Genomic DNA, 258,525 nt, shown 5'->3' with positions numbered 1-258,525 from the left:
AACCAAGGTTATGGCCACGAGTCTGATCCCATCAGCACAGCTCTCCCACATACGCATTTGTATATAATCACACCCTTGGTTCAGTTTCATGGCTCTTCTGGAATGTGAAAGAGCCCCCAGAATGGAGATTTCTGCAGAAATACAGGCAGGAATTGGGCAAGGATGTGGAAAGATTTCTGATCACCCTCCACTTGCTTCCCTTCTCTCTTTGTGCTCCGGGGATGATTCAGGCTTGCATAAGTTAGTGAAACATGTGAGGATAGGACACGAGATGAATTAGTCACCATCACTCATTTACGGTGTCCTATTCTTCAGAAAAATGAAAAATCACCATCAGGACTGCAAATATGGTTTGTGTTACTGCAAGACAAATGTTTTTTAAACAGAAGAACAAAAATGTATGACTTTTTCTGCATGAGGAATCTGCCTCTGGACAGCCTCTGGTTGCTGGTGGGTTTTAGAGCCACATGGCATTGCCTGCATCCTGAGGTTGTCCAGGGGTGAGCTCGAATTTTGCCCAGATTTGCAAAAAGTGGATTTGGCACTTTTTATCTTGCATCCCATCAGTGAGCAACCACAGACAACTGTGAATAGAGGGGGAAATGCAGGAAGTCTCACTAGCATTGTCTCACCCTTGCATTTGCCCTCCCCTCTCCATTTCCTGCTTCGAGATTTTTTTTTTTAATGGTGCATTCCATGTTTATGCAGGACCGCAAAGCTTCATTGTCAAAAGTAAAATAAAATCTTCTTTAAAGTGTCCATGGTCCTTTGGGGATCAGGCAGGCAAAACACAATCCCATTTGTCTTTTCTGGATGTGGGGAATGAACAGGGAAAGGGGTGGGGCGCAGGATGAAGCAGCTCTCTCCCGATTATCCAGGCATGCATGCTCCTTGTTTTAAAGCCTACCATTCACACAAAATTACTCTTCAGGCTCCAGTTACCATGTCCAGCATCTCACAAATCAGGAAGGCACAACACAGTCCTGTTTGTCTGTTCTGGAGTGGGGAATGAACAGGGAAAGAAGGGACATGCATGATGAAGCAGCCTTTTCCTAATAATCCAGGCATGTGTGTGCTTTGTTTTTAAGCTCATTGTTCACATACAATCACTCATCGGAATCCAGTTACCATTTCCAGCGTCTCACACATCTACTCACACATCTACCCAAAACGGGGGGGGGGGGGCTTGCTGTATTGTTCTGACGTTTCTCCATAGCAACGTGGATGTGTTAATTATTTATTTAAAATGCTTCTGTGTTGTGGCATTACTGCATAGCAATGAGGAAGTGCCTTTAAAAAAACATACATTTCAGAGCTTGGGGGAAGAAAGTTTCAGTCCATGAGAGAACCACTGTGCTGTGATTGGTGGCTTGCTGTGATTGACAAGCCAAGGAGGAGGAGAGAAGTTCAGCTTGTTTTCCCTTGCAGCCTCATTGGGAGGCGAAAAACTGCAACAGGGCAGAGGGAAAATGTGGGTGGGGTCTCCTGTATGGAGGGCTTCAAACACAAGGTTTACCATCCCTTGTTTGCAGGCAGGAGGCATATATATATATATACACGCATACACATACACATACACATACACATATACGTGTGTGTGTGTGTGTGTGTGTGTGTGTGAGTGACTCGGTGCTTGTTAACAAAAGGGGCCTTTGGAAATGTCCCCAAATATTTCTACCATCTCTCAAGAATATATTCAGATATTTTTGACTTCTTGTCTCAGCTGTTCTCAAGCATTTAGTAATTCAGTTTTAATGCTGGAAGATTCTGATGGTTCACTGCTTGCTATTCAGCTCCTAGTGAAAGTCAGCAGATTCCAGGCTATCTTGTGTGTTTGACCCCACCTCCTTTTTTTTTTTTTTAATTAATCCAGAAGACTCAGGTAAGGGACTCACAGGTATTGGTGGTTCAGAAAGAAATGGGCTTCAACCTAAAAGTGTCTTACTGTGTCCTTCCTAGACTTGTATCCTGACATCGATACAAGCTCAATCCCATTTGATCTTGGAAGCTAGGCCAGTACCCTGGCTAGTATTTGGATGGGAGACCTCCAAGTATTTCGGTGGCATTTCTTCCATGAACATTAGGAGTCATGATGTGGAGACAGGAAATGACAATCCACCTCTGAACGTCACTTGCCTGCCTGCAACACAACCCTCTGATCTCCTTGCATACATACACCATACGATAAATAAATCAGTCCTAGGGGAGGGTCATACATGTAACTGTATATGTGGCTTAGGGATTTAGTAACCACTTGAACACCCAAAACTGCCTTATACAAAATCAGACCATTTATGTCTCTCATATCAGCTACGACCTGGACTTTTTAAAGTGTGATACCAGCAGTTGTGCTTGGGACTTGTGCACACAAAACAGATATTCAGCATCTGAGCCTAGATCCATAAATGAGGAATCATAAGTTTGATTTATAGAAGACTAGCAGTAAAACTCATTGTGTGCTGAAATGCAATGGGTACTAACTAGTTGTTTGGTGATGTGTGGAATATAAAGGGTTCTAGGTAGCATTTGTTGTGAATAGCTGGCCAGAGCCCATCACCTAGGTGGAACAAATCTGTGACACGCCACCAGTGCCTAGGCCCAAAGGCTGCCCTTCATCACCTCCATTGCTACTCAACTCAAGACTATAAAGATCAATTCTCCAGGTGAAAATGGCTGCTTTTGGGAGGGGGGACTCTGTGGCATTGTATCCTTTTGAGGCCCCATCTCCAAACTGCAAGACATATTTCCAGCCCTGGGCTTCACAACCTCTAGGTGGTATCTGGAGATGTCCCAGAATTACAGCTCATCTCTACTCCAGACTATATGGATCAGCTTTCCAGGCAAAATGGCTGCTTTTGAGGGGGGGACTCTATAGATGTCCATCTAGGCCAGGACAGTCTACTCTTAATAGCAGACAGTGTCCAAATTTCCAGGGAGACCTGACCCAATCCCATGACCAGAAAACCTTTTAATTGGCCAGAGACTGAAATGAAGACTCTCCAAATTTTCCGTCCGTCCGTCCGTCCGTCCAGCCAGCCAGCCTCCCTCTCTCCCCATCCTGACTCATGGCCTCTGGATCAGCTCCTCAGGGGAGGCAGCCGAAATGGTGACACCAACTGGACCTAACACAGTGGGGGTCTGGTGCTGCTGGAAGGAATGGAGGGACTCAAAGCTTCCCTATGGTGGCCATTCTGCAGGAAAGGAAATAAAGGGCCAGCTTTCTGCCACCCCATCTGGGCATCACTGATGGGCTACTCAGTAACAGGCAGCCGAGGCAAGACACAGGGACCAAGGGCTTTAACTCCACCACTGAACTATCACCATCTTGGGGATTTCCTGTCATCCTCCATGACATCTCTCTTCTGCTCCCTGCTGAGCTACCAACCACTCTAGACTTCAGAAGAGGGCAGGAGTGCGAGCCAAGCAGAAAAGGGAACTTAGGAAAAAATCTGCCTGTTTCCTGAAGCCGACCAGTGCTTGGGATTGAGGTCTCTCCCCTCTCTGCCCCTTCCTGAGGGCCAGGCCACCAGATTTGCTCCACCTCTGCAAAGGCTACACCTAACTCGGCAGCTACTCTGGTAGGAAGTGAGGGCAGCCAAGGGAGATGGAAAGGATCGGGTTCTGCTGGGAGAGGAGGGGGATAAATACCACCATAGCCAGAGTCACCTCTTTCTTCTCTTCTCCCAACACCATAGGCGGCTCAGGCAGCAAGATATTCAACCCAGTGCTCTGCTGGGAGGCAGCCTCAGGCATAGGCTGGGGGCACAAAGCACTGTGGGAGGGAGAATGGCTGGAGAGCCACAATTGGCTCTGAGTGAGAGATATTCAACCAACAGAAAAAAGGCAGTTTTGTCAGCAGTTGCTGGACAGGTCCCTCAGACTGCCCTTTTCCTATTGATGGAATATCCCCCACTCAGGACCACTTGCCTCCTGTTTTAAGAGGTGAGTTGTCTAGCACCACAGTACAGGTTTTATTATATGGAAAGATGAGTTGTCAAAATGTCTTTTTTCTAGAGTACCTCCACTCACTCTCAGTCTAAGCTAACTCCCAGGGTTGTTGTTAAGATAAAGTGGGAGAGGTAAATCTGTTTTGGGTCCCCAGTGGGATGAAAAGCAGAATACAGGAATCTAAATGAATCACTGTCTCCCTACTTTGCTCTTCTACTTCTCTTCTAAGAGAGCTCATCTAGTGCAATTGATCAGACCAAAATAACTGTTGTGACCATGCTTGTTGACCTCTCTTAGAGGAGAGGTTGGGGATAAGAGGCAGGGAAATTGTTACATATTCAATTTATCTCTGTCTGGCTGCTGTTACAAATAAAGGAATCAGACCAGTTAAATCTGTAAGCAACCTGATCAACAGGAATGCTTGATTGCTCTGGATTTTTCTCAGAGAAAGACGACTGCATAGTTTTCATTTTCTTTCTGTCTGGTGAACTTTTTTTTTTAAAAGAAAAATCTTGGCTACTGCAGTGGGAACCACACAGAGGCTATATGAACGGAAAACTTCTTCAATGCTGTGTCACCACTTCCGGTGACCTGAGGCCCAGATTTATATCGCATACTCTTTGGCATTACAGCAGGAGGCTAAACTATCCCAAGTCTTTAGAAATGGTAAACACATGCAGCACTCAATGCTGGAGGCAATCTCTGAAGAGAGTAGTCCTCTCAATAGACAGTTCTCTCAATGGAGGGAAGTACACGTTGGAGCATGGGGACTAGTGCTATTTAGTTTGTTCATAAACTAGCAAAAAAAGTCCATTGTACTTTAAAATACACCGTGCACTCGTCGTTCCCCCCTGCCCCCTCTGCTGTGGGCAGGCCCACCAAAGCTTGGAGAGCCATGGTAGGCCTTTTTTGAGTGGCTCCCTCCCCCAAGGAAAACTAGGGGTCTTGATGTAGAGTCAGCCAATGGCAAACCACCCCCAAACATCCCTTGCCTGACTACCAGACAATCCTTGGTTCTCCTTGCTGTACTATACATGCCCTACAATAGATCATAGAATCATAGAATAATATTGGAAGGGACCTCATGGGTCATCTAGTCCAACCCTCTGCACTATGCAGGACACTCACATGCCAATCGCTCATCTACTGTAACCTGCCACCCCTTTGCCTTCACAGAATCAGCCTCTCCATCAGATGGCTATCTAGCCTCTGTTAAAAAATTTCCAAAGATGGAGAATCCACCACCTCCCAAGGAAGCCTGTTCCACCAAGAAACCGCTCTGTCAGGAACTTCTTCCGGATGTTTAGTTGGAATTTCTTTTGAATTAATTTCATCCCATTCATTCTGGTCTGTTCCTCTGGGGCAAGAGAGAACAATTATGCTCCATCCTCCATATGGCACCCTTTTAAATACTTGAAGATGGTCATCAGATCCCCTCTCAGTCTTCTTCTCTTTAGGCTAAACAGACCAAGCTCCCCCAACCTTTTTTCATATGTCTTGGTCTCCAAACCCCTCACCATCTTTGTTGCTCTGCTCTGGACACGTTCCACTTTGTCAACATCCCTCTTCAATTGCGGTGTCCAAAACTGAACACTGTACTCCAAGTGAGGCCGAACCAGAGCAAAGTAAAGCGGTAGGATCACCTCCCGTGATTTGGACACGATACTCCATTTGATACAGCCCAAAATCCCATTTGCCTTTTTAGCCACTGAGTCACACTGCTGACTCTTGTTCAATGTATGGTCTACTAAGACTCCTAGATCCTTTTCACACATGCTACTGCTAAGACAAGTCTCCCCCCATCTTATATTGGTGTATAATAACGGAATAATGTCCTTGTTGAAACATGGCACAGATTTTTAAAATAAATCTTTATTTGACAAGACAAGTCATTTATTTGCAGTCATTTAGACCCGTATAACCATTGGCACTACAAGTAAGAAATCTTTATTTAATTTTTCTTATAATATCTTTTATCCCGAATTGACTGGAATGCTACTGTGACACGGATTTAAGAAGCTCAGGATCTTGGTCAGTATGCAAAAGGTACGATGTTTCTGAATTGTGTCTTAAACCATGAGACAGGGGTGTTCCTGATCAGAATTCAAGTCACATAAAGCCTCAACTTTGAATGGGAACTCTGTCCAACTTCCCTCATGGAAATGGCTATAGAGTAGTATCTCGGGGATCAAACACCTGCTTTGCATGAAAGCTGAAGAGCCAGTCTCTCATATCTCCAGTTAAAAAGGTCAGGAAGGGAAAGCCTGAAGAGCTGCCAGCAAAAGCATTCAGCATCAACAATTGATTATCTGGCTTGGTAGTCTGGTACTATAAAGCAACTGTGTATAGGCATCCATTTCCCTGGAACTCTAACATTACAGACTGAAGGTGCAAATCAACAGTCATTCTGATTTATTTGGAGATTTATAACATGCTTCTCTTCCCAGCTGTATCCTAGAGGACTTACAACACCACTCACTTTCCCTTCTTGTCTGTCCTCAGAACCGCAGCCACTTGAGGTAAGGTTAGGTTGCCCATCGTCAACCAGAGAACTTCCATGGCAGAGTAAAGATTTGAGCTAGTGTCTCCCAGATGCTGGTTTAGCACTGTAGCCACTGCACCACACTGGTTATCTATAAATGCAGCTTCCATGCTCTACAAGCATTTATAAATGGGCAATTTAACCACATGATGAATGTAGCCACTGAAAAGGTGGATTGCTTTTCTATATCACCCTGTCAAATTCTAAAGCAAATGAAGTGCAGATGTGGAATAAAATGGGTTGGAGAAAGGTTGCTTCTCTCTTACTTTCATCATTTCAGAGAATATGTGGTAACTTTTGAGAACCCATCCCAGAGCCATGACAGTAGAGAGAATTTGTCCTGGTGTTTTCAATGGTCAGTCATCAAAACAGGGAAATGTCTTGTGTAAGCAGGCAGTTCAGATGAAGGTTACACAACTGGCCCTTTAACAAGGACAGCAAAGGGGAAAGGAAAACAATGGTCCACTTGATGACTTAAACCCCAACCTCAAGAGCTCTAAAAAGCACAGTTATATGATCCTACATTAATAAGAACATCTTGCACTGCTTGGAAAGTGACTGGATGAGGCCATCAGTTCAGACTTCCTGGGCTGCTTCTTGAACAGACAGCAATGATGATGCATGGCCAGCTTTTTGCCAGTTTCCTATAGTCCATTTACCCAAATGGCAAACTCCAGTGACTCATGCTGCCATCCTCTTTGATGCTCCGAGTTAACTATAAGAGTCGAGGAGGCCTTGCTGACTAATGGGGATGACCCTGGGTGGAGGAAATGAGGCCCTTGTGTGCAACACCCATTTTTGACAGGAATCTTCCCTGAACAGCTGGAACTGATCTTTGAGTGTTAAATGTGCCCCCTGTTTTTGAGTGTTAAATGGGCCAATGGATTGATGGGAGGTTAAGTTTGGCACAATGTATTTAGATGAGAGGCCACCAAGGAATTCCTGGGTTGCTATGCAGAGGCAAGGAAGGGCAAACCACCACCTCTGTTAGCCTCTTGCCTTGAAAAGCCAATGGGGTCACGGCAAGGCAGTTGCGACTTGACAGCACTTTACCCACACAAACAAGTTTGTATGTTTGCACGAGAGTGAGAGAGGCATGAACAACACAGAGAACAATGCAAATGTTTACTGTTGCATCTCAAAGATATTCAGAGATAGAGCCACAAGAAATGCTTCTACCCTTTACCTGAGAGGAACATACAAACATTTCCTAATAGTCTCACCACTCTTGCATTCTATTTTTAAAGTGTTGAAGGTTACAAAGCCTTTCCAATAAAACAATCTTTACCACAGTTACTCTATATATTTTTAAAAGGGCCATCTGGACGGCGCTATATGGGTCTCGGGGCTGCTGTCCGGGCCTGTCCGGGCCTCCAAAAGCACAAAAAGTGGGCCAATCCGGACGTGCCCAGCAAAGCTGGGCGCGTCCGGATTGGGCCGGCCCCTGGAGCGCCCGCCTCCAAGAGCCGACCACATCACCCAGACACCATGCGGGCCCTCCAGTGAGGAGGCCACGCACCCAGTAACCCTGAGCGGCAAGGGGCCGGGGATGCCTTCCCTGCAGCCCACCAACCACACCCACCGCTTCGCAGAGGGGAAGCTGCGGCCTCGCCACAGGGGAGGGGTCCTGGGGATGCAGAGGAGGGGGCCTTGGCCCCAGCACCAGCATGCTTCAGAGCCTGAGGACCTCGCCCGCACCTCCACGGCGCACCAAGGTGCCTTGCCTCCCTCCTTATAACCACGTTCCATCCCAGCCCCCGCTAGCACCCATTGCATTTTTTTATGCAATGGGCTTTTTAGCTAGTCTAGTATAATAAAAATAAAATCTTGCTCAGGATTCCACACACCACCTTTCCTTCAGGCCTGCTGTGAAGGGAGCCTCTATCAGCTCCCTGACTGAGGTGAGGGATGCATATCCGAGGTGGGCATGGGCATGCTTTCCTTTTGAGGGGGGGATAGCTTTCCCCTTCTGCCTAATGGTTGGCTGACAGGGGGGCCATAGAATAGCCCCTTTTAACTTAAAATACTGCTGTGGCCGGCCTCACTGCTGTATGAAAGATGCAGCCAAGCCACCTCTTCTCCGCAACTCTCTGAACATCTGAGGCCTACCGCACAAGGTGGTTGTGCAGATGAAATTGCATGCTGTTGCGGAGAACAGTCCTATTCCATCTGCACAACAACCTCAAGTGTTTCATCTCCACAACAACCTGCGTGGGAGGCCTTAAGTATTTCTTTGGCACAAGAACCCCGTCCACCCTCCAAAGCTTCCATTACTGCCCGGGGAGCAGATTTTTATATTATGGATATGAGCTGCAATTCCAGGAGCCCTCCAGGCCCCACCTGGAGGTTATGCAATAGGACCGTTTATGTACTGGGAACTTCACTGGCCCACCCCCCTATCAGGAGCCCAGATAGGGGGTGGATAAGGTGCACCAGGTCAAGTGCTTCCCCGTGTGGGTGCAGGAAGACTTGGAGCAACCTGCCATGACTAAAACTCCAGCCTGCAGCCAGGCATGAAACCTCCAGTGCATAAACGGTCTAGGTGAAGACCCATCAGCTGTAATAAAGTAGAAGAAAAAAGTTGCCAGCTTGAGACTTTTTTCTTCTACTACCCACCTGGAAGTTGGCTACTCCTAGATTGGAAATATTCCTTGAGCCTTGGAGGAGGGCCTTAAAACAGCATCTATAAATAAATACACTAATAAACACAACTGAAAAGGGATGCAGCCTCATCAGGAGGTAAAAAGCCTTGACGGGGCAGGGGCAAAATGCCGGAGGAGTCTCCCCATGAGGAGGGCTACAAACATGAGATTTACCATCCCTCATTTGCCAAGAGGAAGCCACTTGCGTTTTAGCCCTTCATGTGGAAATGGCCTAGATGTTCCACTTTTATTAGACAACTAGCCAGAAAGCTCTTTGCATAGGGGAATGCAACAGGCACTAGAGGGGGGCACAAACTGGTGTGGTACCTGTAGTGTCTGGGCATTTCTGGAGGGCAGGTACCTCGAGGTTTGGACTCCCATCCAGTGGTGGCAATGAGCAGAGCTGGCGGTGGGTAGCTCAGGGCTCCAGAAGGGTGGCTGCTGTGAGGCTGAGCAGCACTTGTGGCAGCTGGCTCAGTGCCATTGCAGGGTGGCTGCCCCGAGGCCAGGCCTGGCGTCCTGCAGGACTCGCGGGGCCGAGCAGTGTTTGCAGTGGCTGGCTCGGTGGCACAGGAGGTCGGTCGCTCAGAGCCCTGGCCTTCCGTCATGTGGCCACAGCTGGGCTGAGCAGAGGGCTGGCCAGGGCACCACAGTTCCACTCACCTAGCACCCAGGCTGTGTCTGGGCATGAGGTCTCAGAACGCCACATAGCTGCCTTGTGGGGGTAGGCGGGCTTTGTTGGGCTCGCCATGACTTGCCCATGGAGCATGTCTGGCTTAAAACAGAGGCTAGACACAGGAAACAGAATCCGGACACAGGCTGGACATGTTCTGCCCGGGAGGGCTCTTCACAAATATTAGAGCCACTAAGTGATAAGGATGACTTGGCCTTGTGGACAACAACAAAAACTGCAATTCCCGGCAGTAGGCTTGAGGCTTCAGAGGGCAGGCATCACCAGCCAAGCAACAGACTATGCTAGCCAAGGGATGTCTGTGGCCACGTGCATTCCTTTTGAAGGGGTGGATTTGAGGAGGAAGCATTTTCAGATAATCTTAACTGCCTGGAGATGAGCTGTACTTCCAGGGGATCCTTAGCTCTTACCTGGAGACTGGCAACCCTAAACCTCAGTGGGGTGCAATGCTACAGAGTCCCCCCCTACAAAGCTGCCATTTTGGGCTGGGTAGCAGATCTTTATAGTCTGGAGATGAGCAGTAATTAAAGGAGATGTTTAGGCTCTACCTGGAGGTTGGCTGCCCCTGGTCTGAACAGATTCCTTGAGATTTGGAAGTGGGGCTTCACCAGTGTATAATGCCTCTGCAGCCACTTAGCACCCTCTGGCTTATTTCAGGTCAAGAAAACATTGCAGAGAGGAAGTAAGGTTGCCAGATTGGTGTAGGTTCATGTTCTGGAATTCCACACTTCCTAGGTGTGCTAGAACCTGATGTGGGTCTGGACTGTTGTGCACAGAGAGACTTCTTCTTAGGGTTGCCAGCTTCGAAGTGAGGTGCAAAACCCACATGAAACCATGAGCTAGCACCCGCTGCATTACAACATGCAACGAGCTTTGCTACTAGTATAAAATAAAGAAAGTTGAAAGGAAAGGATATGTGTGTGTTTCTATTAAAATGTCAGTTGTTTTTTAAGATCAGCCATGTGCAGCTGCACATTAATCACTGATCTGTTGTTTATATTCAAGTTTTCTTGGCAAATGCAAAATTCAAGGGGACTTGTGGTCTATCGTTTTATAGTCTTATGTTAAGAAACTGTCTTCCAAGGTTCACAATTCATTAAAAAAATATGATTAACTCACAATGTGCTTTCCAACTTAATGGGAGTCATTGAAAGCGATTCTGAAGATTAATAGCCCAGTCCTGTGAGCTGCTTTGCTGAGAGAGTGGATCCATTTACATAACCATTTCTGAGCTAGAAGAATCATCTCCAAGGTCACCTTCCCATTCAGTTTTTAAGTGACATGGTCTTGGGACAGAAATAAAATTACTGTAGAATGAAATCATATCCTCAAACATTGCTTACACCCAACATTAAGTTCTATTGATTCCCATGCTAGAATTCAGCCTGTGTTTAAATCTTGCTCTCTGAAAGCCACAAGATTTTGAAGATCAGACATTTGGCAGTTTTATTTTAATATTACAAGTACTAATTGATGAGATTAAAATTGTTTACAATTAGTTTTGCAGTTTTGAAATTAATCGGTTCCCCCCTAAAAAACTCTGAATGCAAAATCTCATTCACTTTAAAAACATATAAAAGAGCAGGTGCAGAACCTTTTTTTTCACTATGCATGACAGCAGTGTTTCTAAATCATGTGTCTTGCAATGGCTTGATTTTTTCATTTAAGTTAAGCACTGTTTAGGAGGAACCTTATGCTTCATTATGGTCTGAAGCAAAAAACAAAAACAAAAAGCAAACCAAAAAACCATTCCCCCAAAACCCTTGTCATTCTCCTAAGGATTCCCTAAACATCCTCTTATAATTCTTTATTGTTAAATTGAAAATAATTATCTATAAGAATAAAAATAAAAACCTGTGCTTAGCTCCTCTTAATTTATCTTTTTTCTCATTCTGCCCCTGCCACTGGGATAATCTATTTGCAGTTCATTTGTATGGAAGTAAAGGCTTGCCAGCACAAAGCAGATATGACAGACCTCATGAAAAGGCCCTGGGAATTTAGCTTATCTTCCCGCATTAGACTCAGCTGTAAAATCGAGTGCAGAAGCTTGCATAAAGTATTTATACCTGCCAGATGAGTTGAGAAGGAAGAACAGCTTGGGGAGAACAAGAACAGCACATTAACAGTGCCATTCTGAGCAGAGTCATACCCTTCAGAGTCCATTGAAGCCAATTGGCTCGGAAGGATGGAACTTTGCTTAGGATGACTCGATTAAGCTGCAGTCCCAGAAGATAAAAGAATATGGTCAAGGCCAATGGTGCAAGGACTGCGACTGATCTTGGACTCTTGTTGAAAAAACACTGCAAGACTTGACAGTTGACCCTGAAGAAGCCTGTTGGTGTAAACATAGGGAATTTTTAGCTGAGTAATAAAATGCAATTTTTACTTTATTCACACCTTCAGCCTTGGCCTTACTTTTTAAATCACTTAATATCTGGTACAGTCTTTAAATTTTTTTCAGACTATAATCCATCTGGTACCCATCTGGAATTACATGGGAATGAATCACATTGACTTCCATGTGACTCACTTGGGAGTCAATACATACAGGGCTGAGCTACATGGAAGCAGTGGAAAGCTCAAGTTCCAACCTCCAGGTAGCACCTGCAGATCTCCCACTATTACAGCTGATCTCCAGACAGCCAAAATCAGTTCTCCTTGAGCAAATGGCTGCTTTGCAGGGTGGACTCTATAGCATTATCCCCTGCTGAACCTGCTTTCCTCCCAAAATCTCAAGGTATTTCCCTACCTAGAATTGGCAATGCTAGAGTAAAACACATTCATTTTAGCTTGCCTTATTCTGGAGCAGTACTTAGCACAAGGCCAGGGGACCCCAGTGTAGTGTCCATGGATGCAATCAGAATCAGTAGGCCACGATGCAATGACACCCACCAACAACAGCACCCACCAAAGGAGCCAGTTTGGTGTAGTGTGTCAGAATCACATGATTGCTGCCATGATATCTGTGAACCTGTGTGCATCCATTTTGATTTTGTATGCCCAGCCTGCCTGCTTTGGCCTTCTGTATTCTGTGTAATACTTTGTTCTTTTTTGCAACATTTCCAGACAGCCTTATCTGTGTAGACGCTGCAGCTAGTGGAACCAAGGTCGGGGAGGTTTGGGTTATTGGCTGTTTCCCCAGACACCTGGACATGGGAGGGGGCACCCTCGATGGGAGTGGGAACATCTTTGCGCTGGAAAACCTTTGGGTAAAGTGCTGTCTTTTGATTGTATTTGCCAGTTTCAGCTTTGATAGTCAAAGGTATCGATCTGCTTGGATAATAAACACTTTCTTCTATAGAAGTGATTGTTTCCAGTCTGTCAACCTGACATAGTGGTTAGGAGTGCGAACTTCTAATCTGGTGAACCAAGTTTGATTCTTCACTCCCTCACATGCAGCCAGCTGGGTGGACTGGGGCTTGCCATGGTGCTGATAAAGCTGTTCTGACTGAGCAGTGATATCAGGGCTCTCTCAGCCTCACCCACCCCACAGGGTGTCTGTTGTGGGGAGAGGAAAGGGAAGGTGAATGTATGCTACTTAGAGAATCCTTCGGGTAGAGAAAAGCAGCATATAAGAACCAACTGTTCTTCTTCATCTTTCCTGATGCATGCCAGTGGTTTTTAGGTAGGACTTTTGCCCAGCAAAGCTTCTGAATGGCCACTGGATAGAGATTGCATAGACTGAGCAGATTTTTTAAAATGTTGCTTTGGCACCAGCTGCTACCACAACACAGGGATCGTTACATTGTGAGTGAAAATGAACTGAGCTGAGCAACCATGTTGTGGCCAATTCTACCTCTTGTAGCAATCATTTTGTGGCAGCCATTGTGCAGCTGCACCTACCATACTGTGTCAGGATTCTAAAGATGCCCACAGGCTCAAATTGGTTAGGGATTTCTGAACAAGCAAATGGATCCTCAAACTGACTGTTCCAGAGCAACCTCATTGATTTGTTTGGGAGTAGTCTACAGTTAATTATCTTTTAATAGCAGTGATAGTAGTAATAAGTATAGCAAAGGATTTTGGCTTTGATAAGTGTATAGCATTATCATTGAACAGAAAAGATAGCTGAACAAGAAGAAATCAAGATACCAAGCAATAACAACATCAAAATGCTGAATGAAGAAAACTACACATTTCTCGGAATTTTGGAAGCTGACAACATCAAATACAGCCTTATAAGGAAAATACAACCTGAGATAAAAAGATATTGGGCAAAAAAAAAAATGACATAGCACAGTAAAGATAATTAACACCTAGCCATTCCCAGTTCTAAGGTATACAGCTGGTGTTATCAGTTAGAAACAAGCAGAATTAGAAGCAATAGATGGCAAAAGTTGCTATACAATGACAATGCATCACTCACTACACTCTAGAAGTGATGCTGATCATCTTTATTTAAGAATACAATTAGATGGAAGAGGTATCCTAAATCAGGCAACCAGCTGAAGAAGAATAACAAGCACTGAATGACTATAACAAGAAAGACAACCTTCTAGGAGAAATGTACAAGACAGACTTTATTTCACATTACAGCAATGAAAAGGATCACAAAAATATTGCAGTCAACTCAAAACCCATTTTCACAACTGGAAGGAAAGGCAAATGCTTGGGCATTATTTGGAAGACACAGAGAACAAAGTTCAGAGTGAAAAAACCTGGAAGTGGCTCCAAAATGGGCAAATGAAGAGTGAAATGGAAGGACTCATTCTAGCTGCACAAGAGCAAGAACTCAAAACAAATAGTATAAAAGCCAAGATTCAGAAGAACAATGGCAACAGCAAAAGTTGAGTTTGCAAGACAAAGGATGAAACAGTTGACCACATGATCAGTGCCTGTTGTAAAATTGCTCAAACTGATTAAAGTTGCAGTTATGTTGCACTGGAATCTTTGCAAGAAGTATAGCTTACCATCAGGCAGAAATTCATGGGAGCACAAACCAGACAAGTTAACAGAGAATGATGAAATAAAGTTTCTTTGGGATTTCCAATTACAGGTAAACACCTGAATGATAACACCTCTGATATCACATTTATAGAAAAAATGAAAAATAGGATTTTTATAGAATAATAGAATCTTAGAGTTGGAAGGAGCCATACAGGCCATCTAGTCCCACCCCCTGCTCAATGCAGGATCAGCCTTAAGCATCCTAGAGCATCCAAGAAAAGTGTGTATCCAACCTTTGCTTGAAGACTGCCAATGAGGGGGAGTTCACCACCTCCTTAGGCAGCCTATTACACTGCTGAACTACTCTGACTGTGAAAAAAGTTTTCCTGATATCTAGCCTATATCGTTGTAATTTAAACCCATTACTGCGCGTCCTCTCCTCTGCAGCCAGCAGAAACAGCATCCTGCCCTCCTCCAAGTGACAACCTTTCAAATACTTAAAGAGGGCTATCATGTCCCCTCTCAACCTCCTTAGGCAGTTGATCACTGACACAGCAATCCCAGGGGTCAGTAGAATAGAAAACAAAGAACAGGGGAAGATGACAAATACCAAGACCTAGGAATTATATTAAAGCACCTCTGGAAGAAGAAGGTTACCATCACATCAGTTGTCCCTGGAGCCCTTGGTACATTGTCTAGAAACCTCATGAAACTCCTGGACAACTCCAGAAGACAGTGTTGCTTGGAACAGAAAGAATCTGGTAAAGATACCTCTGCAACTCCCAAAACTTGGCTAGATCTTGAATTGCAAAACCCTTCTACCAGTCAAATAGATGACTGTGACATGTTATAATAATATGCTTTGTGCACATGTTGCATATAGAGATGTTTGTCTGACTTCCGTTTCTTGACTTTTTTATGTATGCAGGCAAAGGCTTACTGAAGTGACTAGAGGAAGTTCTGCAGAATTTGGGAATATTCAGACTGCCCTAGGGTTGCCAGCCTTGGCTACCATTTCCCTCTGGCCACCAGAAGGCTTTTTCAGGCTTTTAAAACCGGTAACCGGCATATCACTATGGTGTAATGCATAGTGATTTTAAGCATGAAAAGGCTCTCTGGTAGCATTGAGCGGGCATGGTGGCCAAGGAGACCTGGGTCAAGAAAAGTGTGGGAGTCACTAGTGTGTGCTCTCCATTGTCCCAGCAAATATCTCTGCAACCTGTGAAATGCTTACTCTGTGGATACAGCCAAAGTGAAAAACCAATGCAGCCAGCAAGCAGGTTTGTCCAGTTTCTGCTGCCCAATGGAATGCAATTCTTCAGTGCACTTGGTAACATAACTGCAAGAACAAATTAATTGCTCTTCTTTAGAGAAGGATTGTGCATTGGACACGTCTGAGCAATTCAAGTACACAATTGAGGTGATTTCAAACATTGACATGTTTTGAAAGACTCTTTGACTGAATCAATGTAGTGCTGAAACAGACATATAGGATACAAAACCTATAGAATTTTTCAGTTTCAGCTTGTTGACAGGTTTTGTTTGGACAGACTGCAATCAGGAGATTTCATAAGCCGATGGCTGTCAAAGACTGAACACTACTCCATATCATCTACCCAGTACTGCCTGACTCTAAATGTGAAGGTCCTTTGCCCAGTAAGACCAGGGGTCCATTGAGTCAACTGCTACCTATTCTGCCAGTATGACCTCAAAAGTCTTTCCCAGCCCAATTCCTGAAGATGCTAGGAACCAGGTCTGAGTCCTTCCGTAAGCAAAGAGCATGTCACTGACCTATATCCTCATAAGGCCATTGAATGCTCCTATGTTAAACCGGAATCAAATAATGTGTGCTAAATAATCAGCCAATATTCAATAATTCAGAGAACATCTGGAGAATGTTCAAATTTTGCAAAGGAGACTTTGGACTGGAAGGAAAATGTGTTTCCAGTTCTAATTCCAAACAGGAGCATGTATTACTAGATTTTCTCATGTCTGGTTGAGTATTAAAATTTTGGATGTGTTAACGAAATAATAAATTTCCTTTTCTTCTCATGATTTTTCTCGTACTAAGGGATTCCTAACATTTTTGTAAAAAGACCATTATCTTAGACCAGCAATCATGCCATTTTCTTCATCTGATCTGTTTCATAAGAGTTCAAAACTAATCAGGACCAGAGGGGGGAAATTCTGCCAAGAAAACATCACATTTCTTTGTCATAGAGACTGTTAACTCTCATCAAACAGAGCCCAAAGGGATGTGACTGCAACAGCTTAATTGAGGGATGGCTCCAAGTATCATATCATTGATGATGATCATGGCCTGGTCGCTTGCCAGGTGCCATTCTGTAGCCATACCATTTAGATGATGAGGCCAATGTACTTTCAGCACCCTGGATTTGGACTTATGAAGCAAGAGCAACTAGAGTGACTCTTTGACAAATGTTCACTGTATGCATTACATGCCTTAACTGCAGACCATTAAGCCTTTCAATTCCCTGAAGCACTGGAGAAAAGCTTTTGCGCTTGGAGTATATCACAAGCAAAACAGGAGCTTCTTTTGGGAGCAGTGTAAGCACCAGTTCACACATTGAGGTAGACTGGGTTCACTCCCAAGTATAGCATCATGAAATCATAGAGTTGGAAGGGCCATGCAGGCCATCTAGTCTGACTTCCTGCTCAGTGCAGGATCAGACTAAAGCATCCAAGATAAGTATCTGCTTAAAATCTGCTTAAAGACTGCCCATGAGGGGAAGCCCACTGCCTCCCTAGGCAGCTCATTCAACAGCTGGACTAATTTCAGACTGAAATATCCCCTCATCCACCCCGATATCTAGTCAGCACCATTCTACATGTAGTTTAAAGCCATTACTGCAAATCCTATCCTGCTGCCAACAGAAATCACTCCCCTGCCCTCCTCCAAGTGACAACCTTTCAAATACTTAAAGAGAGCGATAGTGTCCTCTCTCAACCTCCTCTTCTCTAAGGGGCTTTTTGCACGGCTTCAAAATCGCACAATGGTTGCCAATTGGTAACGCTATTGATTTGCCATAACGCACGACGTCGTACACAATCTGCAACACTCCTGAAACCAATCCGCAAAAAGCGCTTCGTTGTAGCGCTTTCAGGGAAATCCCAAAAAGTGGATTCACCCTCCGGATAGCGATACACTCCTGCAACCAATCTGCAACACTAGCGCTAAAGACCTGTGCGTTACCATTGTTGCGGGTTCTTCAAAGTCCCTCCTCCTGAGCCTGTCCTCCAAACTTCCAGCGAAGCGATCGCCATTTTTTTTTCTCCGAGCGAGCGGGGATAAACGCACCAGCGAGCCTCTTTCTGTTTAGAGGCTTCCCTGGCTTCAGTCCTTTACCTTTAGTCACTAAGCACAAACCACATAAAAGCCCGTTTGCTGAAATAAAGTCCCTTTATTTTTAACACATTAATTCAGCCAAAAATCGGGCCCGTGAGAGGGGGGGGGGATTTTTTTTTTATCACTCGAGGCAGCGTGCCAACGATCATACGATCAAACGACAGCTCACATTAGGCAGCTGGATGGGTCTCTCCGTTGCAACGAATCTACCTAGATTCGTTGCTATGGGTCTGTTTTTTTTTTTTTTTTTTAAACCTTTCTTAAAGGGAAAGGGGCTGTTTGGGAGCATGCTAACGGCTGCCCATTGGCTGCTTGACGGCCAGGGGCGGGACGAGCTTGGCAATAGCGCTTCCTTTCTAGCGATTTCTGCCGAGACCGGAAGCCTGTGGGAAACGCTAAAAAACGCAACTGATTCCACTACAAAGGCAGGTATGCATAACGACGAATTCCGCTATTTTAAATGGCGATTTTTCATTCCGCAAACAATTTGCAACAAAGATCCCCGTGCGAAAAGGCCCTAAGCTGAACAATCTCAAGTCCCTCAGCCTTTTCCTCATAAGGCTTGGTCTCCAGGCCCTGGCTCTTCCTTGTCACTGTCCTCTGCACCCTCTCAATTTTGTCCATGTCACTTTTGGAGTATACAATGAACAGGCAATGGTAGAGCAATCATGGCTCTTGCTGCGTGCCCCAAGAGGATAACTGTTTTGTTACCAAGTATTGGCTCCATTTCAGGTGTTCCCTAGGTCAGTTTTCTTGGTGTGTATAAAATTAGCATGCCAGTGTTTCATGGGTGAGAAGATTTTGATGTGGGTGTCATTTAGATTTGTGATTTCTTGCCCTCCAATATTCACCCTTTGTTAGATATTAATTACAGCAGGCTACTGGATTTTCCTGTGTGGACAAGCCACTAGGTGACTGCCTGCAATAGCAGTGATGACACAATATCTAATCAGGTGTGGATGCAGCATTACTAATTCCGTATTTTGAAGCCATATGGATTCATGTGGCATTGTCCTCTTTGACATGGACCTAGGATCCTTGGAGGCACCTCTCAGTTTGTGAGATGCTTTGCTGCTGTTTCTCCAGCTGGAGCAACCTTACCACCCATAAAAGATTAATGGACTCTGCCGAGCAGGTTTGGCCACACGGTGGCTCTCCAGATGTACATGGACTATACATGTTGGCAGGGACTCATGGGAATTGTAGTCCATGGACATATGGAGAGCCATAGTTTGGCCACCCCTATTCAGGTGACCCTGTCCCTGTACACTATTAGTGTGCAGAAGAGCATTAGGAGGATGAACTTCTGGAGTTGTCTCCTCCCAAGCTAAAAAAACCCCTGGATTACAAGTCATTGCCCACAGCTGCAGGCTTTTAAAGGTTCACAGAATCATGGAGTTGGAAAGGACCACCAGGGTCATCTAGTCCAACCCCCTGCAGAATGCAGGCACTCACAATTACCTGCCACTCACAGTAACCACAATTTCATGCCCAGATGATGCCCCCTCCCCCCCAAAAAACCATCCCAGAATCCATGGCCAGTCTGGCCTGGAGGAAATTCCTTGCAGCTATGTAGCAGCTGTGGAGAACAGCTTTTTAAAAAAATAAATGAGAGCCCAAACAGGCTCAGAATGCTACCGCAGAGAGCTCCTGTCTCCCTCTTCAAGCTGTTTTCCTGTGCTAAAACACTGCTGGTAACAGAAAGTGCTGTCAAGATGCAGTTGATTTATGGTGACCCAATAGAGTTTTCCAGGCAAGAGATGTTCTAGGGTGGTCTGGCATTGCTGGGCTCTATGTCACAGCCTTGCTATTCTCTGGAGGTCTCCCGTCCAAATGTCAGTCAAGGCTTACCCTGCTTAGTTTTCAAGATTTGACAAGATCAAGTTAATAGCACTGAGAGGAGTAATTCCTCCCTCTTTGCTGTTCCGTATGCACAGAATACTCCTTGTGAAGCAGCTCTCTTTCAACTGTAAATGACTGGGGAGGGGAGTGGAAGCCTTTTACCCCTCCCCAATGGTGCTCCCAGCCTGTTAGGGTCACCCGGACCCAACTCTAAGACAGCAAATGTGTAGTTTGGCTCAGAGTGCTAGACATTCTTTGACAAGGGTCACTACTCCCCCCCCCTAATAAAAGCATACATTTCCACAGTTCTTTGATTGGGAGCTACCTCCTGCAGTCCTAATGGCACCTTCCAGGGAGTAAGCCTCACATCTGAGCAGGCCTTCTTTGAACAGCTAACAGTTATGCAGGCTTGAATTTACAGTATGTAGACTAAGGGGGAGAATAATAATAGTATTTTAAGAGGTAATTTACAGCTCCCGTGGGACTCTCACAATGCACATGGAATCTTAGGTGATTTAAAAAAAAAATGCTGGTTCCTTATGTGATTTCAGACTGAACCGGGGGGAGACAGTTCTTTCTCAGATACGGACTGTGTCGCAAGGTGGCTAGTATTTGTATCGGTCCCAGTATTCTATTCCATCAGTTCCCAGGGTGGTTTTATATTTAACTTAGTTTGAGTAGGATAAAAGGTGAACTCAGATATGGCACAGGTACATGTGCTCCAGAAAAGAAAAGAAAAACTACAGAAAGCATTCATATTATCAGTTGCAAACCAGAGTTCACACTGAGGGTATAAACTAGATCACGCTGAAGGTGTGAACAAACTCTAGACAAGTTGGGTCAAAGGATGCATAAAGCTGTTGACCAATGTGGGGGAGAGAACCGCCCCCTGTGGAACACCACAGGGGAGATGGTAAGAGGACAACTGCTCCTCCCCTACAGCAACCATCTGTGTCCAGTCCTGAAGAAAAGAGATCCGCCACTGAAGGGCTGTCCCTTGAATTCCATTCCCAACGAGGTGGGATACCAACAACTTGTGGTCAACAACATAAAACACTGCTGACAGATCTAAAAGCATGAGAAGAGCCAATCCACCTCTATGAAATTGTTGCCGGAGATCATCTATCAGGGCGACAAGCACCATCTCCATCCCTTGACCAGCATGGTAAGGGTCAAGAACTGAAGTATCTCCCAAGTATGCTAGAAGCTGATCCGCCACAGCCCTTTCAATCACGTTGCCCCAAAATGCTAAGTGCGAGAATGGACAGTAACTGGCTGGGTTATAGGGATCAAGAGATGGCTTTTTCAGTAAGAGGGGACTACTGCCTCCTCAACCCTCCCCCCCCAGGAACTCCCCTGAAGTGAGGGAGTGGTTGATAATATTCTGGAGGGGATCTCCTATCCTTTTGTCCCCCAATTTGAGGAGCCAAAAAGGGCAGGGGTCAAAGAGGCAGGTGGTTGCCCTCACCGAAGCTAACAACTTGTCCACTTCAGTTAATGAAAGCTGACTGGAGCCATCAAATGTATCCCTCCCCGAGGTGGCCAAACTCCTTTTCAGTATCAACTATGAGTGGAAGGTCATGGTAGAACAAAAAGACTTTGTCCGTAGAATAGCTTGCTAAGACCTAGCAACCAAGTTCCAATTGACTATCAATTGGGCACTCTCCCTCGAGGGCAGTAAGAGACTGAACTACCCTAAATAATTATGTGGGGCGTGAGCTCGTGGATGTGATGGAGGTAGTGTAAAACTCACATTTTTCTTGGGGTACCTTCTTTGCTGACCATAGCTCAGACTCCATAAAACTAATCCTCATGAAACTTAGAGGGCAGGTGGAGGAGAGTGAGTCAGAGATCATCTGTGAGTTTGGTGTTTTGAAGGGGATGTGTGTGTTCTACCACAACGTAATCCTTATGAATTGAACCAGTCGGTTTGGTGGCTAAAAGCTCGTGATGGTTCATGGTTTGTGAACCGGATATGGCATGAACCATAAACTGAACTGCATTTTTCTGGTTCATGCCCATCCTTAAACCTGGATATCTATAAACAAGTATTACAACAACATCCCAGGTCACCAGTGGGCACTGTTTGAAAGTGAAGTAGATCCAATGTAGCTAATTCTGAGTGGGCTGAAATCAATAGCAGCAGGTCTCGGTAACGCACACAGCCGTTTTTCTAAGGAAAAAAGGCTCTCCCACTAGCACTGTTCTCATAACAAACAAGTTTCTGGTCTCGCCAGAATCGCAATAATATTTTTCCATGCTTCCTCCCGCCCCTGGTCGTCAATCAAACAGAGAAGCCAATGAACTGTTGTGTTCGTGCTTCCCTTTAAAAATTGTTTTTTAAAAAAACGAAAATACCTGTAGCAACTCATATTTGTTCATTTGATGTATCAGAAAGACCTTTTTCACTGGCATAGGAGCTGGCGCTTAATTGTTTACACGCTTTTAAAGTTACACCCCCCCCCCCGGGTGCAATTTCTGGCCGACATTACACGTAGTGTCGAACAGGGGGCTGTATTGTGCTCGGAAACTTCACAGACAATTGCTTGTGGAGGGATTTCAGCCAAAGAAGCATTGCTTATTCGTTGCTTTTACTGGTTTAAGGGGGGAAATGGCGATTGCGACGCCAGAAGCTCAGGTGCGAGAGGTTAGGGAGAGACATTCTTGCTACCGCTATATTGAGAACGCACATGTCTTTTTCAGATGTGTTGCAGGTAGTTCTCAGGAGTCTAGCATTTTTTCAAGGGGGAATCCACTTTTGTGGATCCACTTTTGTGGATTCCCCGAAAACCGCTACAATGAAGTGATTTTTGTGGGAGTGTTGCAGGAGTGTTGCAGATTGTGTATGACATTGTGCGTAATGTTAAAAAAATAGCGTTACACAATGGTAAGACTTCAGCAGCATTAACGCTGTGCGGAATGGACCAGTCTTGCTTAGGTAGTTTTTCAGGTAGTTTTTTGAAATAAGCAGCTCTGGGATAAACATTGAGAGGTTTTCGCACAGTGCATCAGTTCTATAAAACACTCCCCTGACCTTTATTTCTCTTAGAATAAGGGTAATACGAAGCTAACATGTTTATTAAGAAGTACTATGCATAGCAGAACGCATCAGCTAATCAACAGTAACCAGATCTTCCTTTTGGAGCAAGCAGAGTCATTCACCAGGCCAGATGTTCTTGTAATTTGTCAAATCCTTACACCCTACCTTTCAGCACAGCAGCTACCCTGCAAAATGAAGGCAATGTGATAAATGGACCTACAGATTCCCCCCCCCCCTTCAATGTTGAACAGCTCAGTAAAGTGCCTGCAACCATAGGCAGAGTTAAAACTGGATGAAACAAATTGTATCTATCTGCTGGTTCCAAACATTTTTTGTTATCGTCTCCCCTGTTTAATAAACTGAATGGAAGAGTCCTTTGAGAGATGCTAAAATATAATTTTGTTATTGGGGGAGGGGCTTTGTATTTTGGGGGGAGGGAGGAGTGAACAGTGCCTGTCCTTTGCAAAGGACTCTTTACGAACATTCCTGCAGCTGAGAACATCATGTCTTTTTCTCTCATTACAAGGCAGACGGGGAGGAGTAGTATCCATCCAAGTTTCCAGATGTAGAGAAACTAAGCACACTGCTTGGTAGCCTTGCCAAAGTGGGGGAAATTTCATGTCCTGCCGAAGATTTCAGGGTTAGAAAAGCACCTGGATAGATGGGAGGGAAGTGGTGATGCCTTCATGGGGCTGACTTTATATGTCTCTGCCTTGGCAGAGGAGAAGCCAGGGGCAGATCAACTAAAGACATATGGGCGCCACTGAATATGGCTCAGCATGGAGCTTCATTCCAGCCCTGTGCAAAGTTCTCTGGAACTGAAATTCTTTTTTTCCATGGAAAATTTGGCTGCCTTATTTCTGGCAACAGTCATCTGGCCAGTGTGTTTTACTTGCGTGTCTGTGCAATATCGTTTTTATTAATGACAGTGAAAAATTTTTTAAAGGCTTAAATCTGGCTGTGTTTATGAAGCACCCCTGGCTTCTAGTAGGAGAAAGCAGCCAAGCTAATAAGTGCCATCAGCCAGGTATCAGCCTTTGGCTTTGCCCTTTCTGTCAGCGTTCCAAAGGGGCTGAATGTCTTCCAGCAAAGCAGAGTTCACATTTGGCTGTAAAAGAGCCATGGAAAAGAGCTTCATAAGAGATTTTGAATACATGTAGGCAGGATCCCAGCCTCCAGGACAGAACAAAGGCCTTGGTGTCAATCCAGCCTTTCCTCGAGTGCCCTTAAACTCATTGGTTGCTGGATTGTGGCCCTTATACACAGCTGCCCCGTTTTGACTAGGCCCTTTGTGTAGTGCCCAGCCATTCACAGACACTGGAAACACAGTGAGGAAGATATTTGAGTATATAAAATATATTTTAAAAATGCATTTACATCCACTTCATTAGAAGACATTGATTATTTTGGAACTGGGTGCTAGAGGCTTTATTGAGTATGAATTAACAGTAGTAAAGGCACTATGCAATGTCATATACATAAGGAATTAAATAAGGATTTTGAACAGGTCAAGAGATATGTCAGTATCTTGACTGAACATTAGTTGACCCAAGAGTCAGAAAGAACAAATCCGATGTCGGAAGATAATTTTTTGATGTGACTTCTCCCTTGTGAAGATTTGTGATATATACATGACTCAGATGGGCCATGGGCTAATAGTAGATTATACACATTACATGCAGTTAAGGTTGTCACTTCTCTGGTTCTGGTTGTGGATCCTGATCAAAGGACTGGTAGGGGGTAGGGGGATTGCATCAGCTGATGTCTGGATATCACTTGTCAGCGAAGCATAAGAAACAACAAATCATATGGCCAACTATATCTTAGGAGCGCAATGAAGAAGAGGTGAAAATAAAGTCTCTTTATTGTTTTTTCTTTGAACAGTTATGAGAGTTGATGCTGAAAGCTGAGCTGAACAAAGCTCTGTTATATCCTTGTTTCAATTGTATTTCATCATCAGCAAAGGCTTATATAGAAAATAGCTCTAAGAAGAAACCAAGCTCAAAGTGGCCACCTTGAGCTTGGTCCTTTCTTATGTTCGCCCTTGGTTCCTTATTTTCACCCTTCCTTCATTGCATTCCTAAGATATAGTCAGCCACACAATGTGTTGTTTCTTTTTCTTTACTATATTGTTTTCGTGTTCTCCTGTATTGCTTCTGTTGGATATCTCTTGTTGTCATGACATTCTAGACATTTCTAAACTCTCTATGGTAAACCTATTTTTAACATTCTTATAATGTCATGGCATCATAAGACAGAAGATTTGTGGGGTGGGAACTTCTGAGACATTGTCCTATTCTGGAAGTAATGTCGTAATGCCCTAGGAATTCCAATTTTGTCTATGGCAAAGCCATAAAGTTGTTTTAAATTCCAAAAGTGTTGTGATATCACTTCCTGTTCAGGAAGTGATATCACAATACTCTCAGAATTTCTCAGAAGTGTCACTCCCAATACTCCTGCAGATTGCTGGCCAAGAGCTGAAAACATTACATAGAGATGGTCCCTAGTTCTCTGGCATATCCAATTTAAAAATTTTAGGTAGCAGAAAAGGTATTGCCGTACCTGAGAGGCTGGCCAATGAGAACAGTCAATATTGACCAAGGGGTGTTGAGATCTGGCAACTTGATGTACTGCTTAGTCCTGAAGTGGAAATTCATATGGTGCCCATATGTATTAATCTTTCAAAAATATTCTATTAGCTCCCATCTATATACTGTTAACCATGTGTGGCCTCCATACACATTCTCAGATGAAGGAGAAGGCCAGGAGTTCTGCTAGGCCTGGCTGGGGTAGAGGAAGCTAGCAGATAAGCTGGATCAGAATGCCTGAAGTCATGCTGAGTTGTGGCAGAGGAGGATGCAGACCGCTGAACCTGGCCTGCCTGTGGCAAACACCCACAGCCACACTAGATCTATCTACAGCAAATGCTGGCAGCTGCACTGGGTCTGTCCACAATGAATGCCAATGGCCATGTTGTGCCTCTCTGCTCAATATAGGGGGGGGGGTGGCTGAAGCCATGCCAGACTTGGTAATGGAGGGATTTGGGATTCCCTCTAGAAGTCTCTCCCCCACTGAGCTGTAAGCAGTGATCGGAGTATTCCCCCTTCATAGGTCCCCACTTGTCTATCTACTATTAGCCACCCACAACTCCAGTCTGCAGATAGCTAAATCTGTGGGTTGGGACCACATGGAGGTTGTCAGATCTTTCTGCACACTGAAATGTTTAAAATGTTTTTTTTTAATACATGGGTGGTTGAGTCTCCCCCCAAAATAAAAAAGTGTTCTCAACAGAGATGCAGGGAATGCACTTACCTCCCATAGTTGTTACTGAGTTGAGCAGGAGCTGAAGGTGGAGACTGCGCATCCAAGGAGCACTACTGGTCTCAGGGCCTTTGCTGCAGCCTGGAAGCTGGATGGGGTCTGTTAATGCAGGCTAGGAGCACACAGCAGATAGCAGACAACCTGGAAATTATGCTGGGCTCAGTGCAGCAGCTGCAGAACCCAACAGCCCTGGAGGGCATGCCACTGGCATCAAGGCAACCTGAGAATTGGCAGCAGCACAGCCCCTGCATCCAGGCAGCATTTGGGCCAGCCAAAGAAATGGAGCAAATCTCCTCCAAAACTATTGTGGGCCCACATAGACACCAGTGGCAGGGGTAAGTAGAATCTTAGCGACTCACCTGGAGTAACTCCAAGCAAGCCAGGACAGACTCCCCTTGTTTACTCCCTGAGACTTACCTGGAACAGGTAAGGCAGGACAGTTTCCCCTGCAATCTGCAGAAAACTGGGGAGGGGTTGCAAAAAGTGGTGGTGGTGGGCATTTCAGCAAGTCACTCAGCAAGACAGTGGGGTAGGGAGATTGGAATCTGCCTGCAAGTCTTGCAGGCCTCCACTTGTCATTCAATTATCTGTGTTCTAATGAAGTAGGAGCTTTGATGCACTTTTAAAATTCATATATATTTAAAATATATGAATACAATATTTGGTCGTAAATGTTTGGTACTTAGCTGGGATTTATCTGGAGAGGTGGACTGGGCTGGTCTCTTTCCTGGCACGTGTGTGGCAATGCCTGGAGCTTTCCATAGGCACAGATGCTCCTTCCCCTCTCTGGAGATTTCATGCAGAGCCTGGGGCATAAAATCTTTTCAAGACTGAAAGAGAGTTGGCATGCTTGACATGAGAAAAAAAACTTGTCTTTTGCCAGGGGAGGCTGGGAAAGAAACAAATGTTTTAGGGAACAACAAACTGGAGAGAAAATCATATGTGAGGAGGGGTGTCACTAGGGAAATAATTTAGAGGGTTTCTATTTAGCAGTTTTTGTTACTTGTTAGCAGATTTCGAGAGTCTGACTCTTATAGAGGAAGTAAATAAACGATTCTGTCAGTCCTTGTCCTTGGTTTGCCATAATCTTACCAGTCTCCACAGAATATTTGCCAGATTCCATTCTGGCTCATCCTCTGGGTTCTCACTTTCTAGACTATTCCATAGTTTTTTTTCCAGAAGGAAATATCATCCATCCATTCATCCATTCATCCATTTATCCATTCATCCATTCATCCATCCATCCATTCATTTCCTGCCACTCTTGACATGTGGCTCATGGCAGGTTACAAGAATTAATCCCCAATTACAATAAAACCCCAATAAAACCCCATTAAAACAACATACAATATATAAATCATGGTGGTAAAAAATATAAATCATGGAGGTAAGAAACCAATCCTCATCCCACCACGGTTGACTGCCAGCCAGGCATCAAGGGGACAGCATCCGCTGGTCACCAATGTTGATAATATGGTGATAATATCTTCCAGTAGATCTTCCATTAGTGGGGCCTCAACTGATCTTTTAACTGCACAGACTTCAACCATATGAAGAGCTCCAGCTTACAGGTCCTGCAGAATGCCACAAGCTCCTGCAGAGTCTGTAGCTCTTCCAGGAGCTCATTCCACCCAGTGGGGGCCAGGACCAAAAAGACCATGGTCCTGGTCAAGGCCAGGCGAGCTTTATATATCCTTTATATTATATTTCACTCTCTTATATATTTGGGAAACAGCCTCCTGGGAGGAGACTGTCCAGGGCCCTGTCCATCCAGGTCCACCCTGATTGGCCCTCCAGCTCCCACCCTCCCTTCTTGCCTGCCAAAGGGAGCTGCGGCCACCCTCTCACGTCCTCCTGCCTGCCAGCCATTTCAAAGCCCATTTTTAAAATGGGCTTGATACTAGTTTATTAATAAAGCCGAAATTCTGAGTGCAGAAAGTCCCAAGTTGTTCCTGGCATTTCAAATTAAGTACAATCTTAGCAAGGCTGATGTGAACCTTTGTCTAAGGCAGGCTTTCTCAATTAGGGTTCATGGAACCCTGGAGTTTTGCAATGGCCCCAAAAGGGTTTCACCTATTTGGTGGTAGTCAATTAATTTTAATATATTTTTAAATTTAAAGAATAATCCAGGGATGAGGCAAGAAGGTGTTGCCTCCTGACATTACTTCTGGGGTTTTTGAAGCCTGAAGGTTGTTTCATGGGTTTCTCAGTGGTAAAAACATTGAGAAAGGCAGTTCTAAGATACCAAAGAGCGTCTTTCAGTCAGAATAGACAATACTGTTAAATGGACCAACAAGATTCAATATGTTCCATTTTAGCATTCCTTGTATCCAGAAAGATGCTTCAGTTCTCCCCTCCCTGTATTCAACAATAGTGTAATCCATTTCCCATTTCACTCATGATCTTTATTAACTATATAAAAGTTTTCCCTTAGAGAATTAGGCTTCATGCTTAATTTCCTTTTGTCCCGCTGCTTATGCCTCTAGAACCGAGTATCTTACTTCTCAAATCAGAGGCCACTGGTGTTTATTTTTTTAAAATAAGAATGTAGAATGTAATGTATTTTGCAGAATTGGCAGGTATTCTGTGCAGAATTTCTTTAGAGACTGCCTGTAGTCACAGATCGTCAAACATTAAGACTTAGCAAGTACTTCCAGCCAAAATTTGAAACTGTGTCAGGGTTCTGGCCAGGTAAATAGCCTTTGGCAGGATGGCCCATAGGAAACCAGGACCAGAACTTTCTAGCTATTTAATCTAACAGTTTCATAACAGTTCACCTGTTATCTTCCCCGGGACTCTTAAGGCCAAACGAGACGTGACAGTGTTCCTGGGCCCAGCCCATGGGCAAAAGCCTAATGAGGCAATTTTAAAAATGCCGCAAACAGCGTGGTGAGATGACAGTCTTGCCTCCCTCCCCCGCCCCTGTTCAAGTGCCAAAATGGCTGCACACACAGAGCTCTTTTGGCACTTGATGAAGTGGGTCAAAGAAACAAGAGTGCTTCATGGAGTCAAACTCAGAATTGAGCCCTTGTGGTCATTTTAAAATTGCCTCATTAGGCTTTAAGATGGCAGCAGCATCCACAGGTTGGATGTAGGGATGCCGTCATACCTTAGTGCGTTACTATCAAGGTCTTTCCAACATTGTTGCAATAGCAGTGATTTTCGGCATTTTTAAAAAAACAAATATTAAAACTGATGCATGCTTGCATTCCAAGAGGAGACAAATGGGTATGAAACAGGAACTTGGCTAGCTATGTGCAGCAGTTCTCAGCCACAGCTGAAGAAACAGCTTGGCTCTTAGGAGGTGCTGCTGCATAGAAAACAGCACATGAAAGAGGAGCGACTGCAAATTATAACAGAAGTACCCCAACTAGGTATGTTTTTGTTCATTAAGTATTATATTGTACCTCCTAGGCATATCATAGCTCACAGCACTAAATTCAAATAAAAACAGATTAAAACAACTGTGTTAGAGATAGCTGGTTTCTATATTGTCAGGGCTGTTATTTTCCTAAAGAGTGATTTAGGGGCTAGCCTGAAGGGTTTCCACACACATAGGATAATGCACTTTCAATGTGCTTTGGCAGCTGGATGTTCCTGTGCAGAACAGGAAAATCTACTTCTAAAGTGCATTGAAAGTGAATTATCTATTGTGCGCAGAAAAGAAGCACATTTTGCCAAGGAACCCAGGGCTGCTGGGAGGATCACTATAAATAAATGGCTGACAGGCTTTAAACATCCTACAGCACTGTATAAATGCTAAGGACCTTATGGAATGGCCTCCTAGGAGGGCAGGAAGGCCCCCATGTATCATCCAGTGGAATGTGCAAAACAGTGTAAGTCTTCAGGAAGGCAGATTTGTAGAGCTACAACCTAGAGGCCTGGATGACCCAGGATAGACCAGGCTCAGAAGCTAAGCAAAGATGGTCCTGGTTAGCACTTACGTGGGAGACCACCAAGGAAGTCCAGAGTCACTGCCCAAGGGCAAGCCACCTTTGAACATCTCCTGCCTGGAAAACCCTATAGGGTAGCCATCAGTTGGCTGCAAATAGAATGTACTTTAAAGAATTGATTTTACTTGTTATTAGCTGTGAGATTTATATGGGATGATGATGTCTATTATATAGCTGTGTAAACCACCCTGACCTTCCAAACTAAATAAATAAATACGTGGTCATCTTCTGAGGCCCTACTTCATTTCCCCCCTGCATTCTGAGAGTAGGCAGGGGGAGCTTGAGAGTGGACCTTCTGAATTGTTGCACAAAGGCTATGGGACTCCCTCACCAGGAACATCCCTGTGCCCTCTTTTATTGTTGCCATCTGCCATTAGAGAAATACTTTTTGTTTCATCTGGTATACCCTCCATGATCCCCCCGTGAGTGCCCTATGCTTTTTCTGTTGATTGTCTGCGTTTTAAGATATGTATTTTAGTTTTGGTCTGAATTCCTTTAATGATGTGTTTTCTAATGCCCTTAGCCACCTTAGTGGCTCTTTGGCAGGTGGAGTCTGGCACTGTATCTCACTGAAGTCCCTCCAATCCCCCAATCCACCCTCCTCAGCCTCCACTCCTAAAATCTAGAGGTATTTCCCAACCCAGAGTTGGAAACCCTACCTCCGCTGTCAATTTTATATTCTGTATTCTGCCTTGAGACAAGCTGTAAATGAAGGAAAGATTTACACCCACAAAATTAATGGAGAAATTCTTGTTGCTCTCTCATTCCCATTTGAATGGTTTCCAGGAAAACAGACTTCATTCATTACTTTGCAAAATGTGAGAGCAGCTTGGAAATCTCATAAATAGCACCCCATTGCAGATCATTGGGCAGGAGGGTGTGTCTGGAAACTTGGGCAAGGTGTTCAAAAGATTCAGGGGCAGGAGGGGAAAATGAAGTCAGCTCATGCTTATTTGTTTAAAATATCTCTTGCTTGTCCTAACTCAAATGCCTTGGACCGAGGACAGAACGTTTGGCTTACTCTGTTAGTCTTGGCAGAGATAGGTGATTGTAACGAGTTTGGCCTGTTCAGTGACAGAATTATGAAGTCAATGAAAGAGGAGTGCGTGTTTTGCGATGATTCTGATGCGACATTGCATGCCCTTTCCTAGCCTGCATATGTTTCCCTCAAACCAAGAAGGCTGAAATGAGCACTAATGAAGATAATCTTGCCTTCTTGTAATTCTAGCAGGTGATATTTAGTGGGAAGAAGAAAGCGGATTGACTAGTCAATAGTCATTTGGTGTGATACATGCAATCTCGTATGTGACATATATATGCCATCTAGTGGCTAAAGATTGAAATGCTTCTAGGTTTTCTTTCACCAAGAAGAAACTTTTCTCAGGACCAGTCCAATAGGCTCAAAATGTTCTGCAAGCTTTGGATCTGCAATCTTACTTATCCTGCCACATTGAGAGCAGACATGTACATACACCTTGACGTATAAATAGGACACCTGTTGCATACTGTGTCTACTTTTAAAGTTTTATTTTTTTAAGTTTTATTTAAGGTATAAACATTTGTGTGCAAGAACACTTCAGATATAATGAAGAGCTATATAATATTCCTTGCAACTTTCACATTTTGTAATTCTATATAAATTGGGTCCACTATAATTGGTATTATGGTGGGAAGAGGGATTAGACAAGAGAGGGGGTCAAATAGATACGGTGGGTAAGGAGGCCAGGAAGGGGATCTCAGGAGATATGGGGCAGGAGATATGGTGGTGGGAGAAGATATTATAAATGTAAGAGTACATGATATGGGTATGCTCATACTCTTTCTAATCGTCCTCCCATCCTGTGACATGAAGGCTAGGAGAATCAACCTTTCTCCAGCATTGGCACTATGCCATGCCAGGTACATTAATAGCAAAACTTCTACTGTAAAAGAATTTGTAGAGCAAAATGTGGATCTGATGTGTGTGCCAAAACTTGGACATGGGAAGTTGATAGTCACCATGAAAAAAACTAGCCCCACCTGGATTTTCTGTCTTCCAACAATCCCAGACCAAAGGTCGGGCGATAGTGGCAATGCTGGCCCAAGAGGATTTCTCCTGCAGGGCACTCTGCCCCAATGATTCCAGATGTTGGTCTGGAGTGGGACATGGTAGAGAGTATGACCATCTGTATGGTATGTCATCTGCCTAATGCACCAGCAGATGCCCTGCCAAGCTTCCTGGAGCTGGTGGCCACGTGGGCGATGCAGCTCCCAAGGCTAATACTCCTGGGGGATTTCAACATCCATGTGGAGAAATCTGGCTCCTCACAAGTGTTGGACCTGGTGTCAACCATGGAGATTCTATTTGTAACCAGCTCCACACATCAAACAGGCCACACCCTGCATTTAATCTTTGGGATTGGGAAACAAATGGGTCCAGTGCTGGTGACGTGTGTGCTATGGTTGGAGCACTTTGCCCTGAAGGCTCACATTAACATCCTATTCCTGCCCTGTGTAGGCAAAGAGCAAATTAATGGATCCAACAGGATTCCAGAATGCTCTGTGGGATCCAATGCCCCTTGATGACTCAATGAGCTAGTAGAGGACTGGCATACCTGGCTCTCTGAAGCCATCAGTGAAATCACCCCAATGCCCTCTCCACTCCTGACCCAAACCAGTTCCCTGGTATACCCAGGAGCTGCATGAACAGAAATGGGAGCTGAGACAGCTAGAGTGAGTTTGGCAGAAAACTCATGATGAAGCAACAAAAACATCTTATAGGACACTTATGAAATGGCAGTGCAGACCACAAAGAGTGGATACTTTGTGGCCTCCTCTGCTAGCTCTCCCCCAGCACCATTATTTAAAACAACTCAGTCACTGATGTTCCTTGTAAGTGGACCTGAAATTCCCAAATTGGCTATCAGCTGTGAGGCATTTGCAGGCTTTTTTGTGAAGAAATTATTGGTGCCCTGCAGGGACTATCGTACCAAATTTGATGCAGTTAGTAAACTGGAGGCCCCTTGTCTGTCTCAAGATCCAACTTTGGACTACTTCAGTCCATTCTTCTGAGCCAACATGGATAGAGCTCTTGTCCCTCTTAGCTGGTTGAAGCCAGCAACAGGAGGGTACGGGTCCCACTCCGGGATATTATCAGCTTATCCCTGTCATCAAGGATCATCCCAGAGAAACTGAAAGCAGCAGTGAGGCTGTTTTTTGAAGAAACCAACACTGGGTAATAGTGATCACAACCAGTTACCACACAGTCTCACACCTCCCTTACCTGGGAAAGGTAATTAAGCAAACAGTCAAAGAACAACTACAGCAGTTTCTGGAGGGAACGTGGCCCCTTGATCCTTTCCAGTCCAGCTTCAGGCCTTGTCATGGGGTGGAGATGGCTCTGGTCTCCCTTACCAGAGAAAACTGGATCTAGGTAAGTGTGGTTAGAAATGAGCCTTACTTTAGTGCTTCATTGCTTTCTATGCTGAGGTGCCTCCCTCTATTAAGAATTCATTAGCACCTTCTGTCGGCTATTAAAACCCAGTCATTAATTTCTTTTCCTCCTAGGTTTGAGAGCAATGTTTTAGAGTTCTGCAAATGCCCCAGGAGTTTCACTCAGTTGCACTTTGTCTTTGTGACCTTCCCTGTGAAGTGCGATGAAGGGTGTGAGAAGCTGCAGGAAAGCTGACAGGCACCACTTGGGTCACTGCAAAGTAGGTACCAAGTGAAGCTGAGCATGGTTCACAGCAACAGTGACTACTTCAGCTTGGTGGTGTGGTTAAGAGCAGCGGCTGTTAATCTGGAGAGGCATATTTGTTTCCCCACAGTTCCACATGCAGCCAGTTCAGTGACCTTTGGCTACTCACAGTCCTGATAGGACTGTTTTGTGAGAACAGTACTGTCAGAGCCCTCTCAGCCCCACCTTCCTTAAAGGGTATTTGTTGGGAGGAGACGAAGGAAAGGCAATTGTAAGCCGCTTTGCGACTCCCTTGGGTAGTGAAAAGCAGGGTATAAAATGTAATTCTTTTACATGTACACAATGCTTTTGCATAAATGTGCAATCCCAATATTCCCTGCTTGAAGAACAAATTTGCAGCAATTTTGAATCTTATTGCTTTTATATTTAGCATAAACCATTATACAAATGTGTCTAATCAGTCAGAAGTTACAAGAACATAGTACAAGTAGCTTTTGTTACACAATTAACAAAAGGAAACAATTTGTTACAAATGCACTTCATATAAGAATATTTTTATACAGAAAATAGGTCTTTACAATGTACAGAGAACAGTTTGGTTTTTGTGTCTTTTTCTGAACATTCTAGATTAAAGCATTATGCTTTTCTGATTCATTTTATACAGTAGGTCAAACATCAAGATAGTGTCACCTCTCCTTAGAACCATACAGGGCTGCTGAATAGAAACCAAACCCAAAGTGGTAGAGAGTTCTGTGATCATTTTCAATAAGCAGACCATTCAAGTATTTAAAGACTCTCTTTCAAAGAGTTAGCTGTGAAAATACTTTGTATTTTTTTTCCTGTAAAACTAACACCATGGATTCACGTCAAGGTACATTGGCGAGAACCTTAACAAGGCAGCATTTTGCTGGGATTGTAACAATCAGCTGACTTAACACAGGAACAGTTCTTGGTAGTGGACAACACCAAACAGTAGTGTTTAACCTACACCCTCTGAAAACATGAACTCTCAAACAAAATATTGGATTAATGGTGTAGAAGATATTACATATATTTTTTTTTTGAAAAAAAATCAGGTCTTCTATAAAGACTTGGGATAGGGAAACCCAGACAGTAAAAGGGTAACACCTCAATGACATGTGCATGGCTACACTGTAACCCTTTACTTGATGCTACTGAGTAGGATTCAGCAGAAGAGTTAAGGGAAGGAGGTGGCAGAGTTTGCACAACTCTCCTGATACTTGGAGAGGAGTTCTGGTATAAACAGCAGGGAGCCAAGGGAAGGGAGATAAAAGATCCATTTTGTCAGCTCATTCTGTGAACTCTCATGTGGGATCCAAGCCACAGGGCACAATCTATAGCCCAAGTTTGAGCACTTCTAAACATTCACATGCATTTTAAGGGAAGAGATTTAAGCCTGTGCTTAATATCTACACTGAAAGGCATGGGCTTTGTAAAGGCTTAAATGTTTCCGGGGTTGTGGCCACATTCCATTTTTTTGCCGAGTTAATCTGGAACCCAGATTAGACTATGAACTGGAATGTCATTATGAAGTTCCAGATTTCAGCGCTGAAAGGGAAACCCAAGTTCTTGATCAGAGCACTGCAGTCACTAGTTTAGAAGGACTCATGCTGAAGAATGTTTCAGAAGTAGTGACTGCATGGCTGTAAAGCTTTTCCAGTGCTTCAAACTCCTTTGACAGGTATTCTAGAGCTAAACGGTTTCTAGACCATAGACCTTGTGACTAAGCTGTGAAGCCAACGCTGCCAGATGATTAGCTAACTTGGACAGTGTACAGTGTATCTTATTGCTCAACAGTGTTAAGTCATCAAATGGCACCACAAATTTCTCTCCCAAACATATAAAACAAGAAATAGTCAACACATTTCCCTACCACTCATTTTGCAGCCCAAACTGTGGAACATATGACAGAGAGGCAAGTCAAGAATCACATTGTACTGGGTCACAGAAACAAAAATTATTTTTGCTTTGTTTTTATTCCAGTGACTTTGCGAATTCGGCATAGTCGATGTAGCCATCATTATTCTTATCATCATCTCGCAAGACGTCATCGATCAAGTTAATGAGATCCTCTTCTTTCATGGCTGGGGCGTGTTCATTAACATCCTACAAGAAAAACCAAGGAGGATGGGTCTTAGCAAAGCAGGTGGCTTGTGGATGCACTGACATCAGAAGTGGCCTGGCCCTTGGGAGTTGCTCTGGGAGGAGACCAGCTCTGCAGGGGCAGCTAGAAGGCCAGTAACAACAGGTGGGAGGAGTACAATGGGATAGAGCAGACATTGACCCAGGAGCTGTGATACACTCATTGGTTACTTCTCTCTGAGGAGAGGGAACTGTGTTCACTCTTTCCCCCCTTCTTTGTTTGGCACTCGCCAAAGCTCTTCAGCAGAGTTCTGCAAAGTGATTAAAAAGTTCAGCCTAGTGGCTGGAGTACATCCTGTTAAGGAGATTCAGGACTGGAGCTGCTGCTGCTGTATTTTTTAAGAATGAAAAACAAGAGCAGAAAACAGGAGGCTTGAATTCACCAGTGTCTCTCCATGGATTTTCTCACCCCAGGGAAGGGCACCTGCAGGAACAGCAGCAGATGAAAAGGACATGATTCCAGGCAGAACCTGTGTAACCCTGGTGGACGTACCTCTTCTTTCCCCCTAATGCACCTGATACAGTGTGGAGGCCCCAATTTCTAGCCAGAGTCCAGAAGGCAGTACAGTGGCTTTTTAAGTTAAAAGATGGTGTGGAATTTAATAACAGATCTCCCATCTCATAAGTAGTTCAGCCCCAGGATGGAATCTTTCCAAGAACCAACACCAAAATGATAGCTCTTGAGTGAGCTAGCACTTTAAAAAAATTGCAGAAATGTTACATAGCTAACACATCACACAAAATAGGAGGTTATCAATGTTAACATCATTTTGGCTGTTGCCAATGACCATTCAGATTCCCTATTCGATGGCAGTCCTCACCTCTCTATGTACATGTGATATGGCTGTGGCAAGTTCTAACCCATCGAGCAAATTGTTACCGTCGTAATCGTGCATTTTGAAGTAATGAAGCTGCAGTTCTTGTGGCGACATCTCAGATTCTGGTTTATCAATCACACCATCTAAATCTTCCAGGATGTGGCTGAGAAATAACACAGTTAACTGTCAAATGGACACTTGTTCACATCTGTTGACTTCTGATCTGTTCTTGCTGATGCCCAAATAATTGCTTTGCTGGATTGCATCAGGTTCATCTAGCACAGCTTTCTGTCACCTGCCGGATGATTTTCAGAAGCTCATGACGAAGGCAAGGAAGCAAGTTATCCTATTTTCCCCCCTCCCCCCAGCCACATTTGGTACCCAGAGAGATACTCACTGAACATTCTGGGTAACAGTCACTGAAAAACTTTATGAAGTAAAACCTCCCTCCTCAACACAAAGTTGTAACTCCCAGGAAGGCAATATAGCCCTTCTGGCTCTATGGCAGAGCATCTGCTCTGCATGGAGAAGATCCAAGGTATAACCAGCAACATCTCCAGCTAAAGGAGCTGAGGCAGCAGACTCTGGGAAAGATCTTTTCCTGCCTGAAACCTCTATGAAGCCACTGCCAGACAGCCTAGCAGCAAAGCTGAACTAGAAAGGCTAAGAATTTGACTTGGCAGAAGGCAGCTTCAGCACCACTGAACTCAATGTCATGTAGGAACATCTAACTGACACTCAGGCTCAGCATTTACAGAATATGTGTACAGAATACATACTCCTTATCTTGCACCATGTTCCTATCGAGGCGTCCAGTTCGTTGATGATTGCCATCTGTGTGTTCTTCTGCTGAAGAATAGATGATGGAAGCCAGTACCAGGTAACAGAGGAAATATATCCTGCAAGATCGTCGTTCTAGCTTAATATTCATGTTCTTAATGAAAGGGGGGAGGGGAGGAGAGGGAAACCACAAATACTTAATATTAAAAGAACTATACAGCAAACATCACATGAAATTAAGCATCCCCCAGACACCACTTTCAAATGGATTGAGTAATGTTTATTTAGAAAATGTATATGCTGGCTCTTCAAAGAACTAAGATCAGCCACTTACACAGTAAAACTGTGCTATAATATCCAGCGATAGTCAAATGAGAAGGAGCTGCTGGATGCACACGGAAACAGGCATTCAAGCACATTTACTGTTAAAGGAAATTTTCTGCATCCACTCCATTACGATGTGCATGTGGATCCACTGTTGCCAAGTTCATTGCTCCAACAAGATGAAATGGGGGCACTGGCCTCATGACCAAGGTATCAGAAGTGCCCTCTGCATCTCCCACTGCTTTTATGGGTGAGAAATCACCAGCATCGGGGGATGCCGTTCAAGGGGTGCAAAGATAGTTCTTTGCATCCCAGCAACCCCCTACAGAAGGATATCATAGGCACAGAGATCTGGGAGAATCAACAAGTTCGCACTCCTTTCACCTTTCTCCCAGCATACAGCTACCATGGTTACCACCACACTAGTGCCAAAACCAGATTAAAACTGATCCTGATGATCAACATTATCCATAAATACCCAAGCTCTAAAGGTACTTCAGCGATTTGCTCTAATCAGGATTTGACCCAACTGTTTGTCTCCAAGAAGAGCTTCTAACAGCCTCCTCTAGCCACCTTCTCTACATCCTCTTCTGATAATCAAAGCAATGGTGATAAAGCAGCCATAGCCAAATACATTGGACTAGAATAGCAGCATTCAAATCATAGTGGCTGCTAGGGGTTATATCTGCCATATACTTGTTACATAGGTTCTATGTAGTATGTCTCAGAATCAGCATTCAACAAGCCCTCATTACTTGGAACAACGCTACAACTTGGTGAGTCTCCAGTGATTACATCAAACTCATTTCTTTGTGCTGCCATGACCTCCACAGAATACTCTCTAAAAGGAGAGCTAGCCTCAGGATGAGTATTATTTATTTACTAGCTTCATTTATAGTCCCCCTCTTATTGCTGAGACTCAAGCCAGATTACACAGCGTAAATATAATGTAATTGAAAAGCATGAGACATCCATCCGTATACTTAAAATAAGACTAGGACAACCATTTTCTTTAGAAAGAACAGTATGTCATAAATAATGCAAAGAAAAGTGGGATTCCAAAAGTAGAACATAATGCAGTAAGAGCAAGATAGTGCATTTAATAGACAGAAAGAACAGACTATGACCAGTCCAAATGTTTTTCAATTCAGAGGGCCTTCCTCAGTGGTCAAAAAAACTATATGCACACATACAATAGTATGGTATTACAATAAGACCTGGGCCCAATATGCATACATTAGCAAATGCGCTTTTAATGTGCTTTTGCAGCTGGATTTTCCTGTGTGGAACAGGAATATATACTTCTAAAGTGCACTGAAGGTACATTATCCAACTTGTTCATAATGGGCCCTGGTTGCATAAGAATCACAAAATGTGAAGGTCCCAACAATATATAATAATGATTTCAGATGTGGAGCTCACAATCAAAAATCAAATTAGTCAAGAACCACCATACTGTCCTGGGTGAAGATTCAATCTTGAGTGTACATCTTCATGTGTAAACAACACATATTTTGTAATTCTTACTGGGGACAAAGCCTGTTGCATTCAGGAATACAATGGGAGCTAGATTGGGGGTGGGGTGAAAGAGCTCTGCAGATGGCTTCTCCCTCCCCCCAGGACCTGGAAAGGCTGCAGGCTAGAGGCTCCGGGGCAGGGAACTCACCAGCAGGGGCAGCTCTCACATAGCAGGGATCTGCAGCCTCTGAGCCTCCGAGGAAAGTGGGAAGAGGGGGTGGTCAGGGGTGGGGGACGGAAGGCGACTGGCTGGCCGCTGGATAGACCGGCAAGTCAGTTGGAGGAGGAGGCACTGAGGGGTGGGACAGCCACCCTGAGTGGGTGTTAAGCACTGAATGGCACTTAAGCCATGAGACACGCTCCTCCTCCTAATCCTTACCAGAAATATTAAGCGGAACAGATGCCACCAACCAGTTCTCATTGTAGTACTGTGACTGTGCATGCCGTATTGCACAAACTGCGGCTTATCTTTAAATGTTTTTATTCTTCTTGATATGTATTTAATAATAAATATTTGTAGTTAATTTTTATATATATATTCTGCTCAACCTTCGGGTTCCTGGCTGCAGCTCAAGCCACAGATATGCATTCTTGAACTGCTGGTTTTAGTAGACGTGTCTATAACTGGGAGCTGTGACCTTTAGCTTTAACTATACTCCTAGAGTGGCTTAAACTATGTTTCGAGGATATATAGGGATATGAGGCAAAGCATCAAAGTACATCTCTAAACCATTAGGAAATATGTATTTCCACAGCACTAATATCAATTTATTATTGTAGTACATTTACATTCATTTAATCATATTTCAATGTTTAGTCAAATAGCTAGGTTTCTGACCATATGATTATTTCCCCAATTTTTTTATTTTACATTGTAAGCCATACTAAGCACAGATTTGTTTATTTTATCTCTTCCCTAAAATGACAGCATGCTTTTACACATACAAACACCTTTTCAATAAGTATTCCCCAGTCTTAGTTTCGTTTTGCTATCACTGTGGCAAATTTGACTACAAAGAGATAACTACTTAGTATCCTCATTCAGCAATGAGTAGCAGTCTGTTGCTCAAAAACAAAGAGTATGAACAGGCCTTTAGAATGCCTAAGGTTACCTTTGGCAATGTGGTGGGTGTGTGCACAAATAAAACAAACAAACCAGAAGATAACACTATGCGGCAATAAGCTTTAAAGTTAGGCAATAATTAAAATTTATGTATGGGGTATGAATTTTTCCTTATCCTCCTTCCTATTCCACACACACACACCCAACCATGGGTACAGCTGTTGTTGAACATTACATTTGCAACAAATAAAAGAGTTTGCAGGAATCATACTGTATTGGTATTTGGCTACAAGAGTATTGCTTGCCTTATGCAAGAGTCCCTGGGGTACACAAGCCATCTTGTAGCCATTTTAATATGGCAGGGACAAAACATGATGTGGAAATGGTGAAGTGTTAAATGTATACCAAGTGAAAGCAATGCTGCTCATTTCTATTTATTTGCATCCAAAGTTGCGATTTTACAAGGCATGGTAACAAAACATTAGAAGTTCACTTGTCAGCTTTGCTTCCGTGAACATTTAAATCACACTTCCACCTTCCCTAATTTAAAGCAGAGATGTTGAATTCTTTTGTTATGAGGGCCAGATCTGACATAAATGTCACTCTGTCAGGCCAGGCCATGTATGCCATAATACGTAATGCTGGTATCGGAGATGTAAACTTTATAAAGTACATAGACAAACACAGGGAAGGGTGGGGTCTAAATGGAAAAATAAATTAAAAATTATTTTATTCAAACTATAAAATGGTGACTTTCTTAAAGCATTTCCCTGATGCCTGCCTTTCCACTATACCATCTGTTATGCATTAGCATACAGGGATATACAAGGATATGAAGTATACAGGGGTATGAAGCACAGCCTCAGTCATCTGGCAATAATAGTAATGATCAGTTGCTCATGGGATGGCTAAAAGCCCTGGATGTGCCTGACACCCCTGCTTTAAATAATTTATACAGAATATTTATTAAAAGCTTGCTGACACTACCTTTGGCTGGCTGGCAAATGAAGCAGGTGGAATACATCATAACACTAAGAAGAAGGATGTTTTAAACCTAAATATTACCCTTCACTTCCCCCAGTCGTCCTGGGAAAAACCCACCCCTGGGTATCACTCAATACCCCAGAGATTTTGTAGTACCCCTTATCAAAGCACATGGGAATCATCCTTGCATTGGACTCTACACCATACCATGACAATTTTCTATTTTACCATGCTTAAAAAAAATGCGGAATGCACATTTTTAAACAGTTCTTGCACTTTCTTCGGGGAAAGATTTTACCAGAAATTGGAGTCTAGTTTTCCGGAATCCAAGGCAGAGGGAGGCAGACTTGCATGAAAACGGGAGTCTCGCTTGGAATGTGACGCCTCCTCCGCTGGAGAGCTTGGGAGGTGCTTAGACTTGTCTTTGCTCTTTCTAGCTGGCCGCCGCTTCCACCGACCCCCGGCGGCGACCCTTGCTTACCGGTGCCTGAGACGAAGGCGCTGCTCCCCAGCCCAGCCCAGCCCCTTCCGAACCACCAGGTCGCTGGGCTGGAATGAGAGTCCGCTGGAGGGAGGGAGGGAAGGACGGGCGAGGGCTCCGCGCCCCTTGCCACTCACCCCGGAAGAGACGCTCCTCTCGGTGCTCGTCGCACACCGACCAGCCCCGCCAGCTTCCAAACGTATCACCGTCTGTTGCTGCTACGACGTCCCTCTCAGTAGGCAGCCGTGTGAATACAAGCGAACCCTCCCGGCCACCATCCCGCCTTCTTCTTGTCACCTCTGAACCCGGTACGTGTCACTCTTCCACGCCCCCCTCGCGGTCTATTGGCTGGCCTGCCCTTTGGAGCTCGACGTGGAAGGCAGACCGTACAGGTGGGGAAGTGGCGCGGCCACGCCCTCCTCATGACGCGGCATGTGCCTTGGAGGGCCGCGCTCTCACCGACCAATGGCGTGGTCGAGGAAGGGCTTCCCTGTCTCCGCCCCAGCGACTACGAAGACCTGCCCGTTTTTGCCACGCCTGCCGGCAGGTCTGCTAAGCAACCAAACCCGCGCGATGGCTTTTCCGTACGGCTAACTCAAAGGACATGGAACGGCGGGCCAGCTGTGGAGTCTTGCGGTTGCCAGCCTCCAGGTGACGGCTGGAGATCTCCCGGAATTGCAAGTGATAGCCACGCAACAGAGATCCGTTTTCCCGGAGGACATGGCAGCTTCAGCGGCTGGAGAATCACACCCCTGTTGAGGTCCTTCCTTTCCCCAAATGTTCAGCTGCTGTGGATCTTAAATCTTTGTGTTGTTATCCGCGCTGCACTCCCACGCCTCCATCTTACTTAGAATGGCCATTAGAGGGTTAGAGAACGGGGGTGAAGCAAGGCAGAAGCGCATGTGCCCCGGTGGTTCATCGTACCACAGAGAGGCTTCCACCTGTATTCTGATTGGGTGACTCTTGTGGCTTGTTTCTACAAACGGTTCTGTGAGCGCCAAGAACGTTTTGTGGTGGTTGAACCGCTCTCATTTTTAACCAGAAGTAAATCCTACTGGAGCCTCTTGTGGTGCAGTGGTAAGGCAGCGACATGCTGTCTGCCCATGAGGTTGGGAGTTTGATCCCAGCAGCCGACTCAAGGTTGACTCAGCCTTCCATCCTTCCGAGGTCGGTAAAATGAGTACCCAGCTTGCTGCTGGAGGGTAAACAGTAATGACTGGGGAAGGCACTGGCAAACCACCCCGTATTGAGTCTGCCATGAAAATCCTTGAGGGCGTCACCCCAAGGGTCAGACATGACCAAGTGCTTGCACAGGGGATACCTTTACCTTTACCTTAAATCCTACTGAGTTCATAGCACTTTCTTTCTTTTTATTCCTCAAATCTTTTGACAACTGCTTATGGAGCCAGTTTGGCTTCCTTAGGCTCCTTCCATCTTTTCTTCCCAAGGGAATTGTTTGTGATTGTGCCTTCAGTATTTCACTTTTATTTAAGAAACTCCCAGCCCTCTTGGACTTCCATCTCTTTAAGTCTTTCTGATCATAGGACTCTACGCAACATACCTTTAAGTCAATGAAAATCAGCTTTCCTGAAGTCCAGTCTATAGGTACGACTACGTAAAGGTTTTCTCTTTCCCACAATTGAAAATTCCAAAAGCACATGGTCACTGCTACCAAGTGTGCCCACTACTTCCACCTCATCTACCAGTTCTTCCCTGTTAATGAGAATCAAGTCAAAAATAGCAGAGCCCCTGTTTCCCCTCTCTACTTTCTGGGAAATGAAGCTGTCGACAAGATAAGTTAAGAATTTAACAGAGTCTGCATTTTTAGCAGAGTTGGTCTTCCAACAGATATCTGGGTAATTGAAGTCACCTACGACCACTGTTTCCCCCTTTTTTGAAAATTGTGTAATTTGGTCTAGCAGTATCTCATTCAAGACCTCTGACTGGCTTGGTGGTCTATAGCAGCGGTCGGCAACGTTCTGGCTGCGCTGTAAGGGAAGAGGGTGGCCCGGGGCACCATGCACACGTGGCAGCCCCAGCACAAACGCGCATGCACAGACTTGTACCGAGTGTGCATTTGTGTCCGGCAGGGGCGCAAATGTGCACGCGCACGCGCAGCAGCACTACGCATGCGCAGATCTGCCATGCGTGCGCGTTTGCGCCGTCGGCATGCCGGGGCTGCAGCTCCCTCTCCCCTCCCCTCCAGGCCGCCAGCAAATTGGCCGCCGAAGCGGCCGATTAGCTTGCGGCCCGGCAAGCTTCTCTTCCCCCCCCCTCCCGAAGCAAGAAGCTTGCCTGGCGAGCTTCTTGCTGCTGGGGGGGGTGTGGCGGGAAGAGGGAGCCGCGGCCCGGGGGTTGGGGTCCACTGGTCTATAGCAGACACCCACAATAATACCACTCTCATTTCTTACTCCTTTTATATTTACCCAAATATACTCAATTGAACTTTCATGCTTGGGTACCTGTATATCTTCACTAGTATAAAGATTCTTAACATATATTGCTACACCTCCCCCCTTCTTTTCTTGTCTGTCCCTTCTGAATAGATTGTACCCCTCGATTTTAGTATTCCAATTTGTGAGTATTATCCCACCAAGTTTCTGTGATTCCTATTAGGTCATAGCCCCCTTCCTCTATTACGACTACTAGTTCCTCCTGCTTGTTTCCCATTCTCTGTGCATCAGTGCAAAGACATCGTAGTTCATCCTTTGTGTGCCTCATGGTTTTGGCTTTTGAACTTGTAAGCTAGTAGTTCCCTGCTTATGTAACATTCCCTGTAGATTTGAGATCTTCTCATGTTCAGATCTTGACATTACACCAAGTTCTGAATTTACATCTCACTCCCCCTTTGTGTCTAGTTTCAAGCCCTCTTCACCAGGTGTGCAAGGGTTCTCCAAAATACTTTTTCCGTCCCTTGTGAGGTACACACCGTCTCTTGATCATAGCCCCTCATATTGACATTGTTGACCATGATCCAGATATCCAAATTGTTCCCGTCGACACCACTGACGTAGCCAGTCATTTACCTGCATAATTTCTCTCTCTCTTCCTATGCCTCGGCCACTTACAGGAAGGACTGATGAAAACACAACCTGTGCTCCCAGGTCCTTTACCTTTCCCCCCAGATCCACAAAGTCTTTTTAAATATGTTCAATATGTTCAAATATGTTCTGCTGGGCAGTATTATTTGTTCCTACATGGATGAGAAGGAAGGGGTAATGATCTGTAGGCTTGATGAGCCTGTCTAGCCGTTCTGTCACATCCTTTCTCCCAGCTAAGTATCCAGAGGTTTGCACCTGAGGTATGGATCATGACAATGACAACACAAAAAACTGTCCTGTGACTTTGCACAGGCTAAACATGGAAAAATGGTAATAATTTCTTTAGTATAGTCTGATGTAGCTTGAAGAATGAACTGCGCTTCTGGCAATTACTGGTTCCATTCTCATTGCAGCCACAAGGCAGATAATAGTGCCTTGCGGGGTTGTAGGGTTACCAACCTCCAGGTTAGTCCTAGAGCTCTCTTAGAATTACAATCTCTAGATTTGTCCCCTTGGAATCTGCTTTGTAAGGTGGACTCTGTGGTATTGTACCCTTAATGAGGTCCCTCCTGTCCCCCAATCCTGCTGCCTCCAGTCTTAATCCCCCAAATTTCCAGGAATTTCCCATCCTATATTTGGTAACCCTGCAAAGTTTTGAAGTGCTGGAAACAATGAAACAGCCTCTAACAAACAGCCTCTAACTCTGAGGCATGAAGCGAAAGCTTCTTTCTGCCATCTCCAATTTGAATTTTCACTTGTGTAAAGATTCCACCCTGCTTTTGGCTTCATTTGTATTGCCCAGTGCTATTCTTCAGCATCTCTCATTGGTCTTACCTATGTCCTCCCATCTAGTATTATTACTGCTCCTGCTTTAATTGTAATTTCCTTTTGCTTGGGTAGGGCCCATTTCCTGACAGTGGGTCAGTTCTTTTGCTCAGAGTCACTCTCAGAAATCTTGATTCTGCTGAATCCTTCACTAGTAAAGCCAGGCTAACTAGAGTTAGAGAGGAGAGCAATTATCTGTTTAGTAAACTGTTGACCTGTCTGATTGCTCATATACTATGCACAGTGAACATTTGCTGTTTGAAACAATAATATCTGTGTTTAACCACAAATTACAACAGTTTTAGCAGCTCAGGCTTAGAATTGAAGCATTTACCAAATGAATGAGTGAAAGCATTTATCTCTATACAGGATTAGCATATCCATCCATCCATCTAATTTATATACCACCCTCCCCGAAGGCTTCTGAATAGATTCTCTTCCCTTAACAACAGGATTCTCTTTCCTTAACAACATGGTCCCAGATAGGCTGGTTGTACTACAGTTGACATGTACTGAGAAACAAGACTACTGACCACAAGCAGGAATGGGAGAGCTGCCTAGAACTGGTTAACAAGATAAAAGTAGCCTCAACCTGCTTACCCCTACAGTATTACTTCTGGGCCCATATGGTTGATCCAACAGTATTACTGGGGGGTAAGATGCTTTGGTATTCCCTTTTCTAAAAGAAATCTCTCACTTCCAATTTCTTCTTTGCCAAGTATTCATTCTGTGTCCTTAGGTAAGTTGCATTCTCTGACCTGCAGTCTCCTACTGATATAATAATATCGTAATATCAACATCTGAGGAGTATTTAAAAAACGAACACAAATATTGGTAGGACTCATATCTTGACTGAAGGATATTCTTTAGGAAGGGCAGGAGATAAAGAGGTGCCTTTCATGATGTCCCAAAGGTTTTTTTTTTTTGCAGGATGCAGTTTAGGGTTGGCATTTTATGCCTGTTCTCTGATATGCAATGCACGGGTTCTAACTCGTATGCTGCAAACAGTCTGGGGACTGGTATGGTATTTCTCACTACGCATTCGTTTTCATATGATTAGGCACACTTTTTTAGCAAGATCGATATCTTGCTAAACACAACACTTCTACCAAAAGCATGGAAAGCATAGCATTTCTGCCCTGTCTTTCTCTCCAGAGGGGAACCAAAGCAGCTTAAAGCAGCGTGCTTCTCAATTTTATATTTGCTATATAGCAATCCTGTCAGGTAATTTAGGCTGAGAGAATGACTGACCCAAGATCACCCAGCAAGATCCATGGCAGAACATGGATTTGAACATAGGTCTCCAAGATCCTAGTCATGGAAGTGTAACCACTACAGAGTATTCCCTGGCCCCAAGGAGATTAGATTGGTCTCAACTAGGGCTAGAATCTTTTCAGTTCTGGCTTGGCGGGACGTTCTTCAAATTGAGATCAGAGCCCTGTGAGGCCTTAAATGGAGAAGAGCTACACAGAACACTTAACAAAAGTAGGGATTAATTTATTTTTTAATATGATTTATTTTTGCAAAACAAAGATAAAATAAAAAGATAGAAACTAAAAAATCATTTCATATTGTAATTTATATACAACAAAATATGTGAAATAGGCAATATTTCTCCCTGACACCCCTTTTATTACATGGAAAGCTTTTTGGGTCTGTAGTTACGGCAAAAATATTACCTAGGGGGCAGAGGACAAAAAACACCCACCATGCGCATCCCAGGAGGGAGAGGGCACATTCAAGATCTTCCTTGTTGAGTCAAAGAATCCATCTCCTTGATGGCTAAATTCTGTATTTCCCCAGATATATCAATATTGTAAAGCAAAATACAAAAACGATTTAACTTTTTTATTAGGACTACAACACCTTTGGAAGATATTTGCAAGGCACTTTCAGAATGAAGTCATTCCGATTCACATGAAATTGCTCCACAATTGGAAGTAGTCCCCTAGAGGTATCTAGAGTATTGTCCAATCCTATTATTTTGGATCGGTTTCAATTACTGAGGTCTGAGGAAGTAGACACGCATCTGCCCAGACCTTTGATATCTTGTTTCCTCTGTGTATTGTCAGGTTGGGAGGGGGCTATGTTTTAAATATATTTTAGATTATTTTATTCTGCATTGTTGTGACCCACCATGAGACCTGCAGGGGAAGATGTGGGATCTAAATAAATAGCAGGGAAGTGTCCAAGCTCTCCAGAGTTCTTCACCCAGCTGGATGCATGTAACAGTCTCTGTGCCAGTGGTTCTCAAACTTTTTGAAGTGTGACCCAAACTGTACTGTGGTTTGTGGGGGAGAGGGGCTCATTTCCAAAGCAGCTTCTCACTGTTTCCTTTCCATCATAAACTGAGGAAATTTTACATTGGTTAACACTGAACATTTATATTTTATTTTTCATTTTTTAGTATCTACAACTGCATAGCATTATTGAACAACAGGCTTTTTTTCAGGGCCACTACAGACTGTGCACAGCGTGTTCTGTGCAGTAAAGTCACCTTCAACTTATGGCAAAGCTATGAATTTATGACCTCCATAATGTCCTCTCATTAATAGCTTACTCAGGTCTCACAACCTGAAGGCCAAGTAGCTTCGTTTATTGACTCAATCCAACTCATGCTGAGTCTTCCTCTTTTCCAACCGCCTTCCCCTTTCCCTAACGTGATTGAGGCAAACTCAGATTTGCCACTGGCCTTCCTGAAGCCTCCTCTCCCAGCTCACTCTGTTGCTCCTCTTTCCTTCTGGTCTCCTAGAAAGTCCCCATGACTTGCTTTGGGGTCCCAACCTGCCCTTCAAAAACTAACTGCTCAGTGCCATTTTTTAAAAAAAGAGGGCAGCATTTTTACTAAGTAAATTGAAGGAAAGAAGCAGGGAAGTGGGAGAGATAGATCATGCTTAAGCCCCGCCTCCACCATTTTCTCACTTAGAATCCTTGCCAGTGCCTTTTTAATTTACAGAATCCTCTTGGGAAGACAGTTTAGGGGGTTATTTTTGAGCAGTGCAAATGTCTCTTTCAGGATAACATAAATCTCTTGCCCACAGTGCCTTAACTCTCTCTTTTAAGGCAGCAATAAGGAGTAAGCGGTACAAGGTGCACTGACAGTCAATTAAAATAACAGGTAGTCTTAAGGCAGAGTGTGATGTTTGTTTATTGTATTTAATTCTTATACCACCCTTCCAGCAAGCCAGCTATGTTGTAGCGCTGCTGGTAGTAGACGTCTGCACCTGGTGGCTCAGAAGAGCCAGACTGGTGCTTCGGCGGGTGGGGGTGGTCCCAGACCCTGGTGTAAACTATAGGGGGCAGTGGGACTCAATTCCCCTGGGGTTTCCTGGGGAGGACAATGCCCCTGGCCTGCTATCCGTATCACGAAGCTGCTCAAGCTGTTAGGTTCTTGTGTTCAGGCAACCCAGTTTGTCTGTCTTAGTGATGTCAGCCTCCCAAGTGGTAGCTGGCCGTCACCTAGGATTGTTTGTAACTTGGCTTCAGGCAACAGAAATCAGTTCATCTGGGAAAAAATGACTCTGATTCAGAAAGATATGAATGCATTTTTTAAAAGACCATACACTTAATTATTGATGGCATATATCTTCTGTAAATATAAATAATTTCATATTGAAATGGTGTAATATTGATGACTAAGTATGGGCCTGGATTGGGTTACTCCCCCTCCTGAACTGAGTTGACCCCCTGGAGTGAGGTAGACATGAAGTAAGTGCAAAACCTCTGTAGCCAAATCAACCTTCCAACTAACCCCAAAGGGCTTGATCCTGTGCTTCTGGCTCCTTAGGCTGAAATCCTCCTCCTTGAGTCCTTCCTGAAACTTCAAGTTGTCTAGGGTGTCGCACTTGTATTCGGGCGCCCCACAAAGTACGGTCCAGGTTTCAGGGGCTCTTAAACAGCCTTCCGGTCTTGCCACGAGTTACCTCGCTTGACCCGGTTTCCTACTTTGCCCCGACTTCGCTCGTCGCCCTTGGGGCACGCAGCTTGACTCGTGGGATCTCCGAGCTGCCCAGCAGGGGCACACCTCGTGTCCAGTGGGGTCTGCGAGCTGCCCAGCGGGGTGCACAGCTGGCTGGGGTCGGAGCTCGAAACTTCACTTCCCAACATGCACACGGGAAACTGAGACTGTGCACATGCTCGGGGAGGGGAGGGGATCCCGGCGCTTCCCCGGGCGCGCCGCAGCTTGCCTGCCGGAGACTTCCCTGTTGTACACGAGACACCCACCCACGCTAAGATGGCTGCGAAAAGCTCGCACTTTCACCTGAAAATGGAAGAGACGATCGAGAGGTGCCGGGCGGACTGCCAGTGGGAGAGGCAGCTGGCCATCGTGGGGCAGATGCGGGCGCGGGCGTCGTCCAGCCCCCGGCACAAGGGCGCCAAGGGAGCGCCGGAGTCCGGTAAGTCCGCGGCTGCCGTGCCGGGGGAAGGGAGGTCGCCGCAGCGCCAGCTCGACTTCAGCAGCGCTCACATTTTCCCCGCCAAAGGGAAACTTCTTCGGAGCCCTCCCTCGGCTGGCACGCATGGGCTGGTTGCCGCCGCCAGCCTTTCTCCCCACCGCTCTTCTCTTCCGTCCTCGTCTTCTCACCCCCACCATCCCGCTTCCTAATTTGTAAAAAAGTGGTCCGTGGGCTAGTTAGATTTCCTGCTGGCGTTGTCCCATGCACGCCGAATCCCTGCCCCCGCCGCCCCCACCAAAGCCGCTTCGCTTAATTGGCTCTTGTGCCCGGAATTGCCGGCCTCCCGCGTCCCCTTTTCAGCTCTGCTTTCTTCTGTTCCCGTTAGCCACCCCCAGACTCTCGAGTATAGGGCACGGCGCCCCCTCCCCCAAGTGGGAAATCAGGGATCTGGAGAAAGTCTGCCGTCCAAGAGAAGCCCCAAAGGAAATCGAGTTTGTGCTGTGCTTCTGACACTTTGCCGCCTGGACAAGGCTCGTCTGGATCTCCTGACCTGGGGAGAGTGGCTCTCTTGGTTCATTTTTTTTTAAAGGTTGACAGGGGGTTGATTCCTGAGCAGCTCACCTGACACCTTGGCTAAGAAAGGTCTGCGCCTTTCTATTAATTCATAGGATAAAGGAGGTGGAGCTAGTAGTTGAGAGGACTGGGAGGAAAGATCCTTGAGAAACTGGTACATTTCTGTCCGCTTGCCTTGGTTGTGTGTCTGTTTTGTTATTCTCCGTGGCCTCATGTTTATTGATCTCTAAAGGCTTGATATCCTGCCTTTCCCACCATTCACAACGGCGCACAGCAGCATACTGAGCAGCACTTGTCAAAATAGGCACAGATTTAAAAAAAAAAAAATCCCTGAATAAAACAAAACCCAACAGCTCAAGTTTCTAATTTTTAAAAAAGGCCTTGGTTTGCAGCATCACCCAAAATATGCCAAAGTGGGCATGCTCCTGCTACTTCTGGGAGACACCTACACAGAGACACAACCATGATTGAAAATTAATTATTTACTTCATGTACACCCCACTTTTCTTTCTAACCGGGACCCACCACCATTCTCCTCTCCTCTACTTTATCCTCAAGCAACACTCTGAGGTAGGTTAGGTTAAGAATCTATGATTGGCCCAAGTTCTAACAGCAAGTTTCATTGGCTGAGTGGAATCTGAACCCATGTCTCCCAGATTTTAGTTGACTTTCTAGCCATTGCACCATACTGGTTCTCCAGGAAAATGCTCAGGATTGAGCTGCAAAACATGAATTGAATTGAACCAGGAAGCATATAGGTTAGTATTCTTCAGGAGACAGGATGGAACCCTCAGGTGGGTCAGGGACCCAATAGGGTTGCCATAATTTCTCCTGCTTTTCAGAAGGATTGGTTGCTAATACATAAAAGTACAAGAGCAAGGTTACCACACCTTAGGCCTTTCTTTGTTTCATTTACCCTGTCTTTTATTCCAACACGGATCTGAAGTATCTTACATCATTATTATCTCCATTTTATTCACAGAACAACCCTGTAAAGTAGATTAGGCTGAGAGAGAATGACTGACCATATATCGCATACCAAGTTTCCATGGCAGAATAGTGCTTAAAACCTGGGTCTTCCAGATCCTAGTCCTGATAGTTGATCCATCCACCCACCCACCCACCCACCCACCCACCCATCCATCCATCCATCCATCCATCCATCCATCCATCCATCCATCCATCCATCCAATATACCACCCCTCACTGTGACATCTTGGGGCGGTGTACATAGAGCCAGTAAAATGGAACATATATCAAACCATTTTTAACAGTAAGAACAGATCATAATAATAAAACACTCAACATCAAACATAATTTTGGAGCATTAAACAGTATGATAATGGTAACAAGAGAGGAGAAGACCATGTGCTTGGTACAGACAGTGGAGTAATACAGTTGCCTGACAGGGATGGGTCCAGGCTGCAGGGAAGCCTCCTGTTGCTGGCCTTCAGCCAGAAGCCTGGCGGAAGAGCTCTGTAGGACCTTGATCTTGGGGAGCTTGTTCCACCAGGTTGTAGCTATGGTCAAAAAGGCCTTGGCTCTTGTTGAAGCCAGGTGGACTTATTCAGGGACAGAGATCACCAGTTTGTCTGTGGGGAGACAAGGCCATTCAGCAATAAAGAGGATTCCCCATGGCTTTATCCCTATGGTTCACCTCCAGACACTCGGCTTGTGTTTCTGTTCCCAGCTTTCTTGGTCTGCTGCTCACTTTCCCAGACTTGACACCAGTGAGGCCTGGCTCCATTCTTCTTGTCACATGGCTGTAATACCACATGCTAGCAACTTAGTGGGATCTGTAACCCCCTCCCAGGTTTCACAGGGGTGTTCTGGGTCTGGAAAGGTTAAGGATCACTAAATCAGGGAACTAATTAATTCATTTTAAAACAGGAGTAATGTGTTCACACCTACATGTCCTATTCAATAGACTAGCAATTGCATTTTGTACCCATTGAAGGCTCAAGGGCAGCCCTTAGTAAAACACATCCTATTCTTGAAATTGCAGATGACTCATTCAGCTGAGTTTAAGAGAGGGGATGACTTCTTACCTGTGTGCAGTTGGGAAAAAGCCATATTGAACTTATTTTTTTAACCATATGGAAGGATCTGATCTGATAAGACTACCAAGGACCTTTCCAGACTCCATCAAAGTGAATACCACATAATCCAGATTGAGTAGTACAATCTCCCACAGAATGTCAGCTTCCCTTTGTATTTTACATCTGTTATCTATCTCCATGTTTCACGGAATCCCACAGGCCATTCTATACATGGCCTCTTGGACACCAGAGATGCTTTCAGGAATATCTTGGTACCACCTGGTAAAATTTTAGGCTTCATCAGTAACTGCCCCAGGCAAGTTAATACTTCCCATATGTGCATGTGTAGGATAGAGGTCAGATCCCCACCATCTTTTCTAAAATCTGCATAATCAAGTGGGGAAGATAACTGAGAAAATCTCTTAAAGCCAAAATAGCAAGCTCTATTTCTCCTCACACATAGCTCAAAGCGCTAGTGTGGTATAGTGGTTACGAGCAGTGGAGTTTGATTCCCCACTCTTCCGCATGAAACCTGCTGGGTGACCTTGGACCGGTCACTGTTCTCAGAACTTTCTCAGCCCTACCTACCTCACAAAATTAGGTGCCTGTTGTGGGGAGAGGAAGAGAAGGTTATTGTAAGCCACCGAGTAGAGAAGAGTGGGATATAAAAACCCTTCATATTGGGAGTCATCTTCTACAAGGATGTTTTGTGATGCTTTGGGCTGATCCTGCGTTGAGCAGGGGGTTGGACTAGATGGCCTGTATGGCCCTTTCCATGATTCTGTGAAAGGTAATTGAAGAATAGAGAAGACAAAAGGAAAACACAATTTCTTGATAACTAAATTCTTACAGAATCTTCCAAAGATCTCCCTGTCTTAGTCAGGGGAGCAGTTGTATTATTCAGCAGGTGCCTGGGCCTGGCAAAGGTGATAAAGTTGGCTTCTTTCTGAATCCTATTTCCAGGGGTCTCTCAGTGCCTGAGAATTCCTTGCTTGACCAATCAGAAGGTAGGATATCCAATCAAAACTCCCATCAAAGGTGGCTTTGACCAATTTTTTTCTCAGGGCACTGGAGTGGTGTATGTACAGCCCCAAAATAGTGTGGTGTGCAAAAGATAGTGTGGGGGTACAAAGTAGAAGGATTAGCTATCGAACATGGGAAATTCTCTATTGAAGCCTCTTCCACTAGACAGTTTGACCAGTCATTGTGACAGCAACATTTAAAAAACATTTTAAAAGCAATACCAAGGAGCAGGGAGTGGTTTCACTTGGAACTGTTACCCAGAAGAAAAAATATTCTAAGAATTGTGTTTAAAAATAATAATAATGATAGTTGTGAAAATCACATTACTGATTTTCACAACTATCATTATTATTATTTTCTCCTTTTTCTGGGTTTTCACACCTCTTTTTAAAAAGTCTTTCTTGCAATAACCACAAAGTCACTTTAATTCATTACTAATTAATTACAAATTAATAACATTAATTAATGTATTAATTCAAAATTAAAATGAATTACAAATGGAGATCACAAGTAAAAAACGTTAAATTAAAAACAATTAAGGCATTCTGTAGCATTTATAACTTAAACCCATAACCAATCTACCCCTACTGATATCTATATCAACTGTAGTCAAATAATTAAATTATCTCAGAATAGTTTAAGTTGCCCTTTCAGCCTGAGTCTTTCCCAGTACTTTATAAATGGACTTCACTGTTTGACAGATAATTATTACTTCTTAACCTTACCTGAATTACAATATTACGTTCAAATGAATTTTTTCTCCTGATGAATATACACAATATGTACTTTCTGGTGAGGGGTACAAGGAAGTTGTGATAACTAATCACCAGCACATAGAATTTGTGGTGTGATGATTTACTAGAGTTTCTTGTGGACTTTGCACTATTTCTTCCCACAAGGCACAATCCTGCCTAAGTTAAGCATTGTGCAGCCTGATCTGATGCATCTTTGCTCAGAAGAGTTTGTGTTCAGTTTGAACAGCCCAAGCAAACACATTAAGATCCACTGATTTTAAATGGGAGAGGTTTTAATTAATGAGACATCAATGTACTTTTAATTGTTTTCTTGTCAAGCATGGGTACGGAGGAGAGAATGAAAATGATCACAATCACTTAACAGAAGGTAGTGATTTCTCAGCTCATGCTACAGTTTCTAAGTGGCAAAAGAATGTGTTTCTCTCTGTTACGACCCCCTTTTATTCTGACAGAGCCTTTGCACCATCAATAGCTATCTAATAAGCAGAACATGAAAAGCTGAAGCCTTTTCTGGCTTGCAAGTGAAGGGATCTGGAACAGTTTCTCTTGTTAAAACTTTGGGCAGCTGTTAGAGCACTGCTGGATCCATCTGAGTGCCCTGTTTTCCTTGCAGATTTCTCTAGGAAATAAAGGGCCCTGGCCAGATGCACCAGATTCCACTTGCCTAGGGCATGTGAAGGATCCAAGTAGTTTTGTTGCCCCCAATCAATTTGAAAAGTGATTTATACGCTTTCATATTATGTCATCAAATTTTACAGGAACAGCTGGAGTTGATGAGCTTTGAACTCCAAACGTGTATTGGGCCCTAAAAGGAGCTTCATGGAAAATGAATTGGGGCCACAGCACAAACACATGCACACAGGCTATGTAAGGCCAAGCAATATGCGGTGGGCTGTGTTCAAATATCTCTCAGCCTCCCATGTCATTTGGCCCACAGGGAGGTTGCCACAAATTAAAGACTGGGAAACTGAGGTTGAGGTTAAGAGTTCCTCTATGGAACTCAGAGTGGCATTCATGGGCTGAGTCTCTCCCTTTTCAAGAATCAATCTAAGTCTGAGATGTATACAATGTTAGTGCAGATTTCCTCTTCTGGTTATCTGACTTCTGGACTACACTGGTTATCCATGGATTTATATAACCTGGGCCTTGGAAATAAGGGTAAGTTCAAGGCTTAGGGCCTCTTTTCTTACAGCCCCCCTCCCACTCATGCACTTTGGCTTAAGCAAAATAATTAGTACTTCTTACAGCAGGGAAAATACAATTTTGCACACAGGGTATGTACAAAGGGCCAGTGGTCCAGAAGTACTGTTTTCGTAGTTGACGCTGGTCCACCTAAATTATCTCAAAAGCAGGCCTCCAGTGGGAAGGAAAGTTCTTCTCCAGTAGAAGAAACCCACTATACTTCGTAAGCAGATGGCCTGGGGGCTAGCTCCTCCAGAAAAAGAAAGTTTGGTTTTTATAGTCTGCTTCTTACTACTCGAAGGAGTTTCAGTGGCTTACAATCACATTCCCTTCCTCGCTACACACCATCCACCCTGTGAGGTAAGTTGGACTGAGAGCTCTTACAGTCTAACAGAACTGACTAGCCCAAGGTCACCCAACTGGCTGTACGTGAAGGAGCAGGTAATCAAACCTGGTTCATAGAATCATAGAGTTGGAAGGGGCCATACAGGCCATCTAGTCCAACCCTCTGCTCAACGCAGGATCAGCCCAAAGCATCCTAAAGGTTCTCCGGATTAGAGGTTGCTGCTCTCCACCACTACACCAAGAAGGAATTCCATAAAGGGGGGGCCTGCACCAGGCAAAATCTTCTTCAGCTGAGGTCTTTCAACAAACAATGACTAGGCCTCATGCTCCACACTCTTCCAGCTCTCCCCCAGTCACTCCTACATACACTCCTTCCAATCTGCAAACTGAGGAGCATAAATAAATATATTCCCAAGGTTCTACATTTATATTTCACAAAAGTCATATCCACTCTGTAGCTTGCCTTGAAACTTGATTTTGCAACTAGTCTTTTCCAAGGAAATAAATTGCCTCATAATTCTTGTGTTTATATATTGCACAGAACCCCATTTCAGACCTGGCTAGATGCCATGGTTTGTTACTGAGGAAATCCACCGTCTCTTGATTCAGGGCCATGTCCAAGCTTTAAATGTAAAGCAGTTTTCCACACTGTTTAACTGAGGATTCATGGGAATAATGCTCCTAAATGGAGAGTGGCGCAGAGTGGTAAGCAGCAGAAATGCTGTCTGAAGCTCTGCCCATAAGGTTGGAAGTTTGATCCAAGCAGCCGGCTCAAGGTTGACTCAGCCTTCCATCCTTCCGAGGTCGGTAAATGAGTACCCAGCTTACTGGGGGGTAAACGTTAATGACTGGGGAAGGCACTGGCAAACCACCCCATATTGAGTCTGCCATGAAAATGCTGGAGGGCGTCATCCCAAGGGTCAGACATGACTTGGTGATTGCACAGGGGAGACCTTTACCTTTACCTTTATGGAGGCTATGGGTTTCTTATCACAGAATTTTCTGCATCCTCACAAAAGCAGTTCTGTGTTCGTGGATGGCAGGAGGGTAGGGGGCCACCTCCAGATTAAGAAATTCTTGGAGATTTGGGGGTGGAATTTAGGGAGGACTGGATCTGAGGAGAGAGATTTGGCAGGTGGGAACTATGGGGTGGGGAAGAAACAAATCTTTAACCATGATAGTTAAATTAGTTTCTTCCTGATGGGATTTCTAACTTAGGTTGGTTAGTTCAAGCAGAGTGCATCTTTTAAAATCAGATTTTCTTTTCTCTATTTAAGGTCTCTGTAGGGAGGAGATTAGGGTAAACTGATATGATTCATGTTCTTGCATCGTGTTAGGAGTTCCCTGCTGAGTGGGATTAAGGATTAAGAAGTGAGAAAGGAGGTGGTGGGAAGAGAAAGTCTGTGGCCTCTTTGCCAAATTTCGAAAACCCCATACCACTATCTTTGTCTTGATTGTTTCTTAGATATAGTATAGATTAAACCTGAAACATAACATTTTCAACAACAACAAAATGGTCTGGAGAAGATCATAAAGGAGTGGAGCGGATTACTCACCAGTTTTTCCTGTTAATCTCTGCCTCACAGCAGAGTTGAAGAGCTGTTGATTTCTCTGGAGGGGCTGCACTGCCAATTGTTTCTTGGCTAGTGGGCCCCACTCAAGCATATGTGTGCATTTATGCATGCACACTTACACATGTGCACAGATGAAAACAGGAAGAAGTCTTAGAGAATGTTAAATATTTGCTTCTTTATTTTGCGGTACACAATTTCATGGACTTGTACTTGCTTCCTCAGATGCATGAAAAATCTTGGCACAGAAAAATGTTAAAAATGCAAGGAAAGCAGCATATAAATGTTTAAATCAATAATCAATAAATGTTTAAATCAATAATAATAATGACTGGGGAGGTAGGGGAGTTCTCATAGCCATCTGATATATTTCTGATAATTGTGAGACTTTTAACTTTGTTTTAAAGATTGGGGTTTTTATGGGGGTTAGATTGCTATTGTAATCCATCTTGAGTCCTTGGAGGAAGGTGGGCTATCCATTCAATAAGAATAATATTAATATATCTAATTTTCAAAATTATTTTGGGATTTGTTGACTGCCATTCACAGCAAACTGGCTCACAGCATTTTACATATAGCAGGAAGTTGTTTTTGTCAACATTCTAAAATAATAAGACCACAGTTTAAAACCCCAACCCATAATAACAAAAAAGACAGCAGCAATTTACCTAGCCAATTATCTTCCTTGGAAGGCCTCACAGATCCTGTGCTGTGGTTAAATAAGGGAGGATGCTATAAAATGGAATATGCTGGGATTCCTTGGAGGGGGTGGGGGAAGTGGTACATCCAGAGTGTGAACATCTTACTTCCGCTGCCAGTGAAATGACCTTGGCTACTAAGGATTCCCTGGCACTGTTTTTATTTTGGACAATACAGGTTCTTTGTGAAAAGTGTCCCCTGTTTTTAAGCTTAAGTTATTGTTGAGTCTTGACATATTGTCCCTAGTGACTTGGTGTAGATGGGTGATGAATTATAAATAGCCAATGTGTGTTTATTCTTTATTCCCTTGACATTGGTTTCCGTTAATTGCAAAGAGGACACTCTGCTTAGCTAAAAACTGCTGATGAGTCAGTCTGTCTCATTGGTTTCCAAATGGTATCCTGTGGAACTATTCAGGTTTCTTGAAGCTGTTAGGGGCTCATCAATGAGGATAGACAGCTTTGAAAGAAATCTAATATTATTGGACTTCTTTACAATGTGCTGCTGCAGGGAAAGTATTATCTAGAATTCATGGCATACTTTGGTTTCTTTAAAGAAATGATGAAGCCAATAAACTTTTAAAAAAAGAATTTGATTAAAAAAAAGCCAGATGGAGCTTATGGAGGATAGTTAACTATGATGACTAAATGGAACCTCTATGTTAGTGGCAGTATACCTGCACCAAGGGCTAATAACTGGAGACAGCTTTGTCCTTCTACATATATGTATGTGGGCCATTGTATGAACCTGGACACTGGAATAGATGGGTCAATGGTCTGATCCAACAGAGATTCTCTTATGTTCTTAAACAAGTCCTGACACTGGTTTGCATATGTGTCCACCATCATTTGCAGTATTTACAACTTCTGTGGCAAATATGCGGAAATTCATGTGATGTTGAAAGGATTCCTTCAAGGCAGAAAGTTTGAAAACCAACTGCCTTGCCTAGTGTTACAATGTGGTATTGGTTTACCAGCACATGTGGTGGGGATTGCTTTTAAGTCATGTATTGTTTTGTTTATTTATTTTTATTTGTTTATTTAGACTTATATACTGCCCACCCAAGTGGCTCAGGGCAGTTTACAGAGAATGTAAATTGTGTAATACAGTATAACATATCTCCATAATTGTGTCATTAACAATGCAAAACAAAGAAGTCAAGAATAACTGTATATTCATTTGTTTATATCAGCCATTCTCAACCTTTATTTGACCATGGGTTTTTTTTAGGAGCTCTTCTCAGGTTCCAGGGCCCCCTGCAATAGGCTGGCCACTTGCTCAAGGAGCTAGGCTAAAAAAAGGCCTAAGCCAAGAGTGAACTAATGGTACTCAACATACCTTGTCTTATATATATATATATAAGACAGATTCCTAGAACATTCAACCAAGAAAAGCAAGTGCATTCATTTTTTATGTTAAATGCATTGATTGACGCACACACAGAGAAACAAATTCTTTCACTTGATGAAGGTTGAACTTTCTAACAATTAAAGATATGTGACAAAAAGGGTATTTTATCAGTTCAGTTACCAGGCCCTCCATAAATCATATGCCCCCCCCCCTTGAGAATGGCTGGTTTATATAGTTATATCCCGCTTTTCTCCCCAGTGGGGATCCAAAGCAGGTTTACAACTTTGTTCTTTCTTCTTCTATGTTATTTTCACAAAAAAACCTACCCTGTCAAGTAGAAAATTAGAACATGCAGCACTTTCCCCAAGTTTTATAGCCTGTTTGGCTTTTGTTTCTGAATGATGCTACCAAATGAATGGAGAAGAAAATATTCTCTGTTTAATGGGAGGAGTTTTTTATAGCTTATATTTAGGGTTGCCAGCTGTGGGTTGGTAAATAACTGGAGATTTTGGAGCCTGGTTTATGTAGGGAGGCCAGCTTGTAGGTGATATTTGAAGGCCTCAAGCATAGGCCTGGTGGAGCAGCTCTGTCTTGCAGGACCTGCAGAACTGTTTTAAGTCCTCACTTAGGAGACTGTTCTGTTAGGCTGGCACCAGGGCTGAGAAAGCCCTGGCTGTGGTTGAGGCCAGTTTGACTTCTCTGGGGCCAGGGATCTTTAACAGGTTTTGTGCATTCTAGCATTTGTTTTTAGAGGAAGTTGTGGAGAAGGCAGCCTCACAAGTATGAAGGTCCCTGGATCCAAATTTTAAAGTATAAAAACTCAAGTTTTTTAAAAATTATCATTTATGACATTTATAAACTGGCAGGCAAATTATGTCAGTTACACCTAGGGATGGCAGCTTCCATGTGGGACCTGGGGGATCTTTTGGAATGAGAGTTTATCTCCCGACTAGAGAAAGCAATTCTCCTGGAGAAAATGGATGCTTTTGAGGGTCAACTCTATGACATTGTACTACACTGAGGTCCCTGTCCTCCCAGGCTCCATTCCCAAATATCCAGGAGTTTCCCAACCTATATCTGGCAGCTCTTTTCCTCAGTCTCCCACTTGTGGCCGGGGGGGGGGGGGGCTTACCATCCTAGTTAGACCAGTACAGTTCTTTCCAGTACAGTTTTCAGCACTGAGCTAATTCTCCATCCTTCTCATGTTGTGAGGAAACAATAGAAAGATACTAACTTATTTAAAGAGAAAACAATGATCCAATACGTGTTCGTTCTTGTCAACATCAAACTTTTGGTGGCTCTGTAGAGTTTTCAAGGCAAAAGACATTCAGAGGTGATTTGCCATTGCCTGCCTTCATATTATGTCATTGTTATTCCTTGGAGGAATCCTGTCCAAAGACTAACCACGGCTGACCCTGGTTAGCTTCCAAGATATAGACAAGATCAAGCTGGTCAGGGCTCAGGGATAAATAGCACTGGCAGATCTTCAGTTGGAGATCTTTAAAAAGCAAAATATCACACACAAAAAAAATCCACAATGTTGCGTCAACTCATTGCTTCACAGGGTGCCAATATTGCATTCAGTGCTAGAACTCCCTTATGTAAGGCAATGTTTATACAATGGATAAGGTCCTGTGTTTATCTTTGTGGCCTGCTATATATGGGAATGGGACACAGCGGGACTCCTCTTTATTCTTTTCCTCTGTGTCTTGCAGAAGACTATGAAAATCTACTCCTTGCAGAGGCACTGCTGGAGCTATGCTTGAAAGAGAACCTTGCCAAAATAAAGGATGCCATTCCACTGATGGAAAAGAATGCGCCAAAACTGAGTGATGCCAAAAAGCACTTGACTGGCATTCTAAACCGAGGGAAGCTGCTGGTAAGCATGCTCAGTGGATGTAAAACATGAATCATTAAAGATGCCACTAAATGATGTACAATTACAGGTTTCAGATACAAAATGATGGACCCCGTTAATCACAGCTGCCTCTGCTGCATTTCTTAAACAGGCCCAGTAAATATGCCATTTGTTTTCCCTCTGCAGTGTTTGTTGGGCAGGGAGAAAAATCCTTCATTGGGATTTAATATATTAAATGTGCAGCATGATTCTATAAATCTGCTTTAGCTTCAGTCAAGGAAACAGGGGGATTCATGACTCTGCATTTAAAGTAGGATCATCTGCTGTGGCCAGAAGGATCTGGCAATGGGCTTATTGTCAGACATTCTACCTCCCCTGCTTCCCTCCTGTTAGCTTACTGCAAGCAAATTTCCACATGGGAATTTTGAGCACTCCTGTGTCAGTTCTCATGCAGGCACCCTGCTGAACTGTTCAGCAGACTGATGAGAAATTACCAGGCTCCTTGAATGGCACTCTGCACAAAGAAGAATGTTGCCCAAAAACAACCTTGTAAAATAAATCCATGAAGGTTACTACCCATTTAATTGTACATACTGATGATAGGTTATCAGTATTGTTTCTCTAGGTCAAAGGGAAACAAACCTTATAAATGTTTTATTTCTAATCACACGCAGCCAGATGTTATGTGCCACAAAAGCTGAGGCTATTTTCCAGCTAGCATAAATCCCTGTGCTCCAGAATATCTCAGTTCTGGGCAATGACATCTTTAGTTTGACACAGATGAATTAAACCAAGTACCTGTGTTCTTAACTAAATATGCAAACTATGATTGCATTTACTTGGACCAGAGTTCATTGGCATACTAATGCTTCATGTGTGCCAAGTTGTGCATCCAGTAAGAGCATTTAAGCAAGATGATGGAGCTATAGAATGCTTAGAGAGCCAGTCGGATAGAGTGGTTAAGGGCAGCGGCCTCTAATCTGGAGAACTGGCTTTGATTCCCCCACTTCTCCTCCACATGAAGCCTTGGGCCAGTCACAGTTCTCTCAGAGCTCAGGTTGTCTGTTGTGGGGAGAAGAAAGGTAGGTGAATATAAGCCATTCTGAGACATTTTCGGGTAGTAAAAAAACGGGTATGAAAAATGAGCCCTTCTTCTTAAATGCATAAATGTTTTGCTCTTGGCCAACATCTCATTAAAAGGGAACCTCAGGCAAGCCTTGTGCAAGTTAGACCAAAAGCCCCTTGAGTGATGTAGAGAGGTGGAGTCATAGAATCATAGAGTGGGAAGGGACCTCCAGGGTCATCTAATCCAACCCCTTGCACCATGCAGGAACTCACAACTACCTGCCCACCCACAGTGACCCCAATTTCATGCCCAAGTGATTCCCCCCCCACACACATGCTAAAAATCTCCAGATTTCCTCAAGCCTGGCCTGGAGGAAATTCATCTATCATCCCACAGTGGTGATCAGCACTGGCACATCCCTTCCTGCCCACCCACTCATAATCTGCCAAAGTTCAGGGTTTATTTGTTATTCTCCCCCCCCCTTCTTCTTTGTGGAGACAGATGACATATCAAGAAATCAGTTTAAACCAGTCTTTAAACTGATTCTTCTAAGTGTCCAAATCTTCTAAGTATTCCCAATCATTCCTTTAGGAAATAAAAACCAGCGTTGAAGAACATACTATGTTCGGCTTAAAAAATAACAACTTGATTATATTCTCCTGCTTATGTTAAATGGCTACATTTTGGAATTGGAATAAATTCAAAATGGCAAGTACATATACAAAACACTATTCAGTTTCTGCAGTTGACTGTTATCACAGAATCTGGGGGTTTAGGGCTTTACATTGCATAGACTTTGAAAGGTAAAGTGCCTTTCAAAGGGACACTGCCTACAGCAAAGACATCCAGTAAACAATGTAGTGAATGTAAGATTATGGAACTGGAACCCAATACAAACAAAACACTGTCTAAAGGCAACCAAAATCAAAGAGAGGAGGTTACAAAGGTAGAGAACTAAAAATGAAGGTGAAATGTAGACTCCAATACTCTTACTTTACCTTCAGTGGAGGACCATAATTTCTGTGTGCAGGTATGTGTTGTTTCAAATTAAAGAGTACTCTGGGTTTATGATAGTTCAAGGTATACATCTAAGCTCATATGGGATCTGCATATTTATTGTTATTTTATTTATAATTATATTTATTAAGAAGAAGAAGAAGACCACTTCTACACTGGAGACTTTGTGCTGGGCTGCAGGCTGGAGTTTGAGCTGGGGCAGGTTGTCCACCTCTGCCTGCTCCTGCACAGGAGTGCATTTGGCCCGGTGCACTGTGTCTACTCCAGATTTGTGCTTCTGCATGGGAGCTGGGGCAGTGAAGTTTCCAGAGCAGAAATTGTCTAAGAGAAGAGCTGTTTTTTATACTCTGCTTTCACTACCTGAAGGAATCTCAAAGCAGCTTACAAACACTTTCCCTTCCTCTCCCCACGACACTCTGTGAAGTTTGTTGGGCTGAGAGAGCTCTAACAGAATTGTTCTGCAAGAACAGCTCTGAGAGAACTGTGTCTAGTCCAAGGTCACCCAGTTGGCTGCACTTGGTGAAGTGGGGAAACCTGGTTCTCCAGATTAGAGGCCACTGATCAGGCCATCACTAAACCATACTGGGACTCAGTTTGGTTTACAATAGAGGTAAAACATATAAAATTAGTAAAGGTAAAGGTATCCCCTGTGCAAGCACTGGGTCATGTCTGGGGTGACGCCCTCTAGCGTTTTCTTGGCAGACTCAATACGGGGTGGTTTGCTAGTGCCTTCCCCAGTCATTACTGTTCATCCCCCAGCAAGCTGGATACTCATTTTACCAACCTCAGAAGGATGGAAGACTGAGTCAACCTTGAGCCGGCTGCTGGGATTGAACTCCCAGCCTCATGGGCAGAGCTTTCAGACAGCTGCCTTACCACTCTGCGCCACAAGAGGCTCTTGTAAAATTAGTACAAAAATATAAATTTAGATAAATACATTAAATTATATTAAACATTAAACATTAAACCTTCAACCATTTTCCTATCATTGGAGAGAAAGTGGGTGCTCTTAAGATCGTCTGTTGAGTTGGTTGGTGGGTTTTGACAGAGAGGACAATAGATCAGTTTGGTTTTTAGTTTTTTGGGGCCTCAACCATAGCTCTGTCTTACAAGTCCTGCGGAATTGCTCGAGATCCCTCTGGGCTCTGATCTTAGTTGGCAGAGTATTCCACGAGGCAGGCCCCAGGCCCAAAGAGACCTTGGCTCTGGTTGAGGCCAGTCTGATCTCTTTTGGGGCCAGGATGTTTTGATAGAGATGCTTTAATTCTGTTTAACCTTCACAACATAATTCATTCCAGCCGAAAGTTATGACAGAAGCAATGCTGATCCTAGCCAAGCTCCATTACATCGAAGGCTCTTACCGGGACGCGATCAGCATGTATGCCAAAGCTGGTCTTGAAGATATCTCAATTGTACAGAAGCCCTTGTATCTGCTGCGTATCCTAACAGAAGCTTTTGTTATCAAAGGTAATGGGGATGCATATATTTGCTGGACTTCATTCTTTGCCTCATGGTGTAGTGGTAATTTACAAACCAGCTTGCATTAATCCTGTGCTCTGCCCTTTTGGAGGTTGAAGGATATTTTGAGATGGATTTGAAGGGGAGCTAACTTTGTTTTAAGCACTTCTGAAAATTCTATTAATACTGCTGTATACATATGCAGAATCTTAATCTGTAAATTGCACAAATGTTTTGTTACAAGAACTATGAAAACAATGGTGCAGATGAGCAAATTTGGTGTAATAGATACAGTTTAGGCTCCACTGAAATCCATGGACAGGTTACTTCGTCTTTGTCTCATTAATTTCAAAGGGACCTTAGTATGGCTCACCTTATGTTGGCTGAAGCTGGAGATTCCCATCAATAAAGCACACGGCTCATGAAATGTCAAGTTGAAAAATATAAGAATTTTGAAGAGGGTAAGGAAAAAAACCCAGCCGTTAGATAAGGTGATAGTAGGTGGCCTTAAGTCTTTATTAGAATTTGAAAGCTGCTTCATAAATTCCATTTGGACTTTGGAAAGAATTGTCAATTGTGTTATATTTATGAAAGCTGATCACTTAGGACATCATTATTTTGTCTTTATAATACATCTAGGCTGCGGCTAGGAAATAATCAGGCACAATTCCTGATGTAATTCCTAAATAATAATAGTACTATTATTTTTAGAGTTAAAATACATTATTCCAGTAATACGTGCAACACCCCTGTGAGTGAAGCCATTGATACAATCATCTCCATATTATAGGTTGAGGCATAAAGAACAGTATTTTTGTTAAGACTGTCTTTTGATTTCATCATGGAGGGAAATTTGATCAAGGACTTTTCTGGCCCACCAATCATATATTTAGGTCCTTTCAAGAAAATAGTCATATCGGTGTGCAGTAAAACAGTTAGATTTGAGTCCGTGCTGGAGAAGACTCTTGCGAGTCCCTTGGACTGCAAGGCGAAGAAACCGGTCAGTCCTAGAGGAGATCAGCCCTGACTGCTCCTTAGAAGGCCAGATCCTGAAGATGAAACTCAAATACTTTGGCCACCTCATGAGAAGGAAGGACTCCTTGGAGAAGAGCCTAATGCTGGGAGCCATCGAGGGCAAAAGAAGAAGGGGACGGCAGAGAATGAGGTGGCTGGATGGAGTCACTGAAGCAGTCGGTGCGAGCTTAAATGGACTCCGGGGAATGGTAGAGGACAGGAAGGCCTGAAGGATCATTGCCCATGGATTTGTGATGGGTTAGACATGACTTTGCACCTAACAACAACAACAGCAAGGTCAATTTCAGAATATTCACTTACGTTGTCTCATTTCCTATGGCAACAGTTGTTTTACTGCAGACACTAAAAACTATTTTATAAGACACTGGAATTCCGATCCTTTTCTATTATCCCATGTCAAAAAACACGTACTTTGGTAGCTCAAAACCAATTTCAGAGTAAGGGTTCTAGCCTTCTAGTGGGATCTGGGGATCCCCTGGAATTACAGTTCATCTCCAGATTACAGAATTCAATTCTCCTGGAGAAAATGGCTGCTTTGGAGTAGACTCTGAGGCATTGTATTTCATTGAGGTCCTTCCCAGATTCTACCCACAAACCTTCATTCTGGATCTGTTAATACTGGCTGTATATCAAGAAGAAAAATTCACAGTCACAGTAGTTCTGCAGTGGAATTCTGCCTGGGGCATGGGCTCACCCTTGTTGGTGGTCTTCAAGCAGTGGCTGGACACGTACTTATCCTGGATGCTTTAGGCCGACCCTGCTTTGAGCAGGGGGTTGGACTAGATGGCCTGTATGGCCCCTTCCAACTCTATGATTCTATGATCCCTACTCTCCCATCCCCTGCCAGTGGCAAGGGCAGACACAACAACCCACTCAACAGGACCAAATAAATCTTTTTACTGTGAATAAATAATGCAGAGAAGAAAGTTAATCAAATTGTTGAAAACCAGTGGTAACTTTAGAGTAGCTAAAGACCAAACTAAATCTGACAGATTCATCTCTGATGTTTCTTTCCCACTCAACTATAAAACAGGGGTAGAGGGAGCCTTATTTCATAAAAGTAGCGTGAGACACAGGGTGCTGAATACCCCATTTCCTGTTACTCGGCTGCTCACAAGCTTTTTTCCGAGGTACTTTTCTGATTTCCACCCAAGAGAGATAAAGGTACTGGAGGAGAGAGGGTTCTCTATCCTTCCCCTGCATGCTCCTATTGTCTTCAGACCTTGATTTGTGTGCCAATAAAACAATGGCATGAAAAGAAAGAGGAATCTGCCTGCCTCCCCTGCATCTATGTTAGCCCCTGGGTCTGCTTTAATCCAGACCACCATTCACATTGTGTTGAGAAGAAAACCACTGGGGAGGAGGGGGGGAATATAGGAACAGCTATTTGCAGCCAGCAGAGAATGAGGTGGCTGGATGGAGTCACTGAAGCAGTAGGTGTAAACTTAAATGGACTCCGGGGAATGGTAGAGGACAGGAAAGCCTGGAGGATCATTGTCCACGGGGTCGCGCTGGGTCGGACACGACTTCGCACCTAACAACAACAAAGGACCTTAGAGACCAACAAGTGTTTCAGAGTATAAACTTTTAAATAGGATTGCCAGGTCCCTCTTGGCAACCAGCAGGGGATAGGGGGAACTTACTGGGAGCAGCGGGGAGGCTCATCCGACATGCAGCAATGTGTAGACGTCACTGACCCATGATTCGAAAGTGACGCCATCACTTCCAGGATGTCAGGGTAATGCTCTAGTACAGTGGTCCCCAACCTTTTTATCACTGGGGACCAGTCAACACTTGACAATTTTACTGAGGCCCTGGGGGGATAGTCTTTTGCCGAGGGACGTCGGAGGCTGAGCCCCTGCTCCACTTGCTTACCCGCCGGCGCCCCTGACTTCCCGCCGCCCGCTGGAGGGCACTGTCAGCAGCATCTGCGCAGTGCCACGCTGAGATGGAGCCCCAGCCATGGCGGCCTCTGGAGAACCATAAAGGTTTTACTCACCAGTTTGGTGTAGTGGTTAGGACTTCTAATCTGGCATGCCAGGTTCGATTCTGCACTCCCCCACATGCAACCATCTGGGTGACCTTGGGCTCGCCACGGCACTGATAAAACTGTTCTGACCGAGCACTCTCTCAGCCTCACCCACCCTACAGGGTGTCTGTTGTGGGGAGAGGAATGGGAAGGCGACTGTAAGCTGCTTTGAGCATCCTTCGGGTAGGGAAAAGCGGCATATAAGAACCAACTCTTCTTCTTCTTCTACATACAAGGGCATAATCTCAATTACCCCGACATGATGACATCACTTCCAAATCACATGGACAGTAGTGTAGATATGTTGCTGCACATCAGATCTGCTTCTTTTTTGAGACAACCCACCCCATTGGATGTATAGCGGGGCAGTGTGGCCTGGTAGCAAAGGACTCCCATCTCCACTGGGTGGTGGTGGTCTGGCAACCCTATTTTCAAGAGTCTAAGCTCCCTTCATCAAACATAGTAGGGTAGATCTCCACTTCTACTCTACAGTGTCTGACCCTGAAACTTTTGTTGGTCTCTAAGTTGCTATTGGATTCAAATCTAACTGTTCTTAGACCCAGTGGTACATCACCACTATACCTGCAGTTATCATTCATATATGATGTAATTTGTACTTAGGAATTAATTTATTGGGAGTGGAGAATAATGTAGGAAGTGATCCTGAGAATGAGCTGTGGTCAAGTATCTCTTCATGTGATGCTACATGGTCTGGTCTCGAACAGAACTCTATATGAATGGAAAACAGTAGGTCATCTAATTACCTCCTCCCCATCTAGCAAATTCTATACTTTGCCCTGCCTTTTCTTGTTTTGGAGAGGAAGCTCAACCTGATATTTTACCTGAATTTATCTCTCTGTAATTTTAACCATTGCCTCTCATTCCTTCTCTTGGGAATAGAGCTGAACAATTGCTCTCCTCCCATTTCTTTGGACACCGTTTGTAAATATTTGAAGCTCTCTGCATAATGCTTTATTCTAGGCTGTAGGTAGTGAACCTTTTCAGCTGTCTTCCTTATGATTTGTAATTGGATGCCATTACCCTTATAAGTTCTGATTCATTTCTGGCTTTGTGGGGGGAAAATACTTCAGGCAATAGATGGTGGCTTCAGATAGTATGGAGGGGGAGCGGTACTAATGCTTCCTCATTCTTGAAAATGATGTTTCTTCATGCAGCCTAAAATGACACCCACTTTTTTCTCAAGTTGCTAGAGCCACTAACCTTTCTCAGAAATGTTTAGCCACTTGCTTTAAGCATTGGAGTCTTCTTTTCTGTGCATAATACTTCCTTTGCTTCCACTTCAGACATCTTGGTTAAAAATATTCTCTCCAGTGTACATAATTTTGGAGAGGATCTGGGTGGTAAGTGTGCAAGGAGGGGTGTTGTTCGACTACTTCACTGGAGAAACTTTTTAAAAAGCCTCGTGATCTTCGTTTTCTGTTTTGCTTTCAGTGCTTTTTAGAGTCGTTGCTAAAATATTGCTCTCTATCTACTGCTTTTCTACTCTTTTCAGCATGCCCACCAGCTTATTAGGTGAATGAGAGCTGTGTGATGATCAGATACCTTCAACTGGTATGTAAAGATCAAAGCTGAAATCTACAAATATCACAATGCTCCACTGGTACACTGACTTGGTTGTGTTTTCATCTCAAACCATCACAGCTTCCCGCTTTTAATGTGCTAGCTACATAGTCCTGCTCTGCTAGCTTTCAGGGCGTGTGTTGGGGTCTGGTGAGCCTCTGTGGTTGCAAGTTCCTTTCACAGAGTTCGGTCTGAAGCAGCATCACACCTTCTAAGCCTGCTAACAGAGAAAGGTAGGATGCTGCTTAGAATGGCACTCTCGAGCTCTTGATTATGAAACTGTTCTAATCTAAAGTAGAATTAGGTGTGGCCATTGCAGCAGACCAGGCCATTCCCACCCACTTCTTCTAGATAGTTATGAAATATATGCTCTTGTGTACAGAAAGTAATATGAGAATCGCCCTTTGAGCTTAGTGTCTAGTTGGCTCAACTTAGGCCGGCAGCAGACAATTGTGCTTGAAATGATGGGACAGGGCCATTGTTTCCTATGAGATACACACCTATTTTTTGTGTGCCAATGTTGACTCTGAACAAGGAGGCTTTGCAGTTTATGAAGCACCTAAATAAAACCCCTGTAAAGCCTTAAAGGGGTGAATGGGCACACTTCTGTCAGTAATGCATATTTCTATCATACTGTCTTCAACTCTCTGGAGAAGAAAAAAAAAAGTCATCTGTCTCCAGACTTACTTGCAGTCTTAACTGAAATTGGTCTGATGGAGGGATTTGGTCTATATAAAAATCTCTTGGCTGGTTTAAGGAATGTTAATATATTGTGCCTTTAATATTTTTCTTTAAAAAAACCCAACTATTGTGCTGTCCCTGTGCTCCTTTTGGATTTCTCAGCTTAATGCAGCCTTTCTCAACTTCTTTTACCATTGAGAAACTCCTGAAGCATTATTCAGGCTTTGAGAAACCCCAGAAGTGGCATAATCATAGAGAATATGGTTAGGAAGCATGGGAAAAGGTGTCAAAAGGACCATATATGGTCATATCACTTGTTAAATGTTTAACAAATTTTTAAAATATATACAAAATTAATTAATTTCCACCCATTTGGGAAACCCTTCCAGGGCCATCAAGAAACCCCAGGCTTCATGAAACCCTGGTTGAGAAAGCCTGGCTTAATGGATCATAAGCGTGTAATAATCTCTTCTACAATAAGTCATAAAATGTGTAATAACATTTGTTTAGCTGGGAGATTTTTGTAAATGGAGTAGATTCAACAACTGCCAATTCCTAGCTGCTGGATTCCTAGATTTCTGCTGAAATACCTGAATTTAGTTGCTTTGTGTGAAATTAGCTGCAGGTTATGCCCAACTAATGCCAGCACAGCAACAGATGAAAATATTGTCAGGTAGCAAAGCCCATTGCCTTATCTACCCTATTAGAATGGTATCTAGTGTGGACAAAATTTTATGCTATGTATATTGAACCTGGTTTAATGCCTGTTGATAGGGATGCCAGCCTGTAGGTAGGATCTGGGGATCCACTGGAATTAATGGTCATCTCCGGACTATAGATCTCAGTTTTCTGATTGCTTCGGACAGTGGACTCCATGGTATTATACTCAACTGCCCTCTCCAGACTCCACTCCCAAATCTCCTGGAGCCAGCTTGGTGTGGTGGTTAAGAGCAACAGCCTCTAATTTGATTCTCTGTTCCTTAACATACAGCCGGCTGGGTGACCTTGGGTCACTGTTCTTTCAGAGCTCTGTCAGCCTCAAGCATCACATATGGTGTCTGTTGTGGGGAGAAGAAGCAATTGTAAGCTGCTTTGAGATACTTCTGTGTACCCCAAACCAGCTCTTCTTTCTCCTAACCCAGATCTGACAACCCTCCCCCACCCCCATCTTCTGCTGGTGGCCAGGGAGGACAAACAACCTGAACTGTTGAGCTTGTCTAGAAGAAGAATTTGTTTCCACATTAGCCTAGTTTTCTCCTTAATGCCAGGTTAATCAGTATAGGGACTGATAAGTGAATTATATCCATGGACAACAGATTTCTTGGACTGGCTTTTGTTGCCTGTTCTGAAGACCCCGACATCTCTTAGGGAGCTGACCAGGGAAGCAAACAAGTGTTGCAAAAAACAGCTGATCTCTAGGGAGAGACACAGGTGTTTTAGGCTGTTATAGATAGAAAGTTCCTTAAACAGTTTGGTTTATTAATGTGACTCAAGCTATAGTGTTGGCAAGACCTTAATTTAGGTGTCTAAGGATGTGGTAAAACCATTTCCTTTCTGGTAGCTACAGGAGGAGGAGGAATTGGTTCTTATATGCCACTTTTCTCTACCTGAATGAGTCTCAAAGTGTCTTAAAATCCCCTTCCCTTCCTCTCCCCACAACAGACACCCTGTGAGGGAGGTGAGGCTGAGAGAGCCCTGATATTACTGCTGTCAGAACCGCTTTATCAGTGCTGTGGCGAGCCCAAGGTTACCCAGCTGGCTGCATGTGGAAGAGGAGCGGGGAATCAAACCTGGCTTCCCAGATTAGAAGTCCGTGCTCCTAACCACTACACCAAGCTGGCTCTCTACAGAGAGCTAAACTTCTTCCAGATGACCTGAAGGAAAGAGGAAAGATGCTTGGTTATGAGCAATTGTCCCTGTTACGTTGTGTAAGGGGCTTTCCCTCTTTCCTTCATGTTAGCTTCCATTTTCTGTCAAGCTTCATTGTGACAACTTTAGGCAAGGGGGTGGGGTTTCCATCCATAGCCATCTTTTTGTTTCTTGGTTTCTCCTGCTACTGATTCCCATGCCAAGAGCTCTAATAATGAGAACCAGCTGAAAATGCATCTCAAAGATGGTGAAATGCTCTCTTAGGCCCATGTGGCCCACAGGATACAGTTTATACTCCTCTGTACCCAGGAATAAATAGCAGGTTGCTTCAGGAGTATCAGGATGTGGTGGAGGCCAGGGATTGCAAAGGCCTGGTCTAGATACGCAGCTGAAGTGGTGGTAGAACCTTGTGCTACTGCATGCTTAGGCCAGGCCTAAGTTCAGCCAGATGCAGGAAAGGAGTCCATGAATCCTTAAAGGCAAATTCAAGTGCTTTTCTGAACCTCTGAACCACAGTTTCTTGAGTGTAAAGAGGAGAAGGGACTCCCTATTTGCTTGTTGTTTCTTTTTTGCTGTTTACAGAAGGCAGAAGTATTATTTTGTGCCTATATGTCATGTGATTGGGCAGAAGGAGAATTCATATGGATCCATAGAGAGGAGATAGCAAAGAATGTCTGTGGTTATGTTCTGGTGTGACTCAAAGGACAATCTAATTTGCACTGGACACTGTTCATGATTTCAGCCAATTATTTTTGTTCTTTTCCTGCTCTTGAAACCACAGTGAAGTGCGATATCAGACCACACCTGTCAGTGTTTTCATTTGCACATTACTTTTCCTAACTGCATATATGTGGAACTCTGGTTATGATTTTTGTGTGTGTGACAATCTGAGATGATGGCTTATATGAATCACTGTCTGTACCCAGACAGCTATTAATTATCATTTTAAAATGTATATGCTGCCTCTCGCCACCAAGCAAGAGGCATTAACAACAGCTAAAATATTAACAAACATCAGTTATACCTGATGAAAAGCTAAACAGAAGAGTTCTGCTTTTCAGGCCTTGTGGAACTTAGATAAGTCCTGCAGGGCCCATATACTGTCTGACAGCTGGGGCTACTGGGATGGGGCCACCGTAAAGAAGGCTCATCCTGGTAGATGCCAGTGAACATCCTGGAGACCAGGCACTGCAAGCAGGTTGCAGGTTGAAGAACAAAACTTTTGGGAAGGAAGTACATATCAGAAAAGTTGGTACACCATGTATGAAGGTCCCAGGCTGTTTAGAGCTTTTAAGGTAATGGCCAACATCTTGAAGTTGAACCACAACTCAATCAGCAGCCAGTGAAGCTATTTCAAGACAGGATAGATATGAACTTGCCAAGGAGAACCTATCAATAATCTTGCCACTGCATTCTGAACTGCCAATAATTTCCACAGAGCTACCTGCTGGGCTGGAGAAATCACACAAAGGATTCTGGAATCCATCTGGATCTATGAGTCTCTGCAGGCAAGCATAAATTTGGGTAGTGATAAAGATGGGTAGCAAAACTCAAATGGACCGTCAGAAGGAAATGATCTAACCATGGCACTGGCTCAATGTGAACTGACTTATCTAAATCCACACCTACACAGAAGATTAAATCCAGCATGTGGCCTGCTTTATGTGTGGGAGTCGAATCAACCTGGGAGAGACCTAATGCCACCATGCCAGACATAAAGCGAAGCAGCTCCAGTGAGAATGGTGTTTGCATGGATAATAACACCTCCAGAGCCACCAGATGGGGGAAGTGCAATTCCCAGTCAGAGTTTGCCTCTGCCATCTTCAGCAGAGTATCTGGGTATGCTGGGTGGACTGTAAACCAATAATCCAGCCAGCTTCCCCTGACGCTCCACATTAGTCTCCCGCATTGAATGCTAGTTAGCTCTGGGATGGGGATCCTCCAGAAGGAAGAACCACCTTGCATAAGAATTGCAGTTCCACCATTCTGTCTTTGAGGTTGGCGTAGGACCAAGAAACTGGGCAGAGCCAGCTGAGAGAAACTGTCTCACTCCCCCTCAGCATGATAATATCCCAAAGTGCACTGCTTTTATTATGTATTGAACAGGCATTGCACAACATCAAGGATGAAGAGGAAGTTACCAAAGATACCATATGACCAACATAACTAACATGAATTCAGACCTGCTCTGCAAGGCTCAGTCAATGGGCTGCAACCCTTTGTGTACTACCATGGCATGCTCCGATAGTGTGGCTATAGGCTAGTGGTACAGGCTTTATAGTGCCTGCAGGGGGCTTTCTGGAATGAGGGCTATGCTTGGTAGAAGTCAGCTTTTTGTGAAGCAGCAATAAATGGAGGATCTTTTCCTTTGTGATACCATCTCTGTGAGCTGTATGCTTATATCCACACTGAGCAGGCATGATAGAAGAAGTGTGTGATTGAATGGGGGGGGGGAGTGAAAGAAGCTCAAGTGGCTTGGAAACTGAAAAAGTTGGTAACAGGCAAAAGAGACACTAGAAGAAATGGATACTGAGCGGTTGCATATGGAAGCTTGGGAAGTTGCATAGAGATGGAAGAAGACAGTGATGCAAGAGTGCTCTACATTATGAATATGTGTCTGTCCTACATTTTAAAAATAACACCAACATTCTGCATCCAACATTATATACATGGAATATGTGAAACAAACAAAGAAACAAAAAACAAACAAAAAATCCCCCAACAATGACAACAATCAGTAAACACCCTGAATTATCTGACCAGGATCAGCTATACTTGTTTGAATGGTATTCACATAATGGTACCAGTACACAGCCAATTTAGAACAGTAGTATGGGCAAAAGACAAATCTCCATCCCAGGGTGGTTGCAGACAAAATGGCTTTTGGATCTGGCTGCTTTCTGAAATGTTTTGCCCTGTTAATCCTCTGAGAATCCAGAGAAGATTTCAAGTCTGTCTGCCTGACCACTAGAACAACCACCTTAGATCCCTTCTCGCTTCAGAGATGACACTAGGTATTCTCCTTGTGCTTTCAAGCCTATTGTGCTGGGCTTAAGAACTAGAAGCTTGCTTTTCTGCTTAAGGAACAGTGTGCACTGTGATCACAGAAGCAGAATTCATGCAGGCTTTCTGTTGACAGCAGAAACTATTATAATGGCATTCATTCAAGGGATAGAGGGAGTATCCTTTAGCTGCAGTTTCAGGAAAAGGAGACATGGACAGGTGAATGGATATATAAGGCCTTGTGTGGGAAACTCTGGGCTGTGTGTACATATACTCTCTCAGCTATACAGAAAAATGTATAACATGGGAAGGGTAGGTGGAGGTAACATAATATGATCCATTAGTAAGGACCTGTTTTGTTTTATTTTTAGTTAGGCTTTAATACGTTATTATTGCTGTTCTCACAGGATTGTCCCTGGAGCGCTCCCCCAATTCTGTTGCTTCCCGGACACGGCTGTCAGAAAGGGAGGAGGAAGTCATGGCTTCTTTTGAAAAGGCCTGTGTGCTTGCTCAAGTATACTTACAAGAACTTGAGAAGGCAAGTGGAAACTTACTTGAAATGTCCCTTTGTACTTCCTGAAATGGGGGGGGGGATTACTTCAGGGTTCCTGCAAATGTGGATATTGAAGAGAAAAAGAATCTTTTTTCCTCATTGCTATCATTTAATTTTTCTGTCCTCTAGTCACTAGCGTACTGCTGTAGCTGCATCCACACAACAAGTATTCTCTGTTATTCATTAATGGCTGCTGCAAATGTAGAGGTATTCCCTAAGATTGCTGGCACAAGGCTGGAAACCAGTGGGAGGTTCACTGTGGGCCGTGGCCTCCTCACTGGCAATGTACTAATGTTGCTGGACACAACAGCATTGCTTCTCATGAGCCCGGGAGGGACATCACTGTCAATGTTCTATCATATGGCACCAGTCTCCATGGTGCCAGCATCAATGGACACGATGACATCACTTGTGATGTGACTTAGAAGTGCCACCATTGCATCTTCGGCTATGCCCTAGAATCCCCCCCCTTCATCTTTTTTCTCCCACTGCTCAGCTAAGTGGTGTGTGTGTGTGTGGGGGTATAGCAAGTGTGTGGGGGGTCTCTCACCAAAGTAGCATTCGCATTTGCAATGCAGTGTTTACATAGGAGGGGTTTTTTTTGGCATATTTCCCCTCATCAACCGCTATTTTTCCTATTCCTTTCTCCCCTCTGCATGGAGAGAAGGCTTTTTGACAGATTTTGAAGAGAGAGAAAACACACCCTGGTAATTGCTATGTTGTAATGCTATAGGAATTGCCATTTTTTTAAAGACTGGCTAAAACTATGTCCTTTCCCGAAAAAAGAAAAGATCATTGTAAAGCAAGTTTGAAAAAGAGCAGACCGCAGATGGGGAGGATGTAGGAAAGGGAACAATTAGCGGCTGCTTTTATATAAATGCTGCAAATATTTGTACTCCAGATTAAAGGTGAAATAGAGAAAACCTGTATGTGGATTCACTGGTATTCATGTTTCATTATTGGACTCCTATGTATTGATTTAGTAAATTCCTTCAGCACACATGGATTTTCACCATTTTCTTCTTTCATGGGCACTGTGAGATAAGTTAGGCTGACAGGTGACAACTGTAACAAGATCAGCACCTCAGCTTAGTGTCGATGTGAATGAAACCCTGCCAGTGAGAATTTGCATAACTAAAACTGAAAAAATGTCCACATATTCTCTTCTGCAATGTATTCTTTACTGGATTTAGAGATTATGGACAAAGTATAAAAATGTTAAATCTGGCAAGTCCTATTATTGCATCAATGCTTTAGAATGAGATCTTAATTCTGAAGAAGTCTCCTGCAATGTCACTTTTCAGAACCACAATTATTGAGAATTCCAAAAGTAATGGTAACTTTTGAAAAAATCATACCACATTCCAAATCTCTGAAGTTTCTTTTCGGGTCTGTTTCATGGAGATTCTAATTGTCATTTACAGATAATAAATTCAAATTCAAAAAACCTTTAATGGCATATTTAAAAACGTTTCTATGAAACTAAGTAGTTGTTCATTAATAATACATAATGATTACAAAGTTTTAAGATAAAACAAATGAAGTAAAAATGATAACCAATTACACATTCCTCCATCGAATGCTCAGTAATCAGTAATTCACACCAACTATAAATGCCCATGGATTAGAATTATTTCTTGCTTAGCTGATTATGTCTTATAAACATGTGGTGCTGTCGTCTAACCTGCCTGCTTGTGATGTGTCAAGGCAAACAGTACTCATCAGGCCTGTATGGTAGCCAGTAAGATACTTGACAGTCCTGGTTTTGTTTTTGACAGTCCTCACCAGGCAGCAAAATAGGATGTAGTCAAGACTTTGGTGGGCCATTTGTCTCTGTGAGACACAAACTGGGCTGAGCTGTAGCTTATAGCCAGAAGTGTGAGAAATGTTTCTGATAAATGCAGGCATTTTCTCTGATCAACACCTGTGAAAGAAGTACAAAAATGGACAAGGCAATGAAATAAAATGGATCAGCACAATTTCCCATTTCTTTCTTGGTTTGTTCCATTTCCCAGCTACGAGATATTTCCTCTGTCCTTTTCATGATTAAAAACAAGATACAATTTTTCAGATAGCTGTGTTTGAGAGATCATTATGTAATTTATGTATTTAGTAGAATGTATCTATTGTTGGGTGTGCTATGTCATATTATCTGTTCTTGTCTCTATATTATTTTAAAATCCATTTTTATATTTTATATATATAAACAATATACAATTGCTGTTAATTACTATTCATTTGTAGCAATAATGACTCATTTTCTCCTCTACCTACTAGAATTTCAGCAACATACATTCAAGAGGCATCAAAGGTGGTCATGCATCATCTATGGACTTTGAACTTCCTTACTTCTTGGAAGCAGCCCTTCAGAGCTCCTATGTGGCTAACTTAAAAAGAGGGTAGGTGAATACAATTTGTTAAAAATTCCAAATGATTGATGTGGCGTTACATAACAGGTTTGCAAGACTGACGCATGGGTCCGCTGTGTGAAAACAAGTAGTAGGCAAACCAAGTTCAACTTTGAACTGCTGTGATATTGCACATTTATATAAAACTGCCAGTATGCCTATTGATCCTATGGTTTAGGCCATAGTCAACCTGTGGTCCTCCACATTTGCTGGCAGGGGCTCATGGGAATTGTAGTCCATGAACATATGGAGGACCACAGGTCTCCAACTTTTTGGCACATGGGGGCCACATTAGCATGCCCAGTGCCAAAGAGGGCCACATCTTAAACCAAAATGTAACAAAATTATTAACCTACTTATTTAGATCAAAAGTAAAATTTCAAAAGTAAATGAAGAAATGTTAACTTTAATGCGATCTATTTTGGAACAATATTTTACTGTGGAATCCTTTTATTTTGCTACACATGCTTACCTGTGGCTGTTTTCTGTTAGCCAAGGCATTGATGTCCAAGTCAAGATTTGTGACAGACGTTCTTAAAATGTCTGAGATGATCACTGGCTTGCATATAGTTCCATCTGAAAAAAGTTAAAGGGACAGAATGAACAGCAGTAGATGGTGCTTCTTGAGACAGGAAGAACAGTATGGGTCTGAGGGAAAATGCCCTGAGGGTGATAGCAGAAAGCAAGCCGATTGGAGGTCCTCAGGTTGCAGACCCCTGGTCTAGATCAACTTGAGAGGGTTGTCACTAAATTATCTTTTTTGGGTGGATTGTTTTATGCCTGCAAAAGGGAGCTCCTCCGCCAGGCATTTGGTTGAGGTCGACCAAACCACCGCTTCCAGTTGGTCCTCAAGCCCCCCCCCCTCTACAACCAACACTAATCGGTTGCCCACAGGGTCCAGTAAGAGTTGAGCTGAGGCTCTCACAATTTCTATTTTATGGTGTTATTGTTATGATCTTGTTTAGTTATTATTGTTATAATATTACTGCTGTTACTGTTACCTGTTACCATGTGTTAATTGTATCCTTCCCTGTTTTCTGTAAACTGCCCTGAGCCCTCGGGGACGGTGGTATATAAATAAACAAACAAACAAACAAACAAACAAAAAATTGTAAATAAAATAGTCATTATTATTAGGGCTTCTTTTATTAGTTTTTAAATTATGATACAACAAATCAGCAATAAGGACTATTGCTTGAGGAGATTGCAATGAAAAGTTATTATCCAGCTTAAAAGTTTAGCACTTTAAAGATCCATTGAGTTTTGTGATATAGTTAAGCACGTGCATTACTCTATTCTAGTGCAAGTGGTGGCACTTACAAGGTGTTAGCTTTGATCGGGTTACGTCCTGAATTTTAATAGTGGCAGAGGAATGAACACAATTGTACATATTTCAGCTCTTTCTTACTTGTGGGTGAAGAGTAAGGAAGTCAATGGGTTTATGGAATTAGTGGGTTATGAGAAGGGGAAAAGAGAGAGGTGGTGCCACACGTATTCTAGAAAGGATTTGTGGCAAGAAAGAATGGTTGGAGACAGCAAAGAGGACATTTGGGAGATACAGAATAGAAAGTCACAAACAGAAGGGAATTTTTTTTACTAAAGACATAGGTTTCCTCCTTTGAAAAAGGCCATCAGAACAATCCTCTTCAGTTTCATGGCATAATTGACCCATCTACTACATAACTAACTCTTTAATATAACATGGAACTGGATCCTATGCATGCATAGAAGAAGATTCCATTGTATTCAACTGTGGGCATGGGGTGAAGCCCAAGTCTACTTAATCCTTAGAAGAAATGTCACCTTGGGAACCTGTGTTAGAAGAAAGACAATCCTGCTCCCAGTTATACCAATGTAAATTTGACTACTTATTTTGTTTGGTTTTCGTTACAAAATGCAGTGTCAGACTTTTGACTTTATCAGCCACTAGAGGGCAGAAATAGAACTCTTAATAAACTATGTACCTAAATTTGTTAATTGGGGGATGGTTTCTTCATCATGTTCATCAGTATATGAGAGGAACTTCATTTAAAACTCACTTTTCTCTTTCAGTGGGGTTGAAGTCATCCAAAGGTGGTTAAGGAAGAGAACTTATGCATCATTTCTCTGAGCCCTGTGCAAATTTTCACATTTTCCATTGACTATAAATGCTACCCTTTCTTGATGACAGCCCATAACTATGGAAACTGTTTTCCAGAAATAACATGGAAAGCTCCAGCCCTTTTCGCTTTCCATATGTGGTGCAAAACATGTCTTTTCCATCTGGCATTTGGGTAACCTGCAGCAGTTCTGTTTTGTTAGTAGTAGCTCTTAGGCCTATGTTGACATGTATTGCATTGTCTTACCTTTCATACCCATTTTTATTGATTGTCTGTTGAATATGCTTATGGATTTTGTGAACCACTTTGGGGAAATATAATAAAATATAATAAAATAAAAAAAAACAATATAATAAAATTATAAATAAGTAAAATTTATATGTACAACCTTGTGAGTCATGGCAGGATAATTATGTGTTAAAATGATATAAATGCACACAATCATGGTATCAGGACTTGCTGCTTGGATCCTCTGGGATGTGGTAAAATATATCCTTCCCAATCACATGGTTGCTTCTGTGCATTAACAGTGGAATGTGAAAGTCTTAAAGCTGATGTACTTCTAACAGAAGAATTTGTTACAAACCATGATGCAATTTCCAGGTCATCCACAAAAATAGTGTGAGATTACTTATTCTAATTCTAGCTAGTCCTGAATCTAGATGTATAAAGGCAGCCTGCAACATCTTGGATACTTTTAAAGATATCTATGATTGTAGCATACAAACTAATTTAATGTTTTAGGAATGGGAGCAAGATTGAGTTGGGGGGAGGGGGGAGAGAGAAAAGCTTGCAGTTCCAAGGCCTGAGTTTTAGACATTTTCTAGATTAAACTTTACCCAAGCAAGAGTATTTGTCAGGGTTACTGTTTCAGACCTTATAATAACTAATGTTACTGTTGCCCTTGACAATGAAGAAGAAGAGTTGGTTCTTATATGCTGCTTTTCCCTACCCAAAGGAGTCTCAAAGTGGCTTACAGTCGTCTTCCCTTTCCTCTCCCCACAACAGACACCCTGTGAGGTAGGTGAGGCTGAGAGAGCCCTGATATCAGTGCTCGGTTAGAGCAGTTTTATCAGTGCTGTGGTGAGCCCAAGGTCACCCAGCTGGATGCATGTGGGGGAGTGCAGAATTGAACCTGGCATGCCAGATTAGAAGTCCGCACTCCTAACCACTACACCAAACTGGCTCTCAATGCTATATATGGTCTAAATCCAGTTTTCTTTAGATGAATGTTTCTGTGGTATACATGGTGGATGTTCAAGATTAGGTTGTTAAAGAAGTGGTTGCTGGCCTGATTTAAATGTGATGCTAGCAAGGCAGATACCCCACTCCCAATTCACCAATCTCTGCTTTGAAATGGACCTTGGTTGCTGCTAGCAAGCCACAAAGGACCTTCCTCACTTCCTTCCTCGTTTGGCACGTACGCTTACATCTCTACGCCATGTGTACATATGGCAAGTAGATGTTATTGGCCCTAGATCCCTGGCATCTGCACTGTGTGTTTACTTGGAATGAAGGAAATGTGTGAAGCTGCTTCAGATGCATCTATGCCATTTGCATAGATTATAAAATGAAAAGGCACTTAGAGACGATGCAGTCATTTGAAGAAGCAGTTGTCTTATGTAAAAATAGGATCAGTGGAAACCTTCCAAATGTCCTCTGTGTTCATCAGAGATCTTCTCATAGGACACCATCTGGAGTGAAGCTCCTGAGAATCTGTCTTTCAAAGGTCTTATTGAATTGTTTTGTTGTCATTAGCCCAACTTGAAAGCGTCATTATCACTCACCCAATTTGATTATAATTAGTATTTTATATGTCAGAGATTTTCTTCTTCCTTCCTTCCTGCCTCCCTTCCTTATTCAGAGTTTCCCATCAAATCAATCTTGCCTTTACGTATTTTGCCTCTGCCTTTCCCTTAGCAACATCGTGAAAGGAATGAGAGACCTCCGAGATTTATTAAGGACCACGGAAACAAAAGCTACTCAGAGCTTCAGAATGGTAAGATTGATTGGGAGAAGTCATGGCCATTCTTTTGGGAGATGGGAAGACGATTTTATCTGGGTCTTCTTCGTTTTTGCACAGATATGTCCTTTAAAAACAAATCCTTGCCGTATATTGTGAGTGGCCTAATTTGATCTGAGAAATAAAAATAAATCTGTTTTGTAGTTTTGTATTAGATTACTGATTAACAGGGAATCAAATTGAATTGGATGCTGGCAAATGCCAGGTGTACTGTTTGTCTTCCATGGGAGAATAGTTTTCAAACTGGGAGATGAAATATATTTATTACTGACCTCCCAGCCTCATGTAAAACTTGCTGTTTGGGGGTCTGAATCTGTCTTGCTGTGATAAAGATATAGATCTACGTGAAGGTTTTGATTCTGGAGAGCCACGGAATAATTGTAGAGATAGAATCTGAAAGGAGTGGTAGAGGTTGTAGACCATTTTTTTAAGACTGCCTCTTCCTCCTCCTGGATCTATTTTGTATAAGAAGTTTGAGCTGAAATCGGTCCAGTTTATCTTAGATATTCCGTACCCCACATCTCTTTTCTCCAAAACCCTTTCTAATAAGGCTTATGCATACATAGCAAGTGGTGCAAATCGGTAAAAGATTTAGAATAAATTATGAAAAGTGAAAAGGCATATGTAAGTTATAATGTTATAATGTAAGTTATAATGTTCTGTGTAAACCGCCCAGAGCTGCAAAGAAATGGGCGGTATAGAAATCTAAATAAATAAATAAATAAATAAATAAATAAATAAATAAATAAATAAATAAATATTTGTTTAAGCTGCATAAACTATATGGGTTGCAGAATTCACCATTTCTTGAGGAAGAATTTTGTACAGAATGAGAATTCCCCTGTTAAGTTCTTGGTACCTCCAGCCGAATAGCAAGTGCTGGGGAAGCCTTTTCTTTGCCAGTGACCCTTGCTGCCAGTTAGGCAGGCAATATTGATCAAGGTGGGCCAGAGTCTGCTTTGCTTCATCTGCTTTGTACCATTCCCAGCTTCAGTAATGCAACTGTAGTGGGAACATGGAAAAATTGGGAGAACAGTAGGCTTGGGGAGGTGAACAGTGCTGGATGGCTCTTTTACTCTTCAAATAGGCATCACTCTCTCTGCTTGCCATTTGTCATATCTATTTTAGCTTGAATGAGCTAAACTGGGAGAAAAAGTTGGTCCCACTTCCCACCTCCACATGATCTCCAGCTCATTTGCATGGTGCCTATGCGCATAGGATGTGTCTGCACATACATCCCCTCTGCATATATGCTCAGGAAAACTGCTTTGCAAATGTTGTCAATCACAAGAACGGCAGGTATGTATGGGCCCTTCTTCTGTGCATAGGAACTGTGCTTATGAGCAGGCAGTCACATAGAAGTGACAGGGATCCAGCATGTTGATGCCCTCTCTCCCACTCTCTGCATTCAGTCAGTTTGCAGCAGGAAGGCCCATGTATACAGAGCTACTACTAAGTGTGATGCAACAATAATCTGATTTAGTAGTGCTGTTCACATATTACAGTGAGTGCGCATACATCTTGCATGTACACATCTGTTCTTGGTACAAAGACCTGTGTCCTCCAGTGTATTGTTTAGAATGGGCAGCTAGACTTGCAAACCCATGCAATATTAGCATGTCACCCATCAACACTTTCCAGATTAGGAATCTTTGGTGGGCCAAGAGAGCCCTTGTCTAGTAGAGACTGGGCATATGCATAATCCATCAGTGTCTCATTAGTCCCCATTGATAATGTGGGTGCATTGCTTGGAACACTCTTTAATATTCAACTTAAATGAAAAGTATTTGATGTTGCTAAGTTGGTCAAGTTACATCTTTATCTCTCCAAGATAAAGATAATGTATGCATCTAATATAGGCCTTTATTTGAGGCTTTCCAACAACCAACAAAAAAATTCCCAAAGCAACTTATAAAAAAAGAAGAAAGCATTGTACTTAACATCATCAGTGGGCATAATGGCTGGCTGTGGAATGGTTTGGGAGGCCAGGCTTCTGAAGGTTGGTAGAGTTCAGGGAGCCACCTGCAGTTGTGTCAGAAGGCTAGTGTGATGGTCTGCATTTTATAAGTGCTATGTAAACAGGTCATAGAATGTGAAGGGTTAATTCCTCAGAGAGCATTGAGTAATGGGCTGTTCTAAGAGATCTGATTGATCAGTTGAGCAGAGAAAGATTTGAGAGCTGAATGCTGAGGGGAAGGGGTTTAGTATTGACAAGGTTTGTGTTTAGCCCTGATGGGAACCAGTTTAAGACAGACAGAGTACTAGGAGGGTTGGCAAGAGGAGTAGGTGTTAGGTGAAGAATCCCATTCAGGCCAGACAAGGGGTAGATCTTCTAGAAAGAAAAGAATTTCCCTATCCAGTTAAAACAGGGATATAACTCTGAAGAATAAAGAGATCCTTGGTCTCATATATTTAGAAACTGCCCTTTAAATTCTGACCTTTCCCCTCTCCATTGAATAAAATGTTTTGTTTTGTTTTGAACTTAAAAAAACCTGGAATATCATTTTAAAAGCCTGGAGTGCCATTTCAGTGGTTTAAGTTAAAGGGGGAATCTCAACCCTTCCCTCAGCTTCCTGGGTAGAACCAGCAGCAAAATTTCATACTGTGACAGGGTGGTACAGCCATAGTTCAGAAAAGAAGAAAATTGATAAATAGGGCTGCTCAGTATTAAAGGGTGAGAAAAACAGAGGTATCTTGCCTCTGAGAGAGGGAAGTTAGCTAGGACATTATAGCTAGCATAGAGCTAGAGAAGATGACTGGGAGGAATAAATGTGGTGGCTATGCCTCAGTGGTAGAAATTTGCTTGAACAAGAACCATAGCCACAGATAAGCCTTAACTTGCCTACATGACAACAGTTAGAGCAGGCATATGTGGAAACCATGTCCAAATTAAAGAAAGCAACTCTATGAATCTGCAGTGTATCATATATTGTAGTGACTTATGGGATCAAATGGAGTTCTTAATCATGAAGGCAAAAGTGCCTTTCCAGGTTTGTTAATGTGTCCCCCCCCCAATTCTTTTCTAGGCAGCTGCCAAACAGCTGGCAGAACTTCTCCTCCATTCACTGAGTGAAGATTGTTACTGGAGCCCCTTGTCTGATCCTCTCCCTGAGTTAATGAACAAAGAAGATAACTCTTATATTTGTGCAACCCTGCGCAGAAGACTGCAACTACACACTGGAGATAAGTGCGTATGCTGCTTTCATTTAGTCATTAATGCCCAGAGGGGACACCCCCCCCAATCTATCTATAATCAACTAATTGCATGTCACCAGCAAATGTGCCTGCATCAGGCGCTGAATGGACTATTAAGACGTTATGGAATCTTTAGAATATTTATTTATCTGATGATAACATGTATATATCTCCTTTCTGCCAGTTGTCTACAGTTCAAAACAACTAAGAGTATATTTACACCTGTATGGATCCCATACTTGAGAACAGGGAGGAAGACCCTGCTTCAGGCTCTATTCGTGCAGAGACAATTAACAAATCAATGAAAACACTGAAGGGTACTATTCCCTCCTGCCCTGTTTTAGCAGGCCCAGATTAGCCCAGTCTAGCCAGATCTCAGAAGCGAAGCAGGGTCAGCCATGGTTAGTATTTGAATGGGAGACCTCCAAGGACATTCATGGTCACTATTTACAGGCAGGCAATGGCAAACCACCTTGGTTCATCTCTTGCCTTAAAAACCCCTTGGGATTGCATAAATTGACAGCCATTTGACAGCATTTTCCATCACCAATACTCCCTCACAAAATCTTGAAATCCCAATTGAAGTTTTGTCAATGGGGAAAGCCCTTATACTGGAAAGGAAAACTGCATGTTATTGGTGGGGTTTGAGAACAGAGGGAGGTTAGAGTATAAAGGGGCTGGGAAGCCAAATAACTGAACAAGATGGTGGATTTCAGAATCAGAATCACACAGAGCTGGAAGAGACCATAAAGGGCCGCCTAGTCCAGCACCCCCCCCCATTTTCTTGGGAATTAAAAAATAACATACTCCTGACAGGGGCTCATCCAATCTCCTCCTAAGAACTAAGGATGAAGGAGACCCCACCACCCTCAAGGCAGCATATTCCATACCGAGCTGGTCAATGGGAATGTCGGGATAGAAATTAAATTATAAATATTTAAAAATGAATAAATCTGTGAACAGCCCTCACCATCATAAAACTCTTTCTAATATTGAAATTGAACCTCCTTTCCCATCATTTGAATCCACTGCCCCTAATCTTTGTCTCTAAAGCTACAGCAAACAAGTTGGCCCTCTCTTCTACACGTCTACCTTTTGTGTAATTAAACACAACTATCATATCATCCCTTGCTCTCCTCTTCTCCAAGCTATGCATACCCAACTCTCTCAACCTTTCCTCATAAGGCATGGATTCCATCCCTCAAAATGATATCTAATCAGAATTATACGTAGATTTTTGGCTGTTAGTAAACATAATTTGCTTTTTGCTTTTTATTTTATAAGGAGAATCCATCCTGTTAATACTTCACTTTGCCTGTGAATGTTTTTCATGCCATTTTGCCATTTTGCCAAGGGAAGAAATGGTCCAGATACTTGAGTCAAAACATCATCGTCTGCCGTACTTGTCAGAGGCCTGTTCCCTCATAAAATACATGCCACAGCTTTTAACCATCCAGGTTTGAAAAAAAGGCTATTATATAACAAATAAATCATGCATGAGTTGTTTCAAGTTACTAGTCCTGTGATGGTGTTAACAAGAGTGTCCTATGAGATATTTCCTCATCTTCCTTATTCTTGTCTTTAGTTGGGTTTGCTTTTTGCTTTGGGGTGAGTTTTTGGGGCAAAAAAGCCCAACTACTACCCTGTGTGTGTCTTTCAGCCTGTACAGCCCTAAAGACAACGTAGAAGAGGCCCTCCTCCTCCTCCTGATCAGTGAGTCCATGGTAAGCCAAACAACAATTGCTTTAAAGGACAATTATAATTAAAACCACTAATTACAATTGGGATTATATCAGATCTATGTATTGCTTTATATGCTGGATTTCTGTGAATTGAAAATTGAGTTTTTGCCTATGCAGCTAGAAGGGCATAGCTCTGCATTGCAAATTCACTAAAAAGCAGGTGACAGCATGGGAGGGGGCAGAGAATGAATTTTTGGAACATTTTGGGATCATTCTTAATAGGCAGATTGATATTCCGGTGACTGCTGGTTATTCAACCAATGCAAAAGGTGGCCTTTACCACACAAAAAAAGAACGTTTGCCACTGTTATATAAGTCTAAACTGAATCCTTTTTTGACAGGGGTGGGGGTGGGAATCAATGTAATCTAATTTCTGCCATGATGGTAAAATGTTTACAAACTGTTAATTCAGGATTAGTTTTCTAAAATGTACTGAAAATGTTTCACTAACTTCCAAAATAGCATAAGAAATAAAGCTGGCACACCCAGAATAACAATAAAACAATATTGAAGATCTCATGACAACAACATTTATAAAAGGACTAATAATTAGGTTCTTTAAAATGTTTCAGTTAAAAGGCCATTGTGAATAAAAATGCTTTTTTCATAATAGTTGGATGGAGGACCTAGGCAAATTACCTATAGAAAGAAATTTCACAATTCCAGAGACACCACCAAACATGTCCTTCTTCACACAGAAGTCACGGATCTCAAAAGCACAGCAGGGTTCCACATGGGAAGAGCCTCTAAGGAAAGGACACGCAGTAATGGGTTTAAACTACAAGTACAACGATATAGGCTAGATATCAGAAAAAATTTTTTCACAGTCAGCAGTGGAATAGGCTGCCTAAGGAGGTGGTGAGCTCCCCCTCACTGGCAGTCTTCAAGCAAAGGTTGGATACACACTTTTCTTGGATGCTTTAGGATGCTTAGAGCTGATCCTGCATTGAGCAGGGAGTTGGACTAGATGGCCTGTATGGCCCCTTCCAACTCTATGATTCTGTGATTCTAAGGTGTAGTGTGTTCGTCTATGAAAAGATTAAACCACTCAGTGGTCACTCATCCAGGGACCAAATAGCTTTGGATGCTCTCAGTCTACTGCTGTCATCCCCCTTCCTCTTTTTAAGGGACAGCCAGGTTGTATTTTTATTAAATGGAACAATTGCAGATGCAACAGGGGTACATAATTCTGCTGAAAAGCAATACATTTTTATTATTGAAACTTTTACCAACGAAGGTATTTGAAAAATGGGGGCAAGGAGGGAGGTGGACATCCCTGGAAAGACCTTTGCAAAGGAATCCAGCTCACTAGAGACCAGAAAGTAAGGGCTATATATTTTGGGCACTGCCAGCACTATCAAAGGAACAGTCTGACTCACAGTCAGCCCCTATTCCTGGTGGGAGGAAACCGGGCATTGTTTTCAGTAAACTGGAAGAACTTTTCCAGGAACAGATGGTTTCTCGAGCCAGTTACCAAGGCTTACATGATAGGATTTGCTGGCACACCCAGAATCAGCTGTATATTTTCAGCAGCCCAAGGCACAAAATTAAGAAGCATCTTATTATAAACAGTGTAACCAGTTATCCTCCGCATTTAAGTGCCATAGAAAAAGTTCTGGAGTACCTTAGCTGATTGGGTTTTTGTTTTGTTTTGCTTTTGAACTGAAAGAAAAATAAAAGTACAAGTCTTATCCTTGATCTGAACAGTCTTAATAGATTTGTGAGGGGGGTTTTTTTCTTTCTTTTTTTACATAGAAAGCTTACCTTCAACTGTAACAGGGTCTTCTTAGTCCTGAATGAGCCATAATTTCACTATGCCCACATGACAGAGGCAGCAAAGGTATCTCAATTTTACTTCACTGGACAATGCTGTTAATGTTTGTTTTAAATTTTATTTTTCTCCCAGAACACACCCAACATTATTATTAGTACTAGACTAGAAGCAAAACTGGTTGTACCCAGGAATACAATAGGCGCTAGCCTGTAGGGCTGTGCAGGTTTAATGGAGTGATGTTTGGCAATGTGTCCAGAGTGACATTTCCAGCATCCTACTTTTAGGGGAGTATCCTGGTGAGGAGGGGGTGTGATGTCCTCCCACCCCAGCCAAGTCAGTACTGCCTACTCAGACTGGCAGCAGATTGCCAGGGTCTCAGGCAGAGTTGTTTCAGGGCCCCCACAACCTGATTCTTTTAACTGGACATGGCAGGGATTGAACCTGGGACTTTCTGCTTGCTAAGCGGAGGCTACTCTACAGAGGCAAGGACCCTCCCCTAATTAGGGACCCTACCCACTGAGGCAGCCAAGCTGGGCTACCCTCTCCCCCACTGTTTGGAGGCAGGGAGAACACCTGACTACCCTCCCCCCACTGGAGGCCATGTGGGGGCAGGACCAGACACCTAGCCAGGCAGCTGATTAGAACTGATGTTGTATGCATCACCTGCATACAGCAAGCAAGCAAGCAAGAAAGAAAGATCTATCCATCTATAACGTTATTTAACGTTCAATGTAAACCACCCAGAGCTGCAAAGAAATGGGTGGTATAGAAATCTAAATAAATAAATAAGTAAATAAATAATTTGGCTCTAGCTTCCTTATTTATTTATTTTATACTTGTATACTGCCATTCCCGGATGGCTCAGGGCTGCTTACATTGGAAGTCCAACATCAATACAAAAATTTAAACATCATGTAAACCATTTAAATAAATGCAATCTGGGGTGCTCATTGTCCTCCAGTCCTGCAATATGATAGTGGTTACACATGTCAACAAGCAGTTGAACTAACACAGACTACAGGCAGTAGGCCCAGAGGAGCAGTACATCTTGACAAGCAATCAATCTGTAGGAGTCCAAACAGCCAGAAGAGTGACTGGCTCAAGCAGCTGACAATAAATACAAATGACCTTTCAAAATCATGTTGAAACTTCATTATATAGACTTGAAACTGGAAATTTGGGGATTAATAGTTTCATCTCTGAACACAATGTAAAGAGGATGCAGACAAAAGAATTTCATGGTGCAGTCAGTGGATGATTTGTCCCAGAAGGGAGCCTTGACTCTTGAAAACTTATATCCTGGAAATCATGTTAGTCTCTACGCTACTACTGGACTCAAATTTTGCTATTCTACTATAAACCAACATGGCCACTCACCTGAAAACAGGAAGTGGTCATGAGTTTCACTGTATGCCTTTTCCCCACTTCCCCTGCTAAACAGACTGTTACAAATAAGAGCTTGATGGAGATGGTGCTTATATTGGCCATGTAGGTTTGGTTAGTCCAAAGTTCTGGAATTAAGCACAGGTGGCCTCCGTCACAGTAATTCCACCTTCAGTTCTACTTTTGCACAGGTCCAGCAAGACATGGGGAAATCTGTGTCTCATCAACACGGAGAAGACATAGTTTTGAAATATAGTATTCTGTATAGGACATGGTGTTGGTGCTAGAGAAATGTCAAAGTGTGTGTAACTGCATTGCTCACATTCCTCCCTCCCTCTCTCCTCTCCCTCTTATTTTTCCCCATGGTCTATTTTAGATTGCAGACTCCTTGGGGGATAAGAACTTATCTGTTTTTCTCCAATGTAGTTCATCATGAGCACTGATAGCACTGCATAAATGATACACAATAATAATAATACTCCATTAATAATAATAATTCCAACAACACTTAACAATCAGTCATTGCCAGACTTAGACAGGAGGGGTGCCCATTAATAACCTTTCCCTTGAGTCTTCTGTATTCTGCAGTTCTTAATTTTACTAAGAGAGCTTTCTCAGACCTAGGAATGGAACCTTTCCCCCCTGTGTTTATTTTGAAAGGCTCTTATTTACATTTTGGAAATCTTTCTCCCTCTTAGATTTGGTAGCTCAAAGTACAGTGCCAATAAATCAAGTCCTATTCACTGTCTGCCTTAAAAAAATTGTGGAAGAAAACGGCATCTTGTTGGCAGGTTGTGACTCAACATAACATACCACAAGTGGTTCAGACTAATCTGGCTGGGTTTGGCTAACTCTTTTGAGCTGAACTGGAAACTGGGATATCTGCAGCCAAGATTAATAACATTGTGCCCAATGCTACAGAGACAAGAAATAATTCATCACAGCTTTTTTATTGAGCCAAAGTTGAGATGGGATTTGACCTTGAAAAGGCTGAGGAAAAAAAGGATGGGAGATGTTGGAATCAAAACTGGGAACATTTTCTGGCTTCTGTGGTCCCATTAACTCAGGATAGTTTTGGAAAATTTGTTCTGTCACAAAAGAGAATATCTGTGTGTGTGTGTGGCGGGGGGTATGTGTTGCATTTATATTAATTGGCAGTGGTGTCCCCTTTTCCATTCAACACTGCTTAGGATGGCACTGTAATAAAAGCTCTGCTGGATCAGACCAGAGGCCCTTCTAGTGAAGGACCATGATCCCCCAGTCATCAACAAGATCAGAGAGGAGGATATAAAATCATTTATAATGAACAGACAGATTCGAGTCCAGACAGCACATCTAACTGAGGGAGTTTTGACTCCTGAAAGCTTACGCTCACAAAATCTTTTTGGTCTGTAAGATGCTACTAGACTCAAATCTAGCTATTCTGTGGGAGACCATCACAGCCACCCTCTGAAACATTTATAATAAGTAAGTGGCAAGTTAAAATCCAGAGTGAAATTTATTGATTTGGTTAAAATATTTATATACTTTCCCCAAGCATCTCAGGACCCAAGATGGACAAGAATATAAAAACAATGGGATAAAACTGTTAACCAACAAATATAAAATACTTTAAAACTTTATTAAAAATCAGTCTAAAATGTTTTATGCCTCAGTGGCAAGATATGCACTCTTTGCCCCCAGAGCTCTCTGCAATAGCCATTTAGCAGCCTCAACAAGAAGTTGGCTTGCCAGCTCCAAATAGGGAAATACCTGGAGATTTTGAGGGTGGAGCCTGAGAAGGGTGAGGGATGGAGAGGGGGAAGACTTCAGTGTGGTATAATACCGTAGAACCCACCTTCCAAAGCAGCCATTTTCTCCAGGTGAACTGATCGCTTTCACCTGGAGATCAGTTGCAATCCTTGGAGATCTCTGGCCACCACCTACCCTACCAGAAAGCCCTCTGTCACATGTGCACACATATGAAACAATCACTAGGAAAGCTTGAGCCCAGACCGTTGGAGAATGAGACAAGGTAGATACTGGGAGTAAGACCTACTGGGAACAGTGAAGGGTCTAGCCAAGAACAACAAAAGATTTTGCTTTAACTGATGAGGGAAATACATATCCTGCATATGTCTTCTTTCTTGTTCAGTGTATGCAATCTGTAAATGTAAAAACAGAACACTATTGCTACACATTAATGTCCACCATCACAGTAAGACTTGTCCATTGGTTAGAATGCTGGAAGACAGGAGGTGGCTTGCTTTTTACAAAATGATTGGGCAGAATACTGCCTGCACATATCCTCTTATGTATCAGCAACAATAAGAGCTAGATAATTCTTTTTCAAAAAATGAAAGCTTAGAATACAGGCCTCCAAGTGATCCAAATGTGCAGTGGGTCACTGTGCATAACATCTGGAAAAAAACACAGCCATAGAGGAGACTTTACAATTTGTCGACCTGGCTTTGAATTGTTAACATGGAAAGGACCTGAGGAAGAGGAGGAAGTATTATGTCTTTTGTCTGCTGTCTAAATTTGTGCCTCAGCTGCAGTTTGGAGACCCACAAACAATGGCCCATTTTAGTGATTCCAGCATGTTACAAACAAATCCATGGAATAGCTCAATATTGGACCACTGATGACTTCATTTTTTAAAAAAAAATTAAGATATGTCTGCATAATAATATTGCAAGCAGTCTAGTGATGCTTCCTTTCTCCTGCTCAACTCTTTAATTGTAGTTTTAATATACCTGCATTCTTAAAGACTTGGAATTCTGAAAATTTTTGGATTTGAAACTGGATATTATTTTGCTGGAAATTGCTGATACAATTACTAAAAGTCTGGAGCAAATAGGCCACAGCTCCCTTTTTATTGCAATGTGAAAAGTCTCTATATGCAGTTCAATGAGCAAAACCTTGGGTGAAGAGTCTATCTGTGCTAAGGCATCACTTTAAAATTCCCAGCTTGGCCCACTGACAAATGCTCAAAATAGCTGACTGTGATGTGATGCTGATTACCAGCTTTCAGCATATGTGGGGGCATGTTCAGTGCAGCTCTTTTTCACAAATAAATGTAGCAGCAGACTTACTGGTGCAGAAACTTTTTAATGGTGTGCTTTTCAGTGTGGAAGGATTTAGTTGGCAATAAGGGTTATATGCATTCTGCCTTCCCAAAGCACTTTTAATCATCCTCTTAAAGGCTCACACCATGACAAAGAAGAGCCATGGATTACTGAACATATTTGGTCTCTGATTTCCCCCCCCCCACACTACATATATACAATTTTTGTGTGTGTTGGGGGGGGGATTAGCTACATCTCTGCAAACCAGATTAGGAGCATAGGCCATAATCGTTTTTTGAATCAATTTTGTTTCCTCTATCTGCTTCGAGTCAATTGCCAAAAGCAAGTGGCTTTTGGAAAACACATAGAAAAAATGGTCCCTGATAAGCACAAGAGATCCCTAATTAATGGATGTTTCTCCTTGTACAGCTGCTGTTTCAATTTTTGACATTCTAAGGGAGCACTGGCCAAATAAGGGTAATTTATTCCCTTCCTCCCACACTTCTGGCTATTATGCAAAACGGGGAGATACACATACTCCCAACCTCGCCCTGCAAAAGTGTATATTCCTAATGCAGGGACAAGACATGCATTCTCTCCCACCCACAGACATAGAGACAAACAATATAAATAAATAAGATTAGGAAACAATGAGAGATGGGAAGCATGAGTCATTCATATTTCCTCTGATGATGCATTTTTACAACATCTGAAGTAGCCCAACCTTGTATGTAAGCTGGGATTTACAACTTTCTTATGGATTAGGGTGCTGGCTGCAAATAGCTGTTCCTATATTCCCCCCCCTCCTCCCCAGTGGTTTTCTTCTCAACACAATGTGAATGGTGGTCTGGATTAAAGCAGACCCAGGGGCTAACATAGATGCAGGGGAGGCAGGCAGATTCCTCTTTCTTTTCATGCCATTGCTTTATTGGCACACAAATCAAGGTCTGAAGACAATAGGAGCATGCAGGGGAAGGATAGAGAACCCTCTCTCCTCCAGTACCTTTATCTCTCTTGGGTGGAAATCAGAAAAGTACCTCGGAAAAAAGCTTGTGAGCAGCCGAGTAACAGGAAATGGGGTATTCAGCACCCTGTGTCTCACGCTACTTTTATGAAATAAGGCTCCCTCTACCCCTGTTTTATAGTTGAGTGGGAAAGAAACATCAGAGATGAATCTGTCAGATTTAGTTTGGTCTTTAGCTACTCTAAAGTTACCACTGGTTTTCAACAATTTGATTAACTTTCTTCTCTGCATTATTTATTCACAGTAAAAAGATTTATTTGGTCCTGTTGAGTGGGTTGTTGTGTCTGCCCTTGCCACTGGCAGGGGATGGGAGAGTAGGGATCATAGAATCATAGAGTTGGAAGGGGCCATACAGGCCATCTAGTCCAACCCCCTGCTCAAAGCAGGGTCGGCCTAAAGCATCCAGGATAAGTATGTGTCCAGCCACTGCTTGAAGACCACCAACAAGGGTGAGCCCATGCCCCAGGCAGAATTCCACTGCAGAACTACTGTGACTGTGAATTTTTCTTCTTGATATACAGCCAGTATTAACAGATCCAGAATGAAGGTTTGTGGGTAGAATCTGGGAAGGACCTCAATGAAATACAATGCCTCAGAGTCTACTCCAAAGCAGCCATTTTCTCCAGGAGAATTGAATTCTGTAATCTGGAGATGAACTGTAATTCCAGGGGATCCCCAGATCCCACTAGAAGGCTAGAACCCTTACTCTGAAATTGGTTTTGAGCTACCTAAAGTACGTGTTTTTTGACATGGGATAATAGAAAAGGATCAGAATTCCAGTGTCTTATAAAATAGTTTTTAGTGTCTGCAGTAAAACAACTGTTGCCATAGGAAATGAGACAACGTAAGTGAATATTCTGAAATTGACCTTGCTGTTGTTGTTGTTAGGTGCGAAGTCATGTCTAACCCATCACAAATCCATGGGCAATGATCCTTCAGGCCTTCCTGTCCTCTACCATTCCCCGGAGTCCATTTAAGCTCGCACCGACTGCTTCAGTGACTCCATCCAGCCACCTCATTCTCTGCCGTCCCCTTCTTCTTTTGCCCTCGATGGCTCCCAGCATTAGGCTCTTCTCCAAGGAGTCCTTCCTTCTCATGAGGTGGCCAAAGTATTTGAGTTTCATCTTCAGGATCTGGCCTTCTAAGGAGCAGTCAGGGCTGATCTCCTCTAGGACAGACCGGTTTGTTCGCCTTGCAATCCAAGGGACTCGCAAGAGTCTTCTCCAGCACCAGAATTTAAAAGTCTCAATTCTTTGACGCTCGGCCTTCCTTATGGTCCAACTTTCACAGCCATACATTGCAACTGGGAAGACCATAGCTTTGACTAGACACACTGTTGTTGGCAGGGTGATATCTCTGCTTTTTAGGATGCTGTCTAAATTAGCCACAGCTTTCCTCCCTAGGAGCAAGCGTCTTTTAATTTCTTTGCTGCAGTCCCCATCTGCAGTGATCTTGGAGCCCAGGAAAATAAAATCCGTCACTATCTCCATTTCTTCCCCATCTATTTGCCAGGAATTGAGAGGGCCAGATGCCATGATCTTCGTTTTCTTGATGTTGAGTTTCAAGCCAACGTTTGCACTCTCTTCCTTCACCTGCATCAAGAGGCTCTTTAGTTCCTCTTTGCTTTCTGCCATTAGAGTGGTATCATCTGCATATCTGAGGTTGTTGATATTTCTCCCTGCAATCTTGATCCCAATTTGTGACTCATCTAACCCTGCCTTTCTCATGATGGGCTCCGCATACAAGTTAAATAGGCAAGGCGACAGTATACAGCCTTGCCAAACTCCTTTCTCAATTTTGAACCAATCAGTGATTCCATGCCTGGTTCTCACTGTTGCTTCTTGACCTGCATATAGGTTTCTCAAGAGACAGATAAGATGCTCTGGTATTCCCATCTCTTTAAGAACTTGCCAACATTTGTTGTGCTCCACACAATCAAAGGCTTTAGCTTAGTCAATGAAGCAGAAGTAGATGTTTTTCTGGAACTCCCTAGCTTTCTCCATGATCCAGCGTATGTTGGCAATTTGATCTCTAGTTCCCCTGCCTCTTTGAAATCCTGCCTGTACTTCTGGAAGTTCTCGGTCCACATATTGCTGGAGCCTAGCTTGACCTAATTCTGAATAAAAAAAGAGGAAAGTGGTTGTTCCCTATCTATCTTTCATTCAAAGTCTTACCTATGTTAGAAGTGGTTGACATAGTTGATATTTAAAGGAGGAAAGGAAGGAAGATGCAAAGTGCATCAATATAACTAATTCTCAAAATGGGCAAATTGTGGATATTTAAGTCTGGATGCCAAAAACAGATATGCCAGATCTTTCTATTTATTTATTTATGATTAAATTTATATCCCGCCTCTCTTGACAAGTCGGCTCAGGGTGGCTTACAAATAGGCATACAGCCTTTACAATAATAAATACAATAAAAACACTACAATATTTTATAAATCTAAAAAAGCTCAGCGTATACTGAAAGATCTGAAGCATAAAAATAAAGAAAGAAATAATTGGGGGGTTGACTCCCCAAATAATCGAAGTAGTGAAATTCAAATGCCTTTTTAGTGGTCGTTGTGAAGGCTGCTACTCAAAAGCTGCTACTCAAGTCATGGTTTCTGCCAGTAAAGGCCAGGACTTATTGAGTCCTGGCAGCAACTAGCATGACTCACCCAAGTCTGGCTGCTTACTAGTGTTCAACAGCCTCCACCCAATTGGCCACCATGCGTCTAGGGACTCGCACCATGCAACTCTTCCAGAAGTTTCCTGGAGAGGGGCTGCCAAGGGAGAAAGGGGAGGGAAAACTGAAGGCGGGGGGGGGGGATAAAGGTAGGTTAGCTGGTGAGTGGGAGAGAAGGGAGCAGAGAAGGGAAAAGTGGAATAGGTATGGGGGTAGGGGTATTAGACTTCCTGCTATAGCAAGAAATCTCCTGGTATCTCATCTTCTTGCCTGCTGGCAACTTGGGTACCAGCAGGAGGAAATGGGGAAGGAATGTACACTGGGGATTGTTGCACGGTGCACTCGTGTACCAGAGCACTACATCACTTCTGGTAAAAACTGAAACTGATATGGTGGATGTGCTAGCATTTTGCCATAGAGTTTTTGTAAAATGCTAGAGCACCCATCCTGTCACTTCCTGTTTTCACCAGAAGCGATGTAAGTGCTCTGGCATGGTGCCGGTGTATCACACACCACTCTGTTTTATCCTGGGTGTTGCCAGCTGTGGCCTGGCAGCCCTTTATGAGGCTTTCAAGAAAGAGAAAGAGGATATAATGTGTGAGTGGCGGAAATAAGATTTCCTTGTACCCCATTGTTGTCAAGGTGCTTAGAGCACTATATTATGATTAATTATGCTTCCCTTTCTGCACAGAGCTTGAGCTGACACAGATGAGTCTTCCTTCATTTGATTCTCACTACTCAATGAGGAAGGCTAAACTAAGAGGAAAGATTTGAAACTTGACTACCCCAGCCCTAGTTTATATTCTAACTACTACATCACATTTTCTCAGGAGGATAATTTATCTGCAACATCCCTGTAAAGTATGTTAGGCTAAAAGAGAGTGACTGGCTCAAGGTTACACGATTGAGCGGGATTTTAGTCCAGGTCTTCCCAGTAGGGTTGCTAGGTTCCGCCTACTACCAGTGGGGGATGGGAGGGATGGGGTGCCAGTTCCAGAATGGGAAATTCCTGGAGGTTTGTGAGTGGAGCGTGGGGGACAGACATCTCAATAAGATCCAATGCCATAGAGTCCACCGTCCAAAGCATCCATTTTCTTTAGGGGAACTGATCTCTGTAGTCTGGAGATGTTGTAATTTTGGAGGATCTCCAGGTCCCACCTAAATGCTGGCATCCCAACTCCCCAGTCAAAGTTCAGCATCCAAACCTTTACTTCACCCTGGCTTCATTCTGACTTTTCAGGTAGCTCATGAAATTGTGGCTGCTGTCTTTTGAGTTGTGTAATTTGCTGGACTTGCAGGTAACTAGGTAGACAGCTGCATTTCCCCATACAAATGCAAGTCAATAATGAATCTGAGGAAGTTCATGTGGAGGACTTCCTGCAGCCCCATTGCATTGTGCCACAACCCTAGTACAGACTGGCTTGTGCTACTAAATGCGGCAAAATGTCAAAATGGTATTGCGAAGTTGTAGTGATCTTCAGAAAATGATTTGTGAGAGGCAATTTAGAGAATACTGTAAAATTGCAAAGGGAACATTGTGATTCTTATTGTAAGCCACATTTTTGAACCACAGGAAACCTGGAAAGCATTTTGTAAAGGGCATGCAGTTGCCATAATAAAATTGCAGGCAGCTGAAGTAACTTAGCATACAATTTAAGTGTGGCCTCAGGCTTTTGAAAACTCTAACCCTCTAGGCCTTTGTCATCTTCCATTCTACAGATTCTGAGAGAGAATCCTCAGGCATTGTCTTCCAGACTTCCTGTAAATGTGTTCTGCCTCCTTGAATTAGATTCCTGCAGATGAATGTGTACGCTGGTGCAGTGCTTGACTTTGACATACAGTATTTGGCTGAAGACCCTTCTGCAATGGACCTGGCTCACTCTTATTGTTATGTCTCAGTCTGATCTCTTTATTGTCAGGCAAACCAGGAAGCAGTAATTAGCCGGGCCCCAGACCAGAAGGATGATCGAGCTGCCAGTCTGCAGGATGCGTCAGCAGTTTATGATCTCCTTAGTATCACACTGGGCAGAAGAGGGCAGTATGTCATGCTTTCTGAGGTAACTAACCCAACATTTTCTTTTTTAGCAGAGACAGCACTCATAATTCTTTCAGACAGAAGCCACCTCGCTTGTAATACTTGTTGAAGTGTGTCCAAATGGCAATACATTCAACTGAAACATTTATTGGAGTACAAATTCAGCCTTGGGGCACGAGCAGTATCTATGACTCCCTCTGAATTAGGACTCTAGGACCATTTCCCTACATCCCGCCAACAGTGTGGAAGCTGCTGCAGCTAGCTTATTGTTTCGCCGCTAACACGAGAAGCCCAGGGCCACAGGGGAGAAGCCCAAGCCACAGCATCTTCCCATAGCAGCATTGTATCCCTAAGGAAAACATCCCCTTCTCACACAGCATGATAAAAGAAAGGATGTTTGGGCTTGAGTCACACAGTCAAGGGAATGCAGCCACAGAGCTGCATAGTGGTAGAATGGACTGTGTGATTATTTAGAATATTCCTGAGTCACATCTTCAGAGTTCTGCTCAGGGTAGTTTACAGTTAAAAACCACAGTATAAAACACTAGACACTGAGAAAACATAGGCCATTAAAAACACACACACACACAAGCCATAAAAACTATATATAATACAGACCTGGCCATTAAACTGCTGATAAGATGAACTGTTACAATATAACTTCAGGCATTCAGACAACTTCCCCTGAGCCACCCTAATTATACAGGATAGCTCTTGCACACCTCTGACACGAACTATCCCAGATGGATATTTCTGTTGTAGGCTTTTTAAAACATTCCCTAATGTTGAGGATTCTGAATCCTCTTTTGGCAACCCATTCTACAAAAATTACAGTGGAATATTATACCTACCTGTCCCCTCTGGTTGTCTTTGGAAGGCTTGCTACTGATGTCCCCACTATCTGAGGGCTAGACTATGTGGTGGTAAACCAAGGAAAGTCATGGCACTTTCCTTCTCAAGTCATGGCACTAAAACTTTGGAACTTCCTTCCATGGGAGATTCATCTGTCTCCCACTGCTATTTTCTTCCTGCAGTTGCTAAATACATTTTTTCACCTGTGACCCTCCAGTACATGCTAATTGGTCCTCAACATTGGTTGTGTATGTTTGTTTTTATTGTATTGTTAAATATTTAGATAAATAGATATACACACACATATATATGTGCATATATATATGTATTTATATAACACTGCTTTATTGTTTTATGTTTTTTTAATGCTTTGATGTTTGCCACCTTGAGAATCCTGTTTGGATGGAAAGGTGGCATATAAATATTGTATTTTTTTAAAGTACATGTTTAGTCGGTTCCCTTTTATTTAGTGGAGCTCACTGCCAGGCACATGTTCTTAGGGCTTCGGTCAAAGAAATCTCATGATGCCTCTTTTCTGTTTTTCCCTGTTAGTGTTTAGAACGTGCAATGAAGCTTGCATTTGGTGAATTTCATCTCTGGTATCAGTTGGCACTTTCCATGGCAGCTTGCGGCAAGGTAAGGCCCAAATCAAGGAGGGATCCCTATTATTGAGACACTGAGGCTATGGGTAATCTGAACTATTGTTGTTATTCTATGTAATTAATATGACAAATTATAATGATGGACAGCCTGACTTTTCTCTGTGAATCTAAGCTATGAACAACTATGATTGATAAAGGGATGTAACTTTTGCTATGAATGAACTAATTATTCAGGGTCTGCCTTCTTATGTCCATTTAAAAGAGAGCAAGGACTAGTTCTCTGTTGCTTCAGAGGGCAAGGCTAGATCCAGTTAAGTGTTGCAGGGTGGATTTTGGCTGAACACAGGAATTACATTTTTAAGCTGTTTCACAGTGGAATGAATGTCCTAGGGTGTAAAAAAACCTCTCCCTTGCTAGAGGTCTTCAAGAAGTCAGGAATGTTTTACCTTTGAATTCTTTGCACTGAACAAAGCATTGGGCACAAAGGCTAATAAAAGCCTTTCAGCTCTATGATTCTATGAAAGCAGTTATTCAACAGCAACACTTGCCGAATCCGGCTCCTCCCTTTCTTTACTGGAGCTTTTTATTCTTACAGATGTTGCCACTAAACTGCTCATAGGCTCATATTTAGCATTATATTTAAAAACCTGGTAGCTCATTTATGAGCCTCTTTGTGGTCCAGAGTGGTAAGGCAGCTGACATGCAGTCTGAAAGCTCTGCTCATGAGGATGGGAGTTCAATCCCAGCAGCCGGCTCAAGGTTGACTCAGCCTTCCATCCTTACGAGGTCGGTAAAATGAGTACCCAGCTTGCTGGGGGGTAAACGGTCATGACTGGGGAAGGCACTGGCAAATCACCCCGTATTGAGTCTGCCATGAAAACGCTAGAGGGCGTCACCCCAAGGGTCAGACATGAGCCCAGTGCTTGCACAGGGGATACTTTTACCTTTACCTTTTAGCTCATTTTTATCTATATATCAATCAAATGAGTTACTAGTAACTCAGTTAAGGATATGAATATGATGACAAAACCCCCAATTACATAAAATATATTCAGTTTTTTATATTTTTGTACAATGTCATCTGCTTGGCCCTTAATTACATCTCTAGAACTGTACCGAGATATTTCCAAACAATGTTCCATTTTTTGTCAGAATGTAGTGAGGAATTCTCTATTGTTATATTTAATGTCTAGCCATGGCTAGATGGTTGGAGTTGAGCTGCCTGAAATGCAACCCCTCCAAGATAGGTAACACTGTGTGTGAACGAGACCTTGGGGTACTTGTGGATTGTAAACTAAACATGAGCAGGCAGTGTGATGCAGCAGTAAAAAAGGCAAATGCCATTTTGGGCTGTATCAACAGGGGCATCACATCAAAATCACAAGAAGGACGTAGATAAAATTGAAAGGGTACAGAGGAGAGCGACGAGGATGATCTGGGGCCAAGGGACCAAGCCCTATGAAGATAGGTTGAAGGACTTGGGAATGTTCAGCCTGGAGAAAAGGAGGTTGAGAGGGGACATGATAGCCCTCTTTAAGTATTTGAAAGGTTGTCATTTGGAGGAGGGTAGGATGCTGTTTCTGTTGGCTGCAGAGGAGAGGACACGCAGTAATGGGTTTAAACTACAAGTACAACGATATAGGCTAGATATCAGGAAAAAAATTTTCACAGTCAGAGTAGTTCAGCAGTGGAATAGGCTGCCTAAGGAGGTGGTGAGCTCCCCCTCACTGGCAGTCTTCAAGCAAAGGTTGGATACACACTTTTCTTGGATGCTTTAGGATGTTTTGGGCTGATCCTGCGTTGAGCAGGGGGTTGGACTAGAAGGCTTGTATGGCCCCTTCCAACTCTATGATTCTATGATTCTATGAAGATAGAGGTCCTGTGGCTGGGCAGGAGGGGGACAGATCAGGAAGCACGCTTACCCAGCCTGCCTGCGGTGCAACTAAACATTGTACCATCCACCTGGAACTTGGGTGTGATGTTGGATGCCTTCTTATCGATGGAGGCCCAGGTCACAAAGGTAGCTTGACAGACATTATTCCATCTACACCAAGCAAGGCTACTAGTGCCCTACCTGTCCTCTGAGCACCTATGCACCAGTGATTCATGCCTCGGTCACCTCCAGGCTTGACTTCTGTAACTCGCTCTATGCAGGCCTACCCTTGTTCTTGACCCGGAAATTACAGCTGGTGCAAAATGCAGCTGCTACGGTCCTTGTGCTTAGTGGGTATGAATCTGCTGGTGGTCCCTGGTCCACGAGAAGTTCACCTGGACTTGACCAGGGCCAGGGCCTTTTCAGTCCTGGCCCTGACCTGGTGGAACAAACTGCCAGAAGAACTAAGGGCCCTGACGGAACTTGTGCAGTTCCTCAGTGCCTGCGAGATGGAGCTCTTCCACTGGGCATTTGGTTGAGGCTGGGTGGCAATGAGGGCCCCTCCTCAATTTGGCCAGGATATCAAGCCCTCCTCCCATTACATTTTTTCCCCTGAGATGTCGGACGAGGGTGTTGTTGAACAGAGGGGTGGGGAAGGGTTAGTTGGTCATTGGAATCAGAATGGTTTTAGTTGGGGATGGTTATATTCTATTGTGGGGTTTTTAATGTTGTAACCTGCTGCGAGTCAGCTTGCTGGGTATGGCGGGTAATAAATCCAATAACAACAACAACAATAATAGAGTCTTTATATAGGAAAGTGTGAACTTAATAGTCTTTCCCCCTCTTTAGTTTTAAAGTTATATTAGCTGGACTTGCAACAGTGTGAGTGTGTGCATGTATGTATAAATACAAATAGACATATTTTACATTTGGGACCAAACTAGAGATGATGGAAGAAGATCTGTGACTGGATATCAAGGGTTTTAAATTTAATAGCTACCATGGGGAATGGGAGATAGTATCAAAACAGCAGCTGAGGAATTTATATTATGGTTGTTTATTGCTTTTTTTCAGTTTGCTGTTTATATTTTAATGTTTTTAATATTGTAAGCTGCCCTGAGCACTTGGTAGATGGGAGGGGATGTGAATGTAGTAGTAGTAGTTTATTTAAACGGACTCAGACCAGAACAATAATAAAACAAAACATAGAAACAAATAGAATAAAACCAGAGGGGATGTAAATGAAATAAATGCAAGTACTCAAGAAACCAAAATTAACCAAACAGTGTGTTAACAACAGTGTTAATTAATTAGAGTGATATGATATTTTAACAAGTACAGTTACCATTATCATCAGTTGCACATGGTTATATCAATTGTAAATCATGAGATCCTTGGTAGATATTTGTTTCATGCTTCCTCATTGGACTATTGTGAATCTATAAAAAAAATTTTTTTAACATCAATGGTGTAAAGTGTCAAATTGCAGCCAACTTTTGGTGACCCTATAGGTTTTCATTGTAAGTGACTAACAGAGGTGGTTTCTCGCCTCTATATAGGAACCCTGGACTTCCTTGATGGTCTCTCATCCGAGTGCTTATCAAGGCTGACCCTGCTTAGCTTCCAAGATCTGATGGAATTGGGCTAGCATAAGCCATGCCGGCCAGGACAATTTGAATATAGTCTTCTAGACTGTTACTGAGATAATCTTTATTAATATAAAATAGGGATGCCAGCTTCCAGGAGGGACTTGTGTATCCCACAGAATTACAGTGTGTAGTCAGTCCACAGAAATCAGTTCCCCTGTAGAAAATGGCTGCTTTGGAGGGTGGTCTCTATGGCATTGTCCCCTATGAGGTCCCTGTCTTCCTCAGGCTCTGTTCCCAGATCTCCAGGAGCTTCCCAACTGAGAGCTAGCAACCCTATCCCCAATTGCTCCAACAGTGGCCAGCAAAGACCTGGCAACCCATCATTATGCATAATGCAGTGTTCATATTTTTCTTGGTTTCTGTTTATGAACATGAGTAAGCATTACTTATGTGGAATGCACAATAGGTACATATCACTTTAGCAGTTTACTTGAATGATAAGAATAATTATTACATGTTTCTCAATATCCCCCCTCCACACACACACACACACTGGTATTTAGCTGGATCCTGTTACTTTCCTGCATAAGTGAAGAAACATATTTGACATTTTTGATTTTCAAGGAGATGTAACTGCTTCCCAAATCTTATGTTGAGATCTTTATCACCTTCCGTTTTTACTGCAAGAATTTGATGAGAATGTATATATTGAAGTCTGTATTATCTACAAGTTTTCTGTAGTAGTCAGATGAAAGCATTTGAAAGAAATGGCTACCTGTTGCAGTCTCATCTTTAAAAATTGGTATGGTAACCATGTTGCATTTGATGTAACTAATTTGTTCTACACATATAGCTTTTCATTAATATTATTGCTAATATCTTGTTTTTAAAGTTCTTTGGCTATTTGTCGTTTGCCCTACAATAAAAAGTTTCAGTCAAGAAAATGGCAGGGAGGGGATAGGGTTAAACTCTTCTTCCTTGCTCTTGCAGTTTCAATCTAATGCACGGCATCCCTCCAGCAGCTATTAACAAACCTTAGGAGATTTACAGTGCAATCTTTAAAAGACTTATACCCTCCTAAACTTATTGACTCCAATGGATTTAGGTGGGCATAACTTTGCTTAGGAAGCTACTGTCAGTTGCTAATCACTTGCTGTCTATCTAGTTTGTCTTGGTCACCTTTCAGTTTTGTTGTGAAGTTCCTAATGTGTATAGATCTTGGAGTTCAAAGTTGCGTGATTCTTGGATTTCATTAAGCCCATCATTTATTTATTTGTTTGGATTTCTATACCGCCCATTCTTGGCGGCTCTGGGCCACATCACCTCATAAGGTGATGTTATCACCAATTTTCACAGTAGTCCATTCCCTCCCCTGTGGCTTATTCTTTGACATGCTGTTTCAGTTATTTAAAGTATATTACATCCAGCTTCACATGTACATCAGTTGAAATGTATTTAAAGAACTAGAAAAAACCCCAGTAATGTCATAACCTTCAGTCTTCTGGATGTACCAATAAGACTGCAAACCGATACCATATCTGTGAAGACCCTGGAATTTGGGCTTAAGAAACTTCCTTCCCCTTTCCTTACTTGATCTATGCAGTGTTTGGTTTCTACTCCCAAACCTTTCCTGAAGGTTTCCTGTCATATCCACTGCTATTCCGCCATCTCACTAATGGGGTGGAGGACAGAGCAGAACATGTAGCCTACAATTTTTGTCATGCTCTGCAACTCAGTGAGACAGGGGTGGGACCAGTAATGAGAGAGAGATGATGAGGAAACTGGATGATCTATCCAGACCACCGGGTGCACTTGGGGTTTTAGGTAAAAGATCACTTTTCACCTGTCTCTTGGCCACAGCCAATTCCTGACATCATTACTAAGAAATGAGATCCTATATCCTGAGGTTTTATTTTCAGATCTGCAATACTTGAGAATGTGACTCATAAATGTGTGGTATGATGGATACACAGTTTGACAAGTCCTTCTATTGCCCCATGAATCTTCATAGATTTGATAATAATATCTTTTAACTGTAACCAGAGGACCTGTTTCTTCATTAATCCTGCGTTGCTTCCTCTTCATGATACTGCACTCTGCTATGGTTAACATCCTCTTCGCAAAAGTTCTGCCTTTCTAATACAGGGACACTGAAAAAGACTATGTCATGCCAGTTTCCTCTTGTTGGTTAATGCATGAGCTGTGTTATATTAATAAATAAATACACAAACAGGCTTTAAAAAGAAATTCTCTTGAACTATGCCCCAGTGAATCCCCTGTTGAATAGCCAGCCAGCCGTCTTTGACTCAGAATGCACGGCTGTTTGCTGATCAACTATCTGGCAAGCTTGAAAGAAGAGGGACCTTTCTCCAGTGCCACTCTCCTTCCTCACTTTCCACCATTCTGTCCTTTACTATGGCTGTTACACCAACCACACTGCCCTTGTGGCAAATGAATTGGGTCTCACTCCAGTCCTTGCTAGCATGCAAATGTTGAATACATGGTAGTTATCCTGGGTTGATTAACACCCAGCAATAAGACAGGAATGTGATGGGGGACAGGGAAGCAAAATTATTTTGACCAGTGTGCAAATGCACATGGTAGGCAAAGGAGACAGCACTATAATCTCCGGGACTGATTCTTGAAATATTTTTCTGAGTAGCACAAGGGAGCGGGGGGGGGGGGGGGCTTTGCAAATAGCTGCTCTGCTCTTGGTGACACCTTGGTTACTCTGTGTGGGCGAGAGAATCAAAGAGCTCCCAGCTGATGTTTGCTGTTCTGCTGGAATTCTGGCAGGGCGTCAGGCAGAGAATGTACAGGGAGGCTGCTTTGCAATCCATTGCCACTGTTTCATTTCACTCTCGGCTTCTTGCCTTGAAAAGTCAGCGTTGCGCAGAGACAAAGCGCTCCGGGGCAATTTAATAAGGCATGTGACACGTGCGTTGGCATTCAGAGCCTGCAACTAGGTTGCTATTAGTGTATGTGTGAGTGGTTTAAATTGTTAGCTGCTTTCTACCCGATGCGGTATAGACAAAATGCATGGGGTAAAGGGTAGTCCTGGACTAGGGAAAGCCTTTCTATGGTTAGTGTATCTCAGCTGAGCCTGTTACGTTTGTTGCATGGGCAGAAGTGGGGGCGGGGGGGGGGGAAGCCATCATACTTTGAGCTGTTTAGAGAAAGGGGAGAATGTAAATGTAATGAACTAAGAAAAACATATATCCTTAAACATAAATGCTCAATAGATTTTACAATGCAAAAAGGCAACAGCCATGCAACAAGAGACAGTATAGTAATTGTTTTAGCATACTTAGTTTTTGACCTGGCAATTTTCCTACTTCCGCAGAGTGATACAGACCCTTTCAGAAAGTTATGGAGAACAATATATAAATATGTCTGATGTGCAATTCCATGGTGGCAAGGAGAGGATTTGATTTGGGATGCTTCTTCTATTGCTTTCCTTGCAAAAGCTTAGCCTGGTTGCTAAGTAACATACTTAAAAAAAAAGAGCACATTCGTCTTTTCATTGCAGTCAGGAGCCTTGGGAGATACAAGGGCCTTAGATGGCTCCTTAAATAGCACAAGCAGGGAAAAGAAGTTAAAACATTGTACATTCAGTGGTTCGAGATTTGGTTACAAAGGTCAACCATTCTAGAGGACATTTAGTTGTTTGATTTCTTTGGCTGGAGAGGAACAAGGGGTGGGGGTGAGATACAGAAAAATGTATGCCTTGAAAACAGTGCAGCACATGGAAATTTCCAGAGATTTTTCAACATTCAGCAGGATCATAGTAAGATGACTAAAGTTGTACTTGGATAACAGCCAGTGGCTCAAACAATTGGGTTATCATTCTAAATACTGAGAACAGTTTATATTAGATTCTATAATGTCTGTCATCTCAGCCAATTACTTTAATGATGAGGATAAAACAGACTGACAGCAGCTTCTCCCACGCCCGTGGCAACTCCTATTAGCCAGGTACAGGGACAAATATATATCAGCCAAAGTGGCCTGAACTGAGAGGCTCCAAATTCAGAACTGAAATGGACAATATTAACAGACCTGAATTTAAATCAATATGTACATACTCTGGGTTTGAAAGGTGGCCGACAAAGGACACCAACATCTGTGGAGCCAGTTTGGTGTAGTGGTTAGGAGCACGGACTTCTAATCTGGCAAGCCAGGTTCAATTCTGCACTCCCCCACATGCAGCCAGCTGGGTGACCTTGGGCTCGCCATGGCACTGATAAAGCTGCTCTGACTGAGTGGTAATATCAGGGCTCTCTCAGCCTCACCCACCTCACAGGGTTTCTGTTGCAGTGAGAAGAAAGGGAAGGCTACTGTAAGCTGCTTTGAGACTCCTTTGGGTAGAGAAAAAGCGGCATATAAGAACCAACTCTTCTTCTTCGTTCTGCAGTAGTGAGTTTTCAAGGAGGTGTTCTTTCTAGAGGATCTGAGCCTTCGGGGAGGGCGGTATATAAATCTAAATAAATAAATAAATAAATCTTATGTTTCAAAATCTAGCTCTGCCTGTCTTCCTTGCCTGTTCCCGTATGCACCACTCACTTCATCAAGACAGCAAAACAGGGCAGCTCACAATCTACAAGGCGCTTCCCTGTGCTACAAAACAAGCCTGTAAATTTAAAAAGGGCAAATCGAATTTTAGTAATATACACAAAACTGAGATGGGAGGGGAAATTCCTTAGCTGAAGAGCCTATGAACTTTTAGTGTTGTTTAGGGGCTTGATTTGAATCTGGGGAAGATTTGACAATTATTTATTGTCCTGTGAATCCTCATCAGGGTGGAGGTGTATGTCTCTAAATAAGATAACATCCCAAAAATACTGTACATTTCCATTTTGTGAGAAAACTGGCTCTAAAAGGAGGTGCTTCTTTGAAACATGCAACTTGTTAAGATGTGGAGCCATGCAACGGTAAATTTGAAATCAGGGATTTTACAGACAGGAATTTTTGCTGGTCAAAACTACGTGTAAATCTGAAACAGTAGGTCATATCAGTGATAATGTTGAGCCAACCCTGGATTGGCGTCTCAGTCATGATTTGTAGCCTGATAGGTGCTCTGTTGAAGAAGCGGAGTTTCTTTGAGGGGTCCTTCCTCACACATTCCAATGGTAGGCCAGTGCATACATGCACATTACTGTTTCATACAGAACAGGTAATTCCATCAAAGGGAATAATGTAGTCCTTACTGACAGCACAATTTTTTGAGTCTTCTAGAGCCTTTATATATGGGGGTTCATCCACTTAAGAAATTCTTCTCTTCCCAATTTAGCATTTCAGGGCAAATTCCCTCTAAAATACATGATTGGTGTCAATACCATATCAATATTAAACCTTGATATTTGGGATCACTTAGGGACTAACCATGTATTATATCATTTTCTTGTCCTCTCTAAATCCACCATAAGGACTTTTGTTCAGATGTACCTTGCAAACTCTGTGCTTGGAACTAAATTCCCAGGCCAGCAGGGGATCGGTTCAGATGACCAGCATACATTGAGAAAGGACTTCAGCCTTCCCATTCCCTGTGTTGTTTTCCCAGTCTGGAATGGTCCCAGGGAGCCACTGTTTTCCCATAAACTTATTTGTATTGATGGCTACAAACAATGGGTTGCAGGAGCCATTTCTGGTCATGAAAATGGCACACAGGTGTTGTAGAAGTCCCCTGTCCCCACACATTATAGTTTCAATCCAAGTTGGACCCCTGAGTGCCTTGATGCCCAGTGGGGAATTGGCAACCCATGTCACTTTATGAATAACGGAATAAAACATGGGATTGTGGTAGTCCATCTAGTCATAAAGAAAACCAGATACTTCATCTGACTCTCAAGATATAGTTGCTAAGATAAGTTGCTAAGAGCCATGATTTCTGTTTCAATTGGGGTCCAAGTTCTTATAGCAAGCTAAGGGGCAGAAATTTAGATCTGATGTGATGGCTAAATGACAGGTGCTAGAATCCAAAATGGAGAATAATGATTGGTTTCCAATCTGGATTAACAGTACACATCTTTGCATTGTCCAGAGGCATTCGAATGGGGAATTTATATCCTGATGTGGAACTTGTATTGAAATTCTCCCCTGCTATACAGCCACATCACTAATAAGTCTAATTATTACTATCTTGCAGTGAACCTTGCAAACAATGCACTTTCCACCCACAGTGTCACTGAGGAATAGCAACATTTTAATTATCTAATTATTTAGACCCTACACAAACAGAACTGAATCAGTATTTCTCTAATATGGCTGTTGTGTGATCATTCCTTCTTTCCCGTGCATGCACCCACTGCAGAAGACCACACTGAGATCAATTGCATATACATGCAGATGGAATCTTCAAAGCCTAGGCATGCTCTTTCTCAGATCTGCTGACTATAGCTAGAAGGCCCGACGGCCCTTTATGGGTTTAAGATTGAATTGTAGCTGCATTGTTAATGAGATTTTGAGAGCTTTGATTATTGCCCTGCAAATCTGAGTTATTGTTAAGGCAAAAGGTGTGAGGAGCTCTGGATGTCAAAATCCAAGTAACCAGTGATTCCGCCAGTATCTTGTCAGAGCTTGGAAGCTAAGCAGGGCCAGTACTTGGGTGGGAGGACCACCAAGGAAAACAGGGGCTGTGCAGAAGAAGTCCTGCTCATCTCTTCCCTTGAAAACCCCATGAGGTTGTAACTGGATGGCACCTTTTCAAAAGAGCTCCTATGCTTGTAATAACTTTATGGCAGCAAAATTGTTGATAAGTGTGGCTTCTCCTATTGGTGTTGATAATGTCAGTGATTGCTCAGCCAGGGTGATGGAGGCCAAAACAGGTTTTTCACTAGTTCCCTGGGTCAGCTGTGGGATCCAAAAAATTACTAATAATTAACAACCAAGGGAACAGCTCTCCCCCCCCCCAATTCCTCAGGCCTTCTCTCAACTGATATTTCCTCCCCCCCCCCATCCTCCAAATTCCATTTCCTCGACACTCTTTGTTTTTTTCTTCCATTTCCTCGACATTCTGAACTCTCTGCCCCTTCCCACTGGGAACTATCTGCATATGCTTGCAGTGCCTGGAATGTATGAGAGGGAGAAATCCAGCTGATGATGCTTTTTCCATTGTCCTTGCCAGGAAATTTATTTATTTTATTTATAATTTGATTTATATCCCACCTGTCTTGACTAAGTGTCTCGAGGCTGCTCACAACAATAAAACAACGTACCCCATAAAATTCCATAAAAACATGAAAATCTACAATTCCAAATGTACCTGTTGGATATTAAAATTCTTCTTGCTAGTTGGATTTGTTAAAAGTTAGGGGTGACGACATTTACTCTATGCTGACCTATTTCCACCCACTCTTTCCAGGCAGCTCAGGACAAAATTTTGAGTTGGAAGCTGAGGCCCGGAAGGCATTGAACTCTACAAAATGACCAATTTTTTGTATATGTTTGATAGCTTCTTAGTGGTTACTTAGGCTCAGCTGAGATTTCAGCTGAGATTTCCTTAATCAACACTAATGGCAGGAAGCTGCTGCTTCAGCGTCCCTTAATGATGGCTGATACCATCCAGGATGCACCTCTCAGAATGAGCAGGACAGAAAGGGGGCGGGGGGGGGGGCTGTTCTTCAATGAGTGCCTCTAGGAGAAAAAACTGTTAGCAGAGTTGCAATGCAATTCAACCACAGAGAGAGACCCAAGTCTGAATGTTGGCTTGGTTGGTTGGGAGGGGCCTGAGTGATGGAGACTGTTGAGGGCGGGATAGGCAACTGTTACCATTGCACAGATTAGGAAACATGAGATTTTCCCACTGCCATCTCATTCAAAAGAAGAACAGGAGAAGAGTTGGTTCTTATATGTCGCTTTTCTCTACCCGAAGGAGTCTCAAAGCATCTTACAGTCGCCTTCCCTTTCCTCTGCCCACCACAGACACCCTGTGAGTTGGGTGAGGCTGAGAGAGCCCTGATATCACTGCATGGTCAGAACAGCTTTATCAGTGCTGTGGCGAGCCCAAGGTCACCCAGCTGGCTGCATGTGGGGGAATGTGGAATCAAACCCAGCTCGCCAGATTAGAAGTCTGCTCTCCTCATCACTACACCAAACTGGCTCTTAAACCTTGCAGTACTGGATGTTTGGGGGGGGGGGTGGAGCCTGGGGAGGGGAAGAACCTCAGTGGGATACAATGTCATAGTGACCACCCACTAAAGTTGCCATTTCCTCCAGAGGAACTGATCCCTGTAGTCTGGATATCAGCGATAATTTCAGGTGATCTCCAGACCCTCCCTGGAGCTTGGCAAGCCAAATGCCATCCCTAGAACTTCTCACTGCTCAGGACGCATGGTGATTGGATGACACGTTATCAGTGCTGAAGAACAAGCAATTTAATAAAGTGGCTGTGAGCACGTGGAGAATTCTGTTCTGTGACACATGAGACTGGGAGGGGGAAAGAATTAAGCTTCCATTTATTTATTATGTTCTGTCTCATTGTTCCTGCAAGGAGAATGGGGATGTAGGGCTCCCCTATCCGGCTGACATGGCAAATAAACAGCCTGTGCTTTGTAAATGCATTGTCTTTTTCTCCCTCTTTCCTTTGGTCAGTCCGCACACGCCGTCTCAGTGCTCAGAGAATGTGCCAAGCTACGTCCTGAGGATCCTACAGTCCCGCTCCTGGCTGCCAAGGTCTGCATTGGGCCTCTGCACTGGGTAAGCAGGCTGGTGCAGTGCTTCTTACATAATGCATTAGGTGCCGCATTGACAGCCCTTGAGAGTAGTTATAAGAGAGGAGGGACGGGAGGCATTGGAGGAAGGGAAGAAGGAAGAACAGCTGCAAAATTATAGATTTCCACTGAAATGTTGCCGTGGGGAGGGGGGCACTAAAAATGCTGTTCTCCGATGGTTCAGACCAAAGGGGGGGGGAGATCCCCCTGCAGCCTGGTTATAAATTGCTAGCAAGGAGCTGTTTTCATGAAGTGATTTCTCCAAATACAATTTGAACAAGTCATTTTTGTCCCCTAATGACCATGATTGTAATCCAGTCCTGTGCAAATATATTTGGAAGTAAGCTTTGTAAGCTCCTGTGTGCATAGGATTGCAGCCCCAATGAATTTAGCAGCTGATTCTTCTGCTCAGAAAGCTTGCTATGCTTCAACCAGCAGCTGGCTCTTTTTAATTTTATTCTACATGTCACAATGGTTTCTCCCCCCCCCCCCATTTCAGTCTTGTTAAAATGTACCCTCCAGTCACAGCGACAGGGGTGGGTGGGAGAAAAACCATGCCTCACAAAATGCTGATCATCTTCAAGAGCAGAAGCATCTGCTGGGCTTTAACTGTTTGCTTTCAGTATATCCTCTAAGTGAGAGCTGGCTGTTTCCATCAATGTATTCTCCACCAGGCGGCCCTGCAGTTAGCAGCGGATTACTGTTGAGAATGTTCAGTAAAATCAGAAGAGACAGGCTGCAGGAAGAAGAAAATATATGCCTGCAAAGTACTTGTGCTTGATTAATTGTCTTCCCTTTTAATTGATCTGGCTGAATAATGAGCTGGTTGAAATAAGTATTACAGTATCACAATGCAGATGCTAAAACCGTAAGGGTACTCAGTGCATACTCATGTTCTCTCACCTAAGATGGACAAATTATTTATTCATAGAAGAATCATTTTTGTTGTTAATATGAAACATTTTATAATGCTGGATAGTCATCTGAGAAGCCCTGCCAACTATTTTAAAAAAACATTAAACTCTAGGGATGCAGTGTGTGGAAAGAGGGCATAGATCAATGCATGAATCATATGTAGACGTTCCAGATTCAATCACCATCAGTCTTTGTTGCAAAGGATCTCAAGGTGCAGGCATTAGAAAAAACTTTCCTGTGAGATCCTGTGGCACTACTGCACATCTGAGGAGACAGTTCTGAGCTAGCAGGGCCAGTGTATAGGGTATAAGGCAGTCCCATTGGCTCAGCAGTTGTCTTATTATTTTGCTTGAGATATGTCTAGAGATTCCTATTTTGCCAGGAAGTGATCCCATTTACTTTGGCCTCTTCCGTCTGCAGTTAGTGATCTAGCATGCTCCTTTGTAAGTAACCTGGAACCCACTGTGTACACCCCAGAATGGCATACAGGAATCTGAAATCTTAAACGGACATATTCCACATCCAAGTGGACCCAGCTCAGTCCCTATTTAACTCTACAGTCAATTTAGTGACTGATTAATTATTCACTTGATTAATGAATGTAAACTTAATTAAAGTACCCTTTGCACAATAAAAAATAGATCATATAAATTGTAAAAAATAATTAAATGTGTCAAACATGGGAAAAATTTGCCCATTAGAGCCATCTTTAAACTGTCCCGCAGCGCGGGGCGCCGCGGACTAAATAATTGAGTAAAGGCTGTGGGGGAGGAGTTCGGGCGGGCTCTGTCTGGGATAAAAACTCGGAGGCGGCTCCTGATTCACTCCTCAGAGTGGCAATCGAGGGCCAAGTGGCCAATTGGCCTTTAACGCTGACCGGCCTCTCTGCCTACTTCGCCGCCACCACACCCAGCCAGCACACGGCAACATGGCCACCCAGACCACGAGGCCGCCGCCCAGCCACTCCAAAACTACCGCCGTGCCAAAACCTCGCCGCCCGGCCTCTACATTGCCACACACGCAAGACCTACCCCGCCGCGCCGATATGCCTGCTAGCGCCCATTTCATTTGAAGGTGAAATGGGCTTTAAATCTAGTAGGTTGTAATCCAGTTTCCCATGCACCAACCATTTAACCAGTTTTGTGTGGTTTTGTCCCCTTTCTCTACCGTAGCCATCCTGTAACAACCCATGGTCTATTTTCCCAAACTTTTTTGTGTGAAATTTCCATTAACAGTGGTGTTTTAAATATGGGAAAATGCATAACACAGGAGAATTACAATGGGAGCAAATTGCTAGAGGAACGTAATCAACAAAGTATGTGTATGTGCTGATGTATATGTACCTCTCCCATCCATCACAACATTACCAATTTACTTTTTTTCATTTTTACTTTTGTATTATTTATTTATTATATTTATATACCACACTCCCCAAAGGCTCAGGGTAGTTTACATAAAACAGAAATGATACAGATAACTCAGATTAACGCATAGGGGATAGTTATTAAATTTGCAGACAATACTAAACTGGGAGGGGTAGCAAACACAACAGAAGACAGAATTAGAATACAGGATGATCTTGATAGGCTCAAGAAGTGAGCTAAACTGAGTAAAATGAAGTTCAGTAGGGACAAATGTAAAGTTCTGCATTTAGGTCAGAAAAACCAAATATACCAATATAAGATGGGGGAGACTTGTCTTGGCAGTAGCATGTGCAAACAGGGTCTAGTACACCATGCATTGAACAAGAGTCAGCAGTGTGACTCGGTGGCTAAAAAGGCAAATGGGATTTTGGGCTGTATCAATTGGAGTATCATGTCCAGATCATGGGAGGTGATGGTACTGCTTTACTCTGCTCTGGTTTGGCTTCACTAGGAGTACTGTGTTCAGTTTTGGGCACCCAGTTGAAGAGGGATGTAGACAAACTGGAGCATGTCCAGAGGAGGGCAACAAAGATAGTGAGGGATTTGGAAACGAAGACATATGAAGAAAGGTTGGAGGAGCTTGGTCTGTTTAAGCTGGAGAGGAGACGACTGAGATGGGATCTGATAACCATCTTCAAGTATTTAAAAGGCTGCCATGTAGAGCAGAGTTGTTCTCTCTTACCCCAGAGGGATGGACCAGAACCAATGGGATTAAATTAATGCAAAAGAAATTCCGTCTAAACATCCAGAAGAAGTTCTTGACAGTTAGAGTGTTTTTTCAGTGGAACAGGCTTTCACGGGAGGTGGTAGATTCTCCATCTTTGGAATTTTTAAAACAAAGGCTGGATAGCCATCTGACAGAGAGTCTGATTCTGTGAAGGGTCAAGGGGGTGGCAGGTTACAGTGGATGAGCAATAGGGTTGTGAGTGTCCTGCATAGTGCAGGGGGTTGGACTAGATGACCCATGAGGTCCCTTCCAACTCTATTATTCTATGATTCTATGATAGCCCAGTAGGTTGGGTGGAAGTGTGGGTGCCATAGGAGGGAGGCTCAGGAAGAGGGCCCATGGGAAGTGGTGGTTCAGGTTGACATCAACTAAATGCCTGGCAGAGGAGCTCCCTTTTGCAGCCCTGCAGAACTGTTCAAGTTTATTATGAATAAATTGCAACCATTCATTAATATGGAAGAAAGTAGTAGGAAATGCCCTCAGCTTCTGAGCAAAACCAATATCAAAGGAGGGTGAGATTCAGATTATAGACCATTTGTTTTGTACCATAGAACTGAATGGGTATATTGTTGAGCTATGTATGTGATCTACAGGAAACTGTAAATTTATGCAGTCTGGTCATTCTAGGGAGATGGCTTTTGATTCTGCTTAGAGTACATAGAAAAGAAGATTGCAAAAATTAATCCTGTCACTTTAAAACTTCCATCAATTTGTTGGTAGCCCTGCATTGTTCATTATTGTTGTCGTTGTCGTTATTATATCCCACCAGTTTCTGGAGACTCGCAGCGGCTTACAGCATAAAACCCCCTATAAAAATCCGCATATAAATCTCATTATACCCAGGGGCCCTAAGACCCCCTGCAACCACAAAGATTGGCGGCCAAAAAATTCCCTGTCCCCCCCCCCCCACAGACTTCCCTTCATACTGTAATTAAGTTTATTGTGTGCTCTCTCATTGCACAATAATAAATTAGAGATTCTTGTCAATGGAAGTCAAGTGACCTAGTCATGGTGTAAATAACTAGATACAGTTAGGTATCTGGCATAACAACCTAAATGGAAAATTATCTACTATTCAGTTATAAAATATTAAGCTGGTTTATTCTGGGGAAGCTTTTAAAGTGTGACTTGCTCTGTGTATTTCAAGCAAGCTGTAAATATGATGTTAGTTTTGGAATAAATTTAGAAATGTAATTGCCAGTTAGCTACAGAGAGAGAGAGAGAGAGAGAGAAGGTGGGGGAAGAGAGAGAAGAAACAGAGTTGGAACAGTATGTATAAATGAAAGAACTCCAGCTATGTGTTCTTTCCCTCTCTATGGGGTATTCTTGGTTTGATGCTAGATCCTGCTTAGATCCTTCATCATATTTAAGCCATACTTAAATCTTAATTGCCTATTTTTTATGGCTTTAACTACTCATAATTTTAATAATTGCAGTGATAGGAAGTCTCTCTTCCTAATCAAGCAACCATTTAGTTTTCCTACCTGCCTTTGTGCACAGAATCTTGCTGTTCTTTGGATGCAGAAAAGAACATTAAGTAATAAGCCCAGGATATATTTGATAAAATAAATTCTCCAGTTGGGTTGCCAGCTATGGGTACGGAAGTTCCTGTAGACATGTGGGTAGAGTCTGGGGAGGGCAGAGTTTATAAAGGGGAGGGAGTGCATAGGGAAGTGACGCCATCTAATGCATCTACCAAAACTGTCACTTTCTCCAGAGGAACTGAGATCTGTAGTCTGGAGACCAGTCACAATCCTGGGAGGACTCCAGTCTCCACCCAGAGGTTGCCAGTCACATCTCTTGAGAATAGGATACCAATTCTAGGTTGGCAAATTCCTGGAGATTTTGGGGGTGGAGCCTGTTGAGGGCAGGTTTTGGGAAGGAAAGTAACAGTAGGGTACAATAGAAGAAGAAGAGTTGGTTTTTAGATGTCACTTTTGTCTACCCGAAGGAGTCTTAAAGCAGCTTACAATCCCTTTCCTCTCACCATAACAGACACCCTATGAGGCAGGTGAGGCTGAGAGAGCCCTGATATTATTGCTTGGTCAGAACAGCTTAATCAGTGCTGTGATGAGCCCAAGGTCACCCAGCTGGCTGCATGTGGAGGAGGAACAGGGAATCAAACCGGACTCGCCAGATTTGAAGCTGCTGCTCTTAACCACTACATCACACTGGCTCTCATGCCCTCATTGATTGGGATTTGTATTGGGGTGGAAAAGCTATCGAGGTTTAAAGTCCCTTTGGAACCCTGTGTGAGTGGAAAGGTGGCATAATAGTTAAGAGGAGTGGTGAGTCATGCTGTAGTGGTTAAGAACAGCTTCTCCACATGCAGCCTGCTGGGTGACCTTCGGACAGACACATGCAGGGAGAGAAAAGGGAAAAGATTGTAAGCCACTTTAATGCTCCTTTGGGCAGGGAAAGGTAAAGGTAAAGGTATCCCCTGTGCAAGCACCGGGTCATATGTGACCCTTGGGGTGACGCCCTCTAGTGTTTTCATGGCAGACTCAATACAGGGTGGTTTGCCAGTGCCTTCCCCAGTCATTACTGTTTACCCCCCAGCAAGCTGGGTACTCATTTTACCGACCTCGGAAGGATGGAAGGCTGAGTCAACCTTGAGCTGACTGCTGGGATTGAACTCCCAGCCTTATGGGCAGACAGCTTCGGACAGCATTTCTGCTGCCTTACCACTCTGCGCCACAAGAGGCCTATAGGGCAGGGAAAAGCAGGGTATAAAAGCCTACTCTTCTTCTTCTAAATAAATAAATAATATTTTCTTTAGGGGAACTGATCTCTGTAGTCAGTAGACTGTAATTCTTGAGATCTCTGGGCACCACTTGGGATCTAGGAATCCTGTCCACAACCCCCACCTGAATAGAAAAGCAACAATGTCAGAGCAGTGCACACCACTCCAAGGTAACTTGCAGGCAAGAGTGCAGTGTGTTGTCAGTGACAGAGAAGTATTCTGGGAGAACCCCCTCCCCTCCTCCAGACAGGCGTGAAACATGTCTCTCCGGCAGACCAACTGGAGAACCAGGTTTGATTCCCACTCCTCCACATGCAGCCAGCTGGTTGACCTTGGGCCAGTCACAGTTCTCTTGGGTCTGTTCTTGCCTAACCATTCTGTTAGAGCTCTCTCAGCTCCCCCCATCACACAGGGTACCTGTTGTGGAGACAGGAAGGTGTTTGTAAGCCATTTCAGGATACCTTCGGATAGTGAAAAGCAGGGTATAAAATAAGCAATTCTTTTTCCAAAAAAGGGAAGGGTAACTGTAGGTAGATATCCCTTTGGAACACATTTTCCATCTGCATGGATTGGCAGAAGTGTGCTCCAGAAGACAAAAATCTGTCCTGTATTCTTCAAATGTATGACTACTTAACTAGTGAGTTACCATAGACCAGGGTTTTCCAGCTACTTTACCAAGGTACTGTATGGTACCACGAAGGCTCCTCAAAGGTACCGTGGTGTGGGGGGTTTCAAAATGGTGGCACAAAAGGTGTTTGTGTGGTATCAGCTTAATTATCATAGCTTCCTCCAAAGAATTCTAGGGATTTTATTTTGATAAGGATGCTGGAAATTCTCTGTTAAAGATTGACTTGCTCTCTTACCAAACTCTACTTTCCAAGATTCTCTGGGAAGGAAAGATGACTTATCCAATTTTTGTCCCTGGACTGGAAAGTCAGTAGATGGCCATGGTGAGCATAAGTGGAGCCCGGGTGAGTGGGGAGTTGTATTACACTGATAGTGCATCTGTTTTGTACATATAAAGTCATAGGTACCAGCTCAGGTATTGCCATATGAAGGATCTGTAACTCATTTTTGCAGCTCATTCATTCATAAGGTCGCCATATGTTGGAAGTGAAACAGGGCTGCTAGTTTTGGAAGGGCAAGAGATTTCTGCAGCTGTTTGAGGCAAAATTTAGCAAGATCTTGAGGATACCTTGGGGAAAGTTAAGTTCGTGAAAAGCAAATATATTGATAGATAAATAGGGATCATAGGTGTTTTCTATGGGTTTTTAGGCTGCCAATGACTTTTCAATAACCCTTAGCCACAATGGCTGTATTATTAGAAGTCCATTAGCCCCACTTATTTTTAAAGCAATGCTGTTTTTGCTTTTTGAACCCTTTCACTTCTGACAAGAGCCATAGAGTTATGTAATCATGAGACATAAAATGCACATGTCCTAAAATGGTGCCCTGCAGAAAAAGAGGAGGGGAGACACAGGCTACTAGAAACATGATTCAGTATTATGCTTTAAAAGAAAAGGACTTATGCATAGTTTGTTGTCTTGAGACAAGAGATGGGCATTTGAATGTATATCCAAAAAAAAATAAAAAATAAAATGCAGTGCAGAGAGAGGGCTATAACACATTCTGACATACATTTTAAATATGCCCCTTGATAGTGCCTGCAGTGCATCAAATAATAGGCACACAAAAGCCAGCTTCTGCGTACAGATCTCATTAGTTGTACTGTGGCCGGAGAGACTAATTTGTGAGTGCATGGAAATTGTTTCTGAATTGCCAATGGGATGCTTCAGGAGTAAGAACCTCGCTGTAATCCCAAGCAAGCCCCACATAAAGGCAACTGCAAAATGCAGAGCTGTGATTCCACACATATTCACAGCAGGTTGCCCTCATTTGAGTTAAGGAACCTCCCCCCATCTTATTTTTGAAAATATTGTAACAAAGCAAATAAGCTTCATGGTTATTTTATATTTGCTGTGCCAGGAAGGACTGAGTGTTTATTATTCTGATGAGAAGGTTTAGCAGGCATTAAATACTTCTGGCTGAATCCTTCTTCATGCTTACTATTGCTTAGATGTTCACCTAAGATGGTTTAAAGTGTATTTCTGTTCCATTTAATATTTCTGGTAAGGCCTAGGAGGTGGAGCTGACCTCATGGCTTGTGCCACTCAGCGCTTAACTCCCATTCAGGGTGGCTGTCTAGCCCTTGAATGCCTTCTCTTCCAACCGGCCTGCCTGTCTATCCAGCAGCCAGCCAATCGCCTTCCATCCCCCACTCCTGACCACCCCTCCTCCTTCCACTTCCCTCCAAGGCTCAGAGGCTGCAGATCCCTGCTGCGTGAGAGCTGCCCCTGCCGGAGAGGCCCCGGAAGCCTCCAGCCTTTCCAGGTCCTGGGGGGAAGGAGAGGCAATCCGCAGAGTGCTTCCACCCCACCCCAATCTTGCACCCGTTGTATTCCTGAATGCAATGGGCTTCGTCCCTAGTTTACAAATATAGTGTGAACATGACACGCACGCTTGACAGTATCCTATTGGCGTGGGGCAGAATGATTGTAGCTCATTCTTGCATATACATTCAGTGGCAAACCTCGATTTGCCATTGAACAATGTGTGAAACTGTCCTAATAGGATCCTGCTGCGGTCTGGGAAGCGGAAACAGGCTAGGTGGTCCTCAAGTCTTCTCTGGGTTTACATTTCTGCAAGCAACGGCCACAGTGCTGGAGTTTAATTTTGCTGCATCGTCTTTCCCTTTTATCTCGCTCTCTGTGGCATTTCCCCGATTTTTTTTTAAACCTAGACATTTCCCCTCTGCTCTGTTTACTAATCACTTGCTCTGCTAAATTGCTGTTGGTGATAGCAGGGGCTCTTGTTTTTAAATTTAGAGAGTAGTGATTTAACGTGTATGGCTTTGGTCTCCAGAAAAACAAAACAAAATCACCAAGAGGTGCCAGATGAATACCAGTTGGGTGGCAGTGGGCCAGGGGATAGCACCTGCTGTTCCCTGCTGCCTTGTCAGTGTGCCCATGGGCTTGGCTCTGACACACATTCCAAAAACCCACAGCAAAGTAACAGAGCTAGCTGGAAACAGCATCCCTCTGTTTCAAGAGAAACAGCCCTCAAGAGTTAGACTGCTCGCAAAATGCACGGTTTTCACTAACGATGAAAGTGGTGGAGGACCAAGAAAGGGGAGAGAACACGGATTATTTTTTTTCAGTGATTGAACACAGTTTGTTGGCATAGCTTGCTGAGTGTTATTTGCGCAAACATCTTTGACTCAGGAGAGCTTTGACAACTTGTCCTTGCTCTCTATGACAGCCAAGGAAGCCTTGGATTTAGCATATGTCTTAAACGAGTCTACGGTTTGCTTGTCACCCCAGCATGGCCTAAAACATGGAAATAATCCCTTCTGTCAGTCATCCTGTTCTGTTAATATCACCATCCACAGTTTTGAGAGCAGAAGCAAGGACCTGAAACCCATGGGGAGCAGAAGCAATCAATTACATTTTTATCATGCGTGCCCAATCTCCAAGGAATTCTGTGCAGTCTACATCAGTGGTCCCCAACCTTTTTATCACCGGGGACCAGTCAATGCTTGACAATTTTACTGAGGCCTAGGGGGGGTCTTTTGCCGAGGGACGCTGCCGCCGCCTGAGCCCCTGCTCTGCTTGCTTTCCCGCTGGTGTCCCTGACTTTTCGCTGCCCACTGGGGGGCGCTGCCAGCAGTAGCTGCACAGTGCCACGCTGAGGGGGAGCCCCAGTCATGACGGCCACTGGAGAGCACCAAAGGTGAACCAGCGGCAGTGTGGCAGGGCAGCCCCTGATGCAGCAGCCAGGGAGGAGGACGAGGAGGAGCCACAGCTCGGTACCGACTGATCCATGGACCGGTACCGATCTCCGGACCGGGGGTTGGGGACAGCTGGTCTACATGGCTTTCCTTTCCACTCATTTACCAGTACAACAGCCTGTGAGGTTGGTTAACCTGAGAGAGAGAGAGAATGCAAGGCTGTGACTGGAGCAAGGTTGCCTTGTGATCTTCATGGCAGACTGGGGATTTGAACCTGCATCTTCCCCATCATTGCACAACACTGTAATGCCTGTAGCACACTAGTTTTCAGGAGTCTGTTCCCTGCCAGCATGTCATCTTAACTGCCACAGAAGGCTCCTGATTCAGTCCCTGGTATGCCCAATTACAAGGTCTCAAGTAGAAGATGTTGATAGAGACCTTCATTGGGCTGAGATCCTAGACAACAACTGTCAGGCAATTCTGAGCTAGATGGACATAACTTTGGGACATGCTGTAAATACCTTCTCACCTCCTATTTCTCCCCATGCTGGTGCCACTTAATTCTTTCCCAGTCTTTGAATGTCATGCAAGAAGATGGCTTGGCTAGAACCTTTTCCCTTAGGTGATAGCTTTCTGTTGGTAGCAGTGTTTTATGTGGGAGCATTTACATATGTCACCCCTCTGTCCCCCTGACCTGCACCACTCCAGAAGAGCTTTACCTCTTGATTAGGCTGTTTGTGGAAAAAGCCCCCCAGCAACCTTTTCAACAACTCTGAAAGATAAGCATCTATTATCCCCCGACATTAGTAGAATCAAATGTGATTCATTAACTATCTATTATTAAATCATAATAAAATATAATATATGCCCTGAAGCTAAGAAAGCCACTGTGGAAGTTTCATTTTGCTTTTTTATTGCATTATAATGTTAATACCTAGGAAAGGGTTTTGTGTGTATGTGTTAAGTGCTGTCAAGGCACTTCTGACTTATGGCAGCCCTTGAATTAATGACTTCCAAAGCATCCTATCATTAATTGTCTTGCAAACTGAAGGCATTATCTTCATTTATTGAGTCAATCCATCTCATGTTCCGTCTTCCTCCTTTCTTTCTGTCTGTAACTTTACCTAGCAGTATTGTCTTTTTCGGGGAAGGGTTAGATCCAGGCTAAATTGACTAATTCCTTTTTTTAAAGTTAATTTCATTGTTTCCCAATCACAGATGTCTAATCTGGTTTTGTAACTAGCATAAATATCAGACCTGAGGGTGATTAAAGTATTGTTTGTTGCTCTAATAAAGTCAATATGTTAAAACGACATGACAGTATTTGGCCAGGCCATTTTTTTTTGTTACTAGTCAATTGTGCAACTTTATTATGCCCACATTTGAGATGATCAGGACTAAGGGGCTGAGAGAACAGTGACTTGCCTGAAGTTGTATTTTTGTGTGTGCATTAGCAATCATATTTCTGGCAGGCTGAATTATTTTAATAAAACAGAATCCCAGTGGCACCTTAAACGTTTATCCCAGCGTGAACTTTCATGAGTCAGATGCTTCTTCAAATGCTATGATGGGGAATTATTTTTAACCTTTATAGGATGTAAGAGATGACAAAAATGCTAAGACAGTGACAAGTCTGGGCATAAAGAATGCCTTTCCATCAGGTTCTTAAATATTCACTTGCATTTCAGTGGACATCTTCAAGGAAAGGTTCATCCTCAAAACAGAGCCTCATAAAACAGGAGCCATAGTGCTGCGTTGGGCTGGCTGACTGTTTGCTCTGAGCTGATATTGTTGGCTATTGCTGACAGGCCTTGCCATCTATCCTGGAAGCTAATAAAGCACGTCCTAGGAGACTCTCATGCACATCCTGCTTCTTCTACCTCTATCACCACCTTGCTCACCTTCAGAACACTTACTGATGTGCTTTGTTCAGCTTTTGTTCGTCTTGCTTGTAAATTAACTTGGAGATCTCCAGATTCTAATTTTGCAGAGTGTCATTATCTTTAAAGAGAAAATGGACTCTGTTCCTGGGCCTAACAACCCCAGTCAGGTGGAAATACAGCAGGCATGGAGATAAAGCAAACTGGCACGATTTATGACACCCAAAATGCACTGCACTTTTTTTGTCCAGAATTTCTGTCCTGCCATAAACATGTTACCCTGGAGTGGGAAAAGGTCCTGAGAAGAAGGGATGTATTTGAAAGACTTGTAGAGAGGTTGCGGCATTGGCTGTCAGTCTGAGCCTTGGAACTCTTTCAAGGGTCAGGATTCAGCTCTTGAGCACAGTGTGTTCTCTTGCCCAGTTAGGTATCTATAGCTTTAGAATATTTTGAATCCCTGAAACGATGAACTCTGACCAGGCTGAAGTAATGACAGACACAAGGCTTGCTTCTCTCTCTTCTCTCGCTAGCTTGCTCTGGAGAAGCTTGGTTGAAGCTTGGTTTAAGCTTCTTCTCCTTCTCGAACAGGCTAGCCCTTTATTTTCTCTTCAGCCCAGGAAAGCAGACTTTGCAATATACATTTTAGTCATGAACGTTTACAGAAGATTTTTGTTTGTGAACACATTACATTGTTATCAGAGTGCAAGACATGGCTTAATCTTCACCCAGGAAGGTTTCTCGAGATTAGCTATTTACAGAAACCCTGTCTTTCTGATGATTACACAGAGACCAGAGACTGACCTTTCCTGTCCCTGACCCAGCCAAGGTGTGCCCAACAGCTAGGAGCAGAGACAAAATTAGACAAATCCCTACACCAGGCCAGGCCCTGGGAGTCCTAGAAGTGGTTGAAGATACTACAAAGTTAGCATGATTAAAATATACGTATCTTACAATTGAAAGGTTAATGCATACTGCCACACATCTAGATGGAGTTTCCAGGCAAGTTTGACCACTCGACCCCTTTGTATGAACAAAGCATTGTTCACATTTTGTTCATCTCAAAGGTATTATATGTCCTTGCTGGGATTGCCATGAGAGCTTCTGGTTGCAAAGAGTATTCAGTAATGTTTATCTAATTTATTGACTCATCCTTGCAGCTGGAGGAAGGTGAACGTTTTGCCAAGATGGTGATAGACCTGGGGGAAGATGCTGGGGAGCTTCTAGCAAAGGGCACCTTGGCCTTGGGCCTGACATACAGTCTTCAAGCAACTGATGGTAACGTATTCTAGTCCATGTGGTCCATATGCAATCAAATCTGTCCATACAGAAGTTGTTCTCAGTTTAAGCAATCAGAAACTTTAAAACTTTCCTTGTAGACCAGTGTGTAAACTGCACGGAGCTTTTATTCCAACCCCAGGTTGATTCAGTCCCTGCCATCTATACAGAATTCGATTTCTGTTTTGATTTGGGGGTATTTAAATTTTCCCTCTGCAGCAAGAAGAATTGATCCGGAGTGACCCTACCTTTATTGTGCGATACCTTAGAGTGCTTTTAACCCTCAATATATTTTAAAATAACATTGTTTTGAATCTGGACTCTCCTCCGCTGTAGAGAACCCATGATTGGCCACAGGTGGTCATGTGACAAACTTGCCTTAAAGGAGAAGCCCCTAATTTCTCTCAACTTCTGTCCATCTTGGATTTTTTTTCTGCCTTCTTTGATCCTCTCCACCCACCCTTCAGGAAAAGAAAGGATTTTTTCCTTCCTCCTCTGACTTCTTGGATCCTCTCCCCCCCCCCTTCAAGAAAACAAAGAAAGAGTCTCCATTTGCCCTAACCATGTGCAGAACACTTTCCTGTTTCAATGGGGGGGAGGGGGAGAGGAAGACTCGAGTTCAAATCAATCTGAATTCAACAGGATTGACAATGGAATAAACAAAGTAAGTGCAGACTCTGCCCTGGATTCATCTGATACAGCATTCTGTTTCTAACAGCAGTTCATGAAGGTGATGATGATGGGGGTGGAGTGTTTCCCTTACCCATTTCCTACTACTCCACTGAGCAAAGTTTGAAACCTTCCTCTAATTTATGGCTCACTTAAGTTGGAGAAGGCTCCTTAAACTGATCCTTTGGAATGGTGGTTGGATACACCCTAGCATCATTTAGCTGTCATGACTGTTGATGACCTGCCCACCCACCATTTATTTGTCTAGTGCTTTTTAAGAAAAGCTCTCAAAGCCAGAAGACCTAACCTGGTAATGAAACCTGAAAGGGCTGTTTATCCCAAAAGGATAAAAGGGATTCTTTGTCAGGGTTGGAAAACAAACAGTGTTCAGTCTTTTTGCTGAAACAAACAGAATTTCCTCTGGTATCCCATTGGAGATGTTGCTTTTAACATGATGATTACTATTTGGTGGTGCCTGAATTGAGAGCCACACAAAATAATATATAGGATGTCCATGATCAGATTTTCCACTCTTAATTTTAAAATTCACAGTCACAAAATGCTTGTGGGGAAAAGGGAAATTTGAATGGGACTGTGGCATGTGGGAGTTCCTCTTTCTCACATATCCTTTTCCCAAGAAGTATATGATCTCTGAGATTTATATTTAAGAACATTTTGGGCTGTATCAACAGGGGCATCACATCAAAATCACAAGATATCATAGTCCCATTGTATACGGCACTGGTCAGACCACACCTGGAGTACTGTGTGCAGTTCTGGAGGCCTCACTTCAAGAAGGACGTAGATAAAATTGAAAGGGTACAGAGGAGAGCGACGAGGATGATCTGGGGCCAAGGGACCAAGCCCTATGAAGATAGGTTGAGGGACTTGGGAATGTTCAGCCTGGAGAAAAGGAGGTTGAGAGGGGACATGATAGCCCTCTTTAAGTATTTGAAAGGTTGTCACTTAGAGGAGGGCAGGATGCTGTTTCTGTTGGCTGCAGAGGAAAGGACACGCAGTAATGGGTTTAAACTACAAGTACAATGATATAGGCTAGATATCAGGAAAAAATATTTCACAGTCAGAGTAGTTCAGCAGTGGAATAGGCTGCCTAAGGAGGTGGTGAGCTCCCCCTCACTGGCAGTCTTCAAGCAAAGGTTGGATACGCACTTTTCTTGGATGCTTTAGGATGTTTTGGGCTGATCCTGCGTTGAGCAGGGGGTTGGACTAGATGGTCTGTATGGCCCCTTCCAACTCTATGATTCTATGATTTCTGTGACACCTTTCCACTTCAAAGGGTCTTCAAGCCTCTGAACATCAAAACATTTCAGTACTAAACTTCAAGTAGTTAAACAGGCATTAAAATATAAGAGTATATAACATATTTAAACGATTCTATAAAACATCACTATCATCATTAAACATTATAAAGTTGAACTGGCATGCAGCCAACTCACTCCTTACCTGATTGGCCCTTGGGGTATGCCACCAATAGGGAAAGTAGACAGGGAAAAGGTAGTTTTCAAGCTGGCGATGACAGTGGGAGAGTACATTCTGCCAATGAGGGCCAATCAGATCAAATTGAGTACAGACTGCCAGGAAAAGCCTCTACACTGGGAATTTTTACTCATGAGTGAGGGCCAATCAGTTCCAATTGCACTCTGCCAATTAGGGCCAATCAGGCAAAATTGCATGCAGACAGCCAGGAAAAGCTTCTACTGTGGGAAAGTTTACTCATAAGTAAGTCATAGGCCTCAGCCATGAAAAAACAAACAAGGGATCTGTCTCCTCCAACTTCCTGACAGTGTCAAAAGATTGCTGGTTGGAAGAGGAGTTGCCCTGCTGCCAGTAAATTGCCCTGGTCCCCTGGCCTATTTCAGCATGGAGGACTTGGGGGGGGGGGGGGAGAGGTTCCTCTTGGCACAGCCCCTGTGTGTCTTCTGGAGGGGGGCTGTGGGAAGCCAGAAATTCCCCCGCTCTGGGACCCAGGGCAGCCAGGAAAAGCCTCTGCCCTGGTAATGTTTACGCATGAGAAAGTCATGTTTGTTTTGCAGGTAATTGCAGCAGGGAAAATAATGCTGATGTGGGTGGGACTGGGAAGATACAGACTTTCCTTTTACATATGGATACCACCTTGGTATGGCTGCAGTCTTTCCAAGACTATCCCAACAAAGCAAATTTGAGACCAATGGCATGGAAGATGGGGAAAGTGTAGACAGGGCACGAAAGCACCATGAGGGACATGTGGAGGGGGGAGACACAGTTTCCCAGTAGCACCTTCCCAGTAGAAGAGTAATTTTTATAACCTGCTTTTCACTGCCCAAAAAAGTCTCAGAGTGGCTTATAATAGTCTTCCCTTCTTCTCCCTGCAACAGACACCCTGTGAAGTAGGTGAGTCTGAGTGAGCTCTGGGAGAACAGTTTCTAACAGGATTGTGACTAGCCCAAGGTCACCCAGCATGTGGAGGAGTAGGGAATCAAAATCAGCTCACCATATTAGAAGCCGTTGCTCTTAACCACTACACCAAGCTGTACAAATTGCCATTGCCTTAGAGAGATGTAGCTAGAGCACAGGCAGAAGAAGCTGTTGCAGGAGGATGGTGTAAGTCTTTTTTGACTTGCTCATTGACTGTTATGAGATTCTTTTCCTTTAAATTTGGACCTTCTGGCCAGTGGCTTCTCAGAGCAGTCTAAGGAGAGACACTGAGGTATTTCCTACATGGTGAGGTGATTGTGTGGTTAATAAGCTTTGCATTTTGAGAAGGGATGAATGCTTTTTTCTTCTGTGTTCTCTCTCTGTGTGTAGAGGGGAGTGCAACACAGCCCTTTGTCCTGATCCTTTCCTCCAGGGAAAGGAATCTCTGCAATCTGGAGAGGAGCTTTCATTCTGTGGGTTCTCCAGGTCCCACCTGAAGGCTGGCACCCCTGACCTCCATGAGATCCCAAGCCAGGGCTTTTCTCCAGGGCGATTGATCTCTGTTGCCTGGAAATGACCTGCAATTCGAGCAAATCCCCAGATCTCAATCTCTCCCATCCTGCAACCTCTCTGCCACAAAGTAGGATCATACAGGAGTCAGGGGTCCTTAAATTATGCTGACCCCAAGTCATATAGGGCTTTAAAAACCAATATCAGTAACTGATTTGGTTCTAGAAGAAAAATGGGAGCCAGTGTAGACAGAAGTGATATAGCCCATATAACCCACTCTGGTCATCATTTTAGGTGCAGCGTTTTCAGTCAACTGTTTCCAGACAATCTTCAGGGGAAGCCCCATGCTCTAATCTAGATTACTGGTGCATGTACTGTAGTGGCAACATCTTTCCCCAGGAAACCAACAGATGGCTCACCAACCAAAGGTGATGAAAATCCACACACCCCCATGTACCATTACCACCTGTTTTTCTAATAGGAGGCCCAGGTCCAGCAGCATCCCTAAACCACAGATGTACTCTTTTTGATTCAGAACAGGAGATATCTCTGGTCCCAGGTTCAACCTTCTCCCTTCCCACCAATAGCACCTCAATTCTGTTGGGATTCAGATATCATTTGTTAGCTCTTATCTATCCCCAAGCTACCTCCAGGGACCTCAAGCTACCTCCAGGGACCACATCTTCCTTGGGATTAGCTTGAAGTAGAGCAGAGTGACAACTGCATATTGTAGGCAATCAAGCCCATATTTCTGGATGACCTCTCATTGCAGCTTCAAGAAGATGGTTAAAAAGTATGTTTGTGTGTATGGGGGGGGATGGAATTTTTTGGGGGACCATGTAAGCCACAGCCAAGGGGCTGAGTAGCATTCCTCCAGCACCACACTCTGAAGCCTGCCTTTCAAGTAGCCCAGAAAGCATTGCAGAATAATGCCTCCCATTCTCAGCCCTGAAAGGTGGTCCAGAAGGATATCAAGAGAGGTCCAGGAGAATTAAGAAGGTTGCACGCCCCTGTCTGCCTCCTAGTGCAGTTCATCTACTATTTGCCCCAGCATGAAGAAAACACAAGCATCTCCAGGGATTTTTTAAATGATAAAATAAAGTTTGGGAGATCCAACTGAAAGAAATAACTGTCAAATGGAGAAACATTTAGCTTACTGAAATGGTTTGTGTTGTATCCTGATCTTGTTAGTGTAGAACGGGAAAAGCTAGAGCAGATCCATGTTTTAAATGGTGGTGGTGGATCCCAAACTCTCCAGCTTGCCTCTGAGGACTGCTTCACATATTTTTAATCTACATACTAAAAACGATACGTTTACTGCTATGGGTATGCTAGGGCTACTTGTGCTGGGGAGCCAGGTTGTCTGCTGTGTGTCCATGCAGTGGCAAACACGTTTTCTGCCTCATAATTATGTTGTAAGACAGACCTCTTGTAAAGAGATATAAGTGCACTGATGAATTTACATTTCGTGGAATGAGTTGGAACTGCATTTCACAGAGGATGCTTTATTCCCCCCTGCCTCGAACCGAGATCACTTATTGACAGAACACAGATTTCTTCTCTGTAACATATATTTTTCTTGGCTAAAAATCTCTTTTCTGGCATTCCCAGTGGACTGTTCCCAAAGCACCTCTTGCAATATCTGTTCTGTTGCTGACTCCAGTGACAATACAGCTTCCCTTATCTCATCCAGAATTTATACGAGACAAGCAAAGGCTTTGAGAGGGTGAGAAACACTCCCCTGGGCTTAACTTGACAGAGAGCATGCTTGAAATGAGCTACTGCTCCTGGACTTACAGGGTATGAGTTTTATTACTTTTTGCAATTTCCCCCCTTCTTTATCATCTGTTGGGGACATTATAATTCTTTATTCCAGAGGGGTAGCTGTGTTAGTATGCTGTAGCCATAACAACAGGAAATCACGGTGACTTAGATTTAAAAACTTTCTTTAAAAGGGGTTTGTGTGTGTAGTATATATGCAGGAACAGGGCGGTAGAGACCCACTACTTTGTAGCCTTCAATTGTGTGATTGCTTTTTGAGTGTGTTGCCACTCAGAGGGTGCTAGAGGGTAACACCAGAGTCCTTCATTCCTCTGCCATGGAGATTTGAGTACAGTTATCTATGCCATTAGTTAACAAGCTGCGTTATTATGTTTGAGACTTCATTCGAGGTGAGGGGTTATAGTTTTGAGCTGGGGAATTAGTGATAATAAGTTGGTTCATATCTGTTATGAGCTGTGATTTGGAGCTCAGCCATATTGAGGTAGCACACGATGGCATGGCAGTATGAGTATAAGAACATGAGAAGCCATGTTGGATCAGGTCAGTGACCCATCCAGTCCAACACTCTGAATTACACAGTGGCCAAAACTATCAAGAGGTCTGCCAGCAGGGCCAGAACTCCAGAAGCCCTCACAGTATTGCCCTCCAAGCACCAAGAATACAGAATATTGCCGCCCTAATCATAGTGTTCCATCTATACATTGTGGCTCATAGCTACTGATGGATCTCTGCTCCATTGTTTAACCAATCCCTCTTAAGGCTATCCATGCTTGTAGCTGCCACCACTTCCTGCGGTAGGAATTCCACATGTAAATTACTCTTTGGGTGAAGGAAGTTCTTCCTTTTATCTGTTCTAGGTCTACTGCTCATTAACTTCACTGAGTACCCGTGAATTCTTATATTGTGAGAAAGGAGAAAAGTACATATTTCTCTGCCTTCTCTATCCCATGCATAATTTTAGAATCATAGAATCCTAGACTTGGAAGGTGCCATACAGGACATCTAGTCCAAGCTCCTGCTCAATTCAGGATCAGCCTGAAGTGTCCATAAGTATCTGTCCGGCGGCTTTATAAACTTTGGTCATGTTGCCTATCAGTCATCATTTCTCCAAGTTAAAAAGCCCCAGCCTCTTTAAAACTTTTCCTTATAGGGAAGGTATTAATCTTTTTAATTGCCCTTATCTGTACCTTTTCCAATGCTATATCTTTTTTGAGGAGAAGCGACCAGAACTGTACACTGCATTCCAAATGAGGCTGCATGATAGATTTATACAGATTTATTATACTAATTGATTAGTTTCGGACCCCTTCCTAGTAATCTCCAGGGTAGCACTTGCCTTTTTACTGCAGTCACACAAGTATGAGGAATGTTAGTTTGTGAAGAAAGCTGGCTTGCCAGATATTTCCCATCCATCCCAGTTGATGTGCAGGGAAAAAAGATTCTCTCTTCCCAGGTTGACCTTGATATTGATCAAAGCCATGTCTAAAAACAGGATCCTACTGTTATGTGCATTAGTGGGGAAGTGACTGACCTCGTATATGCGACTGAGACCTGACTTGATAAGGTGGACAATGTAAATCTGTTACAAATTACTCCTGCTGGGTTTGTTGCTGGGGACAGTTTAGGTCTCTTATAGACAACCATCCACATAGCTTATCAGTAGAGTCTGGGCTGAGCTTGCGGAGGTAGTCTTGGGACAGGTTTTAAGACTCCCAGACAGGTTGTTCTGATGGACTTCAACTTTCCCAAATCCAGCTGCATCTGTCATACCTTCAAGGGCTGATTCACTCGCACATCCTGTAATCTGTCAGCAGTGCCTTTCTGCTAGTTACATTGCCTAAATTTGATATACATTTTGCAAGAGAATCAGAAATCAGACATTAAAAATAGAAACATTCAAAAATCAGTGAGAAGGGCATTTGATATTCAAGATATTCAATAACAAACTTAAAAGTTGTAGTGACAGTGTTGCTCAGGTAGGTATGGGAACAGACTTAGCACAAGATTTGTTGAAGGAACTCTCTGGTTTATCTGGGTATGGACCTGTACTGGGAATTTGCCCCATCTCACCACTCCTCCGGTGGCAGGGCAAATTCCAGGTTTCACATGACGTTGCTGGGCTGTGGCCATCCCAGGCCTGGCCCAACTTAAGTCCTTGTTTGCCCCACTGCAATGGATAATTCTGTGTTCCGTTTTTTGGCCAGGGGCTTTGAGGTGGCCTATGTCAGGAAAGGAAGAATTTGGCCATCCTGGCCTGGTTCCTCCCGCAACTGCAACTGCGGTGTCCTGGAAGGAACAAAAAATGCCCCAGCTGCGGAACTTTACTGTTCTAGCTGCCTCGTCTGGAGGCACAAATTCAGGGTGGACTGAGTACAGCAAGGAAAATACGCTCCAACCCAAATACCCAGCAGCAGCCCAGTACGGTGGTACTGGGGCAGAATAGCTCATAGAGATAAAAAGAGCTAGAAAACCTTTACCTATGTGATTTCTGTGAATCAGAGGAGCAGGGTCAGCAAAAAACAAAAATTAGCAATCCCAGTACTTAACAGAAGAGATCCAGTAAATCCCCATTCATCCATCTTTCCAACACTAAAGGTAAAGGTAAAGGTATCCCCTGTGCAAGCACCGAGTCATGTCTGACCCTTGGGGTGACGCCCTCTAGCGTTTTCATGGCAGACTCAATACGGGGTGGTTTGCCAGTGCCTTCCCCAGTCATTACCGTTTACCCCCCAGCAAGCTGGGTACTCATTTTACCGACCTCGGAAGGATGGAAGGCTGAGTCAACCTTGAGCCGGCTGCTGGGATTGAACTCCCAGCCTCATGGGCAAAGCTTTCAGGCGGCTGCCTTACCACTCTGCGCCACAAGAGGCTCTAGAGAGTAACAAACTGCATCTCCGGGAGTGACAGCCCATTCCTCAGGGATCACATGAAGCTCTTGCGTCCTGTAACTACCTCTAGAAAATCACCCACCTCCCGGTTGTACTAGGAGCTACAACTGACTGTGTGGTGTTCTGCTTTCGTGATGTATGTGTGTATGGAGGAAATCATTCACTGGTGAAAACCAGGTCCTGTTGGTTTTCCCAAAGATCAGAGGACAAAACCATCACCTGTCATTTCTAATTTATATTATGGTCAGGAGCCAAAACCTACACCAGAAGAGTTTTAGTATCCCCTGAGGACCTTTGTGCTGCCTGATCCTCTGGCAGAGCTTTGTCCCCTCTTTCCCAAGCCAGCAGGCTCCCAACACGTCTTCTACAAAGAGGAGACAGCAGGTGCACCCCCTAAACTGTCTGTCTTGGGCAGACTCCCAACTGCTCCGCACAGATGACCATGCAGAACTGCCAGGGCTCAGGAAAACATCTCTAAAATCTGTCTCTGAAATGTTTATGCAGCTCAAAGCATGCATGCTGACAGGTTTCCAGAAACCATAGGCAGAAAAAAAAGGGGGGGGAGGCAAAGCAAGTAAGATTCCAGTAGTAGAGATTTCAGGGCCATGTAATTATGGCCCTATATTCCTTAAATGGTGCCCATGCCCACAAAAAAAGGCCTTATGAACCCAATTGGGAGAAATTAGGTCTCCCACATTGCTCTTTGTTTGGATATTAACACTGGCAAAGAAACAAATTATTATTGCTAGGAGCAGTATCCTAAAACATACCTGAAGATCTAGCAGCGGCCCTAAAAACACCAATTTAAAGCAATGATCAGCACACCATCTCTAACAGCTTGTGCTGTTAAAATAAAAAGCCAAGAAGCAGGTGGGAGGAGAGCAGGCATTGTCGCCAGGTTTCCCCTGGCCGCTAACAGGGCCACAGGGCCCTTGGGGAAGGCGGCAGGAAGGAGGGAGGCTGTGCTCTCCCCAAGGCTGGGATGGCCCTCTGCACCCTACAGAGGCTGCGGAGGGCCTTTCCAGCCCAACGGAAAGTGTGGGGATGTGGGGAGGGGGCAGGCTGTGTTCCCCCCAGGGCCGGGAAGGCCCCCCTCCTGGGGGGACGCAGGAGTTCACTCTGCCATTCTGCACAGCCTCGCAAAGCCCTGCAGAGGCTTGGATGAGCCTCTGCAGGGCTTTGCAGGGCCAGGCAGGGTGGCACCTGGATAGCTGCAAGGGGGGTGAAGAGTTCCAACCACCACTCCGTCTGGCCCCGCAAAGCTCTGCAGGGGCTCAGGCAAGCCTCCATGGGGCTTTGCAGGGCCGGGAGGAGTAGCAGTTGTAGAGCTTTGGTGGAGGGGACTGGAGTTTCTGCTGCCACTCCACCCGGCCCCCGAGGGGTAGAGGGGGGATGCCTTCCCTTCCCTTTCCCCTTGGGCCAGAAAGCCCTCCAGCCGCCTCGCGGCAAGGTGGCTGGATCCCTTCCTGGCCCAAGGGGAAAGGGAACCCCCCTCCCCCACTTCTAGTGCCTGTTGTATCAGTTTCAATGGGCTTTATTTCTAGTCTATAATATTAGAATCATAGAGTTGGATGGGGCCATACAGGCCATCTAGTCCAACCCCCTGCTCAACGCAGGATCAGCCCAAAGCATCCTAAAGTAGGTTGGATCATTAAGTGCTCTTTCAAAGCCTGAATAATAATTAAGTGCTGTCAAGTTACAATCAGCATGAGAATATCTTTGCTGGATCAGACAAGTGAGCCATATAATCTAGTATACTGTTTCACACGATAGCTAACCAGTTGCCCCAGAATGCCAGCTAACCAGGCACAGAGTCCAATGCCTTCCCCTGACGTTGCAAACTACCTCTGAATATAAAGGTTCCCTTTATTCCCCATTAATGTACCTCTCCTCCATGACTCCAGTGATTACAGACTCAAGTAAAAAGGTAGCAAATGTGTTTTGTTTTTAAAGAGCTTTGCTGGTTGAAGCCATTAGGGTTTTGCAAATTATGATTTCCCCCAAAATACTTTCAAAAAATGTAATACTCTACTGTAAGATCATGCTGTTTGCAGTGGTTTCAAGATTGCATGTTTGTATCTTCTGTCACAGCTACCCTGAAAAGTACGCAAGATGACTTGCACCGGAAAGCACTTCAGACTCTGGAAAGGTGAGAATTCTCAGTTGACAGATGGTTGTTTTATGTTGTTATCTAAAATCTTCCCTCGGCTTATCAATATGTTTGAGCTTTTAAGGATTTCTACTGCCAACATGCCCCCCTCCCTTTACTGCTAACAAGGAATAAATGAGGAAAGCACATTTTCTATCATTGTTGCCAGTCAAAGGATTGCTCTTGCTGCTTTTCTGGGTGCTGTTCTGGAGTATAAGGAGGTGTCATTTTGACAGACAGGGCCACTTCTCAGAGGGGCAGTGGGCTTTGTGTGGCACACATTCCTAGACTCAGATGTAACATCTCGGTTACTATGCTATTTTGATATAATTGCTGTCCTATATTACTCTTTAACCATATTTATTTTTAGCCCTTTGACCTTTCCCCATCCGCTGTGGCTTGTATCCATGATATCTTCACTCCAACTTGGAAGTAGATAGATCACCGATTAAACATCACAGATACTCATGTTTAACCAGTAGGGGCTGTTGCAGGAGTGTAGCTCAGTACTTGTGTCCTGAACCAAATGCCTGGGGGAAGAGCTCCCTTTTGGAGGCCCTGCAGAATTGATCTAGCTCTGGTAGGGCACTGATCTCCTCTGGGAGCACATTCCACCAGGTGGGGGCCAGAACAGAGAAAGCTCTGGCCCTGTTTGAGGTCAGATGATCTTCCGTGGGGCCAGGGATCACTAGCCAGTTGGAGGTGACAGAGCATGATGTTCTTTGAGGGGTATAGGCAGAGAGGTGGCCCCTCAGATACACTGAGTCAGACTGCATATGGCCTTGAAGGTGATTACCAAAACCTTAAGCCTGATTTGGGATTCAACTGGTAGCTAGTGCAGCTGTTGAAGCATGGGATGAATGCAGGCCCTCCACAGTGTTCCTGTGAGAACCCTGGCTGCTGCGTTCTGTACCAGAGTAGACTTGTGTAGACCTAGTTGCAGAAATCCAGCCAAGAGGTGATCACTGCCTGGATCACTGTGACTAGATGTTATGGGGCCAAGTAGGGTCCTAGTAGCTTAGCTTGGTGCAGGTGGAAGAATGCCTGGTGGACTACTTTTGTGACCTGTTCCTTTGTAGGGAGGGAGGTGTCAAAGGTCACACTCAGGTTCATGGGTGAGTGTACAAGTGATAGCTGCACTCCATCCAGGCAAGGCAGCCACGCTTCCTCACTGGGACCCTTTCTACCAAACCACATGACCTCTGTCTTTGAGGGATTGAATTTTAGACGGCTCTGCTTGAGCCAACCTATCACTGCTTCCAGACATATGTCTAATGAGTCTGGGGGAGAGTTAGAGCCACCATCCATCAGAAGTAAGAGCTGGATGTCATCGGCATATTGATGACATCCTAGTCAAACCTCCATTCCAGCTGGGATAAAGGGCACGTGAAGAGGATTGGGGAGAGAACTGCTCCATGAGGCATTCTGTATGGGAGTTGGCAGAGACAGGATTGGTTCTCGCTGATAGCTACTCTCTGTCCACAACCTTGGAGAAAGGAGATTAGTCACTGAAGGGTTGTCCCACTTATCCTGCCACCAGTGAGGCAAAAAGCTTATGATCGACTGTCTTGAGCACTGCCCTAAAGTCGACCAATATGAGCATTGCTGACCTGCCTGTGTTCAGCTGATAGCAGAGGTCATCCATCAGGGCAATCGATGCTGTTTCAACCCTGTGGCCAGGCCGGAAGCCCAACTGGACTGGGTCCAAGACCAAAGCTTCATTCAGGAATGCTATTACCTGGTCCACTAGATCCATGACAGTGCAGCAGTTGGTGGGTTTTCATGGGTCCAGGGATAGTTTCTTTAGTGGTAGTCATACCACTGCCTCCTTCAGCCCCTCCGGGAATTATCCAGTTAAGAGGGAGAGATTGATTATCTCCTGGAGTGGGGCACCTATCCTCTTGTGTGTTCTTTTGATTAGCTATGAGGGGCAGGATTCTGGGGGCATGTGGCTGATTTCATTGCAGTCAGCACCCTGCCCGTGGGGCCAGTGACAAATTGTGAGAGTCCATGTGTCGACCCCGGCCAACTCCAGGTATAGCCCATTTCTAGAAGTCGGCAGTTTAGCGTGGACATTGAAGTCTCCCAGGATCAGCAATTGCTGTTTTATATCTTTTATGTATTTTAACTCTGTTTATTTTTTTAATGATGTGTGATGGGGGGATCGATTTTAATGGTTTTATAAATGTGATTTTGAAATGTATGTTTTAACTTGTTAGCCAGCTTGGTTGCCCTTATGAGGGCAGGAAAGTGGGATACAAATTTTGTAAATAAATCTGGTGAGGAAAGAGGCAGTTATGATGAAGAAACGCAGGATATCCCAATTACCATAGAAGATGCTCTGGGGCTGGATAAATAACATGTTAACTAGAAACTATGTCGTAAAATATTTGTGTTTCAGCCAGAGAGAGAATAGTTCCCATTTATGGAGACAAATAGAGTAATAACCATTTCTACCCCATACATTAGGAAGAGGAGGAGGCTAATGGCTTCAATCCCTTTCACACATACAAACTCATTCTCACCCCCTTTCAAAGACTTGCAGATGAGGAAAGAGAGCAGGGGTAAAGGGATGGGGGTATATCTCCACAGGGGTACTAGCTATTTTGATATAAAGGGAAGATTATTTCCTGAACTCAAACACAAAAAAACAGACTGAGTTTGTTCTTCCCCACCCCATTCATTCCTTGCAAATTCCTTCCAAGTCTATGTTGCTCCCCAAGGTAATGCATGATCTGATTAGACAGAGGATCAAGTGAATTTGTGCATCTAAGTATGTACAATTCTCCATATGGTTAATCCATCCAAAAGGGCACACACAGAGCTTTTCTTAGCCATTGCTCCATGTTTGTGGAATTCTTATCCTCCAGAGTTTCACAAATGTTAGACTGAGAAATGTTGAAAGATCTTTTTATTTGTGCTTTCTTCTTGCTTGACACTGCTACATTGATAATGGGAAAAGAGATGTGATGAGGGTCTTTCTGCTTCCATTTTTTAGAGATGGCATTCACTATTATTAAGTCAGTGGCACTCATTCCACAGCTTGCAAAGAGCCATCAATCAAAAGAGCCATATTTGCTTCTGACCTTGATACGAGGCCTGCACATCAGGGAATTTCACAGCTTACCCGTTCTTCAAGTGATGGCTGTTTCAAAGTGGGAACCATGTGTCAACCACAAGTCCCTCTTGTCAAGAGTCTTGCCCACTTACCTGCCCCATATTTTTAGAGTCATGTTGGGAGACAGTGCTCAGAAGTCAGCATATCTGAGTATCTGAGAAAAGTATCCCCGTCTTAGATCCATTGATAGTATTTCAGGGTTCATATCATAGTACTGCTATGTTGTTGTTTTCTGTGTTTGCAAGTCTGGGGGATCTTGTCATGGGACACAATCTTGTCATCGGACAGCCCATTAAATATCAAAGGTTCTTCCTCAAACATAGAAAGGATCTGCAGTAGCAGCCAGTTGGCAGCCAATATTAAGCACTTGGAAAATCCAGGACTGGCATAGATGCCGGGACCCTGGTTTCCTGTCCTTGTTTAGTCATTACAACAGTAGTTTGTCCCTGTTATACCTCCAGTCATGGAGTTGGATCCCTGGATTTAGTGAAGAGCATTCTTGAGTGGAGCAAGATTCTTCATTTGTAAGGGAGTTGCTGACTTCTGATATTGTTTGCCCTTTCTTTAGAGCCTATTTCGTGGCTTGAAAGTCTGAGATACTTTTACAATGGGCTTGAATGCCAGTGAGATAAGAAAGGAGTTATATCCTGAAGTCTCCTTGTTGGTGGTATGCAAACATTCAGCGTTATTTCCAATTCAAAAATTAATTTCTAGAAGGTTTGAGTAACTCTCTAAAACCACATAGAGCATAACTGGAAAAGAAGTTGCAAAAGTTGTTCATTATTATACCTAAGAATAAATATCATACTGGAATATAACCATTCTGTTGAGGAACTGTTGTGCTCTTCTCATTGACCAAATAAGGAAAGTATGCTGGTCCAGTCCAGCCTGCTATGGAAAGATGGTGACTATTAAAATAGCTACTTTTTCTTGTGTGATTTTTATATGTGATCTACTTATATATATTTCTCCATATCAACTGTGCAAATGGCAAAAACTTACCAGGTTCATATGGGAGTGAGCATTCAGGGGAAAGAATATTAGCTTTTAAGATTCTATTCAGGAAGACAGGATAGAGCGGTGGGGTTTGTCTTGTTTACTGTATTAGAATCATAGAGTTGGAAGGGACCATATAGACCATCTACTCCAACTCCCTGATCAATGCAGGATCAGCCTAAAACATCCAGGATATGTATCTGTCCAACTGTCACTTGAAGACTGCCACTGAAGGGGATCTCAACACATCTTTATGCAGAAGATTCTACTGTTGAATTACTCTTGACGGTGCAATTTCCCCCCCTGATAGCTAGCCAGTGCTGTTTTACATGTAATTTAAGCCCATTACTGTAGATCCTATCCTCTACTGCCAACAGGAACCTTTTCCTGCCCTCCTCTAAGTGACAACCTTTCACATACTTAGACAGCAATCATGTCCTCTCTCAGCCTCTTCTCCACACTGAACATTCCCAAGTCCATAATGCTTGATCCCCAGGCCCTGGATCATCCTTGTTGCGCTCCTCATTGTGGCCTCTTAATTTTTGTCCCTGTCCTTTTTGAAGTGAGGTCTCCAGAACTGCACACAGTACTCCAGGTGCAGTCTGACCAATGTGGTATACAGCGGGACTATGACATCTTGTGATTTTGATGTGATGCCCCTGTTGATACAGCCCAAAATGACATTTGTGTTCTTTTTTGTTTTCTGATCATATTTAAATACCCAAGTTCTTGTTCACACACACTGCTATCTCCCATCCAGTATGCATGCTTCTCATTTTGTGACCCAGATGTAAAACTGCTCTTCTCCTGTCGGAACCAGCCAACAATTGGTAACCCCTGAAAGAAGATTCAAAGTCGGTGTGCCTTTTCATCTAGGTAGGAGCTGAGGGGAGTCCGAGCAGAGGTTCCCCGTCTGGGAATTGAGCGCGCGCTCTCTCTCTCTCTCCTTCACTCCCCCCCCTTTATTGTTACAGTCTTAATCCCCCTGTACTCTGTGAGTATGCTTATCTCTACTACAAGGTTATACATTACCATACATAATCCTAAATACATACATTCAACATGGCATTTCCCTTTCCTATATGGAGTAGTTTTCCAGTCTTCTGGACTTTAGGACACATAGCTCTGTTCCTGTCAATGTGGCAGTATCAGTATTTTTCCATACTCTGCACATCCTCCTTTGGTCACTCAGCTCTCAAAAATGGCTCCACTTTGGTTCAGTACGCTGAGTGATTCCCACATTCTCCTTATTGAATTGTTCTCATTTGCTAACTTTTCCAGTGTGTTCAGATCTCATTGAAGATTAGGATAGCACTTGCTATCCTCCAGTCTTCTGCCACCTCTCCAGTCCTCCAAGAGGTCCTAAAGATTATGGGCAAGGATTCTGCTGGCTCTCCTGAAAGTTCTTTGACCACTTTTGGGTGCACACCATCCGGCCCAGGGGATTTGAAATCCAGTACAGCCTCTCAACAGCCTCTCTGCCCATGTCTTGTTATACAGTGGTTCCATTAATCCACTGACCTTAATGGCAAATGTCCTTGAGCAAAAAAACTATGGACCACTTTAGCTGAAAGGCATGTCCCAGAGATTTCAGTAAATGCAAGGATCCAGACACAGGAACAGAACAGATGACCAGTTTGGTGCGAGATATATCTACATTTTAATGCAACTTTGTATTTTGGGGCCCCACAAGAAGCAAATTGGATACCCAGAATTGCTACAAGTTTCACCATACACTTAACCCCGTTTGATAAAAAGAATTATTCATGTTCCTGGGGAAAGGTTGGCATTTAATGTTGCCGGTGGAGATATCAAGACTTACTCAAAAAATACAGAATAAAGCATGATATGAGGTCATCTTAATCACTCATTTCTTCTAGATCCACAGTTTCTTAAACTAAGAAATGAGCTTACTAGCAAAAGTGTCAAGTAAGCAAACTTATTTTGAAGATCTGCTGACATGAGCATGGGGCATTCAAGCGGACACAAAGCTTTTGATCTCAACCATGTATCATGTTGTCAAGACAAGCTGAATGATGCATGGAGGCCTGAACCTAGACTTCCCGTTGACGTATTAGGAATAGTCAGAAGGTTGAGATTCATAGCTGAAAGTGGCCCTTTGTACAACTTGCAGAGGCCATGCATTTAGGATCCCATCATACTGGGACATCATCACCTCCCTTAGGCTCAGACACATTTATCAAAATAGCTGTGTAGTCTGTTGATACTGCTGTCAACACAGCAGAACTCATCTACATGTGTGACTTGAATGTTCAGTGCTAGGTAGAAACAGGCAGTCACTGGCTGTCAGCTGAACTGGATCCTCAAAATGACTTTTGTCAGTTCTTTATATAGATTCATTGTTGTAACTTGTCATCATAGAGGGACACTGTGACGTAGTGGTTAAGATTGTTGGACTAAGGAGACTCAGCCTCAAAACTCCAGTAGTGCCATGGAGGCTCGTTGGGTGACCTTGGGCCAGTCTCATTCTCTCACCTTAACCTACCTTATAGAGTGGTTGTGAGGATAAAATGGAGAGGAGAAGGGTGTTAGCCACTTCGGGTCCCTGTTGGGAAGAAAGGTCGGTTATAAATGGAACAAATCATTCATTGGTTGCATGCACACATACTACAGCCAGAATGACCATAGCTAGGGTGCAGACACATGCACACAGCGCATTGTCACAAAGATTAGCACATTGTCCTAACTGGGAGTGTGCGTGTATGTTGGCCACTGCTATAGTTCCTATTTTTGATTTTAAAAACAAATAATTTGTGGCCACTGCTACAGCTTATAGCTTGGGGAGGTCATGCTTCAGTGTGATTTCTGTGCAAACAAGTAGTTATGCTACTTATTACATTTTTCCCTTGCCTTTCCTTCAAGGGACTCAGTAGGAACTCATGAGTCAGCAACCTTTGCAGCCTCACAGCCCCGTGAGCCAGGCTGGGAGGAGTGTGTGAGGATAGCCAGAGGTCACCCAGTAAGTTTTAGGACTGAGCAGCTATTTGAACCCAGCTCTCCCTTGTCTGGATTCAAGTTTCTAATCACTGTATCACACCAGATATTTCCATCAGAAATTTCCATCTGGTGGCTCAATTCATGCCGCAGATTTAATGCTTGATGTTCCTGAGTGAATTCTTGAGTTTAAATTCTTGAGTAATATGATACCAGAAAACAGACTTCCTAAAATATATTTTAAGGAACAAATTCTCTTTCTAATCAGACAACCAGAATATGACTTTAACTGTTACAATGCCATAGATTCTCCCAGAGTAATTTCCCAACTTTAAAGAAATTAGAATAAGAATTTGATATTTTTACCCAGCATGACATAGCTACAGCAGATAGAGGCACAATTGCCCATGGTGTCCTAGGTTTAAATACTAAGCTTATTTTGTTCATCTATGAGAAGAGTTATTTTTCTGTTACTTTGATGCCAGCAGTTGTTTTTAAAGGGAGATTTACTAATGTTCATATATGGTGCTTAGTTTTGCCTCTCTAGTGCAAAAAAAAATATTGAAGAGCTCATTCAGTGCTTTCAAGCCAATTTACTAGAAATAAACTTCTCTCCCAGGTGCTGCTGGACAAAGAAAGTGATCTGATCTTCAGTGGCTGGTTGTTGGCTAATAAGCATCAGAATGTAACCCTCAAGCTAGCTATTTGTGCTTCAGCTCTGTCAAAATCCTGTGTTTCTTTTGTAGGCTCCTGTGTTGTTAGTAGACATTTAGGATGAAAGCTAGTTTATTGTTCTGCTTCTGTTGCTGTGTCGGTCTGTTGATACAACAACTGCTGTGTCGGTATTTCCTGTTTTTTTCTGTTTTTTTCTGTTCTAACTGATGACAGAAAACCTGATTTTGAGATTTGGATTACCATTAAGGAGCAGAAAATAACAAATATTTCACTGCAAGCAACAGGATGACTTGGACAAGGCCAAGAGCCACTACAAATAAAACCTTTACATTTAGAAGACAGATCGGTAGAATGTTTACTTTTGTTGGTTGCCACCCATACCATCAGCCAGCCCAGAGGTCTATCTGTAGCTCCTTCTGCTTTCCCTTCTGCCAGGAGTTATTTGAGAAAGTCGCCCACCCCACATCCATATATCCTTAATATCTTCTGTTATATCTTTGCAAAGAATTTAAATTGTCAAACAGTACCAGGTGTCACTATAAAAAAATTTTTTTTTTGCATGAAGGTGGTTCATATTCCGATAAGTATCATCAAACATTGAGAGCTATGTGTAATAGTCAGTGTACCTGGGGAACCGTTTGCCCCCTGTTTGCCCCCCGCAAAGTACTTTGCTCTGCGGTTGCTAATCTGTTGAAGATCCCTGGCCCTAAGGAAGTATGCCTGGCTTCGGCCAGGGCCAGGGCCTTCTTGGTCCTGGCCTGGCTTGGTGGAATGACCTCCTGGGAGAGCTGAGGGACCTGATGGAGCTGTCACAGTTCCGCAGGGCCTGCAAAACAGAGCTCTTCTGCCAGGTCCTTGATTGAGGCTAGTGCTAAGAACAGGATATAAGTTCAATAAATAATTATCATGAGGATGAGGATGAAACACTGGGGTTTCTTGGTGGGCCTGGAAGGGTTTCCCAAATATGTGGGAGTTAATGCTTTTTTATATATGTATTTTAATTTGTTAAACATTTATCGGATGATATTATCATATATGGTCATGTCGACCCCCACTCCCAAAGATGGCCAATGATGAGCCCGGAGGGGGTGGGAAGGGGAGGGGCCCCAGGTGGGCATGTACAAAGCTATGATTCTGATCCATATTCTTCATGATTGTGCCCCTTCTGAGGTTTTTTGAAAACTAAAGAATAGTTCAGGGGGTTCTCCACTGTAAAAACATTGAGAAAGACTTGAGTTGGAGTTTCAGCTAAGATCTGAGAGACTCATTGTTCAAACACCCATTCTGCCACAATGTTTGCCAGATGACCTTGGAGCAGTCACGCTCTCAACCTAATCTGCCTCATAGGGTTGTTGTGAGAATTCACAAGGAGTAGGAGAGAAGGAAGTATCCAACTCAAAGTTCCTTCAAGGAGAAAAATTAAAAATGTACTAAATAAATGGGTGAGGGACAGATCTTCAGTTGATTTTTGTACCAGTGTGAATCACTTAGTTCAACCAGTTGAAAAGAAGGTCAAAGTGGCTTTAAAAATGCTGGCATTTGTAGCTTGTCACAACAAAATGATGTGGCTGTAAGAAAAGTTACTCCATTATTAAAGGAGTAACAGGAGCCCAGTCCTCTTCTGCATCTGGCCATTCTAGAACTGGCTGTTCTTCACATCACTAGAATTCTTGCATCTGCAAAGGAACATTGGTCTGTTGCCAGTAGAAGAGAGTCAGATGGTTGATGTGCTTGCCCTAAATTAGTTACAACGATGTCACTGATGACACTGATCATGAATCTGAAGCTACTGAATGGCACAGTCCCCCTTACTGTCTTAGTCAAACAACTGCAACAGAAAACAGAACCTATCCTATTGTTCTAATATACATATATATAAAGGAAGAGATAAGAAACGTCTATTGATATTTATTGGAAAATTGTTTAGCCTAGGATAGGTTCTGTTTTCTGTTGCATTAATTTTGAACCGTCCTTTTTTTCGCGGTGTACTTTTAGTCAAACAACTGAACAGCTGGCTATAACTCACCCACCCCTTAGTGTCAGAATGGCGTATTATAAATGGGTTGAGTTTAGCACGTGGTGCTATAAAATGTGGAGTGTTGAGCATTTTATAGATGTTTTTTGTTTGCAGGTTTCTTGGGCTTCTTAAAACCAATTCAGTCTCACTTTTGCATGTTTCCTTGTGCAATTTCCAGAGCTCCTGGGCTTGTTTGAAATAGAAATGAGAGGTCTGCTGCTGTTTTAAAGAAAAATAGCTCCGTGGCAGGGTTTGCAGCAGGCATGTTCAAGTGGAGAACCTATAGACTAGAGACAGGGCCTCAACAGATGGGGCAGAGGCCTGTGTTCCATGATGCAAAGACAAGCCAATGTTTATAGCTTCAGTAGACTGCTTTATTGGCTTGGCTGAGCTATAGCCCTCAATGAATACTTTCTGGCCAGTTTATGGCACTCCTAGGGCCCAAACTTCAGCTCTCCATTCCTGCTTACTTTGAGGCTGCCTCCCAACTCTACAGCACCACCATCTTCAGAGCCTACCTGGCTCCACCCTGCCTCCTTAGCCCTCTGCCTACCTGATCCCCAATAGAGTGCCTTCTCCCTGCACATCTGCTATGTGGACCAACCGTGCCCTGCCATCATTGGCCAGGGCCACATCCGACCTACTGGTTACCCCTTGGGTTTTGCTCTGGTCCTCCTCCAGCCTGGGGGTTGTTACTGTAGCCTTTTTTCTCCTGGCCCCCAGCTGGCCCCCAGAGATGTCAACAAGCCCTTAAGCCATGACAATTGCAGTGAATACTCTTCTTCCACTGCAGATGAAAGGAAAAGGTTTTGCCCCATCACTGCCCAAATGTTTTGAGCACTGTCTCGAATTTCGATTGGCCAGAGCTTCTGTGAAGAAACTTCCTTCATAAAAATTGGAGAGCCACAGGTAGAATAAAAAAGCCTCTTTCAGATGTTCTTGGTCTTAAAGCACTACTGATTTGTCACCTACTCACCCGTCTTCTATCGTGTTGCTTCTTTAAAGTTGATACAATTCCAATGTGATTATATTTCTTTGGTTTTATACCGGCAATGGTCATAAAGTTCTAGGTTTTGCTAAGATAGCTAACATCTCTAATGAATAAGTCCCTGTTCAAGCCAGGGAGGGGAGATAGAGTGAAAACTCCTAATGAATTCTAGTTCTGCAGTTTCACGCTAGACTCCCTTTGAAGGCATTTCAAAGGGAACTATTCTCTGTTGGTTCTCTCTTCAATTGATGCTTGTGTGTGTGTTTTACAGAGCACATCAACTGGCACCAGAAGATCACCAGATCATTCTCTACCTCTCACTGCAGCTGGCCCTCGTCAGGCAGGTAGGTACAAAGATTGGTGTCTATAAAATGGTGGTGATACTTCTTTAGTGTATAGCTGCAATCAAGGAGGTCTTACTTTCAGGGCAGTGGCATTGGAACCTCAGGGAATTCTTCCTACCTTGGTTCGTTTGATAAGAAATCATTGTGTCACTGCCACAAGATTCTGATGTACCAGAGAAGTCTTTTGAAGCCTGATTCATGGTGCATGATTAGTTTCCTCAGCACACTGGCCATTGCCTCTTGGTCTAAGAAGGCACTGCTGCAGCCAATGCTCTCTCAGAACTGAGGTGTGGTAAAATAGTATATAGCAAGGACTTGTTGGGGGCAAACTCCAAAATGATGACTGAGAACTCAGAGGGCATTCTTTTTTTAAAAGCTACAGATGTTGTTTTTGTTGTTTTGTGGAGTTTAAATTCCCTAATGATTTTGTTTAGATATTAGATTTTTCTGCAAATTTGGAACTTCCTTCAGGTTTCTAGATAAATCCTCCCTATCCATCCTTAGTTCCATTTTGCTGACCTATTAATCCACTCTATGAATTACTATAATACGTAGCACTCAAATTATCAAAGAACTTCTTGTAACTCTTGCAACAACCCTGTAAGCTAGATCATTTATATTGTATTATATTATCACCATCAACTAGGTTTTGCAGATTTGGTGGGAAGGGGATGGAGACTAAGTTAAAGTGGCTTACCTAAGACCACATTGTTACAGAGATTTGAAGAGGGTTTTTTGGCATTCTTCTGGGCTTTCCAGTTTCCCTTCGTGCAGTTCACTGAACTCCTGGATTTTTTTAAATTACTTTTTTATCTTAGAAAAAGAAAAAATAAACTGTAAAAAAGGAACTTAGATATGTTACATCATGACATTTTAAAATTACTATATTTTTAAAATAAAGTAAGCATTAAAAAGTTCTCTCCACCTCCTCTTCATCAAAATGTTATCAATAAATAATATTTGACAATACTGAAAATCAGTAGTTACAATAAACCTGTAAGGTAGATAAAACCCCTGAAACTGTATTCCTGGGAGACAGTGAACCCCCAAAAGAACAGGGGGCAAAGTGAGGTGGTCTGCTGTGAGACACAAAAATCATTGGAAATCATTGCCCTCTCTTCTGAAGATCTTAAGTGCCCTTTAATTTTCAGAACTGCATGGTTGGATAGATGCCTCTTTCGTAGCTCGATCTCTTAGCAACTATACTTCACGGGTTCTTTTTAAAAATCAGTTCATTTCTTAGTAGGCTAACAGAGACTTTCTGGTATCACTGTTTTTTGTTTATTTGTTTGTTTGTTTTTTCACTTAAGTAGTCCTGATCAGCTTCCAAGGAACTTCAAGGTTCTCTGAACACAGATCTGAAACATTTACAGTGCTATCACATTATTCTAGATTAATTAATCTACCCAGCAGGTAAAAACCTTGCTTCTGTAAAGAAAATGAAATTGAGTGAGGCAGGGATTCTGTCTGTACACATTGGTTTCTACCAGGCTTCCCCCATTTGGGATTTTAGTCAGGGTATGATTTATAGTATACTGGAATGTTTTACATTTTTAATTTTTGTATATGTTTTGATGCTGTTACCCACCCTGAGCATTTGGAAGGATGGAATACAAATAAAAATTATCATTGCATCTGTAAACTGCTCTGCGGGAGCGGTAGAAATAAAGCGCTAAGGGCAATGTGGGAGGAGAAAGGGGCAGGACGAGTCCAGGATAAAAACTTGCAGGGCCCAATCAGGAGCCGCAAAGCCCCTCCAAGTGTCAGTCTGGGAGGTGAGGGGGCCGGGGGAAGAGCCTTCGCCACCCAGTGGTGAAGCTGGGACATTGGGGGGGAGGGTGGCCAAAAGGCTTTCGCCGCCCAGAAGCCGGGACCTGGGGGGAGGGGGGAGACGTTCCCAGCCGCCCAGGAGCGCAGCCACCGGTCCGGGTGCCTGGGACCGCCTTTAACCGGGGGGGGGGCAGGGAGAAAGGCCTTCCCAGGCACCCGGGCAGCGCTCGAGATCACCGGCTCGCATAGCCAGCGATTCCGCTCCCGGGCGCCTGGGAGCACCTTTAACCTGGGGGGAGGGCGGGGAGAAAGGCCTTCCCAGGCGCCCGGGCAGTGCTGCCAGGGTGGCTGGGAATGGCTAGCGCCTGCTGTATTCTTTTTACAGCAGGGTTAATTACTAGTCATTGAATAATGTGCTTTCATTTCTCTATACACACCATTTGCAACTGAGTTGTCCACACAGGATAATCCAGTTGCAGACAATTTCCGTAGTGCACTGAAAGTGCGATATCCAGCTATGTGTGGTTACCAAAGAGAATGTTTAAGGATTAACTCATCTGTATTAATTTAACATTAAGATCAACTCTTTGTAAAGGCAGGCTGCTTGGCAAGAAGGCCAAAGCTCAGGGAGCTTAGAATCAAAACAGGCAGCCTCATGTGATGTTTCTGATACTGGACTCTACTACTGCAGACAGAGTGAGGGGTAGAGTAGAATTGCCCAGTAGCACATTCAGAACGAGCATGTTATATGAAAAGGCTAGACTAGAACCTCACATGGTAACTTTATATCTGCATGGGGAGGAGGCATGGCTCAATGGTAAGATGCATCTGCAAAGGATCTCAGGTGGCAGATGGAAGGAAAAATCTTTCTGTGTCGGGGACTCAGAGCAGATGCTGTTGAGCTAGATAGCCCAGTGGCAACTTCATATGAGTTTTTCTTATGTAAGGAACTGAAGAAAACAAGGTGGCAGTCCAGCATTACGTTTAACCTAAATCAGGCTGACTGGAGCAACAGCATCAGGCTCCTTCCATCCCATACTCAAAGGAAAGCAGAACAGGAAGGAGTTGTTTATCTGGGACCTGAACATGCTTCTGTCAGTTTTAAGGGAGCCTTATTACATTTCAGCTTATGTTTCAAGGGATCCTAATTACAACTTTCTGTTCTTAAGTATCTTTACATAAGCTTTAATGCCTCTGAAGAAGCTTCCAGGAAACCAAATTAAATATTAACATAGATTTTACTTCAAGAAAAACCAAATACTTAATTCCCCCCCCCCCCCAAAAAAATATTCCCAAGTTCATGTTAATGAGCACTGTGCTAAGAATGTGTTTAAAGCCAACATGGTTTTCATAAAGGGTAGCCATGAAAAGACTGATTTAGCTAAATATAGAATATTCATCTGCCTAGTTCTCTTTCTTCCTCCATTGGTACGCTGCTTTAATTATTATGCCAATTATACTGAGCAAAGCTTCATGCGGGCCAAGGAATCCTAAGAGTACTTCAGGGCTATCTGTACTGAACTTGTATTCTGGTACGATTTGTGGAAATTGTGCTTAATGTGCATGGACCTGCCTTAGATGTTGGTCCAATTTATGCCTAGAGTTTCCAGCCTGGCTTGCATGCAAATACAGCCTGTTTATGTGTGCGAATCTCTTTAGATGATCAAAAAGGCTTTAGGTTTGTTTCTATTTTAAAAAAACACACATAGCAGAGGAGCAGATGGTAAGAAATGTGGGAAAGTGGTGGTTCAGTATTCAGATTTTTTTTCTATGGATCCTTTCCCCCAAGAATTGGAACATAAATGTTAGCAGGTCCACAAGTGCTGTAGGTGGGTGTGGGTGGCAGAAATCAAAATGGGCAATAGAAAGAGCTGACCAGGAACATAAAGCAACTGTTCACAGCTCAGAATAAGGGCAATTTTACGTTATTTAATTCCAGAAGAGTACCTGTGTTAGTCTGTTGTAGCAAAATTATACAGGAGCATTAGCTCTTCAGAGAATAGCACAACACTAACATGAGCTCGTACTGAATTGAACGGTGTTAGACTTTCAGGTAGCCTCAGTTCTTTAATCTTTTTAGTAGGTGTAATTTTTTTTTAATTAAGGTGATATATGCAAAAAAATCACCATTGAATCTTAGATACTGATATTTTATATTACATTTGTAGACTTTAGCGTGCAGCATTTGTAGGTCATATCTTAGGGCTCCCCAGCTGGCTGGCAGCTCTGGAATTCTGACACAGGGTGCAACCACAATATGACTGGCAAAGGAGATATACCCAACAACAAAATGACTGCTATTGGAGGCAAAGCTAAGAATTCAGTTTAAACACCACATTTGACATGTGCAATGCCACATAGGTAAAGTATTCTGTCCTGGTAACAGCATGTTTAAATAAGGGCTGCCTATGGCAAGCAGTATTGTGAAAGCCAAAATGATAATGGGAATATGATCAGTACTCAGACAACATATGAAGCCACCTTGCTGTATTTGGATTTGGAAGCACTCCTGAGGCAAGGGGGGAGTTTCCCAGCTCAGCTACCTGGAATGTTTTTAACTCAAGATGCCTGATGAACATGGGAACATTCCCCCATTGAGGTACAACCCTTCCCTATTCAGATCACACACTGGAAAAGACAGCCATTATTTTTGTGAATTGGTACAGTTGGAGGTTATGTTAATTAACTCATCCAAATCATTACAAGTAGAGCGAGCTGTTCTGCTGCTGTGAAATGGCTTTTAAGATTTCATATTTCTGTGCACAAGAACAGGAAGGGGGAAAGGTGACTGTTCAGCAGCTCTTTTTCTTCTCCAAATATGCCACATTTCCAAAGTAAAACTGTATTGTTTGAGACAATATTCTAGGTGTTCCATGAAAATATATAAAAGAAATGGAAGGGCCTTTTTTTTCATTGGCAACGTTCTAGCTGCTCAGGGCTAACATACGCTTGTGTGTTGACCAGTTCCTAATTGTGGCATCAGCTGATGACTTGCATGTATAAATGAGGTGTCACAGCCTATCCTGCTGAAAATATCGGGTGATAGGTACTAAGAAAGCACCCTCTGTGCCTGAGATATGCTGCCAGCAAATTATTATTATTGTTGTTGTTGTTGTTGTTGTTGTTGTTGTTGTTATTGTTATTGTTATTGTTATTGTTATTGTTATTGTTATTGTTATTTCAATTTATTTCCCGCCATTCCCAAATGGCTCGTGGCGGGTTACAGTGTCTTAAAACCCCATTAAAACTCCCATTAAAAGACTTAAAAATATCACAGCATGGCGGCACAATAATAAAATCCCATTCCTACCCCCCTTCCTAAAAAAGGGGGGGGTGGAGGAGAAGGAGGTCAACGGTGTTCAAGAAGAAGCCCGGGGGAGAGCAGTCGATGTACCACAGCAGCCCCAGCCTCAACCATAGACCTGGCAGAAGAGCTCCGTCTTGCAGGCCCTGCGGAACGTTGAAAGGTCCCGCAGGGCCCGCAGCTCTCCTGGGAGTTCATTCCACCAGTTGGGGGCCAGGACCGAAAAGACCCTGGCCCTGGTTGAGGCTAGGCGTGCTTCCCTGGGCCCGGGAACGACCATAAGATTCTCACTCGCAGAGCGCAGAGCCTTAGGGCGGCAGGCAGTCCCTCAGGTATGTGGGTCCCAACCCGCGTAAAGACTTAAAGGTTAGAACCAAAACCTTGAACCGGATCCGGACGGCAATTGGTAACCAGTGCAGCTGCCTCAGCACAGGCTGAATGTGGGCCCTCCAAGGTGTGTCGGTGAGGACCCTAGCAGCTGCATTTTGTACAAGCTGGAGTTTCCGGATCAGAGATAAGGATAGGCCCACGTAGAGCGAGTCGGGCCAGTGGTCTTACAGAAGCCATCTCCAGATAGAATCATAGAATTGGAAGGGATCTCCAGGGATCTAGTCCAACCACTTGCACAATACAGGAACTCACAACTACCTGTCCACCGTCAGTGACCCTAATTTCATGACCAAGTGATTTCCCTACTACCACCAAAACTCTCCAGAATCCAGCCAGGCATGGAAGAAATTCACCTACCATCCCACAGCAGCAATTAGCGATTCCATGGGTATTCAGGGAAGGACCACAAGAGACAAACACTGGCACATCCCTTCCTGACCACCCACTCATATGCCTAAGTTCATAAAATCAGCATTTCTGTCAGATGACTATCTAGCCTCTGCTTAAAAACTTCCAAAGATGGAGAACTCACCACCTTCGGAGGAAGCCTGTTCCATTGAGCAGTGGTTCCCAACCTTTTTATCACCGCGGACCACTCAACACTTGACAATTTTACTGAGGCCCGGTGTGGGGGGGTAGTTCTCTATTCTCAACCACTGCCCTAACGCTCTCTGATCACTATGGTAATGTTTAAACATCCCTTCAAAATAAGATACAGACACGCCACAACAATGAACATAAGGAACATTTTATTTTCATGGAAATTTTAACTCATGACAATGACAAATCAATGGGAACCCTGAGCTTGTTTCTCTGCAACGAGATAGTCCCATCTGGGAGTGATGGGAGACAATGACACCCAAAGTGTGTTGTAAAGGGCGGGGGGGGGGGATGAAGTAAAGGACTGGGGGGGGGAGAAGGCGTCCTTCGGGGCTCACCTCCAATTAGTCGAAGGACCACATGTGGTCCGCAGCCCAGAGGTTGGGAATCGCTACCATTGAGGAACCACTCTAACTGTCAGGAACTCCTTCTGAATGTTTAGCCAAAAATTCTTTTAAATTAATATTAACCCATTGGTTCTTGTATGACCCTCTGGGGTAACAAAAAGCAACTCTGCTCCATCTTCTATATAACAGCCCTTCAACTATTTGAAGATGGTTATCATATCACCTCTTAATCATATTATCATATCACCTCTTAGATGTTCATGTATCTCATAGACTCTCTAACAAACTCCTCTCATTGGGCTTAGACATACATTCTTTGATGGACCACGAGGAGAAATGTATTTATAAGTGTATAGTAAGGAGACTAGAGGACATTGAATATCAATCCTTACTGTCATTTACTTCTCCATCTTGCTCTCCCCGTGTATGGAATATTGTCCCGCTATATAAAGTTATCCCCCCCTACCTGACTATCATTGAAGCTTTCTCTGACAGGAAAGCACTCTTATTTGCTCGGCTGAACTCTTTCCCCTCTAATGTTCTTTTAGGAAGGTTTAACCGCATTCATTTAGCGGAGAGACTGTTTTCACGGCTGTATGGTCCCTGATCTCCTTCCGCATATTATTATGTTCTACCCTAAATTTTCTCTATACCGCCAGGGGGTATCCGACATTCTCCTTTCAATTCCATAGTAACGACACGGCCATGATCAATAAATTACTTGATAGCAAGGATCCTGAGCAGATCGCCCGCATTGCAAATTTTTTAGCAAAGGTTTTTAGAATTAATTCCTTGTTTTTAACAAAATTGAGTAACTCTGTCTGATTCTTATATTTGTACTATTTTGTATTTCCATACCTGTATTATTCTTTATGCCAATAAAGGCTTTTTGTATCTATCTATCTAACACTACTATTATTCCTCATGTATGGAAAATTGTAATGTGGATAGCTATTTCTGAATATTAATTTAATATAACATGGATAATTTAATATAACATGGACTTTTTCAGGATTTATAATGTATATAAGATGTCCTTTGTGCTCCTATTCTGAAGCCTGATTTTTATTGATTCAGTCTTTATGTTAACTTGGGATGCTGATCTTATTTTTGGCTAATAGCCATAAAATCTTTCTGAATCCAGTATGAATGTGGAATTAAGTGTGAAACCATTTTTATTTTCCAGATTTGTGATGCAATAGAACACCTCCAAGAAGCAGTGAAACTGTGCAAGGATCATATGAACTCTCTTCACTTGCTAGCCCTCCTCTTTTCAGCTCAAAAAAACTATCAGCCTGCTTTGGATGTCATCAACATGGCCCTTTCAGAGTATCCAGAAACCTTTAGGTAAGAAACATGAGAAATATATTCCACATTTGAAAGATCTGTGTCATTTGTATGTCTGAAGCAGGAGGCAGGCTGCTTTTTTGGCACTGAGAACCAGGAAGCCCTGCTAAGGACACAATTCTTGGTAAGCTAAGCCTAATTATTATTATTATGGTTGTTGTTGTTGTTGTTGTTGTTGTTGTTGTTGTTTTAACATATTTTAACACATTTGCTTTTATTTTGTGAAAAGCTTTGAGTAGGTCTGGTAAGGTTGGATAGAAATGGTTTTTGGGAGGAGAAATGGGCTCTGCTGACTCCCAACCTCCAAAGCTAGCAATGGCTTGCAGCTGTCATTCTTGACTGCTACTTGTAGCTGCTGTATTGCGATGGGAGTAGGCATAGACAGGAACAAAGTCTCTTTACCACTGCACCACCTCCTTCGACACTGTTCCTGATGCATTAGCATGTCATGTTCTTCACAGCATAGGTCTAAAGCACCATGTTGGGAGGAGGGTAGCGGCAAGGAGAAGCAGGTGCTTTACCTCCCCTGTCTACCTGTCAACCAACTGGCCCTCACATCATCAGCTTACCAGAACAGCAGCCATCTGCACAAACATAACTTATGTTTGGGGAGTAGGGGAGAAGGAGGGAGTTAAAGAAGGCGGTGTCTCAAACACATCACGTGATCCAGAGGAAAACTCAAGCACGTATTATGAGGTGCCTGAGCTCATATTTTGAACCCAGGAAATAAGAACTTCAGCAGTATCTCTATTTCTACTTATAATAAGAGTCTCTCTACCCCTTCCTTGTTTTATAATGAATGAGGTCAGGCAAATAATGAGTATTATTACTATTAATTAAATTTATAGCCCACTTTCCTCCAAAGACTCAAGGCGGGTTACATAAAAATATAATTCCATAAAAATCCCATAATACCCCCTAGGCAGTATAACTCCCAAGGTACGAAAATGGCCAGGTCCCTCCTGCCTCCCACAGTCGTCTAACAAAGGGTACGCTAAAGGCTATATAGCACAATCGGGGGGTGGGGGGCATTGTTCTTACTGACCTGGCCTTAACCATAGACCTGGCAGAACAGCTCCGTTTTGCAGACCCTGTGTAACTTTGTCAGTTCCTGTTTGACTTGTAGTGATGTATCTTGTGAGTGAATTTATGGGACTCAGTTGGGTGACAATGAATGTAATATCATAAGACCACTGGGGCCACTTTGAAAATGCATTTAGTGCATCCAATACAAACATACCATTTCCTGTCCTAGAAGCAGCTTGGGATAATCTGAGCTACAAGTTTTTGGCAAGGCTCAGTTTGAACCACCATAAAGCTGCCTGTGAAGGATGTGTGATGGTTAGAACCTATCAAGCTAGAGACATGCCCCTCCTCCCTCCTTGCTAAAGCAGTCCTAGGTCTGTTTTGTAATTTTTTTTTTATAATTTTATTATTTATTATTATATGAAGCATTTACTGAAAAGTAAAGAGAAAAAAGCGACCAGCTGATATGGTTTGCCATCCTCTTTTAACATACATATTCAGTTCCCATCACCTATTAATCCTAATCTAGAAGTTTTTACCATTTTTCTTAGCAAAATGATTGTTAATACATATGAGAATATGATCTATTATAAGAATATATTCTATTATTATCTTAAGTGATATAAGGTCAGTCCCTTCATAAATTGGCCCTGACCTAAGAGTTACTGCTGCTGTCTTGTTAATACATATGAAGTATGGTTTGTCATCTTCTTTTAGCATACATATTGGCATACATATTCAGTTCCCATCACATATTGATCCTGATCTAGAAGTTATTACCATCTTTCTTAGCAGAGTAATTGTTGATACATATAAGAGTATAATCTATTATAAGAATATATTCTGTTATTGTCTTAGATGATATAAAGTCAGTTCCCTTCATATATTGGTCCTGTCCTAAGAGTTACTGCCGCTGTCTTCCCCACAGGAAACCAGGAGAATGCTCCACTGTTCAACACATCCTTCAGGTGGTCGCAGAAAATAAAATTGTGTTTTTTTCCATAGTAGAGTATTTCTGATTGTCCTTCTGTCAGGGCCAAAGAAGTCTCTTGCTTGATTCTTGCTTGCAGTCGCCTTTAAGTAGGCTCTGTATACTTTATCAATCTGGATCTCTTCCTCTGGTCGCACAGAGATATCTCCTGATAACTTTTTGTGTGCTGCCGCCTTTGAATAGACTCTTTTTATTTTGCTGATCCAAATCACTTCCTGCTCTAAATAGACTTCCAGGTTTTCGGTGCTTTCCTTCCTTGAATCTGTTTTCCCAAGTTCTTCCAAGGTGCTTTGGATTTTTACGTCCCTAGCTCTCTCCCCCTCCTCTTGATTAACTTCCAGACATTGAATTCTCGTTTGTATTGTTGACTGAGCTGTGTCCTCTTCAACTGCTCTCTCCAGACCGTCGGCTCCGTCCAAAAGCTCCCCCTTAGTCCCTCGGATTTCCTTTTCCACCTTATTAACTGCTTTCAGTATCTCTGAGTTCCCTTCGCATAACAAATGGAAAAGCTGTGCCTTAGTTAATTTTTCCATGGTTCTAGGCAGTCACAAAGTATAAACAGAAAGTCTCATGAGGTCTCGCGGGAGCACGAGCGTTCCCAAATTATCAGTTTGTCGATCTCCGTATCAAGTCAGCTTCCCCCACTGTACTCTCTCCAGCAAAGCTTTAAAGTCTCTTTTTTCTTAAGGTCTCTCTTTGTTTGGTTAGTGGGTATAATTAGCTGGGAGCCTCTCACTCGACGAAAGAAGGAATTCACTTGTAAATTGGTTGAGGAGGGGGGGGGAAGAGCTTGTGGGGAAAGAAAAGGAAAAGCCAGAAAGCTTTCAATCCTTACTGTTGTAGACTTCAGCTCCTGTCAGTCTAGTGAAAGATGATCTGGGAAGAATGTAGGGTCAGCTGGTCATTTCAAGCTTAGAAAGTTATTTACGACAAGGGCGCCATCATGACCTTAAGCACATGCCGCAGTTGATCCGGAGAGTTTCGTCTCCCTCCCTCTCCACGGATCTGTAGGACCCTCAGGATGCCGTTCCCGGTTCCTGGGGCGACTGGCGAGCAGATTTGCGTATCTGCTCAGGTCCGCCAGGTGCGGTTGCTCCTGACCCTCAGCATGGCTTAAGAGCCGGACAGAAGCCCAGATGTTATGGTGCCATCTTCAGTCTACCAAGATGTCGTAAATATTTTTATTATGATAAGATGAAGGGAAATATGGACAGCTTTCCTGAAGCATAGTTGGAAGGGCAAAAGATGATCCAGTGTTGGAGAGATGATCCAGTGTTGGATTGTAGGTCTGTAATGCAAGTTGCAAAGTTGGGTCACTTTGCAGGTGAAGGACCTGCCCTGACCACTGTGAAGGACACTTTGTTTGCCATCACCCATCCTCTCCACAGGTGAACTGTTGAATAAAGTATAACTATATGAAATGAAATTGATAGGGATAGTTTTTTTACGTGTTTTAATGGTTGTAAGCTTGCCAGAGTATTGAAAGGAAGTAGGACAGTTTTTAATAAATAAATACAGCAATGTGCATTACTCTAGATAGGGTGATCCTGCCAGTTGTGAGGATTTCGAAAAGCTCAAGACCCTTACCAAGTAAAGATTTTTCTTCATTAAGTAATGTCCAAAGAGACCTTTAGGAAGGTCAGGAAAGGCGTGTGCTGAATGTGGAAGGTGTACTCCCCACTGCAAACATCTGTAATGTAGCTCAGGCGCTATTTTCTTTAAGGAACAGCAGCTTTGGGAATGGGGAACTTTTTGGAGCAAAAAAAGCAGTGTGAAAATAGTGAGTCATCTAAATCTTGCCTCTTCAGTAAGTCCTGAGCTCCAAATCATTCCCTCCCCAACTGGGTTTGCCCACTGAGTTCCAAATGCATGTTGGTGAGGGAAAACATGCTAGTTGAGCCAGGTGCGTCAGGTGAGTAGCTTAGGGAAAGCCATGCAGAACAAAGGAACTGTGGCCGGGGAAGGGATAAAGCCAGCACCCCTTCTCTCACATGGTGATTCCTCACAAATGCTACCGCCTCAGATTTCTTTTTAAATGTTGATTTCAGGGCACTCCTATGTATATAGTTAGCACTTGAAAGTGGTGGGGAAATAAGTTGCATCTGGAATAAAGAAGTTTGTCTGGGGAAGAAAAAGCAATATAAATGTGTACAAATGGAGTAGGGAAGAAAATGCACAAACAAAAACCAAAGGAAAGGACAAGTTTTAGAAACAAAAGCCCAATAGTCCCTGTCACCCCCAGAACTGAGGCCCTGGGAACTATATTTGTGCTGTATACCGAATAGTATAATTACTGACATTAAATTTTGGGCTTTGCCTTTGCTGTAAATAAAATAGTTCTTCATGTAGTTCTCAAACTTGAAGGAAAATTATAGCTTGGAATGACTCAGAATGAATTGTCTCAACAAAATAAGCAGGTTTGAAATGGAAATTATGAAGCAGTATTTGAAAGGCCCTCAGAATGTGCTTCAGGTTTTGTGTGTAATCTGAACTGGGCACTGGGATAGCACATGTAAACTTCCATTATCATGATGACTCTCACAGACAGCGTTGCCTGAACCTGTGCTGAGGAACAGAGGTTGCACCTGGATGACTGGCACGTGGAATGCTATTGCCTGGGTGTGTGTGGTAAAACAAAGGAATTAATAATTCATAACCCTGATTAATGTTTCATAGTGATAATTCATCAGAGTTCTATTTAGAAAGAACAACAAAGATTTCATGGGGATTTCCATGTCTTATCTTTCTGAAAGCCTGTCTCATTGTGAGCACCATCTTTTGAGACAGTGCAAGGTGCCATGCACACCCTAAATGAAGGCCTCAGAAATGCAGAGCAGCATCTTTAATGATCCTCTCAGTATTTGGATCAGGAATTTGTTTATTAGCTTTGTCCGAAAGGCTAGATTCTGAATCATAAACCAGGCTAAGCCTGTATAATCTCAAACCTGATACAGCCCTCCAGTCAGGCCCGGTGGCTTCCAGCCTGAGCCGTTGGGCAACTCCCCAGCCTTTTCAGGGTTAGGAAAAGAGCAAAAGCAGGGGGTGTTTTCTTCTAGCTCTTGATGATTAGCTGCCACAAAGGGCTGATTTATGGATTCAGGTTTAAGAATACTGCTTCATACTACAGGGAGGAGAGCCTAGTTGTGCTAGTCTTTGTCCCCTTCCTAAAAGAAAAGACATGATAAGCTGTTCATCTCCATTTGTGAAGCCTGGAAGCTGCATAATAAAATAGCGTAAAGAAGTATCAGAAAAAGGTTTGGCTTTGTTGCAGGGAAAGAGGTAACCCTGCTGGATGCCTCTATCAATAGAAGAATAATGTCCTCATTATTAAAAGAAGTAATCTTTTCACGGAGGTTAAGATGACTGAGCAGATGGTGAACACCATGGTGCAGAAAATACCTCCCTCATAGGGACCTGTCCTGATCAAAAATGATTGTATGCAACAATCCTGTGGCCCAACCTTATCCTAGGGAGAGGCCTGGAGTTCTTGGATGCTGCTCACAGCCCCTGATTGACACACAAACAGAATATAATTTCTAAGTGAGACTCCTGTTGGCCATTGGTTTCTCTTAACTCTTTTATAGCATGTGATGTCAGTGAACTGGACTGTTTGCCACTCTTGCCTGGGCAACCTGAGCCCTTCTCCCATGTGAGTGTGCATTACAGCCCTGCCTTTAATTACACAAGCACCTGCTGCTTCTCAAATATTACAGAACAGCACATTTTTCCCTTTTACCTATCCACATCACCAGTTTTATCTCTGAGCATATATTTAAATTGTATTTAATTTCTTAATGCCATCACCAGTTAATTTTAATAAATGTTGGATCTACCGTCTTGCATTGCGGTTCTGTGGCATGGAATGAGGAGATGCAAAAAGAGAAGATACTGTGATACAGTAGTAGCATTCTACCCTTAACAGTAAGTCCAAACTGTGGTTGAATATGAACTTTCTCCTGTGGACTCTGACAATCCTATATACTTCCTTCTGTCTTAGACATGCGCTATTGAATGTTGGCAGTCAAATTCAGACGACTTTCAATATTGTTTAGAAATAGGGGCTTTTAAACACATGCAATAACTGTACATGTTATGTACATATACATTTATTTTAAAGTTTATATCTACTTTTAGTTCCTTACACCAAGTGCAGTTAGCAACACAACAATAAGTAGGTGGAAAGTGCTGTCAACTTGCAGCCAAACCTATGGTTTGCTGTTGCCTGCTCCTGCACAGCTGGCCTCTCATCCATGTACTAACAAGGGACAACTCTGCTTAGCTTCCAAGATCTCAGGACAACAGGCTAGCCTGGGCTATTCCTGTCAGGGCAACAATAATTTTAAAGGACCCAAGAACTTAAGAGTTCAGCCACAAGATAAAAACAACAATCTTAAGAGAGGGCTCCACAAGAGGAGGTTTTCTGAGGAACATAGCTGGCACATGTGAGCATACAGGGAGGAGTGGTTCACTAAGCATGCCCCTTCACCACCAGCCTCTGCCTTGACCTGCTGGCTGTGCTATATTGCCTCTAGAACAACATCTAAATTGATTTTGATCCTCATTATGTTCCAGCCTGTGATCTATGGGTCCTGCCCCAGGTTAATAAATCCTGTAATAAATTCTGTTCCTTAATCCAAGGTCAGCAGGGATCTGATGTCACATCTTGTCCAGAATTTTAACTTTCAGGAGTTGACAACTGAGGAATCCAGTGCCAAAGCAGTTGGATGATGAAATGGACCCCATTGGGCCTCAGCACAGGCCAACCAACACGAAATCAGACCTTTCCAGGGCCTGGAAACTGATGGGAGCTCTTGCTGGCAACATAACGATATAGCAGGTGACACACAGACATTGCTTCCTGTGCAGCCAGAAGTGATATCAACATGTAGTGGGTTCAACCAGAGTTTTACCCAAATGCCAGAGCATCCCTGGCAACCACCAGTGATGTGGTGATGTCACTTCTAGGGGCACAGGGAATGACATCTCCCTTGTTTCTTGCCATTTCCTTCCCACCAGCCATCTGAGATACCTGCTAGCAGCAGGGGATTCCCCACTTATCGCAGGGAATGGCACTCCTAGAGCTTCCTGTCTTTTCAAAGCACAACTGAAGTTAACCTCATTGTGTCAGTGTTTGACTCATTAAGACCATTTATGCACTGGAGGTTTCATGTCAGGCTGCAGGCTGGAGTTTTATTCACGGCAGATTGCCCCACCGCTTCCTGCACCCACATAAGAGAGCATTTGGCCTGGTGCGCCTCATCCACCCCCAATTTGTGCTCCTGCATGGAAACTGGGGCAGTGAAGCTCCAAGTGCGTAAACGGTCTAACTATGGTTTCCTCTGTTCTCGCCAAACCAAGATTCCAGACTCTCATTTGATCCTAATTTGGAATTCTGGTTTTGAGGGGCCAGAGACAATCATCGTTTATGGTTGGATAAGCTGCCCATCCATCCTGAAAATCCCGGAACACACCCACTTCCGTGGTCTTCGTCCCGGGTCCCATATGGATCTTGAAATGTCCCGCCAGCCAGCCGGAGCCGACGCCGCGCAGGCGCACAACAGGCGCGCAGGTACATGGGAGACTCAAGGGAGAGGTGCGCAGGAAGCAAGGTGAGGCCAGAGAGAGAGAGGGAAGGAGAGAGGGAGGGAGGCCGAGGCCACGCCTTGATGGTCTGCAACCCAGCCCTGCCCTGTCCTCCCAACATGATGAAATGGCAGCCCCGGAAGAAGGTGAACCCCAACCCACCCACCAATCCACTGACCGGGGGGGCAGGGGATGGGGGTAGCGCACAGGAGCCAGGCAGGCACAGGAGCCCCCTCGCCCCACTGGCCACACCTCGCCCTCGGTCGGCCCCATTGCCTTATATGGCCGCTGCTTCGTCAGGCACCCCTGCCCGCCGGTCCGACCACTGCCCCTTCTGTTCCGCCACTGTCTGCCTGCAGGACTTGCCAGCTGTCCCCGCCCCACGGCTTTTTGTCGCCGGCCGCTGCACTGCTCTGCCACAGTAGCGGTAGCACGTCCCGCCTTACAGCCCCAAAATTCTGATCAGCTTATTATAATAGCAGACTAAGGGTTGCTGCAAGACACTTTAATTATCAAGTTGCATGTGAACACAAAAAGTGCACATGGAATCCCAGGGTTCCCTGGATTTGATATTACATGTGAAGTCTGCCAAAGTGGCTGGTTTGTTAACTACATAGGAAGACCACCCAGGGAGTTTCATGGCTTACTGGGGCTTTGAACGAGGTTCTCCATGATTTAAGGCCAATACTGTCTACTGCATCACACTGGCTTTTCCAAGGGTGCTGTACTATGTGTAATAAATTTGATTAATTGCTCCATAGCGCTGTTGAAAGTTATAGTGGTAAAGAGAGCTGAGTGTAAAAAATAGCATTCCAGTCTTCTATCAGTTTTTGTTGTAAAGTCTAGATATATAGCATTGACGTTGATTTCTTCATTAATGCAGTGAATGAAACACTTTCCTCCGAAGTCAGCTGTAAACAGTGCATTTTCTTCATCATGGTTTACAAAGCTGATTCCATTTAATAGCTCTTCCTTTAGTAAAGATTAGCATCTAAATTGCAAAGAGAAAAAAGATTTAAAGGATACTAAATATATAAACCGTGATTTGTAGCACCCACAATCTAGGTATAATGAGGTCTTAAATATCAGGGTTCTGTGACCTACTTGCACTGATAAAAAGCTGGAGAATTACAGCAATAGTACATATCTGTACACTGGGGGAGCAACACACACTGTTGCATCCATGCTCCTTGTGGCTGGCTGTTTGCATATCGTTTAACACTTTGTTGTTGAAACTGGGCACAGTTTTGTTTTATATATGACGAATACCACACGCCTTAGTCAAGGCCACTCATAATGAAAGTAGCTACAGCAACACATCAAGGTTTCCCCCCCATGAAGGGATCTTTCCAACGAAGAGGTCAGAGCCAGCACCTGAAGGATGCATCCATATCTGCCATTTTCATATTTCAGTTATAATATGTGCCGCCGTGTTATCCAAGCTACTTTATTTAAATGAGGTTTTTGCTTATGAGATGGGTTTTGTTCTTGTGTATACTAATAACATCTTAGCATTTTTTTTTAGCATTAGGTGCCTCTGTTGGGAGGGAATAGAGAAGGGTAATGCAGTTATGGGCAGCCTCACCTGTTGTGTCACAGTGAACCTGTTTCATTTGCTACATTCTGTTCTCTAACTTGTGGTTGAAAACACATATTCATTTCATATGAATGCATGATTTTATGGTTAAGCATAAATATATATACAGAGGTGTATCTTTAAAATATACTGAGAGGGGTGGCTTGTCCAAAACAGTCTCTTGTTATATAACCAGCTAGTGGCCACAGCATGTGTTCATTCATTATTCTCGATACCAGTGGTCCCCAACCCCCGGACTGGGACCGGTACTGGTCCGAAGATCAGTTGGTACCGGGCCGCGGCTCCTCCTCATCCTCCTCCCCAGCTGCTGCCTCAGGGGCTGCCCTGCCACTCTGCCGCTGGCTCACCTTTGGTGCTCTCCGCCAGCCGCCATGGCTGGGACTCCCCCTCGGCCTGGCACTGTGCAGCTGCTGCTAGCAATGCCCCCCAGCAGGTGGCGGGAAGTCAGGGGCGCCGGTAGGAAAGTAAGCAGAGCAGGGACTCAGGCGGTGGCGGTGACGTCCCTCGACAAAAGACTACCCCCCTCCCTGGGCCTCAGTAAAATTGTCAAGTGTTGACCGGACCCCGGTGATAAAAAGGTTGGGGACCACTGCTCTATACTTTTTTCCTTACCTGGCATCCTATTCATGTGAACACAAATCTGCAAAGATGAATCTATTAGCGAGCAGTCCCAGCTTAGTAGCAATGAGTACATTCTTTGCACACAGAAGTTCAGTGAGTGAGCCTGGTGTGGTTATGAGCGGCGGCCTCTAATCTGGAGAACCAGGTTTGATTTCCCAGTCCTCCACATGCAGCCAGCTGGGTGACCTTGGGCCACTCACAGTTCTCTCAAAGATCTCTCAGCCTCAACTACCTCACAGGATGTTTGTTGAGGGGAGAGGAAGAGAAGGCGATTGTAAGGCACTTTGAGATTCCTTCGGGTAGTAAAAAGTGGGTTACAAGAAACAGCTCTTCCTATTCCAGTCCGAGTAAACAAGAATTGGTGAAGAAGTTTGTATAATATGTTCCAAGCACACACACACAGACACACAACATACAAACATATTCCATGATGTATGTGCTACAAGAAAGAAACTATTCTGTAGGACGGGGCAAGCCTGACAATTACCGGCAAGGAATGATGTACATTTTCTATATTTTATTGACAAAGGTTACTATTGTCCAAGTAATCTATGTGACAAATGGTGCATAGGAAATAGAATAAAGTTGAGGATTGCACTGTATCACATCAGCAGAAGCTGTGGTCTGCGAAAGCCAGGGCTAAGTTCATTCCACCTCCCTTCTTGGCTAAGATTTAGAGCTGCAGGCTTCGACCTTGGACACCTTCCCGATCTGCTGCAGGGCTATGGAGCTGGTCAGGAAACAGTGAGTTTCCCAGTGCAAAGGGGAATGCAAAAGGCAACAAAAGGTACAGCAAACCTTGTAATAAGGAAAAGAAGATGAAGGTTTAGCTTGTTCTTTCAGCATGGCTTGTTTCTTCTCTTATTTATTCTTTTAGTTCAAATTTCTTCCCTGCATGAATGCAAAAATAATTTTGTTTCTTCATATTCTCTCAACAAGAGCCTATAAGGCAAAGCAGGCTGAGCACTAAGGACAGCTTAAAGGCAATCCTGATGCAATGGAGAAAGAAACTATATTGCCTAGGGGGACCATAACATTTGGACAAATTGTTTCCACATAGCAATCACATTAGCAATTAAAGTATCACACTTTACAAAAAATAATGCATTTTGAGGGCAGATCTACACATTATGTCCCACTGACCCCAAAGTCGATTCTTTGTCTCATCTTATCTACTTGGTAGAGCCTCTTGTGGCGCAGAGTGGTAAGGCAGCTGTCTGAAAGCTTTGCCCATGAGGCTGGGAGTTCGATCCCAGCAGCCGGCTCAAGGTTGACTCAGCCTTCCATCCTTCTGAGGTCGGTAAAATGAGTACCCAGCTTGCTTGCTGGGGGGTAAAACGGAAATGACTGGGGAAGGCACTGGCAAACCACCCTGTATTGAGTCTGCCATGAAAACGCTAGAGGGCGTCACCCCAAGGGTCAGACATGACTCGGTGCTTGCACAGGGGATACCTTTACCTTTACCTTTTAAGCTTCAGAATGCCATCTAATAGCGTGCTTTTTCAGTTCCCTTTTATTTTTTAATATAAATCCTAGTGGATGGTTATGGCTGGTATTGTATGTCTTTTCATGAGCATTAATCATTTTTATTATGAATCTGTTTTTTGTATGCTACCATAAGGAATATAAAATAAAAATAGGTAAGACAGTGTAATGAGTGGCTCATTCCTTGTAATAAAATTACTGATTTTCCAGAGAGAACACCAGATGTAAACCTCGGAAGCCTGTTTGAATACTGGATAACATTTCACTGCAGTAGGATGTAATAGTTATTACTTGAGGGAGCTTTCACAATTCACACAGTCTGCTGCAACTGATTAAACAAAAAGTGATTTGTAGTGTCAAGTTTGTATATTATCTTATCTATCACGTGTTCCTGCTCTACATCACAGAAGTGACATACATGGTTCTCCCAACTTCCTTCCTATATAATGCAGAAGTACAAATTTTACACTGAAGATATTGTCCATTGAGTCACATGCAATTGATCTAACCAGTTCACTCACATTGGTAGTGACTGTCCATAGTTTAAGCAAAGATTATACCCACTCCTGTAGTCTGAAATGCTTAAGAAATTGATATCTTGGAGACTGAACCTGGTACATAAGTCATGAAAAAGAATGTACTTTACTTTGACCAATTATGCACAGGGTGGGTACTCCAGGGTGGCGGCATCAGGGCAGCGAGGCTAATCCTCAATTCTGCATGACGCTTCCACCATCCCTGGCCCAGCGCCGTGCCCTGGATAGCCCGCGTTATACAAATGCAGGAACTGTCACGATACCAAAGGTGCCATCCGCGGCCCTCCAGTGCCAGTCCCATACATAATTACTCCCGACCTATGGTGTCCCTGAAGGGACACTATACGTCCCTGGCAGTGCCACAGAGCCACGTACCTGGATGGGGTGTTCCCCCTCTCCTACCTTGGTGGGAGAATAGAATGCCACTCCCCTGCCATTGTGCAGTGGGCCCCTGCCCCCCGCTCCCCCCCCCCACACACACACACTGTTGCCATGCAGTGCACTGGGCTCTTCCAGCTCCGGTGTTGTGCATGCTCACATGCTATGCCAGGGCAGTCTGCATATGCCAGGGATTCCCTCCCCCATGCATATGCGGGAAGCGGCGAGGCATGCCACCCGGCAGTAACCCAGGACCCGGCAGTAGCCCAGCATAGCTGCTGCTGTGCATAATTGATCTTTGAGAGGTATTCTTTCCCCAAATCAAGTCTGCCCTTGAGTGCTTTCTGGGATTTAGAAGTATAGCATGCTTACTGATTCTACTCTTCCTGAACTGGAACTTATGGCAGTGTCAAAATACTGAACAGGTATATAGCTTCATTTAACTGAACTTGTTTTCATCAGTCAACTCATATATTTATACTTGTTTTTAGAACGTTTACTCGAACAGGCAGCCTGATTAAAAACAAACAAATCGAAGATCCAAAATAAAACAAAGAATAGGTTGCTTTGAATATTTTAGGTAGCTTTAATGCTCTCTGACTATGTAGATTAGATCAGTGGTCCCCAACCACTGGGCCTCGGCACCGGGCCTCGGCTCTCTCTCCCTGCTCCCCCCCCCCCGCCGCAGCAAGAATCTTGCCAGGCCGCAAGCAAATTGGCCGCCAAAGCAGCTGATTAGCTCATGGCCCAGCAAGCTTCTTTCTGCGGGGGGGGGGGGAGAGGTAAGCGTGGCTGCCTGCACACTGGCGGCGCAAATGCGCGGACCTGCCACGCATGCTCGTTTGTGCCCAGCAGGGCCGCCGGGAGCACAAATGTGCATGCACGTCAAGCCCGCGCATGTGCAAAACCGGGTTGCCCTCCTCCCCACCCCTTGGCAGCGGTCCGCAACTCGAAAAAGGTTGCAGACCGCTGGGTTAGATGAAACAAATCTTCCTCTTTATTTTGGGCAAAAATGGTTTGATGTATTTTTAAATGTACAGTTGTAGTGGGGAAGGAGACAGCGTCAATGGTTTATTGTTAGTGGCATGTTTACTTATGTACAAACTACATAAATGTGTCAGGCTGCCTATTAAGAATTCTCTACTACTGTACCAGAGGGATCTTTTTGGTTGCTACTTTTCCTTGCATAATTTATACAAATATACAGTAGGTACATTATGACTTGTCACAATATCATTTTGCCATGGCCTTAATTTTTGCATACTGGTTTGCAGTATGCCTTGGGGTTCTAGTCTGCCCTCCACTCCACTTGCTTTTTGAGAACAGATGCGGGGTGACATTACCACTGAACTGATATATTTTGCCTTGCCAGTATTCTTCTACATAAACTATCTGATGTGACTGCTTCTAGGACATGATGTTGCATTTATCTCTGGCAATGTACCACTGAGATAAATAGAAGTCATAAGTGAACACAGCAACTGTGAGAACCACGAATCCTTCCTTTCTGCCCTGCCTGATATTGTTACTTAATTGTTAGCTCTAAATGCTAGGGCAAGAAGTGACATGAAAGGTCATCAGCAGTATTCTAAGCAGTAATCAATTAAACTGGGTCATTTAATAATCCCAACCTCCAAATGCAGAGTAAAATTTGGCCTTCAATTGATTTGTGAGGCTGACAAAGAAGCAAGTACTCTGGGATTTTGCAATGCTTCCAAGGCCCATCAATCGACAGCATGATATAATTTTATCCGAGCACCAGTGATTTTCTTTGAGCATTCCAGGTACACTGGTGTTATGGAAACCAATTGGATGGTGTTCCCCCCCCCCCCCGGCTGCCATTTTGTATACCCTTTATTTCCCTACCTTTCTTCTTTACTTTCATTTCTTTTCTTTTCTTGGAGATTCTGTGTTTGTTCAGTCCAGTGCTTGTACATATGTCCTTGCTCTAGGGGAAGAAAGCTATTCCCTGGTAGCACAGATAGGTTTGCTTGTTTCCTTTACATGGGGATAGACATTTTTCTTGCTGTGAATGCTGTAAATAATATACCAACAAGGAAAGGGTAGGATGGCCAGAAATTCTCTTAGCAAACTCTGGGTTGGGAAATAGCTGGAGACGTGTGGTGGGGGGAGCAGGGAGTTGCTGGGATTTGGGGTGGACCTCAATGGAATATAATGCTATGGAGTCCACCCTCCAAAGCAGCCATGTTTGCCTGGAGCTGAGCTGTAAAACTGGAGGATTCCCGGGTCCCACCTGGGGACTGGCATCTCTATTCACAGCAGGGAGCACCAATGTGATATCATTGTACACATGACAAGATGTTTGCCATATAAAAGCATGAAGCCAACCTTAGTAGGGTTTCTAGAAGTGAACCTGTTTGCCCAACTGCAGCATAACACTGCTACTTTGCTTATGAAAACAGCTAATTCAGGCATATGAATGATTCATAATGCTAAATTATTTTAATCCTATTATATCATGCAGCATCCTAAATCACTGTTCTTCACAACTGACCTTGCTGCAAGTCCAAACAGAGGTTTTTATTCAAGCTACTGGCAAGTTGCCTTTATAATCAAGGAAGGAAGGAAAACCGCTGGTCTCCTGTTTCTCAGTGAATGGTCTTTCTGGATATTGCCGTACACATTTAGCTTCATAAAGTTTCCCTTGTTCTCTGATAAGTGAATTTCATTTCATAAATTAAATGAACAGTTTCTTGTGATATGTAATCAGGTTTGTAAGACTCATTTTAGAAAGCAAGATGAGAGGAACAAGTCTCTGGATGTCATATCCAGACACCTACACCTACTGCCAGGAACTTGGGGGTGATCTTCAATGCCTCCTTCTCCATGGAGGCTCAGGTCACTAAGGTAGCCCAAGTGGTGTTTTTTCATCTGCGCCAAGTGTGGCTACTAGCGCCCTACCTGTACTCTGAACATCCAGCCACAGTAATCCATGCAATGGTTACTTCCAGGCTAGACTACTGTAACTCACTCTACGTGAGCCTACCCCTGGCTTTGACCTGGCTTTGGAAGTTACAGCTGGTACAAAATGCAGCTGCAAGGGTCCTCCCTGGTACAGCTTAGAGGGCCCACATCCAGCCAGTCTTGCGTCATCTGCACTGGTTACCAATCTGTTTCCAGATCAAGTTTAAGGCATTGGTTTTAACCTTTAAGGATATACGCAGCTTGGGCCCAGCCTATCTGCCAGACCGCTTGTCTGTCTATGCCCACCACAGGGCACTCCGCTCTCTAGATATGAATCTGCTGGTGGTAACAGAACCCCGGGACATTAGCCTGCCCTTGACCAGGGCCAGAGCCTTTTTGGCCCTGGCCCCAACCTGGTGGAATGAGCTTCCAGAAGATTTCCACAGGGCCTGTAAGATGGAGCTCTTCCACCAGGCGTATGGTTGAGGCCAGGCTGTGACCCTGGAGTTACCATCAGGGAATCCTCTAGAACAGTGGTTCTCAACCTTCCTAATGCCGCGACCCTTTAATACAGTTCCTCATGTTGTGGTGACCCCCAACCATAAAATTAGGCAAGTGTTCTTTCACAGAAATTAAACCAAAACTTACCAGTGGCATGAAAATCATGATGATTGTATATAAATTGTTTCTTTCCTGCCGTTTGTCAGTTCAGTTCTGCCACTTGTCCCAACATTCCTGTCTCGCACTGCCACCTGGAGCACCTGGTGGAAGACTGTGCCATGCTGGAGGCACTGCTGGAGTGGCTAGCAGCCGAATGTGGGCGCCTGCAGTGCCCCCCTGGCCAAGCTGCTTGCCCTGTGAAAGGTTCATTCGACCCCCAAAGGGGTCCCGACCCCCAGGTTGAGAACCACTGCTCTAGAACCAGTGAGGTCAGGATCCTCGCTCCTAATGAAAGAGCTCCGGACTGCACGCTGGACAGGGGAGGAGATGGGGGGTTAATATTTAATGAATTACCATCTTTTATATCTGAGGATTTTAAAGGTTGTTTTATTTTTTTATTGTAAACTGCTGCGAGAGTGGCAGTATATAAGTTAAAATATAAATAAATATCCTGTCTGGCATATATATTAGGAAAGCTTGGGGGTGGGGGGGGATCAGTAAAGCTGTAATTAAGATGAAAACCAGTTTGAAATTATCTTGCATTCTAGCAAAACATGTACTAACATGTACTTTATTGATAAAGTTAATTTGGAGGGGATGACTATAGCTATGAGGATGTCATATATAGGATATACAGGGCTACTTTCCAAATTCTCTAAAGTTGTTACAGCATAACATTTTGGAAGGGGGGAAATTTCCCAGTGGAACCAGGTAAACTAAGCTGCCTGTCTCCTGTAATGCTTAGGCGTTAACTGGGCGTATAGTGCACGACCAAAAATTGTAGCAAGGAATGAGCTTGTAGCAAGGAATGACCAAAAAGGAGTCCATTTAAAGGGCTCTGGAGGAGGGGAGTACACATACAACAACAAACCTCAGAGCTGATGGGTTGGCCATGGCCCCTGGAGGATGGTGATGGGCAAGAATTAGAGCTTCATTATATGCATTATTAAGTAATCCATTGGCAGATCTTTTCTTTCTTTTAAAATAATGCAATGAAAATAAATTACTACCAAGTATAGAATAAATTGTGCCAAGCAAGCAAAAAGTGTATTCTTGTGTAATTTACACAGAATTTTGGTATCAATACAGGATCCTAGGCAGCCAGAAAACACAAGACACTGCAGAAACTGTAGTTCCCTACTCTGGAAACTTCTGATAGAGGCTGGGTGGAGAGAGGGGATATTGGTTGGTTATGCCCCCCGCAGGGCACTCCACTCTGCGGGTATGAATTTATTGGTTGTCCCAGGCCCACGGGATGTTCGCCTGGCCTCGACCCGGGCCAGGGCCTTTTCAGTCCTGGCCCCAACCTGGTGGAATGAGCTCCCATAAGAGCGAAGGGCCCTGCGGGATCTACCAGCTTTCCGCAGGGCCTGCAAGGCGGAGCTCTTCCGCCAGGCATATGGTTGAGGCCAAGGCAGCTCTCCTACTAATCCATCAGAGGATCCCCTCCAATATTGAGATCTCTAACATCGAGATCATTGTTAGATCTATTGCATTGGTGCCACCCTCTTCTGAATATTATTTTCCCCTCCAGGCTGAACTTGGGGGGAAGTCGGGTAACTACGATCAGAATTATGAGCACCGCCGCTTATATGTTATATGTGACTTGTTGTTGATGTTAATTGGGGTTTTTATGGGGATTTTATTGTGTTTTGACTGTTTATGTTGTAAACCGCCCTGAGACCTATTTGGAGAAGGGCGGTCTAAAAATTTAATAATAATAATAATAATAATAATAATAATAATAATAATAATAATAATAATAATAATAATAATAATAATAATTGTGGGCCACTCCTCCTCAACAGTTCCTCTGAACCCCCATCTGGGTAGCATTTCTTTTTCTTTAGATGTTGGCAGCCGCCGGGGCGGTGTTAGGTGGGTGGTGGTAGTGATCTTTAATTGTTTTATTGTATTGTCTCTGTATTTTGATGTTAACCGCCACTAGCCAGCTAGCTGGGAGCAGCAGCCTATAAAACGAAATAAATAAATAAAAATAAGTAAAGAAAGTAATGCTAGAAAAAAGTTGAAGGCAGCAAGAAGAGTCTATAAAGGAAAAACACTGTTAATGATAGGATGCTTGGGGGGGACATTAGGTCTATGCCCCAACCACTACTGCTGATGAGGATGAAGTTGACCAGTTCTATGAAGCCCTACAACACCTTCTAGAAGCAATGCCAAAAAATGATGTGCCTATCATCATGGGGGATTGGAATGCTAAAGTAGGAAGCCAAAAGATAACCGGGATAACAGGCAAGTTTGGCCTTGGAGTACAAAATGAAGCAGGGCACAGGCTGGTAGAATTTTGTCAAGAGAATACAATGGTCATAGCAAACACTCTTTTCCAACAACCCAAGAAACGACTCTGCACATGGACATCACCAGACGGTCAACACAGAAATCAGATTGACTATGTGCTCTGCAGCCAAAGATGGAGAAGTTCTATACAGTCAGTAAAAAGAAGACCAGGAGCTGATTGTGGTTCAGATCCTCAGCTTCTTGTTGCAAAATTTAGGCTTAAATTGAAGAAAGTAGGAAAAAGCACTAGACCACTAAGTCATATCCTCGACGAATATACAGTAGAGGTGACAAATAGATTTAAGGAACTAGATCTGATAGACAGAGTGCCTGAAGAACTATGGACGGAGGTTCGCAACATTGTACAAGAGGTAGCAACTAAAACTATCCCAAAGAAAAAGAAATGCAATAAATCAAAATGGCTGTCTGAGGAAGCTTTACAAATAGCTGAGGAGACAAGGAAAGTGAAAGGCAAGGGAGAAAGAGAAAGATACACCCAATTGAATGCAGAATTCCAGAGAAAAGCTAGAAGAGATAAGAATGCCTTCTTAAATGAACAGTGCAAACAAACAGAAGAAAACAATAGAATGGGGAGGACCAGAGATCTTTTCAAGAAAATTAGAGATATGAAGAAAACGTTTCATGCAAAGATGGGTATGATAACGGACCAAAATGGTAGGGACCTCACAGAAGCAGAAGAGATTTAAAGAAGGTGGCAAAGGAGTATTTAAATATTAAAATGTTTTAATGCTTAAATTATATGATTGTTTTAAAGCTTGTTTTCAGCCTCCCTGAGCTAACCAGAGAAGGGTGGGTAGAAATAAGTTGTTGTTGTTGTAGTAGTTGTTGTTTTTGTAGTTATTGTTACTAAGCTGATGATGGTACAGGTCCAGAATGCTCATTTCTTATCTCTCCCATCGTGCAGAAAGATCATGTGCTCAAGACCAGCCATAGCAATTGTTTGGGTTGCAGACCACAAATAGGTGAAATCATGTGTCATAAATCCATTAATAGTGAGGATCTACTGTAATGCCTATAGAGCCACTAAGGACTTGAATTGCAACAGCTAAAACAACATTGTGTTCAAGAACATGTCCTAAATCCTTTCATAACATATTATGCCTTTGTCACTGTTACATTGCAAAGGGATTCAGAAAAGCAGGCTGAAGGTCTAGTAATCCTTAAAATGCAGAACAAGCCACTCTTCATGATTGTACTTACTTTCATATCTCTCCCCCCCATAAACATGCAAATACTTTGTTGGTTAATGTTTTTCTAAGCTGCCCCTCTCCAAAAACTGGTCCCTAGAATTGAATTATTCTTCTCCCTAGAAATAATGCAGTGTGAAGGAAGATTTGAGAGATGCTTGTAGAAACCACGAGTTTCAGTTTCAAAATATGAGAGGTGGCACAGGATAAGTGTTTCTGTTTAACAAATAAGAATATGAGCAAATATGAACTAGCCCTTGGGCCAGATGAAAGTAAATGAATTGGATAGGAATGACAGACACAAATGAAGGCCTTGTTAGCATACCAAGAAATGTCTGATATTTATTCATGAGATTGCCCCCAACCTTCAGCATTAGCTTTCAGTAGTCATAGTAGGTTCTTCGGACAGGGTAGATAAAATCCACCTCTACAAATTCATTGTGCTTGTAGTTTCTAGGATCTAATCTGGTGTGTGTGTGTGTGCGCGCGTGCGCGCACAATTGATAAAGGAAGGCAAGTCCATAAAGAAACCTTTCCAAAGAAGAAAGGGAAATTGGCTAACTCTGGACAGTATGGCCTGGTGAATTCAAACTTATTTCTCAGCGCTGACACTTGAAAAAGGCTCGTTGTATGTAACTACCCAAATGACCCCCACCTCCACCCTGATAGTGGAGGAAACCCTTTAGGGCTTTTGAATCTAACTGAGTGTATATTCCAGAGTATACATAATTAGATGGAGGAATTTACAGTGTGACTCTAGAAACACTTTCAGGGGAATAAGCCTATGGAATAGATTAGTAGGATTCTGAGCAGATTTATTTAGGATTAGAGATTAGAGATGCTTAAACGCTCACTCATTTGGCTTGTGTCCTGTTCACCAGTTGTGAGCACAGTCCTGGTTTTTCAACAATTGCATTTCAATAGAATTTTACCATTTGGTGTTCATCCCAGTAAGCCAAGTGGTGCTAATGGCAATGGCAGCATATTTGTGCATGAAAAGTTCTGGAGGGAAAAAGGAGGGCAGGATGCTGTTCCCAGTGGCTGCAGAGGAAAGGACACACAGTGATGGGTTTAAACTACAAGTACAACGATATAGGCTAGATATCAGGGGAAAAAATTTCACAGACAGGGTAGTTCAGCAGTGGAATAGGCTGCCTAAGGAGGTGGTGAACTCCCCCTCACTGGCAGTCTTCAAGCAAAGGTTGGATGCACACTTTTCTTGGATGCTTTAGGATGCTTAGGGCTGATCCTGCGTTGAGCAGGGGGTTGGACTAGATGGCCTGTATGGCCCCTTCCAACTCTATGATTTTATGATTCTAAAAGGTCTGGCAGGCATTGATGGCTGTTCAACATGAAGCACGTTGACTAGGTGATTGACCACTTGGAAAACAGCAAGTTCAACTGTTGAATGTATTCATGATGAAATTCACAGAATCCCTATTTAGCATCTCTCTTGGTGGCATTCAATTAGAAAAAAGAAAGCATCTTTGATGAGATAACATTTCTAGTTTAACAAATGGATGTGGGTGTGTTTTTTTAATACCTGTTTTTCCTCTTTTCATGCTCTTGTTATATTTTGATGATGTGAGGTTGTGATTGGGTTCCACACTGATAATATTTTTGCTAATTCCAGTGGCAGCTGCAGGAGTCTGCTATAGTACAGTAAAACAGGAGCTTCTGAAAGAGGAACAAGATTTATTTCCACATAAGCTTTTGTGAGTTGGTGCTCACTTCGTCAGATGCAAGAAGAAATTATTTCAGTTAATTAAATTTCTTAATACAAATTCTTTATCAGAATTTCAATATGTTGTTGTTATTGTTGTTAGGTGCGAAGTCGTGTCCGACCCATTGCGACCCCATGGACAATGATCCTCCAGGCCTTCCTGTCCTCTACCATTCCCCGGAGTCCATTAAAGTTTGCACCTATTGCTTCAGTTGCTCCATCCAGCCACCTCATTCTCTGTCGTCCCCTTCTTCTTTTGCCCTCGATCGCTCCCAGCATTAGGCTCTTCTCCAGGGAGTCCTTCCTTCTCACGAGGTGGCCAAAGTATTTGAGTTTCATCTTCAGGATCTGGCCTTCTAAGGAGCAGGCAGGGCTGATCTCCTCTAGAACTGACCGGTTTGTTCGCCTTGCAGTCCAAGGGACTCGCAAGAGTCTTCTCCAGCACCAGAGTTCAAAAGCCTCAATTCTTTGACGCTCAGCCTTCCTTATGGTCCAACTTTCGCAGCCATACATTGCAACTGGGAATACCATAGCCTTGACTAAACGCACTTTTGTTGGCAGGGTGATGTCTCTGCTTTTTAGGATGCTGTCTAGATTTGCCATAGCTTTCCTCCCAGGAGCAAGCGTCTTTTAATTTCTTTAATGCAGTCCCCATCTGCAGTGATCTTGGAGCCCAGGAAAATAAAATCTGTCACTATCTTTTGCACTCTCCTCCTTCACCCGCATCAACAGGCTCTTTAGTTCCTCTTCACTTTCTGCCTTTAGAGTGGTATCATCTGCATATCTGAGGTTGTTGATATTTCTCCCTGCAATCTTGATCCCAATTTGTGACTCCTCTAGTCCCGCCTTTCTCATGATGTGCTCTGAATACAAGTTAAATAGGCAAGGCGACAGTATACAGCCTTGCCAAACTCCTTTCTCAATTTTGAACCAATCAGTGATTCCATGTTCAGTTCTCACTGTTGCTTCTTGACCTGCATACAAGTTTCTCAAGAGACCAATAAGATGCTCTGGTATTCCCATCTCTTTAAGAACTTGCTACAATTTGTTGTGCTCCACACAATCAAAGGCTTTAGCATAGTCAATGAAGCAGAAGTAGATGTTCTTCTGGAACTCCCTAGCTTTCTCCATGATCCAGCGTATGTTGGCAATTTGATCTCTAGTTCCTCTGCCTCTTCGAAATCCTGCCTGTACTTCTGGCCAGGGGTGCAATGTTCAGTTGCGTCCCAGGCAGAATGGGTAAACTCACTTCTTGGCCCACCGTCTTCTATGTATGGGGCAGTGATGCTTATGTTCTTGGTGCTTGGGGGACAATAGTAGGAGGGTTTTGGAGTTCTGGTGTTGCTGATCACCTGGGTTTTTCTTCCACTGTGTGACAGTGTTGGAATGGATGAGTCATTGGCCTGATCCAACATGGCTTCTCTTATGTTCTTAAGGTTTGCATGAAACAAGATGCTCAAAAGGAAACAAGGGCTAAAGGGAGAAAGAACCACTTCTTATGCCCAAGAGGAACCCAGGGAAAAGCTTTTCTAGGTTGTGAAGAATGAAACCCGGTTTGAGGCTGCAGGAAGCTTACATATAGTAGATGGAAATACCATTACCATTACAATAATGGTGGCTATGTTTCTTTTTTGATTTTACAGCTTACTCTTCACCAAAGTGAAGCTGGAGTTGGTGCATAAAGGGCCAGAAGTGGCTTTAGTGACTTGCAGGCATATGCTGCATCTGTGGCAGACACTCTACAGTGTTTCACAGCACAGGTTGGTTTTTCTTTAAGCAGAATTGTTGTTGTTGTTGTTGTTGTTGTCATTGTTGTTAATTAAATTTTTTACCCACCACTCTTGGCACACCAGCTCGTGGTGGGTTACAGCAGGGGTAGTCAACCTGTGGTCCTCCAGATGTCCATGGATTACAATTCCCAGCATTTGCTGGCAGGGGCTCATGGGAATTATAGTCCATGAACATCTGGAGCAGTGATCCCCAACCTTTTTATCACCAGGGACCACTCAACGCCAGGGACCACTCACCGGGGACCACTCAACGCCTTTTACTGAAGCCCAGTGGTGGGGGGGTAGTTTACTCCTCTATTCTCAACCACTGCCCTAGCACCCTCTGATCGCTAATGTAATGTTTAAACATCCCTTCAAAATAAGATACAGACACGCCACAACAATGAAGTGTGTTGTAAAGGGCTGGGGGGGATGAAGTAAAGGGCCGGGGGGGGAGAAGGCGTCCTTCGGGGCCCACCTCCAATTAGTCGAAGGACCACATGTGGTCTGCGTCCCACAGGTTGGGGATCGCTAATCTGGAGGACCACAGGTTGACTACCCCTGGGTTACAGCATAAAATCCCACATCAAGAAAAAAAACACTAAAACCCATTTAAAACCTTACAAAAGCATTACAAAAAAACAGCATGGCGGTAAAAAAAAATCCTTCCCCATAAAAGTATGCCTGCCACCAGGGCAGCTGAGGTCTATATCAGCCAATCATCACCCATGATGTTCCAAGCTGGTGGCGTGTCTTTCCGGGGGAGCGGGGGGACCCGATCTTTCCCCTACACCAGCCTCAACTATAGACCTGGCAGAAGAGCTCCGTTTTACAGGTTCTGCAGAAAGCCAACAGCTCCCGCAGGGTCTGCAGCTCTTCCGGGAGCTCATTCCACCAGGTAGGGGCCAGGAACAAAAAGATCCTGGCCCTGGTTGAGGCCAGGCAAGCTTCCCTGGGGTTTGGAACAACCAACAAGTTGGTACCCAAGGATGATTTATTTTTTAAAAAGGCTTAGTCCCAGATGGGAATGGCAGAGGCATGCATGCCCAGGTAGAGTTTTGCATAGGTTGGCAGCCTTGTAACCATTGAGGACTAACTTGCAAGGCTGTCTGAGCAACAGGACATTAAGGTTAAAGATCATCTTTGGTCATTTTTTTAAAGGGATGAAAATGTTAAGCATGTAAAGTTGCAATTCTATACTCACTTAAATGTCTGTAAATCCTACAGAGGTCAGGGAGATTTATGAGCTTGTAAGTGGGTCCAGGATTCCTGCCTAAATCTATATATAGGTACATGAGCAAGATACCTGAAATTTGCAGAAACTACTGAGCAAATGAAGCGATGTTACTTTATACCGGTTGGAAACTAGGAGGGGGCAGTGTCATATAACCAGCCAACTTTATAGGAACCAGAGCCTGGGAAATAATACTAGCTGCAGTCAAACCTCACTTGGAGAATGCCAAGCACAGAATCATTTTAATCTCAGACCACTGCGGTCACTTTATCCATGTGTCAATATGTATTGGATCTATGCAATATTGTATGGTTAATATTGATGTTTTTAAAATCTTAAATGTGCACAGATAAAATATTTGTGTTTTAATATTTAGCATATTCTGCTGCTCAACCTGTAATGTTCCTAGCTTGTATACACAGGTTGGGTTATTTTGCTCCTTCTTTTGTTGTATATCAAGCTAAGACCTGAGAGATGTAGGTTCTCTTTATAGCCATAACCCTCCTTTGGCAACCTTTGCCCAAACTCTTCCTTTTAGCCTTACCTATCTCAGAAGAGGGGACAAGGCAGCATAAGGTAGCCTGATCTTGTCAGATCTTGGAAGCTAAGCAGAGTCGGTACCTGGAAGGGATACCACCATGAAGACTCTGCAGGGGAAGGCAGTGGCAAACCACCTGCTTTTCACTTCTCTTAAAAGCCCCTTACTGAGGTCACCATAAACTGACTGTAACTTGATGGCACTTTGCATGCACATCCCAAAGGGTTGTTGTGGGGGCAAAGCAGAGGGTGGAAGATCCATATGCTCTACCACAAGCCCTTTGGAACGCAAAGTCTTTTCTGTTTTCATATGATTCCACGGAGAAACAGAATTTTCACCACTAGGCAGGGAATGGAAAGCCAGATTTTCAGCAGTTGGAGAGCCAGTTTGGTGTAGTGGTTAGGAGTGCTGTTGTGGGGAGAGGAAAGGGAAGGCAACTGTAAGCCACTTTGAGCCTCCTTCGGGTAGAGAAAAGCGGCATATAAGAACCAACTCTTCTTCTTCTCTATAACTGAAGTGTGCCAAATTGCTCTGTGTCCATCACCACTGCCACCTCCTGCTTTGCCAGTTTGCTTTGTCAAAATGGCTGAAATGGCGCTGCTAGTGACACAAGCAGTCCCATCACTTTGGCAGAACCATTCCCGCCAGCATATTTTGACAGCCGCTATCTTGCTCACCCAGATGTTTCTGCTTGCAGAGCTGGTGGCAATTGTATCAGATTGATGCTCATTTTGTAAGGCTGCCTTGTGTTTCCTGTAAGCCCTCCTGTGTTTTCTATAAGCCACCATCTATTACATTGTTGCTGTCGTCATTCCTTTTCAGTGATTCTGAGAAAGCAAGCAGTGTGACTGAGGTGCCGCCAGTCAAGAAGCATAACAGCATGTATCTCACACTTCCTGATGCCCATGATAATGACTCTGGTAAGAGGGTTTTTTTTTTAATTGTCTTCTTGTGGGCAGATTCTAGTGCAAACAAAGGTAGACCATCTTCCCCCCACAAAAACTGAAAACAGTTTCTTGCCTTAGGCATTCATTCCCAGTGATGTGCCATGAGAAATACATTGATGAGATAAAGTCCACATATGTCAGAATGACATGCTGCAGAAGAGGCTGCCTGCTTTTTCTCTACACAAATCACTACTTGAGGCTCTGCCTCTTTTCTATGTTTGTGCTGGAATGAGCTCCCAGAGGAGATCCGGACCCTGCTGGAGTTGGCACAGTCCTGCAGGGCCTGCAAAACAGAGCTTATCGGCCAGGCCAGTAAACTGATAATATCTACAGGGCACCCCAACAGAACACCCCATCAACAATACCCCAAGGAGAACATCTGGGAAGTGATGTTGTTATTTACGATCGGACAGCTGCTATAAATTTACAGTTTAATATTTCTTTTAGAGTAAAATAGTTACATTTTGTTGAGAATAATTTTTATTTACTGGTTATTGTTCCTTGTGTTATGCATGTGGTTCACCACCCTGAACTGATTTTGGGAGGGTATACAAATCTAATAATAATAAAATTGTGTAAACTAAAAATATGTATTATCGGTTGCTATATGTTTATCATGCTCCCATTGTACATATTTTTTAACTTACGTAATATCATTTCTTGCATTGTTTAACATGTTATGTTACTTCTGGGTTGTTTCAGGTTTTTGCAGTCCTAGAAGCAGTAAACAAATAAAAGCAACCGCCGTTTAGAGAACGCAGTAAAAACTAATACAAAAGGCCTCTCTACTGCTAAAAGCCATGTCAAGTAAAACAGTCTTATATTTGAGTAAGGATTTCTATTTGTAAGCAGAGTGAGGCCTTGATGGATGCTAAGTGGACTATTTTAATGGATTTCTGTCTCAACATGATTTATCACTGAATTTAATATTGGAGCAGGAGTCCACGAGCAATCTGGTTTTCTTTCTGATTATAATAACTTATTTGTTAAGTAATATTTCCTGAGCGGTAGCCACGTTAGTCTTTTGTAGTGAAAATAAACTGGAGTCTTGTAGCACTTTGGAAACAAAGCATTTTATTCTAGCATTAGCCTCCGTAGACTAAAAGTCAAGTAAAGAATCCAAGCGTGGAACTGATGGGCTCTTCACGATTATATATATAATCGTGAAGAGCCCATCAGTTCCACGCTTGGATTCTTTACTTGACTTTTAGTCATCTATGTAAAGTATATATATATAATTTATTTAGATTTTTATACTGCCCATTCCATACAGCAGGCATTCCTATTGTCATCACTGGTTCACAAGAGGGATGGAGGAATGAGCCCTCCATTTTCAGCTAGCTTAAGGAGTGTGATACAATTTGAGTGTGGCAGTGTAAATTTTGTGTGCACTTGCATTTCAGGCTCCCAACGAGCTTCTTCTCTCGCAGCATCACGGCTGGAGCAGGCCATGTCTGAAGTAACCTTGCACAGTACTACTTTGAAGCAAGGACCTACTCAACTGTGGACAACTCTTGAACAGATTTGGTTGCAGGCTGGTAAGCTTTTTGTCTATTTTTTATGATGCACCAGACGCTTGCTGACATTCCCAGTTTCAGATTCCAAGTTCTGTTCTTAGGGTTGCCATCTGCCTGGAGGAAGATCGTCCTCTCATTTTATTAGTGAGTTATTTACTGGGTGGGGTTGTGTACCACCATGCCATGAAAAGCTTCAACTGCCTATTAAGCTGTTGTTTAAGGAACACAACCTTGTTCTCCAGGCCCTATTCCACATTTTGTTCTCTACCAGGGATCTGTTTTACAGATCAAGGCCTCATCTATTTTCTTGTAGCTTTCAGTATGGTTTTCCAGTTATGCTTGTAGCCCTCAATATGGGTCTCCGACCGTTTATGCACTGGGAACTTCACTGCCCCACCAAGCATCCATGCAAGAACACAAATTGGGAGCGGATGAGGTGCACCATGGTCAAATGCTCCCCCATGTGGGTGCAGGAAGAGATGGGGCAACCTGCCACAACTGAAACTCCAGCCTGCAGCTCGGCATGAAACCTCCAGTGCATAAACGGTCCCTGTTGTGTCTGGCCCAGAAAAACTGCTGACTGCATAGAATCTGTAAACCAGCGGTCTGCAAGCTTTCACTTGCTGCGGACCGCTGCAGCGTAGTGGAAGGAGAGGGCGGCCCGGGGGCCCGCGCACACGCGCCAGCCCCAGCGCAAACGTGCATGCGCGGACTGCTGCTCACGCACGTTTGCACCCAGCAGGGGCGCAAACGCGCGTGCATGGCAGTCCACGCATGCGCATTTGCGCCGCCGCCATGCCGATGGCCGCGGCTCTCCCTGCCGGCCCCTCTGCTCAAGCGGCCGATTAGCTTGCGGCTCGGCAAGCTTCTCTTCCCTCCCCTTCCGAAGCGAGAAGCTTGCCGGGCCGCGAGCTAATCAGCCGCTTTGGCGGCCGATTTGCTCGCGGCCTGGCGAGCTTCTCACTTTGGGGGGGAGGGAAGAAGGAGCCGCGGCCTGGTGCCAAGGCCTTCGCGGCCCAGCACCGGGCCGGAGCCCGCGGATTGGGGACCAGTGCTGTAAACGCTTTAGAGGGCTAGATGGTCAAGTGAAAAATACCTTGAGTCTCTTTATAGGTTTGTGACCATTCTAGGTCACAGCAAGATCTTTGTACCGCCTTCCAAGGTGGCAATCCCGAGATCACTTTCCTGGGAATAAGTCCCATGGAATAAAGTGGGTCTTACAATTGACTGGATCTGTTTAGGATTGTTCCCCAAACGTCCCACACTTCCTCCCTTCCTGTTCTGGGAGCCTGTCCTGTTCTGGGCTTTCTTGTCAGGAATATGTGGAGATATTGTACCACTCAAAAAAGAGAGAAAAAGTGCAGTTTCTGTTTAGCATTTTGTTGGCTGTTGACTTACTAGCTACTGTTCCACCGTGTAGAAGGTTTTCTACCCCCAAACTCATCCATGCATTCAGTTTATACTGCTGTATTATTTTAAGTGCCTTTGTTTGACTGCAATGCCTCACTCCGCTTGCCATGACTGGAGTTTTTAACTGACCCCTTGCTTTACCAAATATGGCCACTCACAGAAGAGTTGCTCTGGTAATTTAATCCTCAATTGGCTGAATGCCCACTGCACAAAGTCTATGAACACTAACAGGTAGACCATTAAATCATGTTCCAAAGCATATATGCAAAGAGATAGCTAAAATATCAAGGCTGTCTATTCTGAAACTTTCAGGAAGAGTCCTTTTTTTTCCTTCCCCAACGAGCACATCAGATTTGTACCCTTAAAGAAACATTGGCATGAGTACGCCCTCCATGTGCAGTACACTGGGATGGAAGGCAGCACAGGACAGTGAGCTAATGGAAAACATCTGTTCTCTTGAGTTATGTGTACAGTAGGATCATGTTTTTCCCCATCACATAATATTTTAATATATTTATTGTTTTTGTGATGGGTGAATTCCTGGGAAACCAGGTATCAAATTAGGAAAAGGGTGGGGCATTTAGACAGTCCAAAAAAATTTGCTGTGTCGAGGAGTGGAATCTTTGTCTGCGATTTGACAGGCTCCGTAAAACATCAGCAGCAGACTCTGCTGCTTCTCCAGGGAATACTGGCCTTAGTTCACTGCTGGGCCTCTCCCTCCCTTACAGATATTCATGCTTCTCTTCAGTCTGCCAAATACTTTCACTGGTGACTGTGATGTTCTTTTCCTTATTAAGATTTCTGTATGAGCCGTGCTGTGGCCAAATAGATTGCTGCGGCATAAATAACCTTAACCCCGATCACCCTGCCTTTTGTGTATCACTTCCCACTGGTGAGATTTTGGTGCTAGGTGAGCGGCCTTAACCATGGTATAGAAGGGCAGGCTGCCACTCACAGGGTTCAGCCTAGGGAACAGACAGCCTCTCAGAAAAGCCCTGAGAATATTCCCATGCACTGTAGGTCAAATTCAGGCAACCAGGGAACACATTAAATCTTCCACAATGGGTTTCTAGGGAGAGGAAAACTTTGTGGTTATGCTTAAGGATTTTAAAAGCAGGAAGCAGTTTGTAGGCTATGTATGGGCAACCATGTGGAACTCTAGATACTTGGAGATGTTGTGGCCTGGCCACTGGGTCCTAGCACCCTGTGTGTAGAATACATAGACCGGTTTCTGCATCATCAACTGCAAATCAGACTAAGAGTCCCTGTAATAGCTATAATTGTCCTGAGCGTTTTTTTTTTAATGCCAGGTGGTTCATACTGCAGAAATCAACAACACTTGATTTACAGTCATTTTGACCAGCACAATGAATGCTGGGATATCAAAACAAGTAAAATGTTGATCACAAACATAGGATCATAGAATCATAGAATCATAGAGTTGGAAGGGGCCATACAGGCCATCTAGTCCAACCCCCTGCTCAACGCAAGATAAAATGTTAGAATCATAAAATCACAATTTAAATAATCATCTATGTAAAGTAATAAGCATATGATGATTATAAAAATGCACTAATTCATTTTTCTATAAAACTTTTGCGCAATTTAATGGCGGCAGCACAGAATTTGGTAGTGCATAGGGTGGTTTGGGGGTTCTCATCATTTAAAAGGCTTTTTTTAAACATTTTCTTTTGCTGTTAGGCCTACTTCTCCTATATAATTCGTATTGTATAAGGGGCAGTGGAATAGAAAATATTGCAGGAACCCACTTTTAAAAGCCATTTGACATTTAGAAACAGAAATCCTTCAAAGCGGTGAGAAGAATGATTCTTGACATCATTTTGGAAAACATCCAGAGCTGCTGATCAGTCAGCCTTTAATATGAGCCAATACGAAACCATCCTTCTTTTCACTGTATTTCAGTAGAGATGTGACTTGTCCATCAATAAAAGGCTTGACAGAAATCACACTAGTCAAGCAAAAACTCAGCACACCCTCTGCAAAGGACTGTCGTTTTGGGGAGTCTGCTGCTGTTCCGGGGGGGGGGGGGTATGAAGCAGTTATTTAAAAGGCAGGATACAGATGGCACAATTCAGAATTTCACTGGCCCTGGGAATCAGGTGTCTAATTTAGTACTGTCCTGTTCCAGCTGAGTTGAGAGCCACAGGGGTTGCTGGGAAAATTCTTGGAGGAGTTGACCTGGAGCAGAACTCCATCAGCCTCAAGCAGCATGCTGTGGAAATAAAGAGCAGATAAAAGATAGCAAACTCCAGGTGGCTGGTCAGAATAAGATATTGCAGGACCAGGGAGAGCTCCCAGGGTCAGAAGGAGTCCATCTGACAAATTCCAAAGCTGGAATGAATCCTTATCCCCAAGCATATCTGTCTGAATCCCCTCCATCTCAAGGTGTTGCAAGATATTTAAAGGGCTGGTGCTTCAGTTTGCAATTGTGCAGTGTGGCATTGTTGAATAGTTTAATGGGAGCTACCTACTTTATTCAGATGGAAAACCTTGGGAGGGTAGTGGGCTGTTTGGCAGAAGTCACACTGAACAGTTGTCAGCATTACACTGTCCCTATTCAAGGAATCCTATAACTCTCTACCTCAGAGAAGTTGCTTTTCATGCTGTAAGTTTGATGTTCTGGTAGCTATGAGGCCTTCTGGCAAATGATCCTGGCTGGATGTCATAATTAGAGGAGCTGTCATCAGAGGAGGACCGCAGGCTAAAGAATCCACCTTGAGTCATCTTGACAAAGGCAGACTATAAATGCTGCAAAATAAATCAATTCAAAACAGCTAATAAGTCCACTAAAAGTTACTAGCCCATTTGGGGCACATGGAAAATCAGAAAGAAAAAGAAAGCCAATTCTCTGCTGATGTATCCAGGTGTCTCCATCGGCTCACCTGGAGGTACTTTTTGCTCTCTGCTGGGTGACCACATGTGGAGGGATTTACAAACCTGATTCAAACTATTCCCCATTCTTCCTGTCTGATTTCTGCTGCACCCACTGCAAATTAGTTGTATAGATTAGCAGTGCTTCTGGTTCAACAGTAAGCAGAATGGATGACTAATAGGAGCATAAAATTAAATTTCTTGGAACTCATGTTTATTGTAAGCCTAAATAATCTCCCTTTGTCATACCATTTTTCTTCTCAGTTGGCTGTGTACTCCTCTTTTCCTCTTTTGTCTTCTAGCCAATTAGCTGCTTTCCTTCTTCTCTCAGGAAGATTCTGACTTCATCAACCTATGTAAACATATATTAAGTTGTTGGACTACTTTTTAAGGGTTTTATTTTAATTGAATGCTGTACAAATTAAACTACCTACACCATCTTTTATTGATTATATATATCTGTACTTGAAAATAATTGAGAGGAGGTTCAAATAAGTCCCGCTGCCATGAATCTGCTTTGGCGTCCTAATTTAGATCCACTATTGTTGCTCTTATTGTGTTACTTTTTTGTATATATTTGATGGTTGCAAGTGAAGAGGGTTTATAGGCCCACACAGTTGCGCAGTAATTGAAAAGCTGGAAAGTGCTCTTCAGCTCTTGTTTGCTGGAGGTAGACATATCTCTTCCCCCCTTCCCCTTGTGAGTGGAATTGTTGGCTGCTAACAGATTGACGAATATGGTAATAACCTTATGCAATATTCTGCCTGCTATCCTCATTTAGCTCCCAACTCAGCAAGATACTTTATGCGTCTGTCTCTTTTTTCCAATGCATGTGAATAAGCCTGCTGATTTCATGCTCAGTGTTCACTGCGTCTTTAAGTACCTCTCTATAAAAAGGAGGGAAAAGGAAAACTCAGATTTAGGACTGTCTGAATTTCATTTGCATCCATATTTCACATTGGCACCCATATTTCATTTTGAGGGAATACTGCCAAGGGCTGCTGGTAAGGGAGGGGGCTAAGAGTACAAACCTATGGGAGCCCTGGTCACTCTTGGAGCTCAAGTAAACGAAGCAATTTGCTGTTACTATTGCTACAGCATACTTATTCTAATCAAATGCAATGGGGGCCAAAGGTAATCTTTGTCTAGGGGCCATGCTGCTTGTCAGCTGCCCTCACTCAGCTATCGTTCTGTAAGAAGAAGAAGAGTTGGTTCTTATATACCACTTTTCTCTACCCGAAGGAGTCTCAAAGCGGCTTACAATCACCTTCCCTTTCCTCTCCCCACAACAGACACCCTGTGAGGTGGGTGAGGCTGAGAGAGCCCTCATATTACTGTTCGGTCAAAATAGCTTTATCAGTGTTGTAGCGATGCTTTGGGCTGATCCTGCGTTGAGCAGGGGGTTGGACTAGATGGCCTGTATGGCATCTTCCAACCCTATGATTCTGTGAGCCCAAGGTCACCCAGCTGGTTGCATGTGGAGGAGGAGCGGGGAATCAAACTTGGCTTGCCAGATTGATTCCAAGCTGCCTCTTAGGAAAGCTTACCTCTGCCTGAGATCTTGAGAAACTGCTGCTAGTTGGAGTAAGTAATACTGAACTAGATGGTCCACAGCTTAGAATGTCCCTCATCATATAGACATCTAAGTCTGGTAAGGTATTGTTCTCAGGATGCCGATTTCTGGTTCCACCATCTAATTTTATGCTTTTCCCATGATCAGGTATATTTGCAGATTGCATTGAATTCTGACTGGGCATACTATGGAGCTTCTGTTCCTGGTCTCGGTCAACACTCCATGCCTTGAAACAGCCTCTGATACATGGACTGTGCAATGTTGTTCAATGTGGCTGAAAGGTCTTGGGGGCTTTTGTATAATTGCTGTCGTGCTGCGCACATTCTCATAATTATGTGTCCTGGCCAGGCCAGGTGTTGCATCATTTGGATTGAAACCTCACGTTTATGTTTTCCAACCCAATCCCTAAAGTCATTTGCAAAAGCTGGAACTAAAGTTGAAGCTTCTACCTTAAAGTAGAGCAAGAACGAAATACTGCTGGGGTGACCTGGCAAGGGTAGGCTCCCAACATTTATATGAGGAATAGCCAGTACCCAGGATTCAAGCTGCCTGTCAGTCATAGAGGCTGATGCCTTAAAAGGGTACTGTTGTTTTCAGCCTCCTGATGCCACTGCAATAGGCTGAAAGCAGGCCACCATAAATAGGCATGTTGCTGTGGAGTACATCTCTTAAGGAACTTCTTCAGACAGCAAAGGCAGCATTCTGGAATAGGTTTCTGAGTGAGCATAGTTCACATGGCTGGAGATTTGAGTTCATCATCCTGCATTTGATAAATTTTTTTACTTCATTTCTTCCCAATGGGGACCCAAACTGGTGCACATCATTCTTCCCTCCTCCACTTTTTCTTCAAGACAACCCTGTAAAGTAGGTTAGGCTGTTACTGTGTGAATGGCTAAAGGTCACCTAGTGAACTTCCATAGCAGAATGGAGAACTAAACCTGGGTCTCTCAGATCCTAGACCGGGGCCGGTGGGGAGGGGGCAAACTGCAGATCTACAGATGAGCATCTGGAGAACCACGGTTTGGCCACCCCTGACCTAGACCATCACTCTTTCCACTATACCATACTGGCTGTCTAGGACCATTTATGCACTGAGACGTTCACTGTCCCAGCTCCCATGCAGGAGCACAAATAGAGGGCGGGTGAGGTGTACCAGTCCAAATATTCCCCCGTGTGGGTGCAGGAAGAGGTGGGGCAACCTGCCATGACTAAAATTTCAGCCTGCAACCCGGCATGAAACCTCCAGTGCATAAACGGTCTAGGCGAGGCATTGATAACCTAGCCAGCAATGGATGTGGATTTCGACTAGTGGGTTTTCACTAGTCAGTACAAGCACATAAGTTTGCCAACTGACCAATTTTCCATTGGTTGCCAAGGGAGATTTTTTTCATTCAGTGGAGGAAACAGGAAAGGCTGGTTTTTAACTGTTTAGTGACTACAGTGGCGTTGTATTTTCCTGTGCTGTACTTTTAACTCATTTACAACCAATTCTAACTTTCATTTCCAAAGGAGGCTTTTGTGGGCCTCAAAAGCAACTTTCTGAGCAGTGATTTCTAGGAAGGGGTTCATTCTAAGGGATCACATCTCTCTTCCTCAGACTAATGCCCTTTGACCTCTGTGCAAAAGCATTGTCAGGAACTTCTTCAGGTCAGCAACTCAGGTTTCAAAGGTCTTGGCCTCTACCTGGTGGAATGAGCCCTGCGGGATTTGTCAGCTTTCCGCAGGGTCTGTAAGACGGAGCACTTCCACCAGGTTTACAGTTTAGGCCAGTGTAGGAGGAAGATCTAGTTGCCCCCCCCCCCACCCATCAGGAAATATGCCATTTAGATGTATGCCACCCTTGACTATCTTATGTGATTGTTTTTTGTTGTTTTTTCTTTTACACAGCCCCCTGCTGCCTGGGTGGCAGGCATTCCGTGGGGAGTAGGATTATTTTTCTACCATATTGGGGGGGGGGGTTGTAAGCTGAGAGTGTTGGGTAAGAATTGATGATGATGATGATGATGACGATGATGATAAAAATAATAAACATGTTCCCTGAGAGCCAAGAGCTCCTTACAGTGAGTACACACTCATTTTCCTCCAGTGATAGATAATCATACATGTGGTACTCTCTGCAAAACGCTGGATAGACCCTGCTGGCTTTCTACCTTCATTACTGGTTAGTCGCATAAAGGTATCTTAGGTTGATTCTGCTGATGGTGCGGTGCTACAGAGCACAAAGCTCCACAGTTTACTGTGTTCCCATAGGGAACACATTCCAGCACCAGATCCGCTCCAGTGCTGAAATGTGTCTCCCCCAGGAAACAAAGCAGCAGTGGAATGGTTCCACCACGTGGGGATAGGGGAATTTTGCAGGAAGGTGGGATTGCATAGAATGTAATTCCACCTTCTTGCAAAAGAAAAATTAATGGCCCAGTGTGCCCTGCAGTGCAGCAAAGTGCTGCGAAGCCATCCTGGGCATTCTTTGCCCCCTCTGGGCCACTGTAGGGCAGGGAGGAGCTAGGTCTGGAAGCCCAGCTCTTCCATGTCCACATGGCCTGCCATGGGACAGGCCCTGTTGTCGCCTGCATCAGGCTAAGGAACATGGAAGAATCGGTGTTCCCTTAGCCTGGGGCAACTGAGGGCCCGATCTGCAGCAGGCCCGGGAGGGGACCTGCCTGGCGGCTGCGTCATATAAAAACAGAGATTAGTTCCGTTTCCAAATGACTGCCCTCCCAGCCTTTTCCACTCATGCAGAATCAGCCTTAGAGTGAAATAGGGTGCTTACCTGACCAAGTGTGGATTTCTACAGCAGTGAGGATATAGCTATGCACCATCCTCCTTACTGATATAGAGCTTGTTTGACCCTTTTCAAGACACTCAGACTAGCGTCTTTTGCTCCCCCTCAACTTCCCACGTGGAACTCCCAAGCTCAACTCCCCTTTTAAATCATTGTGAGCAAGCCCTAAGATTCAATGGCATAATACCCAACGGAGGTCCCTTCACTCCCCAAATTCTTCTCTCCCCAGGCTCTACCTCAAATCTCCCTGAAATTTCCAGACCTGGAGTTGGTATCCTTTATTCTGTGAATGGCTAGCCTTCCAAGAGATGGCAGTCCTAATAGACAGCCAGTTCTTAATTGGTTGATCTTGTGTTCCCAAACACATCCATGAGTGACAGCAGCTGACAATGTGGGGTGACTTTTTCACATCACAAAAGTTTGTATGGATTGTGTTCCCAAGCAGGAGAAAGTGGAAACATTTCTTCTGCTTGTTCTTTTTTCTTTTTTGGCAGAACACCATCTCCTGCCCCAAGAAGCACAGTTTAGTTTAGCAACATCTTCCTCAGAACCTGGAAAAAAAGAACAAGGAAGCTAAGATTTAAAGCTTTAATAATATTTCTTATGCTCATGATTGTTGTGATGTGCATTTCTCATAAACACGCCTGGTATTCTATGACAGTTAATACGCTCAGATGCCTGACAAGCTGAAACTGAGGCAACAATGGCAGTGCTTTTAAAAATCAACGAACAACGTTTCTCTTCCCTTATATGGAACATCTACATAAGGGAGGAGAATCCTTGTCCTCTACCTACTGCCTCCTCCCTCCCACCCCCACTTCCTTTCCCTACCTGCCTGGCTCCTGGGTGCAGCGGCTGGCGCAGGCTTGGTGGCTAGGCCCTGCGCTGAGGCGTGCTTGCCAGCGTGGACCCCACCAGTCTCCCGAGCCTTCTCCTGCTCTCCGCAGTGCAAGAGCGGCCTTGAAAGCCTAGCAGGAGTGGCGCTAGGCCAGCGAGCCCCTGTGCCAAGGTGTGCTTGCCGACGCCAGTAGATCAGAAACCCTAATATCACCATGAAGATTACAAGCCGCCACCAAGCTAACCTTTCTAGGTTCTAGAAAGGAAACCAGGAAATGACCAAAGCATGCAGAAGTCACAGTGGCCACCACCAACAGCCCAGTAATAAGGCTATTATTGATCAACAGCACCTCATAAAAGCCAGTGTAGTAGAGTGGTCAGTGTTTCAGACCACCATCTGGGCAGCCTACTTTTGAATCACTACTTGGACTTGGCCCAGTCACATGCATTCAGCCTAATCCACCTCGCAAGGTTGTTATGAGAATACAGTGAGAAGAATGATATAAGCTGCTTTGGCTCTCTGTTGTGGAACATTGGAGTAAATAATAATAAATATAGTTGAAGATGGCAAATGGGAAAAGGGTATTATTATTATCATTATTATCATTAGAAAAGAAGGCAGGGAAAGTGGGTTGAAAGGACAAGGGGAAACAGTGTAGGGAAGGGGGTATGAGGGCAAATGAGTTGTCCTATATAAGTCCTTATAGACTCCTCACCACAACTGCACCTCACTTGGTGGTCAGCACCACAGAATTGGGCTCAGACCGATGGCTGGCACCATGCAACTGGTTCGCATGGGTAGATGCTGCCAGGAGGAGGGAAGGTGGGAAAGCTGGAGAAGGGAGGGGCTGATAAAGTTTGGCTGGCTGGTGGGTGGGAAGGAGAGAAGAAAGCAGGGAAAGGGGACAGATTACGAGGGCTGTCAGAGAAGAAACACAGGAAATAGTGGGGAGGGTGAAATGAGATGCCCTCCACAAGTCCTGGTGTAGTGGTTAAGAGCAGTGGCGTCTAATCTGGCAAGCTGGGCTTAATTTCTCCTCAACATGCAGCCAGCTGGGTGACCTTGAGCCAGTCACAGTCCTGATAGTTCTGTTCTCACAGAGCAGTCCTGTCGGAGCTCTCTCAGCCCCACCTACCTCACAGGGTGTCTGTTGTAGAGAGAGGAAGGGAAGGCAACTGTAAGCCGCTTTGAGTCTCCTTCAAACAGTGAAAAGTGGGGTATAAAAACCACCTCTTCTTCTTGTGGCTCCCCCACTTATTTGTTTCTAAACTCTTAGTTATGAAAATAACCCAGATCACTTATAGTTAAGTAAACAAAAGCTACCAATCTCTGTTGGCAGAAAAAGGCATTTTAAAATATTTTCCTTGACACTTTTGTTTTTTATTCTGTCTTATAGTGCCACATATCAAATCCAGAATAGTTTTCAGATTTTAAAAAATGTAGTCCTAATTTTCAACCCAATACACAGAAATACATATGAAGCATGAACAATCCAATCCACCCTATTAAATCTGTCACCTGGGAATTCAAAAATATTTTTCCAGTTCTGCTTCTTTTTACAAATGCAACAGCAATACATAATGGAGTCAGGTCCTGTATTCTAGCCTTGTAGCTGCTAACCAAAGGTGGATTTCAAGACAATGAAATAATAATCATTAATTATATATATACACACACACACACACACCCATAGTTATAAAGAAGAATTACCACATTTCTTTAGTGACAGATATTTCAGTTTTAAACAAATGGTTCAATGAAAATGAAACGTATTCTTCTGAAGGTTTTGTGAGGACTTAATAACAGTTGCATGTCGGGCATAATAAATCTTAGTTTTGCATTAACAAAAAGAATTGAATTGATAGTGTCAGTCACTGCATTAGTATTCTTGCTCGATATTTCCCACTGTAAAAAGCTGTAGAACAATTACTTCTTGTTGAACAAAGTAAATAGGGGAGCAACCTCATTTTTATTAGTCCCTTTTTTCTTTGAAAAACAAAAAAGAGATATTGATCTACCTGTTATATACTGTGGCTATGAGCTAGCACACACAGTTACTTCGGTGATATGAAGATTTTGCAACAGAGGTTAGGAGCTACACTGGGCTCTTGGGTGGTGGAAGTGATGGTGCTGGGGCATCTGGGAATCACAGCAGAGCCTGGGAGCCAAGCAGGGGTGGCCCTGTTCAGCACTTGAATGGGAGACCACCAAGAAAGTCCAAGATTGCTATTCAGAGGCTGGCAGTGGTAAATCACCTCTTAATTCCTTTTGCCTTGAGTTGGCTGTGACTTGACGGCACTTTCCATCACCACCACCACCACTTTTGCAGATAGTGATAATGTGGTATTGCACATACCAGCTTGGTGGAGTGATTAGGAACTAGCTTGGTGTAGTGAGAGCCAGCTTGGTGTAGTGGTTAGGAGTGCAGACTTCTAATCTGATGAGCCGTGTTTGAATCTGCACTCCCTCACATGCAGCCAGCTGGGTGACCTTGGGCTTGCCACGGCACTGATAAAGCTGTTCTGACCGAGCAGTGATATCAGGACTCTCTCAGCCTCACCCACCCCACAGAGTGTCTGTTGTGGGGAGAGGAAAGGGAAGGCAACTGTAAGCCGCTTTGAGCCTCCTTCGGGTAGAGAAAAGCGGTATATAAGAACCAGCTCTTCTTTTTCTTCAGGTCAACAGGAATCCAGTAACACATGGGAGGCAGCAGAGTTCCACCTGGCACAACAATGCTTCTGTTGTTCCTGGCTTCTTGGTCTGTGCAACTTATTGCATAGATACTGCCAGAACAGCACTTGACAGTTTGCCTGCTTTGTGGCTCCGTAGCCTGCTTAGTGTCAGCTTGCCTCCAGACTGCCAGCCCCGGCAATGACCCATTTTACAGGATTGTGAGGATTATAGAGCTAATATCAGGAAAGGTTCCAGGATATGGGGAAAGTGCCAAATGTTAACTGTGTGTTCCACTTTGCAGAGTTAGCTTTCTTTCTTCTTCATGACATTATGTAGCATTGTCTGTAAGAAGTGTTTTCCCTTTAGTACTGCATTTGTGACATTGTTGTCACTAAACATATTCTGCAGCCTTTTCTGTCCTAGTATGAGGTTAAGCAGAGAGCTCATTGCTCATAATAATAATCGGCTAAATGTTTTGCATGGATGAGTTTCTAGGTTCCATTCTTATAATTGCTAATAAAAAGGGGGGAAATCTCAGATGACCGAGGCCCCTGCCTAACAACCTGGAAACTGCTGCCAGTCTGGATAAACAACGAGCCTAAAGCCGCTTCTGCCTGGGATCTCTAGGTGACTTAATTTCCAGCCCCCATACATTGGCAGTGGGAGAAGCAGCCACCAGGAATGAGGACACCTGGCTTAGGCTATGTATAAGGCCAGTCACCCCTTGATTTGCTTAACACTGGAACATTGTGAGGAATGGCTGAGTGTCTCTGTAACCCAAACAATGAGGACTAGCAAGAACCATTCCAGAAATGCCACCCTGTTGCTGGGCGATAGACACAAAGCCCTGTGACTAGGGTTGCCACCTCAGGCTTGAGCAATTCCTGAAAATTTGGAGGTAGAGGCTGGGGAGGCTTGAATTTGGGGAGAGGAGGTTGTTCAGCAGGGATGTGATTAACTCCAGATATCCGTGGACTATAATTCCCATAAGCTCATGGAAATTGTAGACTATGGGCATCTGGAGAGCCACAGTTTGCCCCCCCCCCCCTGTAGAGTCTGGCCTCCACAACTGCCATTTACCTCAGAGGAACTGATCTTTGCCATTGAGAGATAGTTTGTAATTCCGGAAGAACTCCAGGCTCCACTTGAAAGATGGTAACCCTACCCAGGTGAGGCAGGAAAACATTTGAAGTGCAAGCAGGAGAGGCTGAGGCTAATGCCTCCCCAGGACACTTTCAGTGTAGGCCAGAGAGGAAATGGCAGCAAAGCAGAGAAGAGAGCTCAGTGTGACGTTGTGCAAGGGATTAGAGAAAACAGGCCTGAGGTACAACGGGTGGCCCTCTCCACTTTCTTGCTTTCCCTCATATGAGGAATTCCTTTGAACTTAAATTAAAAACAACAGATTTAATGTGTGGCTGATAAATGCCATTTTTGGAAGACCTTAAATTATGCAATTCATAACTCTCCAGAAAGCTCATGGTTGTCTCATAAACAGGTACGTTTTACTTGTCCCACAACATCCCATTCTTAAGCTACTAACACTCCACATTTCAGAGTTGCCCTTGCCTGAATAAAGATTGGGAACGCATTAAAATAAATTGCTTTCTTTTCTTTTTTGATAGCTGAACTATTCATGGAGCAGCAGCATCTCAAAGAAGCGGGCTTCTGTATCCAGGAGGCAGCCAGCCTCTTTCCCACATCTCACACTGTGCTGTACATGCGTGGGAGGCTCGCAGAGATGAACGGCAGCTTGGAGGAGGCCAAGCAATTGTACAGTGAAGCACTAACGGTTAATCCAAACGGCGTGGAAATCATGAACTGCCTGGTGAGTGTGCAAGGGTCCAGCTACCGTCTATGGCGGGTGCCCTGTGGCCGTGTCAGGCAGGCACCACCACGTTCTCAGCAGTCGTAGTCTGAAAAGCAAGGCCAATGGAAAGAGAATTCTCAGAAATGCCAGTATTCTAGGCTGGAATCTAGTGCATGTTATGGGGGGGGGGGAATGAATGTTTTGTGAACACGGCATGTGTGTTGGTCCTTGGTTCCTCCCCAGGTGCAGTTTCAAGATAATAACTTACCTAACTTACAGTGCTGTTGTGAGGATTACTCCCTGTTTCCAGGGAGCTGTTGTTGTTTTAGGAAGTTTGAAAGAATAATTTCTGTTTGGGAACTGGGATCCTGTTTTGGGGCTTGGAATGTTGGCTGCCACCTGACTGATCCAATCAGTTTCCAAAACAAATTTCCCCTGTAGATGGGCCTGTTTGTCTCTGATGCACCAGCACTAATTAGCACAGGACTCATCCCTCTCCCTGTAGACTGTAAGGCCTTTATTTAGAAAAATCCAACTTCAAATTCTGCAGCGGATTTTAAGTAAAGGACGTTTTTCTAGTGAGAATCTCTATTGCGTTTCTGGATTTCCTGGCTGCTTTCCCCCCTGGTCAGAGGCAAAAACAAAGGGAAGTCTTACCAAATATTTATACTTCTTTTCAGTGGCATTTGCTGATGAATAATTGGAAACTTGGGGGCGAGGGGCTGTGTGTGTGTTGCATCCTTTTGGAAAGGGAAGTTGGTTCCCCCTTGTAAACCACTCATGCATACCAATAAGCCAATACCCTCCCCCTACTGCTGCAGTCTCATGCAATATGATGTATCAGCCCTTGCAAGATGCAAAGGATGACTGAAAAGAGTCTGGGCAAACAGATGGTGCCCCTGCAGGCCACCTGCACAAGCCAGGAAGATCCCAGTTTGAACAGAAAGGTTGAAGTGGGTTTCCCCAAGCTTGCTTCCATGAACAAGAAGAAGAGTTATTTTTTATACTTTGCTTTTTTACTACCGGAAGGAGTCTCAAAGCGACTTACAATCCCCTTCCGTTTCTCTTCCCACAGCAGAGACCCTGTGAGTTAGGTGGGGCTGTGGGAGCTCTGAATTAAGTGTGACTGGCCCAAGGTCACCCAGCGGGCTGCATGTGGAGGAGGAGTGGGGAATCAAACTTGTCTATTGAAATCAGAGGCCACCGCTCATAGCCACTGCACCAAACTGGCTCTCCTACACCATGCTGGCTGAACTGAGCTCTGAAATTGGCCGCAATTGTTGCATATCGCCAGATTCAGCAAAGAAGAAGGCATTAACTCCCCAACTCAAGTCTTAGGGTGATATTGGCCCCCAAGCCTTAACAGGGGGAAAAATGCCTAAGACTAAATGGGAGGAGGCCCTGTAGATTACCAGTCTCACTCTCCAGGTTGTGCTGGGTAGTCTCTCTTGTAGCATCAGAGATGCAGCTAATATCCCTGACCTGCTCTTTCACAACTGGTATTGACTTCCAAGGAAAACGGTCTGGATTCTAGAGAGGCTGCTTCTGGATATGCACACACGGACACACACACAACTGTGGGTCTGTTTATTGCAAAGCTGCATGGCTATAGCTGTGTTCTCCTTCTCAGACTGGATGGGGAAGGGGACAATGTTCTATAGCACTGCAAGGGAAGGAGGGTGTCTTTAAATTAGGCCCCCTGCTTCAGGCAGCAAGTTTTGGGGCAGAAAATTATGAGTTCTCTGTCTTCTCTCTCTGATTCAATTACTTAAAAGAAGTTTGAGGGATTTTGATTAAAAGAGCATTCTGGTTAGGTAGTTACTGAAGTGACCTATTGTAGGGGGGACTGCTGCTATGAATGCACTCTGGAGCTAACTCCTTAATACAAAAGCTGTGAACTATACCTCCTTTTGATATCTTTCCCCCAGCCCAGCATGGTGAAGTGGCTAGTTCTGGGCTAAGATCTCAGAGACCCAGATTTGAGACCCCACTGTGCCATGGGATCTTGCTGCGTGACCTTGGGCCAGTCACTCACTCACAGCTAACCTGTTGTATGGAAGGTAAAATGAAAGATGAGTAAACAGCATCATAAAGTTCTTTAGGTTCCCATTGGGGAGCAAAGTTACGTTATATTTATTTATTTTTGTATTTATATGCTACCCTTCCCAAAGGCTCAGTATGGTTTATATTAATCTAGAACGATACAGGTAACTACATTTGTAATAATAACATGGTGATAACAATAAAATTAACATAGTAATAACAATAACAACATTATAGAACGGTGGAATACAGCAAAGAGCATTGAATTCAACTCATACTGAGGCCCAGTAGGTTGGGCAAATTTGTAGTGGTTGTCATAGGAGAGAGGCTTGAGGGCCAATGGGAAACAGTGGTTCAGGTCGACCTCAACTAAATGCCTGGTGGAGGAGCTCCATTTGCAGGCCCTGTGGAATTGTTCAAGTTCTGTCAGGGCCCTGATCTCCTCTGGGAGCTCATTCCACCAGGTGGGGGCCAGAAGAGAAAGCTCTGGCCCTGGTTGAGGTCAAGTGGGCTTCCTTTGGGCCAGGGATCACCAGGAAGTTGGAAGTGGTGGAGCACAAGGCTCTTTGAGGGGTGTAGGCAGAGAGGCGATCCCTCAGGTATACTGGGCCCAGACCACATGTGGCCTTAAAGGTGATAACCAGAACCTTAAGCCTGATCCGGAATTCAACTGGAAGCCAGCGCTGCTGCTGGAGGATGTGCTGGATTTGGGAATTCTGAGGTGTTGCTGTGAGGAACCTGGCAGCTGCGTTCTGGACCAGTTGTAGTTTCCGGAGTTCCACCCAGTTGGTCAGCACTCCTCATGTCTGCTAGCAGAGTAGTTGTTCTCAAATGTGCTTAGGACAACATTTGTAAAGTCCCTTGACCATGAGAACCGGGCTTAGCTTCAGGCTCCAGCAAGGGGGAATGAGTAGAAGAAGAAGAAGAAGAGTTGGTTCTTATATGCCGCTTTTCCCTATCCGAAGGAGGCTCAAAGCGGCTTACAGTCGCCTTCCCATTCCTCTCCCCACAACAGATACCCTGTGAGGTGGGTGAGGCTGAGAGAGCCCTGATATCACTGCTCAGTCAGAGCAGCTTTATCAGTGCTGTGGCGAGCCCAAGGTCACCCAGCTGGCTGCATGTGGGGGAGCGCAGAATCGAACCCGGCATGCCAGATTAGAAGTCCGCACTCCTAACCACTATACCAAACTGGCTCTCTGCATATCCAGAAATCTGGAGCTGAAAGGAAAGTGCTGGCATGCCAAAGCAGGCTTAGAAAGGAAAACCGAGGCAGGTTAAGAGGTAATTTATTGAGAAGAATCAGAAGTACAAGCAGTTAAAGCAGAGTAGGCATTTCGGTACAAAAATACGATCCTCTCCATAATTTCTGGTGCTTGTGTTGTGGCACTTATCCAATAGCCATGCGTACTTCAAATAATAGGAAAACGGTTCAAGAAGTAAGCAGAGAATGGAGAAAGGGAAGAGTATAACCTCTCTTTGTCTATGTTGGGGAATCATTAGGGATCTTTTCTTAAAGCTTGGGGACCTAGGAAGGGCGTTTGGCAGAGAAGCAGGGCAAGCTGTGATTCTAGGCCAGACTTTCTCACCCAGGACTTTGTGAAACCCTGAGGTTTCTTGATGGCTTTCAAAGGGTTTCCCAAATAGGTGAGAGTTATTTAATTTATATATATATATATATATATATATATATATATATATATATATATTTAAATTTGTCAATTTATCAGGTGATATATTTATTTATTTCTCATATTTATATACCACCCTCTCCTGCGATTCAGGGCAGCTTACACAGTACATAGGAGAACAAGGATAGTACAGTGTAATTCAGTAGTACTCACCTAAGCATCAATAAACAACAGTAATAACATAGAACTACATGAAACTTTCATTCTCTCTCTAGAACAGCCCTTTCCTTGGCCTGACTGGGAGTCTTCACCAACTTCCCAAAGTTCCTTCCAACTTTCCCCCAGTTCTCTGTCTGTGTTAAACTGCTTTTAAGGCTGAAATCAGACTTCCTTCTCCTCAGAATCCAGTTCAGAAGTCTTTCTCTATTCAGCTGATGCCAACCAATCAGATTTCTTGGAACTGCCTGCCAGTCAAGACTCTCTGGATCTGTAAAGAGTTAACGCTTCACAGTCCTTTCTTTGTTTACACAGCACGTTTAAATGTTTAAAGGTTTTACGGAAATGGATGTTGGGAAATTTCCTAAAATTTGAAAGCAAATGTACCTATACAATATTATGGACCAGATGCAGAAACATTTGAAAGCTATTATTTATGGCCTTAGTTTTTAACCTATTAGCTTTCCTCATGGATACAGACCTGGGAAAAGGAGTATCTTCAAATAACTGATTATTTTCATAATGCAGAAAATTGTACTGTATGTTTACTTCTGAGGGTAGAACTTCACTTGACATGGGGTGACTGCTAAGCACAGCATTCCTGATTAACCCTCCCTCCCAAAGTAGGCTCATGTAATTTACAGTGCAATGGCATTGCAGCTCGCATTTCCCCACCCTTGCTCCAGTTTTTTATGGCTTCAGTAAAGAGAAGGAAACACACAATGTGATGTCTTATCTGATTGGTGATTGGCAGCTGTAATGTAAGGACAAGAGATATGGCTATAGGCTCCCAACTCTGTCATCTGAGGAGTAGTATGCAGCTGTGAAGGCAAAAGGAAAATGGCCATGTGTGTGCGTGTGCACGCACTTGGAAACAATTAGTCACAGCCACTGTTTTGATTATAATCAAACCATTAGTTGCTTAATCACACTAATTATTCAATTAATTCTGTTAGACCTATTGTTAAGCATTTGAACTACAGCTACACAGACATTGCCTGACTTGATCTTAAGCATGCTAGTGCACTGCTCTTAACCACTACACCACGCTGGATCTCACTTCCCCCTCCCTGCAAGAAATCACTGCTGTAGTTATCAAAGCTCTAGGTATTTTATTTATTTATGGGCTTTACATCCTTCATTTTGACATTCAGCCCCCAAAGTGGCTGTCATCACACATCTGTATGCCCATCTCTTCTCTGAACCCCATTGAATTCCTTTTTAACTCTAGCGGTAATTATTGATGCTTTGTTTGCATGCCAGTGTAGCTTATGAGGCTTTCACCTTTTTAGCAGGGCTTCTTTGACTGCAGCACAACAGGTTGAGATCCAACATGTAACATTTTCCCAAGCCTAGAGATGCAGCAATAAGAAGAGTTTCACCTGTTCAAAATGGGTGTGTGTGTGTGTCAACTGAGAACTGTTTGACAAACCACAGTAGACTGGTAAAAAGGAAACCAAAAGTTTAGAGACTGATGATGTCATTAGCAGTTTATTAATCCCCCTTTCCTTCCACTGGAAAAAATGAGTAGCCTTGTTAGTAGGACCGTGACACTCACTCAGTGACTTGGTCGCCACCTGTGGCTCTTCTGAGTGCTGGTCTCTGATGTGGCAACCTATCTCATGTTTTAGGAAAGTGGTCCACAGATATTGCCTAACTGAGTTTATGGTTGGCAGGTATTTGCCTATTGAACCAGCTGCCAGGGAGACTGCAAGTCAGGTGAGCTTCCAGAAATGCAAACAATGTCAGCAATGGAAGTGAAAGGGCCATGTTCTCTTGCTTGTGTCCTATCCATGGGCTCCTGAGTCTTCTGACATTCTCATCAGACCTCGCCTCAAGTCCTCTTTGGACTGAGTGCCTAGTCTTTCTCAACTTTTTTATTCTTGAGAAACCCCTGAAATATTCTTCAGGCTTTGAGAAACCCAATAACTGGTACAATCGTGCAGGATATGATTGGGGAGCATAGCTGGATACACACCCACCCAGGACACCTCTCCTTCCCACCTCCACCAGGTCCATCATTGGCCATTTGGGGAGTGGGGGGTGGTCAACATGACTACATATGGCCTGCAAAATGGAGCTCTTCCGCCAGCCATCTGGTTGAGATCGACTGAATCATAGAATCATAGAATCATAGAGTTGGAAGGGGCCATACAGGCCATCTAGTCCTGCTCAACGCAGGATCAGCCCAAAGCATCCTAAAGCATCTAAGAAAAGTGTGTATCCAACCTTTGCTTGAAGACTGCCAGTGAGGGGGAACTCACCACCTCCTTAGGCAGCCTATTCCACTGCTGTGAACTACTCTTGACTGTGAAAAACTTTTTCCTGATATCTAGCCTATATCGTTGTACTTGTAGTTTAAACCCATTACTGCGTGTCCTCTCCTCTGCAGCCAAGGAAAGGATACGCAGTAGTGGGTTTAAACTACAACGATATAGGCTGAACCAACACCATCTACTGGCATCCCAGAACCCCTCACCTGACCTGAATCCTGAACCAAATAACCTTTGGAATCACATTTATATGTTTAATGTTGCTACCACCGGTAATGGAGTGTCAGGAAACCATTGTTCTTGAAAGTCATGGTTTTATTCAGATACTGTACAGGGGAAAAGCAGGTGAGCAGCTGTCTTCTGTTTCTGTTATTTCTTGAATGCCATCTCAGCTATAAAGACTCATGCAGAGGAACACCATTTGGGGTTTCAGTTGAGTGACTAGCCAAAGACATTTCATTGAGAGGGCAGTGGCAAGGTTCAAAGACTTCACTGGATCTCTGTCCCCCAAAACAATATTTTTTGTTGCCATTAAATTTTCTCCCACAATACCATAGAATAGGGATTTTATTTATTTATTGGATTTTTATACCACTGCACCCAGGAAGGTGGCTCGCAACAGTTCACAATCACATAGCATACAATATCCAATTCCATAGAACAATAGACAACAACAACAAAACCTAAAAACAATTCCCACAGCTATAAACTAGAACTATCCTTAAGACTATTTCTCTCCCTTATATATTTGGGAAACAGCCTTCTGGGAGGAGAATGTCCAGGGCCCTGTCCATCCAGGTCCACCCTGATTGCCCCCCCCCTTCCAGATCCCACCCTCTCTCCTTGCCTGCTAGAAGCCTTGTGACTGCGGCCTTCATTGTTGCCCACGAGGAGAAAAGCAGCAACAGGGCTTTGTGGCCCGCAGGTACACTCCTGCTGGGAGGGAGCCGGGGGGGGGGTTGCAGCTTCCCTGCGAGCCACAAAGCTCTGTCGCTGCCAGCGGGGGGGATTTCCACTCCCTTTAACCCATGGCGAGAGCTCTTGCTGGGCCAAAGGGAGCCTCCCGTGGCAGCACCACCGGCAGGGAGGGGGTTTCCCACTCCCTTTAGCCCGCTTTGTGGGCTAAAGGTTGCTGCGGCCACCCCCTCACGCCCTCCTGCCTCTGCAGCCCCTTTCAAAGTCCATTTTTAAAATGGGCTTTGATACTAGTAACTCTATAAGATGGCAGTAAAGATACTAAAACTCTTCTTCCTGTAGCGAACCATTGGAATTGGTCCAGATATCAGGCCAGATGTCAATATTGGTGATGGTAAAAACAGGGGGGAGATCACCCGATGGCTCAGGGCACAGTCTAATACTGTGCCCAGGAACCTTAGCAGAGGGGGAACCTGATCTTAAACCCCGGGATCACCATCTGACCTCAACAAAATGTCTGGTGGAAGAACTCCATCTTGCAGGCCCTGCAGAACTCAGAGAGCTGAGATTATTTTGAAGAATAATCTCAAATCATCTGAAATGGGGGGAGAACTGCTCCTCTAGCCATTCCTAAATATCATCCTTGCAATTCTGCTGCAATTTTTTTGTAAGTGCTGAGGTATTATTGCTCAAATGCAAAGTTATTTTTAAAAATATGGGAGGGGAATAGTTATTTTCCCATTTTTTTATCATTATATTTTTGTTTGGTGAAGGGCGGATTTAGAAGTAAACAGTTCTACTTAGGTTTTCTATAGAATACTAATATGAGTAAATAATATGAATAAAATGAAGAATTACCCTATAATTATGAGAATATTCAGTAAGTCAATTATTTTAGATACTCAGTACTTAGTTACTGTCTCTAAGAAAACAACTATATGTCTGGACATCTATTTGAGTCTTTTTTAAATAATTTTAGCACTTTCTGAAGCTATGATACTGTAGGAGTTTACTATTAAAATTCAAGTGAGTTTCAGAATACAAATTCTGTGTTTCACAATTAACTACTAAAATATGCATGTTATGAACAGTGATATATTTGCAATCTTTCAAAATAAGTCATTTCTTTAAGAGATCATTTTAACTCCTCTTCAGTATTATGTTGGAACCAATTTAATTGCTTGAAATTTTGAAAATCATAGTATAGTAGTGTTTGTTTGTTTCTTTTTTTATTATTTGATCATTTTAAATCAGCACCACTACTGCTAGCCTGCCCTTTTGGGGTCAGGTTATTGATATGGCAAATTGGCATCTGTCCTGAGGAGGGGAAGAATAAGAGAGAGGGGCCAACCTGCTGGAGAAGCTACCTGGAAGCAGTTTGGTGATATTACCTTGATGACATTTTCTGGCCCATAGATTGTCCAGTCAGGCCATGAGGTCAGAAAGAAATACTTGAACACTATATACTCCAAGCCCACCTGTAGACACTGCACAGTTTCAGATCTACGAAGCTGAATATTGCCCACCAGGGGCTCAGATAGTCAGACTGGAATGTCTGCTTTCTGTAGTGCCTGACATACCACAACAAAGGTCTGCTTGGTGGGTGACAAATCCTATATAAGCCTGCTCTAAAACGTTTTAATGTTCTGCCTGCTACTTGAATAGGGCAGAATAGGATGGATCTTACCCCTGTCCTTCCTTTCCACTGAGCAAAGCTGGAAGCCTTCCTCCAGGCTAAGGAATCTTTATACAACTTAAATGGTTCTTCTTTCAACAGAACCCCACTTAAGTGGGAGGAAAGCTCCTTGGAGACCACCTCAATACTTGGCTCTTTCAGATCACATTTGGAACTCCGTACATACTGATGAATCATGATGATCAGGTTTAACTACGAAACAGAAGAATAGCGTCTGTAATGGAAAACAGGCTCACATTAATTTTGTTCAGATCCCCCCCACACACACACACACACACATACCCAGCCATCTGCACTAGCTTGACTGCAGTGTCCTCCCTGCCTTCCAACCATCCATCATGCTGATGAATTGTCTCTGCAGTGCTGTGAAGGAAAGGGAAAGCAGAAGCAGATGTAAATTCTATGGCATTTAAAGCACTCCTCTATTCTAGGTAGGGCACAAAAAGGCAGCACCTCCTTAGTAAAAATGGGGATCAGGATAGAGTTGTTTTCACATTACAATGGCAATAAATTTTGCTACTTCTGAACATTAGAGCAGGGGGAGTCAACCTGTGGTCCTCCGGATATCCATGGACTACAATTCCCATGAGCCCCTCCCAGCATTGACTACCGCTGCATTAGAGGACAAAACCTACATGCATTTTCAGATGGCATGTAGGGAAGGTGTACTGAACCCTCTGGTCACTCACCTTTGCAGTCAGTCCTACCAGGATACCTCTCTCCACCAGTCTCTGATCCCAGAAGAGAGCCCAGCTAGGTAAAAAGCACCTGAAGGAAATAAAAGCTATGGGTTAGGAGAGGATGCAGTACTCCCCAGCCCCATGCCTCTTTGGCCTTTTTAAGCACTCCCCTCCCTCTGTATTTAAACAAAAATGTGGTGACATCTTGTATAATTTGTCCTTGATCTTTAAGATACACAATTGTGATTCAGCTGAGAACTGAAGAAAGACTATTTGATGGGTGAAAAGGCATTTACATTCTTACTAACACTTAAAAGCATTTCAGAAAAGAACAATGAGTTGTGTTTCTGTTGGGTTTTCTTAAATGTTCCCAGCAATTACAGTGAGCAGTTGCCACAATGGAAAGAGGTAGATTGGAATCTAAGTAGCACCTTAGAGACCAAGTCTAAGCTCTCTTCGTATGGATGAAGGGAGCTCAGCCTGAATGGCAGATTAGGACTGAGAGGTCCTGACTTTAAAGGGCTTTTCCTGCTTTACAAGAAGACAAACCCAAGATTGCCACTAAGTGTATTATAGGCTGTCTCAGTCAGTCTCAACTCTTCATTGAGTGTACCTTGCATTGTACATCTGCTGCATGCACTCACTCTTTACTTTTTGGGAAGGTACATTTGAAACAAATTGAGTGTTTGCCTATCACCTTTGAGATAGTGAATCAGTGCCCTGATCGTCTGTATGCTTAGAACTAAACTAGACAAGATGCTGGACATTATTGTTATTGTAGTAGTAGTAGTAGTAGTAGTAGTAGTAGTAGTAGTAGTAGTAGTAGTAGTAGTAGTAGTAGTAGTTGTTGTTGTTGTTGTTGTTGTTGTTGTTGTTGTTGTTGTTGTTATTATTAAATTTTTAGACCGCCCTTCTCCAAATAGGTCTCAGGACGGTTTACAACATAAATAGTTAAAACACAATAAAATCCCCATAAAAACCCCAATTTACATCAACAAGTCACATATAAGATATAAGCGGCGGTGGTCACAATTCTGATCGTGTTTACCTGACTTCCCCCCAAGTTCAGCCTGGTGGGGAGAATAATATTCAGAAGAGGGTGGCACCAATGCAATAGGTCTAACAATGATCTCGATGTTAGAGATCTCAATATTGGAGGGGATCCTTTGATGGATTAGTGGGAGAGCTGCCCCGGCCTCAACCATATGCCTGGCGGAAGAGCTCCGTCTTGCAGGCCCTACGGAAGGCTGGTAGATCCCGCAGGGCCCTTAGCTGCCGTGTATAGCACTTCCAAGTCTTCTTTTTCCCCAAAATTAAAAAAGCAGACCCTCATCAACCTAGTTCAGATGGGTACCATAGTACAGCAGAGGTTAAGTATTTCCCCACACCATTTTCCTAATTTGAAGAGGCCCCGTGTAGTTGATGCTTGCCCCATTGGAACAGGAATAGAAATTCTGGATCAGGACCAGAATTAGCATATACCCTTCTGCAACAAATATACAGAAACATCATACCTCTGAACCATGAGGCTCTGTGTAGCTATCATAACTAATAACTGTTAATAGATTTTCTTTATATTGTTGTTGTTGTTGTTATTGTTGTTGTTGTTCTTGTTACTAAAAGGTAAAGGTAAAGGTATCCCCTGTGCAAGCACCGGGTCATGTCTGACCCTTGGGGTGACGCACTCTAGCATTTTCATGGCAGACTCAATATGGGGTGGTTTGCCAGTGCCTTCCCCAGTCATTACTGTTTACCCCCCAGCAAGCTGGGTACTCATTTTACCGACCTCGGAAGGATGGAAGGCTGAGTCAACCTTGAGCCGGCTGCTGGGATTGAACTCCCAGCCTCATGGGCAAAGCTTTCAGACGGCTGCCTTACCACTCTGCACCACGATTATTGTTACTATTATTACTATTATTATTATTATTATTACCATATGCTCTCAGCCTGCTGACTCGTGACAGTGTACAACAATGTGTGTGTGTATATAAAACACGACAGCAATCCCTCCCTAGTCCCAATACGCTTTAAACCCTAATAGCCCACATCAACGCAGCACCTCGGGGGGGGGGGGTAAGCAGAAGGGAAGTGAGGCCCAAAGATCTTCTTTGACCTGGCCTCAGCCAAGAATCTTATCTTCCAAGAATGTGTCTAAGACTGTTTAAAGCTATCTATGCCAGTGCTACCATCACTATCTCGTAACATCAAACTTATTATTTTTATGGACATTGGCAATCTGTCTGCTCAAAGATTGTCTAAATACAGGATTGCTTCCCTCTGTTTAGAATAATTTCCCCCATTTGTATTTATAATCTGTCAAGATGGTGCCAGGGCCAAACCAGCTTAGCCTTACAGATCTGACAAGATCAGGCTAGCCTGGTCAGCATTTGGAAGGGATACCTCTAAGGCGGTGCTCCCCAACCACTGGGACGTGACACAGTACCAGTTTGTGGAGGCCTCGGTACCAGGCTGCGGCGAGGGGGAGGGAGGTGCGCCTGCTGGCGCGCCTCCCTACCCCCTCTGCAGTGTGCGCTCGTTGCGCCAGGAGCGGTTGGCCGCCTCTAGGCACAGTGAGCGGCATGCTACAGGGAGACGCGGGCACTGGCGTGTGGGCGGGTGTTTGCGGGCACCGGTGCGGCAGGTCTGTGCCTGCGTGTTTACGCCTACTGGTGCACCGGTGCCCGCACCTCCCCACCCCGCAGTGCACTCCCCGCGTGGTGAGCACGCGGGGGGGGAGGGAGCTGCGCCTGATGGTTTGTGGGTGCCGGCGCCTTCCTCTCCCCCCCCCGGTCCCCGGTCCCCGGTCCCCATGCCTTCCTGTCCCCCCCCGGGTCCCCAGCCTGAAAAATGTTGGGGACTGCTGCTCTAAGGAATACCAGAGTTGTGAAGAAATAGTGCGATTTGCCCCTTGACACCTTAGTGTAGAAGAGTGGGAAAAGGATGTGCAACTTACTCTTGCATCTCATTTCACACAGAAAAACAGAAACATGGACACAGGAAGCACAACTCACATGTGCCCCAGCTTGCATCACTCCCGTCCAGTCCAAAGAAACCTAAAAATATCCATCTCCATCTTCTGTAAACCACCATCTAACAACTTGTTGTCAAAATACAGGCAATATTCATATTTACATTACATTAGAATTATGTTTGCTGTTATTTTCTTCTATGTTTGGTGGCTTTTCCAGGTGATTGTTTGTTTTGGTTTGCATTCTTGCCAGTATTTTGTTCATGAATATAAAATAATCGCAGAATAACAGAGTTGGAAGGGACCTCCTGATTCATCTAGTCCAACCCTCTTCACTATGCAGGACACCCACAACCCTATAGCTCATCCACTGTAACCTGTCACCCCTTGAACCTTCACAGAATCAGCCTCTTTGTCAGATGGCTATCTAGCCTCTGTTTAAAAATGTCCAAAGATGGAGAACCCACCACTTCCTGAGGAAGCCTATTCCACTGAGAAACCGCTCTGTCTGTCATGAACTTCTTCCGGATGTTTAGAAGGAATTTCTTTTGAATTAATTTCATCCCATTGGTTCTGGTCCGTTCCTCCTGGTCAAGAGAGAACAACTCTGCTCCATCCTCTATATGGCTGCCTTTTAAATACTCAAAGATGGTTATCAGAATCCCGCTCAGTCATCTCCTCTCCAGGCTAAACAGACCAAGCTCCCCCAACTTTTCCTCATGCATCTTAGTCGCAATGAGTTCAGTTTATTTATATGCTTCATTTATAGTCCCCTTTCTCATAGTCCTTACTGGGCTTTCTCTGGTAAAACCCAATGCAGCATGACCATCTTTTGTGACAAATTAGTTGATCTAGAAGAAGTTTTATTTATGAATCACAACATAGAAAAATTGAGTCAAAAGGGTCATTTATCCTTGCAGCTCAGTCATATTGGCAATAAACATCAAGCTAGAATTAATAGCTTTTCCTTATTGAATTATTTGGTTTGGTTGAAATCAATGTGAACTTTCTGTGTATACATTTTTTTAAATCAAATGTTCATTTGCCCTTAGGTTAAGACAAAATAAATGAAATGTGTAAGTGAATCTCATGAGAGAAAAATGGCAAAAAACTAAAGTTAGGGCAGAACTACATACCTACTTTCTGTTTTGTTAATGTCAAAAAAGGTCTCTTATTCTTTTTTTTTTAATGTTGCACATATATTCAATATTTGGATGCTTTTGTTTTATTCCAGTGCTTTCTTGGTTCTTTAAGTTGGTTGCCCTCAGCCTCATTTGCTCTCATCTTATTAGCTGTGGGGAATCACTTGTTTTTATCTATGTCATAATCCTGCTTCCTAACATAATGACATCATGGATGAGTGTAAACAAAACCATGTGAGTCACCATCAGATGTCAAGTCAGGGCAAATTGGGTCACCTCTTTTTCATGTTGTACCTTCAGTCAGCCTTCTTTGCACGGTGTTCCCATCATAAAGGAACATAAACACGTAAAGTGCTGTTAACCTGCGTTACTGGACTAATCAGCCATTTAGGTCCGTTCCCCCAAGTTAGTACTTTCCTGATGTTACTTGGTGGTGCAGCATGGAGAAGTGTGTCCTCATGCTAATGTCAGTGTATCTGGAGATCTGTTTCTGGAGGGGAATCATTCATGAAGCACATTCATTCCTAATGACCTCTGGATACCAAACTTATTAGAGGGCTCCGCCATCTGTGCGAGAGTCAGATTGTCCCTGTCCCCAGACTACTGTCTAGGGAATAGATTAGTCCAAGAACAGAGCAGCCAGCCAGCCCATTCTTTAAAGGCCAAATTGTAAAAGAAGAAACTAGAATAGAACCATGTTAGATTTTTTTCCCCTCTTGAGAAATTCATGTTTGACTGTGCATAAGGGCAGAACAGCAGCATCAGCAAGAAGGGGATTAGTTAGGCCTTGAATTAATGTGCACTGAGAGAAAACACTCAAGAAAAGATGGTGCAGTCGGCCATGGCTTCTACAGATGCTCCCAGAGCACATGAGTGCATGAATCCCTAGATCATTAAAATCCAAACCTTTGCATCCTTATTCCTGGGAGGAATGAACTGTCTTGCCACTGGGGAACACTGACCTCATTATGCAGAGGTACTAACAACCGTTTCACAGGAAATATCACTCATTTCTACGAGACCACAAGTGCAGCATATATCAGATGTCACACCCACTTGGACAGAATTCTTCAGCTGATGCTGCTGATCGTATAGGACTACTTCTTATCTTTGCCCTTTAAAAAAAATCTTTTGACATGTCAGAAATTGTGCTAGTGTGGTGATAGTGTTGTATTTTAGGCTGGGGAGAAACAGAATTAGTTCTTGTGAATGACCGAGTGAGAGAGAGAGAATACAGAATATTTTAGGTTCCTTTTCCTGCATATGTCTGTGTTTAAGAGTGATTGTAAAGCCCTTGGTATGTTTGATAGGGAGGATGTGTGCTCAGGAGTAAGGCATGTGTTTTGCATTCATGCAGAACCCAGTTAAAGGATTTCAGGTAGGTTGTTTGAAGAAGATCTCTGTTTGAGACTCTTCAGAGTCGCCTCTAGTTGGAAAATACAGTGGTGAGAGCAGTGCTCTGGCTCAATATAAGATGGCTTCGCAAGGTCCTGGACTACATGAATTTATGATAATAAGCTCCAAAAGACAAGGAAATGATGATGTTGGATGTCCTACACCATATTAGCTCAGCAACATGATGTGTGTATATGTATCTGTATCTTATATGGACAGAACACATCTTGCCACCGGGGATGTATAAATCCCCTATCTCTATGCAAGATGGGGGGGGGGGGGAGGAGAGGAATGGGAAGCCAATGTGAGAAACTCACATGGACTTTCTCACTCTTTCTGTGCCCTATAAAAAAAAGAACCTTAACTAATGTCAGACTGATGGAATCAGAAAAGGCAACTTACCAAAAACAAAAAAGATGAGGCAAAGCCTTGATAAAGCAATTATTTCTTTTGGCATGCCAAAAACTCAGAAGGCTGGAAATCCTCTGTTTTCTCCAACATGGTGATTTTGGTTCAGCTGGCATGGCAATGCCACAACCGCTCTAATTACAGATAGCTCTGGGGAAAGACCTGGTTCTTTCAACCTCCAGTTAACCCTGTTGGCCTGGCCGCACAGCACAGCACTAGGCCTTGTGGCAACCGTCTCCTACTCCTGTTTAGTGGGTATTTGCTTTCACCATTGTGTGCCCCCCCCCATTGGTCTCTTTAGTTACAGAATTCAAATAAGGCATTTATACTGCAATTCTAAGGACACTTACCTGGAGGAAGCCAAATTTAGTGATATAGGGAACTTACTTCTGAGTAGACCGGCTTAGGATTCTTCCCTGAGTGATGATGATTAGGAAAACCTGCTTTATGAACTCTTGCTCCAGTGTATGGTTTGGCTTCCATTTTCCCCCTGCTTTTTTTTTTTTTTTTGGAGGTTCATCCACAACCAGGCTTCTTTAGCTCTGTAAGGTGTTGTTTTTTGTGTGATTTTTAAAACAGTGTTATTAGTAGACATTTCAAAATGTACTACCTTGAGGAATTCCTGTGGGGCTCAAAAAGTCACTATGGAAATGTCTTTAAAAACTGAAACAAGGACAGGAGAGCTCTAGGTTCCTATTGAAGCTCAGCCAACGATTTGCTGAAGAGAAAAATCCGGCATATCACTGTCTCAGCCATTTATTCATCCTCTATTCAAAATCATTTATTTTTCCTGTAAAGATCTCGAGGTAGCTATTTTATTTATTAACACTGGCCTATTTTATTTATTATTACATTTCTATCTTACCCTTTCTTCAGGGAACTTAGGGGAGTATACTCCATTTGATCAACACATCCACGCTGTGACAGGGAAACTGGTCTGAGTTCCAATAAGCTCCATTGCTGAGTGAGAACTTGAACCTGGTTCTCCCTGATCTCAGTCAGGCATCCTGACCACTATATAACAATGGCTCTGGTTATCCCATTTTTCCTCACCATTGCTCTGTGGAGGGAGTGAGATCCCCAGACAAGCAAGGACTTGAATGCAGGATTGTACAGGCCAGCATGGTACAGTGGTTAAGATCAGTGACCTTTGATCTGGAGAACCAAGTTTGATTCCAAACTCTTCCACATGCAGCCTTGGGCCAGTCACAGGTCCCTCAGAGCTCTCGGCCTTACCTACCTCACAAGGTGCCTGTTGTGAGGAGAGGACGGGTAGTCAATATAAGTCACTTCGAGATTCCTTTCAGTAGTGAAAAGTGGGGTTAAAAAAACATTTTCTTCCTCCTTCTTAGACATTTTGCCCATTACATTTGTGTCACTCGCAGTTCATTTGACACTCTCTGGGGGAGGCTGTAAGCCTTTGCTATTTAAGGAGGCCTTTGATTAATTCGTTTGTTTACTTTCACCAGCACAGGAGCAGGGAACCTGTCAGGCTTGCAGTGCCAAGAAGCTGTATTGATCCAGTCATCAGGACAGCTCAATCAGCGTTGCTCTTAATGGCAGCAAGACTTTGTCCTAAGACTTAATTCTGTCACTGCACATCTACAGCCATGTTAATCTGCTGCAGTGAAAACAGCAGAGTTATAGCACTTTGAAGACTAGCAGGCTTAGGCAACATTCCCATGTGCCCTTTACAATGCTTTCCAGCTCCTCTCTGCCTGTTGCTGTGCATGTCTCAGAAACACAAAGGCAATTATGAATGCACTCGTATCAGGTTTCCGGATCACAAGAAGGTTGCTTGGCAATCACATTTCATCCTTTTTGCACTTCACAGTGCACATGCAAGTTCAGTCTTATTGTGGCTTAATCTTTTGTGCACGTTTAATCAGATGCATGAAGTACTATCTATCCCCATGGAAATGTCACAGACTGTTCCTCTTGCATTTCATGGTTGTTTAGCTTCACAAGTTGCAGGAGTTTGTTTTGTTTTTTTGGTATGCTTTAGTTAAGGATTGACAAAGGTTATTTTTTTCCATCCCTTTCTGCTATGCTTACAACAGATCCACCCAGATCTGCTTCTGTAGCAGGTTAGCATCAAAGGGAGCGACACTAAATGAGTCTTTCCAACAGTGAGTCCCATTTTCCTACTCCTAGGGATGGTTTCTTAGATTTGTAGCCTTAGCTCCTGCAGCTGTGCAGTCTTAGTACGTAGTTTTGCTGCCATTAAGAGCAACGCTGATTGAGACGTCCTGCTGATTGGATCGATACAGTGCTCGGCACTACACGCCTGACAGGTTCCCTGCTCCTGTGGTGGTGAAACTAAATAAACAAATTAATCAAAGGCCTCCTTAAATAGCAAAGGCTTACAGCCTCCCCCAGAGAGTGTCAAATGAAGAGAGAGAGATTCTTTGCCCAGACTTCCTTACCAACAGGTTTGCTAGAAAACAGATATCAAATAGAACGCATCTCTTTAGAAATTTTAGGTGACTTTGATCTGGTTATGTCTTCCACTGTGGAACAGAATCTTGAAAACTTTGGATTTTATTTTTAAGCTAGAATTGCTAATATTGTAGCACAGTTACAAAACTTATTGAAAAATCTTATTGAAAAATCACCGGTCTCCTTGCAAGAATAAAATTGTAATGCTTCTGGGACACTTTTTAATGTAAGAAATGGTCACTATTTCATCAAATATACAGTTCCCAGATTACTTTGTAGAAAGCTGTTATAGTTGATTTCATATTTGCTTGAAACTTATGTTGTAGACCCATTCATACAAAAGATTTTGGGGGGTGAGGATTCCATTGCTCAGGGGTAAGCCTTCACTGACATAAGTATGAGGAGGACTGTTGCCATCTATGATTGCAGAAATTGCAAAAGAGCCTCTCCTTCTAACAGATGCAAGTGGATTGTGGAGTTATACGTAATATTGCTTGCTTTAAGTGAGGTACACAACGATGGTATGGTAAGACTGGCAGACAAATCGTTGTTCATTCACAGTGGGCTGTCAGTATAACAGAATTTGCGGCTGGGCAACATCATAGTTTTCAGGAACAAGTCTGAGATATTCTGATCACATGACTCATTGGCTAGGATTACCATCAATTTAGCCAGAGAAACTATGAAGTCTCCCTTTCATGCTCTTCCCAGGAGGAGGGAGGGGAAAATTGATAAATTAATAAAATTTAGGATTCTTTGTGACTTGTTTGGCATTCTCACAACATTCTAACAAACAGCTTTGTAGAGTTGCAGCATGATTCACTGTAGTCTAGTTCTGTGTTCTTGACTGCATAAATTATGTTATAATCTACTGTAATTACAAATTGCTCTAGCTATCTTCATTCAAGGACATTCTTTCTCACTACAGTTCTCAGCAGCCTGTGACCTGGCATATGCTTGAAGAATGGAGAGAAAACTGTTTTTGATCCATTAGCTGATAGAAAAAGAAGAGTTGGTTTTTATACCCTGCTTTTCATGAGGAGACTCAAATCGGCTTGCAATCACCTTCCTTTCCTCTCCCCACAACAGACACCCTGTGAGGTAGGGGGAGTGAGAGAGCTCTAACAGAACTGCTCTGTGAGAACAGCTCTGACAGTACTATGACTAGTCCAAGGTCACCCAGCTGGCTGCAAGTGGAGGAGCGATGAATCAAACTTGGCTCTTAACCACTACATCAAGGTGGACAAACAGACCTTTAAAACCCATCTGTAGATTATCCAATGCACAGTAAATTGATTCAGCCTTTTGAGTGGCAGCCAAGCACAATGTTCCAGAGAGTGAAGTATTCTGCAATTTAGCTGTATCGTGCCAGAACTGCACTTGACTGCTAAGCTACCACCAACACAACAACAGTGCTCCCAGATCCTTCAGCCTTATGACGCTGCCGCCAGCTGTTGCTTGGGAGGCTTGATAGAAGAAAAGGCCCTGGAGGAGAATTGGTAGCCACAACTGCTGGAAATGGGAGCAAACATCTCAATCTTTATATATACTTTTTTAAACAGTTTTCAGCTTGGCAGACAGATGCCACGGAGACAAGTCCATACCTTTCATTAAGCCAGAATAATTTACACTTCTTGATTCTCTACTCATGAGTACTAGCACACATTTAAGTTCCCATTTCTTGCCTCACAATATACCAATGGCAGAGTGATGTGTTAGGATAAATACATAGATGGTAGCCTCATGATGTATTTCTGATCTTTGTAACATGAATTATGACTTATCTATATCCTGATGGCATTATGTTGTCTTTCCCCATCCTTGCTGGTGATGTGAAGAGGAGGTGAGGAAATCCATGATCAAGTTGCATGTCAGTTTCACTACCTTCTTTGGCAGGAATTAATCCTTTCCCACAAGGCAATAGCCTTATGGTTATCATGGGAGGTGTTCAGTCTGATCACAGGAAGTGTAGGAGAAACCTACCCACCTTAGGGGGGAACTGCAGTGGTTTGATTAATTAGCAATAAGAAGTAACTAGTTCCGAGCCTCCATGTAGAATTCATTGCGCATATCCAGGAAAACAGCTGAATGGCGATGGTATAATCGCATGGTTGTTATCGGCAGTGCAGTTCAAAACATCTGTGTTCATTCTATCATAGAGCCACAGTCACAGCTCCAGTCCACATCAGCGACTGATTCATGTCAATTAATAGTCACAGGACTTTCCGGATTAATTTAAAGACATGGCTGTTATTTTTAGGACTCCCACATGCCTGTATGAAGGACATCTAGCACTGCAGTTTACCCATTCATGCCGTCCAGGACAGGGGTCTCCCACGGGTAGCTTCTGAGCTACCAGCAGCTCAACAGCTGATGCAGAATATCTCATGCTTCTCCTAGAACTCTGGTTCTCAAACAGTGTTGCATGTAGTAGCAGTGGGACATGAAAGAAGTCTAGGTGGGATTCAGGGTTTGCATAATAATGGCTAAGAATTCATTCCTCCTCAGTCCTCATCACCTGCAGTTGTGACCTGCTGACCCTACCTGTCACATTACCTGTGACCTTTTGTCATGCTAGTACACCCTCTGCCCCTTTGCCTACCAGCAATGCCAGCTTGATTTGTCAGGGGTTATCTGTCATGTTTCTGCTTGTACCTCATGTGTTTTACAGTTACAGTAGCAAAAATTATAGTCAACGGTATCTTTATAGTTTTCAACTACTAATTATTTTGTGTGCATTTTAAACAATAGCAACATCACTCCCAACAATACTATTGTGATTTTTTAAATCTCAAAACTTACCATAAATAACTGTAATAAGTGAAAGCCTGTAAATGTACAACTGTCCTTGGGGGGGAAATGGGCATGTTGTTTCTATCGTGATGGGATGCAAGATGCATTATTTGACAGAGTGATTGGTGGTGAGACACGATACAAAAGGTTGAGAACCATTTGCTCTAGAACAGTGGTCCCCAACCTTTTTCGGGCCGAGGGCCGGGGGGGGAGAGGGAGGCACGGGCGTTGGTGCCTCCCTCTCCCCCACTGTGGCCTGGTACAGAGGGCTCCACGACTCGGTACCGGTCTATGGAACGAGGGTTGGGGAACACTGCGCCTTGAAGATCCAGGAAAAGCTTGTGAGAAGAGCTGCTGTAGGCTTTTTGTGGATGTTTGTTTTAAAAGCTTTTCTTTCATGGGATGTTTTTCTGTGCCACTTAGTTGATAGCTTCAGTTCAGACATTCTTCATAATCCATGTTCCTTTTTGAGGGCAGAGCAGAACTTGGCAACATTGTAAGATTGGGGGTGGCTTGGGATATTTTCTGTTACTCCTTAGATCACAATAAACAAAAGGTTGGCCTTCCCTGGTCATGGGGGGTTTCACCCAGCCGCCAGCTATAAGTTGATTCGGTAACATTCGCACCAATCTCAGCACTGAGGTGCTTATTCTTCCTACAGCGCTTGTCATCACAAAGCTGCAAAAGGCCACATGACTCCCCTGTTCTTCACGCATCCTTTCCCAGCTCATTTGCACATGACCCCATAGGCAGCAGTTTGTTCCCACTACATGTTCATCAGGCCATTTTCAGCACTGAGTTTTCTCCCCTGAGTCACTGCACCATCTGACAGTGCTTCCTGACTGAATTCTCGGTGCTTCACCTGCTCCATCCTTTTCGGCCGCAGGCACGCAGCATATGTAAAAGCAGAACTCATCAGGGAGGGAGGGAGGGAGAGAGAGAGAAGGATATGGAAGGATATTCCAAGTGAGGTAAATAAAAAGGGGCACAGGCTGTGGCAAATAAAGTGCAAGCTGGTGATCAGGCAGGCAAAAAAAACAAAGGCCAACAATAAACATTTCTTCAAATACATTGGAAGCAGAAAACAGCCAAGGAGACAGTGGGACCCTTGGATGAGCAAGGGGTAAAAGTATTATTAAGAATGACAGGGAAATGGGAGATAAGCTGAATACAATTTTTGCGTCTGTCTTCACCATGGAAGATGGGAGGTGCTTGTGCATTCCACAGCTACCAATTTCAGAAGGGGTGCCAAAGACCTAAATCAAATTGAGGTGAGAGGAGGGTAGGTTCTAGGACTGATAGACAAATTAAAAACAGACAAAACACCAGGCTCCTATGGAGCGGTAGTAATAAAAGAGTAAGGGCAATGTGGGAGGAGAAAGGGCAGGCCCTGTCCAGGATAAAAACTCAGAGTGTCAATCCCTCCGAGTGTCAATCCAGGGCGCGCCTCCCCATTGGCTGCTTGACCCGGCCTAACCTGGCCCAGCCTGGGAGTCACCACACAGACAAAGAAGCCTGGCCACACGGTGAGTCCTCCGGCCAAATTCTCCTCTCGCTAGGGAAAGGAGCAGGGATGCCGCGTCGAAGACGCAGCGTCCCTGATCCTTTCCCGCCCGGGGTCCCTCCCTGCTGGGGAAAGGAGCAGGGATGCCGTGTCGAAGACGCGGTGGCCCTGCTTCTTTCCAGCCCGACAGTCGCCCCCCAGGCCCACGCAGGCCAGCCGAAGCCTCCCGCCGCACCCCACTAGCCCCGGGAAGTCAAGCCCGGGGGCAGAGGGGTTAGGTGATGGCTTTGGCTGGCCTGCGCGGCTGGCTGCCACCCGCTAACACCGCCGCCTCACTCCACGAGGCCGCGGGCGCCAGTGCGCCCACCACCAGCACAGCCGTTCGCGCCACCGCCATCGGCCACCCACCCAACCTTCTCCCTGTTGCTCCGCCAACACTTACCCCGTGACAGGCCCTGCCGCAACCCGCAAGCCCCGCAGTGTCGACGCCGTGCCCCTCCTCTGCCACTGCCAGCCTGCTCAAAGCCCCTCCTCTGCTGCCACCAGCCTGCTCCGCACCCCTCCGCTGCCACCGCCAGCCTGCTCCGCGCCCATCCTCTGCCATTGCCAGCCTGCTCTGCATCCCTGCTCTGCCACGCCCTGCTCTCCCACCGCCCCCCTATTCTACCATCATCACTGACGCGCTGCCCACCCGCGCGCCGTTCTTCCCCCCACAACCCCAAACATGCCCATTTTTATAAATGGGCTTTGTTTCTAGTCTATCAATAAAATCTGCCTCCATTCCCAAGGACTGCGAGATATATAACCCCTGTATTTTAAAAAAAGTTCTAGGAGATATCCAGGAAATTACAGGTCAGTCAGTCTAAAGTCAATACTAGGTCAGTTGTTGGAATCCATTATTAACTATGTGAATGAACAAAAGCTATTGAGGAAGAATCAGCATGGATTCTGTAAGGGAAGATCTTTTCACTAATCTCTGAGAGGTCTGAACAAACAAGTGGACGAGGGTGACCCAGTAGATGATGTTTACCTGGACTTCCAGAAAGCTTTTGATAAAGTTGGTCATCAAAGGCTCCTAAGTAAACACAGCAGTTATGGGATAAGAGGACAAGTCCTCTTGTGGATTAAAAACTGGTTAATTAGCAGGAAGCTGAGGGTGAGTATAAATGAGCATTGAACCTCACACTGAGCCCTGTGGTACGCTAATTCTTATCACATTCCACTTGGAAGTGTGGTAGAGAACTCACTGACAATGTTGACTCAGTGTGCAACTGCAATAAAAGCAAATGCTATGCTGGGGATTATTAGGAAAAGGACTGAAAACGAATCAGCCAGTATCATATTGCCCCTATATAAATTTGTGGTGCTGCCTCATTTGGAATACTGTGTACAGTTTGAGTCACTGCACCTCAAAAAAGATATGACAACATTGGAATAGGTGCAGAAAAAGGTAACTTAAATGTGAAAGGGGATTTAAAATCTTGTCTATGTGGAAAGGTTAAAGAGGTTAGGGCTCTTTAGCTTGGAGAAATGATGACTGAGGGGGCGACATTCCTGCCTTGTTCATTCTGCGTTCTTGCATTGTGCGGGGGGGGTGGACTAGATGACCCTGGAGATCCCTTCCAACTCTATGAATCTATGACATGATAGAGGTTAACAAAATTATGCATGGGATAGAGAAATAAGTCCTTTTTATCCCTTTCTCACAATACAAGAACTTGAATGAAATTCAATGAAATTATTGAGCAGTCGGCTTAAAACAGATAAAAGGAAGGACTTCTTCACCCAAAGAGTAATTAACACATGGAATTCACTGCCACGGGTAGTGGTGGCAGCTACAAGCATAGACAGCTTCTAGAGTGGCTATTAACCACAATATATAGATGGAGCACTACGTCTGAAGCAGGGGTGCTCTGCATTTTTGGTGCTTGAGGGGCTTCTGGAGTCTGGCCCTGCTTGTATTCCTAATGGCATCTGGGCTTTGGCCACTGTGTGACACTGAATGATGGTCTGGTTGGGCCATTGGCCTGGTCCAAAATGTCTTCTTTTATGTTCTTATGAGCACCATCAGCTCGTTGGAAAGGCTTGTGTGTGTCCAAGTAATATAGGTGAAAGTCATGTTAGCTGGGACAAGAGACTGGGCAGAGCCAGAGCAGCAATTTTGAATTTCTCATCCTTTAACTGAGAATTCCTTCTTCAGTTTCACTTTTCCCTTGTGCAAATGGAACCAGACATTATTTTCAAGCCATTTTTGTTTCTTCTCACTAAATTTTCCCCACATTTTAAAAAAGTCAACAAACCCACAGAAACCATTGATAGATGTATAAACAAACAGAAAAAGGGAACATTTGCTCATTCATACTCCCACATTTGGCCATCCCACATCTCTTGACACTGCAAAAGATACAAAGCCCTCAAGCTCTACTTATTATAAACTTGTTCAGATCTTTGTGTGTGTGTTGGGGGGAGTATCTGAACGTTCAGTAGACACTACCTGCACGTTTTTTATTTATTCTTCAATTTGTACCCCACCCCTTCCAACATGCCAACTTGAAAACCAGCTTGAAAACATTGGTCTACAGAATGTATATCCCACCTTGCTAACATCAGAAGGGATATCAAGGCAGCTAACAATTTAAAATGTACATGATAAAATCACATTTACAACCCAACATGCACATTTAAAACAAAAACAAAGACAAAACACCCACAGACATAAAAACAACATTAATCAGGAAGGAGGGATCACTGAGGGGATGCCACATGAAACAAAAAAAAGTCTTCATTCACTAACAAAAGTTGACGACAGAGGGGGGACGTAACTCTTTGAGGAAAGAGAATTTCACAACCTTGGTGCCATGACCAAGGAGGCCCTCTCCTGCATCTATAAATAAATAAAATAAATAAATATGTGAACATTTCTAAGAGTTGAACTATGCATGCTACTCTGTCACATGAATGGGGGGGTCCCCTTCTGGCAAGAGGTGATTGTGGTAAGAAAACAGTCTGCTTGGCAAAAAAGATAAACATTACAGAATCATAGAAGCATAGAATTGGAAGAGACCATACAGGCCATCTAGTCCAACCCCCTACTCTATGCAGAATCAGCCTGAAGCATCCATTATACAGAAATAAAGTCACATACTACATGAACTCCTGCTTCAATTTGCAGCTTTCCACACCTGCACTGGGTTAGAGCTGTTTCACATATGTACTACATGAGCTACTTTCATTTCTCACATTTATATCATGCTTCCCTCCAAGGAACCCAGGACAGGGAATACTGGGAGGGGGTGATGCTGTGTTTTCCTGATGATGGTCTTGTGAGTTCAATTCATCTTAGACTAGCAGAAGGTCCCTCCTCAAGCCAAAACCAGCACTCTTACCCCACTGTGCTACACTAGATCACTACTGGCTTTCTTTGAGTTTTATACCCTCCACTTGATGAATGGCAGTGGAAGCTGAAAGCAGATTTCTACCATATTATATTGAAGGTGCATGGTGAGGTCTGCAATGGCTTTTTTTTTTTTTTGCAGGTGAACATCATCCCTTGATTTTGTAGTTTCAGGTGGAAATGCAAGATTCAAGTCCAGAAGCATTTTTGAGTCCCACATGATTTCAAGGGTATTTTTTTTTGATCCTATAGTCATCAGGTGATGAGGATGCAGGTGCTATGCCAGTAATCATTTGGAGTTTTTAATTTAATATGTATTAATCTATTTAGGGGGAAGAAATGCTACTTGGCCAGGTAAACTGCCCAAGGCAACTTACTAAATAAAACCATAATAAAGCATACAACACTGTAAATTATTTATGTAAGTTATGTACCAGCGGGAGAGAGCTACCCAAACTGTATACTAATGAGCAGTCTCAACCCAAATTTTCCCTTGGAAATCATAGACCATTATGGAACAAAACAAACATGGGAAAAGAAAATTAATTACCGTCTTGATCACTGTCCTGTAAAAATATAATGCAGCTCTCTAATTCTGGCATATTGTGAGCAGTCAGGCTTCTTTCCCATCAAGGTACATGTAATTTTTATAGGAAGGTTTTAATTTTTTATCCCCATATTGCGTTCCCCACCCCCTCCACCTCTTCTCTTTTATACTTTCACTTTTAAGCATGTAATAGGAAATACCTAATGATATGTGATTCAGCCGTATCGTCTGATGCATAGAAAACTAGGATTTATGAAATGTTGCAGGTTAAAGGAAGGTGAGGAAATGGTCCCCTGTGGTTTAGAGACTTAACAGAACCAGGGGCTGAAGGCTAATGTGTTCTTGCTTACATCTTTCTGCATTCTCTAGTAGTTGGTACAGCAGAGTGGTGTGAACTGAGGAGCTGACTGACTGTAATTATACAGAGGATATCAGTAATAATGTGTGTTACAAATACTCCACTCAGGTGACTTTTGCTTGGGCTCAATACACATTACATGAGATGCCTGTGGTTGTAACTCCCATTTCTCAACATGGCTCTATCTGCGGATACTTAAATCTAGAAACTGGACCATGGACAGACAAGCCAGAATGTACAGAAAGTATCAGTAGAACTCTTTTTGCCACCCTAAATGGCGGTGCGCCTCTTCCTGTGTACTTCCACCAATTCCAAGGCAGCAGAGGATCTACCTGCATCCTTTCGGAGCCAGCCAGCAGCAGCAAGGGCAAGGAAGAAGTGCATGTTCCCTCCCCATTTGTCCTGCTTTGATCCCAAGAGGCTGTGGCAAGCCTTTGGAATCAGGGTGCAGCATCACAAGTGGGGAGCTACTCCAAGACAGACTGGAAATGGGCTCTGCAGCCTACCTGGAACCTCATCCCAAAGACAATGACAGGCATGAGCCGCACCTGACACCTCCTCCCCAGTGGTGCCCCCTGCCAGTTGGGCACCCCAAGCAACTGCTGCAGTTGCTTCCACATCGAACAGTGGTCCAGCTTTGTATATAGAACAATAAATACATGCATCAAGAACCCGGCTATTCATGTGTGCATGTGCATCAGGTGACACTTTAAGCAGCTGAACATTCTAGCTGAATCCACGGCGAGTCTGATGTGTGAGGCAAAATGAAGTGATGTTTCACTCTGATCTGTGCTGTTTCAATCTGTGAGGGCTCATTCACACAAGCATCATGCCTCCTTTGTTTCTGTCATTGTGTAGTGAACCACACCGTAGTACAAGGGCCACGTGAAACGTTGCTCATGATCCAAACCCCTAATCTAAGCCTATACACCAAGCCCTGCAGACCACACTGTCCTTCGTATAAAGTTACAGCTGGGTGAATCCTATTTTATACAGATAGGGGTTTTTTTTGTCTCTTTCCTGCTCTGAATGGTGATGATTTTTTGGGGGGAGGGGGAATATTCACTGTGCAAAATCATCCTCTTTTTGTACATGTCCTTGGAAATGCCTTGGGCTGGCTCAGCCTGCATTAGAATTTGCCCTTTTCAGTGGATAAGCCAGCTACTGAATACAACAAAGAACTTGGAGAGCTCTTAATGGAAAAGAAGGAGCAAGGAGCAACATTTGGGGATGGAAAGAGAAAAGGAGGGCAAATCCCTGTGGGTTTTGAAACCCGTAATTATGAGAGGTAGGGATTTGTTGTTATTGGGTGAAAAAGCTGCAATTCGTGTAGGCATGAACAAGTTAAAGGCCCAGTACAGTCTAGCTGTAGTGTATTATTATTTATTATATTTTTATCCCACCATTCCCATGAAGGCTTTATCCGAAACCTGTCCCATGTGCACGCACACACACGCATCCACTTTAGCTCTTATACAACTGTAAAGCTGGTGACAGTGTAAGTGGAGTCTAATGTAAGGAGAGTGTGACTTCACCACTGTTGGCCTGGGGCCAAGCAGGGTCCTTTCCTAGTGTGAGTTACCAAAAAAACACACCAGATTGGAAAACCTTCATATGTTTCTTTTGGCTGCAGCAAAAGCAAGACGTTGCAAGGAATTCACATTCATCAAAACCTGTGTGCAGAATAGTGGGTTGCATAGGATTTTATGTCTACCTCAAAGGGCTGGCCCAGAGGCCTAGACCAATGCGATAATGCCACTCCTTCAGGGTCATCAGGGCCCCTTTGGTCCTTCCCGAAGTCTATAGTCCTAATCTCATACCACCAGGTCAGAACTGATCCTTTAAGCTTATACTAAACAGAGCATATTCCACAATAACTCTCTACCTCTGGCACCATCCTGTAGTAAACATGGTTCTATCGACCCAGAATCTTAGTCTAAATATACCAGGGTTATCTGCAAGCTACTTTTGGCATAATAAAGGCCAGACAGGACTTGAAGCATAGACAGATTGTTCAAACAATAGATCTAAATGCAAAAGAACCACTATGCTAAGCTGGCCTTTATGCTCTAGTTGAAAACTATTGATACTGGCGGATGTTGGGGGGGGGGGTAGATCTTCATGGAACTCAGGACAATATAGCTTTACCTTCTTAGGTAAACCCTGTGAGGTAGGCTAAGTTGAGAGAGAAAGAGTGCTTGGCCCAAACCCAGTGTGCAAGGGAACTATAACTAAAGGCTGCTTGAAGCTACATTTTAAAACCATTTTTTTATTCTGTACATTCTCATAAGGCATAGTAATATCCCAGCTATCTTTCCTCATGGGATTCAGGGTGGTGCATGAGCTTTCTGGGAGGTCTTATAACCGGGCCCTAACCAAACCCAAACTTGGTTGGTTTCAGCCAGGGAGCTTCAACCAGGCCCTTCAAGAGGACCACCTTGAGAAAAGAGCAGGAAACATACCCAATAAAACATAATTCCATTGTATTGCAGCCTACCCATGTGACTTGGGGAGAGTACAGCATCAAGTGGTGGTAGGGTGACAGTTGCAAATAGCGTGAGGGAACAGAAGAGATAAAAGAGGGCATAGCAGATGTTAGGAATCCAAAGCCTGCCTTTGCATACCACAAAACGAAGAAGTGAGCAGAAAACAAAGTACCATGACCCCCTGTTCCCACACCTCACCCACCAGCATCTCCTACAGTGCAAGGGATTATGAGACAAAAAGAAAGAGGGGGATGAAGGACGAGGGGTCAGTTGCTTGGGTGAGCAGTGAAGTGAGAGAGTGGGTCAAGTGCCAGAAGCAGAAAGCCAGAGAAAGCACAGACATTTTGAAGGGGATTGTGGCTGCCTGCTGCCAGCTCTTGCGGGCTCTGTTTAGTCTCATCTCTCCCAGTCCCTGCAGAGTCCCCGTGGTTTCACTGAATATGCATGAGAGTAGCCTGGCCACGCAAAGGGAACTGTGGAATGCCGGGGGTCGGTCGAGGCAAGGAGGCAGGTCCTTACTTGTGCCAGAGACAGACGCTGCTGCGCTCTGTGGTGTCACTGTGGCACTATGGCAACATCCCCTGCTTCTGAGAATTCTGGCCCTTGAGAGTTCCAGTCTTGCCCGGGGAGGAAAAACAAGCAGAGCATTGTGCTGCGTCTATTTTAAACCAGGGGACAAGGCATCCTATTCCATTCTGCTCCTTGCTGTTTCTTTTCCATTTAGGTCCTGGTGAAAGCAGGGCCGTCTGCAAAGGGTTCCACATGCAGCCCTCTGTTCTTGTTTGAACAAATCCAGCAGGGCAGGCAAAAAAAAAGAAAAGAGAAAAAGAAAGAAAGAAACACTGCTCTTTTTATGCCCCCTCCCCTTTTCTTCTTTCCACTCTTCAGCATCTCTCAGGCTCCCTGGGAAGAGATCAGAGCCTCCTGGTTTCTGAAAGGCTGCCTAAGGGCCAGGCTTTTATGCCAATAAATGTTTTTATCATATTTAAGCTTCAAACGCTTTAGCTGTGGGTCTGTTAACATTTGGTGAAATGAAAGAAATCAAAAAAGAGCAGGAACGGTGGGGTAGGGTGGAGGGCTTCCCTTGCCTTGCCTTGCCTTTGTGCAACAGAGACACGGTTTCCTTTGATTCTCAGGGTGGGTTCTGGGGAAGATTTGAGGGTTTATTCCTTAGGAGCTGTCTGAGAAATTGGAGAAAGGAGGGAGGCGAGAGAGAAAAGCAGACTCTATTCTACCTTTGCTTCATGTTTTGTTACAATTTGCTTCTCCCCCCCCCCCCCACCACCACCTTTTCACTGTCTTTTGACAGTTTGGTGTAGTGGTTAGGAGTGCGGATTAATCTGGCACGCCGGGTTTGATTCTGCACTCCCCCACATGCAACCAGCTGGGTGACCTTGGGCTCACCACAGCCCTGATAAAAGCTGTTCTGACCGAGCAGAAATATCAGGGCTCTCTGAGCCTCACCCACCCCACAGGGTGTCTGTTGTGGAGAGAGGAAAGGGGAGGCTACTGTAAGCCGCTTTGAGCCTCCTTCGGGTAGAGAAAAGCGGCATATAAGAACCAACTCTTCTTCTTCTTCTTGATCTAATGCTTCACCACCATTATTTCTGAGCTACTATACATATAGTTGCATTGGAAAGTCACCTGGCTTGCCAGGATGTCCTTATAGAAGTTGGGAGTACGCAAGAGGGGAAGGTTGAATGAGAGCTGAGCTGAGCCATCTCTCCTTTGTTTAGCCTGGGCACGTCCATGGGTGACCCAAACGGCTTCTCACTCTTCATCTCAGCCTGTGAACCATCCTATTGAAAGTGGCACCATCCTAGGATTTTGAAACAAATAACATTTTTGTCTGTCCATTCAGTTGTATTTTTGCATTTATTTTGTAAGCCACTTAGAAGTCTCAGATAAGGATAGAAATGCCTGCATAAATAAATAAATGGCTAGCCATATATATATATATATATATATACATATACATATATATACACATACATATACACATACACATACATATACATATACATATACATATATATATATACACACACATACACATACACATACACATACACATACACATACACATACACATACACATACACATACACATACACATACACATACACATACACATATATATATATATATATATATACACACATACATATACACATACATATACATATACATATATATACTAACCTTACACGCTTTACGCTCAGCGGGGGAGAATCTCCTGATCATTCCTGGCCCTAGAGAAACGCACCTGGCCTCGACCAGGGCCAGGGCCTTTTCGGTCCTGGCCCCTACCTGGTGGAATGAGCTCCCGGGTGAGCTGTGGGCCCTGCAGGATTTGCCAGCTTTCCGCAGGGCCTGCAAGACGGAGCTCTTCCGCCAGGTTTTTGGTTGAGGCCGGGGTCAGCGAATGAGTGCCAGCATTTCCCCCCCCTGGACCCAGTAAGTTAGACCTCCTCCCCACCCTCCCTGCCGCTCTGATAGCAGGGGTGGGAATAATGAGAGCTTCTGACATGTTAGGATTGTTTTTAAAGTCTTTTAATGGGTATTTTAATGGGGATAGGACTGTTGTGACCCGCCACGAGCCTACGGGGAGTGGCGGGAAATAAATCCAATTAATAATAATAATAATAATAAATAATAATAATAATCTGTTGGCCATCAATCCCCAGGAAACATCCATTTTTATCTATCGACCCTAGAGAGATATTCGCCTTGCAATATAGCAAGGTGGGACTATCTCAAGTATGACTAATGATGTAGCTTAACTTCATGCCCATTCCTCAAGTATCCTCTTTCAGTGCTATTGTTAGGAACTGGGAGGAGGGGCTGCTTCATCCAGTACTTTGCTTTCTGTCATTTCCCATCCCTCTGTGTCCAGGGTTTAAGTCTTGCCAGTTAACTAGAGATGCTTAAGATGCTCAGAGACCACTTGACATTTTAGGGGTTTCCAATCTGATGTGTTATGTGCACATCTACAAATGTGAAGTGTGAATGTGATAAACATATTGTACAGGGCACTATTCTAGACTTGTGATGGAGGTCAGGTTTTCAGCAAGACCCATATTGGGTTTGTTTGTTTTTTGGTGGTGGTGGGGGGGGGGGTAAATTAACTGAAACTGCCACATATATACACACATACACAAACCCAAGAAAGAAACATATCAAGAGCATTTGTTGTGGTAAGCCCTTGGTGGCTCATAAGACTGAAAGCAGCCAAAATCAACTTGTTTTTAAAATAAAATAATTTGTGTCTTTGGCACAAACACAGAATACCAGCCCATTTCAATATGGCCTTAAAATGTGCATGAGTTTTCCAGAAATGTATAAGATCCTGAATGATGAGAGTCACATGTTGTCTGAAATACAGAGTGGGGAAGAGTAACAATTTCTCCCATGCATTTAGGTCCCAGAAATAATGATACACTCATGCAAGGAGCCAGGAATGGCCACAGCTCCCTTTGGGATATGGCTTGCTGTTATGACTTATATGGAGCAGGTCTCAGATTATTTCTTTTTCTTTTCTTCTCTTTTTTTAAATTTTAGCATCCTGTTCTCCTGTCTCTCAGACAAATGTAGTCAGGCAAATTTCCTGACTGAAGGCAGCCTTGAATAATGAAGCATTCCATTAGGACTTCAGCTCCCATCATTCCAGAGTAACATATTAAGATGTGCACAGCCTGATTCATTGCCCTTGGCAGGTACCTGCTGAGTACTCTGGCAGGCAGCGCACTTTATGTTTTATTGTTTCATGTATTTTTTATAATAGGCCTTCAAAGGCTATAGATCTAGAGCATCACACAACCTGCCCTGAATAAAGAAGAGACTGCAAGATTAAATAACTGACATACTACAAGCTGCTGGGGGCTGAACACAAAAACATAAGAAGTGCTCTGCTGGATCAGCCAGTGGTCCATCTAGTCCAGCATCTTGTTTCACACAGTGACCAGCCAGTTGCCCAAGAGGTCCAGTGAACAGGAACCAGGGGTGGCCAGTGAACAGGAACCAGGGTCTTTCATGTTGCCTCTTTGGTCTGGGTTTCAGAGGTTTCATTGTCTGTGGAAGCTCAGCTGTGGAAGCTCCACAGATGGGGAACAGGGCCTCCACAGATAGTCACCGTGGCTAGTATCCATTAATGGAACAATCCTCCTTAAATCTGTCTAACCACTGTTTAAAGCGCTCTATGTTTATGGCCATTGCTATTCTCACTTCTTGTGTATTACAGCTTCCTGCAATTGCTCCAGAATCCCACCTTCTCTTAATTTCACATGTCTTTTTGGGAAGAAGCAACCCATGCAAGATAAATAACAAAAGAGCAACCAATCCTCAATAATGTTTTGGGCTGTGGTTATTTAATTTAAAACATTTGTGTCCAATCTTTATATCCAAAAGGATATACAAGATGTCTTAATGTCAGTAGAAAAGGAAAACACATAACTGTATAATAAAACAGCACAATAGCAGCACCATCAAGCGCTAGAGCTCAGTTGCTAGTCCTTATTTCCCACCACAGTTTGGAGGAATTTTTTTAATGACCATCACTGAAATGGCTGCTTGGGACACACTCAGTTCTCACTTGGCCCAGTATGCACGGAGTGGAAGGTCCACATTCGGGGTGGAATGGCGTCAGCTAAAATCACTAATTATGCACGCTGCAGGCAGCAACCGGGCGCAGAGTCAATGTATGCCGCCGAAAAAGCCGCGTTATCGATATGCAGAAGAAAGTGGCGCTTCCTGGGACCAGGATGCAACCAGAAGCAGCTCCGGAGTAGCCGCATGCATAATCGGATACTCTGGGTTTTGCTGCCGTTGCATTCCATCCCGTGCATAAGCGGTTGCTTCGCTTCTTCCCCCTCTGCGTTCTCCATGGCGCCATTTTAGCAGCCGTGCATAATAGGCCTAGGAGTTGCCTGAGAGTGACATCATACCAGTTTTTCCTGGAAGTATTTCCTGGTGGCCCCTCCCCCATCTCCCACTGGTTGCCAGGTCACCTAATTAGATCTGTGAGGGCATGAAGACTTCTGCTAAAGGCTTGCAATCCCAAATGCCCTCTGAAATAATCATTATCTTATTAGCTGGAGAGCCAGCAGCTTTCTGAAGAGGCAATTCCAAAACTGAGGCCCAATATGCTGAGGTGGCTCTATTACCACAGCCATATACCACACTTCAGATGGCAGGGAAATGTGGAACAGGGCCTCCACAGATGGGGAAAATGAGCAAGCCAATTTTGGAAGAAAGAAGCCTTTACAGTATCCTGGTGATGGTGATAGATTATTCAGATCAGTGTATTAGAGAAAAATGGCTGAAGCTTTTGAATTTGGGGAGGGGCCATGGCTCAGTGCTACAGCATCTGCTTGGCATTCAGAAGATCCCAACTGTCATGGACCAGCCAGCTCCAGCAGAGCAAAGTGATACAGAGGACTCCTCTGTGGAAGAGGCAATCAGCAGACCTGACCCAGAGCCATAGCCAGTTACAGAGACACTGCAGGAGGAGACAGTCCCAGATGATCCAGACATAAATTTACAGCCAAGTACCAGTGCAATGACCCTTCAGCACTGAGTTGGCAACAAAGAGTCATCTACCAGTTAGTTTACCTCCCCTATCACCAGGGACTCGGGAAGAGCAGAGAAGGGAGACAAGGAACTGCAAGACAGTGTCATGAACTCCAATTCATGACTTTTTCATTTCCTAGGCTCTGGCAAGGCCAGCCGTCATAAACCTGTAAATCTGTCCTTTGGCGCCAACTCCCCTTGCATTCCCAGCAGGGGCTCTGGCAAGGCTGAGGGTTATAAACCTGCAAATATGTCTTCAGGTTCCAAGACTCCCCTGCTTTCCCAGCGGGAGTCTTCTTCCTTTCTGCTTTATCAATCTCATCCCGCGACCTTGCATAGACAGCATAGTCTCAACAGAAATATGCTTGTAGAGATTAGATTCCGGCTATCTGGCAATCGTGTGAACCTTAGCACCTTCGGTGCCCTCCTGCTCTCCCGCCTAAATGCCTTTGCACCCCTCCCTTATTGAGAGAACCCTATATCTGTTCTGAAGTGCCTATTCTTCAATACTGTCAAGATCTTTGCTTAGGAAGATCTTGGCTCACTTTAGTAATTCTGTAGACTCTGTTTAATAAAGTTCTTCTTTGGATTTCAACTGCCTGTTGGATCTCGTATGTGTCTTTATCACGGACTCTACTGGCTGGGCTCAGCCTGATTCCTGACAGACAGAAGGTTCAGTGCTCAATTGGCAGCACAACACTATGTCAAAGATGAGGAGTGTTTGCGGGATCAGGGCTGAGGTGACTGGTAGGTGCTTGGTATGATGTATATGAGCACAAACTAGGGAGTAGCTTTGTAAATGCAACTAGGCTATTTGCTACTGACCTTGCAGTCTGCATCTTTGACAGTCTACATTTTTTTTCTTCTTTAGACTTGAAACTGGGAGTTATGTCTAACTGGTATCAGACTCTTGGAACTGTATTCAGATAAACTGTGATGCTGAGAAACTACCTCTGTCTACTGTAAATCCGGACCTCGTTCTGGCTTGGTGTGACTTTATAAAATAAACAAACAATGATTTCTATAGAATTGTTTTATTGTTTCGCCTTCTTGTCAATCTTACTCTTATGTTTATGGCCGCTGTGTTTCTGCAGTCCGGGCACCAACATCAGTCCCTGGCATTTACAATTAAAAGGATCAGATGAGTGAAAAGACTTGCAGTCCTTTAGAACTACTGCCAGGCTGAATAGACAAGAGTGACTTAGATGGGCCAGTGGTTGTGTTGTATCTGTAGACCTGCCGAGGACTGAGCTTGAGGTTCAGGGCAGGGTCATAATTCCAAGTAGGTGATTGGCCTGAGTGAGGTCAGATCCTGTCTGCTGGATCCAGTCAGTTTAAAGTGAAACTGACCAATAGCATGCACTGTCAGGAAAATCCTTTTGTTTTGTTGTATATATATAAGTTGTGGGTTTCTGTAGGTTTATCAGTTCAGTTTTTGACCCTTGTATCCGAAAAGCCAGTCTACAACCCTCCAATTTATGTATCAGAACATCATGGAGAACCTTGTCAAAAACCTTACTGAAATGCAGGTAAAGAACATCCACTGAGTTTCCATGATCTATTAAGCCCATCACTTGGTCAAAGAAGGAAACCAGGTTGATCTGGCTGCACCTGTTGGAGTCTAATCTGTGCTGACTTCCCCAGATCAACAAATTGTCCTTCAGATGTCTGCAGATAACCCCCATTAAAATCTGTTCCATTATCTTCCTTCCATTATCTTCCTGGCATTCCTACTCACTGCATTCCCAGCTCACCTGTTTGGGAACTCCCTCATGAGGTCTTGGGAGTGAGCCAATAAATGGCATGTCCAGCTTAGGGGCCATCTGCAGGCTCATCACCAGATGTCTATCAGCAACCACACAGTGGTTGCAGCTCATGTGATCCTACTTGATTGCCCTACTTGATGTGGGGATGGATTTCATCAGGTGGCAGGCAGGTTGTCCAGTGCTGGATCTGTTCCCATGCTACAGCAGTGATCTTTTATATGCAATTAACAAAGCTGTGGCCATTGCCTTCTACAAAGTGTTGGTTTTGTTCTTTCACATACTATCTCCTTACTTGGCCATGGGCTAACAATAGTAGCAGCGCCACTTGCCTGATCCTGCATGGAAAGATGAGTATTAAAAAAAAAGAAATGTTCATCTAAGCTAGTGGTGATTAGCATAAAGATTGGTAACTTGAATATGTAGTTTGTAGATGAATGGTACCCAGATTCAGGATTGTAGTCAGTATTATAATACTGCATCTGGAACTGCTCTTAAGCAGAGGCCACTCATTATGCGAAAGTTTTCCCCTTTAGCTTAGGATGTGTATGAAATAATATTATTATTAAATCTACAACCTTTATCTAGTGGACAAGTTTTCTTTTGCAGAGCTAGACCCTCTGTGGAGTGCCTCTCTCATTTGTATGCTGGATTCAGTAGGATAATCTACTTGGAGGCCACTGATCTAATGATAGGATGCAGAGACTCTGAAGTGCAGAGCAAAAAGGAGACCTAAGTAATGGAGCATTTTTATGTAATGCATGAAGAAATCATAGGTTCCGGTGAGCACATTTATTGATTGATAAGTGGGGCGTATTATTTGGTTTAGCTAATTCAGGGTTTGTGGGGAGCGGGTTGGCATTCCCTAAACCTATTTTCTCATTTGATTCAGGAGCCAACTCACTGAATCCTGAATCGATTTGTCTTTCAGTTTAGGTGATTTAGGTTTTTCAAATCATTATTTCACCATTCCAATTATCCCTTTTGCTTCCTTCCCTTTGGAAGGTAGGGGAAGCGAATGGAGTCCTGAAATGACTACAGCCATTTAAACCCTCCCTCATGCTTCCTCCCCCTTCCAAAGGGAGAAAAGTAAAAGGAATTGCTGGCTTCAGTTACCCTCCCTGCAAAGCTCAAGCCAATACTCTGAAAAGACTTCTTTTGAGGGGATCTGGAGGTATTTAAATGGATCTAGGGCCCTTTAAATGACGAATCATGCCACACCCCAATCAATTCAACCCAATCCAAAATAAGCCAAATGTTTTTGTATGTGCACATCCCTATGATAACTGCAGAATGCAGGGGTGGACTGTGTGTGTGAATCAGCCATCGGAGATCCAATACCACATAGAGAAATTCCACATTCCATCATGTATGGTGTACATTTGTTGCTATTAACTTGGTCAGAAATGAACTGGGATTGGGGGTAAGCAGTGAAGTGGCAAGGTTTGTGGGTAGAACCAGTTATTCAGGATAGCAAGCAAATGCCCCATGTAACTTTTTCCTCCCAAGTAGATTCCAAGGCTAGAGCCTACATGAAAACACTTGGGAGGGACATTATTACCCAATTTAGTCCCTGTACTAGGCTATGACAAGCAAACCAATAAAGAGAAGAGACAAATTAGGTGTTCCCAAATTGAGATCAGAAGGTGTGACCAAATAAAGAATACAGGAAAGGGGTCCCTAACCAGGGTACAATGGGGAAGGGCCAGTAATAGTAGGACAAGCCACTACATAACAGGAAGTGCAAGAGCTAAGAGGGTCAATGGGGGAAAGGACATGAAAGGTTAGATTCAGGAAGGAAAGCAAACTAGGAAAGAAAAAAATCATACTCTGCTTATCTTGAAGAGGAAGAATACAATATAATGTCTGTGGTGATTGGAAGATGGTTCTGGATGGGAGCCATCAACAAAGAACAGGAGGCTGAGGGAACCCTTTAATGCCCCTGAAATTACCTTCATTCCAATGAGGAAGAACTGCTATAGTCCCAATTCTTGCAGGACTGGGATTTTCTCTGGCATTGGACCAAAGCTTTGAGACACAATTGTCACTGTTGGATTGTGGGCCATGTTCTTATTAGTTCAGCTTTGGATCTGAACCCCTATTTGTGCAAATTTAGGATCTGGGCTATGATAGGATAATATAGGCAACCTATAGGAGAGAGGTACCAGAATACGCATAGGAGATGCACCTGGAATAGATGTCAAGATTGAAATGGGAATGCTGATAATATCTAGAAGATCACCAAATTGCCCTTCCTGGGTTGACTATTATATCATATCAGAATTCCATTTGTAAAGGAAGTTTCAATAGTTTTGAATACTTATCTTGTGAAACCTGGGTCCTGCTTTATGGAAAAGATTGTGTGAAAGGCCTCTGATGAGTCAAAAGGGCATTTCTGCTGTTTAAGGGATGTTAGGCTGTTCCCATGCAGGTCTTAGTTTTAATCCACAATCTGCTTTTCATTGAGAAAGATATACATTCCCCCTCATATCTATCATATAGTGGCCCAATTTATGGGGGTCTGTTTTGTCCCCTCATTCCTAGTATCTTAAAGACAGGAGATTTTCAGTGGGGTGGGGAGCTGCTTTGTCCCATGTAAAGTAAAGGATTGTTGGGGAATACACATAACTGATCTTAACGGGGTCAAGATACCAGCAGTTACAAAGAAAAGTGGCAAGGGAGAATTAAACACCCCCATTTCTCACTGCCAACTCTCCCCTGCAAACGTCTCCCTGACTTTTTATTACGAGGCTGTCACATGCTTAAAAACCTTGTGACATGTTTGAGAAACTTGTTAGTGTATATATTGTGTTCCAGCCTGTGCTCTAGCAGCTTTTGGAACTCCAAACCAAGCAAACGAAGGTGACTAGCCAATCTGAACAGAACAGAATTATTTTCCAAGCCAGGATATGTTGATTGATTGCAAACAGGAGAGGAATTCTCAAGAGGCCCTGTGGTATTCAAAAAACTCATATTTAGACAACCTGAGACCATGCCATTCAGGGACCTGAGCACCAATTTGAAGAAATAAATGAAACAAAAACAAAGCCAAAAAGGAGCCCAACCCTGTGTAGAACATCAGGACACAGTGAGCTTGTATACTTATTTGCATTTTAAAAAGTATACTAATTGCTGATCTACTTTAGATCTCTGCCGGTTTTATGAAATTATTCATACTCCTGAACAAGAGGAGTTTCTATGGAAACTGAGAAACTGAACTTTTGTTAGGAAACCTATAAAAATGCCCAGCTAAAAATGTGTATTGCCCTTTTGCAGGAGAATATGTGAATATACTTATCTTCCTCTCCCCCTTCATTCTGCATCGTGGGCAGATCCCAGCTGGACTCTACATGGCAACAATATGCAGGCCTTGTTTACTGCTTGCCAGACTCTGTAGGGATATATAAAATTCTGCCAGAGAGCAGCAGCTCTCCAGAGGGGATTCTTCAGGGAAACAAAGCGTTCAGTTCTCCATGTCGGGCCAGCTTCAGGGAGTCAGAAATGTGTAACTGTAAGAAACTCTTCTTGAGGCTCTGATTTTTCATCCTAGTGCTGCAGTGCATGAGGTTGTTGATGTCTGCGGAGCTGTCCTCCTCTCCCACACAGTCCTGAGCAAATGTTTGGCGGAAGAGGGTGTTGCACAGTAGCCTACCTCCCCTCTTCCAATCCACACCCTCTACAATAGGATTGCCATGAGGTCTGGCTGTCCAGGTTTCCTCTGTTTGAACCAATTGGCAGGCCACAGCTCTTGCTTTCATTTTGAAACAGAGTTTCCAGAGAGTCACTGCCCCAGGAAGTGGTGGCAACTACAAATATAGACAGCTTCAAGACTGGCTACGTCACTGGCGTCGTCGGGAAAGGTTTGGATTTCTGGACCATGGTCTAAGATGTCAATATGAGGGGCTACTATCAGGAGACGATGTGCACCTCACAAGGGATGGAAAAAGTATTTGGGGGCCTTATTACCAAGGATGAGTATAAACATATAACTAATAATTGTAGGGTCAGTGTTAGAAAAGCTAAAGCTCAATATGAGCTTAGGCTAGCAAGAAGTGCTAAACCTAACAAAAAAGGCTTCTTTAGTTATATTTCAAGTAAGAAAAAGAATAGGGACACCGTAGGACCACTGCTAGGACAAGAAAGTGAAATTATAACAGATGATGAAGAGAGGGCTGAACTGCTTAACTCCTATTTCTCTTCAGTCTTCTCCTGTGAGGGAAATAGTGATCAATGTGGGGAAAAAACACAACAGGGGAGACATGAATGATGCCTTAGGATCACTGTTGGAGCAGTCCAAAAACACCTAGTTGCTTTAAATGTAACAAAGTATTCTGGGCCAGATGAATTGCAGATGTAATCTCTGAACCTCTTTCAATTATTTTTGACACTGCTTGGAGAACAGGAGAGGTGCCAGATGATTGGAGGCAGGCAAATGTTGTCCCCATCTTCAAGAAAGGGAAAAAAGAGGATCCGGGTAACTATCAACCTGTCAGCTTGACATCTGTAGCTGGCAAAATTTTGGAACAAATTATCAAGCAGTAAATCCTTGAACAGCTGGAACAAAGAGCTGTGATTTCTAAGACTCAGCATGGGTTTTGCAAGAACAAATCATGTCAGACCAACCTTATCTCTTTTTTGAGAAAGTGACTACTTTACTGGATCAGGGGAATGCCATGGACATAGTTTATCTGGATTTCAGTAAAGCGTTTGATAAGGTTCCACATAATATTCTTGTTGACAAGTTGGTAAAATGTGGTATGGGTCCTTATTCTGTCAGGTGGATCGATAACTGGTTGACAGATCGTAACCAATGGGTACTTGTTAATGGTTCAACATCTTCTTGGAAAAGAGTGACAAGTAGAGTACCCCAAGGATCTGTCCTGGGGCCTGTGTTGTTCAACATATTTATAAATGATTTGAATGAGGGATTAGAGGGGATAGTAAATTTGCAGATGATACTAAACTGGGAGGGGTAGCAAACAAAACTGAAAACAGAAACAGAATACAGGATGATCTTGATAGGCTCAAGAAGTGGGCTAAACTGAATAAAATGAACAATAAAATCAGAGTCCAGTAGCACCTTTAAGACCAACAAAGATTTATTCAAGGCATGAGCTTTCGAGTGCAAGCACTCTTCGTCAGACTAAGAACTGACCATGATAACAGTAGGAATATATAAGCAAAAGTTAATCCGTTTACATTATTAAACTGTGTCACAACGTCCAAACACAGCCACATGATAACTCCCTGCTTTGGCTGGCTTGGCAGGGAGTTATCATGACGGAGAGACTGATTCTGAGAAGGCTCAAGGGGGTGGCAGATTACAGTGGATGAGCGATAGGGGTGTGAGTACCCTGCATAGTGCAGGGGTTGGACTAGATGGCCCATGAGGTCCCTTCCAACTCTATGATTCTATTATTCTAAGAGAGGATTAGATAAATGTATGGTACAGAGGTCCATGAGTGACAATTAGCCACAAGGTATAGATGGAACACTATGTCTGGAGCAGGGGCGGGGACGGATGGGAAGGATTGCCAGCATGAGTAAATGGTCAGGATGAAAAGATCCTCCCTCCAATCTTTCCCCAATTTTTGTGGTGCAAACACAAAGCATCTGGTCCACAAAGCAAGAATTTAGATGCAAATCAGCAAACAATTAGCATAATATGCAAATAAGAGTGCCTGCACTTGGTGAGATGGGATGCGGCAGCTATAGGCCTGCAGCTGCAGGGACAGCAGTTGACACAGTTCCCTGCTACACTGACAAGTCTCTGAAAGGAGCCAAGAAACTGAGCCGCTGAAGAGTTCATTCTCTTTCCCTCCCCCTGCAGAGCTGAGATCTCTCGTGGGATGTGGTGGGGAGTAAGATCAGTCTACACACAGATTCTTGTTTCTGTGAAAAGTTCAACTTTCGCTGGAACAATGACTTTCTGTAAAACAATTCCCATGATCTCATTTGACTGTGATATTGGTAGGGTAACCAGGCCAGTCAAACATTAGGAGGCTCGGCCAGGGGGGGGGCATGGGGAGACAGCCCCTTTGAGCGGGGGGAACTCTATGGTTTTACCATGAAGCTGATGGCAATTTCAAGAATGGAGTGATGGCTATTTTTTAAATGTTCTCTTCTGCTACCACTTGCATCAGACACAGGAAAGGAACGGATTCTCCCACTCCTACTGGGGTACTGGCTACAATAATATTTATCTATGAACAGGTTTGCCATCCCTTAAATCAGATTTTCTCAACTTTTTTACCATTGAGAAACTCCTGAAATATTCTTCAGGCTTCTAGAAACCCCAGAAGTGGTGCAATCATGCAGAATAAAGTTGGGAAGCATAGCTGTATGCATGCCCACCCAGGGCCCCTCCCCTTCCCACCCCCTCCATTTGGGCAGGGTTTGAAATGACCATATCACCCAATAAACATTTAACAATTTTTAAAATATATATATAATTAATTCCCACCCATTCAGAAAACCCTCCCATGGCCATCAAGATGCCCCCCTTTTTATGGAAGCGTAGGTCACAAAAGTAGCTCCGCATGAATTTTTCCATTCAAGCCAAGCAAAGCTATTGATGCTCTATTTGGCCACGGAACATCTAGCCACGTTGATCCACACAACAGTTGCCTCCCAGCTAGATTACTGTAACTCACTCTATGAGAATCCACCTTGCTCCAGAAATTACAGCTGGTACCGAATACGGCTGCCCAGGTCCTCACTAGGATGATATGGAGAGCCCATATCCAGCAGCTGCATTGGCTGCCAGTTGAGTTCCGGATCAGGTTCATGGTTCTGTCTGGTTTTGACCTTCAAGGCCTTGTGCAGTCTGGACCCAGCACATCTGAGGGACCCCCTCTCTGAATATATCCTCCAAAGAGCACTATGCTCTACTAATTCCAAGACAGTAGCGGTCCCTGGCCCCAAAGAGGTGTGTTTGGCCTAAACCATTGCCAGGGCCTTTTTGGCCTGGTGGAATAAGCTGCCCATGGAGGTCTGGTCCCCCATCAAACTGTCAGAGTGCCAAAGGGACTGCAAAATGCACTCTTCTGCCAGGCATACGGTTGAGGCCAACATAAGAACATCTGAACTGGCATCCCTCTTCTCTTTTCCCTTTCCCTGCCACCAGACCTTAACTGGGGATACTCATTTGGTGATATGTTCTATTTATGCTCCTTTTGAAGTTTAGCAGAACCCTTTGAAGTTTATTGGAAATAAATGTTAAAGTTGATTTAACCACATATATCTGATTTTACATGTTGGAAACCACCCAGAGACTGTGACTAGAGAGGGGTGGTCTATAAATTAAATAACAATAATGTCATCGGGTGGTTGCTGGCAGTCCTGCCTCTGCTATATCCTATCTCAAAGGTCTGCTGGCCATCCTGCCACTTCCCCCTGCCTTTTACTGACAGAAATCCTGGCTTCAAGACTGGCAGCAACCCCCCAAATGGTCACTGAAAATGTATTCCTTTCCTAAAGCTGCAGGCTTTGCTTCTGTTACTGCAGGTTGGGTAATTTTTCAAGCTTTCCTTTTAACAAACCTGAGGCTTTTTCAGTTTTGTGGAAAGATCTGTCTTGTGTGTTTGTGGTTCCAGACTGTGAATTTAAGTATCTACAGATTTGGCTATGTTGAGCATTAAATATATGTGACTGGGGCAGCAGTGGGTGTGGCTACACATGGTGCTTGTAGAACCAATGCCTACAGTAGGCTGGAGTGTGGGCATGGTTCCCTGGGGGTTGGAAAGGCCACAGCTGCAGAACACGCCTTCTTTATTGAGGGCTTCAACAGATTACAACAATAACTTCCCATGGTAACTAGCAATACTTCCCAGAGCTATCCAGCTCTCTCTACTCCATTCTCTCCTCTGTCTCTGGCCACCCCTAGCTCTACCGGACCATCACCTTAAGTGTACAAACCAATAACTAGGCCTGTCCCTTCTGGTTAGGATCCAGCCCCCCTGGCCCTCTGTCCCACCCATGCCTTAAGCCCCATGGTAAGCTCTCAACTTTGACTGCTGCCATTAATTTAACCCCCACTGTCACACCATTGGTGTGCCTAGCACAGCCCGCTGACTAGTTGCTCTCCAGCAGGGCTGCTTCTGTTCTTGCCTCCATGGGCTGACTTCTTTTGGAGTGGGTTCCCCCAGCACCCAGTGTTCTGGGAGACATACGGGGAGAGACAGTCCAGCAGATACAGTAATCCCAGACCATTTAGGGTTTTGAATGTCAAACCGAACCCTTGAACCTGATCTCGTCCTCAATCTGGAGCCAGTGCAGCTGGGAGAGCACAGGTCATATAAGTGTTCTCCATTGTTTCCCAATAGGGACCTGCACTGCTGCATTCTGGACCATTCAAAGTTTCCCAATCAAGGGTATCCCTGTGTAAAGCAAGTTACAATAATCCAACCTGGAGGTGACCATTGCATGGATTACAGTGGCCAGGTCAGGTGCAGTCAGGTAGGGAGCTAGTTGTTGCGCCTGGTGAAGGTAGTAAAATGCCTGTCATGCAACATTGGTGACCTGGGCTCCCATTGATAAAGAGGCATCCAGAACTACACCCAGGTTGCCAAAAATTATTGTTTCTCATATAATTTTAGAATTTGGGGATGGGATAGGGTTGCCAACTTGGCAAATATCTGGGGAGAAAGGGATTTGGGGAGGGGATGGATCTCAGTGAGGTATAATGACATAAAGCCCACCATTGAAAACGAAGAAGAAGAAGAGCTGTTTACTTGTACCTCACTTTTCTCTACCATCTGGAGTCTCAAAGCAACTTACAACCTCCTTCCCTTCCTCACAACAGACATCATGTGAGATAGATGAACTATGACTGGCCCCAGGTCACCCAGCTGGCTGCGCTGGAGGAGTGGGGGAATCATACCCAGTTCTCTGGATTAGAGGCTGCTGCTCTTAACTACTCAACTGGCTCTACTACACCAAAGCAGCCATTTTCTCCAGAGGAACTGATCACTTGGAGGTCAGTTCTAATTCTAGGAGATCTCCAGGCCCCACGTGGAGACTGGCAACCCTAGGGGTGTATCCAGTTAAACTAATTGAGCATAGGATCACTTCAATGAAAAAGAAGTGTGTTCATAAAATACATGACTGAAAGAATTTGTTGTTGTAGCACAGTACACTAAGTTAGATGCCTTACAGCAGATTTGAGGGGGGAAATTATTGGTGGGGGAGAACACCCAAGAGGCCATCGCTGAGCACAGAATATTGGACTAGATGAACTTTTGATTTGATCCAGTCAGTCCTTAAAAATAAGAATAGGCAGAAACCAGCATTCCTTCACTAATGTGGCTGATCTGTAGCTGGAGAGCAGGAATGAACAGCTAAGGAACTGGGATCCATTACAAAATCTGAGATTTTGGCTGGAGCAGTGACATGCCGAAGAAGACTACTGGGCTTGTGTAGCTCGGGGTCTCTGAAGCTCCACGTGATCGCCTGAGGATATTGTATGCAAAAATTCTTGCCACTCTGCAGAACATACCCAGAGATCCTTCCTACAGGATTTCTATAAAGAAAATAGTAAATGAGCAAGTTGATCTGGTAAAAAGAGGCCCTGATGTGCAAACACTACAACATTTGTAAAAATTGTGGACAGAAAGAATAAGTGATTTTGCAGACTGAAAGTGAATTCTCTCTGGCCCAGAAAATGGTGCCATGGTGGCCATGGGAACCATTAGTTGAAGAACCTCCTGCTGAGCAGTGGAAGTGGCCTGCCCCAGTTCTGATTCCTGGAAGGGGCCAGTCTAATCTGCATGGCATCTAATGCCTAGTATAGAAAAAACACTTCCCTATATGTTTGCTGGTTGTGGACGGGAAGTGTCCTTCATTTAAAGACAATGCTACTTAAAGAAATCTGAGACAGGGGTGTGTGTGTTTCCTGGTAGGGAAGCCACTTGCCCTCAAATACATCATCCTGATGATCCACTTCTACCACAAATTGCCTGGGTCTGTTTGGCAGTAGAATTTGGTCAAGAAGGTCACGTTATGCCAAATAAAATGAAATAACCAATTAAATATTTGTGATAGAGTATGCACATATAAAATGAAAAACATTAGGGGGTCTGACTATCAAGCCATACACTTTGCAGGGATTCCTAATGGATGACTGTGTCCTATGAGCCACATGAAACCAGACACCTCTGGGCCTCTACGGCCTTCCTCAGTGGTCAAAAATACATTAAATATATAGAACTCACATTCAGAAAGTATTATATATTTTTAACAATCAGGTGTTGTCTGAAATTTAAGAGAATGGGAAACCAATTATTATAGGTCCTCCCCCAGGGGGCTTATCATTGCCCCCAATTTACATGTGCTGCCATAGCCAGGAATGGACAAACCGAGGAATAATGGGTCGCATGAGAGATTGCTATGACCACCCTCCATGCTGTTTTATCTGTTTATATTGTATTTATGGGATGTATATTTTTGTGATTGATTTATTTCCCACCACTCCCCAAAGGAATTTTATTACGCTGTGAGCTGCCACAAGCCAGCTTGTCTGGGAGTGGTGGGATAAAAATCTAATAATAAATAAATAAAAATTGGCATTAGTATACTTAAATGTTATTAATTTTTTAACCTTTTATAAGAATTAGAAATTATTTTACCTCCAATGCTAAGTGGTTAGGCAGATAATTTTTTAGCTATAAGGCCATGGGTTACTCTTCAACTTGGATCTAAAAAATAAGATGCTAACATCAAAATCTAGAAACCTTAGGATTCATAAACAAACCTGGTATGGAATACCCAAAAGCTCTGTACGTGTGTAACATCAACCAGCGTGTTTAATTTTACATATGTCCACACTATATAATACATATTGGATGTGTTGTTTTTATTTTATTTGTTGTAGCTTGACCCTCTTGACAAAATTGGAATATTCTGGATTGAGCTTGTTTCATTTGTTGTTTGTCTGTTTGGCCGTAGAGTCAGGCTTCCCTACTGAATGCCCGAATTCATGTGCTAACACTGGGTTATCTTTGCTTTGCAGGGGCTGCTCTTGAATAGGCTTGGGCGAAAAAGCCTGGCTCAGAAGGTCCTGCAGGATGCTGTCCGGGTACAGAGCACCAGCCACAAAGCCTGGAACAGCCTTGGAGAAGTTCTTCATGCTCAGGGCAAAAATGAGGCTGCTGTCGAGTGCTTCCTGACTGCTCTGGACCTTGAATCCAGCAGTCCCGTAGTCCCATTTACAGTTATTCCCAGGGAACTCTGAGGATTTCAAGCCATGAATGCGCATTTAGTGGAGGAGGAGTTCTCTCCTTTTAGGGTCTTTCTAAACAGTTGACAGTGCAACAAATATAGAGACATTGATCATTTGTTGCCCTGAATGTAGACATTTTTCCTCAGGGAAGTGCTGTTTTTTCAGGGATATCACGCTCACCCAGCACTCATAATATAATGTTGCTGGAAAATGCTGTTCTATTTCTAGCTCTGTTTGGGGCTGTTGCAATTCACAGGGTCACACAGAATAAGCGTGCACAGCTTGTCACGCACCGCAGTAGCCATGGGTCACTGGAAGCCAAGTTCATGTCCTGTTGTGCCTGCCCGAGAGGGCAAAAACACAGAGTTTTTCAAAGTCCTAGTTGGTCCTTGTCTATGTCTGATAACCAGCATTCAACTTAGTATATCGTTATGTGTGCAAGCCTGGCCCAGAAGAGAGGTGTGTGCATGTCACTGGCCCCTCTTGGTTAGTGCCTGTGTCGTCCTTGAGAAGGACACAAATCTTCTCCCTTTGTGCCTGTATCATGTAGTCATCAGGCCAGCAATTGCTGAGCCTGCTACGGGGCTTGCCTGGGACCTAAAACTGACCCCTATATAGGCAAAGTGGGGGAAAGCCCCTTATCTGGGTTTTCAGTGGCACCTACCTTTTGCTGTTGCTTTGACACTTTAACTACACTGACTGCCAAAGAGCATCTAAACATGTCACTGTCATGACATCATGACTTTCTTTATTGACAAATCCTGTGCAGACAAAAGTCCCCAATGTCCAAGATGACCCTCGTAGTTAAACTGTTTCAGTAACACTTAGGGTTTCTGGCTTCTTTCTGACCCTTTCTTCTGTGCTTAACTACAGTCAAACATACATAAGTTAAGCACGTGAAGCTTTTCCTGTTGTGTTATTTACCTTCTTGGAAAAACTGCGGATCTTAATGTCCACCATTCCCTTACTGCTGTTACAAGCTCTGGCCACGTACTCTGCTCCAAAACTTCTAGATCTCACTGATTAGCAATCCTGTTGTAAACAGTTGTGTTGTGGAAAGCATGCCCCACATCAGTGTAACTGGCTTGCAGCAGCCGTGGACCATCTTCCATTGTGAGGTTGCAGTATTACATTTGGTCCACCGTGCCCTGAACACTGGCCTGCTGGTATACCAACTCTTAGGATTACGTCACCACTGACGTTAATATAGTGGTGTTGGCTATAAGAGAAGAATGAGGCATGAAGATGCCAATTTCAGTCATTGCAATGGAATAGTTAAGTGCACACTTAACTTTCTCCTACTGAAACCAGTGGTATTTAGAGCATAATGAAGCAGTGCAAAAGATACAGAATGGCCACCTCTGTGTGGCACTTTGCCCTCAATTTCTGGCAAGGCTTTAAATATTTTTCACCTGATTTTGCACCATCAGCCTTTTAATCTCCTATAACTTTTGCAGCTCTTTTATTCCTTATTATGGAAGGCTGCCAGCTATTATCCTTTCCATCCTGTACAAGTTGATAGAATGCATAGAGCTGCCTTTATACTGCATCATAACCTTGGTCTATCAAGATCTGTGTTATCTACTGTGGCTGGTAGCAGTTGTCCAGTGGAGGTCTTTTCCCATCACCAGTTCTCTGATCCTTTCCACTAAACCTGCCAGGGACTGAGGCTGGGGTCTTCTGCAAGCAAAACAGATCCCACTGAGCCACGTTCCCCTCTGGCACGTGTGCCCCAGAGCTTGCTGTTGTGCTCTTGTGAGATGAGGGAGGGATCATTCCTCGACTTTTTTATCATAAAGATTTCAAACTGAAATGACACAATTTTACATAAACATTAGAAAGCAAATACAACAGCCCAACTTGGTCACAGTTGGGCAGTGCCTATCTCCTCTGAAACATTCTCCCTTCAATAGAGTTACTCTAGAGTAACTGTGTGGTAGATTATACTTTGTAGCATACTGCTCCGTGCCAGAGTCATAGCTAACAACAGTTAGTCTTGAACAGCAAAAATGAAGACTTCATCAGCACATCTCTCCCCAGTAGTTGTTCAATGTTTCTTTCATTTAAGATATTTATTGCAAGGAAAATTCACTAATATAAACTGCTGGTGTTCCATTGTTCGTGACTAGATATCAAGTAGCCTTCAGTGTACATGTTTAGGACAGACTGACGATGATGATGATGACAGACAGACAGACAGATAGAGCCAGAGTTAAACCCTTTAGACTTCGATGCAAGAGTTAAGCAGGTACATAAATCTTTTCTGTTGAAAAGGGATGCATGCTGAGCAAAATTAAAGGTCACCCATAGCCTTCTGTGAGTCAAGATTTCCTTTATTCTGAGCCCACGGCACAAATGCTGCAACAAGTCTAGTTTGGCCTGACCTAAGGAGAGCTGCCTAAAGCATCAAAGAAGAATGTAAACAAAGTGTAGGCATCGCTGTGGTACTTGTATGCTCTTAGCAGTCTGCAGCTGATGAGCGGTGTTTATTTAAATAGCTTTGCAGCAAGGTATTCCTCATTTTGTAGTATGTAGCCACATATAAATTATTCTTTTGTGGGACCTGAAATTATTCATTCCATCCTGTTCTTTGCACTATTCCTCCAATGCAGCAGGGGTGGAGTACAAGAGATCATTCTATGTGAATCATTATTTTTGCCCCTTAAGCTTGCAGTTTCCTACTCAGGTGCTTTAGACCTCAGGGATCTCCTGGGAAAGCTTTCTGTTAGTTTTTATTGTTGATTGTTCGGTTGTGACCTTTCCATTTTGCCCCACTCGTTCACCTGATCCAAGTGCAAGGAAGCCATCATGCTCCCAGAAAGATCACCTAATAATAATTAGATTTATGGATGAGAAAGTACAAGTGCACCTTTGAGCCCCTCTGCTGCAATCTTCAAGGTCACACACTCTCCACTAAGGTCTTTTTTGTCATCCCCAGGGACTAGCGTCACCTCCATCACTGCCCAAGCAACAGGAGACTGGACCACTAGAGTGTGTTTTAGGTCATATACATTAACTGTACTGCAAGCCTGATGTGGTTCAGTAGTGTAATTATATGGAGAGACCATTGTGCAATGGTAGAGGTATTAGAGTCCTGGGTCCAGTGCCTGACATCTCCAAGTAAAAAGGTCTCCTGTAACATGTCTGGGAAATATTAGCTGCTTAAGACACTGACCACAGGGAGTAGGCAAACTAGATGGATCAGTAGTCTGAGCACCAGCAGGCAGTTCCATAAGTGCATGTCTATTGTTTGGGAAGGGCGTCCCATTGGATCATCTAATCCCACCTCCTAGTTTAACTTAATTTGTGTCCTCAATGAAGAAAGGGATAACCGATCAGATTTCCTTCTTTAGGGTAGCGGGAAGCTTTTATGCATCCCTAGGGAAACATTCCTGCAGGTTTCAAGATGATGATGGTGTAATGGCATGCTGGCTATGCCCCTGCAGGCAAGGGACCACCAGGGATGCAATTGGACCAAGCTGCTATTTTGAACTTCTGGATCAGCTGCTTCTCAGTTGGGACCTTTGGAGAGGGACCAGTTGTGCACCAGCACTATCTTCCTTTCTTTAGTATATGAAAAACCTGTTTTGTCACAGTAGTCGCAAAAGTGGAGGGATGGCATATATCATGGTGCTTCTCACTAACCCACCCACCCCAAGGCTCATAAAGAATGAAAGATTGATTGACCTGAGAGTCCTAAACCTGAGAGCTCAGCAGAGTAAGAAGGGTGTCACTCTGTTTAGGACTGCACTGCCAGTTATTCAGTTACCTCGGCCCATCTGGACCTACACCCTCAGCAGGACCAGGAATTCCCAGCATAACTGGCTGCTGCATGCTCAGTTCCCCAGCTGAGGCTGTGCATGCGTTCTCTGGGTAGGGAAAAGTCTGCTGAGGAGTGGGAGGGGCTTCTTTCCTGTCACACCCCTCCCAAAGCCAATCATTAAGTTTCCAGCTTTTTTAAAAAAATGGCTGCATGAGCAGAACTAGGATCAAGCTCTGTAACAGATAAATCCTCATGTTTACGGTACTCCCTTGAAAACCATGAATTTTATTCTACTTATATTCTTTCAGTGTGTGATCTACATGGCCTGGTTTGTGATACTGTTTGTGTTCCTATAACTATGACCTTCCATTCAGTTTTCCAAGGACAGTAACCCCCTTAGCTTCAGTAGACCTTCTCCAGACTAGGAGTCCAATGAGATCTCATTCACTTCAGTGGGGCATACATAGATTGTTTGAATAGATAGCACTAGAGGGTGATTCAGTCATTGGCAGTTCAGACGTATGCCATCCTTACTACCTGAAACTTCAGCGATCAGACAGCCTGGCATTTAGGTACTATGAAACAATTTAGTCTAAGCGGTTAAGAATATATTAGGAGAGTACCATTTGATTATAATTTATTACATTTATTAGTTGCCCTTGGGGAGGGGGTAGAAACTATTCCCAAAATCAAATGATAGTAAAGTCCCACTGAAGGCAATGAAATGAGACTTCATCCTGACTAATTTGTCTCATTGAGTTAAAAGGGGACTTCAGTAGCAAATAATCTCACTAGGTTATGTCAGCAACAACTTACAAATCATGAAAAAGAAATAAATTATTTGAATTTAGTAGCCTTTGACCCTAGTGCAATTTGTCCTTTTGTCTCCTGCGTTCATGATCTCAGATAATAGCATTCTGAAGTAAAGCCCTGCATGATGTTTTGTTTTCTTTGCAAGTTAGTTTGTGGCATCGTTGAGATTTTTGTTGTTGTTCCTTTTCATATGAAACCTAATAATACTAAATTTAAAATTGGTTTCACAAGCTGAATAAACAAATCCCATGGCGAAACAAGTGTTGAAAGTGTGCAGTCATTTCACATTGCGTTTCAGTCTTTGCAAAATATTCATGCTACAAATATTTCAGGACTTAAGGAATCCAATCCTAAGAGATTCCTCTCAGAACAAAAGATAATTTAACACATGTCCAGTTATCCATGTGAAAAGCAATAGGGGATCTCCACAGAGAATAGACTTTAGCAATTTATCTTGTGAGCATGACATGAAACTGAAATTGAGTCAACCAGATTCTCTAGTCCAATTGCATCGTCTGCATCTGATAGATTGGGTGTTTGATCTGTTGGGAGGTGTGAGGGCAGGCAGAGAGGTGCTAAATATGAATACAACACATGGGCTAAAAATAGTTAAATCAAGTTAAGGGTTGACAATTATGATAGCATACACTATTTAAAATCATAGCAATGACATTGGCAAGAATAGAACCAAAGCTAAAATACAGCCATATACATACACTGTTACCCAATAGGTCTTCATGTCTCAGGGCTGTAACGTTCAAAGGTGGCTTGTTAGCATGGAGGTAGCACATGCATTTGGGGTACTTCAATACTTGAGATCTTCCACCTGGATATACTGAAGTCCAAATTCAGATTAATACTTGGGGGAGGGCGGACAATTTTAAATCAAGTGGTTTTTATTTAAGAAACAGCAGAGAACCCAAATTAATTTCTGCAGTCAAGTAGAGCAAAATGAAAATCACAGAATGGGGGGAAATGCCAAGCAGCAAATAAAGCATGAAAACATAGAATCATAGAGTTGGAAGGGGCCATACAGGCCATCTAGTCCAACCCCCTGCTCAATGCAGGATTAGCCCTAAGCATCCTAAAGCACCCAAGAAAAGTGTGTATCCAACCTTTGCTTGAAGACTGCCAGTGAGGGGGAGCTCACCACCTCCTTAGGCAGCCTATTCCACTGCTGAACTACTCTGACTGTGAAAATTTTTTTCCTGATATCTAGCCTATATCGTTGTACTTGAAGTTGAAACCCATTACTGCGTGTCCTCTCCTCTGCAGCCAACAGAAACAGCATCCTGCCCTCCTCCAAGTGACAACCTTTCAAATACTTAAAGAGGGCTATCATGTCCCCTCTCAACCTCCTTTTCTCCAGGCTGAACATTCCCAAGTCCCTCAACCTATCTTCATAGGGCTTGGTCCCTTGGCCCCAGATCATCCTCGTCGCTCTCCTCTGTACCCTTTCAATTTTATCTACGTCCTTCTTGAAGTGAGGCCTCCAGAACTGCACACAGTACTCCAGGTGTGGTCTGACCAGTGCCGTATACAATGGGACTATGACATCTTGTGATTTTGATGTGATGCCTCTGTTGATACAGCCCAAAATGGCATTTGCCCTTTTTACCACTGCATCACACTGCCTGCTCATGTTTAGTTTACAATCCACAAGTACCCCAAGGTCTCGTTCACACACAGTGTTACCTAGAAGCGTATCCCCCATCCAGTAGGCATGCTTTTCATTTTTCTGACCCAGATGCAGAACTTTACACTTATCTTTATTAAATTGCATCTTGTTCTCATTTGCCCATTTTTCCATTGTGTTCAGATCTCGTTGAACTCTGTCTCTATCTTCCGGAGTATTTACCAGTCCTCCCAATTTGGTGTCATCTGCAAACTTTATGAGTAGTCCCTCCACCCCCTCATCTAAATCATTAATAAATATGTTAAAAAGTACCGGGCTGAGCACCGAGCCCTGAGGAACCCCGCTACTCACCTCTCTCCAGTCTGATGAAACACCATTGACAACAACTCTTTTAGTGTGGTTCTCTAACCAATTCGCTATCCACCTGACTATCTGAAAATCCAGATTGCAGTCCTTCAACTTATCCATCAGAACATCATGGGGAACCTTGTCAAAAGCTTTACTAAAATCCAAGTAAATGACATCAACCGAATTTCCCCGATCCAGCAAACCTGTTACTTGGTCAAAAAAGGAAACCAGGTTGGTCTGGCAGGACCTGTTGGAGACAAATCCATGTTGACTTCCTTGGATCACCAAATTGTCCTCCAGATGTTTGCAGATCGCTCCCTTTAATATCTGCTCCATTATCTTCCCCACAACAGAAGTCAGACTCACTGGTCTGTAGTTTCCCGGGTCATCCTTCCTCCCTTTTTAGAAGATCGGAATAACGTTTGCGTTATTCTAGCAAAACACCTTTTGCTAGAGAACCTATCTGCCTACAAGGGGGAATGAAGCTAGGAAAAGAGGGAGATATACAAGTCTGTTCTTGAAGAGAAGCAGTGGAAGGTGTGTGTGAGGAGTTGAGACCAGAGACCATAAGAGTGGAGCAGCAGCATTAGCCCAAAACCAGAGACAATAATTAGGGCTGGGGGAACTTCTTGTATCTTTTTGCCATAGATAAGGAGGGGAAAGAGGTGTTGGCACTGCAGTGTGGCAATAATAACATCATGATCTTTCAAGAATGAGCCAGGCTGAAAATAAGTCCTTTTATAGGTGATACTTTTGTGCACAGGAAGTATAAGAAAGGTTCTTTTAGGGAGATTGGGAAGTTGGATCTATGGCCGGATAACTCTCCTGATTGAGAAAGAGCTGGGGCCTCCCAGTCCAGCCATTTAGAAAACTGAGTAAATTGCTGAAATCATCCAATTACTTGTGGGGGGTGTAGGAATCTGGGTCATTAGTTGAAATCAAATTATCTGGGAGGATGCCCCGGGGTCCTTTATCCTTGTTTGAATCTCTCTGAGGGTGGGTTTGTATGCTTGATATTGGAGCTGCCCTGCATTCCTCTCCTACTTTAGCAGACCTTACTGCCCTTTGATATCGGTTGAATTCAAGCTCCTATCAATTCTAGGTCCACACTCAGATGTACACATGAACAAGAAGGGAGGGAAAGTTGCAACGAAATGGGGGGGGGGCTCCTAGGGCTGAGGAAATTAGGAGCATTAACACATCTGGAGCATAATAAGGATTATGTGAATGTGTGTATGTGTATATGTGCACAGGCACCTGAGCACATTCATTGCTGGAGGGCTGAAACAACTTAAAAGCTGAAAATTGCTACACACATAATTCAAGACATTCCAAGAAAAGGCTGGACACAAAACACAATAGTTCAGCTCTTGGGACAAAGTCTGCAGTGGCCAATAAACCGTCATACTGTCAAAAGTGCACCTGCCTCTTTAAAGGTGATGAAGCTCTCACAGGAATCAACAACCTGAAGCAAAAGAAGAAGAAGAGGGCTGTAGACAGAGCACCTGGATGCTTTTGGACACTTTAACCCATCAGAGACTGGGAAAAAAGGCTGCGCCTTAACAGCCCGAACTGAATCTGTGCTGTCCACAAGAGCTAAAATAGGTCTCGGATTTCTTTGTGGCATATGGTAAGCTTGCATGGTGAGAATTCACAGGAGGTGGAGGGCCATTCAGCTTCTGGGGGAAAACACATACACACACACACACAAATCATATTCTGATTTCAGCAGCAGATAAATGTCCAACATTATGCTATGGAGACTTGTGTCTCCCATTTGACTTGCCAGCTTGCCTGCCCTTTTCCCCTGGCACTCAGAGTGCCCAGGCTGCCATTGATGATGATGAGGGTCCAAAAGGGGGCTACCATTTCTGACTCCCTGCTGCCATAATTAGAATAGTCTGGATGTTGCCTTCTTTATAAATTAGTTAGTAATTAGAAGGTTCCTGCACATGATTGTCATATGAGAGGCAAGTTGCAGCTGGGTTCACAATGACGTTTACTATTTCAGGAAAATGTGAGTTCACGGGGTTAAGGACAGTCTGGTCACTGTAGGTCAAAGGTGACCTGGTGATCAGCCTACAAGAAGTCATTGTCTGGCTGAAGTAATTAGCAAATGAGTGTGGCCGTGCAAGAGGAGCCAAGGCTGCAAATCCCCTTGTCCTGGGTAGACAACATTCGTATTGCCTCAGATTACAAGCTTGGGTTTCTAGAACAGAAACCTGTTCTATGCAGACAGCTAAAAATTCATTGTCAGTGTGCAAAGACAGTACCTCTAGCTCTAATAATGAATTTCATCAGAAGAAAATAAATTTTCTTTTAAATTATACCTCTTCCATATGGTTTATTTAATCTTTTATAGAAAAATCAGTACAGTCAGGAATGAGCAAATTATAGTAGTGTAGCCCCTGAAATAATAAGGAACCTCCCAAATAATGTTTTCTGGCTCCTCCATTTCTAGAGGTGTCCAACCCTTGTTCCTGTTCACATGCCTAGCCCTCACCTACCAAAGTTTTAGAAACTGTTCCCTACATTTCAAAGGCATAAGAAAGAATTTCTGACAGATTCCTGGTATTTTTTTTAAACTGTGAAAACTCTTTGAACATCTTGCTACTGTTTTTTGTGTGTTAAGTGCATTATTAGGTATTATAATGTTCTTGGTGGTGGGGAGGGGTTGTGGATCAGCAGTAAATTATCTGCATGGCATGTTGAAGATCTGGGGTGAAAGCCCCAGCATCCCACTAAAAAGCTCAGGTGGAAGGTGATGAGAAAGACCTCCACCTGCTGCCCTCAAGAGCTGTTGCCAGTTTAAGTAGACTATACTGGCCTTGACAGGTTAATAGTGAGTTTCAGCATAAGGCAGAATCATATGTTTGTGTGAATCTAAATAATTTAAAAACTTGAGTTTATTTTTTAGAAGGAAATAAATGAAACGTCAAAATAATAAAACAAGACCAATCGCCATTTCAAAATACCTTCCAGAGTTAGTACATATTAATTTATTTCTGAAGAAGACAAGTTTCTCCAGGGAAAACAGTCCAAAAGTTCTGAGGTCACAATAGAGACAGGCTTGCCCTTGGCCAATGATAATCTCACCTCATGAATTAAACAAATCTAGATCAGGGCCACATTGACAGGCCATAAGAACCTAACTTGCATGAAGGCTCCCCTGGGGGCATATGGTGTCCAAGCTGTTATTGGAGTTGGATCCCAAGTAGAGCTAGAGTCAACTCTTCTACCAGTTATGTTAATATAAGGGCCTGATTCAGGCATTATTAAGTTCTCTTTACCAAATGTCCCATGGATGGGACAGCATGGCAAATGTAATATTTGTCCAGGAACAACTAAACTACATAGCAACAATTCATGCTAAGTGTGGATCAGGTTTATGTTTAGTGGATGGTGTCAAATACATCATCATCATCATCATCATCATCATCATCATCATCATCATCAGAAGAAGAAGAAGAAGAAGAAGAAGAAGAAGAAGAAGAAGAAGAAGAAGAAGAAGAAGAAGAATTGGCTCTTATATGCTGCTTTTATCTACCGAAAGGAGTCTCAAAGCGGCTTACAGTCGCCTTCCCTTTCCTCTCCCCACAACAGACACCCTGTGAGGTAGGTGAGGCTGAGAGAGCCCTGATATCACTGCTTGGTCATAACAGCTTTATCAGTGCTGGGGCGAGCCAAGGTCACCCAACTGGCTGCATGTGGAGGAGGAGTGGGGAATCACACCCAGCTCGCCAGATTAGAAGTCTGCACTCCTAACCACTACACCAAGCTGGCTATTTATACCCGAGTTTTTCATTGAAGGACATGCAAAGTAGCTTACACCTGCCCAGGAAGGTTTGGGCCAGTCCAGCATCAGTTTTTATATTGTTCTTATTATTTATTTATTGCAATTACATCTTGCTCTTGTTTCCGAGAGCTCAGCTCAGCTTACATGGAATGGCAGGCCAGGCCAGACACTGACCAGTGTGATACATGCTTGGCTATAATAATGTTACTGCATCAAACGCCTCTCAGATCTTCACTGAGATTTTATCTTGAGAGCTACTGTGGTGTAGTGGTTGAGAGTGGCAGCATCTAAACTGGTGAAGCAGAGTTGATCCCCACTTCTCCTCCACATGCAGCCAACTGGGTGACCTTAGGCCAGTCACAGTTCTCTCAGAACTCTCTCAGCCCCACCTACTTCACAGGATGGCTGTTGTGGGGGAAGGAAGGGAAGGAGATTGTAAGCCGCCTTAAGACTCCTTCAGGAATTAAAGAGTGGGAGACAAAAACCAGTTTGTGCAGGAAGCAAAGTGCAAAGAAAAAGCCTGGGAGGGATGAGGGAAAGAGATTCTCCCCCTCATTGGCAAAGCCTGGGCAGGGAAGGAAATGCCCTCTCGTTGGCGGAAGGCTTGAGACAGATTTCGCAACAACCTCTAGTGCTGATTGGAGGGGCATGAAAATTGACTAGTGTGGCACTGTCTCTCTGTGCACCACCATTGCTATGGGCCTGCCTTAAGACCAACAACATTTAATTCTGGCTATAAATTTCTTTCGAACTAGCTCGCCACAGGCTGCAGCCTCCCTAGGCAAACTTTTCCTGCAGCTACCATGTACTTGTATGGCTGCGAAACCAGACGCTCCCTAAAGCTGGAGAGTCTCCTCCATAATCACATGCCTATGTTCAAACATGAATCTTTTATTTTTCTTTCTCCAAAACAGACTCCAGATCTTGCAATGAATCTCCAGCTAAAATAAAAAAGCCTGCTTCAATTTGTTTTTCCAAATTACCTCTGAGGAAATGGGGATTTCTGCAACTACATTTCAGCAGTTCAACCCACTTTATATTGCTCCTGAGAAATCTAATCATATAGCTTGCTTTGGAAGGTTAACTTACTGTAACTTCCAGCAATGAGCAAAATGTTTACATTGCCCTGAGGAGAAGAGACTCTTCTGTTGATCCAGAACAGCTCTAATGGCTGCTTCCTTTTATCATGAAATGGCGGCAGCACATAAAAACTGAGGGATTCAACTGATTTCCTATTTGTGCTGACCTTTGTAGTTTATTCTGCTATTCCAGTCAGAATATGAACACTCCGCTATAACTTTTAATAGTACAGTTTGCAGTGATGTAATCTATCCTATCCTTAAAGATTCTACCCTCTCAGAGGGCCAAGTCAGATGTGCCCGTTTCCATAGTGACCCAAGTTTAAAAAAAAAATTAAGTGTGTGTCTTGGGACCACAATGCACTAGGATACAGTGGGGTTTGATAGCCTTCTTCCACACATTCACAGACATCTTTTTCACAACCTGAAAGAGCCCTGGGACAGTTAGGCACTCTAACGTGAAAACGTATGTGTGCTGGCAAGGGTCCCAGCAGGGCTAAATGCAGTTCTCTGAGATCCTTTCCAGTCAGGAATACAAGGTGTGGCTTCCTTCCGACGCCCCTCCCCCCCACTCCCATTCTCCCTTGTGACCTAATCATTATGTTTTATGAACAGGTGGGGAGCTGCAGAAATGGGTGCATCTGATTTGTCCTTCATTCTCCTCAGTGGGTAAGCCTTGCCTTACTTAGCACTAGTAACGTCTGGCACTTGGGCTTGATGTGGCAGGGAATAAAGATGGCATTGATTTGTGATGTTCATAGAATCATAGAATCATAGAATCATAGAGTTGGAAGGGGCCATACAGGCCATCTAGTCCAACCCCCTGCTCAACGCAGGATTAGCCCTAAGCATCCTAAAGCATCCAAGAAAAGTGTGTATCCAACCTTTGCTTGAAGATTTCCAGTGAGGGGGCGCTCACCACCTCCTTAGGCAGCCTATTCCACTGCTGAACTACTCTGACTGTGAAAAACTTTTTCCTGATATCTAGCCTATATCGTTGTACTTGAAGTTTAAACCCATTACTGCGTGTCCTTTCCTCTGCAGCCAGCAGAAACAGCATCCTGCCCTCCTCCAAGTGACAACCTTTCAAATACTTAAAGAGGGCTATCATGTCCCCTCTCAACCTCCTTTTCTCCAGGCTGAACATTCCCAAGTCCCTCAACCTATCTTCATAGGGCTTGGTCCCTTGGCCCCAGATCATCCTCGTCGCTCTCCTCTGTACCCTTTCAATTTTATCTACGTCCTTCTTGAAGTGAGGCCTCCAGAACTGCACACAGTACTCCAGGTGTGGTCTGACCAGTGCCGTATACAATGGGACTATGACATCTTGTGATTTTGATGTGATGCCTCTGTTGATACAGCCCAAAATGGCATTTGCCTTTTTTACCGCTGCATCACACTGCCTGCTCATGTTTAGTTTACAATCCACAAGTACCCCAAGGTCTCGTTCACACACAGTGCTACCTAGAAGCGTATCCCCCATCCAGTAGGCATGCTTTTCATTTTTCTGACCCAGATGCATAACTTTACACTTATCTTTATTAAATTGCATCTTGTTCTCATTTGCCCATTTTTCCATTGTGTTCAGATCTCGTTGAACTCTGTCTCTATCTTCCGGAGTATTTGCCAGTCCTCCCAATTTGGTGTCATCTGCAAACTTGATGAGTAGTCCCTCCACCCCCTCATCTAGATCATTAATAAATATGTTAAAAAGTACCGGGCCGAGCACCGAACCCTGAGGTACCACGCTACTCACCTCTCTCCAGTCTGATGAAACACCATTGACAACAACTCTTTGAGTGCGGTTCTCTAACCAATTCCCTATCCACCTGACTATCTGAAAATCCAGATTGCAGTCCTTCAACTTATCCATCAGAACATCATGGGGAACCTTATCAAAAGCTTTACTAAAATCCAAGTAAACTACATCAACCAAATTTCCCCAATCCAGCAAACCTGTTACTTGGTCAAAAAAGGAAACTAGGTTGGTCTGGCAGGACCTGTTGGAGACAAATCCATGCTGACTTCCTTGGATCACCAAATTGTCCTCCAGATGTTTGCAGATCGCTCCCTTTAATATCTGCTCAATTATCTTCCCCACAACAGAGGTCAGACTCACTGGTCTGTAGTTTCCTGGGTCATCCTTCCTCCCTTTTTTGAAGATCGGAATAACGTTTGCTCTTTTCCAGTCCTCCGGGACATCTCCAGTCCTTAAAGAGGTTCCGAAGATGATGGACAAGGGCTGTGCAAGTTCTCTGGAAAGTTCTTTGAGTACTCTTGGGTGCATTTCATCTGGACCAGGGGATTTGAACTCATCCAGTGCAGCTAAATGCCTCTCGACAACCTCTCTATCCATGTTAACCTGCCACCCAGACACTGTCCTTTGGCTACAGCCATCTCTAGACGTGCCTAAACACTTTGACCTGTGGGAAAAAACAGATGTAAAATAGGCACTAAGCCTTTCTGCTTTCTCTGCATCTCCCGTTAGAGTTTGTCCATCCGCACCCAACAGCGGGCCTATTGCCTCCTTTACTTTACGTTTGCACCTCACGTAACTGAAAAATCTTTTCTTATTACAGTGGGCTTCCCTGGCCAATCTTAGCTCACTCTCAGCTTTGGCCTTTCTGATGATTGATCTACAGTGCCTAGTAACCTGTAGGTACTCTTCTTTAGAGCTCTGTCCTTCCCTCCATTTCCTGAACATTTTCCTTTTCTTTCTTATTTCCTCTTGAAGTTCTCTGTTCATCCAAATAGGCTTCTTAGAGCTCCTGCAGTGTTTTCGTATTTCTGGAATAGTCATTGATTGAGCATGCAATAGCTCTTGTTTGAGTAGCGCCCACCCTTCACATGCTCCCTTCCCTTCCAGCATTCTCGTCCATGGTATGACACTCATCATGTCTCTGAGTTTATTAAAGTTTGCCCTACGAAAATCCAACATCCACGTCTGGCTACAAGCTTCCTTGGCTCCCCATCTCAAAAGGAATTCTATGAGGACATGGTCACTTCCCCCTAGGGTCCCCACCTCCTTCACCTCATCCACCAACTCTTGCCTGTTGGTCAGTATTAAGTCCAGTATGGCTGAACCTCTTGTGGGTTCATCTACCATTTGATAAATGAAATTGTCAGCCAGGCAGGTCAGAAACTTGCATGACTGAGGACGCTTCGCAGAGTTTGTTTCCCAGCACACATCTGGGAAATTGAAGTCACCCATGATGACAAGGTCCTGCCGTTTGGATATTTTCTCAAGCTGCTCACAAAGTGCAGCATCCACATCCTCTCGTTGGTCAGGCGGTCGGTAGCAGACACCAACCACCACACTGTTTGTTTTCCCCTCGCTTATTTTCACCCAGATGCTTTCCACTGTAGATATGCTCTCCGTCACTAGAATTTCCTGACAGGTAAGCCCTTTCCTCACATACAGTGCCACTCCTCCACCTCTTCGATCTATTCTGTTTTTTCTGAACAGTTCATATCCATCCACCATTACATTCCAGTCATGAGAATCATTCCACCAAGTTTCTGTGATGCCTACTAGATCATACTTTTCCATCAGCATGAGAAGTTCCAGCTCTTCCTTTTTATTGCCCATGCTTCGGGCGTTAGTATAAAGACATCT

The 258,525-nt window shown here is 43.7% G+C and overlaps 2 protein-coding genes and 1 pseudogene across 11 annotated transcripts; 2 read left to right on the top strand and 1 right to left on the bottom strand.

The window, feature by feature from the left end:
• Positions 1–34,311: 34,311 nt before the first annotated feature.
• MCFD2 (multiple coagulation factor deficiency 2, ER cargo receptor complex subunit) lies at positions 34,312–42,388 on the bottom strand. Of its 3 annotated transcripts, none has more exons than XM_077337065.1 (4): positions 42,178–42,388; positions 37,670–37,824; positions 36,894–37,053; positions 34,312–36,036 (listed from the first exon to the last, which is right to left on the bottom strand). In XM_077337065.1, exons 2-4 carry the CDS (start codon positions 37,819–37,821, stop codon positions 35,905–35,907), a joined length of 444 nt encoding a protein of 147 aa, XP_077193180.1. In that variant the 5' UTR covers positions 37,822–37,824; positions 42,178–42,388; the 3' UTR covers positions 34,312–35,904. The 3 variants fall into 3 exon arrangements, with proteins under 3 accessions (XP_077193180.1, XP_077193199.1, XP_077193189.1); XM_077337084.1 differs by lacking the exon at positions 42,178–42,388 and adding an exon at positions 42,041–42,171; XM_077337074.1 differs by lacking the exon at positions 42,178–42,388 and adding an exon at positions 41,858–42,091.
• A 7,454-nt stretch (positions 42,389–49,842) lies between these two features.
• On the top strand, positions 49,843–248,310 carry TTC7A (tetratricopeptide repeat domain 7A). Of its 8 annotated transcripts, none has more exons than XM_077336951.1 (20): positions 49,855–50,303; positions 61,556–61,719; positions 65,080–65,248; positions 75,845–75,975; positions 78,268–78,389; positions 82,418–82,496; positions 85,547–85,707; positions 87,376–87,439; positions 99,275–99,412; positions 100,795–100,878; positions 112,896–113,000; positions 125,648–125,765; positions 136,121–136,178; positions 147,199–147,271; positions 154,869–155,029; positions 177,704–177,820; positions 180,424–180,521; positions 181,952–182,086; positions 195,856–196,058; positions 208,467–209,344. In XM_077336951.1, the coding sequence occupies exons 1-20, from the start codon at positions 50,141–50,143 to the stop codon at positions 208,746–208,748; spliced, it is 2,625 nt and encodes an 874-aa protein (XP_077193066.1). In that variant the 5' UTR covers positions 49,855–50,140; the 3' UTR covers positions 208,749–209,344. The 8 variants fall into 8 exon arrangements, with proteins under 8 accessions (XP_077193093.1, XP_077193084.1, XP_077193066.1 ...); XM_077336995.1 differs by lacking the exon at positions 208,467–209,344 and adding an exon at positions 214,772–216,794 and having other exon boundaries at positions 49,859–50,303; XM_077337005.1 differs by lacking the exon at positions 208,467–209,344 and adding an exon at positions 221,677–223,371 and having other exon boundaries at positions 49,860–50,303.
• LOC143836221 (NADH dehydrogenase [ubiquinone] 1 alpha subcomplex subunit 5 pseudogene) lies at positions 241,647–242,126 on the top strand (annotated as a pseudogene).
• Positions 248,311–258,525: the final 10,215 nt, after the last annotated feature.

The sequence above is a fragment of the Paroedura picta genome, chromosome 1 (genome assembly GCF_049243985.1).
Source record: "Paroedura picta isolate Pp20150507F chromosome 1, Ppicta_v3.0, whole genome shotgun sequence".
NCBI classification, from domain to species: Eukaryota; Metazoa; Chordata; class Lepidosauria; order Squamata; family Gekkonidae; genus Paroedura; species Paroedura picta.
The sequence above is the reverse complement of the archived record's forward strand: the minus strand, read 5'-3'. Positions and strand labels throughout refer to the sequence as shown.

Bases quoted from the DNA above. Each gene is read 5' to 3' on its own strand.
- TTC7A (XM_077336951.1), top strand. From the start codon at position 50,141: ATGGCTGCGAAAAGCTCGCACTTTCACCTGAAAATGGAAGAGACGATC. The intron at 100,879-112,895 runs GTAAGGCCCAAA...TCCTTTGGTCAG, and splicing joins CCATGGCAGCTTGCGGCAAG to TCCGCACACGCCGTCTCAGT. The intron at 136,179-147,198 runs GTGAGAATTCTC...TGTGTTTTACAG, and splicing joins GCACTTCAGACTCTGGAAAG to AGCACATCAACTGGCACCAG.
- MCFD2 (XM_077337065.1), bottom strand. From the start codon at position 37,821: ATGAATATTAAGCTAGAACGACGATCTTGCAGGATATATTTCCTCTGT. The intron at 37,054-37,669 runs GTATGTATTCTG...GTTATTTCTCAG, and splicing joins AACATGGTGCAAGATAAGGA to CCACATCCTGGAAGATTTAG. The intron at 36,037-36,893 runs GTGAGGACTGCC...TTTTTCTTGTAG, and splicing joins TATCACATGTACATAGAGAG to GATGTTAATGAACACGCCCC.